General features: G+C 34.9%; 16 protein-coding genes, 13 long non-coding RNA genes and 3 pseudogenes across 30 annotated transcripts; 17 read left to right on the top strand and 15 right to left on the bottom strand.

Moving 5' to 3' along the window:
* Positions 1-15,262: 15,262 nt before the first annotated feature.
* LOC146915622 (uncharacterized) lies at positions 15,263-17,891 on the bottom strand. The gene is made up of 2 exons (XR_015014683.1): positions 17,480-17,891; positions 15,263-15,586 (listed from the first exon to the last, which is right to left on the bottom strand). It is a non-coding gene; the product is annotated as an uncharacterized LOC146915622 (long non-coding RNA).
* A 12,510-nt stretch (positions 17,892-30,401) lies between these two features.
* On the top strand, positions 30,402-36,363 carry LOC146915621 (uncharacterized). The gene is made up of 3 exons (XM_085718009.1): positions 30,402-30,559; positions 30,651-30,751; positions 36,108-36,363. Exons 1-3 carry the CDS (start codon positions 30,475-30,477, stop codon positions 36,189-36,191), a joined length of 270 nt encoding a protein of 89 aa, XP_085574135.1. The 5' UTR covers positions 30,402-30,474; the 3' UTR covers positions 36,192-36,363.
* A 4,610-nt stretch (positions 36,364-40,973) lies between these two features.
* LOC146915620 (uncharacterized) lies at positions 40,974-45,152 on the top strand. Its single transcript, XR_015014682.1, has 2 exons — positions 40,974-41,032; positions 44,897-45,152. It is a non-coding gene; the product is annotated as an uncharacterized LOC146915620 (long non-coding RNA).
* A 4,610-nt stretch (positions 45,153-49,762) lies between these two features.
* On the top strand, positions 49,763-54,443 carry LOC146915619 (uncharacterized). Its single transcript, XR_015014681.1, has 2 exons — positions 49,763-49,821; positions 53,689-54,443. It is a non-coding gene; the product is annotated as an uncharacterized LOC146915619 (long non-coding RNA).
* Positions 54,444-54,738: 295 nt separating this feature from the next.
* Positions 54,739-62,751, top strand: LOC146915618 (uncharacterized). Its single transcript, XR_015014680.1, has 2 exons — positions 54,739-58,613; positions 62,480-62,751. It is a non-coding gene; the product is annotated as an uncharacterized LOC146915618 (long non-coding RNA).
* A 16,090-nt stretch (positions 62,752-78,841) lies between these two features.
* Positions 78,842-80,780, bottom strand: LOC146915617 (uncharacterized). Its single transcript, XR_015014679.1, has 2 exons — positions 80,671-80,780; positions 78,842-79,121 (listed from the first exon to the last, which is right to left on the bottom strand). It is a non-coding gene; the product is annotated as an uncharacterized LOC146915617 (long non-coding RNA).
* Positions 80,781-94,991: 14,211 nt separating this feature from the next.
* On the bottom strand, positions 94,992-96,185 carry LOC146915616 (uncharacterized). Its single transcript, XM_085721396.1, has one exon. The coding sequence runs from the start codon at positions 96,183-96,185 to the stop codon at positions 94,992-94,994; it is 1,194 nt and encodes a 397-aa protein (XP_085577522.1).
* Positions 96,186-97,693: 1,508 nt separating this feature from the next.
* Positions 97,694-101,229, bottom strand: LOC146915615 (uncharacterized). The gene is made up of 6 exons (XM_085721395.1): positions 100,564-101,229; positions 99,653-99,818; positions 99,279-99,461; positions 98,024-98,828; positions 97,814-97,906; positions 97,694-97,706 (listed from the first exon to the last, which is right to left on the bottom strand). Exons 1-6 carry the CDS (start codon positions 101,227-101,229, stop codon positions 97,694-97,696), a joined length of 1,926 nt encoding a protein of 641 aa, XP_085577521.1.
* Positions 101,230-112,586: 11,357 nt separating this feature from the next.
* Positions 112,587-118,378, bottom strand: LOC146915614 (uncharacterized). The gene is made up of 9 exons (XM_085721394.1): positions 118,312-118,378; positions 118,010-118,210; positions 117,817-117,915; positions 117,588-117,707; positions 117,435-117,473; positions 116,866-117,304; positions 115,851-116,776; positions 114,547-115,749; positions 112,587-114,043 (listed from the first exon to the last, which is right to left on the bottom strand). Exons 1-9 carry the CDS (start codon positions 118,376-118,378, stop codon positions 112,587-112,589), a joined length of 4,551 nt encoding a protein of 1,516 aa, XP_085577520.1.
* Positions 118,379-119,493: 1,115 nt separating this feature from the next.
* On the bottom strand, positions 119,494-122,777 carry LOC146915613 (replication protein A 70 kDa DNA-binding subunit B-like). The gene is made up of 10 exons (XM_085721392.1): positions 122,628-122,777; positions 122,277-122,541; positions 122,090-122,186; positions 121,095-121,307; positions 120,866-120,995; positions 120,598-120,752; positions 120,355-120,475; positions 120,057-120,263; positions 119,919-119,990; positions 119,494-119,785 (listed from the first exon to the last, which is right to left on the bottom strand). The coding sequence occupies exons 1-10, from the start codon at positions 122,775-122,777 to the stop codon at positions 119,585-119,587; spliced, it is 1,611 nt and encodes a 536-aa protein (XP_085577518.1). The 3' UTR covers positions 119,494-119,584.
* Positions 122,778-124,259: 1,482 nt separating this feature from the next.
* On the bottom strand, positions 124,260-125,344 carry LOC146915612 (uncharacterized). The gene is made up of 4 exons (XM_085721391.1): positions 125,296-125,344; positions 125,116-125,213; positions 124,600-125,019; positions 124,260-124,514 (listed from the first exon to the last, which is right to left on the bottom strand). Exons 1-4 carry the CDS (start codon positions 125,342-125,344, stop codon positions 124,260-124,262), a joined length of 822 nt encoding a protein of 273 aa, XP_085577517.1.
* Positions 125,345-125,676: 332 nt separating this feature from the next.
* Positions 125,677-128,460, top strand: LOC146915611 (uncharacterized). Its single transcript, XR_015014678.1, has 2 exons — positions 125,677-127,839; positions 128,140-128,460. It is a non-coding gene; the product is annotated as an uncharacterized LOC146915611 (long non-coding RNA).
* A 1,262-nt stretch (positions 128,461-129,722) lies between these two features.
* LOC146915610 (uncharacterized) lies at positions 129,723-133,122 on the top strand. Its single transcript, XM_085718008.1, has 3 exons — positions 129,723-129,845; positions 129,940-131,160; positions 132,454-133,122. Exons 1-2 carry the CDS (start codon positions 129,837-129,839, stop codon positions 131,146-131,148), a joined length of 1,218 nt encoding a protein of 405 aa, XP_085574134.1. The 5' UTR covers positions 129,723-129,836; the 3' UTR covers positions 131,149-131,160; positions 132,454-133,122.
* A 3,974-nt stretch (positions 133,123-137,096) lies between these two features.
* On the top strand, positions 137,097-137,918 carry LOC146915609 (uncharacterized). The gene has a single exon (XM_085721390.1). It carries the CDS (start codon positions 137,097-137,099, stop codon positions 137,916-137,918), a length of 822 nt encoding a protein of 273 aa, XP_085577516.1.
* Positions 137,919-142,751: 4,833 nt separating this feature from the next.
* LOC146915606 (uncharacterized) lies at positions 142,752-169,183 on the bottom strand. The gene is made up of 2 exons (XR_015014676.1): positions 169,043-169,183; positions 142,752-143,017 (listed from the first exon to the last, which is right to left on the bottom strand). It is a non-coding gene; the product is annotated as an uncharacterized LOC146915606 (long non-coding RNA).
* LOC146915608 (uncharacterized) lies at positions 155,754-156,342 on the top strand. The gene is made up of 3 exons (XR_015013380.1): positions 155,754-155,952; positions 156,053-156,136; positions 156,223-156,342. It is a non-coding gene; the product is annotated as an uncharacterized LOC146915608 (long non-coding RNA).
* Positions 162,881-165,727, bottom strand: LOC146915607 (protein FAR1-RELATED SEQUENCE 5-like). The gene is made up of 3 exons (XM_085718005.1): positions 165,632-165,727; positions 163,210-165,513; positions 162,881-163,098 (listed from the first exon to the last, which is right to left on the bottom strand). Exons 1-3 carry the CDS (start codon positions 165,725-165,727, stop codon positions 163,087-163,089), a joined length of 2,412 nt encoding a protein of 803 aa, XP_085574131.1. The 3' UTR covers positions 162,881-163,086.
* Positions 169,184-170,344: 1,161 nt separating the features above from the next.
* Positions 170,345-172,861, top strand: LOC146915605 (uncharacterized). Its single transcript, XR_015013379.1, has 2 exons — positions 170,345-170,896; positions 172,406-172,861. It is a non-coding gene; the product is annotated as an uncharacterized LOC146915605 (long non-coding RNA).
* Positions 172,862-173,535: 674 nt separating this feature from the next.
* On the bottom strand, positions 173,536-176,109 carry LOC146915604 (putative LRR receptor-like serine/threonine-protein kinase At4g36180; annotated as a pseudogene). Its single transcript, XR_015014675.1, has 5 exons — positions 175,458-176,109; positions 175,270-175,376; positions 174,899-174,937; positions 174,674-174,790; positions 173,536-174,545 (listed from the first exon to the last, which is right to left on the bottom strand). The product of XR_015014675.1 is annotated as a putative LRR receptor-like serine/threonine-protein kinase At4g36180 (transcript).
* A 109-nt stretch (positions 176,110-176,218) lies between these two features.
* LOC146915603 (uncharacterized) lies at positions 176,219-179,819 on the bottom strand. Its single transcript, XM_085718006.1, has 5 exons — positions 179,668-179,819; positions 179,272-179,429; positions 177,911-177,983; positions 177,281-177,346; positions 176,219-177,207 (listed from the first exon to the last, which is right to left on the bottom strand). Exons 2-5 carry the CDS (start codon positions 179,421-179,423, stop codon positions 177,151-177,153), a joined length of 348 nt encoding a protein of 115 aa, XP_085574132.1. The 5' UTR covers positions 179,424-179,429; positions 179,668-179,819; the 3' UTR covers positions 176,219-177,150.
* Positions 179,820-184,180: 4,361 nt separating this feature from the next.
* LOC146915602 (uncharacterized) lies at positions 184,181-196,022 on the top strand. Its single transcript, XM_085721389.1, has 3 exons — positions 184,181-185,493; positions 194,721-194,898; positions 195,249-196,022. The coding sequence occupies exons 1-3, from the start codon at positions 184,181-184,183 to the stop codon at positions 196,020-196,022; spliced, it is 2,265 nt and encodes a 754-aa protein (XP_085577515.1).
* Positions 196,023-201,544: 5,522 nt separating this feature from the next.
* On the top strand, positions 201,545-202,747 carry LOC146915601 (uncharacterized; annotated as a pseudogene).
* Positions 202,748-207,187: 4,440 nt separating this feature from the next.
* Positions 207,188-208,963, top strand: LOC146915600 (uncharacterized). The gene is made up of 3 exons (XM_085716507.1): positions 207,188-208,042; positions 208,309-208,452; positions 208,614-208,963. Exons 1-3 carry the CDS (start codon positions 207,188-207,190, stop codon positions 208,842-208,844), a joined length of 1,230 nt encoding a protein of 409 aa, XP_085572633.1. The 3' UTR covers positions 208,845-208,963.
* Positions 208,964-213,277: 4,314 nt separating this feature from the next.
* LOC146915599 (uncharacterized) lies at positions 213,278-215,052 on the top strand. Its single transcript, XM_085716506.1, has 3 exons — positions 213,278-214,132; positions 214,398-214,541; positions 214,703-215,052. The coding sequence occupies exons 1-3, from the start codon at positions 213,278-213,280 to the stop codon at positions 214,931-214,933; spliced, it is 1,230 nt and encodes a 409-aa protein (XP_085572632.1). The 3' UTR covers positions 214,934-215,052.
* Positions 215,053-219,364: 4,312 nt separating this feature from the next.
* LOC146915598 (uncharacterized) lies at positions 219,365-221,139 on the top strand. Its single transcript, XM_085716505.1, has 3 exons — positions 219,365-220,219; positions 220,485-220,628; positions 220,790-221,139. The coding sequence occupies exons 1-3, from the start codon at positions 219,365-219,367 to the stop codon at positions 221,018-221,020; spliced, it is 1,230 nt and encodes a 409-aa protein (XP_085572631.1). The 3' UTR covers positions 221,021-221,139.
* Positions 221,140-225,450: 4,311 nt separating this feature from the next.
* LOC146915597 (uncharacterized) lies at positions 225,451-227,225 on the top strand. Its single transcript, XM_085716504.1, has 3 exons — positions 225,451-226,305; positions 226,571-226,714; positions 226,876-227,225. The coding sequence occupies exons 1-3, from the start codon at positions 225,451-225,453 to the stop codon at positions 227,104-227,106; spliced, it is 1,230 nt and encodes a 409-aa protein (XP_085572630.1). The 3' UTR covers positions 227,107-227,225.
* Positions 227,226-230,812: 3,587 nt separating this feature from the next.
* Positions 230,813-233,702, bottom strand: LOC146915596 (uncharacterized). Its single transcript, XR_015014674.1, has 3 exons — positions 233,212-233,702; positions 232,007-232,092; positions 230,813-231,115 (listed from the first exon to the last, which is right to left on the bottom strand). It is a non-coding gene; the product is annotated as an uncharacterized LOC146915596 (long non-coding RNA).
* Positions 233,703-262,559: 28,857 nt separating this feature from the next.
* Positions 262,560-265,273, bottom strand: LOC146915595 (uncharacterized). The gene is made up of 3 exons (XR_015014673.1): positions 264,922-265,273; positions 263,716-263,801; positions 262,560-262,862 (listed from the first exon to the last, which is right to left on the bottom strand). It is a non-coding gene; the product is annotated as an uncharacterized LOC146915595 (long non-coding RNA).
* Positions 265,274-269,626: 4,353 nt separating this feature from the next.
* LOC146915594 (uncharacterized) lies at positions 269,627-272,102 on the bottom strand. Its single transcript, XR_015014672.1, has 3 exons — positions 271,987-272,102; positions 270,782-270,867; positions 269,627-269,929 (listed from the first exon to the last, which is right to left on the bottom strand). It is a non-coding gene; the product is annotated as an uncharacterized LOC146915594 (long non-coding RNA).
* Positions 272,103-276,671: 4,569 nt separating this feature from the next.
* LOC146915593 (uncharacterized) lies at positions 276,672-278,387 on the bottom strand. The gene is made up of 2 exons (XR_015013373.1): positions 277,828-278,387; positions 276,672-276,974 (listed from the first exon to the last, which is right to left on the bottom strand). It is a non-coding gene; the product is annotated as an uncharacterized LOC146915593 (long non-coding RNA).
* A 2,302-nt stretch (positions 278,388-280,689) lies between these two features.
* LOC146915592 (uncharacterized) lies at positions 280,690-282,464 on the top strand. The gene is made up of 3 exons (XM_085716501.1): positions 280,690-281,544; positions 281,810-281,953; positions 282,115-282,464. The coding sequence occupies exons 1-3, from the start codon at positions 280,690-280,692 to the stop codon at positions 282,343-282,345; spliced, it is 1,230 nt and encodes a 409-aa protein (XP_085572627.1). The 3' UTR covers positions 282,346-282,464.
* Positions 282,465-285,399: 2,935 nt separating this feature from the next.
* Positions 285,400-287,042, top strand: LOC146915591 (uncharacterized; annotated as a pseudogene).
* Positions 287,043-288,358: the final 1,316 nt, after the last annotated feature.

The following is a 288,358-nucleotide window of genomic DNA, read 5'->3' as shown; positions in this document are numbered from 1 at the left end:
CCAGCCAACACGGCAAATCTACGTGAAGAGCTCGAATTCGTCGACGAAGTCAGGATTGGGGCGACCTTGCGAGAAGCAGCGCTAAAACAAAAAATAGCCGCTCGTCACAGCAAGAAAGTCATAAAAATGGAATTCGAAGTAGGCGACCTCGTCCTCCGTCGAAACCAGAAGGATTCCGAAGAGGGGAAACTCGCCGCCAACTGGGACGGCCCCTTCAGGATCCGGATGAAGACCGGGACGGGAGCTTACGGGCTCGAAGACCTTCATCAAAACACTATTCCAAGGACTTGGAATGCAGAAAAACACAAAAAGTACTACACTCAGATGGCAAACATCGCCAATTTACTCTAATGTACGTACTTAGTTCAATACAATGAACTCATCGCTCCCCGTCGAGCAAATAAACGGAAGAGGAAAATTGTGCCACTCCGAATCCAAAAAGAAAAAGGATGAGAGAGATTCACATAACAAGATCTCTTACTCCTCAGTATGTACGCTTACCGCTGCGACATCACTGCTCGACATGTTAGGTAGAACCCCAGCTCGTGATGGGTGTTTCACGCCTCAGTGCGGTGAACTTAGCACAGTTCTCTCGTTCATCCACTGTACAAGTCCATAACTTTGGACACACATTCAGATAAATAATCTCTTGGATGTGCAAATACTTTTGACTAATACTCTGCATAAACAGTTAGAAAACTTCCTGCCTAAGCCCTTCCTTGTAAAACTACGCAAAGGTAGAACTTTCCAGGCAAAGTAACTTACTACCTAGGAGGCAAAAGGCAAAACTCTGATTTCATCAAGTCAAAGCAAAAAAATACTAGGCGGGCACGCTAAACTCTCCAGTCATTAAGTCACTTCGTCGAAATAATGACTGCGGGGGGTAGTCCATCCCACCACATTCGACTGAAGAGCTTCGCAATTCGAAGGCGGACAACTTTACAAGTCGAACAATTTAGAGCACACGGATTATTGCAGTCTGTCACACAAGATAGATAATTCGCTCTCAACAAATACTTCACTCAGTATTAAAAAGCCTCACACAACGAGCATGCATATTCGAAACATTATAATTGAAAGCAAATCAAGCAAGTGTAATTGAGAATAATACAATTATATTATAAAGGTGCTAAAACCACTAAGGGCGCACAATGTCATTACAAGTTTGGTTGTTAAAGAAGAGATTAATTACAAGGCCTCATCAGGCCTGGGCCTTATCAAGACGCCCATCTTCTTCCTCGGGATCAGGAGGCGGAGTGATCACCACATCGTTCACCTCGCTAAGGGGATGAATTCCTTCGACGTTCATATCGATACCCGGGTTCACCACCTTCAGCTGAGCCACCTCCCACTCAAAACCAAGCTTGACGGCGTCCACCAAGCTTCATTCCAGCTCACCAATCCGGTCTACAAGACCTCCAAAGATGCCTTCTCCTCAGCCAGCTTTTGAGAAGACGAGGTCGCTTGCTCAAGAGCAGTCTGAGCTCCAGACAACTGCTCTCTCAAAGAAACAAGCTGACGGTCACGCTCCTCTGCAACCGATATCTTGCTCCTTTGATCCTCCTCAAGAGCAGCCACCCTAGCGGTCAAAGCATCCCTTTCCGGCACCAATGCATCAACCCGAACTTCACTGTCCAGCGAAGCGCTGTTCAGGGCAGCAGCGACCTCCAAATCCTTCATAGTGGCAATTACCCCATCAATTATCGCCTTACTCCGGCCAACTAGACCCAGATCCTGGATGATCTTCAGCTCAGGATCATCCAAGAACAAAGTCGACTGAGGGCCACACAGCTCAGGCTCGGACCACACCTTCGGAAGCTGGAGGAAGTCTTCCTTCTCAGAGCAGACGGGAACGGCCTTGATCGGCGTGATAAGATCCTCAAAAGACATCCTCACCCGCTGCCTCTTTGCGGGATCCTGCACCAACTCCTCATAAGGCTCGTCACCTTCCAAGTCCACCACAGGACCAGAGGTGGGGGCCAGAGCCAGCTATAAGGTGCTCCAGAGATTGAACGTTCTTGCGCTTCTTCTTGGCCGAGACCTTCTTGCTTGCCGCATTCACAAGGGCCCACAAATCCTTCTTCATTTTCTCTGCAACACAAAGACAAGGAAACTTCGTCAGTTAAGGGAAACAAAATAAGAAGGCAGTAAGAAGGCAAGAGCAAAACGAGAATAAACTACCAAGGAAGGAATCGAAATCGTCAGAGGTCAACAACTCATAAGTATTGATGAGGCGGGGCTCTGTTACTAGGGTCCCGTCCGCACTCATCAAAGTGTTCCCCCATCTGTCAGTCTTAACCCTCTAGGGAAGAGACTCAATGAAAGCCCAAAGTTGTTGACGAAGGTCTTTCTCTTCGTCCGTCAGATTGGCAATAGTTCGGCCAAAATCCCTTGGTTAATAAGCATAGTGGTCCTGAGACCAACATAAATGGAAGGAAGGACTTCGCTCCTGGACACCATCCCTCGCAACCCCCAACATATTGTTTAAAGCAGCCGCACTTTTTGGTCGAACCAAAAAGAAATGCTCTTTGAAGCTGCGAACCTTTCCGGCAAAAATCTCAAACATCTTCTGGGTCTGGCGAAAAGAAACCCAGTCCGCACCCCGTTGTACGGTGAAGAAGGAGAAGAAGACATTTTTAGAGGCCGGGATGCGAAGATAGTCGCACAGCAACTCAAAAGCCCTCATAAAGGCATAAGAGTTTGGATGGATCTAGGAAGGAGACAGTTTGGTCCAGCGAAGCATCTCTCGCTGGAAATTGGTAAAGGGGAGCCGGAAACCCATGTCTCTGAAGACAACTTCATACATCGGAAAGACATAGTTCCGATACTCCGAACACACTTGATCTGAAGTGCTCGGAAGGACCAACTCCCAATCCTTCGCGTCACCTACGACTCCAAAATGAAGTTCGCCCACACCATCCGCAGCGAAGACAGACCCTATTGCTAAAGGTTCTTCTCTCGGCCAAGAAGTAGTGGATTTTCCCTCATCCGCCATGGAAAACCTGAAAAAGCAAAAGGAAAAGTGAATCCAGCTTTCAGATCCACCCTTCCTTCACCAATCATGTCGACCACGACAAGGAAGGGATCGGGACAATACCAACGAAAGACGAGGGAAACAAATCCAACTCAAACGTCGGGGACCTACTCCCGGCGAACAGACCCAAAGCTTATGGAAGAAGCCTAAGCCTGTCGCCAATGTCTTTCTAAACACTAATAGAAAACAGACATCATATTCACAGTTTTTTTAACCAACGGCGGAAACCACCGAGTCAAACTACTTCTCCCCTAGAAGTACGCATTCTTACGGTTTCTAAAAAGAACAGAAACTAAGAACGCAAAGACAAAAAGATAGGCCATCATAACATTACATGCGAAGAAGAAAAGGTTGAAGTTGCAAGTAGAAAGCAAAAACTTGGAGGAACTTCGCTTTTGGAAACTGTGGAAAAAATCTCTAAGTCTCAGAGAAATTTGAAACACAGTGATGTTCCAAACAGCATTTGGACTATTTATACTCGTTTTGCAAACCACCCAAAAGTCACAAAGACCATCCAGTGCAGCCCTTCACTTATGACTCTTCTTCTAAAATTCCGCTTTCACACGTCAGGATTCAATCAACGGTGATGATGACACCTCGGGGGTTCAAACCGAGAACAAGCTGGAAACTATAGGTATTCAAGTGCTACAAATAGCTTTCACACGTGTCACTTAGAAACAAAATGACATGTCTCCCCAACCTCTCTCTCGAGACGTTGGCATTAATTACGGAATGACATCCGACCAAACTTCCTGGCGAGCGAATCTCTCTGTCTGATCTTACACGACTGGACACACATATGCCGGACTTAGCCCCACATTCTGGCAAACTTATTTCGTTAGAGGGATAGCATAGTTTTGAGATGGGCGAGTCTTTTCAACCCACTCTCTCAGCACTCTCAACCGACCTCGCAAACGACCTCCCGAGTCAGAGCATGCTTAAGTCTGACGAACAAGATCTGTCTCATCCTCAAACAAGAGGATACATACCAGCTAACTTTACCTTGGGGTCTGCTTCAAACGAGCAGAACGCATACACTTAAGTCATCGCACTTCATCAAGAGCAACGACTTGGGGGCTACTGTTCTGGACTGGCCAAAAGGATTCTCGTTCCATTAACTTAGGCCCAATATCTTTCAAAGCCCAAACTCCACGTTTGGCATTATTGCTCACAACATACCCTCTTTCTGCGAGGGGGGTTCACGAAGCAAACGAGACCGGTTCAAACGAACCCAACGTCTCTTTGCACATTCTGCATGTTCCCACAATAAACTCTCTTGCGGTTACACTTCCCACGATTTCGTAACCGCCAGAGCCAGGTGTGCCTCCTCAATGGCTATGCAGCCCTCCACCTCTATAAATAGGGAACTCAATGCAGTCCCCAAGGTAGAACTGTTTCTTCCTCTCAAACCCTCACTCTCTGATCGTTACTGACTTGAGCGTCGGAGCGCCTACAGGTACACACCCCCCATCCACTCCAAGAAGCATCCCAACATATTTCTGCCACAACAGCAACCACCGCATTCAAAGCAACGGCAATCACCTTCTGATCAGGTACGATCAGGCTTTTTGGAGGATTCAGCAGCAGGCTCCTCCTTCCTAGATTTGTTGAGGATGTCCGCATATAGCTCTTCTTCGTAGGCAATGTAGATCTTGGCGATCACTAGGAACTCGTTGAAAGTCCTTGGGCGATCCAGGCGAACAACTTTCTTCACTTTTGTGCTTTCGCGCAGACCTTTGGCGATGAGGTATCGCTTCATTGTTTCATCAACACCTCGTACCTGAATAGCTTCCTTGTTGAACCTCTCGATGTAGTCTCGGAGGGGTTCAATTTTTCCCTGAACGATTGGTTCAAGGGAAGCCACCATTTTTGGTTGCGTCCTTGAAGCAGTGAAGTTGGTTGTGAACTCATAACAGAGGTCGCTCCATAAGTCGATGAAGTTTCTCCTTAAGTTCTTAAACCAAGTAACAGCTCCTCGTCTCAGGGTAGTGAAGAAAAGCTTGCATTTGACTGCACCCTGCAACGATCTGTAAGTGAGAACCGCCTCAATGTTCTCGATGTTCTTGTTCGGTCGGTTGTCCCGTCGTATGAGTCCATCTGCGGAGGCTTTTCCAGTCCGTGGGGAATAGGAGCTTCTCGGATGCACCATGTAAATGGACGGTAAGCGTTACAGTCATTTCGGGCATCGCGAGTGTCCTCGGAGCCGGAGGAGGACCAAGAGCGTCTGTTTTGTCTTGGCGGGGACCTTCTTGGAGGGGATATCCTTGGGGGAGATTGTCTTGGAGGAGACCACCATGGAGGAGTTCGCCTGGGTGATCTCCTTCTCGTCGACCTCCTGGTGTAACTCAGAGATCTGACACTAATTGATTGTTGAGGGGATCTGGAACATGATCGGCGATGGCTCATTCCCCTTCTGTTACGTACTGGGGAAGGAGTATGTTTGGTCTGGACGAGGTGGCGTGCTTGCTCCAGATCCATCATGTGTTGGTTCTGTTCCTCGATTAACGATGTCTGTCGTTGAACCGTGTGGATCAGGTTACCGACGAGGGCACTGGTTGGTGTGGTATCTTGAGGTGTCTCTATAGGTCGTAGGGGACCCTGTAGTGGCCTTTGTTGGAGAGGAACTATCTGAGCTGGTTCCTCCCTGGGTGAGTCCACAGGTGAAGGTGAGGATGTCATACCATCCCGTTGAGGGATGCATACCTCACTTCGTATCTGGGAATTGGCACCGTTGGCAGCCATGGTAGTTTTTTTGGAAAGCTTTGGTTTTTAGGAGTATAAAAACGGGGGAGAGCTTATATGTTTCCCACAGATGGCGCCACTGATCGTATCTGATCAGAAGGTCCGGTGCTTTGAATGCGATGGTTGTGACGGTGGTGGAATGCGTCATAATGCTTCTTGGAGCGGATGTAGGGTGTGTACCTGCAGGCACTCCGACGCTAAAGTCAGTAAAGATCAGAGAGTGATGATTTAGAAGGAAGAGAGAGAGATTCTACTTTGGGGACTATTGTGAGTCCCCTATTTATAGAGGTGGAGGGCTGCAGAGCCGTTGTAATGGCACAGCTGGCTCTGGCGGTTACGAAATTGTGGGAAGTGTAACCGTCAGAGAGTTTATTGCGGGAACGTGCAAAGAGACGTTGTGGTTTGTCTGAACCAGTCTCTTTCGTTCCGTGCACCCCCCTTGTGTGGAAGAGGTGTGTCGCAAGTAACTTTGTCAAACGTGGTGTTTGGGCTTTGGATTGTATTGTGCCTAACTAAATGGGCCAATGATCCTTTTGGCCAGTCCAGAACACTAATTATTTGAAAAATTATTGTGTGAGGTATATTATAGAAGATAAAAGGTCTAATATGATTCAATAGTATACTTTTGAGTCATTTAATGTTTTTTTCTAATTTTAAAGACAAGTTTTTTCCACAACATATTTATTAAAAACCACGCTTAAACACAATTTTCACCCTTTAAGTTCTATAGTGTAGCAATTTTCTCCCCCTATTAATAAAATAGCAAAAGTCCCTCCGTCATGTTTAGTCCCTTTTGCGAAACACCTATTTTGACTTTGTCAATCCTACATGTCACGCCACATGTCATAAAAATTGCCAATTTTGAATTTTTTGAATTAAAAATAAATATAAATGCCACACATGTATTTCAAAAATAAAATAAAAAATCATTGAAGAGAGAAGCACACGAGTTTTCTTCTTTTCTTCCCCTACTACATCAAACCCAGAAAACTCAATCAACCAATCCCAGAAAACTCCACAAAACTCATCCATCAAATCCTAAACAAAGATAATGAATCAAAACGAGGTTAAACAAACAACAACTTCATTAACCAACACTTCTCGTTTGTCACCAGTTACAAAACCAGTCAATCGCTATGGAAGCATGTTTCAAAAAGATAATTTTCAATATTCTTGAGAAATATGAAGCATTTTGTTGAGCCTCAAGTTAGATGTTTCAATCTAAAATTAGAGATAAATTAGTTCGATTGAATTTGTGATGGGAGAAATGTGTGTTGTTGTTGATATTGTTCCCTTTCTATTTTCAAGATTTTGAATTCACGTTCAATTCCTTCTTTCATTTCCTTTTCTTATTTATTTAATTTCATTTATATACATGTGGTATTTTTATTTATTTTTTATTTATAAAAAAACACATGTGGCATAACATGTAGGATTGACCGGGTCAAAATTGGTGTTTTGCAAAAGGGACTAAACATGAGGGGGGGACTTTGGCTATTTTTTTAATAGGGGGCCAAAATCGCTACACTTTAAAACTTAAGGGGTGAAAAGTGAGTTTATGCCTAAAAACTATTCAATTGATGTAAACATAAATAGAGGGATTTTACTATATAATGTGATCAAACCATTTTATATATGTTAAATATCTTATAGGAGCTAAGGGGACAAATTTGATTCAATAATGTTCTTTAGAGACATTTAAATTTTTTTTTAATTATAACGACAAATTTCTTACAACAACATAATTATAAAAAAAAACTATAAATCGGTAAAATATAAAAATAAAAAAAAAAGATCTAATGTACTACATTTGATTCTTTGCCTTTTAAGCCATAAATTTTATGTGTTGCCTTTTCATATATACTTTTTATTCATCACTTGATTACTTTCCTTTTTGTTACTGCTAAATTTAATTGTTTTCGTAAAATAAATATTTTATGTGGTTATTTCTTCCTGATTGTAATTGCCATCAAATTAACCACTGTTGGCGGACATGTATGTGTTCCAATTGTTGTTTAATAATGTTATTATAATGAAAATAGATGAATGGTTCATTTTCCATGTCTTGGTGGATCTATTTTGGGTATTTGTGTTGGCTGCATTATTGCAAAAACAAATATCCTTGTTCTGTAAGTTGGAACCAATGTTCCAACATGTGATTAGGCAAATCTGTAAGATGTTGGATACAATGTTCCAACATCCTGACACGGTTCAGTGTGCCTGGGTTCATGCCTTCATGTACACGCGCCCGTTATTGTTTAAGGAAACAATATTTCCTTAACTTATTGATCAAGCAACGCGCATATCATCTAAGAATCAGCTGTGGAATATTTCTAAAGTAGATATTATATTTTAGGAAATATTTATTGTTGATTTGGAACGCTCCTATAAATGTTCCGACGTTTAAGGACTTTCCAGAATTGTTTTTGATTCTTGTTTTGCAGATTAGCTGAACCGATCTGCAACATGCTGAAGCCCAATGATTTATTTAGCCCAAGCTGCTTCAGTATAAAAGGAAGAGTTCAAGACCTAATTACTCATTCAAGCCGTCATTCTAAAAGTTAGATTTTTAGGGTTTGAGTCTTCATGTATTCTGATCTTGTATCGTTTGTGATGCAAGTTTAGAATCTTTACAGTGTGTTACAAAGTTTGAGAATTTGACAATGCTGGAGGATGAAAGTATTCAAGATTATCATCTGAATATTCTTGATATTGCAATCTTTTAAGTCTATTGGAGGGAAAATTTCTGATGAAAAACTAGTTTGTAAAATTCTCAGATCTCTGCCTAAGAGGTTTGACATGAAAGTTACAGCTATTGAAGACGCTCAGGACATTTCAAGCTTGAAGGTTGATGAATTAATAGGGTCCTTGTAAAATTTTGAAATAACTATCAACAACAAAACTAATAAGAAAGGCAAGGGGTTTGCTTTTGCTTCTAGTGTAGAACCTGATGTGTCACAACCAAATCAATAAGATGATGAACACATGGCAGAGTCTCTGGCACTTCTTGGGAGACAGTTCAAGAAGATTTTCAAAAGGTTTGACAGAAGGTCCAGGTCAAATTATCAGAACATCCGACCCAACATTGACAATCAACATAGTAAAGAGAAGGTAATAAGACCTGATGAAATGGACTCTCACTACAAAGGAGTACAATGTCATGAATGTGAAGGGTATGGTCACATCAGAACAGAATGTGCCACTTTTCTAAAGAAACAGAAGAAAAGTTTGGTTGTGCCTTGGTCAGATGAAGATGACTCAGATGATGCTGTAAAAGATGAATTTGCTAATCATGTCTCTGCCCTAGCTGGTAGAATTATGTCAGATACTGAGTCTTGTGAGGAAGAAATGTCGTATGATGAGCTTGTTATATCCTACTATGATCTGATGGCTAAAAATACTGAATTAACCCAAAAAGTTTAGGAATAAGCATGGGAGATTTCACATCTGCAAGATGAACGGTTTGATAATCTGGCTAACATCTCAAAACTCAATGATGAAATGTCAAGGTTGAATCTTCAACTGGAACAGATGAAAGAACAGACTGGAATGAAATCAGCAGAGTCAATGTTCAAACATCCAGAGGAACATCAGACTAAGAAGAAATCAAAGTCTTGGGTATGTGATCACAGTAAAGAGAAGGGACACATTAGACCATACTGCTTCAAGCTGCAAGGAGAGTTCTTGCATTTTCAACAGAAACTATCCAAGAAAGGATGCAACTATAGAAACAACAAGACTGGGTTAATTGCTCATACATCCCTCATATCATCATCTAAAGAGGACTGGTATTTTGATAGTGGATGTTCAATACATATGACTGGTGTAGAAACTTATCTTGAAGATGTAAGAGCTTATGTTACCAGCTAAGTTACTTTTGGTGATGGAGCTAAAGGAAAGATTGTAGGAATTGGAAACCTAATTAAACATGGGTTGCCAAGACTTGATGATGTGCTGCTAGTTAAAGGATTCACTGCCAATTTAATTAGCATTAGTCAACAAGACTGGGAAATTCTCAAAACTGCTCATGAAGGTACTACTAGGTAAAGAGTGCTAAATTCCAACTCCTTACTACAAAGTTTGAGAATTTGACAATGCTGGAGGATGAAAGTATTCAAGATTATCATTTGAATATTCATGATATTGCAAAACTCTTTTGAGTCTCTTGGAGAGAAAATTTCTGATGAAAAACTAGTCAGAAAAATTCTCAGATCTCTGCCTAAGAGGTTTGACATGAAAGTTACAGCTATTGAAGACGCTCAGGACATTTCAAGCTTGAAGGTTGATGAATTAATAGGGTCCTTGTAAAATTTTGAAATAACTATCAACAACAAAACTAATAAGAAAGGCAAGGGGTTTGCTTTTGCTTCTAGTGTAGAACCTGATGTGTCACAACCAAATCAAGAAGATGATGACCACATGGTAGAGTCTCTGGCACTTCTTGGGAGACAGTTCAAGAAGATTTTCAAAAGGTTTGACAGAAGGTCCAGGTCAAATTGTCAGAACATCCGACCCAACATTGACAATCAACATAGTAAAGAGAAGGTAATAAGACCTGATGAAATGGACTCTCACTACAAAGGAGTACAATGTCATGAATGTGAAGGGTATGGTCACATCAGAACAGAATGTGCCACTTTTCTAAAGAAACAAAAGAAAAGTTTGGTTGTGCCTTGGTCAGATGAAGATGACTCAAATGATGATGTAAAAGATGAATTTGCTAATCATGTATCTGCCCTAGCTGGTAGAATTATGTCAGATAGTGAGTCTTGTGAGGAAGAAATGTCGTATGATGAGCTTGTTATATCCTACTATGATTTGATGGCTAAAAATACTGAATTAACCCAAAAAGATGAGAAATAAGCATTGGAGATTGCACATCTGCAAGATGAACGGTTTGATAATCTGGCTCACATCTCAGAACTCAATGATGAACTATCAAGGTTGAATCTTCAACTGGAACAGATGAAAGAACAGACTGGAATGAAATTAGCAGAGTCAATGTTCAAACATCCAGAGGAACATCAGACTAAGAAGAAATCAAAGTCTTGGGTATGTGATCACTGTAAGGAGAAGGGGCAAATTAGACCCTACTGCTTCATGCTGGAAGAAGATTTCCTGCATTTATAGCAGAAACTATAAGAAAGGATGGAACCACAGAAACAACAAGACTGGGTTAATTGCTCATACATCCCTCAGAGCATCATCTAAAATGGACTGGTATTTTGATAGTGGATGTTCAAGACATATGACTGGTGTAGAAACTTATCTGGAAGATGTAAGACCTTATGTTACCAGCTATGTTACTTTTGGTGATAGAGCTAAAGGAAATATTGTAGGAATTGGAAACATGATTAAACATGGGTTGCCAAGACTTGATGATGTGCTGCTAGTTAAAGGATTAACTTCCAATTTAATTAGAATTATTCAACTATGTGATCTAGGACTGAAAGTAAACATCACCAAACTAGAATGTCAGATTTCAGATGAGAAAGGAGAAGTTCTTATGAGAGGCACAAGGTCCAAAGACAACTTTTATCTTTGGGTATCTCATGAAGAGTCATTCATCTCAACATGTCTCTTAAGCAAAGAGGAAGAGATCAATTTGTGGCATCAAAGATTGGGTCATTTGCATCTTAAAAGGATGAAGAAAGCCTTGTCATCGGAAGCTATTAGAGGTCTACCAGATCTGAAGAATGTTGAAAGAAGCATACGTGGTGAATGTCAGATTGGCAAACAAACAAAGATGTCCCATCGAAGGTTGGAACATCAAGCAATCTCTAAAGTTCTTGAACTTCTGCACATGGATCTGATGGGACCTATGAAGGTTGAAACCATTGGTGGAAAAAGGTATATTCTTGTGGTTGTTGATGATTTCTCTAGATTCACTTGGGTAAACTTTATTAGAGAAAAATCAGACACTTTTGATGTGTTTAAAGAGTTGTGTACACAATTACAAAGAGAAAAGGGGTGTGGCATTGTTAGAATCAGGAGTGATCATGGAACTGAATTTGAAAACTCTAGATTTGATGAATATTGTACAAAAGAGGGAATCAAACATGAATTCTCATCACCTATAACTCCTCAGCAAAATGGTGTGGTTGAGAGAAAGAATAGGACTCTTCAAGAATCTGCTAGAGTCATGCTTCATGCTAAACACTTACCTTATCGTTTCTGGGCTGAAGCTATGAGCACAGCGTGTCACATTCACAACAGAGTAACACTGAGAACTGGCACCACAACAACTCTCTATGAGCTATGGAAGGGAAGAAAACCTACTGTTAAATATTTCCATGTGTTTGGTAGCAAGTGTTACATCTTGTCTGATAGAGATTACAGGAGGAAGATGGATCCTAAGAGTGATGAAGGAATTTTTTTGGGCTACTTTACTAACAGCAGAGCCTACAGGGTTTTCAATTCCAAAACTGAAACTGTGATTGAATCTATTAATGTAGTAATAAATGATGTACCTAAAGAAAGAGTTCCTGATGTTGATGCTGATGTTGAAACACCTACTCAGGAAATAGATATACCTACTCAGGTGAATGAATTTGAACTTGAAAATGATGAAAATGAGGATACTGGGACAGATCAGATGTCCACTACTTAAGGTCCTTCAACAAGAATACAGAAGAATCATCCATAAGACCTAATCATTGGGAATCCTGATGAAGGAATCACAACCAGAAGGTCAGTTGGAGTTATTGTCAACTTCTATTTTGTGTCCAAGATTGAGCCTAAGAATGTCAAAGAAGCACTGGCAGATGAGTTCTGGATTGAAGCAATGCAAGAAGAACTTAATCAATTCAAAAGGAGTGATGTGTGGGATTTAGTTCCAAGACCAGAAGGTGTAAATGTGATAGGCACCAAGTGGATCTTCAAGAACAAATTAGCTGTGACCAGAAATAAAGCAAGACTAGTAGCTCAGAGTTACACTCAGATAGAGGGTCTGGATTTTAATGAGATTTTTGCACCTGTTGCTAGACTGGAGTCTATAAGATTACTGATAGGTGTATCATGTATCCTCAAGTTTAAGCAAGTTCAAATTGATGTAAAGAGTTCCTTTTTGAATGGGTACTTAAATGATGAAGTCTATGTTGAGCAACCTAAAGGGTTTATTGAACCCAGCTTTCCCAGTCATGTGTACAGATTGATGAAAGCTTTGTATGTCTTAAAGCAGGCACCTAGAGCTTGGTATGAGAGATTGACTCAATTTTTTGTTGGTCAAGGGTACATGAAAGGAGGCAAAAACAAGACCTTGTTTGTAAATGATAATGGGATACTGATGATTGCTCAGATATATGTTGATGACATTGTTTTTGGAGGAATGTTGAACGAAATGATTTAACTTTTTATTCAGTAAATGTAGTCTGAGTTTGAAATGAGCTTAGTTGGTGAATTAACCTATTTTCTTGGCCTTCAAGTTAAACAAATGGAGGATACTATCTTTATCTCTCAGAGCAAATATGCTAAAAACATTGTGAAGAAATTTGGGTTAGATAATGGTGGTCACAAGAGAACTCCAGCTGCTAGTAACTTGAAGCTGACAAAGGATGAAAGTGGTATATCAGTTGATCAAAGCATGTACAGAAGCATGATTGGAAGTTTACTATATCTTACTGCCAGCAGGCCAGATATCACTTTTGTTGTAGGTGTATGTGCAAGGTATCATGCTGAATCAAAGATGAGTCATCTTACTCAAGTGAAGAGGATACTAAAGTATATCAATAGCACCAGTGACTATGGAATCTTATACTCATCCTATGAAAACTCTAAGCTGATAGGCTACTGTGATGCTGACTGGGCAAGAAGTGCTGATGACAGAAAAAGTACCTCTAGAGGATGCTTCTTTTTAGGAAATAATCTGATTTCCTGGTTTAGTAAGAAACAGAACTGTGTGTCTCTGAAGCTGAATACATAGCAGTTAGGAGTAGTTGTTCTCAACTTGTTTGGATGAAACATATGCTGAAGGAGTATAATGTGGAACAAGATGTTCTAACCTTATATTGTGACAATCTAAGTGCTATCAACATTTCCAAAAATCCTATTTTAACATAGCAGAACAAAGCACATTGATATTCGACATCATTTCATTAGAGATCTTGTTGAAAAAAAGGTTGTGACACTTGAGCATGTAGACACAGAGGAGCAACTGCAGATATCTTTACCAAGACTTTAGATGCTAAACAATTTTAAAATCTAAGAGGCAAGTTGGGAATTTTCCTGCATGAGGAGGCCTGATCAATTGTGGTGTGAGGCGTGCTGTCAAATATCTACTTTTTGCACGTCTTTGTTTTGTGGAGTATACAAGCTATGATGTACTTCTGATATTCTTAACAATTTCTGTTTGGCATATTTTATGGCTAAAAGGGGGAGAAAAATTAGATATCTATACTCCCTATGTCTTTATGTATATGTGCTCTTTTAAATATATCTATATGCATGTTTGTGTATGAATGAATGATTTGACTGCTATTCATGTAGTTGCAATTATTTTGCAACTCTGGCAGGTTATGGTAGATGTTGACATTTATGTTGCAACATCTTGATGGCCTTAATTATCATATGAGAATCTGTTCTCAGCATTTGTGAATGTACATGTTCCTTGCTGATGTTCTCTGGAATGTTGGAACGTGTCTGTAGAAGACTAGTGTAGATGTTAGTACTTGTGCTAGAACATCTCTATGATGCTTCTGAGAATCAATTTCTCAGATGATGTACATGTTCCCTGCAGCTGCTCTATAGTAGGTTGGAATATGTTTGTGAGACCCTGTGCAGATGTTGGCACTAAAGCTGCAACATCTTCATGTAATTCCGAGAATTTATTTTTCTTAGAATTCTTAGTGTATATATTCCCTGCTATATCTTTATATTATGGAACATGCCTGTGTGTATGACTTTTTAAAGTCTAAGTGTTTGTGTGACCTTTGATAGGTCTGCTAGCTTGTATATGCTAATAGGTTTTCTAGTTAGTGAATATTCCTTGAAAGATTTTTGCCCAGATCCTGAATTTATTATGTCTATGTTGTATGCATGTATTCAGGGGGAGTAATGGAATATTCTTGTAAGTAGCCACTCATAAGTTCTTATATTCAGGGGGAGTGATACTTCTATGTGTGCTTGTGCTAAGTCCAAGCTGAGTGAAGGATGTAGAGTCAGAAGTTTAGACATCTGTGTCTGTCACTTGTAAGTATGGGAATTTGGTTTTTCCCTTGCTTCTATATGTTGTTGGTGACAGTACTCTGAAGGCATCCAAGTCTGTCACATGTAATGGTAGGTATTTATTTTCCTGTGCTTCTATGGTTGGTTAGTGACAACATTCTGTAGGTATGCGAAATTTATTTTTTCCCTTGCCTCTATGTGTGGCTGGTACTCTTGTCTGACGTTCTGAAGGATGTTGGAACATCCTATGTTTGTAGCATTGGAACTTATTTTTCCTCTGCTCTTGAGAGAACTTGTAACACCCCGTTTTCCCCAACAGAAAAATTTCATATAAATCAGAGTACTTTATTTCGTAAACGGAATGTCACATACTTCTTAAAAATCATAATTAGATAATAATAATTATCCTTCAAAGTTCAACATCATAAAATCTGAAACTACGCAGCGGAAAATAGTTCAGTATCGTAAAAGTCTTGGCACGCAGGCCTTCTCAGAAAATCTCATAATTCGATTCAATACTTATTCATAAAAGTTCATAAAAGACACGTAAGGAATAGATATGAAAGCAAGCCCCATCCCGTTACGTATCAGAGCACCTAAGGACACAGTGAAAGATAGTCACCCACGACCGCAACTAATCTTGATTACCTGCAAGTTACCCATACGAAGAGCAACATTTTCAAGCAGAAGGGGTGAGATTTCTCAAACAATAATATTAAGCTCATAAATCATAAATTACATTTAACAATATAAAAATCTTATAATTTAACAATTATAATCAAATACATCTTAGCAATATATCATTATATAACGGTCACAATCATCGTCACATATCATCATACTAAAAGGCATCACAAAGTAATTCGTTAAAACATCACAACTTAACAACTTGACTTGACAATGTATCTAGACTCGACTATGCAACTCTTAACGTCTTAAACCATCTTTGATCATCATGAAAATGCAAATGCATGTGGTACCAATCTAGGGCATAAGCCCTCGTCGCTATTGAGCATAAATATACTCCTAGGGCATAAGCCCTCGTCGCTATTGAGCAAAAGCTCCTAGGGCATGAGCCCTCGTCTCTGGTTGAGCAAAAGCTCCAGGGCATGAGCCCTCATCTTTAAATGAGTATGCATGGACTCAACATCTTACGTCTTAGAACTTCATGAACATCTTATAACTCCTTGACTTAGACCGACACTTACATCTTAAATAAGACTCAGCAGTATATGCAGCATATAAATAATTCATCTCATATCAGCATCATAGTACAACAGCATCAAATGATAATCAACAACATCTTAAACATCGCATCATCATAAGCTTCATAATTAACACATATATATAGTGCATAAATAACAAGATCACATCTTTATATAACCCATCTTTAAATCACACATCTTCGAATAACACATCAAATAATACATCAATTACATAGTTAAACAACACATCGATTCAATTCATCGAATTAAAAGAAGAAGAAAAACATATGCATATAATACTAATTACTAAATAAAAATTGTAATTTAGAAACCTAATTATCAAGCTTTTTACCTTTGATTACTAATAAAAATTACACGAACCGCACATATATATTCTTATAATTATCCTTTATTTACTAAGAATAAAATTGAGGTGTAACCTCAAAAGTGTGCTACTAAATGAATTGGGTATATCTATCAAGATGGCAAAGCTTACCTTAAACCTCCACAACATAAGTGCATGTCGACACACCTTTAACGACACTAATAAAGCATCAAATATAATATAAGGAATTTAAAAGCATCTTAACTAAAATTTCATAGAACTTGTATCCATGGTTACTTTGATTACATTGAGTCCTCGCTACGTCTATCATTCTCCAGTTTTAATCCCTTAACTAGTAGATCAGTATATGTATAGGTTGGGAGGCTAATTAAATGTAGTTAGTTACTTGCGACACGACCAGTTCTTACCAAGTCATGCACTACATTAATCTCATAATATACATGTATAGCTATATATTATTCATAAAACACTATTGTAGACTAGAGTAAAATAGATGTATAGTATTAAATTAACAGGATACGTCTTGATTTGGCTTAAAATTAAGAAAATAGCTACTACTCATATCTCATAATCTTCTTAGTAATTAGGCAAGAGCAAGACATAAAAATCATAATCCAGGATAATTGATCTTGAGTTTATCCATAAGGTAGTTATTGAATATTGGCCCTAGTTCCTAAAGCATTTAAATTACAAGAACCTTAAAACTATGTTTCATGGGTTTAATTCAAATAAACATTATATTTATAATGATAACGAATTATAATGAATATATACAGCACGAAAAGAAAACTAATAACAACCAAAAAGAAAGAAAATTTTCTAATCAAACAGGAAGGTACCAATCACAAGTTTTCGGTTCCTTAGAATGTGGATCATTTCTTCTTCTTTTAACAAAACACAACTTGGCATATTCATATATACTGTGTTTGTAATTAATTATTATATGATTGCAAAATAAACCAAATAAAGAAAAGATGATTTGCCTTTTACCTGATGCATATCACGTTTTTCTTTTTCTTTATGTGATAGAGAATTAATTTGTGTACTTCTATGTAACAATTTATCAATTAAGTTCAGAGAAACAAACATAAATCCCAAATAAATAATTCAACAAACTATAATCTAAATAACTCGACAAATCAAATATATATATTTACATCAATATCAAACAACACGAATTTAACAAAGTTAGAAAACAATGAAAATTAACAACCCTTCACTACCCATATGATCATGCAACTTACGGTGAATAGAGACTCCCCCCATACCTCAATTCAACGGTTTTTCATCACTTAATCATCAATTCTCACTCAAACCCTAATTCTCATAAATCTTACAAAACTCATCCTAAAACACGTTAGATGCAATCTAATGATCTACATACTAAATATTAGTGGAGGATAGTCTCACCCTTACCTTAGATTGTTTTTTCTGAAATCTTAAAGCAGCGTTCTTCATTCCTAGGGTTCTCTCTGAGTTCTCCTCTTTCTTCTCTTCTCACTTGATCTCCTCTTTTTCAAAAAGCGGTTTAACATAAAACTCTTTCTAACCTAAGCTTTTGTATTTATAATACTAATCACTCTTCTTAAATCTATTTAGGCCCAATAACTTATTCTTCTTTCTATTTTAACCTCCAATTCTACTTACACTAATAATTCTCATATTCTAATAAATAATAGAATAATGCCACTTAATAAAATACTAACACCTCACATATTTAAATAAATCACATAAATAGACTCTAACTTAATAAAAATAATTAAATAAAAAGGAGGGCGTTACAGAACTTGCATCTTTCTACTTCTGTGTGGGAATTTGTGTTCCCTGAATGTAGCATAGGAATTTATTTTTCCTCTGCTCTTGTGGTGAAGGATGTTGGAACATCCTCTGTATAGGAACTTATGCTCCCTAGTTGTAGCTTAGGAATTTATTTTTCCTTTGCTCTTGAGACTGTGCTATTGATCTGATCCGCTGCTGCATGTCTCTGATCCAGTGTAATACATCTACCAGCTGAAGCTACGATTGAAGACTCGTGAGGTATTCTATGTATGCACACTCTTGCTATCTCTAGAGTGATACTATCTGCAAATCCTTCTTCTTGAATATGTGTTTGTGATGACTTGAGGAAGTGTATCTAAGGTATCTCTTTGGATTCTGTGTGCAAGCTGTTTCTTCATTGGTGTGGGTTCATACTCTTGGAGAAATGATCTTCTGTATCCCTCTGATTCATAAGTATTGGATTTAATTTGTTTAAGCCAAAAATTTTCCAAAGGGGGAGATTGTTGGGTATGTGTTGGCTGCATTATTGCTAAAACAAATATGCTTGTTCTGCAAGTTGGAGACAATGTTCCAACATGTGGTTAGGCAACTCTGTAAGGTGTTGAATATAGTGTTCCTACATCCTGACATGGTTCAGTGTGGCTGTGTTCATGCCTTCATGTACGCGCGCCCGTTATTGTTTAAGGAAACAATATTTCCTTAACTTATTGATCAAGCAATGCTAATATCATCTAAGAATCAGCTGTGGAATATTTCTAAAGTAGATATTAAATTTTAGGAAATATTTATTATTGATTTGGAATGCTCCTATAAATGTTCTGACATTTTAGGACTTTCCAGAATTGTTTCTGATTCTTGTTTTGCAGATTAGCTGAACCAATCTGCAACATGCTGAAGCCCAATGATTTATTTAGCCCATGCTGCTTCAGTATAAAAGGAAGACTTTAAGACCTAATTGCTCATTCAAGCCATCATTCTAAAAGTTAGATTTTTAGGGTTTGAGTCTGCATGTATTCTGCTCTTGTATCGTTTGTGATGCAAGTTTAGAATCTTTATTGTGTGCCTTTCTTGTGTCGCCTGTGATACTTGTTTAGGAGTGTGTGTGTGAGTTTGATACTCTTGTGCACTAGACCGAAGTTGTGAAACAAGGTACTAGTTGATTGTGTTGGAAGGTAACTTCTACTTTTATTTTGATTGAGGTCTGATAGGTCACTGGGGCAGTGACTGATCATTAGGATAGTGAGATGGAATCTCATATCTAGGAGTTCCTAGGTTGAAGTCTAGACGGTTAGGTCATAGGTCATATAGTGTAAATATAGTGTAAACGAGGAGTTTGCTGAGAGCTGTTAAATATGGACTACACTAATGGATTTCCTACCTGGCTTGGTAGCCCCTAGACGTAGGCGTGTTGTGCCGAACTGGGTGAAGAAACTCATTGTGTTCTTTAATTTCCTGTCTTTTGCTTTCTTGTTTTTTATTTCTGTTTATCACGTGATGTTGAAACATTAAACGGAACATTGCAAACGTTAAAACATCTGACATAACATATTAAAACAAGTGCGCTAGAATTTCAATCTATAAACTCAAAGAGCCCATTTTGAAATTGAACAATAAAAAGAAAGCTAGTATTAATTTTGATTATCAAAATAGATTAATGGTTCATTTTCCATGTCTTTGTGGACCAATAAACTCAATACTTTGAAGCTAGAAATTGAACTTATCACATAGCAGCGTAATATAATGTTGGATTTATTCTCTTTATTATGAAAGAATAGTTAAGAAATAAATAATAAGGGTCTTGTTAACGAGTGCCCCCGGGGCACTCTTTAAGCATCCCAAATAAGCAATTAATTTTTTAAAAAGTCAATTATTTTGATTTTCGATGCAATGATTACAATTTTTTCACAAATACTTGCTACTTGTAGTCCTTAAAGAGTGTCCCGAGGGCACTCATTAACATTTCCCAAATAATAATAATGAAAGGTTGGTTAATAAAAACGAACTCTAATTATTTAAAAATTATTGTGTGAGGTATATTATGAGTTAAATGGCCAAATATGACTCATCCATATACTTTAGAGACATTTGATTTTTTTTTTTCTAATTTTAAAGATAAGTTTCTTCCAGCATCTTATTTATTAAAAACTATTCAATTGATGTAAACATAAATAGAGGGGTTTTACTATATAATGTGATCAAACCATGTTATATATATTAAATATCTTATAGGAGCTAAGGGGACAAATTTGATTCAATAAAGTTCTTTATAGACATTTAAAATTTTTGTTTAATTATAACGACAAATTTCTTACAAAAACATAATTATAAAAAAAACTATCAATCGGTAAAGTATATATAAAAAAAAAAAGATCTAATGTACTACATTTGATTCTTTGCCTTTTAAGTCATAAATTTTATGTGTTGTCTTTTCATATATACTTTTTTATTCATCACTTGATTACTTTCCTTTTTGTTACTGCTAAATTTAATTGTTTTCATACAATAAATATTTTATATGTTTATTTCTTACTGATTGCAATTGCCATCAAATTAACCACTGTTGGCGGACATGTATGTGTTCCAATTGTTGTTTAATAATGTTATTTTAATGAAAATAGATGAATGGTTCATTTTCTATGTCTTGGTGGATCTATGTTGGGTATTTGTGTTGGCTGCATTATTGCTAAAACAAATATCCTTGTTCTGTAAGTTGGAACCAATGTTCCAATATGTGGTTAGACAACTCTGTAAGATGTTGTATACAATGTTCCAACATCCTGGCACGGTTCAGTGTGCCTGAGTTCAAGCCTTCATGTACGCGCGCCCGTTGTTGTTTAAGGAAACAATATTTCCTTAACTTATTGATCAAGAAACGTGCATACCATCTAAGAATCAGCTGTGGAATATTTCTAAACTAGATATTATATTTTAGGAAATATTTATTATTGATTTGGAACGCTCCTACAAATGTTCCGACATTTTAGGACTTTCCAGAATTGTTTCTGATTCTTGTTTTGCAGATTAGCTGAACCGATTTGCAACATGCTGAAGCCCAATGATTTATTTAGCCCAAGTTGCTTCAGTATAAAAGGAAGACTTCAAGACCTAATTACTCATTCAAGCTGTCATTCTAAAAGTTAGATTTTTAGGGTTTGAGTATTCATGTATTCTACTCTTGTATCGTTTGTGATGCAAGTTTAGAATCTTTACTGTGTGCCTTTCTTGTGTCGCCTGTGATACTTGTTTAGGACTATGAGTGTGAGTTTGATACTCTTGTGCACTAGACCAAAGTTGTGAAATAAGGTACTAGTTGATTGTGTTTGAAGGTAACTTCTACTTTTGTTTTGGTTGAGGTCTGATAGGTCACTGGGGCAATGACTGCCCATTAGGATAGTGAGATGGGATTTCAGATCTAGGAGTTCCTAGGTTGAAGTCTAAACGGGTAGGTCCTACGACATATAGTGTAAACTAGGAGTTTGATGAAAGCTATTGAATAAGGACTACGCTAGTGGATTTCCTTCCTGGCTTGGTAGCCCCCCAGACGTAGGCGTGTTGTGCCGAACTGGGTGAACAAACTCATTGTGTTCTTTACTTTCCTGTCTTTACTTGTTTTTTTATTTCTGTTTATTACGTGATGTTGAAACATTAAACAGAACATTGCAAACGTTAAAACATCTGACAGAACATATTAAAACAAGTGCGCTAGAATTTCAATTGACATCAGAGCAGGCACCCTGCCAGTTTTAGGGTGAGCTCCAGGGAATTCTATTCTAGCATCATGGATAAGGAAGGTGGATTTGTAAACAGACCCCCTCTATTGGATGGCTCTAACTATGATTACTAGAAATCACGCATCATGGACAAGGAAGGTAGTTCTGAAAGGTTGGGAACATCCTGTGACACTTGATGCTGATGGGAACAGGTTTGATGTGTTGAAACCAGAAGAAGAATGGAGTGTTGTTGAAGATGAATTGGATCTTGGAAACTCAAAGGCATTGAATGCTCTGTTCAATGGTGTTGATAAGAACATGTTCAGGTTGATCAAGCAATGTACTGTGGCTAAGGATGTTTGGGAAATTCTAAAAACTGCTCATGAAGGTACTACTAAGGTAAAGAGTGCTAAATTCCAACTCGTTACTACAAAGTTTGAGAATTTGACAATGCTGGAGGATGAAAGTATTCAAGATTATCATCTGAATATTCTTGATATTGCAAACTCTTTTGAGTCTTTTGGAGAGAAAATTTCTGATGAAAAACTAGTCAGAAAAATTCTCAGATCTCTGCCTAAGAGGTTTGACATGAAAGTTACAGCTATTGAAGAGGCTAAGGAAATTTCAAGCTTGAAGGTTGATAAATTGATAGGGTTCTTGTAAAATTTTGAAATAACTGTCAACAGCAAAACTAATAAGAAAGGCAAGGGGTTTGCTTTTGCTTCTTGTGTAGAACCTGATGAGTCACAACCAAATCAAGAAGATGATGAACACATGACAGAGTCTCTGGCACTTCTTGGGAGACAGTTCAAGAAGATTTTCAAAAGGTTTGACAAAAGGTCCATGTCAAATTGTCAGAACATCCGACCCAACATTGACAATCCACCTAGTAAAGAGAAGGTAACAAGACCTGATGAAATGGACTCTCACTACAAAGGAGTACAATGTCATGAATGTGAAGGGTATGGTCACATCAGAACAGAATGTGCCACTTTTCTAAAGAAACAAAAGAAAATTTTGGCTATGTTTGGTCTGATGAAGATGACTTAGATGATGATGTAAAAGATGAATCTGCTAATCATGTCTCTGCCCTAGTTGGTAGAATTATGTCAGATACTGAGTCTTGTGAAGAAGAAATGTCGTATGATGAGCTTGTTATATCCTACTATGATCTGATGGCTAAAAATACTGAATTAACGTAAAAAGTTGAGGAATAAGTAATGGAGATTGCACATCTGCAAGATGAACTGTTTGATAATCTGGCTCACATCTCAGAACTCAATGATGAACTATCAAGGTTGAATCTTCAACTGGAACAGATGAAAGAACAGACTGGAATGAAATCAGCAGAGTCAATGTTCAAACATCCAGAGGAACATCAGACTAAGAAGAAATCAAAGTCTTGGGTATGTGATCACTGTAAAGAGAAGGGGCAAATTAGACCCTACTGCTTCAAGCTGCAATAAGAGTTCTTGCATTTTCAGCATTAACTATCCAATAAAGGATGGAACCACGGAAACAACAAGACTGGGTTAATTGCTCATACACCCCTCAGAGCATCATCGAAGGAGGACTGGTATTTTGATAGTGGATGTTCAAGACATATGACTGATGTAGAACTTATCTGGAAGATGTAAGACCTTATGTTACCAGATATGTTACTTTTGGTGATGGAGCTAAAGGAAAGATTGTAGGAATTGGATTCCTGATTAAACATGGGTTGCCAAGACTTGATGATGTGCTGCTAGTTAAAGGATTACCTGCCAATTTAATTAGAATTAATCAACTATGTGATCTAGGACTGAAAGTAAACTTCACCAAACTAGAATGTCAGATTTCAGATGAGAAAGGAGAAGTTCTTATGAGGGGCACAAGGTCCAAAGACAACCTTTATCTTTGGGTATCTCAAGAAGAGACATTCATCTCAACATGTCTCTTAAGCAAAGAGGAAGAGATCAATTTGTGGCATCAAAGGTTGGGTCATTTGCATCTGAAAGGGATGAAGAAAGTCTTGTCATAGGAAGCTATTAGAGGTCTACCAAATCTGAAGAATCTTGAAAGAAGCATATGTGGTGAATGTCAGATTGGCAAACAAACAAAGATGTCCCATCGAAGGTTGGAACATCAAGCAACCTCTAAAGTTCTTGAACTTCTGCACATGGATCTGATGGGACCTATGAAGGTTGAAACCATTGGTGGAAAATGGTATGTTCTTGTAGTTGTTGATGATTTCTCTAGATTTACTTGGGTAAACTTTATTAGAGAAAAATCAGACACTTTTGATGTGTTTGAAGAGTTGTGTACACAATTACAAAGAGAAAAGGGGTGTGGCATTGTTAGAATCAGGAGTGATCCTGGAACTGAATTTGAAAACTCTAGATTTGACGAATATTGTACAGAAGAGGGAATCAAACATGAATTCTCATCACCTATAAATCCTTAACAAAATGGTGTGGTTGAGAGAAAGAATAGGACTCTTCAAGAATCTGCTAGAGTCATGCTTCATGCTAAACACTTACCTTATCGTTTCTTTAAACACTTACAGCAACTCTTCAAGAATCTGCTAGAGTCACGTTCACAATAGAGTAACACTGAGAACTGGTACCACAACAACTCTCTATGAGCTATGGAAGGGAAGAAAACCTACTGTTAAATATTTCCATGTGTTTGGTAGCAAGTGCTACATCTTGTCTGATAGAGATTACAGGAGGAAGATGGATCCTAAGATTGATGAAGTAATTTTTTTGGGCAACTCTACTAACAGTAGAGCCTACAGGGTTTTCAATTCCAAAACTGAAACTGTGATGGAATCTATTAATGTAGTAATAGATGATGTGTCTAAAGAAAGAGATCCTGATGTTGATGCTGATGTTGAAACACCTACTCAGGAAATTGATATACCTTCTCAGGTGAATGAATCTGAACCAAAAAAGGATGAAAATGAGGATACTGGGACAGATCAGATGTCCACTACTAAAGGTCCTTCAACAAGAATACAGAAGAATCATCCTCAAGACCTAATCATTGGGAATCCTGATGAAGGAGTCACAACCAGGAGGACAGTTGATGTTATTGTCAACTCCTATTTTGTGTCCAAGATTGAGCCTAAGAATGTCAAAGAAGCACTGGAAGATGAGTTCTGGATTGAAGCAATGCAAGAAGAACTTAATCAATTCAAAAGGAGTGATGTGTGGGATTTAATTCCAAGACCTGAAGGTGTAAATATGATAGGCACCAAGTGGATCTTCAAGAACAAATCTGATGAACATGGGACTTTGACCAGAAATAAAGCAAGACTAGTAGCTCAGAGTTACACGTAGATAGAGGGTCTGGATTTTGATGGGACTTTGGCACCTGTTGCTAGACTGGAGTCTATAAGATTACTGCTAGGTGTATCATGTATCCTCAAGTTTAAGCTATTTCAAATGGATGTAAAGAGTGCCTTTTTGAATGGGTACTTAATTGAGGAAGTCTATGTTGAGCAACCTAAAGGGTTTATTGATCCCAGCTTTCCCAGTCATATGTACAGATTGAAGAAAGCTTTGTATAGCTTAAAGCAGACACCTAGGGCTTGGTATGAGAGATTGACTAATTTCTTGTTGGTCAAGGGTATAGAAAAGGAGGCACAAACAAGACCTTGTTTGTAAAAGATGATAATGGGATACTGATGATTGCTCGGATATATGTTTATGACATTGTTTTTAGAGGAATGTCGAACAAAATGATTTAACTTTTTATTCAGCAAATGTAGTCTGAGTTTGAAATGAGCTTAGTTGGTGAAATGACCTAGTTTCTTGGCCTTTAAGTTAAACAAATGGAGGATACTATCTTTATCTCTCAGAGAAAATATGCTAAAAACATTGTGAAGAAATCTGGGTTAGACAATGGTGGTCACAAGAGAACTCCAGCTGCTACTCCCTTGAAGCTGACAAAGGATGAAAGTGGTACAGAAGCATGATTGGAAGTTTACTATATCTTACTGCCAGCAGGCCATATATCACTTTTGCTATAGGTGTATGTGCAAGGTATCAAGCTGAACCAAAGATGAGTCATCTTACTCAAGTGAAGAGGATACTAAAGTATATCAATAGCACCAGTGACTATGCAATCTTATACTCATCCTGTGAAAACTCTAAGCTGATAGGCTACTGTGATGCTGACTAGGCAGGAATTGCTAATGACAGAAAAAGTACCTCTGGAGGATGCTTCTTTTTAGGAAATAATTTGATTTCCTAGTTTAGTATGAAACAGAACTGTGTGTCTCTATCTACTGCTGAAGCTGAATACATAGTAGCTGGGAGTAGTTGTTCTCAACTTGTTTGGATGAAGTAGATGTTAAAGGAGTATAATGTGGAACAAGATGTTCTAACCTTATACTGTGACAATCTAAGTGCTATCAACATTTCCAAAAATCCTATTTAACATAGCAGAACAATGCACATTGATATTCGACATCATTTCATTAGAGATCTTGTTGAAAAAAAGGTTGTGACACTTGAGCATGTAGACACAGAGGAGCAATTGGCATATATCTTTACCAAGACTTTAGATGCTAAACAATTTGAAAATCTAAGAGGCAAGTTGGGAATTTGCCTGCATGAGGAGGCCTGATCATCTGTGGTGTGAGGCGTGCTGTCAAATATCTACTTTTTGCACGTCTTTGTTTTGTGGAGTATACAAGCTATGATGTACTCCTGATATTGTCAACAATTTCTGTTTGGCATATTTTGTGGCTAAAAGGGGGAGAAAAATTGGATATCTATACTCCCTATGTCTTTATGTATATGTGCTCTTTTGCATATATCTATATGCATGTTTGTGTATGACTGAATGATATGACTGTTATTCATGTTGTTGCAATTATTTTGTAACTCTGTCAGGTTATGTATAGATGTTGACATTTATGTTGCAACATCTTGATGGTCTTAATGATAATATGAGAATCTGTTCTCAGCATTTGTAAATGTACATGTTCCTTGCTGATGTTCTTTGGAATGTTGGAACGTGTCTATAGAAGACTGGTGTAGATGTTAGTACTTATGCTAGAACATCTCGATGATGCTTCTGAGAATCAATTTCTCAGATGACGTACATGTTCCCTGCAGCTTCTCTATAGTAGGTTGGAACATGTTTGTGAGACCCTGCGCAGATGTTGGCACTAAAGCTGCAACATCTTGATGTAATTCTGAGAATTTATTTTTCTTAGAATTCTTAGTGTACATATTCCCTTCTACTTCTTTATATTATGGAACATGTCTGTGTGTATGACTTTTTAAAGTCAAAGTGTTTGTGTGACCTTTGATAGGTCTGCTAGCTTGTATATGCTGATAGGATTGCTAGTTAGTGAATATTCCTTGAAAGATTTATTCCCAGATCCTGAATTTCTTATGTCTATGTTGTATGCATGTATTCAGGGGGAGTAATGGAATATTCCTGTAAGTAGTCATTCATAAGTTCTTATATTCAGGGGGAGTGATACTTCTATGTGTGCTTGTGCTAAGTCCAAGTTGAGTGAAGGATGTTGAGTCAGAAGTTTAGACATCTGTGTCTGTCACTTGTAAGTATGGGAATTTAGTTTTTCCCTTGCTTCTATATGTTGTTGGTGATAGTACTCTGAAGGCATCCAAGTCTGTCACATGTAATGGTAGGAATTTATTTTCCTGTGCTTCTATGGTTGATTAGTGGCAACATTCTGCAGGTATGGGAAATTTATTTTTTCCCTTGCCTCTATGTGTGGCTGGTACTCTTGTCTGACGTTCTGAAGGATGTTGGAACATCCTATGTTTGTAGCATTGGAACTTAGTTTTCCTCTTCTCTTGAGAGAACTTGCATCTCTCTACTTCTGTGTGGGAATTTGTGTTCCCTGAATGTAGCATAGGAATTTATTTTTCCTCTGCTCTTGTGGTGAAGGATGTTGGAACATGCTCTATACAGGAACTTATGTTCCCTTAGTTGTAGCTTAGGAATATATTTTTCCTTTGCTCTTGAGACTATGCTATTGATTTGATCCGCTGCTGCATGTCTCTGATCCAGTGTAATACCTCTGCCAGCTGAAGCTGCGATTGAAGACTCGTGAGGTATTCTATGTATGCACACTCTTGATATCTCTAGAGTGATACTACCTGCTACTCCTTCTTCTTGAATATATGTTTGTGATGACTTGAGGAAGTGTATCTAAGGTATCTCTTTGGATTCTGTGTGCAAGCTCTTTCTTCATTGGTGTGGGTTCACGCTCTTGGAGAAATGGTCTTATGTATAGAGGTGTCAATATCATGAGGCCTTGAAGTTTTGGCCCCAGCCCACATAGTAAGGGGGCTTGAAAACTCACAAGATTAAAAGGTCCACATTTATGCAAGCTCACAAATAAAAAAATCAAACGGCCCCAACCCCAAAATTTCTATAAACATTTTTTTTACCGTAAAAAAAACTTTTACCGTAAAAAAAATATTTCCGAAATTTTTTTTACCGTAAAATAATTTTTTTACCAAAAAAAAATTTGAAATAATTAATATGGGGTTTTTTTAGGCCCACAAATAAATATATTTTATAGTGGGACTTGGCTCCAAATAATTTTGGGAATTAGGGGGCTTTAATTTAGTGGCCTTTGAAATTTGGGGCTTTTTTGAGTGGGCTTTGAAATTTGGGGCTCTATTGACACCACTGCTTATGTATCCCTCTGTTTCAAAAGTATTGGTTTTAATTTGTTTTAGCAAAAAATTTGCCAAAGGGGGAGATTGTTGGGTATTTGTGTTGGCTGCATTATTGCTAAAACATATATGCTTGTTCAGTAAGTTGGAGCCAATGTTCCAACATGTGGTTAGGCAACTCTGTAAGATGTTGAATACAATGTTCCAACATCCTGGGATGGTTCAGTGTGCCTGGGTTCATGCCTTTATTTACGCGCCCGTTATTGTTTAAGGAAACAATATTTCCTTAACTTATTGATCAAGCAACGCTCATATCATCTAAGAATCAGTTGTGGAATATTTCTAAAGTAGATATTATATTTTAGGTAATATTTATTATTGATTTGGAACGCTCCTACAAATGTTCTGACATTTTAGGACTTTCCAAAATTGTTTCTGATTCTTGTTTTGCAGATTAGCTGAACCAATCTGGAACATGCTGAAGCCCAATGATTTATTTAGCCCAAGCTGCTTCAGTATAAAAGGAAGACTTCAAGACTTAACTGCTCATTCAAGCCGTCATTCTAAAAGTTAGATTTTTAGGGTTTGAGTCTGCATGTATTCTACTCTTGTATCGTTTGTGATGCAAATTTAGAATCTTTATTGTGTGCCTTTCTTGTGTCGCCTGTGATACTTGTTTAGGATTGCGTGTGTGAGTTTGATTCTCTTGTGCACTAGACCGAAGTTGTGAAACAAGGTACTAGTTGATTATGTTCGAAGGTAACTTCTACTTTTGTTTTGGTTGAGGTCTGATAGGTCACTGGGGCAGTGATTGGCCATTAGGATAGTGAGATGGGATCTCAGATCTAGGAGTTCCTAGGTTGAAGTCTAGACGGGTAGGTCATAGGTCATATAGTGTAAAGGAGGAGTTTGCTGAGAGCTATTAAATAAGGACTACATTATTGGATTTCCTTCCTGGCTTGGTAGCCCCCATACGTAGGCGTGTTGTGTCGGACTGGGTGAACAAACTCATTGTGTTCTTTAATTTCCTGTCTTTTACTTTTTTGTTTTTTATTTCTGTTTATCATGTGATGTTGAAACATGAAACGGAACATTGCAAACGTTAATACACCTGACATAACATTTTAAAACAAGTGCGCTAGAATTTCATTCTATAAACTTAAAGTGCCCATTTTTGAAATTGAACAATAAAAAGAGCTAGTATTAATTTTGATTATCAAAATAGATTAATGGTTCATTTTCCATGTCTTTGTGGACTAATAAACTCAATACTTTGCTTCTTCAAAAAAAAAAAATAAACTCAATACTTTGAAGCTAGAAATTGAACTTATCACATAGCAGCGTAATATAATGTTGGATTTATTCTCTTTATTATGAAAGAATAGTTAAGAAATAAATAATAAGGTCGTGTTAACGAGTGCTCCCGGGGCACTCTTTAAGCATCCCAAATAAGCAATTATTTTTTAAAAAGTCAATTATTTCGATTTTCGATGCAATGATTACACACTTTTTCACAAATACTTGCTACTTGTAGTCCTTAAAGAGTGCTCCGGAGACACTCATTAACATTTCCCAAATAATAATAATGAAAGGTTGGTTAATAAAAGCGTACTCTAATTATTTAAAAATTATTGTGTGAGGTATATTATGAGTTAAATGGCCAAATATGACTCATCCATATACTTTAGAGACATTTGATATTAATTTTTCTTTCTAATTTTAAAGATGAGTTTCTTCCAGCATCATATTTGTTAAAAACTATTCAATTGATGTAAACATAAATAGAGGGATTTTACTATATAAAGTGATCAAACCATTTTACATATGCTACATGAAAAGGTGAAAATAAATGGCTGAAACTCTCAAATTTGTTTATATTGTGATCCTTTTAGTTTCCCTATGTCTTGTTGTCTTTGACGGCATAAGGAGTCATCGTAATGTCATCATTCTCATTTTTTCATTTATTTTATATACAATCTTCTACCCTTTTGTGTAATATTTATTTATTTTTATTTAACATTACAGAGGAATGTGGCAGTACTAGCGATTGTTATATAATGTATAGTGCTCCTTATGGAAGTATGAGGTGTGTTAAAGGTTTTTGTAAACGGCTCAAAGATGCTAAGGTAATGAAATTTTTAAGTTGTGAATAAATATTTCTCAGAGACATACATATTGTCTGATTGTGTGTATATGTATATAATGAGTATAAGGATTGTTCCGAGCAATAAAAAAATCTAAATACCCTTAAAGGAAAACCATCTTCATTATATTACAAGGAAACATATAAGGACTATGAATGTCGAAACTTTAGAAATATGAGACGAAAGTAAGTAAAACTGTCAATTAAAACACAACACGTGAGAAACCACACATCCTCAAGTCAATCATCTAATACCTCTAATGTTTCAGAAACCATATTTTCATATATCTATGTTCATCCTATAATCGTTAGTTATTATTTCAAGTAATTTTATGGGTATATGTGTGCTAGTTATTGTAGAATTTCATGTGAATTAGATACATGATAAGTGCGTGAACATAAACATTTGAACTACAGCTAGCTATCATTGTATTTTAATTATTTATTTTATAAATAAATAAATCTTGATATTATTTCTTATTTACTTACTTTGTATGTGTACTTATCATGTAGTGTTTCCACATGCTTTCGATTTGATTTAGTGTTTAATTTAATGTATTCGTATTATATTTGTCTATTTTTTTTAAAGACAAATGGGTGCAAATGGATCTGCAGCATCTTATGTAGATTAAATTAAAACAAATAATAACAACCCAAACAGGTGACACAAAATAGCCCTAAAGGTCCATCAATTACAAATCTCAGCCCAGAATAAGCAAACTATTGCGCACCAACGCATAGTTTAGAGAACGTGTCGTGTATGGGTGTGAACCCAAAATTCAAAAAAAAAAAAAAAAAAAAGGTATATGACCTTTTATGAGCATTGAACCAAGATCTTGAGAGGGACAAGTTAACCCGAACGCCAATACTGAACACAGGTTCATTCACCAACAACCCATTGCAACAAAAAAAAAGTTTTCATGGATATTTCTAGCCTAACAATCATTTGTCAAACTTTCGCATGACAATGAATTAAACGATGAAGATGATGGAGTGAACCAACATCATTGCCAATCTAAAACAAATTCATAATGAACAACCAGAACTCAAAAGACAACGAACACTCCCACCAAAGATCTGACTCCTCAAACCCCGAAAATCACCAAACATTCGCTAGCCGAAAACCTCCGCAAAGTCCAGGAGGTTCATAGAGGTTTTTGATTGGCGATGAAATGATCCGCAAAACATTACGACAAGTTAACCACAAACTCAAAACAACAACAAATCAGATCACCACCGTTAATTAACAAGTAAACAAGATCTGATCGAAACCCATATGAATTCCTTGTCAGAGTTTAATTTAAATTGAACAACCTACTTTTTACACTTTAGATGATGAGCTAAAACGATTAAGAATAAAAGGAAAAACCAATTTCAATCAGAGCTCATTTTGACCGAGCCCAAATGGGGTTTGATGGAGGTGATGCCACAAGGGCTGAGCATACCACTGCCATCATCATAGGCTACATCATGAAAGAGAAGTTTGGATTTGGGATGGAAGGTGGTGGTTGAGAGTCTAGTGAGAAGTCATGGCTATTATTTTAATTATTTTCTAAAATGCTAGTATTTTAGTATGAGTATTTTGAGAATTATGTTTTAATTTGAGTGGGGGAAATAAAATAAGTAATTATGTATATTTATGTTATTGGTCCATGTGTCTAGAAAACAAGGGAGGAAATAAAAATAATATTGGTGTGTGTGTGTTTAAATGAGTTTTCGGCCCATGTGTGTGTAGAGAGAGAGAGAGAGAGAGAGAGAGAGAGAGAGAGAGAGAGAGAGAGCAATAAGGAAATAAAAAGAAAACGAAGATGGCACAAGAGACATATTTTAGATGGCATCCATGGAGGAATATGTATAAAAATTATATTTTCTGCAAATCGATTGTGTAAAAAAACAAATGTTGCCATTTTCTCGTCCTCCAATGGGACAATAGATTTTTGTTGGGAGGACATGGATTAGCATATGAAAATGCATCAAAACAGGCATGGTGTAACGTCCCAAAATTTTGTGCTTACTATATATATCGATTTTATTTTACTAATGAAGCAATAGTTAATATAAATTTTATTTACTCATTGGTGATTTAGGAATATGGATGTGGCACACGTAAATTGCTTCACTATTCTTCTTAATTAATTTTGGAACTATTAGTAAGTTATGATATTGGAAATGTCTAGAACAAGAAATAGGAAAACTTCGTTGTCCATAAATTCTCTTAATTCCTTCTTTCTAGTCAAAGTTTATCAATATCCTTCCACTTAATTTCTTTCATGATCCATGAAGAGCTAGTGAATGCATTTTATTTTCCTTGCCTCATTAAGCGATGAAATATTGACCCTTGTAACCTCTGCTTTTAATCTCATGCATTTGGTCATCAAAGAAATAATATTCCATCTTAATTATACATCAATGCGCCTATTATTTTCCCTTAAGCTTGTAGCGTTATTCTCATCTACTTGCAGCATCTTTAAATTCTTTTTAAACACTCCATGCTGCAAATTAGGTCACGCCACAGATGAACCAAACTCCCTAGTTTTTATATTGTACCAAACAGCAAAATAGAAAGAAAAAGGGTCATAGTGCTCATCTATGCGCACCATTTTTGTGTAGAGTCTTGAGGTGTAATCCCTTGTTCAAAACTGATACAAACAATCCCTCTGCATCATATACAAATTTGTGTAGCGCATACAATTACTTGAGTTTGCATTTTATCAAAGAAGTTCGTGGGACTATTTTATTAGGAAGAAAAGCGCCTAAGATAAGGGATTTTTCCCCACACCAGCATTCTAGGTCGGATAAGTGTTGTGAAATAGTAGTAGAATTCTTGTCCATTAAAAAGAGTTAATTTTTCTATGTTTTATTCTATTTAATGATTTTATATAATTTATATTATATGACTCCTTGTTTTGATTGAATATTGTGTTGATTGTTATGAGAATTTATTTATTAGATTTAGCATGTTGATAACTATATATATGATTCTAAAAATGGTTTGTGGTTCAAAAAATCTTAGAGGTTGGTGGATTGCATTTCATGGTTTTATTTTTGGTTTTGTGGATGACATTGAGACGCATAACATATCATGGAGTATTTGAGTTACAGCCTAGCAGAGACCATTTAGTGGTCTAATGTCTTTTTGGGCTACGTCCTTGCAGAAATCATTTAGTGGTCTAGTGACTTTTGGGCTACGACCTTGCAGAGACCATTTGGTGGTCTAGTTTTATTGGTCTACGGCCTTGCAGAGACCATTTGGTGGTCTAGTTTTATTGGGCTACGGCCTTGCAGAGGCCATTTGGTGGTGTAGTTTTATTGGGGTACGGCCTTGCAGAGACGATTTAGTGGTCTAGTTTTTATTGGGCTAATGTCACTGGGTGGTGGGCCTTGCAAGAATCATTGAGTGGTTCATTCTTCAATTAGTCGTGGTCTAGTGGTTCATTTGAGTATTGCATATCATGCACTTCCTGCATTATGTTTTACAAAATAGTTTTTGTGTTTATTCTTTCGTCCATTTTTTTTATTCTTTTTAGTTGATGAGTGTTTTTTTTATTATTTTATGGCATTTTTCTGAGTTTAGGAGATCCCATGTGGAATCGGAAATTGACCCTTACATTAATATAATATTGTAGGTACCAAAGAATAAAATATGAAGTTTATGTGTGTTGAAAGCGTGCGCGGGGTCAAAATTGGGTTTCATAATTGTATTTGTAGTTCAAATTATTAATTTTTCAATATATTATGAAGTTGATATGTATTCCATAAAGAAATAAATGAATTGTATCTACCTTTGAATTTTATCTTATTTTCAAGAATTTTGTTTAAGTTATTTTAAGACAATGCAAAAAATATTAATATTCTTTTACATTAAAGAAAGTTAGCAGATACATATTTTTTAAAATAATATCTTTTTCATCAAAGAATAAATTTTATTAAAGTAATGCTTTGGAGGAAAATCCGGGGCGTTACACATGGGCTGAAAATTATTTCAAATACATGAGTATAAAAGAAGTGTGATGAATGTGAAAAACAATATTTTCCACAATTTCATCCTAGATCACTGTAAATGGTCATAGTCCTTTGAATCAAAATCGTCCAATGTAAAAATCTAGAAATGTATGCTTAAAAGAGGAGTTAGAAACTTTATTAAGGTCTTGATTGAATTAAATTATTTTGAATGTTATGCCATTCATGCAATTGTGAAAATATGTGTTTTACTCTTGAATTATCGTAATAATTTGATTTGACTATTTGAATTGTTTGATAATTTATACATTTGTGACATGCTTGTAAACCATTTAGAAAATCCAAGTTTCCACAAAGCCAAATATGTTCCAATAGTAAAATGAGTAAAAACAGCAAAAGAACATGTTCAAACGGTCGCATAGGACCCCTACACGCTGCCCCCAAGCATCCGAACGCGAAACAACACAGACGTTGTTTATGTCTGGGCGCTTAGCGCCCCACTTCAGGCGCAGCCCCTCGAAACTCGCGTTTTCGCGTCTTTCGGCCACGGGTTTTCGCCATTTTCGCCCCAAAAACGAATAGTTAAGTCCCCCATTTGTCAAAAATGATCTAAGGAGCAACCTGTGGCTCTAACACGTCGAATACACTCGTTTCACGACATTTGAATAACTTATGAAATTGTTTAAAAACGGTTTCTCAAAACAGCGAAGTCTTTTAACAACAACAACAATTCATTTCTTCCAATCAACTCAATTCAACAACAACTCAACTTAATTCATACCCAATCCATGATATGACATTAACAACAACAATTAACAATAACCACAACTCATAATCATGAATTCAACCATAAATCAACAACAACATATCACAATTCATCAATTTGAGCGTAATTCACAAAGTACCCATTTATATATATCATGAACATGCAAATTCATCATCAACAACTCAATTATCATCAATTTCACATACTCAAACATATCACTAAAACAAGAGCACAAATTTCAACAATTAAGTTCACAATAATCACTTATCTCACATTTTTGAATGATAGTACTACAATTTTTGAATGGTTTTAAGATATATATCATTCAGGATTAGTAGTTTCACATTTTCTTTCTTTATACAAGAAAAGTTATTATTTTAAAAGTTCATACTTTTAAGATAAAATGCATGAGTCAAATGAGATATTATTAAACACTTTATATAAAAGATAAGGATTAGAATTTCTTACCTCTTCACTTCTTGTGTTTGTCTTTACTCATGTGTTGACTTCAAAATCATCTCTGGTTGCCATCTTTGCATCTTCTTCTTCAGAGGGCATTTGGTTTTGAAGTATCCCACATTGTTGCATGTGTGACATGCACTTTGATTTGCAGGTTTTGACATCACTTCCTTCTGGATCTTTTCCTCATGCACTGTTAAGTGCTCAAACCATAGAGGCAGACTTTGATGCCAATTGAAGTGGATAAAATAGTCACAAGAAAGGGGGGGTTTGAATTGTGACCCTTTAAAAATTATCCTGCAACTTTTAAAATGATTCTCAAGTGTAAACTTGGAATAGTTAAGTTAACTTTCTGACTTCAGAACGTTCTGACGTTCTTGTGCAGATTATGCAGAAACTGATTTAATTAAGTAACTGTGTTGTGTGTGTTTAGTGTATACTGAAATTAAAAGAGTAAAGGGAGGAGAAAGAACACACAGAAGTTTATAGTGGTTCCCCCAATGTGGGTTAGTCCACTCCTCACAATCTTGTGAGAGTTTCCACTATGATGCTTGAGATAACCTCTCAAATCCTGCACCTTATAATCTATGTTCACCTGAACACTTACAATATTGTATTCTCTAAGCCTCGGCAGGCTTGCACCTTGTTGCTAAGTTAACCACTTAGACTTTTACAGCCTTTGCTCAAACCAACACTTTAGTACCCCTAAAGCTAGATGAGACTTTGTTACAATTTGTATGAAGGTTTGAATGTTTATGAATCAAACAGACAAGAAGAAAAGAGGAAGGAAAAAGTTATCTGTGAAGAAGATAACAGAGAGGGAGAAAGAAAATTGATTTACACTATAAAGAAGGTAAGAAGAAAGCCTTCAGTGATGATCAATTGAAGTTTGCAAAAGCTTCAAACAAACTTTGTTGTTTTCTTGTATGCTTTGCAATTTGTGTGGAGTTTGAATGTTTGAGAATCAAACAGAGGAGGAGGAAGAGAAAGTTATCTTTGCACGAGATAACAGAGAGTATTGATGTGCACTAAGGAAACAAAAACCTTAGAGATTGATCAATTTCAGATTGCAAGAGCTTCAAACAAAATCAAGTTGTTTTCTTGTATGCTTTGCAATGGTGCAAGTAATGCTGAGCCTTTGATCTCTATTTATAGAGTTTTTGGGCTCAAATAGCCGTTGTAAGGTGACCAATGGTGTTATGCCACGTGTCTTGGGCCCCACAAGCTTTTACTTGAAAATCTGGGTGAACATTCTGACCATCAGAATGTTGTTGTGTTCCCAGGATGAACATCAGAATGTTGCTGTGTTCTTCATCAGAATGTTGGATATTCATGATGTTCTTCATCTGGGTTCATCAATGATGAATGTTTGATGAATTTCTGGGCTTGCCCAGCACGTGGTATGAGATTTGTATGAGTTTTATCCTCCAAAAAGTAGCCTTTCCATATGCATCCAGTTTTGCTGGAAAAGGTGGGATAAAGGAAACCAAATTTGTCTTGGACTTTGTGCAGGAGAGAGAGGGTAGTGGATCTGCAACTTCAGGCCCATGCTTCTAGGAGATTTGCTTGATTTTGTTCAGAGTACAAGTTATCTCTGATGCAAGATCTCCTTTTGTTACCTTTTTCATCTTTCCACCAACTACACTGTTCATAGCTGGAAGCATGTGCAGAAGTGAACATTCTGACCATCAGAATGTTTCATTTGCTCTTACTTTAGGATGATTTGTAAGACTACTTTTGATGTAATCAATCCTAATAGTAGAGACATAACTGAAGTGCAGTAAAATAACCTCTAGGACAATATCCTCTTTGGAATATTCCTAGAACTTCAAGTGTTCATAGTCTTGAATGAACCTTGAAGACCTTTTTGACACTTTTGCTTGTCCAAGCCTTTATTGCTGATACATCCATGCAGTTGTACTTTTCTGGACCTTTTATTCATGTCAAGTGTACTTGCATGTTCTTCACGTTCTTGATGAATCTGGGTTTGGTTATGAACAACCTTCTGAACTATCATCAGAAAGTTCTGATCAACTCTCTGATCAACATTCTGAACTAACTTTCTGAACTTCAGAGTTAGTTCATGAATTCAAATGTACTTTGATTTTTTGTATCTTGGTATGATTTAAACTTTTTTTGTGTCTTGATTAATCACTCAAGAACGCACAAATACCAAGAACTATCAAAGTCCATTAATCCTTTAATCACCATAGATGCCTTTAATGATTTTTTGATCCAAAGTCAAAAATCATTGTATGCATAAGATATGTTAATGTCACATCTGTTCTTGCATGTTCTTGGTGTGGACATTGATTTATGGTTTTGCTCTAATGAACCTTCTGAGCAACCTTCTGAACAACCTTCTGAACTCCTTCTGGGTTCAAACATATGAACTTCAGAATGTTTCTTCTGGGTTCCTTCCTTTTTGGCTGTTGTACTTTGCGTTGAACATTCTGATGTCCTTCAACACTTTGAACCTTATGAAGGTTGTTTATTTATTTCCTTCAAAAACTACTTGAAGCATATAAATGAGAGATCATTTGTTTTGACAAACAAGATGATTCTTTCTTTGAAGTCCAAAAGAATATTTCTTTGCATCTAGTTCATTATTGCATGTAACTGATGACTTTAAATATTCTTGTTTATCCATGAAATAATCCTTTATTATTTCTGGATATATTCAGGGTTAATGTTCATGATTGTTATGAACTCCATTCACATGAACATTCTGATCTCTGTTCATATGAACATTCTGAACTCTGAACTTCATATCTTCAGAAGCTTTGGAAGTGTGATACTTTGAGGAGGTTCTGAGAATCTTCCTAACTTGTATGCATATTTCCTTTTATCTTCTTTACCCATGGTGGATCTTCAAATCATATAAGATAAAACTCAGTGTGAGTTTTGTCACATAACTTCAAGCACATTCTTGTGCAGCTTGTGATGTAAGTTCTTCCAGCATGATTCAAGTTCTTCCATCATGATTCTTGAGCTATGAATCTTCATGGAGATATGATCTTGTTGTTTCAACTGATGGTATACTCATTCTTTCATTGTTGAGTAGATATGATGCACTTATCAATGTGGGTGGCTTCTAGCTTATCCACTTATGTGATTCATGTTCTTTTAACAAAAACTCAAGTGCAACCATCAGTAGATCACCATTCATAAAACTTATTATTTATTCCACGTGGTTTGTTATCATTAAAACATTCATCAAAAAGATTTTTGCTTCAACAATCTCCCCCTTTTTGATGATGACAAACCTTTTGAATAAATATTAAGTTTTATGATGGATTTAATAATAAATGTAAGAATGTTCATGGATATGCAATTAAACTCCCCCTAAACACATGTAAGAGTTTAATTCTTATCAAACTAATTAAACTCCCCCTCAACATATGGAAAAGGTTAATTCATAACATTCTTCATTAATTAAATCCATTTTAGATTTTTCTCTCCCATAATACATATGTCTCCCCATCCTAGGTTTTTCTCCCATCATATATATCTCTCCCCCTTTTGTCATCTATCAAAAAGTAGTAGGGGTGATATGAAGGAAAAGTGACATAATTTTGGAAGGTAAGAATCACAAGACATTGCATGTAATTCACAAGTGCATTCATATATTAAACTCATGGTTTAATTAAAACACAATGCAAGGATCATGATCAATCATTATTTCAATCAGTTGTGTAAACAAGACATGAAAAATGATAACATATGCAACCATTTCAACATATTCAGAATATGAGATATTTTTCTCAAAAAATTGAGAAAATGTTTTTGTCCTTGGTTTCAATGTTTTCGAAAAGATTGATATTATCAAGTATAGAAAACTCCCCCTAAGTTTTAGAGATGAATGTCCTATTACATTTCAAATCTTTTGATTTTCTAAGAAAATAATTATTTTCTTTTACTTATTGTCATGGCAGATAAGTTCTTTCATTTGGTCAAAGTCATGCTCAAAAATTAGAAAATGATTAACTAATCTAAATTGAGTCTTTAAAAGAGCAAAGATCAATTGATCTTATTCAGCAATTTCTGAAATTGAGAGAAAATGAGGTATTTGTGGAAGCGGTGAAATCAGAGTTTAGAAAAGATTTTTCTCTCTTTACAATATTCCCATGTTGGAAAATATTGCTGAGTTTTTCAAAAGATGAAATGCTTCAAAGTATCATTTGATGCAAGATAATTTCTTTTTAAAAGAAATCAATTACAAGCAACAATCCTTGACACAATTTGTGGAAAAACACACATGTTTACAATCAAGTATATGCAGCAAATTTACGCACAAACACATATTGATATGACATTGATGTTTACAACTCTATCTTTGTCTTCAATTTTTGCAATTAAAGTAAGATAATTATTCAACAATGCTTAAACAAACTTTCATGCTCAAAGCAAGGCCAATATAAGTTTAAGAACAAATTATGCAAACCTTAGAGCAATTTTTGAAGATTATAACAAGATCACACACAACATCAAAATGAAGATCAAGTATATAAAAAATCTTCTAATGATAAATTCAAACATAAGATTCATTTGAAATCATGTTTGAAGAATGGTATTTTCATAAACCATATCAAAATCAAGTGAATATCTTCACGTTTCAATTATTCTGAAGTTTGACAAATTAAGACATTTTTTATGTTTCAAATCAATGAACAATCATGATTCAACATTTATGATCAAACATAAATCTTCCTATCAATTATTTAACAACAATGATGATTTAGTTTGCAACTCATGTCAATAACTGCATCAGAATCATTTATTTCAAATGTGAAAAGAAAAGTATTCACAAAATGATGTAACACATTTAACATTTAACATGATAATTAAAAAGGAATTTGGGGCAAACAATGAGAGAATATTATGCATGAATTTATACATAACAGAAGCATTCCCTTGTTCAATTATAAGAATACTAATTCATTTTAAATGCACCCTTAATATATCTTGTTAAAGCATAAGACATCATGCAATGATTTTAATTATCAATTATGACTTTTGCAGTTGAAAATAAGTATAACATCACCATGAAAGGAGTATGAAGAAAAATATTTCCCTTAGGTATAAACAACACAAATTAATCATGACAAAATTTGATGCATTCAATCATCATATCATATTTATCATAGTGCAATAAATGTGTACCTTATGAGATGATATCCCTCACTTTGAGATTCAATCAAGAGAGCATGCTTCTCTTTCTTTGAAATACTTTCTCATCTGGATGGAGAACTCCAAGCATCAATAAGCATGACTTTCCGAAGCAGCTTAATCATCAGTAGCTTTCTCTTCTTCTTAGTCTTTCCATCTTTCTGATATGAGTGTCTTTTAACATATCCAGATGTTTCAGGATCTGCAGACATATGATCAACAGATGGAATGCTTTGTTCATGAAGAATGTTTCTTTGAACATTCTGAACTTGAGTTGAAGGAATTGTTCCATCATTTTCCATCTGAGAATCCTCAAAGACATTTGCATTCAAGTATGAGCTGAATTCCTCCATATTCAGATCAAAACCAGCTTGATTTCCAGCTAGCTCATCCTCATCAGATTCCTTTGTGGTAGTGTTTTCACTAAGCATGTGTGTGGCCAGAGCTTTAGCAACATCATGCATATCTGGATTTTTTAATGACACAGGAATATTTCCCATATCAGATTATAGAACAATTTCTTGTTCATCAAACTGGAGTTCACCCATGATGTTTGTAACATCAACTTCAAGTTTTGAAATTGTTTCAGAAGTAGAAGATTTAAAGAATCTTTCTCCACTAAAAGCTTTCTGCTTTGTTAGCTTTCCGAGGTATTTCTCCAGAAGCTTCTTCAACTTCATCAACCTTCTGAAGTTGTTATGCAGGAACTTCATCAACTTTCCCATCTTCAGCAGCTGTGTCAACTTTCTGAAGTGATGTTTCAGTAGTTGCATCAGCTTTCTGAACCTCATTAGCAGCAATGAGAATTCCATCATCTTTCTAAGGTGAACCATCAGCTAGCTGGCTCTCTTTCTCAGCACCACCATCATCTTTTCGAAGTTCTTCAACATTCTGAACTTCATCAGATTTCTGAACAACTTTGTTAGCAATGTCAGAAACTTTTTGGATGGTTTCTCCAGGGATGTCTTAATCCATTGTTGGAGGATCCTCATTGTTGTCAAATTCTTTATGTCAAAGATTTGACAATCCTTCTCATACACTTCACTTTTTCAGAGGCATCTTAAAATGCTTGAATATGAGTGTGAAGACCAATTCATATAGAATATGAGAAGTCTTCTTGTTCTTCAATAATATGTTGCAAAAACATGTAGTTGAGATTGAAAGACAATACGTTGAGAACATGGTATATGATCAACATTAATGACATACTCAAACACTTTCACTTATTGTAGCAAGTGAATGCAGAGATTGTTTAGACAAGTCTTTTTATCAGACCATCTTCTTCAATCTTGAGCTTGCAAGAATAATTCTTTTATTTGCATCATATGAGTGCAGATGACCAGTAAGGTCCTTGATGTTTGATCCAACATTCTCTAACCTTCCAAAGTTATTGAATGTTCTTTGAGTAATAGCTCTTGCTGACCAATTTTCTCAAAGTATAAGATTTCTACCTTGCTTGAAAACAGAGGGATGAAATTTGAAGCTTTCAACATTTTTTTTTCTTTTTGGATTGAGTAGCTTCAGCATCAGGAGCATTTTCCTGAACATTCTGATCTGCAGACACCTGAACATTCTGATCTTCAATTTCAGATGTTTCTTGAACATTTTGAATTGCAGTCACTTTGAACATTCTGATCTTCAGTTTCAGATGTTTCTTGAACAATCTGGACTGTATCCTGAGCATCTTGAAAACATCAGTGTTGAAGTATGAGTTTAGATCTTCTATGTTGAGATCAAAACTAAATGAAAATTCCATGTGTTCATCTTTTTGTACTTGCACATTTCCTTGATTCATTATTTGTGAAGCCAAGATTTCTGCATCTTCTTGAGTGTCTTTATCAACTTTGTGAGAAGCTTGCTCAATATTTTCTTCAACTTTCTGATCTTGGTCAGAAGGGTTTTCTTCAACATTCTGAGGTGTGTCAACCTTCTGATGTTCTTCTTCAGCAGCATTCCCAACTTCTGAGATGCATCACCAGCTGAGTAAATCTTCTGACTGTCTTCTTCAGTAATTGCAGCAACCATATGAGCCTCTTGAAGTATCTCATCATCTTCATTTGAGTGACAACCTCATCTTGCACAATTTCTTCTTCAACAACTTCATCTTCCTTCTGAAGTTGTTCTTCATTCTCACCAGCAACATTCTGAACTGCTTTTCTTGCAAGCTCAGCAACTTGTTGAAACAATTCTAGGGCTGGAGGAGAAAAAGCTTCATTGTCTTCCATATTTTCAGGAGATCCATCTCCTTCTTCTTTCTGTATGCTGGATAGGTTTCTAACCTTCTTAACTCTTCTTTTCTTCTTAGTTTTCTGAACTTTCTGATCTGCATATCTTTTTACAGATCCAGATGTTCCTGAAGTTGGAGGAGTTGGCACTTTTGAAGTGGTGATGTGAAGTTGTCCTAAGGTTTTGGTTGTGAATCTCATGAAGGTGTATTTACTTTCTTCACCTTCTAGGGATACTTGTGCAACCTTAAAGATGGGAGTCATATGGATCCCATATGGCAACTCAACAACTTTTTATTTGACATCCAAACAAGAATCAATCATGTACGGAAGGATTATGAAGCAGAGGTTAAATTTTGTTTTGATCATGAGATGATACATAAATTAGTATCAGCATCAAAGGTTCCACATCTAGGGAGTAAAGTGTGCCTAATTATGTTGTGGAAGATTTTAGGGACATCTTTAAGATTTGTGGAATCATGATAAGGTTTGGTGTATTCTAGGATAGGTTGTGGTTCATGTTTAGGTGATGACAAATGATAGCTTCTTAGAGGTGTGCAAGTAAATGAAGTTTTGATTTTTTTTTTACTTGAACTCATTTTAAATTGTTCCATTGTTCTAGAACAACTCAGCACCATCTTGAGAAGTTTGAGAATCTTCATCATTTTGATCTCCACATATCTCTTGAACATAATTTGTCCATGAATCAAACTCTTCCTAGAAATTTAGAAGACATTCCTGCATCACAAATTGGTAAAGCTTTTGGTACCCGTATTACTTTGGGTCCTTGGAGGTTAGTGTTTCTCTTCTTGAGAGATTCTTTCTTGTGACCACATTCTGATTTAAGATGATCAGATTTGTTGAAACAAGAAAACTATATTTTACCAATCTCAACCTTTTGAGCTCATTCTAATTTAGGATAGAATGTCTTTTTGAAATGAGGACTTTTCTCAAGTTTCTTTTTAAGAAAAATATATAGGTTCAGATTTTTCAAAATGAAAATTTTTACATTTACCTTCTCACTTTTGATTGTGATAGGTTATGAATCCTAAACCAGCTTTTTGAAAGGTCTTAACAGACTTTAGAAAGTTGAATATGTCATTTTTCAAAGTTTTACTTTCCTTTTCAAAATAACATCTTGTTTCAAAAATTCAGACTTTTCTAAATCTTACAAATTTTTGATCATTGAGAATCTTATGTTTCTCAAATATTTAAAAATGATAGTACTACAATTTTTGAATGGTTTTAAGATATATATCATTCAGGATTAGTAGTTTCACATTTTCTTTCTTTATACAAGAAAAGTTATTATTTTAAAAGTTCATACTTTTAAGATAAAATGCATGAGTCAAATGAGATATTATTAAACACTTTATATAAAAGATAAGGATTAGAATTTCTTACCTCTTCACTTCTTGTGTTTGTCTTTACTCATGTGTTGACTTCAAAATCATCTCTGGTTGCCATCTTTGCATCTTCTTCTTCAGAGGGCATTTGGTTTTGAAGTATCCCACATTGTTGCATATGTGACATGCACTTTGATTTGCAGGTTTTGACATCACTTCCTTCTGGATCTTTTCCTCATGCACTGTTAAGTGCTCAAACCATAGAGGCAGACTCTGATGCCAATTGAAGTGGATAAAATAGTCACAAGAAAGGGGGGGTTTGAATTGTGACCCTTTAAAAATTATCCTGCAACTTTTAAAATGATTCTCAAGTGTAAACTTGGAATAGTTAAGTTAACTTTCTGACTTCAGAACGTTCTGACGTTCTTGTGCAGATTATGCAGAAACTGATTTAATTAAGTAACTGTGTTGTGTGTGTTTAGTGTATACTGAAATTAAAAGAGTAAAGGGAGGAGAAAGAACACACAGAAGTTTATAGTGGTTCCCCCAATGTGGGTTAGTCCACTCCTCACAATCTTGTGAGAGTTTCCACTATGATGCTTGAGATAACCTCTCAAATCCTGCACCTTATAATCTATGTTCACCTGAACACTTACAATCTTGTATTCTCTAAGCCTCAGCAGGCTTGCACCTTGTTGCTAAGTTAACCACTTAGACTTTTACAACCTTTGCTCAAACCAACACTTTAGTACCCCTAAAGCTAGATGAGACTTTGTTACAATTTGTATGAAGGTTTGAATGTTTATGAATCAAACAGACAAGAAGAAAAGAGGAAGGAAAAAGTTATCTGTGAAGAAGATAACAGAGAGGGAGAAAGAAAATTGATTTACACTATAAAGAAGGTAAGAAGAAAGCCTTCAGTGATGATCAATTGAAGTTTGCAAAAGCTTCAAACAAACTTTGTTGTTTTCTTGTATGCTTTGCAATTTGTGTGGAGTTTGAATGTTTGAGAATCAAACAGAGGAGGAGGAAGAGAAAGTTATCTTTGCACGAGATAACAGAGAGTATTGATGTGCACTAAGGAAACAAAAACCTTAGAGATTGATCAATTTCAGATTGCAAGAGCTTCAAACAAAATCAAGTTGTTTTCTTGTATGCTTTGCAATGGTGCAAGTAATGCTGAGCCTTTGATCTCTATTTATAGAGTTTTTGGGCTCATATAGCCGTTGTAAGGTGACCAATGGTGTTATGCCACGTGTCCTGGGCCCCACAAGCTTTTACTTGAAAATCTGGGTGAACATTCTGACCATCAGAATGTTGTTGTGTTCCCAGGATGAACATCAGAATGTTGCTGTGTTCTTCATCAGAATGTTGGATATTCATGATGTTCTTCATCTGGGTTCATCAATGATGAATGTTTGATGAATTTCTGGGCTTGCCCAGCACGTGGTATGAGATTTGTATGAGTTTTATCCTCCAAAAAGTAGCCTTTCCATATGCATCCAGTTTTGCTGGAAAAGGTGGGATAAAGGAAACCAAATTTGTCTTGGACTTTGTACAGGAGAGAGAGGGTAGTGGATCTGCAACTTCAGGCCCATGCTTCTAGGAGATTTGCTTGATTTTGTTCAGAGTACAAGTTATCTCTGATGCAAGATCTCCTTTTGTTACCTTTTTCATCTTTCCACCAACTACACTGTTCATAGCTGGAAGCATGTGCAGAAGTGAACATTCTGACCATCAGAATGTTTCATTTGCTCTTACTTTAGGATGATTTGTAAGACTACTTTTGATGTAATCAATCCTAATAGTAGAGACATAACTGAAGTGCAGTAAAATAACCTCTAGGACAATATCCTCTTTGGAATATTCCTAGAACTTCAAGTGTTCATAGTCTTGAATGAACCTTGAAGACCTTTTTGACACTTTTGCTTGTCCAAGCCTTTATTGCTGATACATCCATGCAGTTGTACTTTTCTGGACCTTTTATTCATGTCAAGTGTACTTGCATGTTCTTCACGTTCTTGATGAATCTGGGTTTGGTTATGAACAACCTTCTGAACTATCATCAGAAAGTTCTGATCAACTCTCTGATCAACATTCTGAACTAACTTTCTGAACTTCAGAGTTAGTTCATGAATTCAAATGTACTTTGATTTTTTGTATCTTGGTATGATTTAAACTTTTTTTGTGTCTTGATTAATCACTCAAGAACGCACAAATACCAAGAACTATCAAAGTCCATTAACCCTTTAATCACCATAGATGCCTTTAATGATTTCTTGATCCAAAGTCAAAAATCATTGTATGCATAAGATATGTTAATGTCACATCTGTTCTTGCATGTTCTTGGTGTGGACATTGATTTATGGTTTTGCTCTAATGAACCTTCTGAGCAACCTTCTGAACAACCTTCTGAACTCCTTCTGGGTTCAAACATATGAACTTCAGAATGTTTCTTCTGGGTTCCTTCCTTTTTGGCTGTTGTACTTTGCGTTGAACATTCTGATGTCCTTCAACACTTTGAACCTTATGAAGGTTGTTTATTTATTTCCTTCAAAAACTACTTGAAGCATATAAATGAGAGATCATTTGTTTTGACAAACAAGATGATTCTTTCTTTGAAGTCCAAAAGAATATTTCTTTGCATCTAGTTCATTATTGCATGTAACTGATGACTTTAAATATTCTTGTTTATCCATGAAATAATCCTTTATTATTTCTGGATATATTCAGGGTTAATGTTCATGATTGTTATGAACTCCATTCACATGAACATTCTGATCTCTGTTCATATGAACATTCTGAACTCTGAACTTCATATCTTCAGAAGCTTTGGAAGTGTGATACTTTGAGGAGGTTCTAAGAATCTTCCTAACTTGTATGCATATTTCCTTTTATCTTCTTTACCCATGGTGGATCTTCAAATCATATAAGATAAAACTCAGTGTGAGTTTTGTCACATAACTTCAAGCACATTCTTGTGCAGCTTGTGATGTAAATTCTTCCAGCATGATTCAAGTTCTTCCATCATGATTCTTGAGCTATGAATCTTCATGGAGATATGATCTTGTTGTTTCAACTGATGGTATACTCATTCTTTCATTGTTGAGTAGATATGATGCACTTATCAATGTGGGTGGCTTCTAGCTTATCCACTTATGTGATTCCTGTTCTTTTAACAAAAACTCAAGTGCAACCATCAGTAGATCACCATTCATAAAACTTATTATTTATTCCACGTGGTTTGTTATCATTAAAACATTCATCAAAAAGATTTTTGCTTCAACAATCTCCCCCTTTTTGATGATGACAAACCTTTTGAATAAATATTAAGTTTTATGATGGATTTAATAATAAATGTAAGAATGTTCATGGATATGCAATTAAACTCCCCCTAAACACATGTAAGAGTTTAATTCTTATCAAACTAATTAAACTCCCCCTCAACATATGGAAAAGGTTAATTCATAACATTCTTCATTAATTAAATCCATTTTAGATTTTTCTCTCCCATAATACATATGTCTCCCCATCCTAGGTTTTTCTCCCATCATATATATCTCTCCCCCTTTTGTCATCTATCAAAAAGTAGTAGGGGTGATATGAAGGAAAAGTGACATAATTTTGGAAGGTAAGAATCACAAGACATTGCATGTAATTCACAAGTGCATTCATATATTAAACTCATGGTTTAATTAAAACACAATGCAAGGATCATGATCAATCATTATTTCAATCAGTTGTGTAAACAAGACATGAAAAATGATAACATATGCAACCATTTCAACATATTCAGAATATGAGATATTTTTCTCAAAAAATTGAGAAAATGTTTTTGTCCTTGGTTTCAATGTTTTCGAAAAGATTGATATTATCAAGTATAGAAAACTCCCCCTAAGTTTTAGAGATGAATGTCCTATTACATTTCAAATCTTTTGATTTTCTAAGAAAATAATTATTTTCTTTTACTTATTGTCATGGCAGATAAGTTCTTTCATTTGGTCAAAGTCATGCTCAAAAATTAGAAAATGATTAACTAATCTAAATTGAGTCTTTAAAAGAGCAAAGATCAATTGATCTTATTCAGCAATTTCTGAAATTGAGAGAAAATGAGGTATTTGTGGAAGCGGTGAAATCAGAGTTTAGAAAAGATTTTTCTCTCTTTACAATATTCCCATGTTGGAAAATATTGCTGAGTTTTTCAAAAGATGAAATGCTTCAAAGTATCATTTGATGCAAGATAATTTCTTTTTAAAAGAAATCAATTACAAGCAACAATCCTTGACACAATTTGTGGAAAAACACACATGTTTACAATCAAGTATATGCAGCAAATTTACGCACAAACACATATTGATATGACATTGATGTTTACAACTCTATCTTTGTCTTCAATTTTTGCAATTAAAGTAAGATAATTATTCAACAATGCTTAAACAAACTTTCATGCTCAAAGCAAGGCCAATATAAGTTTAAGAACAAATTATGCAAACCTTAGAGCAATTTTTGAAGATTATAACAAGATCACACACAACATCAAAATGAAGATCAAGTATATAAAAAATCTTCTAATGATAAATTCAAACATAAGATTCATTTGAAATCATGTTTGAAGAATGGTATTTTCATAAACCATATCAAAATCAAGTGAATATCTTCACGTTTCAATTATTCTGAAGTTTGACAAATTAAGACATTTTTTATGTTTCAAATCAATGAACAATCATGATTCAACATTTATGATCAAACATAAATCTTCCTATCAATTATTTAACAACAATGATGATTTAGTTTGCAACTCATGTCAATAACTGCATCAGAATCATTTATTTCAAATGTGAAATAATAAGTATTCACAAAATGATGTAACACATTTAACATTTAACATGATAATTAAAAAGGAATTTGGGGCAAACAATGAGAGAATATTATGCATGAATTTATACATAACAGAAGCATTCCCTTGTTCAATTATAAGAATACTAATTCATTTTAAATGCACCCTTAATATATCTTGTTAAAGCATAAGACATCATGCAATGATTTTAATTATCAATTATGACTTTTGCAGTTGAAAATAAGTATAACATCACCATGAAAGGAGTATGAAGAAAAATATTTCCCTTAGGTATAAACAACACAAATTAATCATGACAAAATTTGATGCATTCAATCATCATATCATATTTATCATAGTGCAATAAATGTGTACCTTATGAGATGATATCCCTCACTTTGAGATTCAATCAAGAGAGCATGCTTCTCTTTCTTTGAAATACTTTCTCATCTGGATGGAGAACTCCAAGCATCAATAAGCATGACTTTCCGAAGCAGCTTAATCATCAGTAGCTTTCTCTTCTTCTTAGTCTTTCCATCTTTCTGATATGAGTGTCTTTTAACATATCCAGATGTTTCAGGATCTGCAGACATATGATCAACAGATGGAATGCTTTGTTCATGAAGAATGTTTCTTTGAACATTCTGAACTTGAGTTGAAGGAATTGTTCCATCATTTTCCATCTGAGAATCCTCAAAGACATTTGCATTCAAGTATGAGCTGAATTCCTCCATATTCAGATCAAAACCAGCTTGATTTCCAGCTAGCTCATCCTCATCAGATTCCTTTGTGGTAGTGTTTTCACTAAGCATGTGTGTGGCCAGAGCTTTAGCAACATCATGCATATCTGGATTTTTTAATGACACAGGAATATTTCCCATATCAGATTATAGAACAATTTCTTGTTCATCAAACTGGAGTTCACCCATGATGTTTGTAACATCAACTTCAAGTTTTGAAATTGTTTCAGAAGTAGAAGATTTAAAGAATCTTTCTCCACTAAAAGCTTTCTGCTTTGTTAGCTTTCCGAGGTATTTCTCCAGAAGCTTCTTCAACTTCATCAACCTTCTGAAGTTGTTATGCAGGAACTTCATCAACTTTCCCATCTTCAGCAGCTGTGTCAACTTTCTGAAGTGATGTTTCAGTAGTTGCATCAGCTTTCTGAACCTCATTAGCAGCAATGAGAATTCCATCATCTTTCTAAGGTGAACCATCAGCTAGCTGGCTCTCTTTCTCAGCACCACCATCATCTTTTCGAAGTTCTTCAACATTCTGAACTTCATCAGATTTCTGAACAACTTTGTTAGCAATGTCAGAAACTTTTTGGATGGTTTCTCCAGGGATGTCTTAATCCATTGTTGGAGGATCCTCATTGTTGTCAAATTCTTTATGTCAAAGATTTGACAATCCTTCTCATACACTTCACTTTTTCAGAGGCATCTTAAAATGCTTGAATATGAGTGTGAAGACCAATTCATATAGAATATGAGAAGTCTTCTTGTTCTTCAATAATATGTTGCAAAAACATGTAGTTGAGATTGAAAGACAATACGTTGAGAACATGGTATATGATCAACATTAATGACATACTCAAACACTTTCACTTATTGTAGCAAGTGAATGCAGAGATTGTTTAGACAAGTCTTTTTATCAGACCATCTTCTTCAATCTTGAGCTTGCAAGAATAATTCTTTTATTTGCATCATATGAGTGCAGATGACCAGTAAGGTCCTTGATGTTTGATCCAACATTCTCTAACCTTCCAAAGTTATTGAATGTTCTTTGAGTAATAGCTCTTGCTGACCAATTTTCTCAAAGTATAAGATTTCTACCTTGCTTGAAAACAGAGGGATGAAATTTGAAGCTTTCAACATTTTTTTTTTCTTTTTGGATTGAGTAGCTTCAGCATCAGGAGCATTTTCCTGAACATTCTGATCTGCAGACACCTGAACATTCTGATCTTCAATTTCAGATGTTTCTTGAACATTTTGAATTGCAGTCACTTTGAACATTCTGATCTTCAGTTTCAGATGTTTCTTGAACAATCTGGACTGTATCCTGAGCATCTTGAAAACATCAGTGTTGAAGTATGAGTTTAGATCTTCTATGTTGAGATCAAAACTAAATGAAAATTCCATGTGTTCATCTTTTTGTACTTGCACATTTCCTTGATTCATTATTTGTGAAGCCAAGATTTCTGCATCTTCTTGAGTGTCTTTATCAACTTTGTGAGAAGCTTGCTCAATATTTTCTTCAACTTTCTGATCTTGGTCAGAAGGGTTTTCTTCAACATTCTGAGGTGTGTCAACCTTCTGATGTTCTTCTTCAGCAGCATTCCCAACTTCTGAGATGCATCACCAGCTGAGTAAATCTTCTGACTGTCTTCTTCAGTAATTGCAGCAACCATATGAGCCTCTTGAAGTATCTCATCATCTTCATTTGAGTGACAACCTCATCTTGCACAATTTCTTCTTCAACAACTTCATCTTCCTTCTGAAGTTGTTCTTCATTCTCACCAGCAACATTCTGAACTGCTTTTCTTGCAAGCTCAGCAACTTGTTGAAACAATTCTAGGGCTGGAGGAGAAAAAGCTTCATTGTCTTCCATATTTTCAGGAGATCCATCTCCTTCTTCTTTCTGTATGCTGGATAGGTTTCTAACCTTCTTAACTCTTCTTTTCTTCTTAGTTTTCTGAACTTTCTGATCTGCATATCTTTTTACAGATCCAGATGTTCCTGAAGTTGGAGGAGTTGGCACTTTTGAAGTGGTGATGTGAAGTTGTCCTAAGGTTTTGGTTGTGAATCTCATGAAGGTGTATTTACTTTCTTCACCTTCTAGGGATACTTGTGCAACCTTAAAGATGGGAGTCATATGGATCCCATATGGCAACTCAACAACTTTTTATTTGACATCCAAACAAGAATCAATCATGTACGGAAGGATTATGAAGCAGAGGTTAAATTTTGTTTTGATCATGAGATGATACATAAATTAGTATCAGCATCAAAGGTTCCACATCTAGGGAGTAAAGTGTGCCTAATTATGTTGTGGAAGATTTTAGGGACATCTTTAAGATTTGTGGAATCATGATAAGGTTTGGTGTATTCTAGGATAGGTTGTGGTTCATGTTTAGGTGATGACAAATGATAGCTTCTTAGAGGTGTGCAAGTAAATGAAGTTTTGATTTTTTTTTTTTACTTGAACTCATTTTAAATTGTTCCATTGTTCTAGAACAACTCAGCACCATCTTGAGAAGTTTGAGAATCTTCATCATTTTGATCTCCACATATCTCTTGAACATAATTTGTCCATGAATCAAACTCTTCCTAGAAATTTAGAAGACATTCCTGCATCACAAATTGGTAAAGCTTTTGGTACCCGTATTACTTTGGGTCCTTGGAGGTTAGTGTTTCTCTTCTTGAGAGATTCTTTCTTGTGACCACATTCTGATTTAAGATGATCAGATTTGTTGAAACAAGAAAACTATATTTTACCAATCTCAACCTTTTGAGCTCATTCTAATTTAGGATAGAATGTCTTTTTGAAATGAGGACTTTTCTCAAGTTTCTTTTTAAGAAAAATATATAGGTTCAGATTTTTCAAAATGAAAATTTTTACATTTACCTTCTCACTTTTGATTGTGATAGGTTATGAATCCTAAACCAGCTTTTTGAAAGGTCTTAACAGACTTTAGAAAGTTGAATATGTCATTTTTCAAAGTTTTACTTTCCTTTTCAAAATAACATCTTGTTTCAAAAATTCAGACTTTTCTAAATCTTACAAATTTTTGATCATTGAGAATCTTATGTTTCTCAAATATTTAAAAATGATAGTACTACAATTTTTGAATGGTTTTAAGATATATATCATTCAGGATTAGTAGTTTCACATTTTCTTTCTTTATACAATAAAAGTTATTATTTTAAAAGTTCATACTTTTAAGATAAAATGCATGAGTCAAATGAGATATTATTAAACACTTTATATAAAAGATAAGGATTAGAATTTCTTACCTCTTCACTTCTTGTGTTTGTCTTTACTCATGTGTTGACTTCAAAATCATCTCTGGTTGCCATCTTTGCATCTTCTTCTTCAGAGGGCATTTGGTTTTGAAGTATCCCACATTGTTGCATATGTGACATGCACTTTGATTTGCAGGTTTTGACATCACTTCCTTCTGGATCTTTTCCTCATGCACTGTTAAGTGCTCAAACCATAGAGGCAGACTCTGATGCCAATTGAAGTGGATAAAATAGTCACAAGAAAGGGGGGGTTTGAATTGTGACCCTTTAAAAATTATCCTGCAACTTTTAAAATGATTCTCAAGTGTAAACTTGGAATAGTTAAGTTAACTTTCTGACTTCAGAACGTTCTGACGTTCTTGTGCAGATTATGCAGAAACTGATTTAATTAAGTAACTGTGTTGTGTGTGTTTAGTGTATACTGAAATTAAAAGAGTAAAGGGAGGAGAAAGAACACACAGAAGTTTATAGTGGTTCCCCCAATGTGGGTTAGTCCACTCCTCACAATCTTGTGAGAGTTTCCACTATGATGCTTGAGATAACCTCTCAAATCCTGCACCTTATAATCTATGTTCACCTGAACACTTACAATCTTGTATTCTCTAAGCCTCAGCAGGCTTGCACCTTGTTGCTAAGTTAACCACTTAGACTTTTACAACCTTTGCTCAAACCAACACTTTAGTACCCCTAAAGCTAGATGAGACTTTGTTACAATTTGTATGAAGGTTTGAATGTTTATGAATCAAACAGACAAGAAGAAAAGAGGAAGGAAAAAGTTATCTGTGAAGAAGATAACAGAGAGGGAGAAAGAAAATTGATTTACACTATAAAGAAGGTAAGAAGAAAGCCTTCAGTGATGATCAATTGAAGTTTGCAAAAGCTTCAAACAAACTTTGTTGTTTTCTTGTATGCTTTGCAATTTGTGTGGAGTTTGAATGTTTGAGAATCAAACAGAGGAGGAGGAAGAGAAAGTTATCTTTGCACGAGATAACAGAGAGTATTGATGTGCACTAAGGAAACAAAAACCTTAGAGATTGATCAATTTCAGATTGCAAGAGCTTCAAGCAAAATCAAGTTGTTTTCTTGTATGCTTTGCAATGGTGCAAGTAATGCTGAGCCTTTGATCTCTATTTATAGAGTTTTTGGGCTCATATAGCCGTTGTAAGGTGACCGATGGTGTTATGCCACGTGTCCTGGGCCCCACAAGCTTTTACTTGAAAATCTGGGTGAACATTCTGACCATCAGAATGTTGTTGTGTTCCCAGGATGAACATCAGAATGTTGCTGTGTTCTTCATCAGAATGTTGGATATTCATGATGTTCTTCATCTGGGTTCATCAATGATGAATGTTTGATGAATTTCTGGGCTTGCCCAGCACGTGGTATGAGATTTGTATGAGTTTTATCCTCCAAAAAGTAGCCTTTCCATATGCATCCAGTTTTGCTGGAAAAGGTGGGATAAAGGAAACCAAATTTGTCTTGGACTTTGTACAGGAGAGAGAGGGTAGTGGATCTGCAACTTCAGGCCCATGCTTCTAGGAGATTTGCTTGATTTTGTTCAGAGTACAAGTTATCTCTGATGCAAGATCTCCTTTTGTTACCTTTTTCATCTTTCCACCAACTACACTGTTCATAGCTGGAAGCATGTGCAGAAGTGAACATTCTGACCATCAGAATGTTTCATTTGCTCTTACTTTAGGATGATTTGTAAGACTACTTTTGATGTAATCAATCCTAATAGTAGAGACATAACTGAAGTGCAGTAAAATAACCTCTAGGACAATATCCTCTTTGGAATATTCCTAGAACTTCAAGTGTTCATAGTCTTGAATGAACCTTGAAGACCTTTTTGACACTTTTGCTTGTCCAAGCCTTTATTGCTGATACATCCATGCAGTTGTACTTTTCTGGACCTTTTATTCATGTCAAGTGTACTTGCATGTTCTTCACGTTCTTGATGAATCTGGGTTTGGTTATGAACAACCTTCTGAACTATCATCAGAAAGTTCTGATCAACTCTCTGATCAACATTCTGAACTAACTTTCTGAACTTCAGAGTTAGTTCATGAATTCAAATGTACTTTGATTTTTTGTATCTTGGTATGATTTAAACTTTTTTTGTGTCTTGATTAATCACTCAAGAACGCACAAATACCAAGAACTATCAAAGTCCATTAATCCTTTAATCACCATAGATGCCTTTAATGATTTCTTGATCCAAAGTCAAAAATCATTGTATGCATAAGATATGTTAATGTCACATCTGTTCTTGCATGTTCTTGGTGTGGACATTGATTTATGGTTTTGCTCTAATGAACCTTCTGAGCAACCTTCTGAACAACCTTCTGAACTCCTTCTGGGTTCAAACATATGAACTTCAGAATGTTTCTTCTGGGTTCCTTCCTTTTTGGCTGTTGTACTTTGCGTTGAACATTCTGATGTCCTTCAACACTTTGAACCTTATGAAGGTTGTTTATTTATTTCCTTCAAAAACTACTTGAAGCATATAAATGAGAGATCATTTGTTTTGACAAACAAGATGATTCTTTCTTTGAAGTCCAAAAGAATATTTCTTTGCATCTAGTTCATTATTGCATGTAACTGATGACTTTAAATATTCTTGTTTATCCATGAAATAATCCTTTATTATTTCTGGATATATTCAGGGTTAATGTTCATGATTGTTATGAACTCCATTCACATGAACATTCTGATCTCTGTTCATATGAACATTCTGAACTCTGAACTTCATATCTTCAGAAGCTTTGGAAGTGTGATACTTTGAGGAGGTTCTGAGAATCTTCCTAACTTGTATGCATATTTCCTTTTATCTTCTTTACCCATGGTGGATCTTCAAATCATATAAGATAAAACTCAGTGTGAGTTTTGTCACATAACTTCAAGCACATTCTTGTGCAGCTTGTGATGTAAGTTCTTCCAGCATGATTCAAGTTCTTCCATCATGATTCTTGAGCTATGAATCTTCATGGAGATATGATCTTGTTGTTTCAACTGATGGTATACTCATTCTTTCATTGTTGAGTAGATATGATGCACTTATCAATGTGGGTGGCTTCTAGCTTATCCACTTATGTGATTCCTGTTCTTTTAACAAAAACTCAAGTGCAACCATCAGTAGATCACCATTCATAAAACTTATTATTTATTCCACGTGGTTTGTTATCATTAAAACATTCATCAAAAAGATTTTTGCTTCAACAATCTCCCCCTTTTTGATGATGACAAACCTTTTGAATAAATATTAAGTTTTATGATGGATTTAATAATAAATGTAAGAATGTTCATGGATATGCAATTAAACTCCCCCTAAACACATGTAAGAGTTTAATTCTTATCAAACTAATTAAACTCCCCCTCAACATATGGAAAAGGTTAATTCATAACATTCTTCATTAATTAAATCCATTTTAGATTTTTCTCTCCCATAATACATATGTCTCCCCATCCTAGGTTTTTCTCCCATCATATATATCTCTCCCCCTTTTGTCATCTATCAAAAAGTAGTAGGGGTGATATGAAGGAAAAGTGACATAATTTTGGAAGGTAAGAATCACAAGACATTGCATGTAATTCACAAGTGCATTCATATATTAAACTCATGGTTTAATTAAAACACAATGCAAGGATCATGATCAATCATTATTTCAATCAGTTGTGTAAACAAGACATGAAAAATGATAACATATGCAACCATTTCAACATATTCAGAATATGAGATATTTTTCTCAAAAAATTGAGAAAATGTTTTTGTCCTTGGTTTCAATGTTTTCGAAAAGATTGATATTATCAAGTATAGAAAACTCCCCCTAAGTTTTAGAGATGAATGTCCTATTACATTTCAAATCTTTTGATTTTCTAAGAAAATAATTATTTTCTTTTACTTATTGTCATGGCAGATAAGTTCTTTCATTTGGTCAAAGTCATGCTCAAAAATTAGAAAATGATTAACTAATCTAAATTGAGTCTTTAAAAGAGCAAAGATCAATTGATCTTATTCAGCAATTTCTGAAATTGAGAGAAAATGAGGTATTTGTGGAAGCGGTGAAATCAGAGTTTAGAAAAGATTTTTCTCTCTTTACAATATTCCCATGTTGGAAAATATTGCTGAGTTTTTCAAAAGATGAAATGCTTCAAAGTATCATTTGATGCAAGATAATTTCTTTTTAAAAGAAATCAATTACAAGCAACAATCCTTGACACAATTTGTGGAAAAACACACATGTTTACAATCAAGTATATGCAGCAAATTTACGCACAAACACATATTGATATGACATTGATGTTTACAACTCTATCTTTGTCTTCAATTTTTGCAATTAAAGTAAGATAATTATTCAACAATGCTTAAACAAACTTTCATGCTCAAAGCAAGGCCAATATAAGTTTAAGAACAAATTATGCAAACCTTAGAGCAATTTTTGAAGATTATAACAAGATCACACACAACATCAAAATGAAGATCAAGTATATAAAAAATCTTCTAATGATAAATTCAAACATAAGATTCATTTGAAATCATGTTTGAAGAATGGTATTTTCATAAACCATATCAAAATCAAGTGAATATCTTCACGTTTCAATTATTCTGAAGTTTGACAAATTAAGACATTTTTTATGTTTCAAATCAATGAACAATCATGATTCAACATTTATGATCAAACATAAATCTTCCTATCAATTATTTAACAACAATGATGATTTAGTTTGCAACTCATGTCAATAACTGCATCAGAATCATTTATTTCAAATGTGAAAAGATAAGTATTCACAAAATGATGTAACACATTTAACATTTAACATGATAATTAAAAAGGAATTTGGGGCAAACAATGAGAGAATATTATGCATGAATTTATACATAACAGAAGCATTCCCTTGTTCAATTATAAGAATACTAATTCATTTTAAATGCACCCTTAATATATCTTGTTAAAGCATAAGACATCATGCAATGATTTTAATTATCAATTATGACTTTTGCAGTTGCAAATAAGTATAACATCACCATGAAAGGAGTATGAAGAAAAATATTTCCCTTAGGTATAAACAACACAAATTAATCATGACAAAATTTGATGCATTCAATCATCATATCATATTTATCATAGTGCAATAAATGTGTACCTTATGAGATGATATCCCTCACTTTGAGATTCAATCAAGAGAGCATGCTTCTCTTTCTTTGAAATACTTTCTCATCTGGATGGAGAACTCCAAGCATCAATAAGCATGACTTTCCGAAGCAGCTTAATCATCAGTAGCTTTCTCTTCTTCTTAGTCTTTCCATCTTTCTGATATGAGTGTCTTTTAACATATCCAGATGTTTCAGGATCTGCAGACATATGATCAACAGATGGAATGCTTTGTTCATGAAGAATGTTTCTTTGAACATTCTGAACTTGAGTTGAAGGAATTGTTCCATCATTTTCCATCTGAGAATCCTCAAAGACATTTGCATTGAAGTCTGAGCTGAATTCCTCCATATTCAGATCAAAACCAGCTTGATTTCCAGCTAGCTCATCCTCATCAGATTCCTTTGTGGTAGTGTTTTCACTAAGCATGTGTGTGGCCAGAGCTTTAGCAACATCATGCATATCTGGATTTTTTAATGACACAGGAATATTTCCCATATCAGATTATAGAACAATTTCTTGTTCATCAAACTGGAGTTCACCCATGATGTTTGTAACATCAACTTCAAGTTTTGAAATTGTTTCAGAAGTAGAAGATTTAAAGAATCTTTCTCCACTAAAAGCTTTCTGCTTTGTTAGCTTTCCGAGGTATTTCTCCAGAAGCTTCTTCAACTTCATCAACCTTCTGAAGTTGTTATGCAGGAACTTCATCAACTTTCCCATCTTCAGCAGCTGTGTCAACTTTCTGAAGTGATGTTTCAGTAGTTGCATCAGCTTTCTGAACCTCATTAGCAGCAATGAGAATTCCATCATCTTTCTAAGGTGAACCATCAGCTATCTGGCTCTCTTTCTCAGCACCACCATCATCTTTTCGAAGTTCTTCAACATTCTGAACTTCATCAGATTTCTGAACAACTTTGTTAGCAATGTCAGAAACTTTTTGGATGGTTTCTCCAGGGATGTCTTAATCCATTGTTGGAGGATCCTCATTGTTGTCAAATTCTTTATGTCAAAGATTTGACAATCCTTCTCATACACTTCACTTTTTCAGAGGCATCTTAAAATCCTTGAATATGAGTGTGAAGACCAATTCATATAGAATATGAGAAGTCTTCTTGTTCTTCAATAATATGTTGCAAAAACATGTAGTTGAGATTGAAAGACAATACGTTGAGAACATGGTATATGATCAACATTAATGACATACTCAAACACTTTCACTTATTGTAGCAAGTGAATGCAGAGATTGTTTAGACAAGTCTTTTTATCAGACCATCTTCTTCAATCTTGAGCTTGCAAGAATAATTCTTTTATTTGCATCATATGAGTGCAGATGACCAGTAAGGTCCTTGATGTTTGATCCAACATTCTCTAACCTTCCAAAGTTATTGAATGTTCTTTGAGTAATAGCTCTTGCTGACCAATTTTCTCAAAGTATAAGATTTCTACCTTGCTTGAAAACAGAGGGATGAAATTTGAAGCTTTCAACATTTTTTTTTCTTTTTGGATTGAGTAGCTTCAGCATCAGGAGCATTTTCCTGAACATTCTGATCTGCAGACACCTGAACATTCTGATCTTCAATTTCCGATGTTTCTTGAACATTTTGAATTGCAGTCACTTTGAACATTCTGATCTTCAGTTTCAGATGTTTCTTGAACAATCTGGACTGTATCCTGAGCATCTTGAAAACATCAGTGTTGAAGTATGAGTTTAGATCTTCTATGTTGAGATCAAAACCAAATGAAAATTCCATGTGTTCATCTTTTTGTACTTGCACATTTCCTTGATTCATTATTTGTGAAGCCAAGATTTCTGCATCTTCTTGAGTGTCTTTATCAACTTTGTGAGAAGCTTGCTCAATATTTTCTTCAACTTTCTGATCTTGGTCAGAGGGGTTTTCTTCAACATTCTGAGGTGTGTCAACCTTCTGATGTTCTTCTTCAGCAGCATTCCCAACTTCTGAGATGCATCACCAGCTGAGTAAATCTTCTGACTGTCTTCTTCAGTAATTGCAGCAACCATATGAGCCTCTTGAAGTATCTCATCATCTTCATTTAAGTGACAACCTCATCTTGCACAATTTCTTCTTCAACAACTTCATCTTCCTTCTGAAGCTGTTCTTCATTCTCACCAGCAACATTCTGAACTGCTTTTCTTGCAAGCTCAGCAACTTGTTGAAACAATTCCAGGGCTGGAGGAGAAAAAGCTTCATTGTCTTCCATATTTTCAGGAGATCCATCTCCTTCTTCTTTCTGTATGCTGGATAGGTTTCTAACCTTCTTAACTCTTCTTTTCTTCTTAGTTTTCTGAACTTTCTGATCTGCATATCTTTTTACAGATCCAGATGTTCCTGAAGTTGGAGGAGTTGGCATGTTTGAAGTGGTGATGTGAAGTTGTCCTAAGGTTTTGGTTGTGAATCTCATGAAGGTGTATTTACTTTCTTCACCTTCTAGGGATACTTGTGCAACCTTAAAGATGGGAGTCATATGGATCCCATATGGCAACTCAACAACTTTTTATTTGACATCCAAACAAGAATCAATCATGTACGGAAGGATTATGAACCAGAGGTTGAGTTTTGTTTTGATCATGAGATGATACATAAATTAGTATCAGCATCAAAGGTTCCACATCTAGGGAGTAAAGTGTGCCTAATTATGTTGTGGAAGATTTTAGGGACATCTTTAAGATTTGTGGAATCATGATAAGGTTTGGTGTATTCTAGGATAGGTTGTGGTTCATGTTTAGGTGATGACAAATGATAGCTTCTTAGAGGTGTGCAAGTAAATGAAGTTTTGATTTTTTTTTTTTACTTGAACTCATTTTAAATTGTTCCATTGTTCTAGAAAAACTCAGCACCATCTTGAGAAGTTTGAGAATCTTCATCATTTTGATCTCCACATATCTCTTGAACATAATTTGTCCATGAATCAAACTCTTCCTAGAAATTTAGAAGACATTCCTGCATCACAAATTGGTAAAGCTTTTGGTACCCGTATTACTTTGGGTCCTTGGAGGTTAGTGTTTCTCTTCTTGAGAGATTCTTTCTTGTGACCACATTCTGATTTAAGATGATCAGATTTGTTGAAACAAGAAAACTATATTTTACCAATCTCAACCTTTTGAGCTCATTCTAATTTAGGATAGAATGTCTTTTTGAAATGAGGACTTTTCTCAAGTTTCTTTTTAAGAAAAATATATAGGTTCAGATTTTTCAAAATGAAAATTTTTACATTTACCTTCTCACTTTTGATTGTGATAGGTTATGAATCCTAAACCAGCTTTTTGAAAGGTCTTAACAGACTTTAGTAAGTTGAATATGTCATTTTTCAAAGTTTTACTTTCCTTTTCAAAATAACATCTTGTTTCAAAAATTCAAACTTTTCTAAATCTTACAAATTTTTGATCATTGAGAATCTTATGTTTCTCAAATATTTAAAAATGATAGTACTACAATTTTTGAATGGTTTTAAGATATATATCATTCAGGATTAGTAGTTTCACATTTTCTTTCTTTATACAAGAAAAGTTATTATTTTAAAAGTTCATACTTTTAAGATAAAATGCATGAGTCAAATGAGATATTATTAAACACTTTATATAAAAGATAAGGATTAGAATTTCTTACCTCTTCACTTCTTGTGTTTGTCTTTACTCATGTGTTGACTTCAAAATCATCTCTGGTTGCCATCTTTGCATCTTCTTCTTCAGAGGGCATTTGGTTTTGAAGTATCCCACATTGTTGCATATGTGACATGCACTTTGATTTACAGGTTTTGACATCACTTCCTTCTGGATCTTTTCCTCATGCACTGTTAAGTGCTCAAACCATAGAGGCAGACTCTGATGCCAATTGAAGTGGATAAAATAGTCACAAGAAAGGGGGGGTTTGAATTGTGACCCTTTAAAAATTATCCTGCAACTTTTAAAATGATTCTCAAGTGTAAACTTGGAATAGTTAAGTTAACTTTCTGACTTCAGAACGTTCTGACGTTCTTGTGCAGATTATGCAGAAACTGATTTAATTAAGTAACTGTGTTGTGTGTGTTTAGTGTATACTGAAATTAAAAGAGTAAAGGGAGGAGAAAGAACACACAGAAGTTTATAGTGGTTCCCCCAATGTGGGTTAGTCCACTCCTCACAATCTTGTGAGAGTTTCCACTATGATGCTTGAGATAACCTCTCAAATCCTGCACCTTATAATCTATGTTCACCTGAACACTTACAATCTTGTATTCTCTAAGCCTCAGCAGGCTTGCACCTTGTTGCTAAGTTAACCACTTAGACTTTTACAACCTTTGCTCAAACCAACACTTTAGTACCCCTAAAGCTAGATGAGACTTTGTTACAATTTGTATGAAGGTTTGAATGTTTATGAATCAAACAGACAAGAAGAAAAGAGGAAGGAAAAAGTTATCTGTGAAGAAGATAACAGAGAGGGAGAAAGAAAATTGATTTACACTATAAAGAAGGTAAGAAGAAAGCCTTCAGTGATGATCAATTGAAGTTTGCAAAAGCTTCAAACAAACTTTGTTGTTTTCTTGTATGCTTTGCAATTTGTGTGGAGTTTGAATGTTTGAGAATCAAACAGAGGAGGAGGAAGAGAAAGTTATCTTTGCACGAGATAACAGAGAGTATTGATGTGCACTAAGGAAACAAAAACCTTAGAGATTGATCAATTTCAGATTGCAAGAGCTTCAAACAAAATCAAGTTGTTTTCTTGTATGCTTTGCAATGGTGCAAGTAATGCTGAGCCTTTGATCTCTATTTATAGAGTTTTTGGGCTCATATAGCCGTTGTAAGGTGAACAATGGTGTTATGCCACGTGTCCTGAGCCCCACAAGCTTTTACTTGAAAATCTGGGTGAACATTCTGACCATCAGAATGTTGTTGTGTTCCCAGGATGAACATCAGAATGTTGCTGTGTTCTTCATCAGAATGTTGGATATTCATGATGTTCTTCATCTGGGTTCATCAATGATGAATGTTTGATGAATTTCTGGGCTTGCCCAGCACGTGGTATGAGATTTGTATGAGTTTTATCCTCCAAAAAGTAGCCTTTCCATATGCATCCAGTTTTGCTGGAAAAGGTGGGATAAAGGAAACCAAATTTGTCTTGGACTTTGTGCAGGAGAGAGAGGGTAGTGGATCTGCAACTTCAGGCCCATGCTTCTAGGAGATTTGCTTGATTTTGTTCAGAGTACAAGTTATCTCTGATGCAAGATCTCCTTTTGTTACCTTTTTCATCTTTCCACCAACTACACTGTTCATAGCTGGAAGCATGTGCAGAAGTGAACATTCTGACCATCAGAATGTTTCATTTGCTCTTACTTTAGGATAATTTGTAAGACTACTTTTGATGTAATCAATCCTAATAGTAGAGACATAACTGAAGTGCAGTAAAATAACCTCTAGGACAATATCCTCTTTGGAATATTCCTAGAACTTCAAGTGTTCATAGTCTTGAATGAACCTTGAAGACCTTTTTGACACTTTTGCTTGTCCAAGCCTTTATTGCTGATACATCCATGCAGTTGTACTTTTCTGGACCTTTTATTCATGTCAAGTGTACTTGCATGTTCTTCACGTTCTTGATGAATCTGGGTTTGGTTATGAACAACCTTCTGAACTATCATCAGAAAGTTCTGATCAACTCTCTGATCAACATTCTGAACTAACTTTCTGAACTTCAGAGTTAGTTCATGAATTCAAATGTACTTTGATTTTTTGTATCTTGGTATGATTTAAACTTTTTTTGTGTCTTGATTAATCACTCAAGAACGCACAAATACCAAGAACTATCAAAGTCCATTAATCCTTTAATCACCATAGATGCCTTTAATGATTTCTTGATCCAAAGTCAAAAATCATTGTATGCATAAGATATGTTAATGTCACATCTGTTCTTGCATGTTCTTGGTGTGGACATTGATTTATGGTTTTGCTCTAATGAACCTTCTGAGCAACCTTCTGAACAACCTTCTGAACTCCTTCTGGGTTCAAACATATGAACTTCAGAATGTTTCTTCTGGGTTCCTTCCTTTTTGGCTGTTGGACTTTGTGTTGAACATTCTGATGTCCTTCAACACTTTGAACCTTATGAAGGTTGTTTATTTATTTCCTTCAAAAACTACTTGAAGCATATAAATGAGAGATCATTTGTTTTGACAAACAAGATGATTCTTTCTTTGAAGTCCAAAAGAATATTTCTTTGCATCTAGTTCATTATTGCATGTAACTAATGACTTTAAATATTCTTGTTTATCCATGAAATAATCCTTTATTATTTCTGGATATATTCAGGGTTAATGTTCATGATTGTTATGAACTCCATTCACATGAACATTCTGATCTCTGTTCATATGAACATTCTGAACTCTGAACTTCATATCTTCAGAAGCTTTGGAAGTGTGATACTTTGAGGAGGTTCTGAGAATCTTCCTAACTTGTATGCATATTTCCTTTTATCTTCTTTACCCATGGTTGATCTTCAAATCATATAAGATAAAACTCAGTGTGAGTTTTGTCACATAACTTCAAGCACATTCTTGTGCAGCTTGTGATGTAAGTTCTTCCAGCATGATTCAAGTTCTTCCATCATCATTCTTGAGCTATGAATCTTCATGGAGATATGATCTTGTTGTTTCAACTGATGGTATACTCATTCTTTCATTGTTGAGTAGATATGATGCACTTATCAATGTGGGTGGCTTCTAGCTTATCCACTTATGTGATTCTTGTTCTTTGAACAAAAACTCAAGTGCAACCATCAGTAGATCACCATTCATAAAACTTATTATTTATTCCACGAGGTTTGTTATCATTAAAACATTCATCAAAAAGATTTTTGCTTCAACACTTCCATCATGTCTTTTGGAGATTGCCACGTCCAAAATTCTTTCCTTCTTCCATCTTCTTAATCATGGAAAGAATAAGTGATGATGTGCTTACGCTCATCGCGCAAAAAATTGCTGAATATGGCACTTTTGACTTTTTTGTGGACTTCAAATGATCATGCCAGAATTAGTAAACTCCCTTTGGTTGGCTCTACCTCTAGATTTAGTAGATTTACTAAACAATGGCAGAATGACTATTTACCAATCAAATTTCCTTAATATGATGGTAGAGAGTGGACACCCTGATTATTGTATGATGCATGTACTCTGTCTTATACACGACATTGAACCTAATGTCGCAGATACCAGACGGGTCCTGGATGTCGCGTCCACTGTCGGATTTGACGTTGTTGATTATTTCTTGATGTTATTGGATGCATCTGCCGTCGGAGATGAAAAAGTTGAAAGAGCCATATCCACCTTTACTAAGTTCTTCCAGGCACAAATATTCATAGCCTGCTGCTGAATCAACAAGCATTTCTGCCACTAGCATATGGTATTCATCTTTTGGGGTAGCTAAATTCAAGTCTCTAAAATCTATACCGACTCTAGGAGTCCCATTTTTCTTAACAACAGGAACAATATTATCTAGCCAATCTACATACCATGCAGTTCTGATGGAGCCTCATTTCAGCAATCTCTCAATTTCTTCTTTGATCTTCGACTGGATTTGTAGTGCAAACCTTCTTGATGTCTGTTTCACTAGATTTTTGTCAGGTCAGATTGGTAACTTAAGCTCTACCACATCTCGATTCAAACCTGACATCTCGTTGTAATCCCAAGCGAAACAGTCTTTGTATTTCTTCAATAGTTCAATGATTTGAACTTTTAAGTCTTTGGATACATAGAAGCTCTAGTCCTCATCATATCATCTTTGGCTTGTTCCTTTTTCCAGATGAAACCATCTATGGGATGCAATCTCATTGACCAAGAAAATTTACCATAGTACTCACAATCAACTTCAGACATAGGGTATGGCCCAATTCTAGCCAATTGCTTGTCGAAAGTTTTCTTTGTGATATTTGCAACTTCATCCACAACTTAACTTTGGTCTTCTTCAATATTTTCTAGCACACCATTGTCTTTCCAAAGAGACAGTTTTTGGTGCATTGTTGAAGGAACAACTCCAACACCATGTATCCATTCTCGACCGAGTAGCAAATTGTAGTTAGCCTTTGACCCAATTACCAAAAATAGAGTTGATCATTTTACAGTTCCTACCACCAGGTCAACTTCAACAACACTGAGGGAACCTCCAGATTTCCCTTCGTAGTTGCAAAGAACTACATTATGTGGCTTCAATTCAGTTTCTGACAAGCCAATCTTTTTTAAGAGACAGTGCAGCAATAGATTTACCGCTGCACCTCCATCTACCAAAACCTTGTTTATCCCAACATCATTAATCTTAGCCTAGATGAACAAAGGATTAAGATGATGTTGCATGTGATTAATCTTAGCCTAGTGAGCAGTCATTTCTTCAATGAGTTCATCTTCATCTTCTGTAACCTCTGATATAACATCATATTCAATTGGAAGCATTGATACAACTAGAATTATATTGAGGGTAGAATTAGTGAAATTCGAAGTCAGTTCTTCGTCTTTGACCGAAAGGTATTTCTTCACAACTGAAAGTGGAGGAAAGATTCTCTCAGTAGCAGGCTTTCTAAGCGCGTCGAAGAAAATTGGCTCTTGGCTCTTCCCTCTGTCAACATTTTTCTCAATGTTTGAAACATCCTTCAAGGCATCATTCTTCTTCTGACACTGGAATCTTCACCATTGAGTTTTTGTCATAGGACTTCTCCCTTTGTAGTTGACATTATGGACGAACCTCTTCGAATAAGATGTTTCTTCTCGCTTTTGACCAAACATCTCATTCTGATTATCATATCTAGTATTTCTCTTCATACCAGAAGATACCCATTGCTTAGTTGGAGAATTTCCACTGACTTTCTCGACCCATTTTTTGGGCGGAGACTCGTGATTGGGCTTCATACCTCCAGAAAATACCCATTGATTATTTGGTGATTTGTAAAGAAGAGTAAAATTTTTACTGGTACCTTCTTCTAGTTTGTAGTTGGGGATGTGTCTTTAAAAGGAATGTTTGCTTTGTCGAAACTGAACTTAGGCCTTTTGTTAGCCCATTTTCCTTTCCGCTTCGTTTTGGGTCGAAAGCCTTCAAAGTTCTTCACAGCTTTCTTGTCAAAAAGCACGCTACATCTAGGACACAGCATAACTGGTGAATCAGAGATCTTGCATCTATTAAGAAAATCAATAAGATCTTCTTCAGCTTTGGGAAATACTGAAGGTGATAAAAACACAAGAGGGGGTTGAAGAGAGAGAGAGAGAGAGAGAGAGAGAGAGAGAGAGAGAGAGAGAGAGAGAGAGAGAGAGAGAGCAATTATACAAGTTCCTTCTACAAACCGGAAGTAGTCATGTCCCCCTTGCACTTCCAAGACGAGTTCACTAAAATGTAATATCTGATTACAACTGCTCACTGCTAAAACTAGCAAGAGACTTTAAACTACTCAAGCACAACTGCACGAGATTTTCTATGCTCAAGAACAAGATCAAGAGAATTCATATGCTTAAGCACAACTGCAAGAGTATTCTAATCAAACAGAATTACAAAGAAAATTGTTTGAGGTTGAACACTTGATATACAATCAATTGTGTTCACAATACAAATCAGATACATAGTCTTAAGACTCTAGAATTTCTAAGATATGAAAGTTGTTAAGAAATTCTAAATGAACTTTGATGTGGAATAATTTCAGCAGAGTTTTGACACTTGTAAAATTGTTGTAAGAGTCTCGCCATTCCTCATGTCTTCACTCCTTTATATAGAGGTGTGAAAGAGATGTTGTTGATTGCCAGCACATCAAAAAGAGTCGCTTGAGGAGGTCGTGGAGTGGGAGGCTCTGCGGGAGGGTCTACAAGAATGGTTGTAGGAGGCTCTATGGGAGGAGGAACATAAATAGTGGACTTGGGCGGAGCAGACACAATAGGTTGAAGAGGAACAATATCAGACGAGGTTGGCATATCAGCCTGAAGTGGATCAAGAGGTACTTTGGTTGACCCAAAAAAAGGAACAAACTCAAAAAAATGTAACATCAGCTGACATGAGGTACCGTCGAAGAGTAGGAGAGTAGCAACAATAACCTTTTTGAGACCGATGATAACCAAGAAAGACACATTTGAGTGATCGGGCCGATAGTTTGTCAAGACCAGGAGAAAGATCGTGAACAAAACATGTGGACCCAAACACTCGGGGTGGAAGTGAGTGTGAAGGGGTATTAGGAAAAAGGACCAAGTGTGGGACTTGACTACCTAAGACCGAGGAAGGCATGCGATTTATAAGATAGCATGTTGTTAGAAAAGCATACCCCCAAAAACAAAACGGAACATTACTATGAAGTAAAAGAGTTCGAGTGGTTTCAATGAGATGACGATTTTTCCATTCAGCAACCCCATTTTGTTGAGGTGTATGGGCACATGAAGTTTGATGAAGAATACCATTGGAGGACATAAAATTTTGAAATTGGTGAGACAAATATTCATTGGCATTATCACTACGTAAAGTCTGAATAGACACTCCAAATTGAGTTTTAACTTCTTGATAAAATTGTTGAAAAATAGAGAATAATTCAGATTTATTTTTCATTAAAAATAGCCATGTGCAACAAGAAAAGTCATCAATAAAAGTGACAAAATAACTGGAATCAAGAGTGGAGATATGACGCGAAGTGAGACGCCCCAACGTCTCGGTGAAACCTTAATAACCATCCTAACTAGTTTTTATTAATAATCTCTTTTCCGTTAAAAATTACGAAGGAATTTTAAACTTAAATACATAAACATGAAGTACACATAAACAATACTATTCTTTTATTATTTATATATTTTTGTCATAAATACAAAGGTGTTTGCGGATCAGTCAGATACCGCGTGGCACTCGTGAAACCAAGTATCCAAAATACATCATAAATCAAAAGACCTAAAGATATGACCGCAAAAGACACCGTGGCTATACAAACAAGACCAAACTCGCCATGCAATAATGACTTCTACATCACCTACTGCATAAGGAATGGAAAGAAAAACACCTCTTCAGCCTCGAACTTCTCTTCGATTGAATCTAAAAACATAGATAAAACACAAGACAAGAAAACATGGGAGCTAAGATTTACGTACAAGTTTAACAAAGGGGATGGGTTTGTAAAACAGTAATATATACATGGAAAAACAACTAATCATACAAATGTACCATCCTTTGATGGACATATCTCTTCCTGAAGTATATCTCACAGATCAAATTTAACTATCTATATCCATCATATATACTTACCTGTCTATATCCATCATATTCAACTTAACTGTTTCTCTCAAAGTCTATCCCCAAACATAACATATGTGTTCTTATGCATTCTAAACTATATGCTGACTCAGGCCTCAGATGCTATCAAGGATACTCATCCCAATTTCGGAGATCGAATATCACAAGACCACTTGCCACAAACGTACTCCCAATTTCGGAGAGCTACGCCACCTGACTTCACATGGAGTCCAAGTGTTATAAGTCGATCACCCCTATAAAATATCAGGTCCCGACTATAATCTAACCAAGCTCTTCGAATCCTAACTGTAGTTTAACCAAGCTCTTCGGGTCCCGACTATATTCTAACCAAGCGCGCAATAACAATTCTCGTCAGGATTTAGGCAGCTGATCAACCTCGTGTTCCCATACACACGGCAGTGGACCTACACATTCCTAAATGCAAATCTATATGCACTCTCAATCAAACCATGTCAACTCAAACTCTAAGCACTATTCTATTTCTCATAATCCATCATATCAACCGTTTCAGTTATAACATATTCTAGTCACAAAGGTTGAGTGCCAGTTACTATCTATAACCTCAAGGTATCTTAACCATTCTTTCCTCACATAAACCTCACTTCTACCCAGTAAAATACAATGAATAGAGTATGGTTGACTTCCCAGGTAAGAGAGGTAGACCTTAAACGGAATAGTCCACCAAGTCTTTCCTGGCCAGAACCCAACCGAATACAACTATTAAAGGTATTCCACTTCCCTTGAGAATCTTACACTTAATATCTAACAATTTTCTTACCTCTCACCTCATTGAATACTATATCCTTTCCTTAGACTAACATTCACAATCAATCACAATCATTCAAACACATTTAAACAAATAGACAATTAAAAGAATAATAAACAAACAATCAATCCATACTATTTAAATTAATCATAGATAAATCCTATGAAAAATAGTTCCTGTAGGGCTTAGGTCACCCTAGACACATATATAAAATTATTTTACGCTACCCGTCCCAACGTGTACGGAATCTTGCCCCACCTTTGTTGTCGATAAAATCCTTAGCAATTGATGTTCATATTTTGCCTCGGATGGCACCTCCGACGATAATCCTCGATAAAGTTTAGTAGAAAACTTAAATGCTCCAAAAAGATCGACATCATAACGATACTCTTAAACTTGCTCAAAATAGAACCAGAACAAAAGAACCTGTTACTACTTAAAACTTAATTAAGAGAGATAGACTCTCAATTTCACAATATGAAATATATGTTTTGAAAACTGAAATGAATGAATGAAGTGGGCTGAAAACATCTATTTATAGCAAGTTAGAAGAGGATGAGTCAAAAGGATTTTGCTAAGACTTCACCTTATTCTTCCAACGCAAAAGCATGTAAGCAGGAGCTGTTTATAATTTTGCTTCTTTATGGATGATGAGTAAGAAACTTTTGTTGTGGCTGAATTAGGTGTATTGTTAATAGAGAGTTTCTTTTATTATAAAACTAATATAATATGAAACCATAAACAAGAAACCAAGTTTGTCCATTTATATAAGAGAATAATTTTAAATATTAATATACATGATCTATATATCGTTATATAAATGATCCTTAATAGTAATTACTTTGATGGAGAATTATCAATGCAAAATTAATTTATATACTTCTTTTGAATATGAAAAGTTTAATCAAATTAAGACATTGATGGACAAATATAATATTAATAGTTTGCGTGATATTTCTTCAAATTTCATGATAAAACATATCTCAATATCATGAGATCAAATAATAGCAATAATAATTTTTCTTATAAACAGATATGTATTTTCAAACACTTTTAAAGATCTCAATAGGAAACTTTTTTTTTTTTTAGGAAATCTCAATAGGAAACTTGTCAACGTGAAAAATATTAAGGATTCTCAAAACTATCGACTTGTAAAGAAAACTAAAGTTTAGTGAAATCTATCAGGTTACGAAAAACAGGATGTTACATTACTACCCCCCTTAACAGAAATTTTGTCCTCGAAATTTAGCGTATCTGGTGACTAAAACGCAACTTCTGGATTTTTCCTTTCACCGCATTATAAGAAATAACATTTCGACACATCCTACTTAAAGAAATTGCCTAACATGCAACTCCAACACGCATATGTAATATTCTATTCAAAGTCACATCACTTTGGTTCAATTATTCCATCTAATCTACTTCAAGACTATAGATATTCTCTTGAAATCTAAGATACCTCTTCTTCCTTTACGATGTTGAGCTTCTTTAATCCTTTCTACATAGACTTTCCTTCGATTCACAGCCTATCATACCTATGCAATTATAATCTAACTAATCGTAGACAATCTCAAATCAGTAAAGTTGTGTGTGATATCTTATGGTTTTCACAAAACAGCTCCAATCTTAACACATTCTTTGTATTAACCCAGAACTCAAATCGCTTTTGTTGATCATGCTACTCCCTACTCATTTTAGCTGTATGAGAACATAAATTACTTTAAGGTTTCTTCTTTAGAATCACTCCCTCAATTTATCCTAATATCTGAAGCTTACTCACAGTCATAAATCCACACACCAACTTAACAAAACTAGTCTGAACAATGATCACTATTCCTTCTTATTTTCTATTTCGTGAGCAAGGTAGTCTATCCAACCTTGTATTATTTCGTAAACTACAACTTCACCTTACCTTACCAAGACACTCTCTAACCATTGGTAAATCTCCTAACTATAAGACCATTCTGAAGAATCTAAAAATTATATCAAAAATGAAGTATGTCCATAATCCATTTTTTTTTCCTTTCATATCAAATAAGCTTACTCTTACTCAACTAATACTTCACAAGAGATGAAACCATCAATGACCCTTCAAGCAACTATTATTAATTCCAATAGAATCACATAATTCACCAACTATCCATGAACTTTCCTAGATCAACACTCAACTAAACTTAGATGGGTATACCTCTATACTTAAATGATTCACTACAAGTCTAACTAAACACTATACCTTCAAAGTTCACATTCTAGAAAACTAATTTTTCTAGTTTTTATCCTTAGATACCAGCAAATCGACCGTACACACTTCTCATTCCACATGTCCTCCTACTACCCCTCAAAAATTTTGTGAACTCCTTTTCATCGTTTCCCTAGAATATCTAGCAAATCCCATCCTACTTTACAAATGAATGCTACCTCCTAAACGGTCAATCACTAATCATATGGTGTTGCTAACTACACTAAAACCAAACTCTTACTGCTTTCTCATAGACTCTCCTTGATTTGCGGGGACCTCCACAAAGGCAACTCTTCAAAAGATCCAATCGATTACCCCACACCAATTCCTACACTCTAACGAATACTTACATTGACTCTTGGTCCAATTCCAAGTTCTTTCACTATTATCTTATCATAATTTCTCCTATACTTTTCACATTTACTATACTTAAATTCTACTTCATCGTACTGAAATATATTCCTAATCCTTGGTGTGGACAGTTCATATAAAAGTGAAATCCTTACCTACACGACATCTCCGTGATTTTATGTAGCTTTCATCCTTTTATCCTAACCTCCATTAGTACTCTATCCAATTTTAGAATCATCTTCTAGACACTAAGTAAAATCTTCAACCAAATGACCTTCAAAGTCACATTGCAAGTATATAATGTATCTTTCAACGAAATTAACACACGACAATATCTTTTTCCATGGTCCAACCTTCACTGCTCTCGGTTGACGTCTTCTGATCATTTTGCATTTGGTTCCTTATTGTATAATTCTTCAAAGCTGCACCCTTTTCTTCCTATAATAATTGAGCATACTATAGCACTTCAAGTAAAATCGTTTAAATCTATCTAGTCTAATGTCAGAGATCTCAAACGACCTGATTTCCATTCATCAAAGTGCATCATCCTTCTTTTATCGCTATTCCTATTTAGAACCAAAGGGGAACTGTGGTTCGACGTCATAAGTCACATAGTTTATAAAACTATGATCACATGAATGATCTAGTCAAACAAAATAGCTCGTACATAGGCTTGTATAAATCGGACACTCTACTCATTTCTATACATAGTTAGTATCCGGTGGGGATCTAACTGACTCAGCCAGTATAACCCTAGACACTCACAGATCGATCTGAACCTACCTGCTCTGATACCATAATGAAACGCCCCAACGTCTGGGTGAAACCTTAATAACTATTAGGAAACATGGCATCCATTGATGAAGGAGAGAAAAACTTAACTAACTTTGTATTGATGAATATGAAAATGTTACAATGAGTGAAAGTTATCCCACTTATGGGGAGGTTACACCTATATATACTAATAGGATTAATACTACTTGTAACTAAACTATGTATCTCTAATAGTCCCCCTCAAGTTGGAAGGTGTTCAAAAACACATCCAACTTGAAATGAGAAGATACAAGGAAAGATGCCAGAAATACATCGGCTAAGAAAATATCAAACAAGTGTTCATCCAACAAGAAGCAACCACAACTCAAGGTTGAACCAATTGAAGGAAGGAGCATCAAAGTAACACTTAACCACCATCCGGTAGAAGCCAATATCAACAAAGCCAATTAAGGCACAACGCTTAACCATCAAGAGTGTTCAATCACTCAAGATAGAAGCACAAACAAGAAATACAAGGATATCCAAAAATCAATGATGATATCCAAAAAGAAGTGCAAGGAAGGGTCATAGTCTACAATGGAAGGAGATCATATACAAGACCAAGGTTCCAAAGAAAAAAAGTAATGCCCTCCAATGTCGAGTCGAGACAAGAAAAAAACAAATGCAAGGAAGAGTCATAGTCAACAATGGAAGGAGGTCATACGTTGAACAAACTTTACACCAAAAGTACCATGAAGCAACAAGACCAAGCGTCCAAAGATAAAAGTGATGCCCTCCTATACCAAGCCGAGACAAGAAAAACCAAATGCAAGCCAATAGAGATGCATAGCCATGTGATGTGTCTTCAAAGCATAGAAAACTAATCTATGTTGATGCATTCAAACCATAGGCCAAATTCAATGCTTCCAATAATGAAGCTAAACCAAAAACTCCAAAGAAAAAAAAAACAATCTCCAAACAGAACAACAAGCAAAAATATTGTCAATAACCATTTTGTGCAAACACAACTTGAGCAACCATTGACACAAGTCAATATGCACATCAGCAACAACTTACAAACCAAATAATACAACATGATAAACCAAATACCAAGGCACCATGAGCTGCAATGCTTCAACCTATATGCTCCAACCAGCAGCAACCAAAGAATGGAAAAAACCAAAAAAGTTGTGTGTACTGAATAGAAGCAACAAGATAATATGGGAGCATATCATGTAACCAAAAACTGTCTGCAATCTACAAAAGTGCACCTGCAGCAAGCTTAAGACAAATACACACAACTAAGCCTCCATAAAGGGTAAAACCGATGCACCAAATACTAGAGTAGAAGTTGTCGTGCATTGCCCAGCTTCATGGAACTACCAACAAGAGGTCAAAGAACACTCAAACTGCCAATAACAAGTACCAACTGATGAGGGGCAGCAACAATCAAAGGCTTCCAACTAGGAACCCAACTCTGTCTTATCAATAGCCAACTTTAAACATCTCAATTTGTAAGTAATGACTTGAATACATCTCCCAAGTAGTAACACCAACAAACCAGTATGAGCAAGCCTTGTACTTTCAACTTTAAGGAAAACTTATCACAAACTAACCATAAGCATTGCATTGGCTTGAGAAACAAGCATCAAACTCATATTGAGAAAAGTGACGCAAGATTGAATAAGGCTTCAATGTCATTGAACAAAAATTGTTGAACAAACAATGTCAGCCACTTCCAATCCATTTGAACCGAAGTATAAGACATGGATTTGTATATTTCTTCAAATTGGGAATAACTCTTTTGTAGTAACAAAACCATACACATCAACAAAGAAATCCAATCCAAGATTATCTCCAATCATCATCATACAAGAATACTAACTATCAATTATTAGTCAAGTCTAAAACTGAAAGTATCAACCTTGGAACAAAATCTCAAACTGAAATTGGAGTGTCTTAACCGCACAAACCAAATCGGATAACTGATTGAGAATTAAGCTTGAAGAAAAGAAATCAAGAACCTGATGGTGTTGTAAAATCAGAACCAATTCTTGAAAATAGATTTACAAGGCCTAGAAGGAAAACCTGTAAGAATAGAGCACTAAATCTGCGCTTCTCGGTCCCAATTGCTACGAAACAGAATCGCAGAAACTGCAATCTCACCCACAACAATCGTCAATGCCGTCAAACTCTAAGCACATAGCAACATCGAAGACGGTGATGAAATTCTGATACAAATCAATCAATTTTGATTAATTGAACCAAAAGCAAGATCCAGAACAAGATTTCAAGGTCCAAATAGTAAACGAAGTGACTCGCTCTGAAGATCAATATGAAGAAGAATATCGACGACACGAAATAGGAGTAGAATTTGGAAATCAAATATCACAAGCACAGAAGGAAAACGATTTCAATCAATCAATACGAATCAAGGACAAGACGCAAAAAACAAGATGGAATCAAAATTGACATTCGGAACCCTAATATTTGGGGAAAATTGATAAGAACAAAATCTAATCAAATTGTGACCAGAATCGCCAATGAGAAGACGAAAAACAGAACTGAATCAAAAGAATTGGATGAAATTGAGATCAAGAAGGAAAAGATACGATCCAGAACTACATAGAAGAAAAAACAGAGAAAAAATTATTTTCTCGTGAAAGTGAAAGAAAGAAAATGAAAAGGAAAGGGGAAAACAAATGAATGAGAAAATTTAATTTTCTCAGGAAAATGCAGCGGAAAGTATCATTCAAGAAGGATACCAGATTAGCTTTGATACCATGTTAGGAAACATGGCATCCATTGATGAAGGAGAGAAAAACTTAACTAACTTTGTATTGATGAATATGAAAATGTTACAATGAGTGAAAGTTATCCCACTTATGGGGAGGTTACACCTATATATACTAATAAGATTAATACTACTTGTAACTAAACTATGTATCTCTAATAATAACCATCCTAACTAGATTTAATTAATAATCTCTTTTCCGTTAAAAATTACGAAGGAATTTTAAACTTAAATACATAAACATGAAGTACACATAAACAAAACTATTCTTTTATTATTTATATATTTATGTCATAAATACAAAGGTGTTTGCGGATCAGTCAGATACCGCATGGTACTCGTGGAACCAATTATCCAAAATACATCATAAATCAAAAGACCTATAAAGATAAGACCGCAAAAGACACCCTGGCTATACAAACAAGACCATACTCGCCATGCAATAATGATATGTACATCACATGCTGCATAAGGAGTGGAAAGAAAAACACCTCTTCAGCCTCAAACTTCTCTTCGATCGAATCTAAAAACATAGATAAAACACAAGACAAGAAAACATGGGAGCTAAGATTTACGTAAGTTTAACAGAGGGGATGGGTTTGTAAAACATCAATATATACATGGAAAACACAACTAATCATACAAACGTACCATCCTTTGATGGACATATCTCTTCCTGAAGTATATCTCACAGATCAAATTTAACTATCTATATACATCATATATACTTACCTGTCTATCTCCATTATATTCAGCTTAACTGTTTCTCTCAAAGTCTATCCCCAAACATAACATATGTGTTCTTATTCATTCTAAATTATATACTGACTCAGGCCTCAGACGCTGTCAAGGATACTCATCCCAATTTCGGAGATCGAATATCACAAGACCACTTGCCACAAACGTACTCCCAATTTCGGAGAGCTACGCCACCTGACTTCACATGGAGTCCAAGTGTTATAAGTCGATCGCCCCTATGAAATATCGGGCCTCGACTATAGTCTAACCAAGCGTGCAATAACAATCCTCGTCAGGATTTAGGCAGCTGATCAACCTCATGTGCCCATACACACGGCAGTGGACTTACACATTCCTAAATGCAAATCTATATGCACTCTCAATCAAACCATGTCAACTCAAACTCTAAGCACTATTCTATTTCTCATAATCCATCATATCAACCGTTTCGGTTATAACATATTCTAGTCACAAAGGTTGGGTGCCAGTTACTATCTATAACCTCAAGGTATCTTAACCATTCTTTCCTCACATAAACCTCACTTCTACCCAGTAAAATACAATGAATAGAGTATGGTTGACTTCCCAGGTAAGAGAGGTAGACCATAAACGGCATAGTCCACCAAGTCTTTCCTAGCCAGAACCCAACCGAATACAACTACTCAAGGTATTCCACTTCCCTTGGGAATCTTACACTTAATATCTAACAATGTTCTTATCTCTCACCTCATAGAATACTATATCCTTTCCTTAGACTAATAATCACAATCATTCACAATCATTCAAACACATTTAAACAAATAGATAATTAAAAGAATAATAAGCAAACAATTAATCAATACTATTTAAATTAATCATAGATAAATCCTATGACAAATAATTCTTGTAGGGCTTAGGTCACCCTACGCACATATATAAAACTATTTTACGCTAACCGTCCCAACGTGTACGGAATCTTGCCCCGTTTTTGTTGTAGAAAAAATCCTTAGCAATTGATGTTCATATTTTTCCTCGGACGGCACCTCCGACGATAATCCTCGATAAAGTTTAGTAGAAAACTTAAATGCTCCAAAAAGATCGACATCATAACGATACTCTTAAACTTTCTCAAAATAGAACCAGAACAAAAGAACCTGTTACTACTTAAAACTTAATTAAGAGAGATAGAATATGTAACGCCCTACTTTTATTAAAGCGATAAAACATGCGAATAAAATATTTATTCAAGAAATAGACGCTACGTCTTCAATTACAAACCCACAACATACATTTATAAAAATATTCTCGACAGTCACAGCGGATATAATTCATATCTCCAATTATACATGTCATAAGTTCAACATGCAACCATAAATAAAATCTCCAAAACCCGACATATGGGCATAATCTCCATAACAACAGAAGTTCAACAAAACATAACACTAACGCCTAATCAGATCTTAATCTAAGACTCCAAGAAACGATAACGGAGATTAGCTCCCGTTATCCAAACACTCACCAAAAGCAACTACTCCTGCACTTCGTCTACCCATTCATACAAATAGGTAGGCGGTCGAAACCACTGGGGGTAAGCTTCACATCAATCATAATCAACATAAATAATTGAAAAGATAAGCATTGAATTGAACTTCAATTAATTACACATTAGATAATCCAACTTTAATGACATATATAATTTCACAACATCATCAATTTATGATTCACCAATCTCAATCAAGTACCAATCACATTCAATTACCAAACACATGTACACATATTACACATGTAAGAATGCATTATGAGCCTATACATGACACCTAAATGCATGCGGTACCATCACCAACAAAGGTCAACACCTTAAGATGCCAACAAAACATCTTATCCATTGAACACAAAGTATTCAAATCACACATTGGATATAAACATCCTAATCTCCATCAGTCATGTATGCATGAACATATGACTCAACAACAATGCATATGTTCACACAAACAAATCACCAACACCAATATCATATATGCATCCACTAACATATATGCGTTTCTCAACATCAAATGCAACATATAGTTCAACAACTACCGTCAATTCCCCATAATCCAAGTAAAGGAGAAAACACATCATATTAATATAAACATCATATTCAACACCTATCAATTATTCATGCATCTTCATATAATCATATAAAGCTATTCACAAAAGATTTGCAAAGTATTTGGTCTTAAAGATTATTTTCGACAAAGTTCGTCTCAAAAACAAAGTTATTTCAAATAAAGGAAAAACCAAGTTAGATCCAAGAAGACATAGGTTTAAATACTCTTAAACATTTTAATTAAACTCCTGGTACTTCTAGTTTTAAAGTTTGGAAACATTCCATAAGTTTTGGTTTAACTTGGAAATAGTTATGCTGAATTTTCATAAAATTTTACTAAGACTCACTTGGAGTATTTTCATTATAACTCAAAATATATACATCATTTTAAAGTGAAACCAAGACCATTGGAAAGCTAACACAATTATCTAAAACTTTAATGTTTACACCAAAGGCCAATTCAAAACAGAAATGTGTGAAAAAGACGCAAGAACGCGAAACAGAGAATGTTGTCACTGGGCAATTTCGCTGATAGCGAAATTTGAGCTAATAGCGAAAATTTTCCAGACAGTTTCGCCATTAGCGAGTTTCTAGCGAGTTTTTCCTCTGTGTTTACGATTTTTACACCATTTTTCACCCAAAAACCCAAATTTTGATCCCCCAACATCCAGATTTGTTGCCAAAAGTTGTTTATAGGTTTATGTGCTCAAAAAGGCTTTCAAAAACACATCAAACATGAAATCAAATATCATCTTATCACAATTTATAAAATCAACCCATTTTCACAAAAACCCTCAACAACAACTCAATTCTCACTACAAATCCAAAATCATGAACACCCAAGGTGTGAATCATCAACAACAACATCTCATAACAACAACAACATCAATTAAACATGAATTCCATCACAAATTAGCAACAACGTAGCTCAATTTAACAATTAGAGTACAATTCACAATATACCAATTAAACTAAGAGATTATGAATGAAATTTAACCCCCTTACCTCAATAAACAATAATCCTAGCAAAAGCTTCAATCTCCCTTTTTCTTCTCTTTTCTTCTTTCTTCCTTTCTCTCTTCTCTTCTTTCTCTCTTCTCTACGTTTCTTTTCTTCTCTTTCCTCTCTTATTCTATTCTACTATTCTTTCTTTCTTATTATAATATAGTCCACTCACAATAGGGCTACCCGCTTAACGGTAAAATAATAATCATAACGGTCACTTAGCGGCTCACAACTAATTAAAAAAAAATATTACTACTCACTCAACTTAGTAAAATGTCTAATTATTACCCCTCTAACACCGAATTCTAATAATCTCAACCAAAAATATACAATGAGGCAATTTATCACATATGAGCACATATGACACATATTAAAAATAATTAAAATTAAATCTAGCGAAAATCGGGTTGTTACATACTCTCATTTTCACAATACGAAATATATGTTTTGAAAACTGAAATGAATGAATGAAGTGGGCTGAAAACATCTATTTATAGCAAGTTAGAAGAGGATGAGTCAAAAGGATTTTCCTAAGACTTCACCTTATTCTTCCAACGCAAAAGCATGTAAGCAGGAGCTGTTTATAATTTTGCTTCTTTATGGATGATGAGTAATAAACTTTTGTTGTGGCTGAATTATAACCTTCCAACGTAAAAGTATAGAAAGCAGGAGGTGTAAAATCTCATGTGTATGTTTATTATCCTTCTTCCAACTCATAAACTAGAAAGCATGAGGTGTATTGTTAATAGAGTATTTCTTTTATTATAAAACTAATATAATATGAAACCATAAACAAGAAACCAAGTTTGTCCATTTATATAAGAGAATAATTTTAAATATTAATATACATGATCTATGGTGGCATTTAGGGTGGGTAGGGGGAATATTTTCCCACAATGAGAAAGTACCATTTTCAACCATTGATATATTATTATTGGGTAGTATTAACTTATGCCCTTAGAGCACATGTTAAGAAATGCAAAAAAATTAATATTCCCTTAAACTTTGTGCATTCAATTCATTATAAAATTAAAAATTAAATTTAATGCACGCATTTCAATACATTATTTCTACATTTGGTTTCTAAACTTGTGCCTTAAGGGCATAAGTTAACATTTTCCATTATTATTTTAATTGAATGGTTCAGATTGACTCAATTTTTTTCCCTGCAACCTCTTGAAAACTTTTTGCAACAGTACATGTGACAAAAATGATGACCCCACAAGTAATATTTTTTATTGTAATTCAATCTGGGCTCATTGCCGTCCTTTCCGCCGCCGTCGTCGTTATTCAGAGGGCCACCATCAACCTTCAAACAATTTTAAAGATAAAGAACTCATTTTCATTCCATTTTCTCAAAACTCTTCTTTACTCTCAAGATGAATATGGTTCTTTTATTAGATTCCGATTTAGACATGAACGAATTTTAGAAATATTAGAGAAGAAAACTAGGAAAAATTATAACCATTGAATGGATTTGGTTCCCGTAACCCATTTCATTTTCTTTTCCAATGTCAATGAAGTGATTTTTGCTTGTACCAGCTAGACAGATTCAAAATAGTATTTTGAATGACAGCGGCGATAACGGTGGTTATGGTTTGGATGACGGCGGCGCGCGGTGGTTATGGTTGACCCGAAGAACATAAAATAAATGGGGAAGAGATGATTGAACCTAGGAAATAAAACTACAACAAATTGTGATATTGGATTGTGCAAGATGAAACCAAGATCTCTAGTTTATGATGACGCTGTGAGGCTTTATTGTGGAAGAACAATGACTGTTTTTACAGAAACGAAAGAAATAAAAACGTGAAAAAACAAGGAGAGAACAAGGGGTATAAGGGTCAAATGAACGTCCAAGTAAATGAGGGTGCAGAACACAAGCATAGTGGAGCTGGGAGGTGTAGAAGCAAGGCATTAAAATAAGCTAATTGATTTTTTTTTTTAAGTTTGACTTGTTTTAACTGCCACCTGTCCACTAAAAGGAGACTTTCCCATGGTGGGAAAGAATTCCTCCTGCCCACCCTAAATGCCACCATGATCTATATATCGTTATATAAATGATCCTTAATAGTTATTACTTTGATGGAGAATTATCAATGCAAAATTAATTTATATACTTCTTTTGAATATGAAAAGTTTAATCAAATTAAGACATCGATGGACAAATATAATATTAATAGTTTGCGTGATATTTCTTCAAATTTCTTGATAAAACATATCTCAGTATCATGAGATCAAATAATAGCAATAATAATTTTTCTTATAAACAGATGTGTATTTTCAAACACTTTTAAAGATCTCAATAGGAAACTTGTCAACATGAAAAATATTAAGATTCTCAAAACTATCGAGTTGTAAAGAAAACTAAAGTTTAGTGAAATCTATCAGGTTACGTAAAACAGGATGTTATACGAATGGCCCCAAACATCAGAATGGACTAAAGCAAAAGGGGACGATGCTCGTTTATTGACTCAATCGGGAAAATGACTACGAGTGTGTTTCCCTAATTGAAACGACTCACAGTGCAACTCGGATAATTTAGAAAGACTAGGGACCAACCTTTGAAGTTTGAGGAGACTTGGGTGACCCAACTGAGCATGTATAGTAAGAGGGGAATCTATGGTTGGGCATGCTGTGGAGGGGTTTAAGAGATAAAAAAGAACATTAGACTCACACCCGACGCCAATTTTCCATCCCGAAATCCAATCCTGCAAAGTAACATTGCCTTTAGTAAAGGTGACAATACATTCATGTGAACAAATCAGTTGACTGAGAGAAATTAAATTAAATGGAGATCCAGGGACATAAAGGACATATGTAACTGACAGAGAAGGGAGCACTCTGACTGTGCCAATGCATGTGGACTGTGTTTCTGAACCATTTGTTGTGATAATACTCGCTAATTAAGTAACCGGATGTAGTGAGAGGGGAGGAAAAAAATCTTTATTACCGGTAATTGAAGTAGATAAAATAGTCACAAGGAAGGGGGGTTTCAATTTTGACCCTTTAAAAATTTACCTGCAACTTCAAAATAATTCTCAAGTGGAAACTTGGAATGGTTAAGTATATAGCAGACTTCAGAACGTTCTGATGTCTGAAAGCAAAAACAGTTTTAACAAAGTAACTGTGTTAGTGTGTGTTTGTGTTTGCAGTAAGTAAAGAGTATAAGGAAGAAGGAAAGAACACACAAAGATTTATATTAGTTCACCCAATGTGGGCTAGTCTACTCCTCACAGTTTTGTGAGATTTTTCCACTATGATGCTTGAGATAACCTCTCAAATCCTGCACCTTACAATCTGTGTTCACCTGAACACTTACAATCCTGTATTCTCTAAGCCTCAGCAGGCTTGCACCTTGTTGCTAAGTTAACCACTTAGACTTTTACAACTCTTGCTCAAGCTAACACTTTAGTACCCCTAAAGCTAGATGAGACTTTGTTACAAATTGTGTGAAGTTTGAATGTTTGTGAATCAGACAAACAGAAGAAGAGAAGAAGGAAGAAGTTATCTATGAAAGAGATAACAAAGAGAGAGAGAGAGAGAGAGAGAGAGAGAGAAAATTGATTTATACTATAAAGAAGGTAAAAAGAAAGCCTTCAGTGATGATCAATTGAATTGCAGGAGCTTCAAACAAATTAAGTTGTTTTCTTGTATGCTTTGCAATGGTGCAAGTAATACTGAGCCTTTGATCTCTATTTATAGAGTCTTTGGGCTCATATAGCCGTTGTAAGGTGACCAATGGTGTTATGCCACGTGTCCTGGGCCCCACAAGCTTTTACTTGAAAATCTGGGTGAACATTCTGACCATCAGAATGTTGTTGAGTTCCCAGGATGAACATCAGAATGTTGATGTGTTCTTCATTAGAATGTTGGATATTCATGATGTTCTTCATCTGGGTTCATCATTGATGAATGTTTGATGAATTTCTGGGCTTGCCCAGTACGTGACATGAGATTTGTTTAAGTTTTATCCGTCAAAAAGTAGCCTTTCCATATGCATCTAGTTTTGCTGGAAAAGGTGGGATAAAGTATAACCAAATCTGTCTTGGACTTTGTGCAGGAGAGATAGGATAGTGGATCTGCAACTTCAGGCCCATGCTTCAAAGAAATCTGCTTGATTACAGCTCAGAGGTCAGGTTATCTCTGATGCAAGATCTCTTTTGCTTTGCTTGCTAACTTTTCACCAACTATACTGTTCATTGGCTGAAGCATGCGCAGACATGAACATTCTGACCATCAGAATGTTCCACTTGTTCTTACTTTAGGATGATTTGTAAGACTAGCTTTTAATGTAATCAATCCTAATAGTAAGGACATAACTGAAGTGCAGTGAATGCAACATCTAGGATTAAATTCTTATTGTAATATTCCTAGTACTTTAATGTTCATAGTCTTAGATGAACATTAAAGGTTATTTTGACATAAATCCTTGTTCATGCCTTTATTTATTGATAGATCCATGCAGATGTACTTTTCTGAGCCTTTTATTCATGTCAAGTGTACTTGCATGTTCTTCACGTTCTTCATGAATATGGGCTTGCTCAAGAACACCCTTCTGGGCTTTCATCAGAACGTTCTGATCAACTCACTGATCAACATTCTGAACAACATCCTAAACTAACTTTCTGAACTCAGAGTTAGTTCATGATTTCAAATGTCCTTTGATTTGGTATGATTTAAACCTGTTCCTGTCTTAGTAAAACACTCAAGAGCACAAGTTTAATACCAAGAAAATAATCAAAGTCCATTTAATCCTTAATCATTAAAGTTTATTATCTTTAAAATTAATTTAGGGATTTTGCCTCAACAATCTCCCTCTTTTTGAAGATGATAAACTTGTGATTTAGGATTATGGATTTTGATTATATATGAGGAGTCTAAGAGTTAAAAAAAATTATTTTAATGCTCCCCCTCATTTTTATAATCCATTATGAGTTTTTTAGAAGTTTTAAAAAAAAACTCCCCCTCATTTTTATAATCCATAGCATAAATAAAAATATGCAATTTGAACCAACATCAATATTCATTCATTAATATCATTCATGAAGTACAATTGTATGATGAGCATGGTTCAAAAACAAAAAAGAAATTCAAGTACATATGATCATACAAAAATGAAGTTTTATAAAACTTCAATAACTATTGATCACTAGCCTACTTAGGGCCTAATACTTAGAAAATTGGTCAATCATGTACTGAACCATGACATAGCAGAGATTGAGGGGAGTCTTGTTCATAAGATGATAGAGGATGCAAAGATCTAAATCAGTGATTGCATCAAAGGTTCCACATCTGGGTAATATGGTGTGCCTAATCATGTTATGAAGAATTTTGGGAGCATCTTTGAGGTTTGTGGAGTTAAAGTCAAGATCTGGTTTAGTGTATTCTAGGATGAGTTGTTCACGTGTAACATCTGAACTAGAAAACCAAGTGTTAAAGAGTTCATTACCTTGATTGGGAATGTTCAGAATGTTTGAGAGAAGGTCTTGAGTGACTTGAAATTTCACTCCTTTGACTGTGGATTCTAGGAATTTTTCTCCTTTCTCTTCCTTCACTCTCATTGATGCATAGAACTCTTTCACTAAGTTCTCAAAAGTTGGTTCTTGTGTAGAGACAAATCCTGACCATCCTTGAGGATCTGTGAACTCTTCAAGATTCCATCCCTTTGTTTTGAGGCTCTCAAAATCAAAGTACTTTGCTCTGCTTAATGGCCTAGCAGCCATTTTCTCCAAGTTCTGAATCTTTAAAGCAGAAGCAAGTATAGCAATGTCCTTGCCACAAACGTACTCCCAATTTCGGAGAGCTACGCCACCTGACTTCACATGGAGTCCAAGTGTTATAAGTCGATCGCCCCTATGAAATATCGGGCCTCGACTATAGTCTAACCAAGCGCGCAATAACAATCCTCGTCAGGATTTAGGCAGCTGATCAACCTCATGTGCCCATACACACGGCAGTGGACTTACACATTCCTAAATGCAAATCTATATGCACTCTCAATCAAACCATGTCAACTCAAACTCTAAGCACTATTCTATTTCTCATAATCCATCATATCAACCGTTTCGGTTATAACATATTCTAGTCACAAAGGTTGGGTGCCAGTTACTATCTATAACCTCAAGGTATCTTAACCATTCTTTCCTCACATAAACCTCACTTCTACCCAGTAAAATACAATGAATAGAGTATGGTTGACTTCCCAGGTAAGAGAGGTAGACCATAAACGGCATAGTCCACCAAGTCTTTCCTAGCCAGAACCCAACCGAATACAACTACTCAAGGTATTCCACTTCCCTTGGGAATCTTACACTTAATATCTAACAATGTTCTTATCTCTCACCTCATAGAATACTATATCCTTTCCTTAGACTAATAATCACAATCATTCACAATCATTCAAACACATTTAAACAAATAGATAATTAAAAGAATAATAAGCAAACAATTAATCAATACTATTTAAATTAATCATAGATAAATCCTATGACAAATAATTCTTGTAGGGCTTAGGTCACCCTACGCACATATATAAAACTATTTTACGCTAACCGTCCCAATGTGTACGGAATCTTGCCCCGCCTTTGTTGTAGAAAAAATCCTTAGCAATTGATGTTCATATTTTTCCTCGGACGGCACCTCCGACGATAATCCTCGATAAAGTTTAGTAGAAAACTTAAATGCTCCAAAAAGATCGACATCATAATGATACTCTTAAACTTGCTCAAAATAGAACCAGAACAAAAGAACCTGTTACTACTTAAAACTTAATTAAGAGAGATAGAATCTGTAACGCCCTACTTTTATTAAAGCGATAAAACATGCGAATAAAATATTTATTCAAGAAATAGACGCTACGTCTTCAATTACAAACCCACAACATACATTTATAAAAATATTCTCGACAGTCACGGCGGATATAATTCATATCTCCAATTATACATGTCATAAGTTCAACATGCAACCATAAATAAAATCTCCAAAACCCGACATATGGGCATAATCTCCATAACAACAGAAGTTCAACAAAACATAAGACTAACGCCTAATCAAATCTTAATCTAAGACTCCAAGAAACGATAACGGAGATTAGCTCCCGTTATCCAAACACTCACCAAAAGCAACTACTCCTGCACTTCGTCTACCCATTCATACAAATAGGTAGGCGGTCGAAACCACTGGGGGTAAGCTTCACATCAATCATAATCAACATAAATAATTGAAAAGATAATCATTGAATTGAACTTCAATTAATTACACATTAGATAATCCAACTTTAATGACATATATAATTTCACAACATCATCAATTTATGATTCACCAATCTCAATCAAGTACCAATCACATTCAATTACCAAACACATGTACACATATTACACATGTAAGAATGCATTATGAGCCTATACATGACACCTAAATGCATGCGGTACCATCACCAACAAAGGTCATCACCTTAAGATGCCAACAAAACATCTTATCCATTGAACACAAAGTATTCAAATCACACATTGGATATAAACATCCTAATCTCCATCAGTCATGTATGCATTAACATATGACTCAACAACAATGCATATGTTCACACAAACAAATCACCAACACCAATATCATATATGCATCCACTAACATATATGCGTTTCTCAACATCAAATGCAACATATAGTTCAACAACTACCGTCAATTCCCCATAATCCAAGTAAAGGAGAAAACACATCATATTAATATAAACATCATATTCAACACCTATCAATTATTCATGCATCTTCATATAATCATATAAAGCTATTCACAAAAGATTTGCAAAGTATTTGGTCTTAAAGATTATTTTCGACAAAGTTCGTCTCAAAAACAAAGTTATTTCAAATAAAGGAAAAACCAAGTTAGATCCAAGAAGACATAGGTTTAAATACTCTTAAACATTTTAATTAAACTCCTGGTACTTCTAGTTTTAAAGTTTGGAAACATTCCATAAGTTTTGGTTTAACTTGGAAATAGTTATGCTGAATTTTCATAAAATTTTACTAAGACTCACTTGGAGTATTTTCATTATAACTCAAAATATATACATCATTTTAAAGTGAAACCAAGACCATTGGAAAGCTAACACAATTATCTAAAACTTTAATGTTTACACCAAAGGCCAATTCAAAACAGAAATGTGTGAAAAAGACGCAAGAACGCGAAACAGAGAATGTTGTCACTGGGCAATTTCGCTGATAGCGAAATTTGAGCTAATAGCGAAAATTTTCCAGACAGTTTCGCCATTAGCGAGTTTCTAGCGAGTTTTTCCTCTGTGTTTACGATTTTTACACCATTTTTCACCCAAAAACCCAAATTTTAATCCCCCAACATCCAGATTTGTTGCCAAAAGTTGTTTATAGGTTTCACTACAAGAAAACTGTGTTTTAGCGTCGGCCAAAAACCCACTCTAAAAGGGCTAAAACCGACGCTAACACTGGTTTAGCGTCGGATTAGCGTCGGTGTCAGGGTCAGGCTAAAAAATTCGAAGCAACTGGGTAGCATCCACTGTTTTCACTCCGAGGCTAACGTAGCGTCGGTTACACCGAGTTTAATACCGACTCTACAATGATCTGAGGCTAATATTTCCAACACCAGCAAAGTCAACCAATTCTTGTAGAGTGAGCCAAACCGACGCTAAATAATTCTTTTAGAGTCGGACACGCAAACTCTAAAGTCAATTTAAGTAGTCAACGAAATTTTATAGAGTCGGCCACACAGATGCTAAAGTCAATATTCAAAAGTCAACTAAAATTTATAGAGTCGGTCTAGCCGACGCTAAATGATAGACTTAAAAAAATTTAAAATATACATTCACCTTATTCCCTCATTCTGCTAATAAACCAGTTAACACGTCAGAGCTAACACCATTATCCACCAATTGTAATAACATAAAATCAAATGTCTATTGGAGCACTTGGGAAGAGAATTTTTTATCGCACAATGTTTATCATAAAATCAATTGTTTACTTCACACACAATCATAATCCTAAATAAAAGATATCAAGTGATTCTTTGAGCAGATGTGATTTCAAGCAACACTAAGATTTAGATATATACCCACATTCGGAATGCATAATCATTGGCCAAAATTTGATTGAAAGGCAGCAGGCAGCCATAAAAAATTGCTTTGCCGAAAGGCTAGCTTGAATGATCACAATGAAACCACCTAAAACAACTACATTAACCTAACTGAAAGTTAAATAATGTACATAGTGAAGACAGATCGTATTGCATAAAGACACTGATCGTATTGCATAAAGACAAAAATCTTAGAAATAGTCACATATGTAACTTGTAAGAATCCACATTTTCATTTGTTGGTTTTCAATTTGCAGTATCCACACAGTCCTGTAGTTTGTGTTCCATTGGAAAGAAAAAAGATTAAAAGATAGGAATCTAATTCACAAAACAGAACCTACCTTTGGTTCCAATTTGCAATGTCTTAAGATTTTCTTTTTTACTTGCTTTCACATATGAGCACATATGACACATATTAAAAATAATTAAAATTAAATCTAGCGAAAATCGGGTTGTTACATACTCTCATTTTCACAATACGAAATATATGTTTTGAAAACTGAAATGAATGAATGAAGTGGGCTGAAAACATCTATTTATAGCAAGTTAGAAGAGGATGAGTCAAAAGGATTTTCCTAAGACTTCACCTTATTCTTCCAACGCAAAAGCATGTAAGCAGGAGCTGTTTATAATTTTGCTTCTTTATGGATGATGAGTAATAAACTTTTGTTGTGGCTGAATTATAACCTTCCAACGTAAAAGTATAGAAAGCAGGAGGTGTAAAATCTCATGTGTATGTTTATTATCCTTCTTCCAACTCATAAACTAGAAAGCATGAGGTGTATTGTTAATAGAGTATTTCTTTTATTATAAAACTAATATAATATGAAACCATAAACAAGAAACCAAGTTTGTCCATTTATATAAGAGAATAATTTTAAATATTAATATACATGATCTATGGTGGCATTTAGGGTGGGTAGGGGGAATATTTTTCCACAATGAGAAAGTACCATTTTCAACCATTGATATATTATTATTGGGTAGTATTAACTTATGCCCTTAGGGCACATGTTAAGAAATGCAAAAAAAGTAATATTCCCTTAAACTTTGTGCATTCAATTCATTATAAAATTAAAAATTAAATTTAATGCACGCATTTCAATACATTATTTCTACATTTGGTTTCTAAACTTGTGCCTTAAGGGCACAAGTTAACATTTCCCATTATTATTTTAATTGAATGGTTCAGATTGACTCAATTTTTTTCCCTGCAACCTCTTGAAAACTTTTTTCAACAGTACATGTGACAAAAATGATGACCCCACAAGTAATATTTTTTATTGTAATTCAATCTGGGCTCACTGCCGTCCTTTCCGCCGCCGTCGTCGTTATTCAGAGGGCCACCATCAACCTTCAAACAATTTTAAAGATAAAGAACTCATTTTCATTCCATTTTCTCAAAACTCTTCTTTACTCTCAAGATGAATATGGTTCTTTTATTAGATTCCGATTTAGACATGAATGAATTTTAGAAATATTAGAGAAGAAAACTAGGAAAAATTATAACCATTGAATGGATTTGGTTCCCGTAACCCATTTCATTTTCTTTTCCAATGTCAATGAAGTGATTTTTGCTTGTACCAGCTAGACAGATTCTAAATAGTATTTTGAATGACAGCGGCGATAACGGTGGTTATGGTTTGGATGACGGCGGCGCGCGGTGGTTATGGTTGACCCGAAGAACATAAAATAAATGGGGAAGAGATGATTGAACCTAGGAAATAAAACTACAACAAATTGTGATATTGGATTGTGCAAGATGAAACCAAGATCTCTAGTTTATGATGACGCTGTGAGGCTTTATTGTGGAAGAACAATGACTGTTTTTACAGAAACGAAAGAAATGAAAACGTGAAAAAACAAGGAGAGAACAAGGGGTATAAGGGTCAAATGAACGTCCAAGTAAATGAGGGTGCAGAACACAAGCATAGTGGAGCTGGGAGGTGTAGAAGCAAGGCATTAAAATAAGCTAATTGATTTTTTTTTTAAGTTTGACTTGTTTTAACTGCCACCTGTCCACTAAAAGGAGACTTTCCCATGGTGGGAAAGAATTCCTCCTGCCCACCCTAAATGCCACCATGATCTATATATCGTTATATAAATGATCCTTAATAGTTATTACTTTGATGGAGAATTATCAATGCAAAATTAATTTATATACTTCTTTTGAATATGAAAAGTTTAATCAAATTAAGACATCGATGGACAAATATAATATTAATAGTTTGCGTGATATTTCTTCAAATTTCATGATAAAACATATCTCAGTATCATGAGATCAAATAATAGCAATAATAATTTTTCTTATAAACAGATGTGTATTTTCAAACACTTTTAAAGATCTCAATAGGAAACTTGTCAACATGAAAAATATTAAGATTCTCAAAACTATCGAGTTGTAAAGAAAACTAAAGTTTAGTGAAATCTATCAGGTTACGAAAAACAGGATGTTATACGAATGGCCCCAAACATCAGAATGGACTAAAGCAAAAGGGGACGATGCTCGTTTATTGACTCAATCGGGAAAATGACTACGAGTGTGTTTCCCTAATTGACACGACTCACAGTGCAACTCGGATAATTTAGAAAGACTAGGGACCAACCTTTGAAGTTTGAGGAGACTTGGGTGACCCAACTGAGCATGTATAGTAAGAGGGGAATCTGTGGTTGGGCATGCTGTGGAGGGGTTTAAGAGATAAAAAAGAACATTAGACTCACACCCGACGCCAATTTTCCATCCCGAAATCCAATCCTGCAAAGTAACATTGCCTTTAGTAAAGGTGACAATACATTCATGCGAACAAATCAGTTGACTGAGAGAAATTAAATTAAATGGAGATCCAGGGACATAAAGGACATATGTAACTGACAGAGAAGGGAGCACTCTGACAGTGCCAATGCATGTGGACTGTGTTTCTGAACCATTTGCTGTGATAATACTCGCTAATTAAGTAACCGGATGTAGTGAGAGGGGAGGAAAAAAATCTTTATTACCGGTAATTGAAGTAGATAAAATAGTCACAAGGAAGGGGGGGTTTCAATTGTGACCCTTTAAAAATTTACCTGCAACTTCAAAATAATTCTCAAGTGGAAACTTGGAATGGTTAAGTATATAGCAGACTTCAGAACGTTCTGATGTCTGAAAGCAAAAACAGTTTTAACAAAGTAACTGTGTTAGTGTGTGTTTGTGTTTGCAGTAAGTAAAGAGTATAAGGAAGAAGGAAAGAACACACAAAGATTTATAGTAGTTCACCCAATGTGGGCTAGTCTACTCCTCACAGTTTTGTCAGATTTTTCCACTATGATGCTTGAGATAACCTCTCAAATCCTGCACCTTACAATCTGTGTTCACCTGAACACTTACAATCATGTATTCTCTAAGCCTCAGCAGGCTTGCACCTTGTTGCTTAGTTAACCACTTAGACTTTTACAACTCTTGCTCAAGCTAACACTTTAGTACCCCTAAAGCTAGATGAGACTTTGTTACAAATTGTGTGAAGTTTGAATGTTTGTGAATCAGACAAACAGAAGCAGAGAAGAAGGAAGAAGTTATCTCTGAAAGAGATAACAAAGAGAGAGAGAGAGAGAGAGAGAGAGAGAGAGAGAAAAAATTGATTTATACTATAAAGAAGGTAAAAAGAAAGCCTTCAGTGATGATCAATTGAATTGCAGGAGCTTCAAACAAATTAAGTTGTTTTCTTGTATGCTTTGCAATGGTGCAAGTAATACTGAGCCTTTGATCTCTATTTATAGAGTCTTTGGGCTCATATAGCCGTTGTAAGGTGACCAATGGTGTTATGCCACGTGTCCTGGGCCCCACAAGCTTTTACTTGAAAATCTGGGTGAACATTCTGACCATCAGAATGTTGTTGAGTTCCCAGGATGAACATCAGAATGTTGATGTGTTCTTCATTAGAATGTTGGATATTCATGATGTTCTTCATCTGGGTTCATCATTGATGAATGTTTGATGAATTTCTGGGCTTGCCAAGTAAGTGACATGAGATTTGTTTAAGTTTTATCCGTCAAAAAGTAGCCTTTCCATATGCATCTAGTTTTGCTGGAAAAGGTGGGATAAAGTATAACCAAATCTGTCTTGGACTTTGTGCAGGAGAGATAGGATAGTGGATCTGCAACTTCAGGCCCATGCTTCAAAGAAATCTGCTTGATTACAGCTCAGAGGTCAGGTTATCTCTGATGCAAGATCTCTTTTGCTTTGCTTGCTAACTTTTCACCAACTATACTGTTCATTGGCTGAAGCATGGACAGACATGAAAATTCTGACCATCAGAATGTTCCACTTGTTCTTACTTTAGGATGATTTGTAAGACTAGCTTTTAATGTAATCAATCCTAATAGTAAGGACATAACTGAAGTGCAGTGAATGCAACATCTAGGATTAAATTCTTATTGTAATATTCCTAGTACTTTAATGTTCATAGTCTTAGATGAACATTAAAGGTTATTTTGACATAAATCCTTGTTCATGCCTTTATTTATTGATAGATCCATGCAGATGTACTTTTCTGAGCCTTTTATTCATGTCAAGTGTACTTGCATGTTCTTCACGTTCTTCATGAATATGGGCTTGCTCAAGAACACCCTTCTGGGCTTTCATCAGAACGTTCTGATCAACTCACTGATCAACATTCTGAACAACATCCTAAACTAACTTTCTGAACTCAGAGTTAGTTCATGATTTCAAATGTCCTTTGATTTGGTATGATTTAAACATGTTCCTGTCTTAGTAAAACACTCAAGAGCACAAGTTTAATACCAAGAAAATAATCAAAGTCCATTTAATCCTTAATCATTAAAGTTTATTATCTTTAAAATTAATTTAGGGATTTTGCCTCAACAATCTCCCTCTTTTTGAAGATGATAAACTTGTGATTTAGGATTATGGATTTTGATTATATATGAAGAGTCTAAGAGCTAAAAAAAATTATTTTAATGCTCCCCCTCATTTTTATAATCCATTATGAGTTTTTTAGAAGTTTTAAAAAAAAACTCCCCCTCATTTTTATAATCCATAGCATAAATAAAAATATGCAATTTGAACCAACATCAATATTCATTCATTAATATCATTCATGAAGTACAATTGTATGATGAGCATGGTTCAAAAACAAAAAAGAAATTCAAGTACATATGATCATACAAAAATGAAGTTTTATAAAACTTCAATAACTATTGATCACTAGCCTACTTAGGGCCTAATACTTAGAAAATTGGTCAATCATGTACTGAACCATGACATAGCAGAGATTGAGGGGAGTCTTGTTCATAAGATGATAGAGGATGCAAAGATCTAAATCAGTGATTGCATCAAAGGTTCCACATCTGGGTAATATGGTGTGCCTAATCATGTTATGAAGAATTTTGGGAGCATCTTTGAGGTTTGTGGAGTTAAAGTCAAGATCTGGTTTAGTGTATTCTAGGATGAGTTGTTCACGTGTAACATCTGAACTAGAAAACCAAGTGTTAAAGAGTTCATTACCTTGATTGGGAATGTTCAGAATGTTTGAGAGAAGGTCTTGAGTGACTTGAAATTTCACTCCTTTGACTGTGGATTCTAGGAATTTTTCTCCTTTCTCTTCCTTCACTCTCATTGATGCATAGAACTCTTTCACTAAGTTCTCAAAAGTTGGTTCTTGTGTAGAGACAAATCCTGACCATCCTTGAGGATCTGTGAACTCTTCAAGATTCCATCCCTTTGTTTTGAGGCTCTCAAAATCAAAGTACTTTGCTCTGCTTAATGGCCTAGCAGCCATTTTCTCCAAGTTCTGAATCTTTAAAGCAGAAGCAAGTATAGCAATGTCCTTGCCCTTCCCTCTTTTCCTAGAGGGGGCTTCTTCCTCAACATTCTCTTCTTTTTCAACTTCTTCATTTTCTAGAGATGGAGAAGTAGATTTTTCTAGAGGCAGAGCATCAGCAGCAATCTTCTTCCTCCTTTGGTAAACCTTCTTAGCAGTCTTGGCCATTTGAAGGAGAGTTTCTCTAGTTTCCTCAGAATTTGCCTCTTCTTCAGCAATTCCTTTTCCCTTGTCAGAAAGTTCTTTCTCAACTTTCTCTGTTTTGTCAGACTCGTCTTTTTCAGAGACTGTTCCTTCCTCAGAAGCCGTTTCATTTTGTTTCTTCTCATCATCAGAGACTAGATCCATGTGAGAAGTAGTGGGTGTTGATGAAGATTTCTTCATTCTAGTTGATCTTCTAGTGGCTTTAGGTTTTGGTTTGGGAATGGATTTTTTATCAGACTTAGATTTTGGTGGATCAAACAGGGGAATGACTTCATCAGGGAGAACGGTGTGAACTGGAGTTTCGTTGAGTGGAGAATGATCAGAGGGTTGATCAGCAGCGTGTGGTGGTGATTGGGAGTGAGCGCGTGAGGTGGTTTTGGTTCTCGCCATTCTCGTTAGAAATACATAGTGTTTGAGAATTTTTGAGAGAGAAGGGTTGTTTGAAGATGTGATGAAAGGTTGGAGTTGGTTTAAAGATTTATAGACCAACGTGTAAGAGTGGAAAGAAGAAATGAAAAAGTGTTGACAGTTTTATTGGGAAAGATGAAAACTGAAAAGTTGTGGGAGAGAGAAAGAACTAGCCGTTTGACAAGATGGAAGGAGAGTGGTTGAAATGGTTTTTAAGCTTTTGCCTAATGGACATAGCTTTAACATAACAACCCTTAATCAAACATTAAATGCTAGAGATTTGGAGAAGATTTCTGGATTAAATCCCATGATTTCTTGCGTACAGGATTTTTATCCAGAATCCAAGATTGAATGTTCTAAACCTTATGAACATTCTGACCTGTTCTATCATATGAACATTCTGATGAACATTCTGATCGTACAAACATTCTGATGAACATTCTGATCTCTTAAACATTCTGATGAATGTTCAGATTAAGATTGATCTTACTGAAATAAATCAGATAACATCAAGGGGGTAAGTTTTAGGCCCTTAGAGATTAATGATCAATCTTTATTGGGATTTTTTATGATTTGCAATTTTTCTTTAAGAAAATTGAATCTATCCTCAACAAGGGGTTTTGTGAAAATGTCAGCTAGTTGATTTTCAGTATCAACAAAGCTTAATACAATATCCTTTTTCTGAACATGGTCTCTAATGAAATGATGCTTAATTTCAATATGCTTAGACCAAGAATGTTGTATTGGATTTTTAGAAAGATTTATAGCACTAGTGTTGTCACAAAAAATAGGAATACTTGTGTACCTTAGTGAGTAATCTTCCATTTGATTTTTGATCCACAGGACTTGAGAACAACAACTTGCTGCAGAGACATACTCAGCTTCAGTTGTGGAGAGTGCAATGGTGTTTTGCTTTCTGCAAGACCATCCAATCAATGCTTGTCCCAAGAATTGACAAGTTCCACTTGTACTCTTTCTCTCAACCTTGTCTCCAGCATAATCAGCATCACTATATGCTGCAAGATCAAAACTAGAACCTTTTCTATACCAAAGGCCAAGATCAGTAGTACCTACTAGATATCTAAAAATCCTTTTTAACTGCAGTTAAATGGGATTCTTTTGCACATGTTTGAAATCTAGCACATAAACCTACTGCAAACACTATGTCAGGTCTGCTAACAGTCAAATATAATAATGAACCTATCATGCCTCTATATTCTTTTTCAGAAATAGATTTTCCACTCTCATCCTTATCTAAACTTGAAGATGGATGCATAGGGGTGACCATGATTTTTGCCTCATTCATTTTATATTTCTTAAGAATGTCTTTGACATACTTTTCTTGACTTATGAAAATTCCATTTGGATGTTGTTTGATTTGTAAACCAAGGAAGAAACCAAGTTCACCCATCATGCTCATCTCAAATTCACTTTGCATAAGATTGGAAAACTCTTCACACATTTTTTCTTTGGTGGCACCAAAAATAATATTATCCACATAAACTTGAACAATAAGTAAATCAGAGTTATGTGTTTTTCTAAAAAGTGTGGTATCAATTTTTCCTCTTGAGAAACCATTTTCAATCAAAAATGTGCTAAGTCTGTCATACCAAGCTCTAGGAGCTTGTTTAAGACCATAGAGTGCTTTAGTGAGTTTGAAAACATGATTTGGTTTTTCTTCATTTATGAAGCCAGGAGGTTGGCTTACATAAACTTCCTCATTTAAAAATCCATTTAAAAATGCACTTTTAACATCCATTTGAAAAAGTTTAATGCTTTTATGTGCAGCATATGCAAGAAGAATTATGATGGCTTCTAACCTTGCCACTGGTGCAAAGGTCTCATCATAGTCAATACCTTCTTGTTGGTTGTAACCTTGAGCAACTAACCTTGCTTTGTTTCTGACAACCTTACCATTTTCATCAAGCTTGTTTCTGAAAACCCACCTTGTTCCAATGATGGTTTTCTCTTGATTATTTGGAACCAGGTTCCAAACTTTGTTTCTTTCAAACTGAGAAAGTTCTTCCTTCATGGCATCAATCCAAGAGTCATCAATAATAGCTTCATTGATTGACTTGGGTTCCATTTGAGAGATCATTGCCATGTTAGTATCTTGAAAGGACAATCTGGTTCTTACACCATCAGTTGTGCTTCCAATGATTTGATCTACAGGATGATCTCCTACCATTCTCCAACTTCTAGGTGGACTTTGGAGAGCCTGATCCTGAACATTCTGATCATCTTCTCTCTCTACTGGATTGTCAATGTTCTGACAGGGAACATTCTGAAGTGTTGGCACTTCTGTGTCTTCACTTTCTTTTGGTTGAGAATGTTCATCATATTCATCAAATATGACATGCATACTAATTTCAATTGTCTGGGTTTTTAGATTGTACACTTTATAACCTTTAGAAGTTGTAGAGTATCCTAAAAAGATAGCTTTATCTGATTTAGGATCAAACTTACCCAATTTTTCTTTGTTGTTCAGAATGTAGCAATAGCAGCCAAATATGTGAAAATAAGATATGCTAGGTTTAATGTTTTTCCAGAGTTCATATGGGGTTTTATTAAGAACCTTTCTTATTGAAACTTTATTCAAAATGCAGCAAGATGTGTTAATGGCTTCTGCCCAAAAATAATCTTCAACATTTGATTCATTTAACATTGTTCTAGCCATTTCTTGCAAAGCCCTATTTTTTCTTTCAACAACTCCATTTTGTTGTGGAGTTCTTGCACAAGAGAAATTGTGTTTAATACCATTTTCATCAAAGAATGTTTTGAATGATGCATTTTCAAATTCTCCTCCATGATCACTCCTTACTGTGATGATATTAGAACCTTTTTCATTTTGAACTCTTTTACAAAAAATTTGAAAAGCTTCAAAGGATTCATCTTTGTGTTTTAAAAATAGAACCCATGTAAATCTGGAAAAATCATCAACAATAACAAAACCGTATCTTTTGCCAGTTAGACTTGCAGTTTGAACTGGACCAAAAAGATCAATGCGAAGTAGCTCTAAAGGTTTCTGAGTTGAAATAAACTCAATGGTTTTAAAACTGCTTTTTACTTGTTTACCTTTAACACAAGCTTCACAGATCTTGTCCTTTTCAAAGCTAATCTTAGGCAAACCTCTAACTAGATCAAGTTGAGAAAGTTTAGCAATGGTTTTCATGCTTACATGACCAGCCCTTTTGTGCCAGATCCATTTGTCCTTTTCAAGAGACATAAAACAGGATTCAGCAGGCATATCATTTAGTTCTAAAACATACAAGTTCTTTCTTCTTGATCCAGAGAAAAACAATTTGTTAGAGGAGGTCTGTCTTATTTCACATATGTTAGGTTAAAGATCACTTCAAATCCACTATCACACAATTGACTTATGCTAAGTAGATTGTGTTTTAAACCTTCTACATACTGAACATTTTCTATTTTAGCAGAGTTAGACTTACCTATAGTGCCTTTACCTTTGATCTTACCCTTGTCATTATTTCCAAATGTCACCAGTCCTCCATCCTTATTTTCAAAGGTCAGAAAACAGTTCCTGTCACCTGTCATGTGCCTAGAACAACCACTATCCAAGTACCATGGCTTTGTTCTTGCACCCTGATGCAGGACCTACATTTGACAAGATAAAAACTTTAGGTACCCATGTAATGTTGGGTCCTTGAGGGTTAGTTCTTCTAAGAAATATTTCCTTATTGTAACATTCTGTTGATTGATCAGATTTGTTACAGTAGGAACATATCTTCTTAACCTTCTCAGCCTTTTGTGAACTTTTTGATCTATTGAGATGAGAACGTTCTGAACTAAGATTAATCTTATTTTTTCTGATAAGTTTTTTCTTAACATAACATACTGATTCATTATGTCCTAACTTATCACAATAAGAACATTTCATTTTCATTTCAGTTTTATTAGGTATAAAACTATCAATGATTTTGCTAGGATCTTTAAAACCTAAACCAGATTTTTCAGCAATTTTACTTTGAGATCCCAAAATGTTTTGAAATGTTTCTGTAGATTTTATAAAACCTGTAAGATCATTTTTTAATCTTTCAACTTCCTTTTTCAAAAGTTTATTTTCCTTTTGCATTTCAGAAGGTATAGATAAAATGCCTTTTTGTTTCTTGTTTAATTCTCTTTGTTTTTCTGACATTTCAAAATGAGAATCTTGCAAAACTTGTATGGTCTTTCTAGACTCATCATATTTGTTTTGAAGTGTTTCTTTTTCTGCTTTTATTTCAGAAAGTTCCTTGATTAAAGAATGACATCTATTTGTTAAGAAGTTTGAGTCATATAATAGGCTATCTATTTTACTCTCAAGATCTTTGTAAAAAGAATCAGTTTTATAGATAATTACCTCTTCTTCATCATTTGACTGAGCCATCAACCCCATGTTTGCTTCTTCATCTTCTTGAGCTTCTGACTCTTCTAAGTCATCCCAAGTGATCATTGCCTTCTTCTTGAAGGGAGGTTTCCTTTGCACCTTCTTGATGTCAGGACATTTACTTTTGTAGTGTCCAGTTTTGTTGCAACCAAAACAAGTGACTTGGCTTTTGTCTGTTTCAGTTTTGGTGCTGTTGTTGGTGTTTGGAAACTTCTTTCCAATCTGATTTCTTCTTAATATCATTCTTTGAATTCTTTTGGAGATTAGTGCAAGTTTATCTTCAGCTTCCTCTTCATGAACTTCTTCTAATTCTTGTGGTTCTTGCACATCATCATCAGCTACTGATGAAGTTTGCTGAGATGCTTTCAAGGCAAGTGTTTTTACCTTCTTCACTGGTTTGTCTCCTTGAAGTACAACTTCATGGGCTCTCAGTGAACCAATGAGATCTTCCAGGTTCATGGTTTTTAAATCCTTGGCCTGAGTGATTGCAGTGACCATAGGTCTCCACACACTAGGAAGACATCTTAAGATTTTTCTGATTCTATCATGAGTAGAATATGCCTTTCCAAGAGATCTCATTTCATTTACTATTGTAGTAAATCTAGCATACATCTCATAAATGGTTTCATTTTCACTCATTTCAAAGACTTCAAACTTTCTGCTATGTACTTGACTTTAGACATACTTCTTGAATCTTTTCTCTAACACTTGTTAAAGTGTTCAAACCCTTAGAACCAGGCTCTGGTGCCAATTGAAGTAGATAAAATAGTCACAAGGAAGGGGGGGTTTGAATTGTGACCCTTTAAAAATTAACCTGTAACTTAAAAATAATTCTCAAGTGGAAACTTGGAATGGTTAAGTTACTAGCAGACTTCAGAACGTTCTGACGTCTGAAAGCAAAAACAGTTTTAACAAAGTAACTGTGTTAGTGTGTGTTTGTGTTTGCAGTAAGTAAAGAGTATAAGGAAGAAGGAAAGAACACACAGAGATTTATAGTAGTTCACCCAATGTGGGCTAGTCTACTCCTCACAGTTTTGTGAGATTTTTCCACTATGATGCTTGAGATAACCTCTCAAATCCTGCACCTTACAATCTGTGTTCACTTGAACACTTACAATCCTGTATTCTCTAAGCCTCAGCAGGCTTGCACCTTGTTGCTAAGTTAACCACTTAGACTTTTACAACTCTTGCTCAAGCTAACACTTTAGTACCCCTAAAGCTAGATGAGATTTTGTTACAAATTGTGTGAAGTTTGAATATTTGTGAATCAGACAAACAGAAGAAGAGAAGAAGGAAGAAGTTATCTATGAAAGAGATAACAGAGAGAGAGAGAGAGAGAGAGAGAGAGAAAATTGATTTACACTATAAAGAAGGTAAAAGGAAAGCCTTCAGTGATGATCAATAGAATTGCAAGAGCTTCAAACAAATTAAGTTGTTTTCTTGTATGCTTTGCAATGGTGCAAGTAATACTGAGCCTTTGATCTCTATTTATAGAGTCTTTGGGCTCATATAGCCGTTGTAAGGTGACCAATGGTGTTATGCCACGTGTCTTGGGCCCCACAAGCTTTTACTTGAAAATCTGGGTGAACATTCTGACCATCAGAATGTTGTTGAGTTCCCAGGATGAACATCAGAATGTTGATGTGTTCTTCATCAGAATGTTAGATATTCATGTTGTTCTTCATCTGGGTTCATCATTGATGAATGTTTGATGAATTTCTGGGCTTGCCCAGTACGTGACATGAGATTTGTTTAAGTTTTATCCTTCAAAAAGTAGCCTTTCCATATGCATCCAGTTTTGCTGGAAAAGGTGGGATAAAGTAGAACCAAATATGTCTTGGACTTTGTGCAGGAGAGAGAGGATAGTGGATCTACAACTTCAGGGCCATGCTTCAAAGAAATCTGCTTGATTACAGCTCAGAGGTCAGGTTATCTCTGATGCAAGATCTCTTTTGCTTTGCTTGCTAACTTTTCACCAACTATACTGTTCATTGGCTGAAACATGCACAGACATGAACATTGTGACCATCAGAATGTTCCACTTGTTCTTACTTTAGGATGATTTGTAAGACTAGCTTTTAATGTAATCAATCCTAATTGTAAGGACATAACTGAAGTGCAGTGAATGCAACATCTAGGATTAAATTCTTATTGGAATATTCCTAGTACTTTAATGTTCATAGTCTTAGATGAACATTAAAGGTTATTTTGACATAAATCCTTGTTCATGCCTTTATTTATTGATTGATCCATGCAGATGTACTTTTCTGAGCCTTTTATTCATGTCAAGTGTACTTGCCTGTTCTTCACGTTCTTGATGAATATGGGCTTGCTCAAGAACACCATTCTGGGCTTTCATCAGAACGTTCTGATCAACTCACTGATCAACATTCTGAACAACATCCTGAACTAACTTTCTGAACTCAGAGTTAGTTCATGATTTCAAATGTCCTTTGATTTGTTATGATTTAAACCTGTTCCTGTCTTAGTAAAACACTCATGAGCACAAGTTAAATACCAAGAAAATAATCAAAGTCCATTTAATCCTTAATCATTAAAGTTTATTATCTTTAAAATTAATTTAGGGATTTTGCCTCAACAGTAATATGATGGGTTGCACCTGAATCAAGAACCCAAGGACTACGGTAGGGTGACGTAGAGTTACAACTAAATGATTTACCGGTGTGTGCTCCCGAAATAGCAAAACTTTGACGAAATTTTACCCATCAGAGAAAATCTTCATAAGTTAGCGTAGAAACCTTAGGAGAATCAGTGGTCCGAATGGCGTCAGATATAGCAATCAAAGGACATGAAGAGCGCCCTTGAAGTTTCCTGCACTGAACAATAGTATGTCCCAAACAGTGACAATACCTACATTTGGGACAAAACATGGAGGTAGATGATCGCTTCCGAGAATCAAAAACAGCCATAAGCAATAAAAAGGATCACAAACAGTGTGTTGAAACTGTCTGGAGAGAGAAAATCACACAAAAGCAAGAAGACAAGGTTGTTTGAACTGAAACATGTATATGTGTGTGACTCAAACGGACGTGCCTCCACGCGCTGTAGATGAGGCGACGCGTGCGATCCACTCGCAGATAGAATGATGGCACGTGAGATGGCATGTTAAGGTTCCTGGCGGCGAAAATTTTGTTGATAGGCCGAATTGGGATTCCGATTCAGATGGTGAAGTGGTTTTTCAGAAAAGTCACCTAAATAAGCGGCGGCAACAGCCAATTTGACCAGAAAAGTGAAGAATATAGATGCTGGAAAGTGTCACGGCAGTGGAGGTGGGGCAACCCGGAGTTGAAACACGGTTTGCCAAAAAAAAAATCTCAACGGAGGACAGTGGGTCCACCGGGTAAACACGGCGTAGGGGTTGTCTCTCAATAGGCTCTAGATACCATGTTGAATAAGAGAGAAAAGAGGGACATATGATGAAATATCGTGTGTCTGAATATCACAACGGAAGATTTATTATATAGAAGTAAGTAGCTTAGGGCCTAAGCTATGATATATTTACAGAATGAATATTCATCATAATATTATATCCTAAGTAACTTAGAGAGGAAGCTAAAATATATATAGATCATAAATATAATTATTTACTATATATTTATATATCAACAGCAAGAACTAACTCACAAGGACCCAAAACAAGGGTACCAAAAGCGAAAACTTGATTTTGTTTTGTAGGTGTGCTTGAAGGCCAAGAAGTAAAAATTGGTACAATTATAGAGGCTATTCAAAGCACATGAAGGGGGGAGAAGAAGTTATCCTTATTATCATGGAAGGAGTGGCTATGCATCATATGGTAAATTTATCAAAAGTTTTTCTCCAAAATTAAATGGAAATTACAAGTAAAGCAAAAATGGTTCACTCATTTTAATTAATTATTTTTATTATTTCTTTAAATTTTCCTGAATATATGCCTCGCCATTATTGTGTTCTTTCCCATTTTTTGATAATGCCAAAAGGGGGAGAGTTATTTGATTTGCATGTTTCAGGGGGACTGAATTTTAATTGTTTACATAGTGAGGGGGAGCAAAATTTGCATTTATCTCTGTCATATATTTTATTTTGATTATTATTGATCTAACCCATTTATTGAGTAAATCCCACCATGAGATGTTTGTCATCATCAAAAAGGGGGAGAATGTGAATATATGCCTTGACAGGAATACATTGGTTTTGATGATTGACAAAAGGAAGAACTAAGATGCAAAAAGCGGAAAAGAAGATTCAAGCTTTCTAGTCTTGGGTTTTATTTTTATTTGTATTAGGACATTTTATGTAAGTAGAAAAAAAAGCTCTCATGAAAATAAATCACACACTCACAATAATTTTCATATAAACATGATTTTGCATTAAAATATGTTTCTTGAAAAGCAATATTTAATTATGAAAATTGCATAATTATTTTAACATGTTTTTTACGACGGCTATTCCTAATTTCTCATTTATCATTCCATGCTTTTCTTAAGGAGATCATTTCAGGCATAATAACACTTTGGCATAATCCTTTGTACTTTGCTCATGTTGCTACGTGATTCTCTCTTTAAAGCCACAATCAACCATTTATACAAAAGATCATTTTTTTAGCATGCATTCAATCAATCATATTTTCTTACCGTTGGCAATGGCTTGACTTTCATTCTTACAAGACATATCTATATTGCCTAATTGATTACAATGTATCTTCATTGTGTCTAAACGGCTAGTTTAATTTTAATTGCATAGTTGACAATTTCATAACGTCTATTTTTGCATCAAGGGAAAACGGCTTAGTTTCGTACATGTATTTTCGAAAGGCTATTTTATCAATTGCACTTCATTATCATTTTCTTATAAATAGGTGCTTTGTGATAGCTCCTTTTACAGAACTCATATTTGCACTAAACATTGTCAAAAATATTATTCGTCACTCTCATTATTTTTACACTTGCTAATTTATTATCTTGAGAGCTATTTTTTTTACTTCAAAATAAAAAAGTTGTAGTGCTTGTGCTTCAATTTGTTATATCTACACATTTGGTGTATTATTGTATTATTTAATTATTGTAACTCTTATTTGTATTGGGTGTGATCCCAAGGTTTCAAGAGAGGTGATATCTCTTGGTTTTAGAGACTCTTCTACAAAGGATTGTTTTGTTTGGAGAGTGCTCGTTATTTGTAAATGTTACTAGCTTATCCTAATTAAAAGCTAGAGCAGTGAAAATCTGAAGGGACTTTTCCTTGGGGACTAGACAAGGCCTTGTTGTTTTAGGTCGAACTAGTATACACTTCTTGTGTCTTTTCTCTCATCCCTTTATCTCTCTTACTTTGTGTTGCCATTTATTTTATCTCACCATATCTATTTATACATTTATTTAAACCCTTTATAACCACTTTATTTTAATTGGTTAAAAAAATTTAAGTGCTTATTTTAAATCGTTTTCTAGAGAACACAATTCAATCCCCCCCCCCCCCCCCCCCCCCTCGTGTGTTTGAAGTCACTTGTTCAACATTAAAGAAAAAAAATTCACTGGATTTTCAGATTGAAATGTCAACTACCCTTCTTCTAGTTTCATCGTTCGTCCTTTAATCTGATATGCTTCACCAGAAGCTAATTGCATGGAAGTTACTTGATTCGAACTAGAAGATGCCATGATGATTGATGACGGTTTTAGGGTTCTAAATTTTTTATTTTTTAAAAAAAAATGAGATTTTACAAAGAATCGTCTAAGAACGGAACGTGTAGGTAGTGAAGTGCGAAGTGTGTGTTTTTGTCTAAGTGTTTTTAGTAAACCGTTTGCAATTCAGAAACGGGCAAACAAACACAACATTAATCACATAGGGGTGCGAGATAGTAAATTCAAAGGAAAAAATCATCATTGCCCTTTTAAGTTATACACCAATACAAATAGGCCACGTCAGAATTTCTCAGAGTAACTGCATACGTTAGTGGGGCAATTGTTACTAAAAAGTAACTTGCAACGTTTCCACTAACACAGAGGCAAATAATCACACATCAGCACGTATAGCACACATAAATAATAAATAAAATAAATCTAGCGAAAAATCGGGCTGTTACACCACCCAAATTCAAGGTCCCTAATTTTGAGAAGTACAAAGGGAATACATGCCCTAAGGACCATTTGATAATGTACGCCAAAAAGATGTCCCCTCAAATCGACAACGATAAGCTTCTTTTATACTGCTTTCAAGATAGTCTGACTGGTGCCGCTCTGAAGTGGTACACGGGCCTAAGCCGTGCTGATGTCAAAACTTTCAAAGATTTGGGAAATGCTTTCGTCCAACGATACAACTACAACTTGCACTTGGCCCCAGACAGAGATGAACTGTAGGCTATGACCCAGAATGATAATGAATCTTTCAAAGCATATGCCCAGCGATGGAGAGATTTTGCCGATCAAGTCCGTCCATCTCTAAATGAGAAAGAGTTGACCAACATTTTCCTCAATACTCTGGATCAGTTCTATTATGAGTATATGGTTGCAAGTCCACTCAAGAACTTCAAAGAAATGATGACCACCGGTATGCTTATTGAAGAAGGGGTCCGAGAAGGACGTTTGGTCAAAGAAAGTGTTCTCAATGACAGTTCAGAGGTGGTAGACCAGGAAATGAGTGTGGTGGAAAGTCAGCCTCAACAACAGTATCTGGCTTATCACCCTGTTGCCGCTGTTATGCCTATCATAAATGATGTTCAGAGTTCGGGTTATCAACCTCAGTTTCAACCATATCAACAGCAGTATCAGCAACAGCCTCGACAACAGACTCCAAGAACTAAATTCGATCTGATTCCAATGAAATATGCGGAGCTGTTTCCCGATTTGCTTAAAAGGAACCTTGTCCAAACTAAACCACCTCCTCCAATGCCTAAAAATTTGCCACCACGGTTTAGAGCTGATCTCTCATGTGACTTCCATCAAGGGGCACTAGGTCATGACATTGAACACTGTTACGCTTTCAAGAATGCAGTCCAAGACCTATTTGAAGCTGATCTCCTACCTTTCTAAGTTTGGATTCTGACATGCAAGTTAATCCTCTATCGGATCTTGGCGTCTAATCTTGTTACATGGAATGTTTAGCTGCAGTTGGTTCTTCGTTGATGTCTATTTCTACTGCTCATTTGTTCAATTAATATGTTTGTTTGTTGCTTTATGTTTTTCAAAAAAAATTCTCTCGTCCTACCCGAGACGAAAGTGAACTTGCTTAGAACTTTTTGCTTTATGTATTAATTAAAAAAAGGGTTAATATGTCTTTAAACCTCTGTAATATAGGCGAGTTCCAGATTTTCCCCTGTAAAAAAGATTCTTTCCATTCCAACCCTGAAATATGAAGATTCCATCGAAAACCCCCTTGATCGAATATGGCACCCCCCAGCTGATGACGTGGCGTGACGTGGCACGCTGAGTCACCCTTTTCTGCTGACGTGGCGTGCTGACTGTATAATTAATTTTATTTTTTATTTTTTTATAGGGTACACGTGGCATTTGTCATTTTTTTATGTCTTTACCCCCTGTAATTTAGGCGGGTTCCGGTTTTCCCCCTGTAAAAATTTTAAAAATAAAAAATAAAATCTGGAAAATTTTAAAAAATAATTATTTTTTTTAAAAAAATTCTGGAAAATTAATAAAAATTGAAAATAATGAAAAAAATACTGAAAAAATTTAAAAAAATTGGAAAAAATAATAAAAATGAAAACAAAAATCTGGAAAAAAAAATTTCGCATGACATGTGTGTATATACATACCACATCATTAAATCATTTTAATAATAAAAATTAAAAACTGAAAATATTTTAAAAATAACAAAAAATCAGAATTTTTTTTTAAAAAATAAAAGATTGATTTTTTTTTAAATTTTAAAAATAACAAAAAATCAGATAATTTTTTTTGGAAAAATATAATAAAAAAGCAGAAAAGACATTTAGATTTTTTTCGAAATTTAAAAAATTGGAAAAAAGTTCGGATTTATTTTTGAAATTTAGAAGATATTTAAAAATATTGGAATTTAATTTTCAAAATAAAAAAAGTTTAGATTTTTTTGTGAAATAAAAAAACTGGAAAAGAAAAAGAAAACATTCGCGTTGGTAGCTTGATATTTTGCGTTTTCCTTTTCACCAACCAGCTTTACTTAGAAACTTGTTCTCCCTTAGAATCAAGCACTATATATATGTTGACTTGATATTTTGCAGATCTGAACTCTTTTTATTCAATATCCCTTCTCTGAATCTTAGACCATGTCTCTCTGTTATGTTGAACCTTTAATTTTGTTATTGGGTTGGAAGGTCATGGTCAAATTTTAATTTGTCGCAGACCCTTTGATGATATGGAGTAACCAATTTAGGCCAAATTAAGGAAATACCAAAACCACTATTGTAAGATAAATATCAAATTTTCCTTAATTTGCCTTCCAATTTAAATTTATTGATTTTTTTTCTTCAGATTATATGATTTTTAAAATTTAATTTTCATATTTTAATTGGATTTTAAAAAAATATATATATCTAGATTTTTAAAATTTTAAATATTTTCTAGTTTTTTTATTTCACAAAAAAATCTAAACTTTATATATTTTGAAAATTAAATTCCAGTATTTTTAAATATCTTCTAAATTTCAAAAAAAATCCAAACTTTTTTCCAATTTTTTAAATTTCGAAAAAAATCTAAATGTCTTTTCTGCTTTTTTCTTTTATTTTTCGAAAAAAATAATCAGATTGTTATTTTTAAAATTTAAAAAAAAAAATCAATCTTTTTTTTTTAAAAAAAATAATCTGCTTTTTTATTATTTTTAAAAGATTTTCAGTTTTTAATTTTTATTATTAAAATGATTTAATGATGTGGTATGTATATACACACATGTCATGCGAAATTTTTTTCCAGATTTTTGTTTTCATTTTTATTAATTTTTCCAATTTTTTAAAAATTTTTCATTATTTTCAATTTTTATTAATTTTCCAGAATTTTTTAAAAAAATAATTATATTTTTAAATTTTCCAGATTTTATTTTTTATTTTTAAAATTTTTACAGGGGGGAAAATCGGAACTCGCCTAAATTACAGTGGGGTAAAGACATAAAAAAAATGACAAATGCCACGTGTACCCTATAAAAAAATAAAAAATAAAATTAATTATACATTCAGCATGCCACGTCAGCAGAAAAGGGTGACTCAGCGCGCCACGTCACGCCACGTCATCAGCTGGGGGGTGCCATATTCGACCAGGGGGGTTTTCGACGGAATCTTCATATTTTAGGGTTGGAATCGAAAGAATCTTTTTTACAGGGGGAAAACCGGAACTCGCCTATATTACAGGGGGGTAAAGACATATTAACCCTTAAAAAAAGTCACTTTGATCCCGACTTTGTTTTTATTTTGTGTTTCTTCTGGAGAAATGGTAATACAAAAAACCAAAAAATTTCTTTAAATAATTTCCACATATCTGCATAATTATGTTTATATCAATAATCAAATCATGCATTAATAAACCCGTTGAACACTTAAACCCTGTACTCTCTCGACTTTGAGTTCCTTGTATCCGAGGTTGAACAGGAGGATGATGAAGAAGTTTCCAATGAGATTTCTCACCTACTGGGGCATCTTGGTCGTCGAAGCTGCAAATATCAAGAAAGATCGTCCTAAAGATGACTTTCATACGCAAGGACTGGCACGAGATGCTTCCATCTGCCTGCAGGGATTTTGTACTTCAAGTGCACACTTTAATAGGGGCAACTCTCTGCCAACCCTCAGTATGCAATATAAAGGCAGTACCCTACATGGAGGTTAAAGTCCTGTCAACGGAAGTTCCGATGAAAGCTAAGTTTGAGTGAATTTAAAAGTGTTATTGCAGTGTGCCATGGACAGTTATATCAAGAATTCGACAAAAAAGGCTCGTCCCCGTGAATGTCAAGAAAGTGGCTTTGTGCTCAAAAATATGTTACCCGATTCCAGGGGCAAATGGATGCCAAATTACAAAGAATGGTGGTAAACTTGTATGTCCTGTGAATACCGTTGCAGTCAATAAATACTTTGTTAAAATGAAAAGGCTCGATAAGTCGCAAACCGGAAAAAGTGGCTTAGGCAAAAAAGTGCGTCTTGATGGACTGAAAACCCGAAAGGGCGGTCCATGCAAAAATTAGAAACATGTAAAAAAAAAATCAAAAATCAACTTGATAAGCGCAAACATTAAAAGGCGGTTTAGGCAAAAAAAAGAGCGTCTCGATGGATTGAAAACCCGAAAGGGCAGTCCATGCAAAAATTAGAGACATGCAAAAAAATGAATGTTTACCTGATAGGTTGAAACCCACAAGGGCGATCTATGCAAAAGTTAAGGATTATGACAAAGTAACTGCATCTGGTCGGACATGACTCATCTAGGGCATCTTAACTGTCAAAGGACCTCCGATATGAAACAAACCTGCAAATCAAAGACTCGGAACAGTGGAATTCAAAGCTGTTAGGGAGCATAGCGTTTATTGTGTTCAATGTACCTTTTCCAATATAATTACCATTTTCCAAACTTTTTTAAATCCGTGGAACCACAACTTTGGCAGGTCACCACTCTATTTACATTAATTTGAGCCTGTGCCCATTTATTTGAAATTCTCATTTATTCTGTTTGCATAATTTTCTTCTATTTTAAAGCAAAAAAAATTTAAAACTTTTTTAATGTCTTTTGAAAAGCATAAACAACAGGTACATCTTCTTTGAACTTATGAGTAGTAGAAACATACATCAACATTCGTCTCAAGGACAGTTAAACTCTGCAGGGTAAGCATGACCAAAAGTTATGAGATGACCTCTGTCAAAAAAAAAAAAGAGCTCGCTAAGTCGAAAACCCGAAAGGGCGACTTAGGCAAAAATGAGCGTCCCGGTGGATTGAAAACTCGAAAGGGCGGTCTAGGAAAAAATTTGGGGCATACAAAAAAGTATATTCCCGGTGGATTGAAAACCCGAAAGGGCGATCCAGGCAAAAGTTAGGGATTCAAAAAAAATATATACAAAAAAATACAAAAGAGAAAAAAAAAGACAGGGGTATCACAATTCAAGAGGGTCGAATGGAAACAATGCATTTTGTGCTCGCTTACAAATGGCGACTTCTTGCCGGTGGTTTGAAATGGCGACTTCTGCCTGTGGTTTGATAAATGGCGACTTCTGCATGTGGATGGATGAATGGTGACTTCTGCCGGTGGTTTGAAATGGCGACTTCTGCCTGTGGTTTGATGAATGACGGCTTTTGTCTGTGGTTTGGTTAATGGCGTCTTTTGCATGTGGTTTGATAAATGGCCTTCTTTCCCCTTCAAGTGGTTTGATTATTGGGCTTTATCCCATCAATGGTTTGATTATAGGGCTTTACCCGTCAGTGTTTCGTTTGAAGAGATTTACCCAGTCAGTGGGCTTTACCCGACAGTGTTTGACTCATCCCCATTGAAGATTGCAAAGTGTTTATACTGCGATGTCGGTCCAGTTCCTATTCTACCTGCCCAATCTTGTCTCACCAGTCTTCCAATTATACTATCATGTAAATCTCATACATATTCATACATGCATTCATTCATTCATTCATGCATATAGCACGCATACAAATATCATTTTATACATGGTTGCATTATCACCCAGTGTCTTATTTCAATTGTATCTCACAAAGGTGTCATCCCCTGCTTTGTCAGAAAACGAGATGTCAGCCAGTTTTTACCTTCACAAAGGTGTCATCTCCTGCTTTGTCAGAAAAAGAGATGTCAACAAATTTTTACTTTCACAAAAGTGTCGTCCCCTGCTTTGTCAGATAACGAGATGTCACCCAATCTTTTTCTTGTCAGAAGTGTCGTCCCCTCCTTTGTCAGATAACGAGGTGTCACCCAATAGATGTCAATCAATCTTTATCATCAAGTTTATTATTCTCCGGTTTGTCGGATTACGGAATATCAAGTGTTTCATTCCCCGCTTGGTCGGAAGACGGAATGTCAAGATTTTTATTCCCCGGTTTGTCGGATTACGGAATATCAAGTGTTTCATTCCCCGCTTGCTGAAACTTAAATGGAATCCTTGTATCAGAAGGAGTGAGTGACAGCCTCGGTATATAAACTGTGTCCCCAATATTGCTCCCCGTTATTACCTTGCCCTCAAGCACGTATCTGCTCATCTTGGTGACTATCAAGCGAGTTCCATTGCAAAGTCCAGAAGTTGGGTCTAAATTTCTCAACAGCATCACAGGTACTCCGACTTTCAACTTAATTTTGTGGTTTGGGACGCCAGAAGCATTAATGGTGTTCAAAAACTCAGGGGTGTGTATGTCATCTGGCCTACTGCCTGCTGAGTTGTTTGAAAGAGGAGTATCGCAACTCAAATATGTGGTTTCTTCTCCAGGTATTAGAGACATAACATAATCATTAATTTCCTCTACCGTTGCATTTTTTGGAGTTAAAATGGCTCTATCTTGGAAAAATGATGGAATATGCATGTTATCTAGGAGAGATGGATAAATATTTTCAACAATTGAAGCGATATGATCACCTGTGCTTTCAATAAGCAGATCGTTAGGAATATCCACCTTGATATCTTCATCATTAGCTTCTCCAACACTGCCATCCCCGATACCCAGCACCCATTCGCTAAATTTTCTCCTTTCGATGATATCAGAATTTGAAGAACCATGCAAAAGACGCATGTTAGTTGACAATGTTAATACTTCGCAAAATTGCCATAAGTATGAAGAATTAATGCTCGCATTAACGATATCTTGTCTTGTTGATTTAGGCATGACTGGAAGGATCTGCCTGAAATCACCACCAAGTACCACAACTTTTCCACCAAAAGGAATGTCAGTCCTACCATTGTTATGAACGCGTAGTATATCCCTCAAACTGCGGTCGAGAGCTTCGAAACAGTGCTTATGCATCATCGGTGCTTCATCCCATATAATAAGCTTGGCTTTACAAACTAACTCAGCTAATGGGCTTTTAGGATGTATTCCGCACGTCGAAATTTCATCAACAATGATCGGTATACCAAACCTTGAATGCGCTGTTCTTCCCCCGGGTATAAGTAGAGCCGCTATTCCGCTAGATGCGACCGTCAACACAATTTCTCTTCTTGAGCGTATTGCAGACGACAATGCCCTCCAAATCAATGTCTTGCCGGTTCCACCGTATCCATAAAGGAAAAAAATACCAGGCTGGTTAGCATCAATTCTCTCTATTATCTTGTCGTATACACCTTTTTGTTCCGCCGTCATAGTGGACATTAGTTTACGATGTTCATCCTCAAGAACCTGTTGATTATAGTTCATCTCGTCATATATCAACCTATTACGTGACTCATGTATTAGTGAGAAGTCTGGCCTAGGCATGGTTGGGTAATCGTCCTTCATGCTCTTTCCGTGGCTCTGCACCAATCTTTCAATCTCCGCAAGCGTGTAATTCTTAAGCTGCTCGTCATCCAAAACCAAATCTGCACCAAAAACTAACTCAGCACCAGCAATATAGTCTAATAGAAAACAGAGCACAAACCATTAAATATAACATATAAATTATAAACATATGGTTTTTGCTCATTGTTTCAGCAACAACATTAAGACGCAATAGTAGGTTGATTGAGCTCCTTTCGAGGACAAACAATTTCATTACTACCACGCGGACATCTGATTCAAAAACTGATCACAATAACACATATTCAGTGAAGCTACATATAACAATAAAATAGTTATTTTTTATACTTTCAAAAATAACTTCATTAGTATTATGCATTAGCTTTTAAACTTAGCAGACAAACTCATTCACCCCCATTTGATTACAAAATGATCATAAGGCAACAACTCCAGAGAAGCCACGCATAACATTCAATAATATGACAAAATTTAAGACATGGATATTAAATAGTACATGTGGAAGCAACCATATCAATTATCAGCAAAGTAAGTAACACAAATGTGAGCTTCTTTGCTATATATTTACCCGAAACACGCATCGCCATCCGTTGACGATGTAAAATATCATCGCTCAAATGCTGCCAAGTCTTGCTCCACACATCTTCAGGTCTTGAAAACTGGTTCGACACCAATAGTATAGCAAATAATCGGCGCATATAGCTGGCAGATGCCCATACAGAAACTTGGTTAATGGCAGTTACAAACTCTTTATCATCGTCTAATAGACCCAATGCAAAACATGCCTCTTTGAATGAGTCATATTTTACTTCTCCCACTGTCTTAATGTCATCATATGAAACTGGCCCCTTTACATGGTTCAGCATGGTTCTAAGATAGAATTTTTCACCACTTCCAGGAGCCGCAAAATGTATCCGTCCAATCGAAAGACCCCTTTGTCGCGGTGACCATTTGCGCTCGCTTGCTTTCCAAACAAATTTCAATGGAAACTCGCCGTAAGTTAGATCCCTTGCCTCAGGATACTTTTGGTTTGCCTCAAACCATGCCAGGAACTTAGTGTCTCGAACATGCGGTTTCTTGATAACATCAGAAATGTCCTCATGATCTTCAAAAAAAATTGGCTCTTCACCCTCAAGGTGGAAATTGAGGCGTTCCACTGAAGGCTCCCTATAATTTATATCAAATGAAAAAATCCTCCACACCGCTTCACATGCGGAAAGATATCTGCAATCATAGTACATCTTTATTTCGTCATAGCATTCATCTCCACCTTGGTAAAAAGTTGCCGTGACACGATCATGGCCCTTGTTAACATATTTGAACAAATACTTGATTGACCGCGACTGATTGCACCATTCGACGTTTATGTGAGCATTATACTTCAGCAGTAGCTTACGGTTGTAAGGAACGACATATCTGTTGTCCACGAATGATTCACCTTTTTTAATACATACACCATTATCCCTTCTTCTATAAACTGGATAACCATCTGAATCGATAACGGTGGTGTCAACAAATCTTTTCGGAAAGCGCTTGCTGCACTTGTTATTCACCATGCATGGTGAATGCGTGTTTTGATCACCACATGGACCATGTATCATAAGGGAGGTAACAATGGCGTATAGGTTTGGGTCCCTAAGTTTATCTGGAATCTCGGCTGATATAATCTTGTCGATTTGATTAGGATGGAGACATCGGAACTCAGGCCGCAAAAACACTAAGATGTGTGCATGTGGTAGACCTCGCTTTTGAAACTCAATGGTGTAGATAACTGCAAAAATTAACAAACAATATAACAAAATTAGTAAAGCAACATTTTTGGAAATCACATTTTTTCAAATGGGCATACAAAACTCAAACAATTTATAATACCTGCTTTAATCTTGCCAAAAATATTGCCCTTTTTAATATACTTTATCAGATGATCCAGCTTAATCTTGAAAATGCGGCTAACCAAATCTGGTCGATCCTCAGGTTTAAGTTTATGTCTTTTGAGAAATTCAATCAACTCCGGCCATTTATGGTTACATGTGAAGGTGATGAACAAATCAGGGTAACCCACCCATCCACATATGGCCATGGCATCTTGGTAGTTTTGAATCATATAACGTGCACCTCCGACGAATTTAGATGGCAATACGACTCGCTTTCCCGCAGTTGCTGGACTTGTCTCCCCTCTAAGAACAGCTTCAGCCAGACCCTTGTACATATCGGCTCGAACCTCTTTTTGATGATCTCTATACCACTTTAACCGCCAAGACTCTATCATACTGAATCCATCGACACAGAATTGTTGTAGCAAACGCCTTGCAAATAGTAACTGTGAATGGTGTATGTCTCGCTGTTGAATCTTGTAAGCAAACCACTCTTTCATTGACACATAGGTTCGCTTAATTGGTTTCTTTGTAGGTATATCAGCAAACTTGATATCTCTTCGAAAACCATCCTCGCCTCTTGAAAAAATCAAAGGATATTGGAGTGGCAAGTACGACGGTTCAAATACGGATATACGCTTGAGAAGACCTGATCGCTTTTCAACCACGACATCTCTTTCGAAATCAGCGGCATCATAGTCTCCAACAACTAAAGCTGCAACCTCGGAAGAAGTAGGCAAATTGTAACGCCGACCATCATAGCCCCTCTTTCCTAAAATTCTTAGCCTTATGTTAGGAGCATTATCTTGTATCAGCTTGTCTCTGACCATTCTATATGATTTAACATATTGATTTGAGTGATCAAGGACATGTCGTATCTCCTTTACGATATCTTTCTTCATTGAGTTTCTGTCGTCTTCCATTCTGTCAAATAAAATTTAATTTCTTAAGACACAACATTATGGGTAAAAGAGAGTGCACAAAACGTTAGTTATACATGCCAACAGATATACCTAACTGATGCCATGCGGTTCTTCAGTTCGTTATCCGTATCATAAATATACAATTGAGCGAACCTCGGCTGCTCACCATCTTTAGGAAGCAAACTACCAATTTGGTGGTAGTTCTCTCCATTCAAGACAAATACAGGCGGAGCATTACCATTATTTCTGGTTTTGTCAATAGTGGCTCCCATAGACGTAAAAGCAAACATGGAATTGAATGATCTTATGTTCTCCAAGAAATATTTGCTTTTCCTATCATTTTTATGGTATAAATCATACAACTGCCGTGGAAGACGTTTAAAAGGGGCAATTTCTATTCTCCCTTGCATACAACACATAGAAAATTCAGGATTTGAGGTATCACGGTTTTTTGAAACCCTTTCCTCATACCACATCAGAGCACCACATGATTGACAGATAAAACGCGGCTCTCCGATATTGAAATAACCTGCTTAGATATTATACCATAAGAAGTAAGATATAATATAATCACCACTGTGCACGGTGCAACGAACAATTGCATTTACCGGGAAGAGCATGGTGTTTTACTTAAACAAATTCCACTTCGCAACACTAACCTGTGTCATTGGAAGTAATATCTATTTCATCCATATCATCTGCACCATCCTCTGACATTAATATAAACAAACAAAATTAGCTCAAAAAAATTAATGGATCTTTGTTAGGCATTAAACTACAACGTAAATAATAAAAATAATATATTAGCTTACCATAATCGTTAAAGGGGATTTCATCGCCTTCGTAGTTTTGATGACACTCTGCCTCGAAATCTTGGTTCTCATAAAAATTGAATCCATTATCCACCAAAGCTGGTGGTTGTACTTCGATGTCTGTATAATATAAATTGCATTGCAACCATGCCAATGTTAAACACTTGCACATACATATGGCAGGTAATATTGTTAACAGCATGAGTGGAACTTTGACAAACACCTTTACCTGAATCGTTGTCAGGTACGTCGGAGGCTTCACCATTCTCATTGCATTCAAATTGAAAATCCATGTCTTTTGGGGGATAGAGTAGCTCTTCATGATTTTCTGGTTAATGAGATAGCAGGACATCACAATTAACTAAATGCACAACCTATATACTAAGTTTTAAACATTCACAAAAGTTAGCATGACTATTTACCGTGACTATTGTCGGGAACTTCGGTGTCTGAACCATTCTCAAAGCATTTCATATGAGGAGCATTGTTCTCACTGCTTGTTGAGCAATTTTCCTTACCATTTCTCCTGATGAAATTTTGCTTAAGAATGTATCTTCCGGGTCTAACAGGTGTAAGCTTCCTTGCTCCATTTGGTCCAGCCGGAGCAGCTGATCTGGTGGTATCTGAAAAATATAGTTATACATGGAAAAAACGTAAAAATCAACAATACATATAAAATCCTCCAAACTTAAATGGTATGCAAAAATAAAGGAGCAACGCGTACCATTGGTGATGTCAGACAATGCTTGTGCTGAACCATCTTGCACCTTTCGCCTCTTATTGGGAACCATATCTCCCATGAAACTATCTAAGCACAACAATGAATTTACGAAACTAACACAGATGAGAAAACTTAGATTATATTCTGTTGGTTCAGCACATGGTTGCTCCTTGTAAAACGTTTCATTAAAGCACACTATGAAAAGAAGGAAATGATGTTGATTAACGTAAATAAAGTTTAGTGAGAAAACACAGCATTGATAAAATGAATTAGTACATTGAAAGTGTAACAGTCATATTAAATGCACAAATATTGAGCCCTGCAACAATCAACAACTTTCACTACCATGAGAAATTCAATAGACAGTATTATCATACGTGGTACATCACACCCTCTAGTTAATACAGTGAATTATTCAATACATTCAATTATAATATGACATTGATATTCCATTATGCTGCCTATATTGAATAAGCTTGTAGTGAAAGAAAGTTGTGCACTAAGATATTTATTCTTCAAAATAAATAATGAGATATCATTTTCTTAGCATAAACCATATTATTTTTACTATATATATTTATTAGAAAAATATATATAGTAAAAATGATAGTGGAATCAAACCTGCTAGCAGTTTTAATTTGACATTTTTTCAACTTGTATATAGGCAACAAACATGGTCATATATATTTGATTACAACCTATAGCTCGACATAACTGCTGCATTTGTACATTGTAAACTTGACGAACATCTCATTTTCCACAGCACCAAAATATATGTGTCCCAAAACTACAGATTGTGATGCATAAATATATACTTAATAATTCTTAAGGAAAATATTTATAGTTTTTAGCTTTATAGGGAGATTGCTGAACTGTTTCACTCCTAACTGCCTTATAGTATTTGTTAAGAATGATCAAAAGTACATTTTATAAATATCTTAATAATTATCAGCAAATAACGGACGCCGTAGACTATCACGAAGAATGGAACTATGAAATGCAGCAGTTAACAAACCTTAAAAGAGTATAAAGAAAAGCATATTGTAAAAGTGCAACGCGTCGTAAGATATGTGAAAAGCCACACCATTAGCAAAGAAACTTAATTATAATAAGCAGACTTGAACAAAGGACCATACATCGTTCCATGCGCAAAACAACAAAAAACAGAAACAGTCTTGGTGATACTTAGCACCGAATAAACATTGATCCAGGAAAAGACAAAGGTTGGATTCAATTTAAGGAAAAAAACAGAAAACATAAAAATTCAGCCGTCAAACTAAGCATTCTTCTCGATCTTAACACATTTCAGCTTGACAGGCTTGTTGATGGACCTTTCTCCGATCTCCTCAACGCCAACAATATCAGAATCTTCTGCATCAGCAGACCTCTTCCCACCAGATTTGGTTCCTGGAGTTTGCCCCTCATCTTTTTCATTAACAGCAGTCTTAGTAGAGTCCCCAGCTTCAAGCAATCCAATCTAAATACAATTGAAGAACAATATTATCAGACATGATAGCTCTACCATTATGTGTAAGCTATGTCAGGTTATATAAAGTAAGTTTGTTATAACTTAGGAATTATACAACATGCAGAATAATTCATTATAATACCTCAGCTTGGACATTCTCATCTTGTGTCAAGCTAAGAGTAATTCCACCGTTATCATCCTCCTCATTCAAAGCCTGTTGGTATAATAAGAATTATCAAAAAATGCAAAGTAAAAAGTTATCTAACAATTTAAGACAAACACTTAGGATGGCCATTGCTGAAATCATTACCTTGAGGTTATGAAGTTTCATAAACTGCTTGATAAGATCAGCATCATCAGAAGTTCGCTTGACACCATAGTTTCTCCAGCCGTGGAGCAGGTTTCCATTTGTTATCTCAACCTTGAACAACATCTGCTTTCCAACTAAAACATCCATAACAGAAGGGTAACCAAGAGAACTTCCACCCTGCATTATAACGACAAAATCAGGTGAGCACAAACACCTCAAAACTATAAAATTCGTACACCATTCTGTATAGAAATAACTTTTGTTCTACCTGTCCCTGTGTATCAATCAGATCCTGCACACTCCTTCCAACATAACTCGAAACATTGCGATCAAAAAGAATGAAATTTGTTGATCCTGTATTGTCCATAACTTGAACATGCAACTTGAACCTGCACACATCACAGTCTAATTACACACAGTTTCATAAAAATCATATGTAAAGTAAGATATGCATCTTCTGATTTGAAGTTTTTTATGTGAGACATTGTTTCATGCGTTCAAAAAAACTCACCTAGGCACTGCAGTTCTGCTTTGATTGCACCTAGGGCAGAACATTCTTCCAGAAATAATCTTAACTCGTCCAGCACATTTGGTACACGCTTGATAATACCAACCGTACTCTGGCTCAATCCCACAAATAGAAGCAAGAACAATCACATTACACAGCTGCAAGCACAAAATGAGCTTACTTTAAGTACAAAACATAACACTTTGATAAAATGATAGCTTTGCACATAAATATTTTCCAAATTAGCAAAATCAATAAAGTTGAATCATACGTCAGAAGATTCAATCAAGTCCTCGATAGTCATCATTTTTGATTGAAGCAGATCATCGGCAAGAGGTACAATTAAGGCCCCAGATGTTTGGCTGACACCCTGAGTGACCTCAATCTCAGCACCATCCATCCTATATTATTCAAAAAAAGTCAAGCCATGAAATTTAACTCAATTAACCTTTAGATTTTCCCTAAACATAAACGAAAATAAGATAATTAGAGACCCTTACTTGGAGCGATATTCCTTTACAGCCGGAAAATCATCATCCAAAATAAGCTTGGTTCCATAAAAAGCATTGGAGATACCCATAGCACCGTAATATCTCTTGAGTTTGCAAAGGTGGATAATCACGACCATAGGAGAGCTGGTACCATGCACAGTCAAATATGCATCCATACGCACAGCATGGTTATCCCACAAAGAACAATGCACCCTATTACCTCTGAAAAAACAAATATAAACTGACTTTAAAAAGGGAATTGGTAATGATGAAGGAATGATATTGTAACTCCACAACTATTGCTTCATCAGTTTGTAATACTCGTTTCAAAAAAAAAAATTGTAATACTCATAAGAGGCTTCAATGGCTACACCACAAAAAATTATATGGTTTGGTCATCATTTTTCTGAGAACTATATTACTGTCAAATTAATTATGGAACTTGAAAGTTTGTTGTTTGGTTTCATAAACATCATGTATTGTAACTAAGGACAAATAATATATGTATCCTCCACTCTCATATATTATACGTGAGTTGTAAACTTTAATAATAAGATAAGATACATTATTTTTTAACTTAGAATTTGTATTCCACATTCTATTGGTGAGGTAGTATTCCATTGTATTGTAAAGAAAAAATTTAATGCAGTAATCCTGCACATGTATTAATGAGTGGCGCCAATCTTCCAGTAACCATGCTTGTTATCTTAAAATTAGAGAATGTGATAAGAGCCACATAGACTAAGACAATCAAGGATAAAAAATGAGACTGAAAAATATAAATGGAATACCCTTGAATGGAATTTTTGTTCCAAACAATAACATAGTAGAGTAAAGCATAAATGTATTTTATAAATTCTTCTTCTAGTGTATTATTTTTCAAAAATAGTAAAGCAATAGTCCTGTACGGGTATTAATTATTAACAACCTGCGCATAGAACATATTTATTCACAGATTATTGATTATATATAAGACTAAGTATTTTCTCAGCTGTGATGCTTACTCATTGTCTTCCAAGGTGATGTCGATGACTTTGCTCTTCTTGCCATTCACATCTTTTTCTTTTAGGACATCTCTTTCAACCACATGCCCTATGACATCTGGAAGAAACAAAATACTCAAATTTAGTTGCTGAACAAAATTAAAAGGAATAGACATTTGATACAGATCAAAGTATAACAACTACTTACCAACAAATCTGTCCTCCCTAGTTGAATCAAGTATTTCTCTGAATGAAACGAAATCAAAATGAAACGCTGGTATAGAGCTGTTGTCAATCTTCTTAAACAGAGTTCGGTCAATCAAATTGAGTCTGAACCTATGTCCAGTCATTTGATACTTCGGTTCAGTGTGCGTGACCAAAACATTCTGGATCTCATAAGCCTGTCCCTCTTGAACAACAGCCCGAATCTTAGGCACCAACACCTTCTTTGCACTTGCATGTATCTTTCCAAGCTGTGTGTACACGAAAATCAGAGGTTAATAACTTTAAAAGTTTAGTTCATCCTTTATTTGTGCAAGAAACATATAAACGAACATACCTTTTCATCAAGTAGCAACATATGGATGGACGAAGTTTCAGCAGGATTGTGGAATTCAGAGACAGTCCAAACGTTGATGACACGCACATGAAGTTTGATATTGATCTTCCCAGCAACGATGGCAGACACAGGAGTGATGATGGGAGCCATTTGGGTATTGATTTGTGTTTCTCTCAAAAGGAATGATGTATGGAGTATTTCTGTTGAGAAAAATGGCAAGGCAGATTAAGAGTAAGAAGAGTTTATATAGTGCCAAGCATATCACCTAAACGGAGGGTTAATGCAACCTATGCACTTCCTACCATAATAACACGTGCTAATAAATATGCACATTGCTCAGTGACTTAGGAAACCACATACTTTCACATTAAAAAACAAAATACAAATAAGACCTCTACTAACTTGTAATTTATCTATATTCCAAAAGACCCAAAATTAATCATTGCTATTTCCAAATTAAACTGCAAACCAAATTTTGCATTGTAAACCGACATATATCAAAGTGAAATTAATATTTTTTATTTCTCCAAGAATATACACTTTATGAAAAATGAAGCCACCATGCATAATTAACGTGGCCTTTTTTTGATTAAGGCACCGTTCTCTTTCAACAGTTTATTTGTATTATTTTATTCATTTTAAAGATCCCAAACTCTTTTGAATAAACTACACATCTTTAAGATCCCACAGTCAAGAGGGCAAAAGTGACAAAATAATAAATATTTTAAATATTCATTTTAAAGATTCATTGTGCAAAAATTATTCTTCTAAATTTTTATTTTTACTCTTATTTGTATACAAAAATTTTCACCGTATACTTGTACAATTTGTCAAAACCAAATTGTACAAACCAATATACATTGTGGACAAAATTTCCTAAAGTCATTATTCATTATTTCTCCAAGCATATGCACTTTATGAAAAATGAAGCCACCATGCATGAGGAACGTGACCTTTGTTTGATTAAGGCACAGTTCTCTTTCAACATTTTATCTGTATTATTTTATTCATATACAATCAAACTTATTGCAGCCAAACTCTTTTGAATAAACTACACATCTTTGAGATCCCAAATTCAAGAGGGCAAATGTAATTAGAATTTTAACTGGACCAATGTATGCACTGCGAGCCAATAACCACAAAATTTATGCCTCATTAAATTTAACATGCTTACTCTTAATATTCTTTACACCATGTGAACAAACAGTCCCATACGTTAACATACCATTCACATTATTATACATGTTATTGTTAACAAAGAAGAGTAAACAATGTTTCTGCAAATAAACTCATTATTTATATGTGTTTAACTTTGATCATGAATAACCAAAGTGCTGGATCATTACTTGCATAAACCATACCATGTATAATATGATAAGAATATATAATCAATAAACAACAACATAGATAAAAGGATCCAATAACATAAATTCATAACCAAGCACCATTACAAAATAGAACCTTGACGTAGGGCATAAGTTCAAACAACTTAAACTAAAAGCTTAAAATCAAACTACATTAAAACAAAACACCAAAATTCACTCAAACTACATCCAAGGCACATCAAACCAATTTCCCAAAATGCTAACCAAAATTCTCGTGATCCCCTAAACAGTCGTCAAAGCCTGTACCCTAATGTCGAACAACCCTAAAATAAAGTGTCTGGTTCATTCCATCAGCAGGAGCACCTATCATAACATGGCAACCTGCAGTAATTCCTCGCGCAGCCACCATCCTCTTCCAGCCACCACCTATCTTAAAGTGCCTGTAAGGTATGGTACCATATACCAGTGTGCACATCCACTGGTTCCCACAATCATCCACCAGTTTCAATGAAGTAGTGCTCTTATCCAAGGTCATCGCACAAAACCCACCAAAAGCAAGAACCTAAAAAAAATAAATATTAGCCATCAGTTTTTATCATACACCAAAACAGCTTATTAACATCAATAAGGGATGGTAATTAACTCACCAACCATCCAGACTTAACCTCATCACCAGTCAGCCTCTTTTCATATGAGAATTGGAAACTCATCTCATCATGAGCATAGGGTGTAGGAACAGCATCCATCATTTGGAAAGGCAGCCAAGAACGATCAATCACAAACTTCATTGCTGGCGTAAACATCGGATTACGGATCTTCTGCCCAAACCTATCTTTCAAGCTTATTTCAAACCTTCCATAGCCAAGAAAAACCATTGATATCCAAGAACCGAGAGTAAGTTTATAAAAATCCCGAATCGCATGCCATCCCCTAGTTAGGTACACGCCACTTTTGTGTTTCTCGACATAAACCTCAAATTCGTTACCGTTCCCATCAACCAAAGTTGCTAGACGATCCAGCTGGTCACCAAAGTCGTGACAGAACATGCTTGGAAGAAGAACAGCGCCCTAAAACAGAATAAAAATGTAAATGTCAGTAACACAACCACGTGCAGATAGGTAAACGTAAGATCACATACATGCAGATGAAAGCAACCAACTTACATGCTCAACGTCAAACCCAACAACATATGTTCGGTATTTTCGGCGAAGATCGTTAACAATCTTAGCAAATTCATCAACAGGATTGGGATCAAGTGGCTCTGCAAAACGAAGAACTAAATCAGAATGCTTGTAACAACACAAAATATAATTTATTTCAGTTTAGTTTTGATGACTTTTTACCGGTCAGAGTGTGGTAGGATAGAAGGGTCTCAACGTCTCTGTTAGGCATATTCGAAACGATCATAAGCAAAACCAAAGTAATATGGGCTGGTGATTGAATAACATCATGTATATATACTCACAACGCACACATATCATAAACCTTTGGATATTTATTGCATGGAAAACCAAATAGAAGTTGTATAGTTAACTGCTGCATGGAAAAACCAACGAATTTTAATGTCCTTTGTAAGCTGAACGGGTGTAGTCTACCAATGCCATGTAATTAAGGCTGCCAAGAGGTTAAGTCTGATTTGAATTTTCAAATTAGTGGCGCCAGGAAAAGTAGGTTTAGGGTTTGGGAAGTAGGGTTAGCACGTCTGCTTGGATTAGATATAAGAGATGGTAAGAAAAGGTTAAGTGTGATAGTGGCTGATAGCCTGCAGTGAATGAATTGGTGTCTATGGAAGGTTAGAATAGATAAATTTTCTAGGAGAGTTGTGTTCTTGATAATTTGTTGGCCTGTTATCGTTTTCATTCAATGAACAAGTCCTTAGCTTCAAGTGGCATGTGCTGGTTTTGGTCATGTGATGTTAACCTTAGGAATTTTAAATTTTGACTTGGGTGGAATATGCTGCTCTTATTGTTACATCCTGAGCATGGAAAGTTGCTTGCTTGTATCTTCACAAGGGATCGTTTACTCTACTGTCGTGATTCTTTTGGGTTGATTTCATCATTTTGCAATTATGTTGGGTTGAAGAAGTGACCGTTGTAATGCATAAATGGATCATGATGGAGGTGGAGTGTGTCACTAAAGAGTCAAAGAAATTATTTGTTGTTGTCAAAATTTGATTAATTTCTGTGGCTGAGATATTTACGCACTTCATAAAACGGTGTTTTGTCTTTTACAAGGTGTGTTACTGCTATTGGTTTGATGGAAGGATGTTGTTTTCTATTCTCCAGTGCTACTCTCGGTGTTGATAGTGTATGAATTTTGGGTGTTCATCGATCTTGCTGGTCTACTAGTATCATAGTTTAGTGTTGGAGTAATTATATTTTGCTTTTATTTACATTCATAGTAAAGGATAGTGTATCTGTTATTACTCTTGCATTATATCTTAAGGCTGTGGACTACATATGAAATGCTAAGATTACAGTATAGCATATGCCCTGTTTGGTTTCAAATTATGCTCTCAAGTGTTTGGAGGTGACATTATATATGCTAGCTGGTTCATGATCTTGCAATTGGAATTTTTTCTCGTAACTTAAATTGGCAGAAATCTACGCTGTTCGTGTTTAGGAAACTTTTTACTCCTCATGTTATAGTTTAATTCTTTTTGTCGTGTCCTTGTTCTCAGCTCTTATAGTAAATTCTTTTTAAAATCTCTCTGTCTACTGTTTAAAGAAAATATATTGAAAAAATCTTGTTATGTGATACATTGTCATATTTTAGACTTCTGTAGATCGTTGTTATTGAATCAGGTACAAGTTGTGTCAATGTCGTGGAAAAAACTGGATGAGTTCCTCTCTTTTTTCTTCTCTAGTGTTGGTGGTGTCTTATTTTGGTACTGTGTAGAATTCTGGTATAGGGTACATGGCTCATGGGAAAAAAACTTTCCTCGCCTCTCAACGTGAAATCAGATGAACAGTTGAGATCTCACGTCTTTTTCACAAATTCCACCAGTATTATAATTGAAGATAGTGATAACATATGGTTGTAGTGTGATTTTTCATATATGTATGTTAATAAGGATATGTGGCATTCTGCCATCTAAGTTCATTTCAATGCAATTTGAGGATTGGTAAAACTGGATATACATCAACTGATTCCTGTTAACCACATCAATTGCTTCCCAATGATTTGTTACCCAGAATGGTGAAAGGTATGTTCTATCAAAAAGCATAATTCCTTGTAGATACTATAGAAATCAATTTTGTTTCTGACAGAAATCTTAAATAGCTTAATTCATGGAAATATTTGTCTACTTTTTTTAGAGTTGAAAGAGCACTTGTTGTATGTACCCTAAAAAGCTTACGTTGCTTACCTTAGTTAACAACTTTTAAAAGAGTATATACTCAATACTATCCTCAATTGGCACTCAACTTAATGACCTCAAGAAAAAATGTAGTTTTTCTGGGCTGTGAGGTTAACTTGCACTCATGCTGCAGAAGCTACAGTTATTTGCACCCAAATAAAATCACATCAACTTTTGTAGCTACTCATATGATCCTATTGTGCCTATATTAGCCTATTTATGCATAGCCGGTCCCAAGCCCGGATAAAAGGATAGGGTTGTGTTAGGAAATTGACAACAAACGTAAAACGTAGTCGAATCTCTAGGACATGGATCAAATACGTTATAATGTGAATGCTAGGTCACGCCTAGAAGCAACACTTTGTATAGCTCAAGTACAGTGTCAAATGATAGTCGACCGTATTTAGTGGGACAAGGCTTGGTTGTTGGTTGTTGTATGTTCCTATCATGGCGCGGCTAATGAAATTCTAGATTTTTTCACTATTTCCATCAAGTTGTTACCATCAACCTACGGCGGATATTCAATCAGGTAATCGCTGCCTCTCTTGCTCCTGTAATGTTTGATTCACATCATAATGCTTGCCTATAAAGACATATAGCTGTAAGGATTGGTGGCACAATTGACTACTGGCCACCAAAAGTTTCCAAACGAGCTGATTTTTTATTTTTTTTGGTTTTTCGGTAATCGTGGAAAAGATGATTCCTATAAAGAGCTATAAACCTTCGTGATAGAATCATCGAGTATTTTGCGTGGTTCCTTCTGGTTTTATGGTATTTATAATGGATATAGCTGCTATGGCTGATTTCTTTAGGCTTTTCGTGATCACAGCCTTAAAGACACAGTTGTTGCGGACAGATGGAGTAATAATACATAGCTGGGAGATACGCCATGAGATTGGACTTGCTGACAATGCTTAGGTCTCCACTTGTTGTTACATATTCTAGCACATTCCCAATTCTATTTTCCTATGCCCCTTTTAGTTTTTAGATTCACTTATTCTGTAAGAATCTTAGCACTGAGATGTAGTTACTTGTCAATATATTCACACCAATAGGAAATAACAAAGATGTAACACCTAGAAAAGATACTAACAATAGGGATACTTTTCACATGTTTTAATTATTTATTATTACTCGGTTATTTTCTCAATTTTATCATTTTAAATGTTTTGTTTTCATTAACATTTAAGTAATGAGGTTGGTGGGAAAGGTCCATTCCACCATTACACACTGTACTAGTTTTTTTTTTTTTTTTTTAGGATGGATGATAATCAACAACCACCTCACTCTATGAATCTAACTAGACACTACAATGAAGTTAATATTTAAGACCTTAAACCCTTTAACCAACTATATTCCTTATAGACATTAGTCATAGTCATACCCAATTTGTTGTCTTCTTTATTTCTTTGCCTGCTCCATTTAATATTACTATAAGCTCTTCAATGGGATACAACAAGCTTTTATTTATCCCAACTGTTGGCATTGAACCAATGCTCAATATTCAAAATTATTGGAATTTAATAATGAGTAATTAGTCCCATATCAATTATCAATGAGTTCAATATATAATACTACCTGTCTCTAAATATATGACCATTTTGTCAAAATCATAAGAATTAAAAAAATTGGTGTTAGTATTAAATTTGTACTCCCTCTAGTCTCAAATATAAGCAATTTTTCACTTTTTAGTTTCATTCAATAAATGATATATGTAGTACATATTATATACCACATACATCATTTATTGAATGAACTTAAAAAGTGAAAAGTTCCTTATATTTTAGACCGGAGGGATTATATAATTACTATTGTTTTTACAATTTTATCCATAAGAGATAGAGTTAGTTTATGTTTTCAACATAATATATATTGTTGATTGAAGAAAAATATGCAAAATAAATAAGGGTATGCTGGTAAAGAAATAATTAATGCAATTATCCATAAGAGATAGAGTTAGTTTATGTTTTCAACATAATATATATTGTTGATTGAAGAAAAATATGCAAAATAAATAAGGGTATGCTGGTAAAGAAATAATTAATGCAATTGTAAATAACAAAGAGATCTTATAAAAAGGGACAAAAAAATTTCAAAAAAATCTTATAATTATGGACAAATTTTTTATTGAATACTTTTTATATTCAATATTTCGAGAATTGAAGTATCTAAATCATTAAAAAAATGTCATTAAGACACTTGGGTTGATCTGGTGGTATTGACTTGGGGCTTATGAGTGCGCTCTTTCTCAAATCTCAGGTTCAATTATCTTGAATACTAATTTAGGTGGACTAACTTAGTTTTTTGAAAAGAAAAAAAAAACATTACATTTATTTTTTTTTTTTTTTTTAACTTTCAAAGAATAAAATAAAAGTGTGAATAGTTTTGTACATTCAGTGCCCAGTGTGTGTAGCAAAAAGTACCATTCCACAATCCCTTGTTTCTTTCTACGAGACCCAACTTTTTGAGGTTCCAATTTCCATTCCGCATTCCCTCAACCACAACCCGTCGTTCACCGCCGCTCCAATGTTGTTTGTAAGTTTCAGGTTTATTTCTTCTTTTAATTCCACTTTTCTTTATTCTTCTTTATTAAATCACTCAAATTCCACTTTTCTGTCTTAATGGTAAGGTCAATGAAGCTCTTCACTTTCATGACCATGTACTTTCACTTGGATTTCACTTTGATAAAGTTACTTATGCGACCTTGATCAATGGATTATGTAAAATGGGAAAGACAGGAGCCGCCTTGCAGTTGTTAAGGCGAATTGAAGGAAAATTGGTCAAGATCGATGCTGTTATGCACAACACAATCATCGATAGTTTGTGTAAAGATAAACTAGTAACTGATGCCTATGGTTTATATTCAGAAATGATTGTAAAGAGAATTCCTCCCACTGTTGTCACTTTTAATGCTCTGATCTATGGATATTGCATTGTTGGTCAATTGAAAGAAGCATTTGGTTTGTTCCGTGAAATGGTATTGAAAAACATCAACCCTGATGTTTATACTTTTAATATATTGGTTGATGCTCTTTGTAAGGAAGGAAAGATTAAAGAAGCTAAAAATGTTATAGTTGTGATGATGAAAGAAGGCGTGGAACCTACTGTTGTTACATATAATACATTAATGGATGGGTATTGCCTAGTTAATGAAGTCAATAAGGCCAAACATGTGTTGAGCATTATTTCTCGAATGAGAGTGGCTCCTGATGCTCATAGCTATAATATTATTATTAATGGATTCTGTAAGATAAAAATGGTCGATGAAGCCTTAAGTCTCTTTAATGAAATGCGTTGCAGAGGAATTGCTCCTGATAAGGTAACTTATAATTCTCTCATTGATGGTTTGTGCAAAGCAGGGAGAATCCCCTATGCTTGGGAGCTTGTTGATGAGATGCGTAATAATGGTATACCAGCCAACATATTAACTTACAATTCTTTGATAGATGTTTTATGCAAAAACCATCATATTGACAAAGCTATTGCATTAGTTAAGAAAATTAAAGACCAGGGCATTCAACCAAGTATGTACACATACAATATACTTATTGATGGACTATGTAAAGGAGGACGACTTAAGAATGCACAAGATGTTTTCCAGGATCTTTTGATTAAGGGTTATAGTGTAAATGCTTGGACGTATAATATCATGATCAATGGACTTTGTAAAGAAGGCCTGTTTGATGAAGCAGAGGTCTTGTTGTCAAAAATGGAGGACAATGGTATCATTCCTGATGCTGTAACGTATGAAACTATCATCCCGGCTCTCTTTCATAAAGATGAGAACGAAAAGGCGGAGAAACTTCTTCGTGAAATGATCATTAGAGGTCTCCTATAATGCAAACACTAGGTAAGATGATCTTTCATTATGTAATTGGTTATTTTGAAGACAACTATGCAACTTCTACGATTTATTTATATTGTTGACAACTATACAAAATAAGATGGACCACTCAATGTTCTAACTATCGCTTTAATTTTAATCAAAAGCCATGAGTTGTTGTTATGTTCATTTCAATATTAAAGTGGTGTCTATGGTTGATTTTTTTTTTTATTTTTATCTTCATATGGTTATCCATTTTCTTTGCATGGTACTCTCGATCAACTTCATTTAGTTTTAAGGATATTTTCATTCATTGTTCTTTTTTAGTGAGTCAAGTCACAAACCAACCTGAGAAGGTAGGAGCTTTGAAAGTTGATGTTCTTGTATATGGCGGTGTTTTATATGATTTATTGAATGTTTAATTGAAGTAATAAGTTTATACAAGTCTTGCATCTTAGCAAAATTGGTACTTCACCAGTCCTATAATTGTGATTTGCATTACCTTCCATTTAGAGAGGTCCAACTGTGGATCAAATTCTTCAATTAAGTTTGGTTGCAAGTAAAGGCGTTTTGTTTGTTTCCTCAACTCCGATGACTGTGTCAATATCAATAGTGTGTATAAAATTACTATATATCAATATAACAAGTTTGAATCCATATTTTAGCTTACAACAGTAAAACACTTTGAATCTATCTTGTACCTTTATGATAGAATCCCTGAATACAAGCTCTTAGCAACAAGCTCAAATTTGGATATTGTTTTGAATTTCGACTTTGCTCCTATTTTTGGTTTGAGATCTTTATTGCACTAGCACCAAAGTGATCTTTACCTTCCAAATCATACTAAAAAATCAAAATCATTATGAATATCCGTCTCAGGATGGGAATCTAGTTCAGGTCTATTGCATGGTCCTGCTATATCATCTTATTACATATTTGTTTGTTCTCAAAAGGACTGCTCATGTCAAAGAAAAAATGGACTGCTGCAAGTTCTGTTGTCGGGATATATTTTAGGCCTTAATCAACATGGATATTAATAAAGCCTAACGAATCGTTTCTGCAACCTCAAAGGATAGGTGTTGTTTTGTTCATTCTGTATTTTTTTCTCATTATGTTATTATTAGTGTGGATTTGTTTCAGTCTGTTAATTGTTAGCCTCACCCGTCAATTGCTGAATTTAACATGGTCTGGATTCAACTGCAACTGCTTTGTTGATTTATTGATCTGTTTTTGCGATTTTGCTTATTCTGAATCTCCCATATTCTGATTTTTGCGATGTTTGCTTATGGCTGATTTTTGGAGACTTTTTGGTGTTTGCAGATGCACCATTCCCATCGATGAGCTTCGTCTGTCTTCAACAGCAACAGCAACACCGTCTCAGTTTGTCGATCAAGTTCCACTGCCTTTTCTGTTTCAAATCCGATGGCTCCGAGATGCATTATCCAAAAGCGAGTTGCAATCGCTGTGGTTAGGCCTCACCCACTGTTCATTGATGGAATCACAATGCCCTCTTTATCTCTCGTTGGCAAGTAACCCCGGAATTAGGAGATATAGCTGATCCCATTCATTAAGAATAACAATTAGTAGGAAAATCAAGTATGATGGTCGGTGATATGGAGTAAGTCTAGGGTTTTTGGGGACTCATGCACATTGTTGGGTGGAATTGGGTGTGATCATTTGCATAGTTATGCAGTGGTAGTGTCTTGTAGTTGGGTTGGTGTTATTATTGGAGTTCAATTAAATGTTAATTTTGTTTCCATATTCTGGTAGCAATTATCAGTCCAATTTGTCATTGGAATTAAATCTGTGGCAGTCAAGAAGCACAAAATAGTCGGGAAATGCATCTGGAGGCAGGGTTCAGTCATTTCATTGTAGAAAGTTTATAGGTTGAGAAATAACATGTTGATAATTAAGAGAACTGCATGTATATTTTCATAAAGCAAATCAATGTGCTGAAACTACTTTGCTGCATTTGGGTCTTAATCTTAACCAAGTTCTATATCTTTGTCCTGTGTAGTGAAGTTAAGGCCACATATTGTTTATGTCCTATATCTATATGATGGTAGTAAATGTGAAAAAAATAGATCAGAAGAATGTTAAGCTATACCAATAAACACTTCTCAAGGCATGCATTATGCAATTAAATTGTATTTAAATATCTCCATAAGTTGGTGAAAATGCCATTGGAAGCATGAAATACTATATTTTGCCACTTACTGCCACAGACACTTTAGTTAAATATAATCCTTTGGATAGTGACCTCAATATTCATCACAGTGTCTAATAGTAGGCAAGCCATATGCAAATCTGAAAATGAGAGATATGTTTTTAGTTTCGGGGACTGAATCATAAGTCTGTGACAAGCAGTTAGTAAAGACTCGAAAATCATGAAGTACAAAAGTGGTGTGCTTGATTACTCACTAGTAGCCTACGACACCAGCAATTAGAAACTTTCCATTAATGTAAATCCACTCAATAATGTGCTGGATCAACCATTCTAAATATCTAAACCCAGTTGTTTTTTTGGCAAACAAAACTATGATCTACTTTTGTCAAGAATACAATACAAATGTACACATTATGATATTGCCATCTTCCAATAAATACCTTAACCTTACCTTATTTTTTGAATTTTTTTTTTATTTGTCTTGTGAAATTGAGTTTATGCTTTTCTACAAAAATATTTTTTGTACTTGTTTTATGTTCATCTTAACTTTTCCTTTTTTATTATTTCCGATACAAATATGTCTAATTATAAATCTTTATTTGCTAACCATTTTATTGATACGGTTTTATTGATGACTAATCTTCGTCAGAGAACCTGATTGGACATTTTTAGAGGGATCTCTTCTCTTCAACCATGGTTTTTCTATCCACGATATTCAAATTCGAGACTTTCTTAAGGAAATTGAGATGTGATTCAATGGAATACGATGATTCAATTGAAATTCAGCAGCAATGAGAACAAAACAATATCTAGTCAATAATCAAATCAAATTTATGTTAAAGTAGCCAAGCTGAACAATATTATTGTACCTCATGACTTATTAACCTGACTCAATATGATAAATTAGCCTAAGAAAAACCAGATTAAAGTTTTAAGCATAAAGTAGCCTCAGCGTCATATACTACATTACCTTCAAAAAATAAATAAAGAAATGGAGAATTTGAAAAGGATACAAAATGCACCTGCCATCTTCTGCATAAAACAGCTACTAGATGCAATAAAGAAATATAGATGTTTTCACCACTCGAAGAGTAGGCATTACATGTTGCAAACCTCAAAAGCAATTTGAACACTTCTTCTGAGAATGTTTTCACCTTCTTCATCATAAAATCCGTTTCCCTTAAATCCTTAAATGGTGGCCTATGAACATTAAAAACACTACCTCAACTTCGGTTTTATTAGTAATAGTAATAAAAACAATACCACTTCTTTAGCCTCCAAATGATAAATGCAGTGTAATCAACAATACCACTTGTTCTTGTGAAAAAATCAATTGTACTCCGACACGACCCAAAAAAAAAATTAAGTTTTTTATTCTTTGGTGAACATTTCGGATGCATGAGAGCTTGAAAGACATAGGCATGAGTAGTCTAATAGGTAATATGCAAGTTATGAGGATTGACTTGGTAATGATTAAGAGTAAATTACACCCTCCTCCACTCATCTTTCCTTTTATACTCTTCACCCTTATCTCATACTTGAATTACAACCCATTCTTTAATAATTAAATGTTCCCTGCACTTTAATCTATTTTAACATAAATACATAAATAAATAAATAATTTAATGATATCTAATTATTTTTAAATATCATTTAAAAAATAAATTCATTTCTTAATAATTTAAATGTTAATCATACTTAAATTTAATATTTTGTTATAAATTTTATAATTTAGAATGTAAAACCAACTTTTAAATAACATATTTTATCGCATTCAATTATTTTTCACTCATTTTAATTTTATTTTGTGTTGCTATGTATTTTGTATTAGGGTTTAAACCTAGGTGTTAATGAAATTGTGAAAAATTGAGAAAAATATGAATTCAAATTTTGATTATATTAAAATGGATCCTCAGTATTATTTTTCTTCAGAGTGTGTTTGATTTCTTTTTTGCAAGATTATCATAAATACAAAAATTATTGAGGGAGGAAATTTTAGATCTTAATATAAGAGAAAGGGGAACGTAATTCAAGCTTCTTTCGAATGAAAGGTGTGAATGTTTTCGAACATGTTTTACATAAGACGGAAGGGGAGTGTATATTTTAACATAAGAAGGAAGATGAATGTAATTTACTTACACTTTGTTTGTTTGAAGAGAAATACGAAAGAGAGAAAGAGAGAAGAGAGAAATACAGAAGAGATAGTGAGTTTCTCCTGTTTGGAATGCAGAGAAAGAGAGAAGAGAGACTAAAAATTTGTGGAGCCCACTGCCTTTTGTTTTCTCCACAAAACAGCAAAGAAATGGGAGAGAGAAGTGTCTTATTTTTGTTGTTCCATTTTTACCCTTATATTCAAATTTCATTTATGATTTATTATCTTTCCTGCAAATTGCAAATATGAAGGATGAAACAAAGCAACGTTGTTGGAGACCAGCTGAAGGTATTATTTGTCGGTGATAGTGAGTTTCATTAGATTTGGTATGCTGTTTGAATAGGGCGTGGCTATTGATTGTAAATTAACATCATGTGTTTTGGTTTGCTGTTGGTTCCTGCGGTTGCTTTTATTGTTTTGCTTGTTTCACTTCCTGTATATCTATTTTCACACACAAAGTATACATGTGTGTTGTGTTTCATTTCAATAAAATTGTCTTTGCACTTCCAATTTTTTTTTTTTTTTGCCGGTGGTAGATGAACGATGAGGAAAAAATAGGAGTAAATGCACTTCAAGCTTTTTTTTAATATTTATTCCTTCATTCATTTCCCTTTTTTTTTCTTATTAAACTCATGAGTTCCAATAAGAATAAAAAAAATAAAAAACGAGTTCTAATTTATTTGGATGAAATTACAAATCAATAAAATAATTAGTTTTTAATAATAATATTTTGTAAAAAAAAACCATCATCATCGTCAACAATTTAGATTAAAAATTGTAATAAACTAACTTTGATTGAAGGTTTTATCATTAGGGGCATTTTGGTACTTCTAAAAATAATCAACACTTCTTTCTTCTCTATCTCTTCTATATCTCTCTTATATCAAACACTATATCAAATCTACCCTATTTCTCACATCTTTCTCTCTTCTCAAACTCTCTCTTACCTAATTCTCTCTTCACATCTTCTCTCCTAAACCAAACACACCCTTAATGATTAATGTATTTGAATCACACTATTGAAAAGAAGTTAATGTTTAAGTGAAAAGTGAAACCGTAAATGCAAGTTATGAGGATTGATGGCTTAAATGTATATTTTCAATAAAAAAGAGCTCAGTCTATCCTCTCCTAAGGTCCCTATCTTTTTCTGTCCTTTGTGGGAGCTTTTGTTGTTCGATTGATTATCCTTAATCTGATCGTCTTGTGTTGGTTTATTCCTTTCCTTTTTTCCTAGTTTCGTTGATTAGAGATCACATCGTGTGAGTGTCTTTTCCCTGGTCAACGTGGTGTGTCATGAGTTTTGTTTTTGTTCCAAGATCTTTTAAGATTTGGCCAATTTTATCATGAATCTTGTTGTTTATTCATGGGATTTATTGCTCTTTTTGTGTGTTTTATCAAAAAAATTCATTACTAAGTCAACAGTTATGATGTGGTTGTATCTTGGTCTTTATGGTTTTCAATCCAACCTATTGATTATGAATATCTTCATTTTATTGGTGAAGATTTGGCTATCCCTAGTATTTGCTTGCAGCGAGGCTTATATGTATGAAATACATCTGCTTGTTTTCATTCACTGCTTCCTGAAAATTAGCCTTTTATTCTTCACCTACATTATATTCCTAACCTTTATTTTAAACAAAAAAAATGGAGAACCTAAACATCAATGGTGACCATGGCGCTGCATCACAAAGGCCGAACCTCACTGAGGCAGAATTGCTAGATTTATGTCTTGTTGGCCGAGTGGCGGTTAACAAGCATGTTCACTTAGCCACGCTTGAGGCAAGGCTTGGTCTTATGTGGGATCCAAAGTACCAAATGCCTCTAATCCCTATGGAAGATAACAAATTCATGGTCCAGCTTTTCTTAAAGGAGGATCTTGTCAAAATCCTTGAACGTAGCCCCTGGTTACTCGACAACAATATGATTATTCTGAAGAAAGTCGTAATTGGGGAGAATCATCTGACGATGTCCATGAATTCTACGGAAATATGGGCTCAGTTTCACCAGTTGCTGTTTGAATTCATGGAAGACAAGGTTCGTGCTCTCATTGGAAGCCACATTGAAAAGATGATCAAGTTCGATGAGGAAAACAATTATGGGCCGTGGAGGAGGTTCATGAGGGTCCAAGTGGAAATTGCGGTGGAGGAGCTGTTACAACAAGATCTAGTTATCGAGCGGGAGGAAGGTGACAACATAAGACTTGTTTTTAAGTATGAGAAATTAGGCAAATTCTGCTTTGTGTGTGGTGTTATAGGTCACTCGGAAAATTATTGCAGTGATAAATTTGAATCCGGTTCTGCAAGCAGCGAGAAAAAATGGGGGCTTACCTCTGTGCTGAGAATAATTCCGTTGGTGGTGGTCACAAAGAGGCAAGCAAATGGATCGTTGGTGGCCGGAGCAAAAATTCTGGTGGCAGGAAGGAAGAAGGGACACCCATTAATGACAATCAAAATAGTCATTCAATGACAATTGATGGTTACAGAATTTCAATTGCCATTGCCATTGAATGACTATTTTAACGATCATTTTACTGATGTAACCAGCAATTGCCATTGAATGAATATTTTGATTGTCATTAATGGTTGTCCCTTCTTCCTTCCGGCCACAGGAATTTTTGCTCCGGCCACCAACGATCCATTTGCTTGCCTCTTTGTGACGACCACCAATTATTCTCATCAAGGAGGTAAGCCCCCCATTTTTTCTTGCTGCTTGCAGAACCGGATTCAAATTTATCATTGTAAAAAAAAATTAAGTGGCCTATAGCACCACACACAAAGCAGAATTTGCCTAATTTCTCATACTTGAAAACAAGTCTTATGTTGTCACCTTCCTCCCGCTCGATAACTAGATATTGTTGTAACGGCTCCTCCACCGCAATTTCCACTCGGACCCTCATGAACCTCCTCCACGGCCCATAATTGTTTTCCTCATCAAATTTGACCATTTTTTCAACGTGGCTTCCAACGAGAGCACCAACATTGTCTTCCATGAATCCAAACGACAACTAGTGAATCTGAGCCCATATTTCCGTAGAATTCATGGACATCGTCAGAGTATTCTCCCCAATTGCGACTTTCTTCAGAATAATCATATTGTTGTCGAGTAACCAGGGGCTACGTTCAAGGATTTTGACAAGATCCGCCTTTGAGAAAAGCTGGACCATAAATTTGTTATCTTCCAAAGGGATTAGAGGCATTTGGTACTTTGGCTGCCACATAGGACCAAGCCTTGCCTCAAGCGTGGCTAAGTGAACAGGCTTGTTAACCGCCACTCGGCCAACAAGACATAAATCTAGCAATTTTGCCTCAGTGAGGTTCGGCCTTTGTGATGCAGCGCCATGGTCACCATTGATGTTTAGGTTCTCCATTTTTTTTGTTTAAAATAAAGGTTAGGAATATAATGTAGGTAAAGAATAGAAGGCTAATTTTCATGAAGCAGTGAATAAAAGCAAGCAGATGTGTTTCATACATATAAGCCTCGCTGCAAGCAAATACTAGGGACAACCAAATCTTCACCAATAAAATGAAGATATTCATAATCAATAGGATGGATTGAAAACCATAAAGACCAAGATACAACCACATCATGACTGTTGACTTAGGAATGATTTTTTTTGATTAAACACACAAAAAGAGCAATAAATCCCATGAATAAACAGCAAGATTCATGATAAAATAGGCCAAATCTTAAAAGATCTTGGAACAAAAACAAAACTGATGACACACCACGTTGACCAAGGAAAACATAATCACACGATGTGATCTCTAATCAACGAAATTAGGAAAAAACAAAAGGAATAAACCAACACAAGACGATCAGATTAAGGATAATCAATCGGACAACAAAAGCTCCCACAAAGGACAGACAAAGATAGGGACCTTAGGAGAGGATTACCTGATTTTCCTTAATCACCGCAAAAATTGTGTTCTTTTATAAGATTCAAGTTATTCAAACCAAGGCAATATATTGCCATTTAGCCTTTATGCTTTTGGTGCGTCATCAATTGATTGGTTAGCAACTTGAAAGGTACATTGGAGGAAATAGTTAAAAAATCTAGTTATAGTAATAAAGGGCTACTTTGATATAAAATAAATCAGAATCGGATCAATGTGGTAAGTAGTTGGAATAAGGTACATTGTCATCTTGTAATGATTTTACCTATGAGAAACTGAGGTGATAATCTAAGTAGTTGGAATAATTCACAAGTCTAGCACTCACTTTATGTAAATATAATTTAAGCCGGTGAAGTTTTAGCATTCCTTTTACTGAGTGAATGGATCATAGAGAAAAAATTGATAAATAAGTGAGAATGTTTTATTAAAGAAAATTGTTATTACTTATGATCTTTTGTACTATGTCTAAAAATTGCTCATTAGTTATTCTTTTTACAATTATTATTACTTTTTCTGTGCGTTTGTTTTAAGTATCACTCATGATTTAATTAATTATTTGCACTCTTGCAGTCACACAAATTGAAGGGAATAAACAAATGAGCACCAAGAAAAATAGATGAACCTTTAATTGGTTTAAAATTTGCATTTAGGGTCCGTTGAATTGACTTATTTTAGAGCTTATGCAAAGCAGCTTAAGCAAATAAATAAGAATTAATGTATTATTTATAAGTTTGTTAAGGTAGTTTATGAAAAAACAACTTATGAATATACAATTTTCGTTAGTAAGATCTTATGAATTAACATAAAAACTTAATTATTTGCATAAGCTCAATCCAAACAGGTCTTTAGTGTCAAAGTTTGAATTGAAAGAGATTGATTTTAGTTTCTCTTTTATTTGATGTCGCCTTTTGGAACACTTGCATGTTGCAGCATTGAACATACTAGAAGATGAACGAGTTCAAATTCTTTCGCTTTGTAAGTATCTTATCTCAATTGATATCTTAGAAAATTTCCCCTGTTAGTTTAGCTGTTGTGTATAAACTTTTGTGGCACGCCATCTAAACTTCCAGGTACTCAATTCCAGCATTAAAATTTTCATTGAGTATATACATGCATTAGGCTCTCTTTGGATTGATGAATGAAACATAACGGAGCCGAGCATAATGCAACTCAAATAAAAATCACCTAGGGTGTGTTTGGTAAAAATAAGCTATAAGCTAGCTGATAGCTGAAAAGATAGCTTATAGCTGATGGCTGATAGCTGGTAGCTTATAGCTGAAAAATTAATTTATTAACATTAAAAGTGTTTGGTAAAATTAACTGTTAAAGTAGCTGATAAATATAAAATGACATAAAAAGACATGTTTGTTTAATTTTTTTAATAAATCATATATATAATTTCTATTACTTAATGTATTTATTTTTAAATATTTAAATTTATTTTCATCTCCAAAATGATAAATGTATTTATGAATTTAATTGACATTTTTTATTTAACAATTTTTTTATAAATTTTATTTAACTAAACTTGCTTCAATATTTATTGTAAATTTTATTTAAAATTATATATATATATATATATATATATATATATATATATATATGGGGTTTGCTAGGATACACCTACTAGTTTTTATTAAGGTGTGTTTTAGCAAAGATATAACTAAAAAGTTGTTAAATACACCTTAAGGTGAATGTTGCTAAAACACACCTTCTTAAAAATAAGTGGGTGTACATTAACAACTCCTATAGGCATTTGCTAGAATACACCCACTTATTTTTTAGAAGGTGTGTTTTAGCAAGTTATAACTAAAAAGTAGTTAAATACACTCTAAGGTGTAGCTTGCTAAAACACTCTCACATAAAAACTAGTGGGTGTGTTCTAGCAAATCCATATATATATATATATATATATATATATATATATATATATATATATATATATATATATATATATATTACATGAACTAAGAGCAAGATCCAAAAAAGAAAAAATTGACCAAAAAAAAAAATGAAAAGCAATACCGTAAGATGACAACCAAATTGTAAATGGTTTCGTTAAAAAAAAAAAAAAACGAAATGTAAATGGCATAAAACATGGGCAGTTACTAATGAATGTGGGTAGTTTCTTTTTTATTAAAAAATAATAAAAATAAACTAATAAGGTTAAAAATGGAAGAAAATATAAAAAGCTACAAGCTATAAGCTAAAAAGCTACTTGAAATAGCTTCTCACAAGAAGCTATAAGCTCATGAAAAAAGCTTGTTACCAAACATGTTACGTTTTCATTCAACGAGCTTATAAGCTAATCCAACAAGCTATAAGCTAGCTTGTTTGTGTTACCAAACACTTAATAGGTGTAGAATACTCGTTTGTAACATCAACGGAAAGAAAAAAAAAACTAATTATTTAAAACACAACTTTTTTGTAGAAGAAATGCTAATAATAAATTTGGTATGTAAATACAAGTTAAAAACATTTCTAGCATTTCAACAAGTGTCCTTAGATTTGTCCCCGTGAGTTTAGCTCAATTGGTAAGGACAATGCATAATATATGCAAAGGTCTGGAGTTCGAATCCCGGACACCAAAAAAAAAATGAGTGTCCTTAGATTTTGTAGTGAGATCCTACAATACAATAACCGCCAAATATAATTAATTTAATTTTTTCACATAAACCAAATGATAATTGACTATATATCCGTAAAAGAACAACAATCTATAAGTTTGGACAATCGTCAATCATCACCATTTTTATTAGCTAATTCATCCACGACAGTATCATTTTTCAAAAAAATAAATTTAAGTATAGATCCGTAAAAGAACAACAATCTATATGTTTGGACAATCATCACCATTTTGATTAGCTAATTCATCCACGACAGTATTATTTTTCAAAAAAATATTATATTTTTGTTTAATTGTTAAACAAATACAATCAACTCGATCATATGACTCTTTTAAAAAAAAACTCGATTAAAAACATTATGAAAATTAAAATTATTTCTGTACATTCCTTGAACTTTTTCAAATCATTGACTTCATTAGTAAATTATTTTCACACGCTAAAACTCATTCCACCATCAACTTCAACTTTGAATTATAGGATAGAATAGTTAATATACTTTACTATAAAAAATATTTTAGCCATTTTTAAAATTTAATGCTAGTATCTCGGAAATTATTTTATTAGCTACAGACTATAATTTATACAATCGATTTAATTTTTAATTCAAATTATTGAATAACAGTAATAAACTACACTTTATTATCCAAGATGACTTAGATGAGATGATAAACATCTAAACATCTCTTTCAACCATCTAAACATCTAAACATCTAAGACCTTAAAACTACACTCTCTGTGTAAGAATTTGCAAAGAGACATAAGACCTTAAAACGACACTCTTTCTTCCAGAATTTTCAAAGAGACGCAACACTTATTAACATAATGGAGCTGGAACAAAAATCACTAAAATGAGTGAAAACCTCATAGAAGAGTCCTTACCATATTTACATGAAGCAATTAAAACAAAGTCTTTGCAGCAAATACATGTAGAAAGTAGATAGAACAGTAATGAGTCAACAATAAAAAGAAAATGAACCACTGGTAAAAGTCTTTCTCCGGTGCTATCGATCAGCTAGACCTCCCTCTGTACATGGTCCACGTACCTCTGGCAAAATAGATTTTAGAAACAACTTTTAGTCTACTGATACATTTATGAAAAATAGATTTTTACGGATCCTAGAAACAACTTTCCTTTCAATCAAGTCTATATTGTATATATTGATGGTGGGATTTACAATGCACAAGCAAAAGACTTGTGCACAACACAAATTTGTGCATTTTGTGGGCCCAAATCAAATCTGGACCGTTCATATATTATTATTTTAATGCCAACGGTTGAGATTTGTTTGGATTGAGAAATGGGTGACCTGCTGCCACAAAGGGAGAGAGGGCATGTGGGTCCCACGCGGGACCCACTCCTTTGATTAAATCTGAATTTTATATTGCAATTTTTTTGGTGGGGTTTGTATTGGACTTGGGCTTGACATTTGTGAGTAAAATTTTATATATGGGCTGCCAAATTTAATATTCTTGGCCCGAAAATAGGAAATATTTTTTCCATGCATAATTTTATTTATTTGTTGACAATTCAAATTCAATTGAATTGAATATTGAAAAATCTGAAAATTAGTAGAAGTTGTTTTATTAAATTGGACGGTTGTAATTGGATTTGAATTTTTTGGGAAAAATAAATGGGAGAAATTATAAGATGAATAAATTGGGTGTTATATTTGGGTAGTAAAATTGTTTTGGAAAAATTACAAGATGAAGAATTATGATGTTTTGGAAAAATAAATTGGAGAAATTATAAGATGTTTTGTTGGTATAACATAATATTAATAATGTTTATTTATATTGTGAGTCAATCACTACCAAAAAAATATTGTAAGTCAATGATGAATGATTGAATTATGAGAAATTATGGTATCAGAAATTAAACATTGGAGTATTATTTATTGTACAGTTAATAGAAGGAAATTATGTAGAAAGTAAACTATATTAATAATATTAAGATGTAACATTGAATTAACAAATAATTAGATATTATTTTATTTGGAAATTAATATTTTTGTATGTTATTTTATTTGGAAATTAGTTGACAATTTTTATACTAAAAAAAGTAAACTATAAAAGTTAATAGAAAGCTAAAATGTCCCAAAAAAAAACAAAAAAAAGCAATAACAGGTGAGCACGACCGTGCTTTATAATGACACGGTCGTGCTTAAAGTGACTGGAGTTGGATTTGAAAAAGTAGTGGAAGGTTCGCACGGCCGTGCTTTAAATAGGCACGGTCGTGCCTTAAACCACTGGCTGTTGCCTTGAAATTGTTTTGGGACAGACGCACGACCGTGCGTGTAATAACACGGTCGTGTAAGAAAGACAGAAAGTGAATGGTGTTTTGTCTGCAATAGCTGCACGACCGTGCTTGAATTAGACACGGTCGTGCCTTAAACCACTGGTTGTTGCCTTGAAATTGTTTTGGGACAGACGCACGACCGTGCGTGTAATAACACGGTCGTGTAAGAAAGACAGAAAGTGACTGGTGTTTTGTCTGCAATAGCTGCACGACCGTGCTTGAGTTAGACACGGTCGTGTGTGTATCAGGTGCCATATCCAGTAGAACCAACAATCATTAGTGAAATAAAAATGTGCACAACATACCAGAGCATGCCAATTACTAGCACGAGCCATGTGTTTTGTTAACATGCAAACAAGTTCAACAAGTTCAGAGCTAATATAATTTACAACATAATTATATTTGGATCATTGTTCACACAAAGCATTAAAGTTTATGATTCTGGACCGGGTGGAGGATAATGGAAGTTGAGTCGCTGCATCGTTTCTGCAAGCATTCGTTTGATGCATGCAACCTCATCATACGTCCTGTCAGCCTTCGCCTCCATTCTTCGACGCCAATTATCATCGTCATCTTTCATTCCAGTCGCAGGTTGTTGCTCCTCCCGGTAATCACCCATTTCTTCATCTCTGCCAGCCTGCTCTCTAGGTACCTGTGAATCTAAATCCATATAAAGCCAATTTGCTGGATTTGTTACGTCAGTTCTAGATGGATCTGGCAACAAGATTGAATCTTTGTCGAATACCATCAATATAAATGTCTTGTTTTCCCCATCTAGATCCCTTACCATATGAATATTTTTACAGAAATCGATATCAATGGCATAGTTCCCGTCAATGCCAATTTCTTGTGTTGCAGTTCTCGCTCCCAGCTTCCATGCAATGAAACTTACCAATCCCCCCGCCACTATCTTACCTTTTGGTTGTGCCGCCACATATGCCAAATGGTCTAATAGGTAGTAGCCAGTGTTTACGGGACATTTGTTAATCATGGCCCATAAAAGGAATAGCTCATCAGACCTCACAGTTGCAGTTTCCGGCCTACCGAAAATGGTGCATGCCATAACTCTATGCAAGTATTTGAAAACAGGGTTTTGTATCATGCTGGCCTTGGCAGTTTTGCTTTTAAAACGGTTCCGGCCAGTTATTTTAAACCAAAACTCTTGTTTGTCAAAATGCCGATGCTTTTTATCATGAATGATCCCCGTGCTATCGAAGCCCATTATGTCATTAAATTGAGTGAGGGACATGTTATATTCCACGTTGCCCAAACTAAATGAAACCGTGTGGTTTGGGTTTTTGTCATTGTCTGTATCATGAACAAAAGAGATGGTACTTAAAAATTCAAGTGTACTAGTTTCGAAGGCGAAGTGCGTCTCGCCTACGAAATCTTTCCAGCCTACATTACTAATCAATGTCGTGACATTGTCCTCTATACCCAATGCCTGTAGAGCGGCTGAATCGGGGTACCTATTTGGTACAACGTCTCTGTTCACAAGCATACTGTACCTTACCTTTTCAGATTTGTGAAGAATAAGTTCCCTCTCATTGAGTCTACCCTGTTTCTGCGTTCCGGAAGAAGTGCTGCCAACATGAACACCCTTTCCTTTAGAAGCCATTTTTTCGAAATTTCTGTTCATGTCGCAAAACAAAAAGTAGTAACAATTTACATACATTAATTGTACACACACATATGGCAGTACTAGTAACAACAATCAAAAAAGCCCCTTTTCTTTTGACTAGGGTTAAGGTTATGGGTACATTTACACTTACATTTACATAGAAACACAAGATTCATAAGCAGCAAAAAAAAAATGAAATAGTAGTATTTAACATTTCCTGATAACAATTAATCAGAAGCCCCATTTCCATATAAGAAACAAACAGGAGTAACAATACCCACCAATCAGAAACTCATTCCTAATAAGAATAATGAAAGCAAAAAGAACCTAACAATCTCTATCAATGTAGTGTTTCAACATTCAATAAAAAGCAACCAACTGCATGAAATTAAGTAAAAGGAAAGAAAGAAATGGAGGTTAATTACCTAATAGTGAGTGTAGATTTCGAAAGGGGAAAACCTAAGGTTGATGATGGTGATGATTTCTGGCGCTGCAGGAGGAAGAAGAAGAAGGAATTATAATAAGAAGGAAGTAAAAGAAGAAGATTGAGGTAGGAGACACGTTTAAATGTTTTGGTGAGTTGGTGGAATTGTGGGTTGTTGACAAATCATTAATAATCATTAATATGAAAATGATTATCATAAATGAAAACAAATCATTAGTATGAAAATCATTAAAACATAATTGATAAATGATTAAAAATAAGGGATGCACATACATTTAATTATGAAACGTTTCGAACACGACCGTGTGTAAGTATGACACGGTCGTGTGTATTTGTACTGGACTAAAAAAAAGGTAATGAATGGACCAAAAAAGTGGTTGTATGAAACGTTTCGAACACGACCGTGTGTAAGTATGACACGGTCGTGTGTATTTGTACTGGACTAAAAAAAAGGTAATGAATGGACCAAAAAAGTGGTTGTGGGGACTCGAACCCAAACCCTCAAACTTGCAAGGACAAATCTGTAACCATTTAGCCACATGGGGCGCGTTCGTCAAGTAAACAAGTTCACATGTATATAATTGAGATTTTTTTAATTATTTTAAAGGCATGATCGTGTTCTATATTGACATGGTCGTGCTGACATGTAAACTGAAAGGCACGGTCGTGTTGTATACGTGACACGACCGTGCAAGAGTATATTGTTCTGTTTTAATCAAAGTTTTTAATACCATATTTTAAAAATGCAAAACAACAATGTCTCATACAAGCATGTTCCCTTCCAATGATAGTAAGTTTAAGAGACTTACAGTGTTCAAAGTACACAATAGCTATATAATTTTTGTTTTTTAATGGATTTTATTGTAATATCTATAGATTAAAGCCTAATTACATGTACCAAAAATAAAGCCTAATTACAAATAAAATGATTAAAACATAAATGATTAAATCATTATATTAACTGATTAAATAATTTTCCTATTAATGATTATATGAGGGTTTAATAAGTTTTTGGTCCATATAAATATAGTCTAGTATTCTCTGAAGTACTTTAGGTCAAAAAATAATGTCATTGCGGTTAGAGTTGTAAGTTGCTTCATTAGCCGGTGAACTATCTTCTTATTAATGATTAAATAATGTAGTATTATGTTATTTAAATTTTAATGTGTATAAAAAATAGTTGTGATTTTTATGTAGATTGAATTTATAAGTTAGTTTTGGCATTAGAAAATATTATTATTAAATTAGATTTATGATGTAATAAACGTTAATTACAATTAAAACGATAAAAAAGTTTTAGTGCAATCCACGTAGTGAATATCTTGATTGATTAATTACCATATGTCAACAGTGTTACAAATGCAAGCTAGGGTAATCGATAACAAGAGTTTGAGTAGTCAACGAATGTTCATCCAAGTACTTTGACTCGAAGATTCTTCCAGTTAGGGTAAGAGTTTCTAGTTTGATCGGTCTTGGTGACATCTTTGAACTAGTTTAGGTAGAGGAATCATGCAGTTAAGGCGTGAGTTTAATTCGAACACTATGGTCGTTAGGGTTAGAGTTGTCGGCAAGATAGGTTGGTGAATAGTTTGATTAGGCATTAAACATTCATCGAAATACTTATCGTATATTATTCTACTTGTCTGGGTAAGAGTTGTGAGTTTGATCAGTCGTTCAGACATCGATGAAGTAGTTTAGGGTGAGAGTTACAAGCTTGATTAGTCGATAAAGTGTTTGATTAGTCATTGAACTTTGATCCATGTACTTTGACTCCAAGATTATTTTAGTTAGGGTAAGAATTTTGAGTTTGATTATTCGTTAAGAAGTCTTTGTAGTAGTTTAGGTCAAAGAATATTGTCATTAGGGTTAGAATTGTCATTAGGGTTAGAGTTGTAAGCTTGATTAGTCGATAAATAGTTTGATTAGTCGTTGAACATTCATCCAACTACTTTGACTACAAGATTCATCACCCGTTTTGAGGTCTTTGTAGTAGTTTAGGTCAAAGAATATTGTCATTAGGGTTGGAGTTGTAAGATTGGTTAGTCGATAAGAAGTTCGATTAGTCCCTGAACGTTCATCCAACTACTTTGACTCCAAGATTCTTTCAGTTAGAGTAAGAATCTTGAGTTTCATCACTCGTTTTGAGGTCTTTTTAGTAGTTTAGGTCAATGAATGTTGTCATTAGGATAAGAGTTGTGAGTTTCATCACTCGTTTTGTGGTCTTTCTACTAGGGTTGGAATTTATTTGTCCTTCCTTTTCAAAATCATAATTTTTCTAATTTTCACAATTTTGTTCCTTTTACTAAGGTTGGACTTTATTTTATCTTCCTTTTCAAATTCATCATTTTTTTTAAATTTCCACAATTTTTTTCTTCTATTAGGGTTGGACTTTATTTGATATTCATTTTCAAATTCATCATTTTTCTAATTTTCACAATTATTTTTCTTCTATTTGGGTTGGACTTTATTTGATCTTCTTTTTAAAATTCATCATAGTAAGTTATAAGTGAGATTCGTTTATTAGACATGTCAAGTCAGTCTATCTGTGTAATGTTCCAGAAACATGCTAGTAATAGTATGGAAAACGATGCTTTGAGACACTTATACACGTTAACGAAAATTTAATTTTCTATCATACTGTGTTTATAACTTATGTCAGAAGCTCTTATAACAGTTTCAATTGCATGTCATCATAACATACTACCAAGGGAGCAAGATAGTTTTTCGTGTTTTATTTATGGACTTATGTTCCAATGAAGTTAACCTCATAACTTATATAAAGCTTATACAAGTCCTCAAAACCCTAAATTGGTTGGTTTTAGCAGATATTTTGTCAAATTGGTCTGCTTAAACATGTTTTGAACTTGACTTCTCTTATAGGCTTGCCTCAAGACAGTTCATTGTATATCATTTTGATTTTTATGTTGATTATCCTACTATCCTAGCAGGTTAGACACCTCAATTCCTTTTATCATTTGAAGCTTTTGAAACCATGCAGGTCCTTAACTGTATGTAATTGTTTGGTCGCACAAAAACATGACATTTACTTTGAAATAACTCTAAAGTGTGAAGAATTCTGGTGTGGTTAATTTTGATTCCTAGATTACTTCATGAGCTTTCTTGCACATGTGAATAATTTATTTAATTTTCTTCACGAAAAAACTTGTGTTCGAGTCCTCTTCATCTAACCCAAGACAATGCTATCACTTAGATCTTGGGGCCTAGTGAATTTGTGAGTTCAAGTTTTTTAGTAACTGATTTTGACATCTTTGTTTAGATGAATTCAATAGGGATCCTTTGACTCTTTACATTTTCTTCTAAATGCTCACAAGTCACAACAAAACAACTAATTTAATTGTATGAGGTATTTGAATATCACTGCATCATACATTATTTTTTATTGCTTTTTTATTAGATTTGATCACACAACACACTTCTTTAGCTTGGGTATTTACTAACTTCTTTTCCGTTATTAGATCTTAATCAAAAGTTTTGAAGATCTGATGATGTTGTCGATGATCCCTAGGGTGTGCTTTGAATGGTTGATCAGCATTGACTCATACCTATTCTGTCATAGTAAAGTTTAGCTACTCATACCTATTCTGTCATAGTAAAGTCTAGCTACTCATACCTATTTGAGTAGCTGAGCAAAGAACAAGAGAGTAAGTATTTATTTATGATTCGTGTTTTGAAAATTGCTCTGGACACATTTGGCTTGGCTGAGAAACACATTTAAAAGATAGGTTTCGGGTTGCAAGATAATTTGTTTAGTTAGGCTTTATTTTAATTATGATGATTATTTTAGCTATTAAATAAATTTACATCTATCCTATTTATATATAACCAAACACTCTTCATAAACAAACATATCATACAAGTCTTTTTCCATCTACCTTTATTTCCTTTGGTTTCATTTACCTCGCAATTTTCGAATCCAAACACATGAGAGGGGTTAGGGTTAGGGTATATGGTTGAAATAATAATTGGGGATCCAATTACTTTCATATATTGCATTTATTACTTTGAGCTACTAAGATCCATAAGAACACTTAAACCAAATTCCAAATTTGTTCTCAATTTCTTGAAGTGAGCAAGAGCAACTTTTTCCTATCTTCTTCTCATCATTCAATTCCTATCCTCTTGTTATTCATTCAATTTCTTGTAAGTTTTCCATTGTAATAACTTTTTCCTATCCTCTTGTTATTCAATTCCTTATGGATTTACTTTTGAATTAGATTTCCAGTTTGATTTGGTAATTTGTTGCTTCAATTTCGGATATGTAAGATAAGTTGTTGTGTTGTTGAATTTCACTTTAATTTGATATGTGGTTCTATAATATTGTTAAATTGTAGTTTAAAGGTAGTTGAAGAAGTTGCAGAAATTCTGTCACTTTGTGTTGGAAGTTGATGAAATGTAAATGTTATTATAATTGATTGTTTGCTTTTTAGGTTTATTGATTGACTGAACATGAAAATTATTTGATTGTAACAGTGCAACCATGAATGTCTCAAAGGGCTCAGCAAGCAACATGGGAGAGAGACAGAGCTGGATTAAATATGCCAACAAGGTATGCCATTGTAACAAAATAGCAGCGATAAAGGTTTCGATGACTAATGAAAATCCAAACCGGCTGTTTTACGTTTGCAAGAACAGCAACAAAAAAAACAAAAGCAAACAAAGGTGTGAATTTTTCAAGTGGTGTGAACCAATTGGATGTGAAAAGGATTCAACCCAAGTTCTGGAAAGTAAGTTGACGAATTTAGGTTCTAAAAATTATACCTTAGAACATGAATTAGAGTGTGTACTAGTTGATCAAGCTATGAAGTTTGATGCTTTGAATAAAGAATTGGATGCTAAATTGGTGGATATGAAAAATTTAATTGAAGAGGACATTCAGCTTGTGAAGAAGGAATCTGAGATTGAATTATTATTCCTGCAAAAACAGTTTGAAGAATGTAACCAACAAATGTTGGAAATAAAAAGAGAAGTTAGGAATGAATCACTACATGTTCACAAGAGATTAATGGATGATATTGTTTTTGTCAAAGAAAACCATTGCTATGAGCTGTCTATATTGAAGGAAGATTTGAGAAAGGCAAAATGTTCAATGTGTAAGATCAAATTTTTAATTGTTGTACTTGTGTTGGTTCTGGGTTCTCTAGCATTCATCACAAACTGAAGATCATCTTCACTGAGAATAAAGAACAACAAGCAGCTGGATTGCTAACAATGATGTTAAGCACGGTCGTGTCGTTGTGAAGTACGTTCGTGTCTAATAACCAGTGAAGTGATGCACGATCGTGTTCATGTTACGCACGGTCGTGCTTAATCTCCAGGTCAAATTTACTATGGTATTTGTATTTAGGCTAGTTTTCCATTCAGGTTTATAAGTTAAGTATCTCATGCACGGTCGTGCAATAATCGTGCACGGTCGTGTGTATATTTTAATTGAAAAGAAGGTTGTTACCAGTGTTTGATAACACGCCCGTGTCATAATTGTGCACGACCGTGCTCATATGTAGTAGTATATTTCAGTCAGTTAGTGCACGACCGTGCTGTATTTAAGCACGACCGTGCGCGTAACGAAACCTAGATCCTACATTAAGATGTAATTTTATATTATTGTGGTTGTTATTTAAGTGACTTATTTATTTACTGACCTATTTAACTATGTTATTAGTTACAAAATATTGCCACTTAAACCCTACATTAAGCATTTCGAAATTTGGCCAAAAGCAAAGAGGGAAAAATTGGCCAAAATCTAAGTGGGAACCAAAATTATTTTGATTTGAATTGAGTAAGTACATGAGACACTGGTTTATCCAATGGACAAAACAGTGTTGACAGAAAGTCAGTTTTCATGGGTACCTTAGAGTGAAAAAGCTGTTTTGGATTGTGATTTGGACATAGAAAAAGCTGTCTCCCATGTGTAGTAGTACAAGGAAAAAAGTACATAGTAGATAAAAAGGAGATTCTTCTATATTTTGGTTTGTAGTAATCAAATATTTTTGACAGACTTTGGTTGGTGTAACCATACCATTAACATTTATCATTTGTTGGTTGGATATTAAATACTAACATTTAATTTACAGACCAATAATTTTATAAAAAAGTCTATATTTAGTAGCACAATCTCATAATTTTGTTAGTCTAGGTCTGATAAAATGAATTTACATAACATAGTATATTGCATAATATATTTTTTTTATTCATTTGTAGTGGAAAAAATCAACGTTCTTATCATCTATTGGGGCAAAGGTTTCATGAAGATAATTGTTATAAAGAAGGAGAATAGGAATGTAACAATTATGACAGGATGTGGTCATGGACATGAAGAAAAGGTATGAAAACTAAATGTACTTTTTTACTTATGTCATTTATACTTTTGTTGTTTATTTTGTTTTTTTACAAAAACTATTGTTGGTTTTTTATTATTTATGATGATTTACATCAATGTTTTGACCACAAATTATGTATATCAATTTCGGCACCTCAACTGATGATTTAAATGTACTTACCACAACAATATTTGAATTTTGTTGAGGGAGCTTAACAAAACAACATTGAATTCTGTAAAACTTCTTGCAAAGACAACATGATAATATAACGATAATTAAACGATTACATGAGGTTCACATCACAAATGCTAAAATACATAAAAAAAAAATACGATACATTGAGTAGGATAGCAATAATTGGTGGGATCTACTAGTTGGATAATTGACTTGTAACATACAAATACAAAGGGTCCTCTACGTTTGTCCTCCATCGAAACATGTTTTCAACCTCACGGTCGGTTTCGAGCTGCTTGACATCGTAGATTAATTTCCAATCGTTATGGACAGTTTCCAACGAGTAGTATGGTGTTATGTAGTAAATTTTTTTCACCCTACGAGTTGGTTCATAGTACCTCATGAAATATTCGTTGAAGTAGCGAAATAGTTCTGATAGCGTCTCGACTGGTATCAAGTACCAAGCGTCGTGGACAGAACCATCATTTTCCAACTTGACGGTGCACTTTACTGGTCCAGGCGCCGATGGTTGAGTTGACATGTTGAGAATGAAAATTTAGTATGTTAGAAAGAGAGTAATTGTGTAAGAAATTGAGAACTGAGTGTGTGTATTTATAGGGAAGAAAATATAATATTGAGTACAATTTGATTTAATAATTTTTTTTATAAAATGGTAGTTGGTTGTGACTACATGTAACTACATGGGCCCACTAATTAGATTGAGAACCTAGTACCATATTTTTGGCCATTAGGTTACACGTGAGATTGCAAGTGAAATGCCAAAATGACACTTTTCTTTACCCATAACATAAGACATATATTGGTATTTTAATAACCAATGGACCAATGAGAGTGAGACACATCATAGGGTACCCTTTTGCACAGTTTTCTGTGTATGCTTAAGCAAAGTTTCTCATTATTCTCTATCCATTGTAACCTTAACATATCAGAAAATCTTAGAGAAACACAATATTTGAACACAATGGCTGAGGAAACTGATTTCCAACATGAAGAACTTCAACATCCTCCTACATTAAGGTAAGTGTGTGAATAAACTTTTTGTTAAGTCATTTTGTGTATTGATAAAGCTCTTACAAAGTTTCCTTAAAATCACTTTTTAATATTATATAAGTATTAGAAGATAATAAGTTTTTGTTAAGTCATTTGGAGGATGAAAATAGCAACAAATAAGTAAGTCATTGAAGGAAGAAAATAGCTAATATCTCATAAAAGGAAAAAGGATTTACGTTATTTTTGTATAAGGTTAACATTATCCTCTTTTTAGTGTCCTTTTTGTTGATGTTCTTATAACTTGTTAGGAAAAAATAGTTCTTTATTAAAATAGGTAACACCTAATAAAAAGGATTTATTTTTATTGTATGATTTTTTTTTGAAGGATCCTTTTGTATGATCTAATGTGTTTTTATTTTAGGAGTGAATGTATAACATGATGTTATTAACAAAAAAATTGTATCTTCTAATAAGCTATAATTTGGTGTTGTAGCATATGCACGACCGTGCTTGTAGTTGACACGACCGTGTCAAAAGATACTGGACTTGTGGTCTGCTGGTGTGACTTTTTACTGGCACGGTCGTGCTAAATTACGACACGGTCGTGTTAGATATTCTGTGTTTAGCTTTTGTGAAAGAGATAAAAAAAACAATGACGAATCAAATGTTACTAAATATTGCTTATGTGATGTACGAAGTTCATGTTAATTATATTGTTTTTTGAACAAATCAATAATAAAACACATTTGAAAACAAATGTTTCTTGTAGACAACATACAATGGACGGCGAAGATGACTTTGATGTATCGTCCGCAAAAGTATTAACTCTAGAAGATGTCATGGAAGAGATCAAAGGGTTGAAACTAATTGTGTCTGAAATGGCTAATAAAGAAAACACAGTTGAAAAGGTATACGTATTTTATATTCAAGTATGGTACTATGTCAGCAATGTTGATTGCTATTAACTATTTCTGTTGTATAACAGGGAATTACGGATCAGGTGGTAGGCTTACGGGGTTCTCTATTTGCCATTCAAGCCACTGTTGAAGCTCTGGAAGTTATTGCAGTTTCACAAGTAAAAGACGCTTCCACTAACTTTGAAAAGCAACCAATTAATGACCGAGACTTGCTTACTGAACAAGAACGTTTCGAAAAGGAACTTGCTGACATGGATTGGAGTTCTAAATCTGGAAATGAAGATGACTACTTCGGGGGAGGGAGGTTTGGGTGTAGCAGCAGCGTGTTCGCTGGAGTGGAAAGTATGACTGATTGTAATGTTGACCTAAGTGTGTTACAGAGGAATGTTTCAAAATCTGTTGAGAGACCAGTCGTTCCTGGTTATTGGTTGAAGGAAGATACACCAACCAAGAGCTACAAGACTGAGAAACAAACTATGCTTGTAAGTCGTAGCGACTTCAAAAGACACACGCGAAATATTCAGACACCTCCAACATTCTCTGGAGATGGTGTAAACAAAAAGTTGTTTAAAGAAACCCCTTCACCAAATCCAACAGATGGTTGTTCGTTGAAAACAAGTTCCAAACTGTCTCAATCCGAGAAGAAGGTCACGGTAAAACTGGAGGAAGCTACACCCAAAAGAGCAAAGAAGTCGGTGGGGGAAACGTCAAAGGTAAAAAAAATATGTTATTAAACTTATGTTTACGTCAAACATGTAATATGATAATGACGTAAATTGGTTACATGCATATAACAATTTATTTTTTTTTGTAACATTTCAGGGAAAGGATACAGCTGATCCAATCTCAATAGAATTGAAAAGACTTGCTGTTAGAGATGCACAAGTGTGCACCTATCTTTTTCATCATGCATCTGATAGTAATTTGAGAAACGAGAGACTTGTATGGACAATGGGGCTGACGGCATCAAGAGCTGAACTTAAGTGCCTGAGGCCTGGTGAACCAATTAATGAAGTGGTATGAACCCAAATCAACTTAAAAGTTACATTAATTGATAATAATGACATTAACTACTGTTATTAAATTTATATTCGAAGGCAATTGCATTAGCTGCTGCAAGGATCACACGTAACCAAGTTGATAAGCAATCTGTGTGGACCTTACCCCCTTCGTTTGCGGTGAACTTACAAAACTCTAGTTAATTTTTCTCTTTTTATAAGCTATGTAATCAAAAAAGTATTCATGCAATAGACTTGATTTTATTTTGTTTACAATTAGTTTGACTTGGAGGACAGACTCAGCGTCACACAAATAAGAGAAAAGTACAAAGATTGGATGACTCCTTTCCCAAATTTGAAGTTTGTAAGTCTACAACACACTATTGGATTATTTGAAGTTTGTAAGTCTACAACACACCATTGGATTATATGCACCATATTTTTGTACAGATATACATTCCATTGAGGGTTGCCCCAGATTATCAATGGTTCCTGATGGTTGTAGATGTTGAAGCCATGATCACCTATCGGCTTGACTCAAATTGTCCACTTATAAGTACTTCAACCAGACAAATTAAAGTCAAACAACTGGTCAGTGTGTTATTAAACTATTTAAATATATATGTCTCGTTAGTTTTTTACTTTATGAGCTGACGCAAACTTCATTATAGGGGGTGTTGCTGTATCACATTGTGCGTACGGGTGGGTATAGCAATGTGTTTCGCAATAAAGACATTGGTTTTCAGTACAACAAAATTGTTGAAGCTACTCTAGGAATGCCCAATCCTCCCAGCTGGTATGGTACTATACTTGTTATATATTTATGCTTGTTTGATATGGTGGGCATATGATTTTAGAGATAACTTAAGTTGTTGTCCATACAGGGACAATTCTGGGGTATGGGTGATACACTGGATGAACATGGAACACCTATTCCACCCGAACTGTTTGATTCACCCGGTAAGTACTAATAGATTAAAGGTTGATGCATTGACGAGATCGTTTGGTTTACAGTAAAGTCAATGTTCCTTTTCTAGTTTAACTGTTGATTAATTACTTTATGTTATCATATGTAGCTGAATGAGAAGGCGGTAAGGATGAAGATTGCAACTGATTTACTCATTGGGGACCACAACAATTTGCGCCTCGAAGTTATGGAAAAGACTAACGCATATTTGAAGACCATAGATATCCCGGCTAATGAACCTATCCACATAGACGACGATTAGTGTTGTCGTTAGGTTCCTAACAAACCATTATTGTTGTGAAGTAGTGGTTTGATCGGAAGCTGAAATATCCTTGGCGCTTATGGTTTTATCGGAACTTTGAATTTTATTACTATGTTTTGATTATAGGGCCCATATATTTCGATGTTAATCACCGACGAAATGATTGTTGTTTACAGGGCCCATATGTTTTGATTAACTACTTGTAATGATTGTTGATGAACACACAATTTGGTTGACCTTATTTATATTATTTCACGTTTACCTATGGTATAATGTCCAGGAAATGATGTATGAAAGGTTGCTTCGATACAGAACTATTAGCACGATATTAGCACGATCGTGCAATTGTAACGCACGGTCGTGATACAGAAAATGTAGGTTAATATATGTTGTCTAGAACATTTGCGCACGACCGTGTTAGTATACAACACGACCGTGCCATTCACAGTCCATTTTTTGGTATCATTTCATTATTTAGTTCCAGTACGTTTAAACACGACCGTGTCATATATAAACACGGTCGTGTTCGAAAATGGCATATGATAAATGGTGCATCCAGTTTAAAAAAGCACGACCGTGCTAATTATTCGCACGACCGTGTTGTTAAGTTTCTTGTAACTTATTATATATATTGGGTAAAATTGATGGTGGCTTTTACATATTAAAATAAAAACATGACATACATCAAAATTACATTAAAACGTGGCATTAAAATGATAATTATAAACTACATTAAAATAAAAACATGGTATACATCAAAATTATTTTGGACAAACTTAAATCTAATCGTTCTACCACTTTGAAAATTATTATTTCGACAAAATCTATTCCAATTTGGTCCTATTTTTGCTCTGCAGTTTGGAGTGTAGTTTCCATCACTGTTTGAAACGATATTGAAAAGCTGATGATCTCCATTATCTCCACATAACATTAAAGTTCCACATATATTATGTTCGATGTATTGACTAAAGTCCGAAGGTAACTTCTGCATAAGCACAGTAAAAATAATCACATTAATATATTATTAAAAGAATATGTAATAATTGTTACCAATATTTAATATTATGAAGAAAGTCTAGTCGACTTTACCAGCTTGTTTCTCATTGTTAGACCCTCCCGTAATTGAACATCAAAAAACTTAATTTCATTTCGCTTCAAACTTCTACTGTGAAAGGCAGGCAGTTGGCAGAATAGATTGACTTGACGAAAGTCGTGGACTTTGAATAAATTCATTCCATAATAAGCAAAAATTACATCCACGTTGGCTGGGAAATTGTGGTATTGTTGCAGTGTATTCCAACCATTGGTTATAGTTGGATTAAAGAAGTTTTTTGTTAACTCAAGTGTTACGATATTTCCATAAGGTGTGACAACGTTCCACACGTCATCAAAATCATTAGTGTATGCCTCGACAAAACTCGGATCAACTTCAACGCGTGCCTGAAAAAATAAAAATATAACAAAAATATTAGATACTAAAATATAAGGAAGAAGATAACAGCTGAAGCCGAAATAAATTTTGGATGTTGTTAAAATAGGGGTAGAGAAATGTACCTTAAACGATAATTTGACTGCACCAAAAAATGCCTCTGGGGAATCTGGAATCATAACTTGTATATGATTGTGTGTATGGGTGAGAGCCATAGTGGAATAGTTGGTTTTTTTTTTTTTAAGGAAAGGAAGAAAGAGTTGAGTAGTGGTATACTCAAATGTAACAATGTGAATGTATTTATAGTACAAGGCAATTGAAGTTAAGTTGTAACCCATGTATAAAACAATTAAAGGTTGAGTGAGGGAGCATCCAGTTTTGAGAATCTCTGCCATGGCAGTTGAAAGACATATGCATGGTGTAGGAAAAGTATTCAAAAGCAAAGGTATGTGCCATCCAATCGTTAATAGACTGTAATCTATACCTATTGTAATCAAATCCATAATAAATAAATATATATATATATAGCTATTATAGTACTTTGAATATTGTAAGAATCTTAACTTTAATATAATTGGAAGGCACATGCATGTATTAGGCATTGTTTTTTAGCATTTTTTTATTATTGTCTTGAAATCATGAGACCAAAATGAACCTTCAATGAATACGTTCCCTACACGACCGTGTCATTATACAGCACGACCGTGTTAGTATACTGCACGACCGTGCAATTCCAAGTATGACAAGAAAATGAATGTTTATATACGTCCCAAGTTGATAACATAACGAAAGCGCGCCCATGTGGCTTAATGGTTATGAATGAGTCTAAAAGTATGCCTTGCCAAAGTAACGAGGTGGTGGACATGGGTTCGACCCCCAGCCACCACTTTTTTCATTTTATTAACATTTGAAGCTTTTTTAGTTCAAGTACGTGTAAACACGACCGTGTCATTTTTACACACGGTCGTGCTTGGAAATGGCATAGAATTAAAAGGTGCATCCATTTTAAAGCAGCACGGCCGTGTTAGTATACAGCACGACCGTGCAATTCCAATTATGACAAGAAAATGAATGTTTATATACATCCCAAGTTGATAACATAACGAAAGCGCGCCCATGTGGCTTAATGGTTATGAATGAGTCTAAAAGTATGCCTTGCCAAAGTAACGAGGTGGTGGACATGGGTTCGACCCCCAGCCACCACTTTTTTCATTTTATTAACATTTTTTTTTTAGTTCAAGTACGTGTAAACACAACCGTGTCATTTTTACACACGGTCGTGCTTGAAAATGACATTGGTTTTATGTATTACAATAACAACTATGCACGACCGTGTCATTATACAGCACGGTCGTGCTGGAAAATCTATGGTTTTATTGTTCTTACCAGATTCTATACGCACGACCGTGTCAATATACAACACGATCGTGTGCGTTTCGCATAAATATATATCAATATTCTGGCTTTGGTAACCGTTCCTCATTCTCACCACCACTCATTCAACTTCCATCAAAACCTAAACCTCCATTAACCTCCATCCACTTCTCTTCCAACCCAACCTCCATATAAACAACTTCTAACTTCACCAAATCTTAACAAAAAAAAACAACAAACAACAAGTATAACACATTCAATCCAAACCACAATCAAAAATCATCCAATCTTCAAACAAATGTCCAAATTCGTGTACCCTCCAACCCTAACTTAAAACCAACCAAATTCAAGTTTAAACATCAATCAAACACAAATCCTCATCCCCAATCTATAAACCCAACATCAATTCAACCTTTCCCAACCAAAATCAATCTTAAAAACCAAACTTTTATCCCAAAACCAAATTTTTCTTCCTTTTGTGAAATTAAAAAATGACAAAAAAGAGAAAGGATGATGTTGTTGATGATGCTTCATATGATGCTGATCATGGTTCATCTCAAGCAAAGAAGAAAAAGGTTGCTGATGATGGTTCTTCTCATGCCAAGAAGAAAAATGTGGGTGATGATGGTTCATCTAGTGCGAAGAAGAAAAAGGTTGCTGATGCCAAGGGAAAGGAAGTTGCTACTGATGCTGGCTCTTCTGATGGCAAGGAAAAGAAGGGTAAGCCATACGAACTAGGAATTATCCTAAAGAAAGCGGAAGAAAGGGAGAGGTTCAACATACTTGCTAGAAGAGGACTCGCAATGAGCAGGTATCCCGATAAAACTACTTTAGATGCTTTAGGTTTGAGAGAAAATATTAGGATTCTGGTTGATAACATAGGATGGGGGAGATTTATAGGACATTCATACACCACAAAGGTATACCTTACCCTAGAATTCCTTAGTACCTTGTGTTTTACAAAAGATAAAGATAATGTTGATGACCCACACCACAACAATGTGTCATTTAGCCTGGATAACCGTGAATTTAGCATGTCACTAACTGAATTTTGTGAACGGATGGGGTTCGCAAGCACGGGACTCATCCACGATTCTCATAACCCGAACACAAAGCCTGAGAATTATGATCCTGATGAGTTTTGGCATCAAATAACTGGGATGAGGAAATTTGTGCCTAAATCTGCTAAGGCTAGTTCCATCCACAACCCTGTTTTCCGCTACATTCACAGGGTTATGGCTTGCTCCGTATTCGGTCGAAAGGAAACGGGGACGGTTAGGACCGATGAACTGTTCATATTATGAGCTATGGTCAACAAGCAACAAGTAAACACAGGTTACTATCTTTTAAGCCATATGGCGTCTGTTGCGACACAGGACAGTGGTAAGATTGTGGTGGGGGGACCGATAGAGTTCATGGCCAAGAGGTTAAATATTAAAGTGTATCGTGATGAACATCCACTTCATGGTTGCAATGGAATCAATATTGACACACTGATTCAAATGAAAATGATTAAGGATGTGAGTGGGGGGAAGAGAGAACAATTTCAATTGAGGGTTACGAACCATGACTCATTTCTATTGCCAAATCCTGATAGGACTGACACATCAAGTGTAGAAAATTGGATTTATTGCGATTTAGGTACAGAAGTTCCTGCAGAGCACCATGATGGAGATGACGTACAGGCTGATGACCAGGAGGAAGACCAACCGCTGCCGGAGGTTCAACAAGACCATGATTGGCGTGCAAGGATAGAGGCTGAGGTTCAAGGGACAAGGGCCGACCTTCAACAGATGAGGATGGAGCATCAAAGGCATTATGAAGAGGAGCAGGAATGGCGTGGAATGATGATGGCTGAGGTGCAGCAGATGAGGCAGGACAACCAAACGCAACAACATATGCTCAACCTAATGATGCAGCACCTAAAAATTGAATACCAACCTCCAGGTGGAGTCTAATGTTTGGAATCTGTGTTCGTGACTTACGGAGTAGGGAGGATAGGTTTTTTGCTTGCTTATGCTTCTTGGATGATTGCTACTGGTTCTTTTATTTAAGTTTCTTGCGTTGACTTATGGAACTGTTATGTTGGGTTATTTTGAACTTGCTAATGCTACTTTTGTTTACGTTTCTTTCATCAACTTCTGGTACTGTTATGTTGGGTTCTCTTTGAATTTTGTATAAGTTTCTTTGAACATGCACTATCAAAAATTCTGTTCAAAACTTAATTGTGTTCAATTTACTAGTTTGTTTAAGTTCATATGTAAATCTTTGTTGGTGTCATAATCTATAAGTCTGTTCAGGTTGTATTGTAAATGATTCCAAATTGTATGTGGCTTTATTTACGTCTGTGCATGCTGTGGTCACAACTTTGTAAAAAATCATGTAGCACGACCGTGCCCAATTTACACACGATCGTGTGTATTCCATTCACAGTACTAACTAATGACCAGAATGTAATGACACGACCGTGGCAAATATGAACACGGTCGTGCTTGATTATCAGCTATAAATTTTATTAGCATCAGTACTCATAAGCACGACCGTGCTAAACTATCACACGGGCGTGCCTTCTATTCCCATTCGAAATGTAATGACACGACCGTGCCAAATATGAACACGGTCGTGCTTGATTATCAGCTATAAATTTTATTAGCATCAGTACTCATGAGCACGACCGTGCTAAACTATCACACGTGCGTGTCTTCTATTCCCATTCAGAATCAACTTAGAACATAATATATTGACACGACCGTGATAAAATATCACACGGGCGTGCCTTCTATTCCCATTCTGGATCAACTTATAACATAGTATATTGACACGACCGTGTCACTTTCAAACACGCCCGTGTTAAGTACGAATGTAAAAAGTTTCCTTCAGCACGCCTGTGTCGTTTGTGTCCAAGGTCGTGCTCATAACCCAGTACACATATTAACAACTAATTGCTTAACAATAGAGATGGCGCAGGCAATTAGACACATCCCAAACAAACAACGTTTTACACAAACCTTCAAATATTCACGAAATACTTTTGATATCGTGTACATATTAAACAATCCACATCAAATTAGACACGTTCCAACAACATAATATCACAGATTAATAAAAATGCATAAGTTCACGCCTAAATAAACGCAAAACAAGAATCAATTTAAACAAACAACAGTTCACTAACATCTTCGTCGAAGGGTCATCATACACCATTCTCCGGTTCATCAGTTACGAACATCTTCAACGCAACATCATACTTCAAAATTCATCGTGCTCCTCCAATCTTCAATTTTAATTCAAATCCTACGTTGTTCGAACAATAATAAATTACTTACAATGTTGACGCTAATATCCCCATTTAAATTTTAAACAGTAGAAACTTCAAACATTAGATAATAACGGCTTCACACTTACCATGGGTGTGTTCCAATCTTCCGAGTCTTCAGCATACCCTTGATCATCATTGATATGTGATGAATGATTCTGTGATTGTACATTAAAGTCTTCTCGTAGACGACATGACTGCCGGTTGTGACCCTTACATCCACATATGCCACATTTCGGCGAACTCCGCTTTTTCTTTCCACTTACATTACGAGATGAAGACGCAGCTGCTGCTCCACCTCTTTTCTTAAGCCGTTGCGGATTACCTAAACTTTTTTCTGTCACTGAACCGACCACGGGCAATTCATCAACTTCACCCCTGCTTAATGATTCCAATGTTTCGGTGTGTTTTTCAATCATTTCCATGGTTTTGTGTATATATTCAGGATCTCCACACTTCAACACGGCATTGGCCATCCTCTTACATCGCTCCACAAACATCACATACGTAGTTACAAATGCAGGATCACGGTGACTTGAACTATTAGCATTTTGAGCATTGATTCCATCTTTAGCACGTTTGGTCCATCGTTCCATCACGAGACATTCTGGCAGTACAACAATGTTCAAATGCACTAGAACATGTAAGATATGTTCACAAGGAATACCAAATGTCTCGAATCTTTTGCATGAACATTTAAATGTTAACCGTTCTTGGCAAAATGTCACGATCCAATGAATATCATCCCTAGGGTATTTGAAAACATTATAGGTAAAAATGGAACCACTGCGCACATCACCTTCGACTTTGCACCGACTAGATCTCTCCAATACGGGCCTAAACTGCTTAAACACTGACCTTGTATATATTCTTGAAGCTGACTTCTCTAATTTTCTATGTTGAGTTTGCAAAACGGGGTCACCAAAAGAAGATGCATAATCCGCCTCAATTTCTCTGTATCTAACATAATTCAGCCACCGCAAAAAATGCTGTAAAAAATCCACCAAATTCGACAAGACGGTAACATATTTTCCAAATTCAGAATGAAGACCTTCACACCTTGAGGTTGTTCTGAAACCAGCATAAAATCTACCACGGATATGGGCAGTTGACCATTGCTCCCGCTTCTCATACAGCTCACGAATCCACTTATTATTTTCCAACCCAAACTCTGCAACCAACAAATCCCACATAGTTTCAAACTCTTCAATATCAAAATCACCGAACATACACCGTTTGAACTTCGGGACAAATTTTGGATTTTTTATATTGCTCGTTGCATTTCTAGCCAAGTGCCAGGCACACAAACGGTGATGAGCATGTGGAAATACTCTTCTAATTGCATTTCTCATTGATAGATCTCCGTCAGTTATAACTGACACAGGTGCCTTCCCGCCCATTGCCTCAAGAAATTGTTGCAGCAGCCACACGTAAGTGTCCTCAGTTTCATCACCAACAATCGCACTACCAAATATGATACTTTGATTATGATGGTTCACACCGGAAAAAATAACTAACGGTGTGTTGTACTTAATTTTTCGATATGTAGCATCAAATGCCAAAACATCTCCAAACACCGAGTAGTCCATACGGCTAACCCCATCACACCAAAATAAATGTCGAAGTGTTCCATCCTCTTTAACTGTGTGCCTCCAAAACATCATATCATCCGTACTACACAAACCCTTAAGGAAATCAATTGCATCCTCTGCATCTGTACTCTTCCTCTCCCTGTTCTTGAATTGCTCGTTGTACATGTCTCTTCTTGTATATCCAAGATTTTTAAATCCACCAGCCTGTGAAGCAAAAAAACCATAGATGCGTGACGTAGGAATGCCAGCTTTCCTCATCATTTTCATTTGGTATTTGTCATAATCGCTCATCTTCCTATGTGCAGGTAGCATTCCCTCATACTTCCCATCCAAAAAGGTGTGATTGTGAATATCGTCAACAAATTTTATGTACCATCGACCGCTACCAGCGTCAACGTGTACTTGAATTTTTGCCATGCAACCACACCTACTAGTTGCCTTCTGCTCTCTTTTCCTATCGGCAGCATTACTTCCAACCCTGTAACCTTCTCTATGACAAACAAAGGTTTGTTGAACAACATCGCCATCCCTGTTCTTAACAACACGGCTTTTTCTACCGGAAAATCCACGTACACAACCGTACAAATTGTAAAACTTGAATGCAACTAAACGATCCTGAAAATGGTACCGCATGATTTCATCCGACCCTATTTCCTTAAAATTAATTCTGTCAAGGTCAGCCATGCAATCAACCGCCGTTTCATCGTCAAAGTTGCACCCATACAACGAACTGTAAATGTCTTCGACATCTTCATCCGAGGAACATACATCACTCTCCGAACAAGAGCTATTGTCCATGTCCTGTACATTAAAAATTGCAAAATAACTTAGTAATTAACAATCCTCTGATCAGAATTACACTACGATTTTCGCCAACTTCAAAAATAATTTACACAATAATGTAATCACATCAACATACCTCTACCTCTGAACCTTCCGCATTAAGGTTGCATCCACCAGTTATGTCGCTTACATTGGGAATTCCGAAAACTTCTAGAATTTCATGAATATCCATCTTCCTGTTCATCATACATACATGGATTTAAATAATCACAATCACAAATTCACCAAAACACACACTACCTTTACATGAACAAAATTGCAGGAACCAGACAAATACAACACTACATAGCAATACTAGTAGAAAGCAAAAACAATTACTTCCAGGATGTCAGGCACGACCGCGTCTATAATCAGCACGACCGTGCTCCAAAACATTCAAAATTTTAACTTCATGCATGGAATTTTGGCACGACCGTGTCAGTAAAACGCACGACCGTGCTCGATTGCAGTTCAAAATCTGTCTCAAAAAACCTAGCCCAAACCAACCATATTTACTTCCATTAGGACAAGCACGACCGTGTCATTATTAAGCACGATCGTCATGGTGATAGTAAACAAAATGCATCCAATCTCCAATGAGTTTAAGCACGGTCGTGTGTAAATTAAGCACGACCATGCACAACACCATCTCACAAACTTGGTGTTGCAGCCATTGTTGGCTTCTTACCCTCTTTCATTGACCAAAAACTAACTCAAAAATACATTATTTATTCTTTCAGTTATGGTATCTTAGAATCTTATATTCGCCAACAACACTACTACTATACAACAACCATATATCATAAAAAAACATTTAAAATGATAAACAAATTTTTATTCATACCTTTATGTTGAAAATGAATCTAGATCTATAAAAACTAAGCTGCAATTTCCAGATCAATAAAGGAAGGTGAAATAATGTTGAACAATTTTGTTGATGGAGAAGAACTTTAAGTTAAGCATGAAGGAGAAAGCATATTTGGAAATATCAAGAGCATGGGTGGCTATGGAGATGAAGAAGCATGTTAAGCATGAAGGAGAAGGGAAACGAAGCTCAAAATGAGTTTTAGGATGGTGTTTCACGTGTGAAGCTAAAGGAAAATCTGAATTACTACTCTACATGTTTCAATTTTAGCATGGGGTTTACAAGTAATTGCTGATAACTGGTGGTTTTTTAGGGGGGTGTGAGCAGCATAAACAATAAATGGAATAATATATAATATAATATGTTACATTAAAATATTCCAGCAGGTAAAAAGTGGGTTTTTTACCGCCAGCTGTCCTTAATATTTTCCCTTGTGCACATGCACAAGTCTTTTGCTTGTGCAGGCTAAATGCCACCATATATTGATAGGTATCTGATTGAGATGTAAAGACGAAGTAATACAAAGGTACAGAAGTAATGTAGAGAAAACACTGTTTCATTTCAATCTTTAATGGGTAAACAGTGTATTTAGCCTCTGTAAATTTTTTTTTTTAGATTCCACCCTCATAAAATTTTTTTGTTTTGGTTTTGGCCCCTGACCCCCTTGAGTCAGCAGAATCTTTGACGTGGCAGGCGACGTCAGCAGATTCTGCTGACGTGGCACGCTGACTGTATAATTATTTTTATTTTTTATTTTTTTATTGGGGGTACACGTGGCATTTTCGTTTTTTTTTAAAAAATTTAAAAAAATTCTGGAAAATTGAAAAATTAATAAAAAATTAAAAAATTCTGGAAAAATTTAAAATTAATAAAAATTGAAAAAAATATTTAAAAATTCTGGAAAATCGAAAAATTAATAAAAATCTGGAAAAATGAAAAATTAATAAAAAATTGAAAAAAAATTAAAAAATTCTGGAAAATTGAAAAATCAATAAAAAAATATTAAAAAATTCTGGAAAATTGAAAAATTAATAAAAATGAAAAAAATTTAAAAAAACGGAAAAAATTAAAAAAATCTGGAAAAATTAATAAAAAAAAAAAAGATTAAAAAATAAAATAATCCAATAAAATGAAAAGTAATGAAAAAATTCTGGAAAATATTTAAAAATTTCGAAAATTTTAAAAATTCTGAGAAATACTAATAAAAATTTCAAAAATTTCCATTAAAATTTCATTTTTCCAGGAAAATTTCATTTTGAAATTTTTTAATGAAATTTTCCTGGAAAAATGAAATTTTCGAAATTTTTATTAGTATTTCTCAAAAAATTTCCGGGAATTTTTGTGTATTTATAAACTGAGAATAAGGGAAAAAATATGTGTATTTATAAACCGAGCTTAGGTTTTTTATGTATCTTTCGAAGTTTCGAAATTTTCATTAGTATTTTTTTCGAGAATTTTTGTGTATTTATAAACCGGAAACTTTTGTGTATTTATAAACCGAGAATAAGGGAAAAAATACACTGAAAAAATCTGAGCTAATCAAAATTTCGAAAACTACGAATGATTAATCTTTTTAATTTTTTTTGACAATTTCAAATTTTTTTAAATATTTTCCAGAATTTTTTTTATTTTCCAGAATTTTTTCATTATTTTCATTTTATTGGATTATTTTATTTTTTTAGTCATTTTTTATTTTTATTAATTTTTCCAGATTCTTTTAATTTTTTCCGTTTTTTCAATTTTTTTCATTTTTCCAGAATTTTTTAATATTTTTTTTCAATTTTTTTATTGATTTTTCAATTTTCCAGAATTTTTTAATTTTTTTTCAATTTTCCAGAATTTTTTAATATTTTTTTAAATTTTTTTATTAATTTTTAATTTTTCCAGAATTTTTAAATTTTTTTATTAATTTTTCAATTTTCCAGAATTTTTTAATATTTTTTTAAAATTTTAAAAAAAAAAAACGAAAATGCCACGTGTACCTCCAATAAAAAAATAAAAATTAAAAATAATTTTACATTCAGCGCGCCACGTCAGCAGAATCTGCTGACGTTGCCTGCCACGTCAAAGATTCTGCTGACTCAAGGGGGTCAGGGGCCAAAACCAAAACAAAAAAATTTTATGAGGGTGGAATCTAAAAAAAAAATTTTACAGGGGCTAAACCCAAAAGTGACCTATATTACAGGGGCTAAAAGCACTGTTTACCCATCTTTAATTTATTCGCTACTACTTCTAATCATCAAACTCAGCAAAACATTAGTCACTCGATCGAAAAAAAATATTTTTAAACCCAATACGGTTTTCGCTGCTAGCAAACATGATCTTAAGGAAAACCTTGAGCTTTCAACAATCAATTAGGCTCTTAAAATTCCTCATTGGAGAGAAGCTAGTTTGATGCATTACTAAAGAATGGAACATGGACACTTATACCAAAACCAGAAAATACAAATCTAGTTGGTTGCAAAGCAAGATTGGTAACTTTGGCACTAGATCATGGGTGGTCACTACATCAAATGGATGTTAATAATGCTTTTTTGCAAGGTAATTTAACTAAAGATTTGTATATGCAGCAGCCTACTCAATTACATTTCCAGCAATTAAAGTGGATGTTATGGTATCTCAAATTGATCCAAAAAAACTTACCTGCAGAAGTAGTTCTGCAGCAATCGGTTTGACTTTAAAACGTGACGATGAAGGCGACAGCATCAAACACTCTGTCTTAATCTTTGCACTCTGCAAATAAAATCACATCAATGGAATATGCAACCCTTAATGTCACGAGACCAATTTGCCTATGTAATATTACCTACTATCAATTTAATAAAGCAAATGTGTGAGTCACCTGGGTTGTGGAGGACATGGCTTGGAATGTGTGCGGTATATGGTTCAAAATGTTTGTCTAGGGCCATTGCTAGAGATTTACAGGCCTTAGGCATAGTATGAAAAAATGGCCCATTGTATAATAAATCATAATTTTTTTCTTTTGATAAATTATGAATGAGACATACATCGGTTATGACGGTTGAAATCTCAACTATGCTAGCACCCAAAGTCACCATAATACGATGTTTTGACATCACAGTTATATATGTTGGCACCCTAAAATATCATGTGTCAAATACACCTCATCCTATATATTATTGATAAAAAGGAAAAACAAAACAAAAAAGTTGGAGCCATAACAAGTTAATATAGACTTTTTTCTTTAAAGAACTAATTGGTTCGAACTATAAAGTTGGAGGTGTCAAATACACCTCATCCTATGCATTAAAAATTCATTTTATGTGTAGATGAGACTTTTTTTTTTAAAGAACTCATATTTTTAAATTAATTTAGAAAAATAAACCTTCATTCCTAGTTTTTTTTTTTAACATATATTTTTTTAAAAAAATAAAATTTTAAAAAAACTAAATATCGTAAATGAAGTAGAATTTCACTATAGCCATGGTTTAACTAATATAGAATAGGGTTTACATACAATAACCACATTCCAAATGTAAATTCAAATCGTTCTAAATCAATGAATGGAATAATATGAACTCATTTCCAGTAATTTAGCACGGAGTAACGCTTTTAATTCCAATTTAACTTGCAGTACTATATAACAAGTTTTTTTTTTTTTTTTTTTTGCTTGCGCACCGGTTTCCGCCCACCAAAGGTGGACGACTATTCCGGTTCGTGCAGGGAGGCGAGTGCACTGGCCAAAGAATTGTTCCCCCTGGGAATCGAACCCGGTATTCCCCGGATCCGTCCTTGGAAGGAGCCCAGTTGCCAACTGAGCCCAACTCCTTGGTTTATATAACAAGTTAATATAGAATGGAGTGAATGAAATCAATGCTAAATTGGGTCAACAAATGTGTAACGCTTTTGAGGTAATTAAATTGGAATAACAAGTGTGTGAGAAATACAAGTATTGTCGTGACAAAGAGGGAAAGAAAGACGGGTCTGGTTATGGTGCATAAGGATTTTCCTTATGCACCCTGCATAAGGATTGCTAATATGACCCATTAATCTGTAGCCCAACAAATTTGCTTCCTACACCTCCATTCCTTCATTTCGTACTTTCTCAGAGAAAAAGAAAAACACGAACGAAGAAGAAAGAGAAGAATCTCGCCGTCGTTGTCACCGTCGTCGTCGTCATGGAGTTCGGAGCAACCACCTCAACACTAACAAAAAAGCACTCCAACAGCCACTCCGCCACCGGAAGATCTGCTTACGACGGCGTTTTCGCTACTCCAATCAAGCTAAGAACTCCAAGCTTCTTTCACCACCGAAAATCGTCTTCGTCACCGTCTTTCAACTCAACAACACCGTCGTTCACCACCGCATTCACCACCGTCGTCCAACTCCAATACTACCATTCTCCACTCTGTTAGTCGCGTGTTTATCTTCAATTTTCGTTGTTTCTGTTTCCTCTTTTCTCTCTAACTTTCCAAATCCCAAATTGCAGGATGATAAGGTTGTTGCTTTTCGGGACATTAATCCATCTGCTTTCAGGTATTTCCAATTCATAATCATAGGTTTCTGTATCAATTTCATCATTTTCAATTTTAATTAGTGTTATAGAAATGACTTATTTATAAGCGCTTATGCCATAAGCTGCAAAATAATCTGTTTATTCAAAATCGACTTATTGAGGTGATCAATTTGAACTTGGCAAATTTTAGGCATTACTTAGTGGTTCCTGTGGAGCACATTTCTACTGTTAAGGATCTTCAGAGAAGAAACCAAGATTATTCTTTGGGTAAATAATAAGCTTATAGCTGTAACCACTTCACAGTTTAATTTTTGTGTAGATTTTCAAATCTGATCAGTTCAATTTCATGTTTGACTTCTTTATACAGTAAGTCATATGTTACAGTGGTGCATTCACCATAACCGCATTCACGTCGGAAACCGCATTCATCGTCACTGAAAATCACGTCGGAAACGGTAACAATCACGTCGCAAACTTCCACCACTGCAAATCACGTCGGAAACAAACTTCCATTACCGGAAATCGCATTCACCATAACCGCATTCATCAACTTCATCATCATCGCCGCAAGCATCTTCATCATCTTCAACAAAATAGCAAAATGATGAAAACAAAACAGGTTTGAACTTAACTTGTTCTTTTAATTTCGAATTGGGGAAAATCAAGTAATTACAATGAGTTTTGAAAGTGTTTCTGTTAGTTAGAAATGGTTTTTGTTTAATTTGAAAAGTATTTGCATCTGTGTAACCCTGAATTGACATTTTAATTTCGAATTGGGGAAAATCAAGTCAAATAAATGGTTTCTCAGTGTTTAAATGTGCTTATTATAGTATGTTTTGTTTAAAATTTATGCCAAAACCAATATGCTGTGTAAATGGTTTTTGCAAGTTTTACTCTAAAACCATTTTGATGTGTAAATGGTTTTACTTTGGTTCTTTTCCAAAACATTTGTAGATCTGTTTTATATGCAAATGATAATTGTTATAGTTGAGAATACATAACAAAATTAAGGAATCTGATACACAATGCATTTATATACACCAAAATGGTAGCATGATAAATCTTTGGTAAAAATTGTAGCATATTTATATGTTCTGTTGCAGATAGATACGTATGTCTCAGCTTCTTTGCTGCTCTATGCTTGAAACTCTGCCATACTCTGCCATACTTAGATAGATGGATACGTATGTTCAATGCTTTTGCCGCATTTCAATTACTTGCTCCATCCTTATGAAGCCTGACACTAATATGTTTGGTTTTATTGTATGTGCGTATGAATTGTTTGAATATAACAAAAAATTCATTATTGTTATTTTTGTTAGGAAAAAATACACAAGAGCCAGAAATATAAGTGAAAATAAGATGTAATATGGACATAGAGATTTAGAAGCCATACACCACAATGCACTTTGTTAGAACTTTGTTAAACTCTAAAAACTATGCTAAAATCATTGTGCTGTGGAAATGGTTTTGGTGAGTTGTACTCCAAAACCATTAGATGTATTTAATGGTTTTCTTTGATCATGCAGCTGAAAAAAACTAAAAAGCTAGAGCCATTGCCATCATTCAGTTTTGGGCTAACACAAATGGATGAGGAGGAAAGGAATGACACAGCTTCATCATCTGATGGTGGTAAAAAGAAGGAGCAGAAAACAAGAAAGTCCAAGGGTAAAGAAAAGAAGCATCAAATAAAGAAACAACAACATGTTGCACAAGACTCTGATGAAGGAAGTTCAGATGATGAAGAATTGATTCAAAAGCTAGCACGTTAATGTTTTTTTATTGAATTTCTGGATTTCTAGATTAGTGTTAAGTTTCTTGTAATGTTTGTATCAAGTTTATGAATTTCTGGATTTGTATAAAGTTTATGGTGAAACAAACTTAGGGGTATGGAATACTGAAACCATAAGTATGGTTTAATGGTTTTGATAGTTAGGTGTGTCTTTTTATAGTATCTATCATATTATACTATTCATCTTATTTAATTTTTGGCTCAAGAATGTTCAATTTAATTTAATTTTATTAAACTTAGGGGTATGGAATATTAAAACCATAAGTATGGTTTAATGGTTTTGATAGTGGACTATGTGAAACCAATATAATTGTGTAATGGTTTTAAATGAAATTATTATTGGTACATAGTTTTAAATAATGATTAAGATGTTATGCACTGAAATTATTACTGAAACCATACGTATGGTTTAATGATTTTGATAGTTTTCAATGTGAAACCAAAATAATTGTCTAATGGTTTTGTAATAAAAAAATTGTGATAAACATTTAAATCATTATTAAGTAACCACTTAATAGTACACACTTATAACCTAATGTGAATTAATCAATAAGTAATTACTTTTTTTGTAAAGCCTCGTCATCTCACTTTTATTTCTTACGTTGTAAAACGAATTTCTGGCTTTGTCTAAATATAATTGCGCTTTAATGGTTTTAATAGAATTGTATGTGAAAGAAAAATAATTGTCAAATGCTAAATAAAATAAAAGAATAGTGAAAATTATTATTGACAAATGGTTTTAAATAAAAACTATTACTGAAACCATAAGTGTGGTTTAATGGTTTTGATAATGTTCTACACGAAACCAAACTAATTGTCTAATGGTTTTGGAACAACCTATAATCATCAATACGTAACAACAAAGAATGTGAAATGTATAATTTTCAATAGATCATATCCAAAGTATAATCATCAATACAGAACAATAAAATCTAATACAAACTTATAACATAAAAACAATCAATCAGTGACCACTTTTTTTTTAAAGCTTCATCATCTCTCTTTTGTTTCTTCCGATTTATAAGGAATTTCTGCCTTTCTCTAGCTTTCTCTCTTTTTAAAGATTCACTCTAGCTTTCTCTAGCAAACCAACTTTCACACCTAGTAAAAACTCTTCCCATTCTGATGATTCTGGGTCTAATTCAAGTAAACCAGGTTCTAGTAACTCTGTTATTTGACTCCTTTGAAGTTGTTTCTTCACCCACTTCACAATGTCTTCATCTTGTGTGAACATTACTGGTCTCTTTCCTATTAGAAGTTCCAACAACACAATGCCAAAGCTGTAAACATCAGACTCTTTCGTGATTCCCCTGGTTAAGATTGCTTCTGGTGAAACATAACCCAATGTGCCAACTGATGTTGAAGTGGAGGCTGCTTCTCCTGATGTGGGTACCGTTAGTCTTTCTAACCCGAAATCTGATAAATGCGATTCGATTCGAAATCTGCATCAAATAGAACGTTTTGAGGTTTAACGTCACCGTGGACCATTGTGGATTGGTGTATGAAGGCTAATCCGCGGGCAATTCCTAGTGCGATGAGGTGTCTCATTGGCCAATTTAGAACATGACCATCTTGGTGAGAAGCTTCTTGGAGGAGTGTTGCAAGGTTTCCATTGGGCATGTAATCATAGGCCAAGAGTCTCATATCTGGTGGTCTTGCATAGTAACCTCTGAGAACGGTTAAATTTCTGTGCTTTATTTTGCCAAGTGATTCAGCTTCCTTTCTGAACATGTTCTCATCTAATGATCCATCAGGGAGCCTCCGAATGGAAAGGACCATTCCATCAAATCAGGCATCATAGAAAAATTACTAGGAATCAAATTGCATTTGATTTTTTCCACAGGAATAACACCAGTGAATAACAGAAGGGTTGTTCCCTGACACATTGAAATACACCAAATCAGGCATCATAGAAAAATTACTAGGAATTTCACCACTCAAATTGCATTTCATTTTTTCCACAGGAATAACACCAGTGAATAACACCAGCAGAAAACATACTCACAGTGCTCTCAATTATACCAGGAACAATTGCAACTCATCCATAACTTGAACATAAACAAACACTACAACTATTTTTGGAAGGTATCAACTGTTTGGCTCAACAGTTCTCCTATAGGAACTGCACATAAATCAAAATTATGCACACAGAATCATATACAACATATAAACAAATTTAAATTTATCTGTTTTTGGAAATTCCAGTCAATAAAAATAAAACAATGCTCACAAGTTTTGAGTGTGACGGTTCAGCACCAACCCTCGCAACCTGAGTGTCACAATTTTTAAAAATTCTTTTAATGAATGTTTTCAACATGCTCTACAATATATGTTTATGCTTTATGATGATATATAAACATTCCAATTGAACCAGAAAATTCCTTTGCATCCATTCTACTAGCTAGCTTCCTCAACAATCCTAATCTCAAATCTTCAAAGCATACACAACTCAATAAATTGAAAAAAGGGTCACCAATGTGAATAGAAAATACAAATTTTGGTTCATCATCCCTAATTAATTAATTTAAACTCTTTCCACGCACACTTATAATGGTAAATAACATCATACATAAAGAACACATTACAACCTTTAAAGTATACCTCAGATTGCAGTGAACCTGAAAATGCACGCCGCAAACCTACAAATCCCATGGAATCTTCGAATCCCTCTATAGTGAAGCCCCTTCAATGTCACAAGTGCAAGGAATCTGCAGAGATCACAACAAAGCTGCTGGTATCGGAACAAAGCCACCAGAATCAAAACAACGCCGTCGAAATTGGAATAGCACCTCCAGAATCGGAACATGTGCCGTTGCAAGGAATCCGCATAGCAGAATCGTGAAAACAATGGCTTCGACGTCATCTTCATCTGCAACAATGAACTCAAATTCGACGATCGATTCGAAATTTACCTTGCAAATTATTGAGTATAATGCACGGTTTGGATTAGAATAGGAAGAATTAGGGATTTTGAAATAGAATATGACTAATCTCAATTATCCATAATAAACTAATCTCAATTATCCTAATGTTACACAATTCTCCTAAAATCCAGTTGGAAAACACAAACACATAAACTAATTTCAATGATAACAATAGAATACCTAATTACCACACATATAAAAAAAGAAATTCCTAGTAATTTGAGTGGTGAAATTCCTAATCATAGAAAAATTACATTTCATTATTTCCACAGGAATAACACCAGTGAATGAATTATTTTTTTAGGAGAAGCCAGTGAATGAATTATTAGCCACCTTCAACTCCGTCAACCCGGCGAGATTTCCTATTTGCCGCGGAATTTCGTCGGAAAGTGCATTACTCGAAAGATCAAGCACTGACAGAGTAGTTACATTGGTTAACCACAAGGGAAACGTGCCTCTTATGCTATTATGTTGAATATCCAAAACCTGAAGAACACTGAAACACGTGTTGGTTTCAACTCCAACGAAATTCGTGAAACCATTGAATCCAAGCTGAACTATCCTCAAAGACGGCGCGTGGTCCGAAACATTGCAAAAAACCGAAGCAGGAATTGATCCAGTAAGATTATTGTGAGAAAATGACATCACCTGAAGCATCGGAAGCGCCGAAATCGCCGACGGAATCACGCCGGAAAGTGAATTTGCTGGAGATAGCTGGAAAAACGACGTCGGACCGGTGAGAAAGGGTGAAATTCGTGCAACCTAGACGGTGAAATCACGTCGCAATCACGGTTGGAAAACGACGTCGGAGCGGCGAGCAAACGTGAAGCAAGGTTCGCCGGTGAAATCAACGCAATCACGCCGTGACGTAGGCGGAAAACCACGTCACGCCGTGACATAGCCGGTGAAATCGGAGCAAAGAATGCATTCGCGAAAACTGAGAAAGAAAGCAGTTTCGCGAAAACAGAAAAAGATTATGGGGTCTGAGTTGAGAACCATAAGATCATTACAAGTGTCCTGTTATCTGATGGTTGTGATTAACTTATGCATGGTGCATAAGTTATGGCTTATGCACCATAACTTTTGCCAAGAAAGACTATGGTCTTGGTCAATTGAAATTAATGGAATAATATGCATTCATGATTCTATTAAATTCCACATTGAAAGTCATAGTAAAAATTCAGCATAGTTGTAAAAATGGAAATATGATTATTCATTCACTAAGGACAAGATGAGGCAAACGTGTTAGATAATACAATAGAGTCGACAATTTTCTTCTTTCATAATGCTAATATAATTATGGCATTATGAGTGATAAATAGCCTTAAATTGCTTGTGTTCCTAACAACTGCTAATTGATTCATTTACTGAAGTTTTTTATATTATTGTTATTAAGAAATGGGCCTAGATAACGATTTTGATTTGGGCCCTTCTAATACGATTTGTTATATACACCCCATCTATAACCTTAAATTTGCTTTATACACCCCCCTATAAAAAAAAAAATTAGGGCCTCCTACGGACAAGGGCCCTAGGCCGTCGCACCCGCGGCCTATGCCTAGGGCCGGCCCTTAGCAAGTCCATCAACAAACGTCTGAATTTGGCGTGTTTCAAACTACATAGATTGAAGGACTGAATCAGTACCAAATGAACATGAATAAAAGTACACAGGTAGAAATGAAACACACGTTTGATGTGGCCGCAGAACCAATGGGCACTCCGATAATAACCCCTTTGACAGAATGGGTATTGATCTGCATGGAAAAATATATTAAATTATTGATAAAAATGGATGAATCAGAAGGAAAAGTGAGAAAAACAGAAGGAAAGACTAAATGGATAAAGCAGCATGCTTTTGAATTTATTGATAAAAATGGATTAATCAATATACAGAGAAAATTCTTGAACTGATATAATCATAAAACTACAACTAATTGAATTGGACAACCTAATCACACAACTCCTGTCACATACCTCCTATCACATAATGTTGAGTAATTGAGAATTCGGAGAATTAGAACGAAAAAGAGCACAAGACTTTGATTGAGAAAAGATTAACAGAGAAACATTTTTGATCAAAAGATAGAAAATGAGTACATACTAGTCCATATTTATAGGACTTATTGGACTAACTAATTGTGTAACTAACTTCAAACTCCACCAACTAACTTGCAACTAACTATTAACTAATCCTAATTTAACACACTAAATCCTATGAATCTTAACACATAACCACTAATAAAAACTGAATGTAGGTTACCCATGTAACCATGTAATATAGTTATCATAGGATTATTATGAGTTAAGAGTATCGCTACCATGTCACTGAGTTCTCGTGCAACAATGTCAGCTGGCTTGTCCTCCCCAGCCTGGTCCTTCCTGAAAAAAACACTGAACATAACAAACATTCAAGTGTTTACTTAACTAGATCACCGGCTAAAACAGACGCGAATAAGTTACGCAGTATTTTCTATATTTATATGAATAAGTGGTTACAGTTGAATTAATGTAGGTCATGGTTTATAAAAAGGCAATTACGATACATTAGTCGTATCATGGTGACCTTAATGCAGTTTGTTGCTATCATTAAAACACAATACATCATTATAGAGTACAAATCATATATGGCTTCGTGCAGGTGTATTACATTATATGACAACATAATTAATTTTGATGGCTTCAATGAGCAAAACATCTGCACATTTACCTCTATAGCAGTATGGCACATTCAATGTAAATAAAACTTAGTATTCAGTCAACATTAATTATAACTGTTAGAAACCTGACAACAACTCTTCAAATTCTGTCCACAATAATTACATTATCAACATATGTATGGCTATGCTATTGAGCCACCTAAATACACAACAATCAAGATTCAGCATATTTATGTATTTAATTATCAGCTCAAAGTTAATTCTCCGACTAAGAGTTGTACATGAAAGCAAAATTTCAAAAAACACTAAAAAAGCTAGTAAGATAATCTCAACTAACTGTGCGCTTTTAACTTTGGATACATTATCATCACATGTTTGTATGGTTATACATTAACCTATAACACATCGCTGGCAACAATGATGTTAGTTTATAGTCATTATCAGTTTGTTAAATAAAGTCCTATTCTTTAGGGAAGTTGAGTTGTGTAGATAAGAATTAGAGTTTCTCTATGACTAAGTCATTCCACGTTTTTGGCCATGTTAAACGTGGGATTGTTAGTGCTAACCGAATAAGATATTCTCTCCAAAAACCTCTATCAGTGTTAAGCTTTTACAAATGAACAATAGATTGTTGGATATATAGTTTTATTATAGGCTTTTTATCTATGAAGCACAGATACGGACACGGGTCACGACACAGACACGCCGACATAATTAATAATTTGAAAAGGTCACATAAGTCAGTGAAATTACAAGTGTCGGTGTCGTGTCGGTGTCGAACACGACACATGTCCGACACCGGGACATGCCTAATCTGAGGAGTGTCTGTACTTCATAGCTTTTTATGCATGTTAATTATCAAAAGTTTAGCAAATAGGGCCGAAATTTTGTGGTTAAATTATATCCCAAGAGCTCAAAGCAATACAAATAATAATAACAGCAAACTTGTTCATGTGAGCAACAGCAATTCAATCTTACAATAACAATGATCAATAAAAGAAACCGAGCATTAAATGTTATACCAACTACGTTCGGAATCCAAGTTTAGGTTAGAGTCAGTAATCGCCACTCCTACAGATTTCTCGCCAACATCGAGGCTCATCAATCTTCCAAACTCATTAATCGTTGTTTTCCTGAACAGCTGAAACAACTTCATTTGCTCCACTAACTTCATTTCTAACTACAAAATCAAAACAACAGTTTGAGATTGAAAACGAAGTGAAATGCTCAAATATTAGTAACTAAAACTTCAATAGAAACAGAGACATTGAAAAATTAGTAACAAAGACTCAAATATTACTACATGAGTTTACAAAACCTATACCCTAAATTCCAAAAATCACCGTTGATTTCAATCACAACTTGTTAGGGTTTATTAGGAGAAGAAGATGAATAAATGCATAAATGTATATATATACCTCTACGGTTGCAGTTACGAGAATGCAAAGAAGAGAGTGTTGTGAATGCCGTCGTCGCAAGACCTAAAGGAAGAAGAAGGGTTACAGAGCTATGGGTGTTGAAAGAAGATGGAACGTTAGTGAGTGAGAGTGAGAGTGAGAGTGAGTGGAAAACAAAAACCACCACTTTTTAACTTTTATATTTTCTTATTTCAATTAATATTATGTGCCACTGTCTAAGTGGCACCACGTGGCACTTAATGTGCCATCTCATCACAATGAACGCCGTCGGAAGACAGATACAATTTTGAGTTATTAATAGAGTTGGGGACCAAATTGAGAATTTGGTACAAAAACAAAAACCAATTTGATAATTTACTTGATAATTAGGATATAAAATTTAGAGTTAATTAAGTTTTTAGTCTTTATAAATATACTAGATTTCATTTTTACTCATCATAAAAAAAGGGGTTAATAGTGTTTTTCACTCCTGTAATATAGACCATTTCCGGTTTTCGTCCCTATAAAATTTTCGGTTTGATCTGCATCCTTGTAAAAAAAAAAAAATCGTAAAACACCCCTTCTCCATCCAAATCATCAAATGCGCCTATGTGACGCTGACTTGGTTTTTTTAAAAATTTTCATTTATTTTTAATTGTCCACATCATATTTTATTTTTTAAAATATCTGAAAATTAATTTTCAAAAATAAAAAAATCCAAAAAATCAGAAAAATATTCAGATTTTTTCCAAAAAATTTTAAAATCGAAAAAAAATTCAAATATTAAAAAGTCAGAAAAAACAATAAGATTTCTTTCAAAATTAATTTTTTTTTAAAGATTCTGGAGTATAATTTTCAAAATAAAAAAGTTAAAATTAGAAAAAAACAAAGTCGAAATTTTTTAAAAAAAAAGTCAGATTTTTTTCCAAAAAAAAATATTTTAAAAAATTCTGACAAATATTTTATTTTTAAATATCTGGATATAAATTTTATAAAAAATTCAGATTTTTTTTCGAAAATTTTATTCCAGATTTTTAAAAAATCTTTTTTGAAATTAAAATTTTAGAAAAAAAATCATATTAAAAGTTCATTTTTTATTTTTCAAACAAAAAATTTAAAATTTGGAAAATATTTTTCGTAATAAAAAAATTCTGTAAATAAAAAATTTCCTGAATTTTTTTATTTATTTTTTCTAAATTAATATAAATGAATTTATATTATAATTTTCTCAAAAAATAGGCACAAATGCCACGTGTACCTTTAAAAAATAAAATTAATTATACAGTCAGCATGCCACACAGTGTACCACGTCAGCAAATATGCACAGTCATGTGGGGGAGGGGTGTTTTCCGGAAAATAAAAATTTTACGAGGACAGGATCCAAACCGAAAATTTTATAGGGGCGAAAACCGGAAATGACCTATATTACAGGGGTGAAAAGCACTATTAACCCTAAAAAAAGTGACAGATTTTGGTCCCTATAAAAAAATTTAGCACGTAGTTTTAGTACCTGTCAAATTAAAATTTGTTTAATTATGCTTAAACTCCTAAATTTTTTAAACATTTTTAACAAACTCTATATACTATCACAGAATACTAAAAACTATCATTTTCATGTAAAAACAAAACAAGATAATTTCTTAAACTTGATGATAATAGTTTTTTTATTTATTACTTTGCAATTTAGAAACAAGTGACCCACAAAGATTTCTAAATTTATTACAGGCAGAGTTTACTATTTCAAAAAATAATAGTACAAACCTTTTCCACGTTCAAAAAGCAAGCATCCCAATGAAGAGAGGTGGTTATCTTATCTACGCCTCTAGTCATGCGCATACAGGTGTTATTAATGCAACATTATACGGACAGGTAAAGTTTAATATTATTCATTTGACTAAATTTTGTTAAATTTGGTTATGTTTTCTCAATGTATTTCTTAAACGATAATGAATTTTCTTGATTCCATATATAGTTAAATTAATCTTGTGATAATGCTTTATTAAATTTTTTTTCTGTTACATTAATTAATTAGGATGGAAGGACTTTGTGTACATCGACACCAACATATGGAACGGGAAAAGAAGCATGGAATGAGGAAGGTTACCTTGCTTGAATGTCTGTATGTTATCCAAAACTAGGTTCAATGAAGATTGATGATGGTGAAACCATAACCGTAGAATCAATATATAAAAATGAATTTCTCCCTGCAGTTATGGGAGATATGCACTTCTATTTGGCTGATGAACTGCCACATGAAGCATAGACATCAAACTTCTATGAATTTATAAATGTTTGATTAGATAAATTAGTCTTTGATACCATTAATGTAACACCCTAAACCCAAATTTTAGATTCTGAATTAAATAAATTACTTACGAATGATTTTTGCAGTTGATTTAAATTAAGTATAAAAAATTAATTTTCAATAAAAGGCTTAGGATGCCACATTTCAATCTTTCACAAAATATTTATATGAAGTCATAAATTAAAATATCTTGGAGCAAAAGGAACCAAGGTGTATCAAATTATCTATGATCTAATAGAGAATTGGCTTTCTCTATAAAATAGTTTGTAAAATAGTACTATTGATCCAATAGTTTTACCTACCATAAATTTTTTCAAGACTATATAATATATCATGGACACATTCCTTATCCAATTTGAATCATCGACCGACAATCTACAAAAATTGAACTTTCGTAAACATGCACACACAAATAATGAAGGGATGATTAGTCAAAAAACATGAAAGATAATGCATAAGTAATAAGAACAATGAGTATGCATATATATCGTATAATCACGAATCCACATCTTATAATGCATGGAAATGTGATAAATTTATGACATGGATTAATTTTGACCAATGGTGTTGTGTTCTTACTAGTCCTAAAATGAGATGTTTGGATGCATTGACAAATAGATGCACTTAAACTAGAATCTGAAGCACTTAAGAACATAGTAACCATGTAAAAAGCTTGTGAGAACGTCTCTAATAATGTTATCCTAAAGAAGAACATAAGGCAACCGATCCAACATGGAATTTACTTTGCAACACATGTGATTACCTAATCCAAGGAAAATCAATTTATACTTAAGAAAGGATCATAAAAACCAACAAGTAGGTACACACACGTTATCTGGAAGACATCTCCTCCCATGATATGATACATATGATAATATGCTCAGTCTCCTATGGAGGCTCAAGAAATTACATACACAATTCAAGATGAATGATATATCTTTTAAGACGCATAACATATTCACACCCTCATTGATATATTTCTCCCACACATATACTAATACCTCACGATGCAACACTCTGGGCAATCCACATATAAAAAAATCCGACTTATTGTGGCCACTACTCTCAACACTATGTAAGCGAATTAATATATTTAATTATAATTATAATATTATATTTCTCGTGGAGAACAATTCTTGTATAGTGTTTAACGGCTTTCTTGAATAAGATTCAATATTAAATTCTGTTACATATTCAATATTTTACAATATATTAATGTCGTTGTTGGAATGTCGTTGTTTCCTCTTGATGTATGTCCTTTCTCCTGACTTACCTAAAAAAACAATATATTTTTAGTTAGAATATTTTGTGAAAACGATAATACTATGACTTCTATTATTATTTGCTAAAAAAACCTTAAATTGATGTAATTATAAGCTTCAAAATAAATGAATATCTCAACTAATAGTTAATTAATTCATACATATGCGGTTTAATTGTACTCGTGTCAACGATTATTTGTACCTGTTAATAACTTAATAAACATACTATATTTTGTGGAAAAGGGAAGAAGAAAATGAGTGTGATGTATTTTCTTTTGGTTAGAAATTTTGTTGTTAAATCGAGAATGAAATGTGTGGATATTTTTATGTGTTAATATTTTTTGTGTCTTTAAAAGTGAATAAATAAACTCAAGGCAGTTACAATTTATTTTCATGAATAAACCCATTTTTTCTATAATTTTTTTTTATTTTCCATTGCTAGCTGAAAGTATTTTCGGATACCTCAAATTCAACATATTACCAATTTAATGGATACCCGCATGAACATGTTGTGGACACGAATGTCATATTTGTTCAACTGGAGGTGGTCAATAATAATAATAATAATAATCATGATAATAATAATAATGATAATAATAATAATAATAACAATAATAATAATAATAATAATAATAATAATAATAATAATAATAATAATAATAATAATAATAATAATAATAATAATAATAATAATAATAATAATAATAATAATAATAATAATAATAATAATAATAATATCTACTGTCATCCCTAACCCATAGAGTGATTATGTTCCTTTACTTCTATTAAGAATAACTACCTTAATAATATTTTCGTGTTTATTCGTTTTTTAATTTTATGAAATTTTTTACTTTGCAACTATTGAAATAAGAGAGTAAATCACGTTATCTCCATACCTTTGAAACTTCCGGATTTAATCACATCTTTTTTCTCTGACCTATTTTGTGAGGGGTTGATCTCAGCTGCCATGTTTGACTGGCAGGCTGAGCTGATGGTTCCAGCCCCAATTCCCACTTCTGAGAGGGTTTCCACAACTCACGTACCAAAGGTTCCCTCGCCGGTCTCATTTGCACAGGCACTGATAGGCTCAAATAAGGTTGGATCGAATGACAATTTGCATGTACCTACTATTCGGGGTGAAACACTTGGTATTAAGATCACGCAGGATTTTTATGAACGTGGAATGAATTATTGCAAGACTAATTTGCGGAGACGACTTGTTTTAAACAAGGGAGATAGACCTTATACTACAAAGGACATTGAGTTAAAATTACAGAAGCTTTGGAAGATAGGAGGGGCATGGTGTATGCTTTCTCTAGGAAGAGGATTCTATGAATTCTTTTTCTCTAATGAAACTGATATGCGCACGGTCTGGGCTGCGGGAACAATGAACTTGAAACCGGGTCTTCTTAGGCTTTTTGAGTGGTCGAAGGACTTTAACATGCACACTCAGCGCAACACACATGCACATGTGTGGATTCGTTTTCTTAAACTGCCTCAAGAGTATTGGATGGAGCGGACGCTTCGTGAGATTGCAAGTGTGGTGGGCACTCCTCTCTTGATCGACAATGCAACGACCAAACGTTTGTTCAGTTGCTACGCTTGCATTTTGGTGGACATGGATTTGTCTCGCAAGCTCTTTCACGAAATAGTTGTTGAGAGGGAAGAGTTTGCTTTTGCGTTGGAAGTAGCATATGAATGGTTACCGGATTTTTGCACTCATTGTCAAAGCATAGGGAACGATATGACTGCTTGTCGACGGCTGTACCCTCGGAAGGAAGCAAACTCAGCTAAGGAGAAGATTGCACAAGGGAAGAAACCAGTCCTCGTTACGAAGACAAATTGGATCCCAATCAAAGAAAACTCATCAGGTATTGGTTCTTCCGCTGCCTTTGGAGCAAATAATCATGATGTTGCAACGGAGGCAATTCCTCAACTGATTTTGGAGGTTACTGTTCCTGTTCAGATCATTGACAACCCGACATTTGAAAAAGAAACGGAAACAACAACATTGCACAAGGAAACAACATTTGACCAGACAGAAACTGCACCAAGTGACAGAGAAGAGGAAACCGATACTATGGACAAACAAGTACAAACCACAACTTTGGAGTATGAAATAGATACAAGTCAGCACAAATTTATTGATATAAGTATTCCTCTCCAAATTACCCTCGAAGCGCAGAAGGGGCAGCATTACATGGTGCAACAGCAGCTCATGATCATGAGGATGCTTCTCTTAATATTACAGAAGAATTATCAACATAAATTCCGTCACCGGTGGTAACTGATCCTGTTATTACTAATAATACATTTATCATGCCACTTGAAAATGTTTCTGATGATATTATTAGAAATTGATGAGATCAAGAGCTCATTAAGCATGTGGAAGGAAACATATAAAAAAAATACATGAAAAAATGAATAAAAATATTTTATTCATTTTAATTCCAAGTCAGCATGTTATTTTGCTAATATAATAATTTGGCTGTTAGTGAAATGGCTTATTTTTACTATGAAGTGTTGCACATCAGTTAGAAACAAGGTGAATAGCTCACATGCGTAACTGAAGGGATTGGAAGAATCATTTGAGCACTTAATACCTAGGGCAGCACATGCGTTATATACTTTAATCATTGGTCATTTAAGTGCCTCTCACTACTGAATGCCAATTTCATTCCATTCAGAATAGTTCTATGAGCAGCAACTGTTTTACATTTTAAAGGATGAATGTAACACCCATACTAAACGTACCTAGGAAGTTTAGCATGCGCGTTATCTTTAGTACTGGATTCATAAAATTATTACACATACAATACTTATGAATAAATATTTATACAACAATTTGCATTTGTACAAACAACAACGTAAAACATCTCATCCATACATATAAAAGTACAACCTTGATATCCATGGCATTCTGCAGCGATACGAACGCGCACTTGTTGAAACATCCATCCGGCTTCAAGCTTGCATATCAACATGCTTATCTGAAACAAATAAGGATTGGGATGAGACATAATGTCTTAGTGAGTTCCCCTAATTCCTAGGCTATAGGTAACCTCGGGGGAACCTACGGTCACCACGTGTCTACAATACAACCTGATGGTTGATTATACATGTGTGGTCATGCTTTCCTAGACGGTCGTGCATACTAGATCCGTCGTAGGCTCATCTTAACTTGTTATAGGCTTCACTTCCTATACGTGTCATGGCAGTCAAGGGGAAAACTAAAACCGCATTGCCAAGAGTACGCTCTACGTATCGAGGCCTAAGCATAACATAATCATGGCACGATTCTAAATCGGACGATTAGGGGAAACCTAAGATCGTCTTCGGTATTACATTCCTTACTTGTTCTACACATAACTTGCACTTGTCTAATAGCATCTCGTGCTCTTGTTCTTAAACATAATCGTACATGGAATCATTCTTGCATAATCATAATCATAACGTACATGGTCGTGCATAAGTTCATTCATTATGTTAGCGTTGAACAAACATCATTGTCTTGATTCATTTTACTGAGAGCCCCGGGTGAAGTAACCCCGAGAACAATCCCATACATGACCGATGAAACCTAGCAAGGGTACATCGGACTCCCTCGGTGTCGTGCGGGTCCCTTACGGCTTGAATCGTTCCCCTTGGGTCGAGAACCTCTCGTATCCCCCTGACGTGGATAACAAGAGACACGAACACCTACATCTTGATTACTCAGTGACATGCGGGTCCTTTGCGGCTTGAACCGTTCCCATCATGAGAACCCCTTGTATCCCCCTGGCGTGGATAACAAGAGACATGCCATCTACATATAATAGTCATGGTCTTGTCGTTCATGAAAATTAAACCTATTCATGCTTGCTTGTTTACCTCGGAACCTTGATCGATCCGATTAGCGATAAACTCATACTTGTACATTCTTAACCATAGTGGAGATATTTACTGATCAATCCACGACTAAACATGCTTGCTATATCATTCTTAGTCATGTGCGGAGAGAATATACTTCGCGTCTTACTTTCATAGACATTCATATTCCTATACTTGTCATACTTAGGGATCCATGCAATCTTTCTAGTTCTCGACAACTAAGTCGAGGCTCTACATTCATTCCCTTCCTTAGTTCATCATCTACCCGAGTAAATCGGCTTAAACTCTCATATGCCATCCTTGCCATTCATGTTAAGATTGCCATGATTTTCATTTCAAGAATCATTTGATGTTATGTTCATTACCTAGATGATGTTTTGGGGTTATAAAGTTGTAAAACGTTGAAAGAAAAGCCTCGGAATGCACCACCGACACCACAAAGAGCCAACAGCCAAAAAGCATGCTGGCCAACCCAGAGGGTTTCGCTATTAGCGACCCTGGGGCGAGTTTCTTGGCTAAATTTCACTATTAGCGAAATAATTTCGCTAATAGCGAGTTTCTTCGGGTCTGTGGCGCTGATTTTGCAATTTTGACCCAAAACATGTCAAATTTGATCCTGCAATGCACCATAATCATCCAGCAACATATATTGACTTTAAATAACATATTTCATGGCAAACTAACATGTAATCGACAAGGATTAATCAAAAGAACATTAGGGTTTAAAACCCCTCATTAACTTGAATCAATACTTTTAACATGAAATTTACACAACCAAAGGGTGGTAGACTATCTATGGAACTCACCTAAACATGTTTCTTGCTTTCTTTCAAGTTCCAAGTTCAAACCCTAGATTCCTCTTCATTCTTGATCCTTAGTTTTCCAACCAAACCATGCTTAAATCCATGTTTCCACTTGATTCTTGCTTGTTAAGCCAGCAATTACATGATTTTGAAAGACTTTGATGCCTCAAAGAAGGAAGGATGGGGGCGGCCTAGAGAGAAGGAAGAGAGAAATCCTTTCTCTCAAAACCTAGAGAGAGAAAGTGTTGTGAAGAATGAAGAAAAATGGCCCTTGTTGCCTTTTATTGCCACTTGCAGCTTTTTACCACTTCTCCCTTCGCCTTAGTCGTGTTTAACCTGACACCGATACATAACTCATGCTTTACTGATATTACTTATAAATATCTTCCGTCGTACTTAACATTCTTCATCATACTCGCTTTCCATGAATATCAGTCCTCTGATACATTTAATAGATAAACTTTCCATTAGCTGAAGAGCGGGATATTACATTCTACCCCCTTAAAAAAAATTCGTTCTCAAAATTTAGAAATCACTTAACATTTACCGAGTTCAAAAACATAACATCTTGAAGTAATCCTCATATTGTCGAAATGTATTCTCTTATGTTCTTGGCTTAACTTAAAACATCATGATAAAACTTATCCTTGTCACATGTGTACTAGAGATCTTAGATCCGTATCTTGTCTGCTTAGCATAAACCATTCATATAAATAGCCCATCATTAACTGATACACTCAGAATTTGCCTTTTAACTGAGGTCCTACCGGATTCCAGGTTTGCCCTGCAGTGCTTGATAACATCTAAATCATCTTGTCATGCATTCGCATAGTTCATACATATCTTCCTTGTTGTACATTGAGACACACGTCTCTCACTTACATTACTTATCTTAACGATTCTACGAATCCCTTATCTCTTACAGAGTCTTAAGAAATCTTTTGATCTCATTACCATTCTCATTGCACTCGAATTCATGGGTAACTCATGTAACTTGTCATGGAGAAGTGAAATTCAATAAACTGATACATATGACATCTATCAACCAATATTGTAGCTCATATGCTCTTAAAACTTCCGACTCAGGTCACTTGCATTTGAATACTCTCAACATATACTTGTGCGTCTCATACAACCTTTCGAAAAACTTTGTTGTTCACTACAACATATCTTACTCTTCATAGCATTCGCATACTTTCAAGTGTCGCTTCTTTTTAAATAATAACGATACTTGTTCTAACATATTGCTTTAAGAAGTTTTCTGAACATTGGTATTCGGGTCCTTGGAACGAATACATACATAACTTTTTAAAATAAACTTTGTGTGCAAGTCCCTCAATACCCATCTTAACTTTAGGAGTTTTAAAATCATGGTTCGAAATTATCTTAGCAAGTATCGTGATCACTTAACAAGTTTGACATAAGAGGGTATGAATCTCATCGTGTATAACTCAAGGATCATGTCTCCTTTCATAATAAAATTCTTGAACTTCAAAAGTGAATTCCTTCCTTTTCTTTCATAACTTACATGCATGTGTCCGATATACATTTCTACATAACATAATTCATATAGGATCCTTATCTCACATGACGACATTTCATTTCCTTGTTCCAAGAACAATAGACTTGAATCTTCGAAACATCATATTCGGGTAATGCTCAATTGTTGTTACCTTCTCCCGTATAGCACTTTTCTTCGGACACCGGTTATCACACTTGATGATTCGACCATTACTTTGAGTCACGAAAAGGAACCTTTCGAATCTTACATGCTTTTTTTCTTATCATAACACATACTCTTCATTTGTTGTGACTCCAACCTTTCCTATCTTACTTAGACGAAGATACATCCTTATACTTTTACTGTATCCTTCACTGGCCGTATCGGTCTCATTACTTATTCAACGTTTCGAGAACTCCTCGCTTGTCCCATAATGCTTCTTAAGAAGATTCTTACTTTCAAGTTCCATGGCTACTCTCCAAAACTTTATCTATTAACTTTCGTTGCGCCTCTCTGATTCCCACCGGTTGGCTTTAACCAATACTCTAATCCATTGAGACGACTGAAACTTCACATATGAGCATCATCTTCTTGAACCCTTGTCAAGACGTTTCATGTGGCAACCAATGCCGTAAGCTTGCACTTTTATTGCCTTGTAAGACTAAATCTTACGATAGACTTAACATATTACCTTATTACTTGGGGATAGACCTTACATTCTTGCTAGTTGGGTTACCTCATGACATATACTTATCATACTTAACTCGTTTCCGAGCAAATCTTGAATTCCCATAGTAGACTCATCATATATTCATACATGCTTTTCTTGAACATCCAGCATTGCATCTTCGTATCCTCGCATATTATGTTTTGCGTAATCATACTATTGCTTGCTCGTTAATTTCTTTAAGAAAATTTTATAAATTAACACACGGATCGTTGGCGTTGATATTTCTTCATCATATACATAAAAACATATTGAATCTGGGTCCTAGTCGTTACCATAAAATTCACGGAACGAGTTAGTAACACAACTGTGCCATCAAACCTTGTTCTAGGTGAATTTAATTTACTCTATGCGAGTCATGACCGATCGGTACCTACAGAATTCCATTCAAATTTCATAAACGTCAACCCCAATCACCCGTATGTGTATACCTTACTAAGGCCATGTAAAATTTTTGTTTCATCATCATGACGAGCTTTAGCAAATAAATTTTAGCAAAACATAGGTTCGAAAAATACTCATAACTTCATAAAATCCGGAAACCTTGCAATTTCTCATAACTCTTTACCACTTAATTTTCCACCTCATGCCTTCACATCCACTTCATCCATCCCATAAGCCGGAACTTTACAACTCTTGGCCTAAGCTCTTCTTTAGCTCTTGTCACGTTAACTTCTAAGGTTACCTTGAACTGGATTGATTCCGTTAATGATTGTCCATGCATTTTCTTCTTTAGAAATCATAGGATGTAATGTGCATTCGATATTTGATGTTATAAAGAGTGTTTGTTGCGAAAAAGGTTATGAAAACAACCCCGCAATAGCTACTACTGACCCTAGAGACGAACTGACAATTTTCGAAAAAATTGAAAATTTTGCCCCAGGTTCGCTATCAGCGAAATCCTCTGGAGTAATTTCTCTAATAGCAAAAATTTCGCTATTGGCGAGTTTCTTCAGCTCAGTTTTCCAGAAAACATAATTTGCATAAAAATCTTATTTCTCAAGTAATCCAATGCACATCATTTATTCCGATCATCATAAAAATAGTTCATATCTTTGCATGACAACCGTTAACAACAATCGTTACAATTCCCGACACATCAAAAGCTAACGCCTTAATCATATTATCATTACTATAAATCTTCCACATAAGACCTTAACTTCGTCCGCTACGTACAGCTTAACTTGTTTCTCTGTCGACTCAGTCAACATTCCAAACATTAGAACCTAGTCCACTCTAGACATTCATATCTTTGGCTTCATTCACATATCTTTATCCCTAAGAGCTTACTGATTTCATTAATGCTCAACTATACCAGAGCACTACATCTTACTCTTAACTTACTTGTGCTCCCGGAGGAAACAACCTTTGACTGCCCAGTCCACCGGCCACCTTCTGGCATGATTAACTCCTTACCTTTACTTGCTCTGAGTTCACACTTCTCAATTCATCTTCACCACATACTTCGTTCCTCCTGGGTCCTATTCAGCTCTCAGGCATCCATTTTAACCGTCGAGTGCTAAATTGAGTTGATCAGGCTCGACTAACCACGACAGTTAAAACATTTACCGGGAACTCAATGGTCCCACTACCTTAGTTGTAATTTAATGACCCATGGCACGATCTGAATCGACCTGCTCTGATACCAAATGTAACACCCATACTAAACGTACCTAGGACGTTTAGCATGCACGTTATCTTTAGTACTGGATTCATAAAATTATTACAACATACAATACTTATGAATAAATATGTATACAACAATTTGCGTTTGTACAAACAACAACGTAAAACATCTCATCCATACATATAAAAGTACATCCTTGATATACATGGCATCCTGCAGCGATACGAACGCGCACTTGTTGAAACATCCATTCGGCTTCAAGCTTGCATATCAACCTGCTTATCTAAAACAAATAAGGATTGGGATGAGACATAATGTCTCAGTGTGTTCCCCTAATTCCTAGGCTATAGGTAACCTCGGGGAAACCTACGGTCACCACGTGTCTACAACACAACGTGACGGTTGATTATACGTGTGTGGTCATGCTTTCCTAGACGGTCATGCATACTAGATCCGTCGTAGGCTCATCTTAACTTGTTATAGGCTTCACTTCCTATACGTGTCATGGCAGTCAAGGGGAAAATTAAAACTGCATTGCCAAGAGTACGCTCTACGTATCGAGGCCTAAACATAACATAATCATTGCACAATTCTAAACCAGACGATTAGGGGAAACGTAATATCGTCTTCAGTATTACATTCCTTACTTGTTCTATACATAACTTGCACTTGTCTAATAGCATCTCGTGCTCTTGTTCTTAAACATAATCGTACATGGAATCATTCTTGCATAATCATAATCATAACGTACATGGTCGTGCATAAGTTCATTCATTATGTTAGCGTTGAACAAACATCATTATGTTGATTCATTTTAGGGAGAGCCCCGGGTGGAGTAACCCCGAGAACAATCCCATACATGACCGATGAAAGCTAGCAAGGGTACATCGGACTCCCTCGGTGTCGTGCGGGTCCGTTACCGCTTGAATCGTTCCCCTTGGTTCGAGAACCTCTCATATCCCCCTGACGTGGATAACAAGAGACACGAACACCTACATCTTGATTACTCAGTGACATGCGGGTCCTTTGTGGTTTGAACCGTTCTCATCATGAGAACCCCTTGTATCACCCTGGCGTGGATAACAAGAGACATGCCACCTACATATAATAGTCATGGTCTTGTCGTTCATGAAAATTAAACCTATTCATGCTTGCTTGTTTACCTCGGAACCTTGATCGATCCGATTAGCGATAAACTCATACTTGTACATTCATAAACATAGTGGAGAGATTAACTAATCAATCCACGGCTTAACATGCTTGCTATATCATTCTTAGTCAAGTGTGGAGAGAATATACTTCGCGTCTTACTTTCATAGACATTCATATTCCTATACTTGTCATACTTAGGGATCCATGCAATCTTTCTAGTTCTCGACAACTAAGTCGAGGCTCTACATACATTCCCTTCCTTAGTTCATCATCTACCCGAGTAAATCGGCTTAAACTCTCATATGCCATCCTTCCCATTCATGTTAAGATTGCCATGATTTTCATTTCAAGAATCATTTGATGTTATGTGCATTACCTAGATGATGTTTTGGGGTTATAAAGTTGTAAAACGTTGAAAGAAAAGCTTTGGAATGCACCACCGACCCCACAAAGAGCCAAAAACCAAAAAACATGTTGGCCAACCCATAGGGTTTTGCTATTAGCGACCCTGGGGCGAGTTTCTTGGCTAAATTTAGCTATTAGCGAAATAATTTGGCTAATAGCGAGTTTCTTCGGGTCTGTGGTGCTGATTTTGCAATTTTGACCCAAAACTCGTCAAATTCGATCCTGCAATGCACCATAATCATCCAGCAACATATATTGACTTTAAATAACATATTTCATGGCTAACTAACATGTAATCGACAAGAATTAATCAAAAGAACATTAGGGTTTAAAACCCCTCATTAACTTGAATCAATACTTTTAACATGAAATATACACAACCAAAGGGTGGTAGACTATCTATGGAACTCACCTAAACATGTTTCTTGCTTTCTTTCAAGTTCCAAGTTCAAACCCTAGATTCCTCTTCATTCTTGATCCTTAGTTTTCCAACCAAACCATGCTTAAATCCATGCTTCCACTTGATTCTTGCTTGTTAAGCCACCAATTACATGATTTTGAAAGACTTTAATTTCTCAAAGAAGGAAGGATGGGGGCGGCCTAGAGAGAAGGAAGAGAGAAATCCTTTCTCTCAAAACCTAGAGAGAGAAAGTGTTGTGAAGAATGAAGAAAAATGGCCCTTGTGGCCTTTTATAGCCACTTGCGGCTTTTTACCACTTCGCCCTTCACCTTAGTCGTGTTTAACCTGACACCGATACATAACTCATGCTTTACTGATATTACTTATAAATATCTTCCGTCGTACTTAACATTCTTCATCATACTCGCTTTCCATGAATATCAGTCCTCTGATACATTTAACAGATAAACTTTCTATTAGCTGAAGAGCGGGATATTACAATGCAGCTTGATAGTCATTTCATTTAAGGGAGGCAGCCTGTAATGGTTCTAGAATTTTGAGCAGCTTTCATCAATTGGAAATGAAGATAATATGCAACTCACACTAATTTCCAAAGAACAATTTTAGTGTTTTATTTTTAGAATAATTGTAAGGCTAGTATGTCATTTATTTCTTTTCTTTAGAATAATATTAGGTGTATTTTAATTTATTAGTGTCCTTTGAGTTCATTAGAGCAAGAGCTCTATAAATTGTAAGTTTCATTATGAAATAGAAAAAGTTGAATTTGGTAAAATTTTACACATATGTGTTGTGAGAGCTTTGTCTTTTTTTTTTTTGGTTCTGGATTGAACCAAGTTTATCGAATCTTATCAATGGCTTCCTTACCATTGTGGCGATTCTTCATAGCTTAGCATTCCTTCTTGGATTGGAAGTGAGTGTGACGCCTTCTTTACCATTCCTTTCCCCAAAATCCATATTTTTATTTTACTTTTTATTCCTATACGAATTCTGTCCTTTATCAGAAATGATGTAGAATATCATGAGCATATTTTGTCCCCCGTCCGTGATAAAACATTAGATGTCAGTAGCATTGTGGCACCTGAGGGTGTTCCAATACATCCGGTAGTACATAATGACTTGAACTTTATGCAAGATTGGTTGTCAAAAGCTGCGGTGAATGAAGAGGTACCTTTTACCGAGGTAGTTTCAAAGTCACAGAAAAAGAAAAGATTAAATATGCAAAAGGTTCCACCAAAAACCCGATCCAGGGGTCCACTACCACCGTTTAAATGAATATTATTTATTGGAATATCCGGGGAATCGGTAACAATGATTCCCGTCTTGCGTTTGCTGATATGTGTCGATTGCATAATCCGTCGTTGGTTTTTATTTCGAAACTTATGGCGGAGTATGATTCTGTTCCTAATTGGTTTTGGAGAAATATACATGTTTCTCATTACTGTCTGAATAACAGGGATCCTCTCATTCCTAACCTGTGGGCTGTGTGGGGTTAAGACTATGTTTATAGTGTGATTTTTGTCTCTTCTCAGTGTCTGGTTCTGGAGTATATTTGCAAAGGAACTAGATTATATATTGCTGGAATTTATGCTAGTACTTCTTACCTTCTACGGAGAAATCTTTGGGCAAATTTGACTAGGCTTCAAAACTCTTTGATTGGTCCGTGGATTTTTTTGGGTGATTTCAACGCGGTTCTTGGTGCTCATGAAAAAAGGGGCCGTCGTTTACCTCCTTCGTTATCTTGCAATGACTTCATGTCGTGGACTAATGCTAATTTGTTAATGCATTTGAATACTAATCGGGTGCAGTATACTTGGAATAATGGCAGGTTGGACACCAATTTTGTTTTCCTCCGACTCGACCGTGCTATTTGTAATGAAGCTTGGACAGACTTTTGGGGCATTACTTCTTGCACAGCTCTTTTGCGATCTCACTCTGATCATCATCCTTTATTACTTCATTTGGATTTCTCATTAATTCGGAGAACAACATCCTTCAAATTTTTTAAGACTTGGACCATGCATGAGGAATGTCGACCGTTACTCTTGAAAATATGGAAAAAAGAGGTTGTTGGAAGCGGAATGCATAAGCTTCAGACAAAGTTGCTTCGTGTCAAGGATGCTTTCAAAGTTTGGAATAGGTTAGTTTTTGGTAATGTCCAAAGACAAGTGCAACTCGCATCGGATGAGGTTTTGTGTAGTCAAAATCTTATTGACGCTTCGGGAATTGATGCAAACCTTCATAATTTAGAATTACAGGCTCAGATGACTTTAACTAGAGCAATGAATTGTAAAGATCAGTTTTAGTGTGAAAAGGCGAGAAACCAAAGCTTTATTCATGGTGACCGTAATACAGCATACTTCCACCGTATGTCGCGTATTAAAACCGCAGCTAAACCTATATCACTTTTAATGGATGGTCAATTGCGCATCACAGATCAGAGGGAAATGGAGAATCATGTTGTGAATTATTTTCAAGATATTTTTGGCACTCTAAATAAATGTGTTACTAATGATTTGGTTGAGAGAGCGATCCCACCAATGGTTACTGATGATGATGATAATATGTTGACGGGCATGCCTTTAACTGATGAGATAAAAAAGGCAGTGTTTGATATGAATGAAGATGGCGCCCCAGGTCCTGACGGATTTGGGGGACATTTTTATCAACACTTTTGGGATATCGTGGCAGCCGACGTGGTGAGTTTTTTTTTGGTTACAAAGGGAAAAGAAACGGAAAAAAAAAGAAAACAGAAAACAGAAAAGAAAAAAGAACTGAGGCTAGCTAGCCCCTAGGGAAGAGATTTCCCCAAGCATCATCTTTAATTAGTTGAATCATCCCATCAGGAGGTGAGACATGAATCGTCAACACAGAGTCCGAAGCTGCTCCCAACTTTGCAAGAAAATCTGCGCAGTAATTTCCCTCACGGAGAATGTGAAAAACTGAAGCCTTGCTGGTAATGATGAGGTCCTTTATGTCTTGAATGAGAGTGGCATAGACATGAAACTTCATGGAAGGGCCGTTGATAAGGCTAACAGAGTGGAGAGAATCGGAGTAGCACACGAAATCGACCAACAACGGAGTAGCACATGAATCAGAGTGGCATAGAAATGAAACTTCATGGAAGGGCCGTTGCTGGTAATTATGGAATGACAATCGACCAAAATTCTTGACGAGGTAATCTTTCTCATCTGATCAAGAAACAGTCGAACACTCATTTGCCGAGCTTAAAGCATTTTCAACCGGCGGACCTGTCCGGCTATGAAAGAAAAATATACGAAGAAATAGAGAGTACGCCCCAACGCACTCTCGTCCAAATTCTCTTCATCATTATAGCTACCAAAGACACATGGTTCCCGGATGCAGGGCGTTCTCACACGCCTCAAACGACTCGACTCTCAAAAAATGACCTTCTCTTTCTTGACGACTTACGAGCAGCAATCACGCCCATCCTTAATTCATCACACTTCTTCAAGAGCAACGACTTGGGGGGCTACAGTTCTGGATTGGCCAAAAGGAGTTTTGACCCAATTACTTGGGCCCAATACTATTCAAAGCCCAAACATCACGTTTGGCAAATTTACTTGCGACACACCCCTTCCCAGCGAGGGGGTGCACGAAGCGAGCGAGACCTGTTCAAACGAACCACAACGTCTCTCTGCACGTTCCCGCAATAAACTCTCCGGTGGTTACACTTCCCACGATTTCGTAACCGCCAGAGCCTGGTGTGCCATTACAACGGCTCTGCAGCCCTCCACCTTGTTGAACAAGTGACTTCAAACACACAAGAGGGGGGTGAATTGTGATCTTTTAAAAACGATTTAAAATAAGCACTTAAAAAATTGTTTAACCAAATAAAATAAAGTGCTTATAAAAGTTTTTAATAAAGATGAAAACTTGAGATATTGGGCTAGAATAAATAACAAATAAAGCAAGAGAGATAAAGGGATAAGAGAAAAGGCACAAGAAGTTTATACTAGTTCGGCCTAAAACAACAAGGCCTAGTCTAGTCCCCAAGGAAAAGCCCCTTGAGATTTGCACTGCTCAAGCTTTTAATTAGGATAAGCCGGTAACCTTTACAAATAACGAGCACTCTCCAAACAAAACAATCCTTTGTAGAAGAGTCTCTAAAACCAAGAGATATCACCTCTCTTGAAACCTTGGGATCGCACCCAATACAAATAAGAGTTACAATAATTAAATAATATACCAAATGTGTAGATATAACAAATTGAAGCATAAGAACTACAAGATAAACTATGTAGTATAAAAGAGCTCTCAAGATAATAAATTAGCAAGTGTAAAAATAATGAGAGTGATGAATAATATTTTTGACAATGTTTAATGCAAATATAAGTTGTTAAAATGAGCTAACACAAAAGCTCTATTTATAATGACAAACGGGAATGATGAATTAAATAAAATACTAGCCGTTTGTATGCAAATGCCAACAGTATTAAATCATTGATTTAATTCCAACGGTCACTAAAACAAAATTTACTTTATGCAGCCTTAATTGAGAAAAAAAAGAGACGTTGGAAAAAATATGATTTAGGCAATGAAAAAAATCTCCTTTTTAAAGAAAGCATGAAAGGCCAACGTTAACCAAAAGTGTTTTAATGCCAATGGTGTAATCAATTGATTAAAGAAATTAAAAGCTATTTGGCTCAATTGAAACACGGTCAACTTGTACCAAATCAAATGCATATTAAAGTGATTTCAAATGTCAAAATATAGTTATACATTTTTCATAATAAATTATGGCTTTTCATGAAAAATATTTTCATGCAAAATCACTTTTAAATAAAAACCATTGTGAGTGTGTGATTTATTTTCATGAGAGCATTTTCTACTACTTACATAAAAGTCCTAATACAAATAAAAATAAAACAAAGACTTGAAAGCTTGAATCTTCTTTTCCGCTTTTTGCATCTTTGTTCTTCTAGGACTTCTTTTGTCAATCATCAAAACCAAAGTGTTCCTGTCAAGGCATATATTCACATTCTCCCCCTTTTTGATGATGACAAACATCTCATGGAGTGATTTGCTCAATGAAAGGGTTAGATCAATAATAATCAATAATAAAATATATGACAGAGATAAGCGCAGATTTAGCTCCCCCTCACTATATGCAAATAATTAAAATTCACTCCCCCTGAAACATGCAAATCACATAACTCTCCCCCTTTTGGCATTATCAAAAAGCGGGAAAGAAACAATCATGGCAAGGCATATATTTAGGAAAATAAAAAAAATTAAGTGAAAAATGTAAACCATTTTTGCTTCTCTTGAATATTCAATTTCTTTTTGGATAACAGCTTTTGTCACCACATGATGCATAACTACTCTCTTGATGTTATTAAGGAGAACTTCTTTTTCTCCCCACTTTCATGTGCTTTGAATAGCCTCGATAATTGTACCAATTTTAGTTCTTGGCCTTCAAGCACACCTACAAAACAAAATCAAATTTTCGCTTTTGGTACCCAAAACATTTTGGGTCCTTGAGAGTTAGCATTAGGCAAAGTGCCCTTTGGAATCCACTTCCATTTACCATTCATATCATTGTTCTTTCTTAAATTACAAATAGAGGATATATGACCTTCTCTTCCACAATAAAAACATTTAACAAAAGGAGAACTTGATGTTTTGTTTGGACGAAAAAATTTTCTAAAAAGTTTTTCATGATTTTTTGGATGATAGCCCAAACCGGCTTTATTATAAGTTCCCTTTTGATTCGTCAAAATGATGTTCAAGTTTTCTCTTCCCATTGTGAATTTTGCAAGTGTGTTTTGCAAATCCTCAATTTCAATTTTCAAAATATTGCAATCATCACACTTTAAAATATTTTCCTTTTTATTTTCACAAGAGGTACAAGAAGAAACTTCACTTACAAAAACTTGTTTCTCTTTAAGAATTTCTATTTCATTATTTAAAATATCAACTTTTGATTCAAGAGTAGAAATATTTTTCTTAGACGAAGAAACAATTTTTCTAAGCTTATTTGACTCATCATTTAATTCTTTACAAATAGTAAATAACTCATCATAAGTTAAATCATATTCAGATTCAATAGAATTTACCTCATCTTCGTCATGGTTTGCCATGAAACATGAATATGCTACTTCATTTTCTCATTCATTGGATGAGTTTGTGTCTTTGTCATCCCAAGCGATGTAAGCCCTTTTTCCTTTTGTATATCTTTTTTGACTTAAAGGACAACTGGATTTTATGTGACCCTTTTCACCACACTTATAGCATTTTGGATTGAAGGAAGTTCTTTCATTGTTCCTACCTTTGAGTGCAAGACCATTCTTCTTCTTTTCACCTTATTCACTTTCAACAAGTCGATTCAATTCAAGCTCATATTCTTGCAATTTTCCAAACAAAGTTTCCATAGACATAAAAGATAAATCTTTAGATTCACAAATAGTTGTCACTTTCGGTAGCCAACTTCGACTCAAACATCTAATAACTTTATTAATTAAATCTTCATTATCGAAAGATTTTCCAAGAGCTTTGAGATGATTTATGATATGGATAAATCGTTTTTGCATATCTTTAATATTTTCTCCCGATTCCATCCTAAATAATTCATACTCACGAGTTAATGTGTTCATTCGAGCCCTTTTGACCTCGGTAGTACCTTCATGGGTCAATTTAAGGGTGTCCCACATTTCTTTGGCGGTTGTACAATTTGATACACGATAGAATTCATCAATGCTTAATGAAGCGGTGATAATGTTCTTAGCTTTCAAATTGTATTGAACATTGTTATTTTCATTTTTGGTCCAAATGGATCTTGGTTTATTCTCCACAACATTATTGACTAAATGAGTGGGAATAAATGGACCATTTTCTATAGCATCCCAAATATCACAATCAATTCCCTCAATGAAAATTTTCATTCTCTCTTTCCAATAACCATACCCTTCACCATTGAAAGATGGGGGACAATTTATGGAATTGTTGTTTGAAGTCATCTTGCCTCTTGAGACGATTAGTCCTTAACAAAATTTCAAGCTCTGATGCCACTTGTTGAACACACCTCTATATATAGGGGACTCATTGCAATCCCCAAGGTAGAATCTAACTCTCCCTCTAAGCCCTCATTCTATGATCTCTACTTACTTGAGCATCGGAGTGTCTGTAGGTACACACCCCCCTTTGTTCCAAGAAGCTCTCTTGACGCATTCTACCACCACGCAAACCACCACATTTAAAGCACCGACAATCACCTTCTGATCAGGTACGATCAGGTATGGATCATTTTTTTTTCAAATGAAAAATATAACAACCAATATCTTTAACTAATTAATATTGTTAAGTAAAATATTTTGTTGAGATGTATTCAAAATAAACTTTTTATTTCCAAAAATAGCATGATAAAAGGAATTTTCTAAATGACTTGCATTTTTAGATTTTCAGATAAATTCTTAACGACTTTTTTGTTGTTAAACTACTTAACAATATATTAAAACACCTCAGACACCTAAAAATGGGAGTCAGCATATGTTTTGGGATTGTTAAAAAAAGTATGAAACATGCAATATCTACACGTCAAAGTTATGCCAATATTTTAGATTTCAACTATAAAAGAAGGCAACATGCAAGATCTCCACATCTTCACAAAATTGAATTCTACAAGTTTTTAACTTCAATTCCAAGGAATTCAAGAAGGAAAAAATATTCGCTACGGTATTTTCGTTTATTAATTTACAGAAAATAATAACAATAGAAGCATTAACCATAACTAATGATGTAACAATAATCATTTGTGTGCAGGTAAACATGAGATTAATCTCTAAATCGTTTATTTTCTCTTTATCAATTTGCGGTTGAAATAGGTAACCCTGCAGATATTACAGAAGGGTGGGAAGAGCAATGGTTGTTGGGTCTGCTGGTCATTGATACACGAGGAGCTGAAAATAAGAAAATTTGTATTCAATGTAGGTGTGACCAGTTTAATCTCCCTGCAAATTTTTATGATGTGACAGTTGGATTCCATGGAAAAGTGACTCCCGAATATAAAGCAGGAGTCCTTTGTTGCCAAGATAAGTTTCAGTGCAAAATGATAAAGGGATTTCAAGCACCAAGGAGAAATCTTGCCATAAGGTACAACATAACCTGGGTTAACTGGGACCAACACCAAATTCCAGTTAGATTTTATGTACTTGACGTCACTGATCAGGTAACAAAAAATGGTTCTGAAACAATCCACGATTGTCAGGTAAGTAAATAATTTAAATTTTTTGTTTTGTTTTTTGCGGTTAATTAAATTATGTCGTGACCAATATGTGGCTTAAGCGATTGGGTTCGAAAACCTTAGTAGGAGGCTCATTAAAACTCTATTTACTATCATAGAATACTAAAAACTATCATTTGCATGTAAAAACAAAAGAAGATAATTTCTTAAACATGAAAATAGTTTTTTTTTTATTACTTTGCAAGTTAGAAACAAGTGATCCACAAAGATTTCTAAATTTATTACAGGCAGAGTTTACTATTTCAAAAAATAATAGTACAAACCTTTTCCACGTTCAAAAAGCAAGCATCCCAATGAAGAGAGGTGGTTATCTTATCTACGCCTCTGGTCATGCGCATACAGGTGTTATTAATGCAACATTATACGAATAGGTAAAGTTTAATATTATTCATTTGACTAAATTTTGTTAAATTTGGTTATGTTTTCTCAATGTATTTCTTAAACGATAATAAATTTTCTTGATTCCATATATAGTTAAATTAATCTTGTGATAATGCTTTATTAATTTTTTCTTTTACATTAATTAATTAGGATGGAAGGACTCTGTGTACATCGACACCAACATATGGAACGGGAAAAGAAGTCGGGAATGAGGAAGGTTACCTTGTAGGAATGTTTGTATGTTATCCAAAACTAGGTTCAATGAAGATTAATGATGGTGAAACTGTGACTGTAGAATCAATATATAAAAATGAATTTCTCCCTGCAGTTATGGGAGATATGCACTTCTATTTGGCTGATGAACTGCCACATGAAGCATAGACATCAAACTTCTATGAATTTATAAATGTTTGATTCGATAAATTAGTCTTTGATACCATTAATGTAACACCCTAAACCCAAATTTTAGATTCCGAATAAAATAAATTATTTATGAATGATTTTTGCAGTTGATTTAAATTAAGTATAAAAAATTAATTTTCAATAAAAGGCTTAGGATGCCACATTTCCATCTTTTCAAAATATTTATATGAAGTCTTAAATTAAAATATCTTGGAGCGAAGGGAACCAAGGTTTATCAAATTATCTATGATCTAATAGACAATTGGCTTTCTCTCTAAGATAGTTTGTAAAATAATACTATTGATCCAATAGTTTTACCTACCATAAAATTGTTCAAGACTATATAATATACCATGGACACATTCCTTACCCAATTTGAATCATCGACCGACAATCTACAAAAATTGTACTTTTGTAAACATGCACACACATAATGAAGGGGTGATTAGTCAAAAAAACATGAAAGATAATACATAAGTAATAAGAACAATGAGTATGCATATATATCGTATAATCACGAATCCACATCTTATAATGCATGGAAATGTGATAAATTTATGAAATAGATTAATTTTGACCAATGGTGTTGTGTTCTTACTAGTCCTAAAATGAGATGTTTGGATGCATTGACAAATAGATGCACTTAAACTTGAATCTGAAACACTTAAGAACATAGTAACCATGTAAAAGGCTTGTGAGAACGTCCCTAATAATGTTATCCTAGAGAAGAACATAAGGCAACCGATCCAACATGGAATTTACGTTGCAAGACATAGAACACATGTGATTACCTAATCCTAGGAAAATCAATTTATATTTAAGAAATGAACATAAAAATCAATAAATAGGTACACACAAGTTATCTGGAAGACATCTCCTCCCATGATATGACACAGATGATAATATGTTCAGTCTCTTATGGAGGCTCAAGCAATTACATACACAATTCAAGATGAATGATATATTTTTTAAGACGCATAACATATTCACACCCTCATTGATATATTTCTCTCACACATATACTAATACCTCACGATGCAACACTCAGGGCAATCCACATATAAAAAAATCCGACTTATTGTGGCCACTACTCTCAACACTATGTAAGAGAGTTAGTATATTTAATTATAATTATAATATTATATTTCTCCTGGAGAACAATTCTTGTATAGTGTTTAACGGCTTTCTTGAATAAGATTCAATGTTAAATTCTGTTAAATATTCAATATTTTACAATATATTGATGTCGTTGTTGGAATGTCGTTGTTTCCTCATGTTGTCTGTCCTTTCTCCTAGCTTACCTAAAAAAACAATATATTTTTAGTTAGAATATTTTGTGAAAACGATAATACTATGACTTCTGTTATTATTTGCTAAAAAAAACCTTACATTGATGTAATTATAAGCTTCAAAATAAATGAATATCTCAACTAATGGTTAATTAGTTGATACATATGCGGTTTAATTGTACTTGTGTCAGCGATTATTTGAACCTGTTAATAAATTAATAAACATACTATATTTTGTGGAAAAAGGAAGAAGAAAATGAGTGTGATGTATTTTGTTTTGGTTAGAAATTTTGTCGTTAAATCGAGAATGAAATGTGTGAATATTTTTATGTGTTAATATTTTTTATGTCTTTAAAAATGACTAAATAAACTCAAGGCAATTACAATTTATTTTTATAAATAAACCCAATATTTCTATAAAAAAATTTATATTTTCCATTGATAGCTGAAAGTATTTTCGAATACCTTAAATTCCACGTATTACCAATTTAATGGATACCCGCATGAACATGTCGTGGACACGAATATCATATTTGTTCAACTGGAGGAGGTCAGTAATAATAATATCTACTGTCATCCCTAACCCAGAGAGTGATTATGTTCCTTTACTTCTATTAAGAAGAACTACCTTAATAATCTTTTCGTGTTTATTTGTTTTTTAATTTTATGAAATTTTTTACTTTGAAACTATTGAAATAAGAGAGTAAGATGAAAATATAATCCTTTAAATCAATTTTGACTGCAATCTCTGCCAAGTAGACTCACTAAGGTTTTGTTTAATTATGGTAAAAGTATCATTAGTACTTGCATCAGTTGTTGTATACATATTTTTATTAAAAAAATAAAATATAATAACTATTATCACTAAGAAATTTTTGTTTTTAGAAAATCATATTCCCTGATTTTTTGTTGTTGAAATTTTAGTGTATTATTAAAACTTATAAAGGTCCTCGTGAGCTTAGCTCAGTGGTATGGACAATGCATAATATATGCAAGGTCTAGGGTTTAAATCCCGGTCACTACAAAAAAAACATATAAAGTAATATCTCATATATGTAAAATATAAAAATAATATAAAATTCTCTTGAATTTTATTTGCAATGATAATTGATAGGCTTAATTGATCATCCGGTCCCTTAACTTAATTCTTTTTTTCAAAATGGTCCCATAACTTTAAAATGTCTCAATTTGGTCCCTTAGCTCTACGGCCGTCAATCAATTTAGTCCTCTCCGTTAATTTTTTGGCTAAAATCGTTAACCTTTGCCACATGTCACTTAGGATGGGTGATCAAGGGTTGGATTTGAAATGCTCACATGAGTATACAATAGACTCACAATATATGATAATTTATATTATCTTTGTTTATTTGTCTTGAATTTCCTAAAATTAAAAATTAAAAATCACCAATAATCTCCACCTTCTTCCCTCTTCATCTTTCGATTTGGTTTCAACAACATCAAGGGAATCCAATTTCAACAACAACAACAATTTGGTTTCTACTTCTTTTAGATGAACAATTTGGTTTCTACTTGTTGCAAACAGTAATGATGTTGGTCCTCATATAGCCATCAACAACAACAACTATTTTTTCACCACAAAAACAACAGCAACAACCTTCTCTCCCATAACTCCCATCACATTCATCTTCAACAATAGCAACCTTCTGGGTACACTTCTCTCTCCCATCGATCACACTCATGGCATTCATCTTCAAACCATGATTTCACCCTAAAACCCCCAATTCAAATAAACCCTAATACAAAAATTTCCCTCAATCTATTTCAATTTCTTAATCAAAGTTATCGCCTTTAACCACCTTAAATCCATTTCCCGTTGCCTCCTTTCCCTCGCCGCCACATATTACCTCGGCGATCGCGTTCACCTTCATGTCATTTTCCCCTTTCTGACAATTATGATATCGATTTGAAATTAAGCGAATTGCAGAGAATTTTGGACTTTGTTGATGGGTTTGAACAGAAATATGGAGAAAAGATGGTGCATTATAGAACATGGAATGTGGAATTGCAGGCACGGTTGGTGGAAGCATGGTGGCCTGGTTCAAACGATGAGTTTGCTTTTACTGTCGAATATGACCTGGAGGTTTCCAAGATTTATTATGAATTTGTTATGACATTGATCTGGGTATGTGGTACTGATTTTTGTTTTGATTTAGATGTGAAGTTGGAAGATGAAGAAGAGGGAAAAAGATGAAGATTGTTAATACATTTATCATATGTTGTGAGTCCATTGTAAATTTGTGTGCGCTTTTTAAATCCATCCTTTGATCATCAATTCTAAATGACACATGGCAAGGATTAACGGTGTTGGCAAAAAAACTAACGGAGAGGACTAACTTGATTAACGGAAGTATAAATAGGGGACCAAATTGAGACGTTTTAAAGTTATGGGACCATTTTGAAAAAAAGAATTAAGTTAAGGGATCAAAGTATCAATTAAGCCTAATTGATAAAGGGTGACACCTCAAGATATTGCGAGATATATTGTATTATTGTATATTAAAAATGACTATATATTTATCAAACGGTTAACGAGTATACACAGTAACGATTATTTTACTTTTGTAAAAAAAAAAAATTATTAAGTATGGATCATTTTTTTTTCAAATGAAAAATATAACAACCAATATCTCTAACTAATTAATATTGTTAAGTAAAATATTTTGTTGAGATGTATTCAAAATAAACTTTTTATTTCCAAAAAATAGCATGATAAAAGGAATTTTCTAAATGACTTGCATTTTTAGATTTTCTGATAAATTCTTAACGACTTTTTTGTTGTTAAACTACTTAACAATATATTAAAACACCTCAGACACCTAAAAATGGGAGTCAACATATGTGTTGGGATTGTTAAAAAAAGTATGAAACATGCAATATCTACACGTCAAAGTTATGCACATATTTTAGATTTCAACTATAAAAGAAGGCAACATGCAAGATCTCCACATCTTCACAAAATTGAATTCTACAAGTTTTTAACTTCAATTCCAAGGAATTCAAGAAGGAAAAAATATTCGCTACGGTATTTTCGTTTATTAATTTACAGAAAATAATAACAATAGAAGCATTAACCATAACTAATGATGTAACAATAATCATTTGTGTGCAGGTCAACATGAGATTAATCTCTAAATTGTTTATTTTCTCTTTATCAATACTTTTGATGCTATCAAGCACAACTTATTCACAACCACAATCTCCAAAAGTTATCCAATCAACAACATATTTGTCAAAAGCGTTTGAAGTGGGGCCTGGAGAAGTCGCAGATAAACAAATGTATAATATTGAGTTTCCAAAGGGTCATGTTGGAATTAAGAGCGTTGATGTTGATCTAGTTGATGAACATGGAAACTCTGTACCATTGCATGAAACTTACATTCATCATTGGTATATTTTAAAATATATTATAAAGAAGAATATGTCAGTGTCACAAGATCCAAATGATCATACCAAACCTTCTGGGGATCTCATTTACAAAAGAAATGATGGAACATGCAACAAGGGTATTCTTCCACATCAATGGAGTTCTGGAAGTGAAACGCGAGGAACAAGTACAAAACTTCCTTATCCATTTGAGGTTGAAATAGGTAACCCTGCAGATATTACAGAAGGGTGGGAAGAGCAATGGTTGTTGGGTGTGCTGGTCATTGATACACGAGGAGCTGAAAATAAGAAAATTTGTATTCAATGTAGGTGTGACCAGTTTAATCTCCCTGCAAATTTTTATGATGTGACAGTTGGATTCCATGGAAAACTGACTCCCGAATATAAAGCAGGAGTCCTTTGTTGCCAAGATAAGTTTCAGTGCAAAATGATAAAGGGATTTCAAGCACCAAGGAGAAATCTTGCCATAAGGTACAACATAACCTGGGTTAACTGGGACCAACACCAAATTCCAGTTAGATTTTATGTACTTGACGTCACTGATCGGGTAACAAAAAATGGTTCTGAAACAATCCACGATTGTCAGGTAAGTAAATAATTTAAATTTTTTGTTTTGTTTTTTGTGGTTAATTAAATTATGTCGTGACCAATATGTGGCTTAAGCGATTGGGTTCGAAAACCTTAGTAGGAGGCTCATTAAAACTCTATTTACTCTCATAGAATACTAAAAACTATCAGTTGCAAGTAAAAACAAAAGAAGATAATTTCTTAAACCTGATGATAATAGTTTTTTTTTTATTACTTTGCAAGTTAGAAACAAGTGATCCACAAAGATTTCTAAATTTATTACAGGCAGAGTTTACTATTTCAAAAAAAAATAGTACAAACCTTTACCACGTTCAAAAAGCAAGCATCCCAATGAAGAGAGGTGGTTATCTTATCTACGCCTCTGGTCATGCGCATACAGGTGTTATTAATGCAACATTATACGGACAGGTAAAGTTTAATATTATTTATTTGACTAAATTTTGTTAAATTTGGTTATGTTTTCTCAATGTATTTCTTAAACGATAATAAATTTTCTTGATTCCATATATAGTTAAATTAATCTTGTGATAATGCTTTACTAATTTTTTCCTTTTACATTAATTAATTAGGATGGAAGGACTTTGTGTACATCGACACCAACATATGGAACGGGAAAAGAAGCCGGGAATGAGGAAGGTTACCTTGTTGGAATGTCTGTATGTTATCCAAAACTAGGTTCAATGAAGATTAATGATGGTGAAACTGTGACCGTAGAATCAATATATAAAAATGAATTTCTCCCTGCAGTTATGGGAGATATGCACTTCTATTTGGCTGATGAACTGCCACATGAAGCATAGACATCAAACTTCTATGAATTTATAAATGTTTGATTAGATAAATTAGTCTTTGATACCATTAATGTAACACCCTAAACCCAAATTTTAGATTCTGAATAAAATAAATTATTTATGAATGATTTTTGCAGTTCATTTAAATTAAGTATAAAAAATTAATTTTCAATAAAAGGCTTAGGATGCCACATTTCAATCTTTCACAAAATATTTATATGAAGTCTTAAATTAAAATATCTTGGAGCGAAAGGAACCAAGGTTTATCAAATAGACAATTGGCTTTCTCTCTAAAATAGTTTGTAAAATAATACTATTGATCCAATTGTTTTACCTTCCACAAAATGGTTCAAGACTATATAATATACCATGGACACATTCCATACCCAATTTGAATCATCGACCGACAATCTACAAAAATTGTACTTTCGTAAACATGCACACACATAATGAAGGGGTGATTAGTCAAAAAACATGAAAGATAATACATAAGTAATAAGAACAATGAGTATGTATATATATATATCGTATAATCACGAATCCGCATCTTATAATGCATGGAAATGTGATAAATTTATGACATAGATTAATTTCGACCAATGGTGTTTTGTTCTTACTAGTCCTAAAATGAGATGTTTGAATGCATTGACAAATAGATGCACTTAAACTAGAATCTGAAACACTTAAGAACATAGTAACCATGTAAAAGGCTTGTGAGAACGTCCCTAATAATGTTATCCTAAAGAAGAACATAAGGCAACCGATTCAACATGGAATTTACGTTGCAAGACATAGAACACACGTGATTACCTAATCCTAGGAAAATCAATTTATACTTAAGAAATGAACATAAAAACCAATAAATAGGTACACACAAGTTATCTGGAAGACATCTCCTCCCATGATATGACACAGATGATAATATGCTCAGTCTCTTATGGAGGCTCAAGCAATTACATACACAATTCAAGATGAATGATATATCTTTTAAGACGCATAACATATTCACATCCTCGTTGATATATTTCACCCCCACATATACTAATACCTCACGATGCAACACTCAGGGCAATCCACATATAAAAAAATCCGACTTATTGTGGCCACTACTCTCAACACTATGTAAGAGAGTTAGTATATTTAATTATAATTATAATATTATATTTCTCCTGGAGAACAATTCTTGTATAGTGTTTAACGGCTTTCTTGAATAAGATTCAATATTAAATTCTGTTAAATATTCAATATTTTACAATATATTGATGTCGTTGTTGGAATGTCGTTCTTTCCTCATGTTGTCTGTCCTTTCTCCTAGCTTACCTAAAAAAAACAATATATTTTTAGTTAGAATAGTATGTGAAAACGATAATACTATGAATTCTGTTATTATTTGCTAAAAAAACCTGACATTGATGTAATTATAAGCTTCAAAATAAATGAATATCTCAACTAATGATTAATTAGTTGACATATGCGGTTTAATTGTACTCGTGTCAGCGATTATTTGAACCTGTTAATAAATTAATAAACATACTATATTTTGTCGAAAAAGGAAGAAGAAAATGAGTGTGATGTATTTTGTTTTGGTTAGAAATTTTGTCGTTAAATCGAGAATGAAATGTGTGAATATTTTTATGTGTTAATATTTTTTATGTCTTTAAAAATGACTAAATAAACTCAAGGAAGTTACAATTTATTTTTATAAATAAACCCAATTTTTCTAAAAAAAAAATTTATATTTTCCATTGATAGCTGAAAGTATTTTCGAATACCTTAAATTCCACATATTACCAATTTAATAGATACCCGCATGAACATGTCGTGGACACGAATATCATATTTGTTCAACTGGAGGAGGTCAATAATAATAATATCTACTGTCATCCCTAACCCAGAGAGTGATTATGTTCCTTTACTTCTATTAAGAAGAACTACCTTAATAATCTTTTCGTGTTTATTTGTTTTTTAATTTTATGAAATTTTTTACTTTGAAACTATTGAAATAAGAGAGTAAGATGAAAATATAATCCTTTAAATCAATTTTGACAGCAATCTCTGCCAAGTAGACTCACTAAGGTTTTGTTTAATTATGGTAAAAGTATCATTAGTACTTGCATCAGTTGTTGTATACATATTTTTATTAAAAAAATAAAATATAATAACTATTATCACTAAGAAATTTTTGTTTTTAGAAAATCATATTCCCTGATTTTTTGTTGTTGAAATTTTAGTGTATTATTAAAACTTATAAAGGTCCTCGTGAGCTTAGCTCAGTGGTATGGACAATGCATAATATATGCAAGGTCTAGGGTTTAAATCCCGGTCACTACAAAAAAAACATATAAAGTAATATCTCATATATGTAAAATATAAAAATAATATAAAATTCTCTTGAATTTTATTTGCAATGATAATTGATAGGCTTAATTGATCATCCGGTCCCTTAACTTAATTCTTTTTCAAAATGGTCCCATAACTTTAAAATGTCTCAATTTGGTCCCTTAGCTCTACGGCCGTCAATCAATTTAGTCCTCTCCGTTAATTTTTTTGCTATAATCGTTAACCTTTGCCACATGTCACTTAGGATGGGTGATCAAGGGTTGGATTTGAAATGCTCACATGAGTATACAATAGACTCACAATATATGATAATTTATATTATCTTTGTTTATTTGTCTTGAATTTCCTAAAATTAAAAATTAAAAATCACCAATAATCTCCACCTTCTTCCCTCTTCATCTTTCGATTTGGTTTCAACAACATCAAGGGAATCCAATTTCAACAACAACAACAATTTGGTTTCTACTTCTTTTAGATGAACAATTTGGTTTCTACTTGTTGCAAACAGTAATGATGTTGGTCCTCATATAGCCATCAACAACAACAACTATTTTTTCACCACAAAAACAACAGCAACAACCTTCTCTCCCATAACTCCCATCACATTCATCTTCAACAATAGCAACCTTCTGGGTACACTTCTCTCTCCCATCGATCACACTCATGGCATTCATCTTCAAACCCTGATTTCACCCTAAAACCCCCAATTCAAATAAACCCTAATTCAAAAATTTCCCTCAATCTATTTCAATTTCTTAATCAAAGTTATCGCCTTTAACCACCTTAAATCCATTTCCCGTTGCCTCCTTTCCCTCGCCGCCACATATTACCTCGGCGATCGCGTTCACCTTCATGTCATTTTCCCCTTTCTGACAATTATGATATCGATTTGAAATTAAGCGAATTGCAGAGAATTTTGGACTTTGTTGATGGGTTTGAACAGAAATATGGAGAAAAGATGGTGCATTATAGAACATGGAATGTGGAATTGCAGGCACGGTTGGTGGAAGCATGGTGGCCTGGTTCAAACGATGAGTTTGCTTTTACTGTCGAATATGACCTGGAGGTTTCCAAGATTTATTATGAATTTGTTATGACATTGATCTGGTTATGTGGTACTGATTTTTGTTTTGATTTAGATGTGAAGTTGGAAGATGAAGAAGAGGGAAAAAGATGAAGATTGTTAATACATTTATCATATGTTGTGAGTCCATTGTAAATTTGTGTGCGCTTTTTAAATCCATCCTTTGATCATCAATTCTAAATGACACATGGCAAGGATTAACGGTGTTGGCAAACAAACTAACGGAGAGGACTAACTTGATTAACGGAAGTATAAATAGGGGACCAAATTGAGACGTTTTAAAGTTATGGGACCATTTTGAAAAAAAGAATTAAGTTAAGGGATCAAAGTATCAATTAAGCCTAATTGATAAAGGGTGACACCTCAAGATATTGCGAGATATATTGTATTATTGTATATTAAAAATGACTATATATTTATCAAACGGTTAACGAGTATACATAGTAACGATTATTTTACTTTTGTAAAAAAAAAAAAATTATTAAGTATGGATCATTTTTTTTTCAAATAAAAAATATAACAACCAATATCTCTAACTAATTAATATTGTTAAGTAAAATATTTTGTTGAGATGTATTCAAAATAAACTTTTTATTTCCAAAAAATAGCATGATAAAAGGAATTTTCTAAATGACTTGCATTTTTAGATTTTCTGATAAATTCTTAACGACTTTTTTGTTGTTAAACTACTTAACAATATATTAAAACACCTCAGACACCTAAAAATGGGAGTCAACATATGTGTTGGGATTGTTAAAAAAAGTATGAAACATGCAATATCTACACGTCAAAGTTATGCACATATTTTAGATTTCAACTATAAAAGAAGGCAACATGCAAGATCTCCACATCTTCACAAAATTGAATTCTACAAGTTTTTAACTTCAATTCCAAGGAATTCAAGAAGGAAAAAATATTCGCTACGGTATTTTCGTTTATTAATTTACAGAAAATAATAACAATAGAAGCATTAACCATAACTAATGATGTAACAATAATCATTTGTGTGCAGGTCAACATGAGATTAATCTCTAAATTGTTTATTTTCTCTTTATCAATACTTTTGATGCTATCAAGCACAACTTATTCACAACCACAATCTCCAAAAGTTATCCAATCAACAACATATTTGTCAAAAGCGTTTGAAGTGGGGCCTGGAGAAGTCGCAGATAAACAAATGTATAATATTGAGTTTCCAAAGGGTCATGTTGGAATTAAGAGCGTTGATGTTGATCTAGTTGATGAACATGGAAACTCTGTACCATTGCATGAAACTTACATTCATCATTGGTATATTTTAAAATATATTATAAAGAAGAATATGTCAGTGTCACAAGATCCAAATGATCATACCAAACCTTCTGGGGATCTCATTTACAAAAGAAATGATGGAACATGCAACAAGGGTATTCTTCCACATCAATGGAGTTCTGGAAGTGAAACGCGAGGAACAAGTACAAAACTTCCTTATCCATTTGAGGTTGAAATAGGTAACCCTGCAGATATTACAGAAGGGTGGGAAGAGCAATGGTTGTTGGGTGTGCTGGTCATTGATACACGAGGAGCTGAAAATAAGAAAATTTGTATTCAATGTAGGTGTGACCAGTTTAATCTCCCTGCAAATTTTTATGATGTGACAGTTGGATTCCATGGAAAAGTGACTCCCGAATATAAAGCAGGAGTCCTTTGTTGCCAAGATAAGTTTCAGTGCAAAATGATAAAGGGATTTCAAGCACCAAGGAGAAATCTTGCCATAAGGTACAACATAACCTGGGTTAACTGGGACCAACACCAAATTCCAGTTAGATTTTATGTACTTGACGTCACTGATCGGGTAACAAAAAATGGTTCTGAAACAATCCACGATTGCCAGGTAAGTAAATAATTTAAATTTTTTGTTTTGTTTTTTGTGGTTAATTAAATTATGTCGTGACCAATATGTGGCTTAAGCGATTGGGTTCGAAAACCTTAGTAGGAGGCTCATTAAAACTCTATTTACTCTCATAGAATACTAAAAACTATCAGTTGCAAGTAAAAACAAAAGAAGATAATTTCTTAAACCTGATGATAATAGTTTTTTTTTATTACTTTGCAAGTTAGAAACAAGTGATCCACAAAGATTTCTAAATTTATTACAGGCAGAGTTTACTATTTCAAAAAATAATAGTACAAACCTTTACCACGTTCAAAAAGCAAGCATCCCAATGAAGAGAGGTGGTTATCTTATCTACGCCTCTGGTCATGCGCATACAGGTGTTATTAATGCAACATTATACGGACAGGTAAAGTTTAATATTATTCATTTGACTAAATTTTGTTAAATTTGGTTATGTTTTCTCAATGTATTTCTTAAACGATAATAAATTTTCTTGATTCCATATATAGTTAAATTAATCTTGTGATAATGCTTTACTAATTTTTTCCTTTTACATTAATTAATTAGGATGGAAGGACTTTGTGTACATCGACACCAACATATGGAACGGGAAAAGAAGCCGGGAATGAGGAAGGTTACCTTGTTGGAATGTCTGTATGTTATCCAAAACTAGGTTCAATGAAGATTAATGATGGTGAAACTGTGACCGTAGAATCAATATATAAAAATGAATTTCTCCCTGCAGTTATGGGAGATATGCACTTCTATTTGGCTGATGAACTGCCACATGAAGCATAGACATCAAACTTCTATGAATTTATAAATGTTTGATTAGATAAATTAGTCTTTGATACCATTAATGTAACACCCTAAACCCAAATTTTAGATTCTGAATAAAATAAATTATTTATGAATGATTTTTGCAGTTCATTTAAATTAAGTATAAAAAATTAATTTTCAATAAAAGGCTTAGGATGCCACATTTCAATCTTTCACAAAATATTTATATGAAGTCTTAAATTAAAATATCTTGGAGCGAAAGGAACCAAGGTTTATCAAATAGACAATTGGCTTTCTCTCTAAAATAGTTTGTAAAATAATACTATTGATCCAATTGTTTTACCTTCCACAAAATTGTTCAAGACTATATAATATACCATGGACACATTCCATACCCAATTTGAATCATCGACCGACAATCTACAAAAATTGTACTTTCGTAAACATGCACACACATAATGAAGGGGTGATTAGTCAAAAAACATGAAAGATAATACATAAGTAATAAGAACAATGAGTATGTATATATATATATCGTATAATCACGAATCCGCATCTTATAATGCATGGAAATGTGATAAATTTATGACATAGATTAATTTCGACCAATGGTGTTTTGTTCTTACTAGTCCTAAAATGAGATGTTTGAATGCATTGACAAATAGATGCACTTAAACTAGAATCTGAAACACTTAAGAACATAGTAACCATGTAAAAGGCTTGTGAGAACGTCCCTAATAATGTTATCCTAAAGAAGAACATAAGGCAACCGATTCAACATGGAATTTACGTTGCAAGACATAGAACACACGTGATTACCTAATCCTAGGAAAATCAATTTATACTTAAGAAATGAACATAAAAACCAATAAATAGGTACACACAAGTTATCTGGAAGACATCTCCTCCCATGATATGACACAGATGATAATATGCTCAGTCTCTTATGGAGGCTCAAGCAATTACATACACAATTCAAGATGAATGATATATCTTTTAAGACGCATAACATATTCACATCCTCGTTGATATATTTCACCCACACATATACTAATACCTCACGATGCAACACTCAGGGCAATCCACATATAAAAAAATCCGACTTATTGTGGCCACTACTCTCAACACTATGTAAGAGAGTTAGTATATTTAATTATAATTATAATATTATATTTCTCCTGGAGAACAATTCTTGTATAGTGTTTAACGGCTTTCTTGAATAAGATTCAATATTAAATTCTGTTAAATATTCAATATTTTACAATATATTGATGTCGTTGTTGGAATGTCGTTCTTTCCTCATGTTGTCTGTCCTTTCTCCTAGCTTACCTAAAAAAAACAATATATTTTTAGTTAGAATAGTATGTGAAAACGATAATACTATGAATTCTGTTATTATTTGCTAAAAAAACCTGACATTGATGTAATTATAAGCTTCAAAATAAATGAATATCTCAACTAATGATTAATTAGTTGACATATGCGGTTTAATTGTACTCGTGTCAGCGATTATTTGAACCTGTTAATAAATTAATAAACATACTATATTTTGTCGAAAAAGGAAGAAGAAAATGAGTGTGATGTATTTTGTTTTGGTTAGAAATTTTGTCGTTAAATCGAGAATGAAATGTGTGAATATTTTTATGTGTTAATATTTTTTATGTCTTTAAAAATGACTAAATAAACTCAAGGAAGTTACAATTTATTTTTATAAATAAACCCAATTTTTCTAAAAAAAAAATTTATATTTTCCATTGATAGCTGAAAGTATTTTCGAATACCTTAAATTCCACATATTACCAATTTAATAGATACCCGCATGAACATGTCGTGGACACGAATATCATATTTGTTCAACTGGAGGAGGTCAATAATAATAATATCTACTGTCATCCCTAACCCAGAGAGTGATTATGTTCCTTTACTTCTATTAAGAAGAACTACCTTAATAATCTTTTCGTGTTTATTTGTTTTTTAATTTTATGAAATTTTTTACTTTGAAACTATTGAAATAAGAGAGTAAGATGAAAATATAATCCTTTAAATCAATTTTGACAGCAATCTCTGCCAAGTAGACTCACTAAGGTTTTGTTTAATTATGGTAAAAGTATCATTAGTACTTGCATCAGTTGTTGTATACATATTTTTATTAAAAAAATAAAATATAATAACTATTATCACTAGGAAATTTTTGTTTTTAGAAAATCATATTCCCTGATTTTTTGTTGTTGAAATTTTAGTGTATTATTAAAACTTATAAAGGGCCTCGTGAGCTTAGCTCAGTGGTATGGACAATGCATAATATATGCAAGGTCTAGGGTTTAAATCCCGGTCACTACAAAAAAAACATATAAAGTAATATCTCATATATGTAAAATATAAAAATAATATAAAATTCTCTTGAATTTTATTTGCAATGATAATTGATAGGCTTAATTGATCATCCGGTCCCTTAACTTAATTCTTTTTCAAAATGGTCCCATAACTTTAAAATGTCTCAATTTGGTCCCTTAGCTCTACGGCCGTCAATCAATTTAGTCCTCTCCGTTAATTTTTTTGCTATAATCGTTAACCTTTGCCACATGTCACTTAGGATGGGTGATCAAGGGTTGGATTTGAAATGCTCACATGAGTATACAATAGACTCACAATATATGATAATTTATATTATCTTTGTTTATTTGTCTTGAATTTCCTAAAATTAAAAATTAAAAATCACCAATAATCTCCACCTTCTTCCCTCTTCATCTTTCGATTTGGTTTCAACAACATCAAGGGAATCCAATTTCAACAACAACAACAATTTGGTTTCTACTTCTTTTAGATGAACAATTTGGTTTCTACTTGTTGCAAACAGTAATGATGTTGGTCCTCATATAGCCATCAACAACAACAACTATTTTTTCACCACAAAAACAACAGCAACAACCTTCTCTCCCATAACTCCCATCACATTCATCTTCAACAATAGCAACCTTCTGGGTACACTTCTCTCTCCCATCGATCACACTCATGGCATTCATCTTCAAACCCTGATTTCACCCTAAAACCCCCAATTCAAATAAACCCTAATTCAAAAATTTCCCTCAATCTATTTCAATTTCTTAATCAAAGTTATCGCCTTTGACCACCTTAAATCCATTTCCCGTTGCCTCCTTTCCCTCGCCGCCACATATTACCTCGGCGATCGCGTTCACCTTCATGTCATTTTCCCCTTTCTGACAATTATGATATCGATTTGAAATTAAGCGAATTGCAGAGAATTTTGGACTTTGTTGATGGGTTTGAACAGAAATATGGAGAAAAGATGGTGCATTATAGAACATGGAATGTGGAATTGCAGGCACGGTTGGTGGAAGCATGGTGGCCTGGTTCAAACGATGAGTTTGCTTTTACTGTCGAATATGACCTGGAGGTTTCCAAGATTTATTATGAATTTGTTATGACATTGATCTGGGTATGTGGTACTGATTTTTGTTTTGATTTAGATGTGAAGTTGGAAGATGAAGAAGAGGGAAAAAGATGAAGATTGTTAATACATTTATCATATGTTGTGAGTCCATTGTAAATTTGTGTGCGCTTTTTAAATCCATCCTTTGATCATCAATTCTAAATGACACATGGCAAGGATTAACGGTGTTGGCAAAAAAACTAACGGAGAGGACTAACTTGATTAACGGAAGTATAAATAGGGGACCAAATTGAGACGTTTTAAAGTTATGGGACCATTTTGAAAAAAAGAATTAAGTTAAGGGATCAAAGTATCAATTAAGCCTAATTGATAAAGGGTGACACCTCAAGATATTGCGAGATATATTGTATTATTGTATATTAAAAATGACTATATATTTATCAAACGGTTAACGAGTATACACAGTAACGATTATTTTACTTTTGTAAAAAAAAAAATTATTAAGTATGGATCATTTTTTTTTCAAATGAAAAATATAACAACCAATATCTCTAACTAATTAATATTGTTAAGTAAAATATTTTGTTGAGATGTATTCAAAATAAACTTTTTATTTCCAAAAAATAGCATGATAAAAGGAATTTTCTAAATGACTTGCATTTTTAGATTTTCTGATAAATTCTTAACGACTTTTTTGTTGTTAAACTACTTAACAATATATTAAAACACCTCAGACACCTAAAAATGGGAGTCAACATATGTGTTGGGATTGTTAAAAAAAGTATGAAACATGCAATATCTACACGTCAAAGTTATGCACATATTTTAGATTTCAACTATAAAAGAAGGCAACATGCAAGATCTCCACATCTTCACAAAATTGAATTCTACAAGTTTTTAACTTCAATTCCAAGGAATTCAAGAAGGAAAAAATATTCGCTACGGTATTTTCGTTTATTAATTTACAGAAAATAATAACAATAGAAGCATTAACCATAACTAATGATGTAACAATAATCATTTGTGTGCAGGTCAACATGAGATTAATCTCTAAATTGTTTATTTTCTCTTTATCAATACTTTTGATGCTATCAAGCACAACTTATTCACAACCACAATCTCCAAAAGTTATCCAATCAACAACATATTTGTCAAAAGCGTTTGAAGTGGGGCCTGGAGAAGTCGCAGATAAACAAATGTATAATATTGAGTTTCCAATTGGTCATGTTGGAATTAAGAGCGTTGATGTTGATCTAGTTGATGAACATGGAAACTCTGTACCATTGCATGAAACTTACATTCATCATTGGTATATTTTAAAATATATTATAAAGAAGAATATGTCAGTGTCACAAGATCCAAATGATCATACCAAACCTTCTGGGGATCTCATTTACAAAAGAAATGATGGAACATGCAACAAGGGTATTCTTCCACATCAATGGAGTTCTGGAAGTGAAACGCGAGGAACAAGTACAAAACTTCCTTATCCATTTGAGGTTGAAATAGGTAACCCTGCAGATATTACAGAAGGGTGGGAAGAGCAATGGTTGTTGGGTGTGCTGGTCATTGATACACGAGGAGCTGAAAATAAGAAAATTTGTATTCAATGTAGGTGTGACCAGTTTAATCTCCCTGCAAATTTTTATGATGTGACAGTTGGATTCCATGGAAAAGTGACTCCCGAATATAAAGCAGGAGTCCTTTGTTGCCAAGATAAGTTTCAGTGCAAAATGATAAAGGGATTTCAAGCACCAAGGAGAAATCTTGCCATAAGGTACAACATAACCTGGGTTAACTGGGACCAACACCAAATTCCAGTTAGATTTTATGTACTTGACGTCACTGATCGGGTAACAAAAAATGGTTCTGAAACAATCCACGATTGTCAGGTAAGTAAATAATTTAAATTTTTTGTTTTGTTTTTTGTGGTTAATTAAATTATGTCGTGACCAATATGTGGCTTAAGCGATTGGGTTCGAAAACCTTAGTAGGAGGCTCATTAAAACTCTATTTACTCTCATAGAATACTAAAAACTATCAGTTGCAAGTAAAAACAAAAGAAGATAATTTCTTAAACCTGATGATAATAGTTTTTTTTTATTACTTTGCAAGTTAGAAACAAGTGATCCACAAAGATTTCTAAATTTATTACAGGCAGAGTTTACTATTTCAAAAAATAATAGTACAAACCTTTACCACGTTCAAAAAGCAAGCATCCCAATGAAGAGAGGTGGTTATCTTATCTACGCCTCTGGTCATGCGCATACAGGTGTTATTAATGCAACATTATACGGACAGGTAAAGTTTAATATTATTTATTTGACTAAATTTTGTTAAATTTGGTTATGTTTTCTCAATGTATTTCTTAAACGATAATAAATTTTCTTGATTCCATATATAGTTAAATTAATCTTGTGATAATGCTTTACTAATTTTTTCCTTTTACATTAATTAATTAGGATGGAAGGACTTTGTGTACATCCACACCAACATATGGAACGGGAAAAGAAGCCGGGAATGAGGAAGGTTACCTTGTTGGAATGTCTGTATGTTATCCAAAACTAGGTTCAATGAAGATTAATGATGGTGAAACTGTGACCGTAGAATCAATATATAAAAATGAATTTCTCCCTGCAGTTATGGGAGATATGCACTTCTATTTGGCTGATGAACTGCCACATGAAGCATAGACATCAAACTTCTATGAATTTATAAATGTTTGATTAGATAAATTAGTCTTTGATACCATTAATGTAACACCCTAAACCCAAATTTTAGATTCTGAATAAAATAAATTATTTATGAATGATTTTTGCAGTTCATTTAAATTAAGTATAAAAAATTAATTTTCAATAAAAGGCTTAGGATGCCACATTTCAATCTTTCACAAAATATTTATATGAAGTCTTAAATTAAAATATCTTGGAGCGAAAGGAACCAAGGTTTATCAAATAGACAATTGGCTTTCTCTCTAAAATAGTTTGTAAAATAATACTATTGATCCAATTGTTTTACCTTCCACAAAATTGTTCAAGACTATATAATATACCATGGACACATTCCATACCCAATTTAAATGATCGACCGACAATCTACAAAAATTGTACTTTCGTAAACATGCACACACATAATGAAGGGGTGATTAGTCAAAAAACATGAAAGATAATACATAAGTAATAAGAACAATGAGTATGTATATATATATATCGTATAATCACGAATCCGCATCTTATAATGCATGGAAATGTGATAAATTTATGACATAGATTAATTTCGACCAATGGTGTTTTGTTCTTACTAGTCCTAAAATGAGATGTTTGAATGCATTGACAAATAGATGCACTTAAACTAGAATCTGAAACACTTAAGAACATAGTAACCATGTAAAAGGCTTGTGAGAACGTCCCTAATAATGTTATCCTAAAGAAGAACATAAGGCAACCGATTCAACATGGAATTTACGTTGCAAGACATAGAACACACGTGATTACCTAATCCTAGGAAAATCAATTTATACTTAAGAAATGAACATAAAAACCAATAAATAGGTACACACAAGTTATCTGGAAGACATCTCCTCCCATGATATGACACAGATGATAATATGCTCAGTCTCTTATGGAGGCTCAAGCAATTACATACACAATTCAAGATGAATGATATATCTTTTAAGACGCATAACATATTCACATCCTCGTTGATATATTTCACCCACACATATACTAATACCTCACGATGCAACACTCAGGGCAATCCACATATAAAAAAATCCGACTTATTGTGGCCACTACTCTCAACACTATGTAAGAGAGTTAGTATATTTAATTATAATTATAATATTATATTTCTCCTGGAGAACAATTCTTGTATAGTGTTTAACGGCTTTCTTGAATAAGATTCAATATTAAATTCTGTTAAATATTCAATATTTTACAATATATTGATGTCGTTGTTGGAATGTCGTTCTTTCCTCATGTTGTCTGTCCTTTCTCCTAGCTTACCTAAAAAAAACAATATATTTTTAGTTAGAATAGTATGTGAAAACGATAATACTATGAATTCTGTTATTATTTGCTAAAAAAACCTGACATTGATGTAATTATAAGCTTCAAAATAAATGAATATCTCAACTAATGATTAATTAGTTGACATATGCGGTTTAATTGTACTCGTGTCAGCGATTATTTGAACCTGTTAATAAATTAATAAACATACTATATTTTGTCGAAAAAGGAAGAAGAAAATGAGTGTGATGTATTTTGTTTTGGTTAGAAATTTTGTCGTTAAATCGAGAATGAAATGTGTGAATATTTTTATGTGTTAATATTTTTTATGTCTTTAAAAATGACTAAATAAACTCAAGGAAGTTACAATTTATTTTTATAAATAAACCCAATTTTTCTAAAAAAAAAATTTATATTTTCCATTGATAGCTGAAAGTATTTTCGAATACCTTAAATTCCACATATTACCAATTTAATAGATACCCGCATGAACATGTCGTGGACACGAATATCATATTTGTTCAACTGGAGGAGGTCAATAATAATAATATCTACTGTCATCCCTAACCCAGAGAGTGATTATGTTCCTTTACTTCTATTAAGAAGAACTACCTTAATAATCTTTTCGTGTTTATTTGTTTTTTAATTTTATGAAATTTTTTACTTTGAAACTATTGAAATAAGAGAGTAAGATGAAAATATAATCCTTTAAATCAATTTTGACAGCAATCTCTGCCAAGTCGACTCACTAAGGTTTTGTTTAATTATGGTAAAAGTATCATTAGTACTTGCGTCAGTTGTTGTATACATATTTTTATTAAAAAAATAAAATATAATAACTATTATCACTAAGAAATTTTTGATTTTAGAAAATCATATTCCCTGATTTTTTGTTGTTGAAATATTAGTGTATTATTAAAACTTATAAAGGTCCTCGTGAGCTTAGCTCAGTGGTATGGACAATGCATAATATATGCAAGGTCTAGGGTTTAAATCCCGGTCACTACAAAAAAAACATATAAAGTAATATCTCATATATGTAAAATATAAAAATAATATAAAATTCTCTTGAATTTTATTTGCAATGATAATTGATAGGCTTAATTGATCATCCGGTCCCTTAACTTAATTCTTTTTCAAAATGGTCCCATAACTTTAAAATGTCTCAATTTGGTCCCTTAGCTCTACGGCCGTCAATCAATTTAGTCCTCTCCGTTAATTTTTTTGCTATAATCGTTAACCTTTGCCACATGTCACTTAGGATGGGTGATCAAGGGTTGGATTTGAAATGCTCACATGAGTATACAATAGACTCACAATATATGATAATTTATATTATCTTTGTTTATTTGTCTTGAATTTCCTAAAATTAAAAATTAAAAATCACCAATAATCTCCACCTTCTTCCCTCTTCATCTTTCGATTTGGTTTCAACAACATCAAGGGAATCCAATTTCAACAACAACAACAATTTGGTTTCTACTTCTTTTAGATGAACAATTTGGTTTCTACTTGTTGCAAACAGTAATGATGTTGGTCCTCATATAGCCATCAACAACAACAACTATTTTTTCACCACAAAAACAACAGCAACAACCTTCTCTCCCATAACTCCCATCACATTCATCTTCAACAATAGCAACCTTCTGGGTACACTTCTCTCTCCCATCGATCACACTCATGGCATTCATCTTCAAACCCTGATTTCACCCTAAAACCCCCAATTCAAATAAACCCTAATTCCAAAATTTCCCTCAATCAATTTCAATTTCTTAATCAAAGTTATTGCCTTTAACCACCTCAAATCCATTTCCCGTTGCCTCCTTTCCCTCGCCGCCACATATTACCTCGGCGATCGCGTTCACCTTCATGTCATTTTCCCCTTTCTGACAATTATGATATCGATTTGAAATTAAGCGAATTGCAGAGAATTTTGGAGTTTGTTGATGGGTTTGAACAGAAATATGGAGAAAAGATGGTGCATTATAGAACATGGAATGTGGAATTGCAGGCACGGTTGGTGGAAGCATGGTGGCCTGGTTCAAACGATGAGTTTGCTTTTACTGTCGAATATGACCTGGAGGTTTCCAAGATTTATTATGAATTTGTTATGACATTGATCTGGGTATGTGGTACTGATTTTTGTTTTGATTTAGATGTGAAGTTGGAAGATGAAGAAGATGGAAAAAGATGAAGATTGTTAATACATTTATCATATGTTGTGAGTCCATTGTAAATTTGTGTGCGCTTTTTAAATCCATCCTTTGATCATCAATTCTAAATGACACATGGCAAGGATTAACGGTGTTGGCAAGAAAACTAACGGAGAGGACTAACTTGATTGACGGAAGTATAAATAGGGGACCAAATTGAGACGTTTTAAAGTTATGGGACCATTTTGAAAAAAAGAATTAAGTTAAGGGATCAAAGTATCAATTAAGCCTAATTGATAAAGGGTGACACCACAAGATATTGCGAGATATATTATATTATTGTATATTAAAAATGACTATATATTTATCAAACGGTTAACGAGTATACACAGTAACGATTATTTTACTTTTGTAAAAAAAAAATTATTAAGTATGGATCATTTTTTTTTTCAAATGAAAAATATAACAACCAATATCTCTAACTAATTAATATTGTTAAGTAAAATATTTTGTTGAGATGTATTCAAAATAAACTTTTTATTTCTAAAAATAGCATGATAAAAGGAATTTTCTAAATGACTTGCATTTTTAGATTTTCTGATAAATTCTTAACGACTTTTTTGTTGTTAAACTACTTAACAATATATTAAAACACCTCAGACACCTAAAAATGGGAGTCAACATATGTGTTGGGATTGTTAAAAAAAGTATGGAACATGCAATATCTACACGTCAAAGTTATGCACATATTTTAGATTTCAACTATAAAAGAAGGCAACATGCAAGATCTCCACATCTTCACAAAATTGAATTCTACAAGTTTTTAACTTCAATTCCAAGGAATTCAAGAAGGAAAAAATATTCGCTACGGTATTTTCGTTTATTAATTTACAGAAAATAATAACAATAGAAGCATTAACCATAACTAATGATGTAACAATAATCATTTGTGTGCAGGTCAACATGAGATTAATCTCTAAATTGTTTATTTTCTCTTTATCAATACTTTTGATGCTATCAAGCACAACTTATTCAAAACCACAATCTCCAAAAGTTATCCAATCAACAACATATTTGTCAAAAGCGTTTGAAGTGGGGCCTGGAGAAGTCGCAGATAAACAAATGTATAATATTGAGTTTCCAAAGGGTCATGTTGGAATTAAGAGCGTTGATGTTGATCTAGTTGATGAACATGGAAACTCTGTACCATTGCATGAAACTTACATTCATCATTGGTATATTTTAAAATATATTATAAAGAAGAATATGTCAGTGTCACAAGATCCAAATGATCATACCAAACCTTCTGGGGATCTCATTTACAAAAGAAATGATGGAACATGCAACAAGGGTATTCTTCCACATCAATGGAGTTCTGGAAGTGAAACGCGAGGAACAAGTACAAAACTTCCTTATCCATTTGAGGTTGAAATAGGTAACCCTGCAGATATTACAGAAGGGTGGGAAGAGCAATGGTTGTTGGGTCTGCTGGTCATTGATACACGAGGAGCTGAAAATAAGAAAATTTGTATTCAATGTAGGTGTGACCAGTTTAATCTTCCTGCAAATTTTTATGATGTGACAGTTGGATTCCATGGAAAAGTGACTCCCGAATATAAAGCAGGAGTCCTTTGTTGCCAAGATAAGTTTCAGTGCAAAATGATAAAGGGATTTCAAGCACCAAGGAGAAATCTTGCCATAAGGTACAACATAACCTGGGTTAACTGGGACCAACACCAAATTCCAGTTAGATTTTATGTACTTGACGTCACTGATCGGGTAACAAAAAATGGTTCTGAAACAATCCACAATTGTCAGGTAAGTAAATAATTTAAATTTTTTGTTTTGTTTTTTGTGGTTAATTAAATTATGTCGTGACCAATATGTGGCTTAAGCGATTGGGTTCGAAAACCTTAGTAGGAGGCTCATTAAAACTCTATTTACTCTCATAGAATACTAAAAACTATCAGTTGCAAGTAAAAACAAAAGAAGATAATTTCTTAAACCTGATGATAATAGTTTTTTTTTATTACTTTGCAAGTTAGAAACAAGTGATCCACAAAGATTTCTAAATTTATTACAGGCAGAGTTTACTATTTCAAAAAATAATAGTACAAACCTTTACCACGTTCAAAAAGCAAGCATCCCAATGAAGAGAGGTGGTTATCTTATCTACGCCTCTGGTCATGCGCATACAGGTGTTATTAATGCAACATTATACGGACAGGTAAAGTTTAATATTATTCATTTGACTAAATTTTGTTAAATTTGGTTATGTTTTCTCAATGTATTTCTTAAACGATAATAAATTTTCTTGATTCCATATATAGTTAAATTAATCTTGTGATAATGCTTTACTAATTTTTTCCTTTTACATTAATTAATTAGGATGGAAGGACTTTGTGTACATCGACACCAACATATGGAACGGGAAAAGAAGCCGAGAATGAGGAAGGTTACCTTGTTGGAATGTCTGTATGTTATCCAAAACTAGGTTCAATGAAGATTAATGATGGTGAAACTGTGACCGTAGAATCAATATATAAAAATGAATTTCTCCCTGCAGTTATGGGAGATATGCACTTCTATTTGGCTGATGAACTGCCACATGAAGCATAGACATCAAACTTCTATGAATTTATAAATGTTTGATTAGATAAATTAGTCTTTGATACCATTAATGTAACACCCTAAACCCAAATTTTAGATTCTGAATAAAATAAATTATTTATGAATGATTTTTGCAGTTCATTTAAATTAAGTATAAAAAATTAATTTTCAATAAAAGGCTTAGGATGCCACATTTCAATCTTTCACAAAATATTTATATGAAGTCTTAAATTAAAATATCTTGGAGCGAAAGGAACCAAGGTTTATCAAATAGACAATTGGCTTTCTCTCTAAAATAGTTTGTAAAATAATATTATTGATCCAATTGTTTTACCTTCCACAAAATTGTTCAAGACTATATAATATACCATGGACACATTCCTTACCCAATTTGAATCGTCGACCGACAATCTATAAAAATCGTACTTTCGTAAACATGCACACACATAATGAAGGGGTGATTAGTCAAAAAAAATGAAAGATAATACATAAGTAATAAGAACAATGAGTATGTGTGTATATATATATCGTATAATCACGAATCCGCATCTTATAATGCATGGAAATGTGATAAATTTATGACATAGATTAATTTCGACCAATGGTGTTTTGTTCTTACTAGTCCTAAAATGAGATGTTTGGATGCATTGACAAATAGATGCACTTAAACTAGAATCTGAAACACTTAAGAACATAGTAACCATGTAAAAGGCTTGTGAGAACGTCCCTAATAATGTTATCCTAAAGAAGAACACAAGGCAACCGATTCAACATGAAATTTACGTTGCAAGACATAGAACACATGTGATTACCTAATCCTAGGAAAATCAATTTATACTTAAGAAATGAACATAAAAACCAATAAATAGGTACACACAAGTTATCTGGAAGACATCTCCTCCCATGATATGACACAGATGATAATATGCTCAGTCTCTTATGGAGGCTCAAGCAATTACATACACAATTCAAGATGAATGATATATCTTTTAAGATGCATAACATATTCACACCCTCGTTGATATATTTCTCCCACACATATACTAATACCTCACGATGCAACACTCAGGGCAATCCACATATAAAAAAATCCGACTTATTGTGGCCACTACTCTCAACACTATGTAAGAGAGTTAGTATATTTAATTATAATTATAATATTATATTTCTCCTGGAGAACAATTCTTGTATAGTGTTTAACGGCTTTCTTGAATAAGATTCATATTAAATTCTGTTAAATATTCAATATTTTACAATATATTGATGTCGTTGTTGGAATGTCGTTCTTTCCTCATGTTGTCTGTCCTTTCTCCTAGCTTACCTAAAAAAAACAATATCTTTTTAGTTAGAATATTATGTGAAAACGATAATACTATGAATTCTATTATTATTTGCTAAAAAAACCTGACATTGATGTAATTATAATCTTCAAAATAAATGAATATCTCAACTAATGATTAATTAGTTGACATATGCGGTTTAATTGTACTCGTGTCAGCGATTATTTGAACCTGTTAATAAATTAATAAACATACTATATTTTGTCGAAAAAGGAAGAAGAAAATGAGTGTGATGTATTTTGTTTTGGTTAGAAATTTTGTCGTTAAATCGAGAATGAAATGTGTGAATATTTTTATGTGTTAATATTTTTTATGTCTTTAAAAATGACTAAATAAACTCAAGGAAGTTACAATTTATTTTTATAAATAAACCCAATTTTTCTATAAAAAAATTTTATATTTTCCATTGATAGCTGAAAGTATTTTCGAATACCTTAAATTCCACATATTACCAATTTAATGGATACCAACATGAACATGTCGTGGACACGAATATCATATTTGTTCAACTGGAGGAGGTCAATAATAATAATATCTACTGTCATCCCTAACCCAGAGAGTGATTATGTTCCTTTACTTCTATTAAGAAGAACTACCTTAATAATCTTTTCGTGTTTATTTGTTTTTTAATTTTATGAAATTTTTTACTTTGAAACTATTGAAATAAGAGAGTAAGATGAAAATATAATCCTTTTAATCAATTTTGAGAGCAATCTCTGCCAAGTAGACTCACTAAGGTTTTGTTTAATTATGGTAAACGTATCATTAGTACTTGCATCAGTTGTTGTATACATATTTTTATTAAAAAAATAAAATATAATAACTATTATCAGTAAGAAATTTTTGTTTTTAGAAAATCATATTCCCTGATTTTTTGTTGTTGAAATTTTAGTGTATTATTAAAACTTATAAAGGTCCTCGTGAGCTTAGCTCAGTGGTATGGACAATGCATAATATATGCAAGGTCTAGGGTTTAAATCCCGGTCACTACAAAAAAAACATATAAAGTAATATCTCATATATGTAAAATATAAAAATAATATAAAATTCTCTTGAATTTTATTTGCAATGATAATTGATAGGCTTAATTGATCATCCGGTCCCTTAACTTAATTCTTTTTCAAAATGGTCCCATAACTTTAAAATGTCTCAATTTGGTCCCTTAGCTCTACGGCCGTCAATCAATTTAGTCCTCTCCGTTAATTTTTTTGCTATAATCGTTAACCTTTGCCACATGTCACTTAGGATGGGTGATCAAGGGTTGGATTTGAAATGCTCACATGAGTATACAATAGACTCACAATATATGATAATTTATATTATCTTTGTTTATTTGTCTTGAATTTCCTAAAATTAAAAATTAAAAATCACCAATAATCTCCACCTTCTTCCCTCTTCATCTTTCGATTTGGTTTCAACAACATCAAGGGAATCCAATTTCAACAACAACAACAATTTGGTTTCTACTTCTTTTAGATGAACAATTTGGTTTCTACTTGTTGCAAACAGTAATGATGTTGGTCCTCATATAGCCATCAACAACAACAACTATTTTTTCACCACAAAAACAACAGCAACAACCTTCTCTCCCATAACTCCCATCACATTCATCTTCAACAATAGCAACCTTCTGGGTACACTTCTCTCTCCCATCGATCACACTCATGGCATTCATCTTCAAACCCTGATTTGACCCTAAAACCCCCAATTCAAATAAACCCTAATTCCAAAATTTCCCTCAATCAATTTCAATTTCTTAATCAAAGTTATTGCCTTTAACCACCTCAAATCCATTTCCCGTTGCCTCCTTTCCCTCGCCGCCACATATTACCTCGGCGATCGCGTTCACCTTCATGTCATTTTCCCCTTTCTGACAATTATGATATCGATCTGAAATTAAGCGAATTGCAGAGAATTTTGGAGTTTGTTGATGGGTTTGAACAGAAATATGGAGAAAAGATGGTGCATTATAGAACATGGAATGTGGAATTGCAGGCACGGTTGGTGGAAGCATGGTGGCCTGGTTCAAACGATGAGTTTGCTTTTACTGTCGAATATGACCTGGAGGTTTCCAAGATTTATTATGAATTTGTTATGACATTGATCTGGGTATGTGGTACTGATTTTTGTTTTGATTTAGATGTGAAGTTGGAAGATGAAGAAGAGGGAAAAAGATGAAGATTGTTAATACATTTATCATATGTTGTGAGTCCATTGTAAATTTGTGTGCTTTTTGTAACAGCCTGATTTTCAAAACACGAGTGCATTTTTTTCTTTTTAAAACAACTCAATGCCATGTACTAAAGGATTCATGATCGTCTTTAATTTAAAAACAGAGTAAGTAAAATATTTGGAAAGCATTACCAACAAGACAATTTGAATCAAATGTCACATTTTACAAAACAATATTAGGCAATGAGCTTTTAATATCAAATCATGCACTACGAAAGCATAAAATAGTATTCGAGTAGTCATTTCTCATGGTAGTATCATTTACAGCGGTGCCAAAACAAAAGTAGTAAAAATACATAAACATAAGACACCACAAGTAAAACATCTAAGCTGATCCTTAACTCTGAACTGGGATGACAGGGTACAAGATCCTTCCAATGGCATCAAGCCTGACTGCCAAACTGCTACACCTCCAAAGCCTTTGCTATTCCCGCAAAGCACACTCCCTATTTGGATATGGGGCAAAGCCCGATCCACGAATTAATGTAAAGGGTCACGATCTAAAAACAACATAATTACAAAAATATTGAAGGCATAACATACTAGCATGGTAAATAGCATCAACATAAACATTCCTCAATTAAAATATAATGATGCACAATTATCCTAGCAAATGCAGACTCAATATGAGTGTGACACCTATCACGGGTCGTCACATGAAACTGATTCCGGAATTGAATATCGCCACATTGGCCACCACAGGGGTGTTACATTCAAATGACTCTAGGATTGAATATCACCACAAAGGCCACCACTAAGGTGTTATCACCACAAAGGCCACCATAGAGGTCTTTTATTCAAATGACACTGGACTTTGAATATCACCACAAAGGCCACCACTAAGGTGTTATCACCACAATGGCCACCATAGAGGTGTTTTATTCAAATGACACTGGACTTTGAATATCACCACAAAGGCCACCACTAATGTGTTATCACCACAAAGGCCACCATAGAGGTGTTTTATTCAAATGACACTAGAATAGATCAATCCATAATGTACCAAAAAAAAAAAAAAGAATAGATCAATCCATACAGGCTGAATAACGCCACAAAGGCTACACCACGAAGGCATGTATACCACAAAGGCTAGAAAATGCCACACAGGCTAAACCATGAGGATTACAACTTTTAACATATCAACAGACATTTCATATATTTATTCACAAATCATATGAAAGCAAAGCACATCAACATATCATAATCACATTGATTGCAAACAAATCCCACATTGGGCAAACACATTCACTTAACATATTATATTCACAATACACACAATAGCACGTAAACCATTCAGGCATTTAAGTAACTATGGAGTTTCAAGAAAGTGCCCTTACCTGAGCAAAGCATTCCATACAACGTACTGCTCTACACTCATAAGCATCTACAACAGGAACATCTCTAAACCCTCGAGCTAAGTATCCTAGCAGATACAGTGACTTAGGCAAATATCGGCTCTAAAGCATTCTACCCGTTCTAGGCGAAATAAACTCACTCAGAAATATGATCAACTTCAATAATTCCAAAAACTTAAATAAAATGTTTTCCAAAAGAGCCTTCGTCTCAAAATCCTTGAAAATACTTTAAGTCTTATCATGACCATAAACTTTCCAAAAGTGAGTCCAAGAAACTCTTTCCCATCAGAAACTTTTATTTCAAATACTCAATTATACAAATCATTTTGTTGTCAAGACAAAATCTCAAAATAACAGTGTTTCTAAAACACTTCCAAACACTTCGACGAGACTAATTTAAATAGTATTCTTCCTTGAAATCACCCAAGAAAATATTTTCTCAAATACTCTAAGTCTTCTGAGAGACCTTAAAGATTTCCAAACAATTTGACAAATACTTTTCATGTTCAGGTGAATCCCAAAATATTATCCGTTTTGAAACCTCTTTTCAAAACCACTCGAAAATAAGATAAAATGTATCTGACGAATTTTCGACAGAGTCTCCTTTGTGTTTACATTGCATACAAGAGCCTCTGGCTCAGTCAACCTAACACAAATTCACAGACAAAATATTTTCACTACTCAACAGTTCAAACATAAAAATATTTGAACTGTGATAGTGTTAGCAGTTACTTCCAGCGTCAGCTCAGACACATTATTTTCAGAAAATCATAATAAATTCATTCGTCATCGGAACGTTGCAAACCATAGGTCCATTTCGACCGTCTCGACGACGCGAATCCACTTCTAAACTCATTTTCACAATTTAATAGTTTTAAAATGACGAAAATACCCTTGCACGGTTCAGCCCTTTCGTCCAGACAACATCTTTCAAAACCTAATCGGTTGAATCAACTTGTTTTCTCGTCTAAAGCATATATATCAAATAAAAATTACATTTCAACACGTTTCCAAGAACAGTAAAATTTTAAAATGAACGGATCGTAAATTTTCTTTCAGATCTATACTCATACGAACTTACCCAACAACATTAATACATAACATCACGCAAGAAAATCGAAACTCGACACCTTACACCCACAAATGCTCAAAACCGAGATTTAAAAGAGGAAAACAGGGAGGAATACCTCATCTATTGACCGTGAATCACGCGTTAGAAGATAGGAATCGTCAAGGGCTTCGTTTTGATATCTCGTTTGCGCGATTCGGACAAGGAACGAAGAAGTTACGGCCCCGGAACGGTGGAGGAAAGAAAAGTTGCGGAAATGAGAGAGAGAAGAGAGAGAAAGTCTTGATTTTTTTGATAAAAAGTGGCATGAACCTCTATTTATAGAGTTTTGGTTTTGGAAATAAACCGGACCCGGTTCTCGCGGTTCAAGGTACACGTAACTGACAAAGTTCTATCCTAACTCTGATGAACTTCTAACCAGTCTCAAACATCTTAGAATTGTCTCCTTACTCAAAAACCACTATTCATTCTCTAATATTTTCTTTTCGAAATTTTTCTCAACCAGCAGATATGATGTTGCTAAATTCCCAAAACGAATAGTAAATTCCCTGGATGAATATAATGACTCTCAAGGTCCATTAATATTTCATTTGCAGGCGAATTCATATTTGATTCTACCCGAATTCCCAAACTCGCAAAAATGCTCAACAAGATTAAGAAAAACACATACTCATGCATTCCCCTTAACTCAAGTCACAAAAACATAATCATTCTTAACAAACATCATGAAAATCATACTCAATCACCCAGAATAGAAAAACAATATATGTGAGTCATTCCTATATCTCACATAACTAACTTGCTCTTTCAAGTTTCCATTCAAAATAATAGTTTTGGAATCAAAATAATTTTTCGACAAAATGTCATTTATTGACAAAGAAAACATCAAAACAAAATACAAAGCCCTAAATTTAGTCGCAGCTAAATTATGGGTCTTACATTACTACCCTCTAAAAAGAAGTTTCGTCCTCGAAACTAAGATAATAGTAACAACTTATCTAGTCATTACTACTACCAACAATGACATGACAATACACCTACTGTGACCCTTTACAAAGTCGTATAGACTTCAAACTCTAGACACACATCTAGACATCACAACTCGAGTACTCCACTCAGGATCACCTCAAAGAACACATAAATACAACACTAGGTCCCTCAAGAGTCTAGGTCCACAATCAAAATTCTTGATGTCTCCACGTCTACCCTCCAAATATTTCACACTAAAACACTGGATAAGATTGACTTGTTCCATTCAACATGATGTTCACTTTCTATCAACAACACATTAAGGATGATCAGTTCCCTAATTTTTCAATAGATAGCTAGCAGTCATGATGGTGGCGTAGACAATCTTAACCAAACTGTAATAATGTTTCTTGCAATCCGCACTTAGGGCTATCCTGAGGCACAAGGAATCTAATCATTCCAACATAAACATCAATTTCCACTAGTTTCTATAGTTATCTTGCTTCTTGCAGGTGAAGAACAACCTCTAACACTCGACTAAGAACCTCCTAATATTCTCAAAATTGCTTTATCAAGCCTCATACAAGGTTAAGATCCTCAATTCAAGCGCTATACTCCTTTAGTTTTCCATATCTATCATTTTAATCACATCTCTTAACGAAAATTCTCTCTTGAATTTTCTTCAGGCCTCATCATCCATTAGTTTTCCTCTCAGTTGAGGCCTCAAAACTACATAAACCTCTCGAATTGCTATCAAGTGTAGAACATTCGCCACGTCCAAGACAAAATACACAAACATTGACTACTACTCCGAGCACGAAGTTGATACAAGAACCACGATGTTGCCACCTCTATAGAGAATTTTCATCCCTTATTAATATTCATACCTTTTTGACTTACTCCAGTCACACAACTATACTGATATGAATCTCTTCACATAAGAATCTGTTTTATCTTGGTTTTCGGGTGTCAAACATTGATTACGTTTGGACCTTTTAAACCGGTGATATCTTATTTTTTTCTTGGGAAGGGAAAAAGTAAGCAAAACCCTTGAGAATCGAGGTCCGGGAGTTGTTTTCGCTACGGGAAGGTGTTAGGCACCCATAACGACTATAGTATCCTATAGGAACCGTCTTTAATTTCTACGCGCGCGCTTTATTTTTAAATGCTATTTTGAAATGTTATTTACACCTAAAGTTTGCTAAGTGAAGAATTGGAGGGAGAAGAATGTGTTTGAATTTTTATTTTATTCGAATTGAAGGAATTTTGTTCCTTGCCTACGTACCCGTTTAAGGGATCAAATCCACCGTAGTTCTCTTCCAAAAATGTTTTTGTTTTTGTTGGTTGATTTTACGTTTGAAAATTGGAATTTTGAAGAATAAGAGAAAGAGGCCTCAAGGGCATGAGATTGGGAAATTGTGAGGTTGAATTAGTCATTTGCAAAAAAAACAAGTCAAGGTATGATTAAAGTTTGTTGAAATTTGATTAAGAAAATGAAAAGAAAAATCAATGGGGTTTTGACCCCAAAGTTTATTGTGAAAAAGATTTGGGTGAAGTTTGTTCATATTTTTTTTGGAAAATGATTTTTCCTAAGTATAAATCCTAGGCATACATCTAAGCATACAATCCTAGACATACATCTAAACATGCATATTCTAGCTATATACCTAAAGTGATGTGTGTGCATGTGTCGGTGCTTGTGTCGGTGTACATCATTAGAGTCCATTGTCCTTTACATCATACCCTAGATACATTCTATGGCCTCTTTGCCAAGAAAATAAAGTGCATAAAAGTAAAATATTAGAAGATCTCCTAAGTATTTACATTCTAACTTTGGTACAAATTAATATTGCAAGAAAAATGAAGATGAATATGGGATGAAATGGAGATGCTTATGATGAATATGAAACATGAAGTGAGAAGGTTAGTAACATGAGGCAATATCAAAGAGAATAAAGCAAGAGAAATACTAGAACATAAAAGATAGAAAATAAAGGCAAAATGAGTGCAAATATGGCTAAAATTTGCTCATAAAATGCAAGAACCAAGTGACCTATAATTCTCACATTCCAATACATTTTAAAGGTTTAGAATCAAGTCTTGGAATGGGGATTAAGGCAACATGATTTACTTGGCACTTTAAAACAAACTTTGAACATACTTGCATTATTTAACTATTCAACTAACTTGTAAGCTAAGTAACTAATCAAGATTCATACTCATGCACTAATATCAAACACAAACAGTAGCTAAACCCTATGGAATCAAATGGTATAGGTCACAATTATTCCCCAAGCAATTGGAGTTAAAATCAAACAAATTTCTATTCATTTTTAGCACAAAATATGACAAAAATAGCAAGAAAATCAACACCTTCTTTTTTAGCCAATTTTAACATATGAAAATCATCACAAAATGCTACAAAAATATCAAGAAGCCTACATGATTTTTTTTGGAATTTTTTAAAGGTTTTTTGGACTAAAAAGTGCAAGAAAATTACTAATTCTAATAAAAATAAGAAAAAAGAAATGCTTCAAATGCTTTTCTCAAGTTTTAGCACAAAAAATGTCACCAAAATGTTAAGAAAAATATTAAGAACACATTAGAAAAATTTAGAAATTTTTGTGAAGAAATTTGGACTGGTAGGGGTGCAAATAGCAAAAAAACAGCAAGAACATGCAGGATAGGGGGGTGCGCATAGCAAAACAAGCATACAGGCATGGAATTGGGCCCTAAGAGGCGGGCCAGGGTTGAACCATGGGTTGAACCGGTTCGCTGGCCTATATAAGGCCTTGAACCGGTTCAGGTTCATTTCCCCTCTCCACTTCTCTCTCTAAAACACAGACTAGAGAGAGAGAGAGTCTGCAAATGACTCTCTCTTCTCCGACGAAGCCTCTTTTCTCCGACGTGGTGGCCCAGGGTGGCGCCGCCGCGTCGGAGCTTCAACCAACTCCGATCTAAAATCTAAACACATCATCCTGAAGCTCTTTCTCTCCTCTTTATGATTTCGAAACTAATTTTTTGAGAACTGGCCTGGATTTGAACAGATCTATACTTGAATCTACAACCTAGGGTTTCGAAAATTTCTTCTGATTTCTTTGAAATTAAACCCTATCTTGACTCATTTTTCATACTGGTGATGAATCTATGCTTTAATTCGAAGAATAAACGGTGAATCTTCATGATTTTCATTTTTAGGGTTCGGTCTTCGATCTTTTTCAAATCTTTTCGAATTTCCATTTCAATTCACCGTTTAATCTTTCAATTAGAACCTTCGATGATGATTACAAACTGAATGAGAAGGTTTTCGTGTACTTACCTGAGTTGATTTGGAGATTCGAACGAAATTCTTCAGAAAACCTTGAAGCTTGGATGTTCTTGATGCTTCTGGTAAGTTCTTGCACAGAAAACTGAAAATAAATCAGTTCTTCACTCTCTTCTTCTTCACTGATTGAACTCAATCTTCGATTTCTTCGTCTTCTCCACTGTGATCGTGTGGATTTGCTGCTTTGGTGGCAAATTCATGCTGGAATTGCAGTGTTTCAAGTTCGATGATGAAGATTCAGTGATGAATCTCTGAGAACTTCATTGAATTCACTTCAATTCTTCATTCTGGTGAAGCTAGGGTTCATCAATGTTCTTCGTGTTCTTGTTATTTCTGGCTTTTTGATCGTAACTGAATAGAGAGAGAAAGAGGAATTCTGTTTCTGTGTGTTTGATGTGTTGGCAAATTGTGAATGGTATCTTCTGTGCATTGATGACTTGGTCCCTTATATAGGCTGCCATGTGGCCTTGGTGGCCAATGATAGCTTGCCACCTGTCTGGACGTGACCCTTGCTGAGTTTGGGACTTGGGGGTCTTTCTGCAATTGTTGAAAATTTCATGGACCATTCTGTAATTCGAAAAAAAAGACTGGACTGCAAGTAAAAAAGGACCAAAAAATTGGACATAAAAAAGGACTTAAATGTAACTGACCACAAAACAAAAGTTTGACCTAACAAGGAAAAAGGACTAAAGTGCAATTTTAAAAGTTTTAAAGGACTGAAATGTAATTTTTAACAGTTTTAGGGACTAAAATAAAAATAAAAATAAAATTGGAATAAAATTGGTAACTTGGAAAAAACGTAAAGTGAAACGATTAAAATTGACAAAACGGACTAAAACGAACCAATGGCCTAAATGAGGTACTTTAAAGTACCTCTCTGCCGAAATTTCGTGTGAAATGACCAAAATGCCCCTGAGGCTAAAACGACTGAAAATGACTCAGATGCAAATTTAAAATGGATTTTTAACAGAGAAATGAAACAACAGTTTATTTAAACCAACTTGAAAAACTCAAAGACAATTTTTAAGATTTGAACAGAGTCTTGACACTTGAAAAGACTAAAATGCCCTTAGGGGCAAAACTGACCTAAGATGACTTCAAATGTAATTTTTTTGAAATGGATTCTGACATGGAATGAATCAAAGATTTATTCAAACTTATCTGAAAAGGACTTTAAACAAAATTTTGAAAGACTGAGAGAAATTTTGACACAGGAAATGACTAAAATGCCCTTCCATGTGAATTTTGCAAATAACATTGAAATAAAATGCAGAGAAAGATGCAATTGATCAGAGACAGTTCAAATGACTTATAATGCAAGAAGGAAAGATTGACTAGTATTTTTAGGTCCAAAATTAGGGTATAACAGCTGCCCCTATTTAAGTTTCTTTGTCCGGAGAGTCAAGAGACGAAGTCTTAGAGTTGACGGGACGAAGATACTTAAATATTAACATTTGCACTGTTTTTGGACATAAAAATACGTTTTTAGATTTTCAAAAATATGAATGCCATGCAACACTTTGATTATGAATGCAAGACAAACAACTGGAGTCTATGGAACCTGTCATGTCACTGGGGATTCAGGTGGACATTGACAGGGTAGACAAACCAGGGAGCAGAAAATAAGGTGCAAGTTGTTCTTTGGGTCGAACTAGCCACTTGACCAATGAATACAAAACAAGAGATAGGTACAAAGTGTTCTTGGGATCGAACTTGGTACTTGACCGGAAACATAAACATATAGGCAGATACGAGCTGCTCTTTGGATCGAACTTGACACTTGATTGAAAATACAAACAGATAGGCAGACACAAACTGTTCTTTGGATTGAACTGGCCGTTTGGCTGGAGACATAGACAAAAGGGTTGATACAAGCTGTTCTTTGGGTCGAACTTGCTTGTTGGATTATCACCACATCATGTGGGAGAGTGCAGACTGTTCTCTTAGATCGAACTTGTCGTTTGACCGATAACAAAGCATAAGCTGGGTACAAACTGTTCTTCAGATTGAACTTGCCGTCTGACTGATAACAAAGCATGAGCTGGGTACAAACTGTTCTTTTTAGATCGAACTTGTCGTTTGTCCGGAAGCATAGGCATATAAGCAGGTACAAGTGGTTCCTTTTGGATCGAACCTGGCACTTGACCAGTAACGAGGTACAAATTGAAAGTCTGGTTTAACAAGATACCAATTGAGGGTAAATTGTCATTGACTTGATTTGAAAATAGACATGACCATTTTTGTTGGCCCAAAAGCAAATTGAGGGTAAATTGACATTGATTTGAGTTGAAAATTGACATTGAAAGAGAGATAGAAAATTGAGACTGAGCAGAGACATAGACATAGACATTGGATTGAGAGTTGCAATTGACATTGAGATTGGATTGAAATTGAATTGAAAATTGACATTGACATTGGATATTGTCATTGGAATTGGAATTGACATTGACATTGACATTGACATTGACATTGACGTTGACATTGGATATTGACATTGACATTGACATTGGAGATTGTCATTGAAATTGGAGATTGTCATTGAAATTGGAGATTGGAAATTGCTTCGAATTTGAGTTTTGACATGATTTGAAATTGAGAGTTGAGATTGCATCGAATTTGACAGTTGAAATTGAAATTGCCAGTTGGAATTGAAATTGAAATTGAGTTGGACATTTGGAATTTGGATTGAATTTTGACAGTTGAGAGTTGGATATGCAACATGCATGTATGGTATAGCAAGATTATTGGATGTATGAGCACATAAAATGCATGATTATGCATGTATGAATGCTCGAAATGCATGATTGGTTGGCAGTTTGACAAGGAAGTTTCACAGAGATAGACAAAACATTGGAAGTTTGGGCACGTAGTGGCTCGTGCTGCAACATATTCACAGGGGAAAACCTCTTTGGAGAGACCGTCGTTTGAGAGACGTATCAAAACCATGGCTGAGGGCAATAAAACTTGTAGATGAGGGACCCTTGGAAGGTTCTTGGATACAAGTCGCCGTTGCTAGGCGTGTCAGTGCTGGGTAAACATTGGATGTTCGCATCTGTGGTCAATGCTTTTCAATATTTCATTCTTTCATTTTTCATTTTCAAACCCCATTTTTGCCTGAACCGCCCTTTCGGGTTTTCGATTCACCGGGGAATAAATATTCTTTTCATTGCCCCATTTTTGCCTGAATTGCCTTCATAGGTTGTCAATCAGCGGGGTGCTCATTTTTGCCTAAGCCGCCCTTTCGGGTTTTCAACTTAGCGAGCTTTTTATTTGCATTTTTTCAATTTTTTCATTTTCATTCTGTTTTTTATTCTTGCCATTGACCACAGATCATCTTGGGGAGTAACCTACTCGTAACATGTATTGAAATGGACATTGACATTCATTTATTCATGCATGTTTCATTGAAATGTACCCTATTGCTCAGGTTTGCTTTCAAAATAGACATAAAAGGATTTTTCAATTTTCAAAAATGTTTGTTTCAGACATTGACATTATCAAATAGAAAGGAAATATTTTGTATAAAGCATTGAAAGTAGAAAGAAAATAGAATTTCAAACAATAGAAAGGCTCAAATTGATGTAAAAGAGTGAGAGTCAGCCAAAGGCATGACTTCACGGATTTACAAAGCTTGGAAAATGGTAATTTTATTGGTTGATGATACATTGAACACGATGACCGCTATATTTCATAGAAATTTTGAATTCTCAAGTACAGCAGCTTCTGATGAAGACGACCGTTGACAGTTGCAGATGCCCCAAGGGGTGATGGTGATTTGCCAGATATAGTTACTTGTCTTTTATTGTCAACCTCATTTTTGCATGAACCGCCCTTTCGGGTTTTCGGCTCATCGAGGCGCTCATTCTTGCCTGAGTTGCGTACAATCTCAGCGAGCTCTTCCATATTCATTTTTTTTGTCCCTAACTTTTGCCTGGATCGCCCTTTCGGGTTTTCGATCCACCGGGAAGCGCATTTTTGCCTAGGCCGCCCTTTCGGGTTTTCGACCTACCACGCTGTTCTTTTCTTTCTAGACAAAGTATTTCTTGACTATATCGGCATTAACAGGATTTGGGAGTTCAACACCATCCATGTGTGTAAGAATCAGAGCGCCACCAGAGAAGGCCTTCTTGACAACATAAGGACCCTCATAGTTAGGTGTCCACTTGCCCCTTGGGTCGGGTTGCTGACTTATTCTTCTTTTCAATACAAGTTCGCCTTCCTTGAATTCTCGAGGTCGGACTTTCTTGTCAAAGGCATTCTTCATTCGCACTTGATACAACTGTCCATGAGTCATAGCATCCATACGTTTCTCGTCAATCAGATTCAACTGGTCATACCGACTTTGACACCATTCAGCCTCAGTTAATTTCGCTTCCATGATCACTCGAAGAGATGGAATCTCCACTTCCAGAGGGAGAACTGCTTCCATGCCATATACCAGAGAGAAAGGGGTTGCCCCGGTTGAACTGCGCACTGTAGTACGGTAACCATGCAAGGCAAAAGGTAGCATTTCATGCCAGTCTTTGTAAGTAGTGACCATCTTCTGAACAATCTTCTTGATGTTCTTGTTAGGCCTCAACTGCACCATTCATCTGAGGTCTATAAGGAGAAGAGTTGTGATGTTCAATTTTGAATTCTTCACATAAAGCTTGCATCATACTATTGTTCAGATTGGAACCATTGTCAGTGATGATTTTATTGGGAATACCGTAACGACAGATGATATTATTCTTGATAAACTTGACAACCACTTGCTTGGTCACATTTGCATAGGAAGCAGCTTCAACCCACTTGGTGAAGTAGTCAATTGCCACTAGAATGAAACGATGCCCATTGGAAGCTTTTGGTTCAATTCTTCCGATCATGTCAATGCCCCACATAGAGAAAGGCCATGGGGAAGATATAACATTGAGAGCATGTGGAGGTACATGAATCTTGTCAGCATAAATTTGACATTTGTGGCATCTCTTAGCATGTTTGTGGCAGTCACGTTCCATAGTTATCCAGTAATAGCCGGCTCTTAATAGTTTCCTTGTCATGGCATGGCCCGAAGCATGGGTCCCAAAAGTACCATCATGTACATCATGCATCAATTTCTCAGCTTCTTGTTTGTCAACACATCTCAGCAAGACCATGTCATAGTTCCTCTTGTATAGGATTTATCCGTCCAGAAGGAATCTACTAGCCCACCGTCTCAAGGTCTTTTTATCTCTGTTGGAAGCACCAGGTGGATATTCACGATTCTGCAAGAATTGCTTGATGTTATAATACCAAGGCTTTTTATCATTCACAACTTCATTAGCTTGATCTGGCATATTTTCAATAGTAAACACATGAGCGGGCCTATCAAGACGCTGCACTTTGATTACGGGCACATCATTCCAGTGATTGACACGAAACATGGAAGACAGAGTAGCAAGAGCATCAGCCATCTGATTTTCATCACGAGGGATGTGATGCAGCTCAACCTTGGTAAAGTATGTCAACAGACGTCTTGCATAGTCACGGTAAGGGATTAGCTTCTCATGATGAGTCTCCCATTCACCCTTTATCTGATTAATAACAAGTGCAGAATCTCCATAGATGTCAAGGTGCTTAATTCTCAGATCGAGGGCTTCTTCGATGCCCAAGATGCATGCTTCATATTCAGCTATGTTGTTTGTGCATTCAAAAGTTATTCGTGCAGTGAAAGGAATGTGGTGCCCCTGTGGAGTTACAATGATGGCTCCAATTCCTTTACCATAAGCATTAACAGCACCATCAAACACCAATCCCCATTTGCTATTGGGATCCGGCCCTTCATTGATCAATGGTTCTTCACAGTCTTTTGCTTTCAGATACATAATCTCTTCATCGGGGAAATCGAATTTAATTGGCTGGTAATCATCAAGAGGTTGACAAGCAAGATGCTCAGCAAGGATGCTTCCCTTGATTGCTTTCTGAGCTTTGTACACAATATCATATTCAGACAACAACATCTGCCAACGTGCAATCTTTCCAGTAACAGCAGGCTTTTCAAAGATGTACTTGATTGGATCCATTCGGGATATCAACCAAGTTGTATGATTCACCATATAATGACGCAGGCGTTTGGCAGCCCAAGCTAAAGCACAACAAGTTTTTTCAAGCATCGTATACCGAGTCTCGCAGTCGGTGAACTTCTTGCTCAGATAATAGATGGCATGCTCTTTCTTGCCAGTCTCATCTTGCTGACCGAGAACACAACCCACTGAATCATCTAACACTGACAGGTACATAATCAAAGGCCTTCCTTCCACTGGTGGGACGAGGATAGGTGGTTCCAACAGGTATTCTTTAATGCTATCAAAAGCTTCTTGACATTCATCATTCCATACAACAGGTTGATTCTTTCTGAGCAATTTGAAAATTGGTCCACAAGTAGTGGTCATATGAGATATGAATCTTGAAATGTAGTTTAGACGTCCGAGGAAACCTCTGACTTGCTTTTCAGTTTGAGGGGCCGGCATCTCTCTGATGGCTCGGACTTTGTCAGGATCAACTTCAATGCCTCTTTGACTGACAATGAAGCCTAGCAACTTTCCAGATCTTACACCAAATGTACACTTGTTAGGATTCAACCGCAGCTTGTACTTTCTCAGTCTTTCAAACATCTTTTTCAAATACACCACATGCTGCTCTTCATCACTTGACTTCACAATCATGTCATCAACATATACTTCAATCTCTTTGTGAATCATATCATGAAACAGAGTTGTCATACCTCTTTGATAGGTAGCACCAGCATTTATCAAACCAAACGGCATCACTTTATAACAGAATGTCCCCCACGGAGTGATGAAGGACGTCTTTTCTCTATCTTCAGGAGACATCCGTATCTGATTATAACCAGAGAAACCATCCATAAAAGAGAACACTTTAGACTGAGCAGTACTGTCAACAAGCACATCAATATGAGGCAATGGGAAGCTATCCTTTGGACTGGCTTTATTCAGATCTCTGTAATCAACACACATTCGAACTTTCCCATCTTTCTTTGGTACTGGTACGATGTTGGCAATCCACTCAGGGTATTCAGCTGTCCTGAGGAAACCCGCATCAATTTGCTTTTGCACCTCAGCCTTGATCTTAAGAGCCATGTCTGGACGAGACCTTCTCAATTTTTGTTTGACAGGAGGACATTCAGGTCTTGTCGGTATCCGATGTTCCACAATCTTGGGATCTAGTCCCGGCATATCTTCATAGGACCATGCAAAGACATCTGGATAATCATGTAGAAGCTGAATGATCTTCTTTTTCACCTCTGGCTCAAGTGCTGCACCAATCTTGATCTCTTGCTTGTTCTCTTTAGTACCCAGGTTGATAAGCTCAATTTCTTCCTGGTGAGGCTGAATGGCTCTTCTTTCTTGCTCGAGCAGTCGAGTGATCTCATACGGTATCTCTTCATCATCATCATCCTCATCTTCAGCTTCATATACAGGGAATTCAAAATTTGGAGGAACCATAGGGTCACTGTGTTCAACGGGTTTATTATGGTTCAATCTGCATAATATGATTGGGATGATTTTAGAAAAAGTTTTTCATGCAGATTTTTGAAATTAATAAGAAAAAAACAGATGTTTTGGTTTTTTCTGGCATTACCATTATTTCCAAGAAAAAGGCACTAAAAAGTAAAAAACAAAGAGTCGTGAGAAAGACGACAATTTTTATTGATAACGGCAATGCCGAAACAAACAGCCCTTACAATGATATCACTTTCGCCTTGGGCTGAGCGAAAGGATTGTTATTTTGAAAACAAGAAAACATGAGCAACAAGACACATTACATGGAAGCATGCATGACTAAGGGAACATCAATGGCTTCCCAATTTCTCACAGTGCCTCCTGGTATAACAAATGTAGGCACGTGACTTCCTTCAGCAGCATCTTCAGTAATAGCGTTGATGAACCCAGCACTGTAGAAAGTTCCCTTTGAAACAGCAGATGTCGGGGAGAATCCAAGGCCTTCTTTTCGCTTGTTTTCCAGAATCTGAATCACTTTGCCCCAGCCAGCAGCTTGCCCTGCTTGAACAGCCTTCTGGGCGTCTTTCAGTGAAGCCATAGCAGTACCAGCCCTTCGGGGTTCTGCACCCTCCACGGTCAAGCCTTGAAACGACGTCCCTTCAGCGGACCCTGCTTCAACACAAGAGAACAATGATACCTGGCTAACTAGATATGCTTCCTCACCATGCACAGTGACAATCTTACCGTTCCTCATGAACTTGAGCTTCTGATGCAAAGTGGACGTGACTGCTCCAGCGTCATGGATCCATGGTCTTCCGAGGAGACAGCTGTAAGAGGCATTGATATCCATGACTTGGAAAGTAATCCGAAATGTCTCAGGACCAATGGTAATTGGCAAGTCTACTTCCCCGAGAACATCCTTGCGAGATCCATCGAAAGCCTTAACCAGATAGCTGCTACCCCTCAGGGAAATTCCATGATGGCTTAATTGCCTTAGTGTGGACTCAGGCATTACATTCAGAGACGATCCAGTGTCCACCAAAACGTTAGATATCATATCAGACCCACAGTGCACCGAGATATGTAGAGCCAAGTTGTGGTGCTTCCCTGCTTCGGGGAGCTCATCGTCACCAAACCCCAAGTTGTTGCAGGCAGTAATATTACTCACTATCCCATCAAATTGATCCACAGAGACTTCGTGATCAACGTAAGCTTGCTCAAGTATCTTCATCAACACCTTCCTGTGAGCTTCTGAGCTCATGAGCAGAGATAAGATAGATATTTTTGAAGGAGTTTGTAGCAGCTGGTCAACGATCTTATAGTCACTTTTCTTGATAAGCCTCAGGATTTCGTCCAGATTGGACTCTTCAATAGATTGGCCTGCTGGGCCGGGATTCTTGTCAACAGAAGGAGCAATTGGTGGAGTTATTGTGGCAATAGGTGTCACCACCTTCTTTTGAAACAAGGGTGGACGGACTTTTCCACTTCTCAGAGTTGTAATTTCACCGGCAACATTGTCAACTGTAGCTGGGGATACCAGAGGCACCTCCACCCCGTTTTCAATCATGGTTGCATTGTATTTGTAGGGAATTGCTTTGGTAGAGGTATAAGATACCGGACCAGGTAATCTGATCACCAAAGGTTCAACATTCTTTGCACTTTCAACAGGAGAGTCATGGAACACTGGCACAATCACACATATGTCACTGGCAATCAAGTGTTTGTCATCCATCAAGCTCTGAATATCACTTTGCACCACACAACAGCCCATGGAATTCTGAAGACATCCTAAGCAGGAAGCATGATCATGATTGAACAAAGAAGCCTGGCAAAGTTTGACATGTAATGGCACCAAGGGAGTAACGACATTGCGGACATCCAACATGGGATCCTCTTGAGGAACGGGGACCCCTTCAAAAGCCTCAATCATATTAACAGCAGCATGGTTTGGGAGTGGATTGTCAAGAACATGAGGAACACTATTCTCAAAAGTCAACCGTCCCTTTTCTATCAGGTCTTTCACAATATATTTAAGAGCAAAGCAACCTTCAACATCGTGGCCTTGAGCACCCTGATGGAATTCACATGTTAAGTCCTGTCGGAACCTGGGAGGCAATGGATTAGGCGGAGGCTTGCCTGGTCTAGTGACGCAGTGTCCCTTTGCCAGTAGAGTTGGGAGCAGCTCACCATACCGCATTGGTATTGGTGGAAAAGAAGGTTTGGGTCGGGGGCCCTGTTGTTGCTGCCGTTGCTGTTGAGCAGGAGGCTGTTGTTGTGCTTGCTGAGGAATGGCATTGACGGGCATTGGTGGTTGACCCGGTGGTAGAGGATATTGCTGATAAAATGGTGGGAAGAAAGGGTGTTGAGAGTATTGCATGTAGTGATAAGGCAGAGGTAATTGTGTAGCAGCTGCAGATGGGTTACCAGACACCATTCCTACGTCATATTCTTTCCTCTTGTGATGACCGTTACCGTACTTCTTTGGTGCACTGTTTGAAGATTCACCCTTCTCAAGGACAATAATACCATCTCGGACAGCCTCTTCTAGGCGAGTTCCCATTGTAACCATATCAGAGAAGTTGTTCGGAGCAGAGACTATCATTCTCTCCTTATATTCCTTCTTCAGAGTCTTCAGGAATGTTTGCGTTAATTCTCCTCATCAAGTCGAGGAGAAACACGGGCAGCTGCCCCTCTCCACCTCTGAGCGTATTCACGGAAGGTCTCATCTGATTTCTGAGATAGGGCTTTGAGAGAGTCCCTGTTTGGCCTCAGACGGGTGTTGAACTCATATTGACCTTCGAAAGCAGCAGCGAGTTCCTCAAAGGTATGGATGTTATCTTTGCTCAGACTAGTGTACCAATCTGCTGCATCATCTGTCAAGCTACTCTGAAAGCAGTGGATCATCAGTGCATCATTGTCGGCGTAGTTAGCCATCTTTCGGACATACCGGATAACATGGTTATGTGGGCAAGAAGTCCCATTGTACTTGTCAAATTCTGGCTCTTTGAATTTCTTAGGGACCTCAAATCGGGATACCAAGCATAGATCACGAGCTTTAGCAGGAGCACCATTGTTTCCCCGGCTAGCCTTGACCTCACGGAGTTCTCCAGCCAACTCCCTTAACTGTCTCTTCATAGCTTCCATTGCGGGATCTTGTCCACGCGGAGTGTCAACATCAATCACCTGTTGCACAGTGTGTACAATAGGGTCGGTAACAACAGTAGTCACCTGAGGCATAGCAGTAGACACAGGAATCTCAGCAGTAACTGGGATAGAAGTGGCTGGCTGTTCTTGTGAAGCCATCATAGCGGACATAGCGTCATGAGCTTTAGCCAAGTCTTCTTTCATAGCAGCCAATTCGGCACGGAGCTGAGCATTTTCCTCTTCAAAATTAGCCATCATCCTTCTCTTGTGAAATCTTGTCTGATGAATTCTATCTGGTTGGTAGACTTTGCGAACACGAGCCACTTTTCGGCGGACAAAACCAGGAGGCAATGAGCACGAGAGAAGTTCTTTGTGACCAATGAATGCATATGATGCATGAAATGTGTTAATGCGTATGCAAAAAGACTCTTTTGTGTTGTCGAAGGGTTTTAGACAAATTACAAACTTGTAAACATTACTAAACAACGATTAACATAAACGGGAAACAAACAACCAACATATAGTTTTACAAGACAATTTCAACATAAACAAATGGAAATAACAACAGGAAATGGAAATCCTCAAGCATAGGAAGTGGAAGCGTCGTCCTCAGAGTCGGACTCATAGCTGCAGTATCGTGCATAGAAGTCACGGGCACCCCTAGCCCTCTTGGAGTCTCTCATGAGCAATCTATCTTTCTCCTCAATCTCTCTCTTAGCCTTAGCTAACTCCTTCTTCAGTGTCAAGACCTCATGAGTCTGTCCTTTCCATCCAAAGTCATGATCAAGTTCTCAGCCTCATAGTATCTAGCCCTCCACTGATGTTTCTCCCGACTCTCCATAACTAGATGCTCCTGATACATCTCTTGGGTAGGTGGGAGGAGAGGCAAAGGCATGGTAGGAACAATTGCAGACACATATCTCATAGAGGGGTAAGGCATACCAATCTCCTCAGCTTGGTTTATCACCCACTGTGTATAGGCCTCATGAGCAATACCGGACCTTACACCCATATGCTTTACCTCTTTCTTCCGAAGCTTGGTCCAAGCTTGCATGAAATCTTCTCTAATTCCGGTGGGAGCACTAGAGTAGTGAAAGAAGTAAGGAGCTGTAGCAAGATTGATGGGCTTATCTTTCATCGGGAAACCAAATTGTCGCAAAGCAAGCTCCGGATTATAGTTAATTCCACCCCGGGTACCAAGAAGAGGTACATTAAGAAACTTTCCACCACCAAAGATAATTTCCTTGACCCTAGAAGCTGGAGTGAGCCAAACCACTTCATTAGGAGTGAGAGCCATAATCCTCTGTGAAATAGACCAATTCCTCGGATTGTCGTGGAAAGACTGCGGAAGGTGCGAAATAAACCACCTATAGAGGAGAGGCACACAACAAAGAATGTATCCACGACCTTTGTTAGAACGATCGTGAATAGCATGGTATGTGTCAGCTAGCAAAGTAGGAACCGGATTCTTGGAGCAGAAGATCATAATAGCATTCATGTCCACGAAGCCATCAAGATTCGGAAAGAGAACAAGCCCATAGATGAGAAGTGCAAGAATAGCCTCGAGAGTGTCCTGACAAGTAGTATTGAGGTTGGCTTTCCCAAGAAGATACTCTGAAGTGATCCCTCGGATGCGTGCCTTAGTGACAAGATTCTTGGAGACATCGGTGGTCTTGAGATAGAGATCTTTAGCAATGACCAATGGAGTAGGAGGATTTTCAGGTCCTGAGAAAGGTATCCCCTTAGCAATAGATAAACCCATCAAGGAAGAATAAGCCTCTAGGGTAGGCACCAACTGAAAGTCTGGGAAAGTAAAGCACCGATACTTCGGATCATAGAATTGCACTAGAGTGTGCACAAGCTTCTCATCCACATTAGTATGGAGAATAGGAAGTAAAGCCCCGTAACGACGTCGGAAACCAGTCGGATCCTCAATCTTGAGTGCCAAATCTCTCAAACTAGCCAAATCCACTTCCTTGAACTTGTAGGACTTAGTCATCTTCATCCCTACAATGTTTACAATTTCAACTTGTCTAAGCCCTTCGATAACAATGCATGGAAAAAGTTTATGCATGTATGCATGTATGCATGAATGCATGATTATGTTCAAGTTCGGAGAAAACATGGTGGGTTTGAAGTTCAAAGTCGAGGAGTCATGGGTGGACACGGTGTCCGGTGAAACTAGGGATTTAGGAAATAGTAACCGGGTTCTAAAAAGGTTCCCAAGTTGCAACCTCTCCGACGTATCTCATGGTGTCACGAGACAACACTCGCTCCATGATTATCCGTGGAAGGTCTAACTTGAGTGTAGTATCGCGTGACGACTAAAACTCGAGACAACACTCGGTTTAGCCTCCGCACTACGTCCTAGAAAATGGCCATGGATGGGTTTGGTTATCTACGGTTCATAGCGTCATAGAACAATTAGAAGTAAAGTGCCTAAACGCGACAACACGCGCCGACAACATCACCCCCAAAATGCCTCAGCTATGTGGGATTGATCGCATAATCCAAAACACGAGGCAACCCCCGGTATGAATTGTCGATTATATCCCTCCTAAATCCTAAGTTCACTCAGCCCGGGTGCAGGACTTTTGATATTCTCACCCCACACGTTTGCAAGAAATTAAACATTTATTCACATAGGAAAGCAAGTAAAAGAAGCAAGTAAAAATACAAGCGCAAGCGTGGAAATAAAGACTAGGCGTAACTCTCGAATCTCCCCAGTGAAGTCGCCAGCTGTTTTATCTTGGTTTTCGGGTGTCAAACATTGATTACGTTTGGACCTTTTAAACCGGTGATATCTTATTTTTTTCTTGGGAAGGGAAAAAGTAAGCAAAACCCTTGAGAATCGAGGTCCGGGAGTTGTTTTCGCTACGGGAAGGTGTTAGGCACCCATAACGACTATAGTATCCTATAGGAACCGTCTTTAATTTCTACGCGCGCGCTTTATTTTTAAATGCTATTTTGAAATGTTATTTACACCTAAAGTTTGCTAAGTGAAGAATTGGAGGGAGAAGAATGTGTTTGAATTTTTATTTTATTCGAATTGAAGGAATTTTGTTCCTTGCCTACGTACCCGTTTAAGGGATCAAATCCACCGTAGTTCTCTTCCAAAAATGTTTTTGTTTTTGTTGGTTGATTTTACGTTTGAAAATTGGAATTTTGAAGAATAAGAGAAAGAGGCCTCAAGGGCATGAGATTGAGAAATTGTGAGGTTGAATTAGTCATTTACAAAAAAAACAAGTCAAGGTATGATTAAAGTTTGTTGAAATTTGATTAAGAAAATGAAAAGAAAAATCAATGGGGTTTTGACCCCAAAGTTTATTGTGAAAAAGATTTGGGTGAAGTTTGTTCATATTTTTTTTGGAAAATGATTTTTCCTAAGTATAAATCCTAGGCATACATCTAAGCATACAATCCTAGACATACATCTAAACATGCATATTCTAGCTATATACCTAAAGTGATGTGTGTGCATGTGTCGGTGCTTGTGTCGGTGTACATCATTAGAGTCCATTGTCCTTTACATCATACCCTAGATACATTCTATGGCCTCTTTGCCAAGAAAATAAAGTGCATAAAAGTAAAATATTACAAGAACTCCTAAGTATTTACATTCTAACTTTGGTACAAATTAATATTGCAAGAAAAATGAAGATGAATATGGGATGAAATGGAGATGCTTATGATGAATATGAAACATGAAGTGAGAAGGTTAGTAACATGAGGCAATATCAAAGAGAATAAAGCAAGAGAAATACTAGAACATAAAAGATAGAAAATAAAGGCAAAATGAGTGCAAATATGGCTAAAATTTGCTCATAAAATGCAAGAACCAAGTGACCTATAATTCTCACATTCCAATACATTTTAAAGGTTTAGAATCAAGTCTTGGAATGGGGATTAAGGCAACATGATTTACTTGGCACTTTAAAACAAACTTTGAACATACTTGCATTATTTAACTATTCAACTAACTTGTAAGCTAAGTAACTAATCAAGATTCATACTCATGCACTAATATCAAACACAAACAGTAGCTAAACCCTATGGAATCAAATGGTATAGGTCACAATTATTCCCCAAGCAATTGGAGTTAAAATCAAACAAATTTCTATTCATTTTTAGCACAAAATATGACAAAAATAGCAAGAAAATCAACACCTTCTTTTTTAGCCAATTTTAACATATGAAAATCATCACAAAATGCTACAAAAATATCAAGAAGCCTACATGATTTTTTTTGGAATTTTTTAAAGGTTTTTTGGACTAAAAAGTGCAAGAAAATTACTAATTCTAATAAAAATAAGAAAAAAGAATTGCTTCAAATGCTTTTCTCAAGTTTTAGCACAAAAAATGTCACCAAAATGTTAAGAAAAATATTAAGAACACATTAGAAAAATTTAGAAATTTTTGTGAAGAAATTTGGACTGGTAGGGGTGCAAATAGCAAAAAAACAGCAAGAACATGCAGGATAGGGGGGGTGCGCATAGCAAAACAAGCATACAGGCATGGAATTGGGCCCTAAGAGGCGGGCCAGGGTTGAACCATGGGTTGAACCGGTTCGCTGGCCTATATAAGGCCTTGAACCGGTTCAGGTTCATTTCCCCTCTCCACTTCTCTCTCTAAAACACAGACTAGAGAGAGAGAGAGTCTGCAAATGACTCTCTCTTCTCCGACGAAGCCTCTTTTCTCCGACGTGGTGGCCCAGGGTGGCGCCGCCGCATCGGAGCTTCAACCAACTCCGATCTAAAATCTAAACACATCATCCTGAAGCTCTTTCTCTCCTCTTTATGATTTCGAAACTAATTTTTTGAGAACTGGCCTGGATTTGAACAGATCTATACTTGAATCTACAACCTAGGGTTTCGAAAATTTCTTCTGATTTCTTTGAAATTAAACCCTATCTTGACTCATTTTTCATACTGGTGATGAATCTATGCTTTAATTCGAAGAATAAACGGTGAATCTTCATGATTTTCATTTTTAGGGTTCGGTCTTCGATCTTTTTCAAATCTTTTCGAATTTCCATTTCAATTCACCGTTTAATCTTTCAATTAGAACCTTCGATGATGATTACAAACTGAATGAGAAGGTTTTCGTGTACTTACCTGAGTTGATTTGGAGATTCGAACGAAATTCTTCAGAAAACCTTGAAGCTTGGATGTTCTTGATGCTTCTGGTAAGTTCTTGCACAGAAAACTGAAAATAAATCAGTTCTTCACTCTCTTCTTCTTCACTGATTGAACTCAATCTTCGATTTCTTCGTCTTCTCCACTGTGATCGTGTGGATTTGCTGCTTTGGTGGCAAATTCACGCTGGAATTGCAGTGTTTCAAGTTCGATGATGAAGATTCAGTGATGAATCTCTGAGAACTTCATTGAATTCACTTCAATTCTTCATTCTGGTGAAGCTAGGGTTCATCAATGTTCTTCGTGTTCTTGTTATTTCTGGCTTTTTGATCGTAACTGAATAGAGAGAGAAAGAGGAATTCTGTTTCTGTGTGTTTGATGTGTTGGCAAATTGTGAATGGTATCTTCTGTGCATTGATGACTTGGTCCCTTATATAGGCTGCCATGTGGCCTTGGTGGCCAATGATAGCTTGCCACCTGTCTGGACGTGACCCTTGCTGAGTTTGGGACTTGGGGGTCTTTCTGCAATTGTTGAAAATTTCATGGACCATTCTGTAATTCGAAAAAAAAGACTGGACTGCAAGTAAAAAAGGACCAAAAAATTGGACATAAAAAAGGACTTAAATGTATCTGACCACAAAACAAAAGTTTGACCTAACAAGGAAAAAGGACTAAAGTGCAATTTTAAAAGTTTTAAAGGACTGAAATGTAATTTTTAACAGTTTTAGGGACTAAAATAAAAATAAAAATAAAATTGGAATAAAATTGGTAACTTGGAAAAAACGTAAAGTGAAACGATTAAAATTGACAAAACGGACTAAAACGAACCAATGGCCTAAATGAGGTACTTTAAAGTACCTCTCTGCCGAAATTTCGTGTGAAATGACCAAAATGCCCCTGAGGCTAAAACGACTGAAAATGACTCAGATGCAAATTTAAAATGGATTTTTAACAGAGAAATGAAACAACAGTTTATTTAAACCAACTTGAAAAACTCAAAGACAATTTTTAAGATTTGAACAGAGTCTTGACACTTGAAAAGACTAAAATGCCCTTAGGGGCAAAACTGACCTAAGATGACTTCAAATGTAATTTTTTTGAAATGGATTCTGACATGGAATGAATCAAAGATTTATTCAAACTTATCTGAAAAGGACTTTAAACAAAATTTTGAAAGACTGAGAGAAATTTTGACACAGGAAATGACTAAAATGCCCTTCCATGTGAATTTTGCAAATAACATTGAAATAAAATGCAGAGAAAGATGCAATTGATCAGAGACAGTTCAAATGACTTATAATGCAAGAAGGAAAGATTGACTAGTATTTTTAGGTCCAAAATTAGGGTATAACAGAATCCTATTAAAAATTCAAAACTTGTTGACAAGTTTAAACAACCACCATCTTAAATGGACCAAAATGTTACAACTAACGTCATACTCAATGCTTAACAATACATTGTTTCACCTTTAAAGTCATACTATAACAATATTTACATCGTATTTTCGTCCAAGATTACCAATACTCACATCACGCCTTAGCATCTTAAGTCTCTAGATCAACACCTAACTTGTAGCAACATACCTTAACCAAAAATGTTTTTCTTCATCGGATCAACATTTATCCTCACATGAAATCTTTATACTTTCCTTCAATAACCATGTGATGTCACAAACAAGTCTTTCTCTCATAACCTCCAATTTTCTTCTCAACAATCCATATCAATCTTAACCCATTTCAACTTTCGGGATTCTCATGAAATTCCATATCCAAAATATATGTTGAAACACTTCCATTTTCATCAATGTTCAACTATCCATGTTGCCCACATCTCAAATCATTGGTTTCTTAACGTGCTTATTGATGAGTCTTAGATAGTATTAATTATTGCCTTATTTAGTTTAGTTTTATTTTAGATTTGATTTAGTTTTATTGCATTTTATTTTATATTAGAATATTTTACTTCAAATTATGTTTTATTTTATTTTAGGAATAAATATATGGTGGAAGGTGTCTTGGAGCAAAAGAAAGAGGACTGGAGCAAATACAGCACAAGAATACGAAGATACGGGACAAAAATATGTTCCCACCAAGTCAGAAGCTTGGCACGGCCAGTGCCAACATGTGGCACGGCCGTGCCACCCTCCAGAGCCACTTTTGCTGCTTTTTCTTCAAGGCCAAGTTACCCTGTTGCAGCTTTACTGTTTTACCCTTTTAGTTGCTTAGTTTCTAAGTCGATTGTAAAGCTATAAATAGAGTAGCTCTCCACCATGAACAATCATCTTTACCTTTGTTTATTTCAATTGCTATTTTAATAAAAGTCTTTATTTTCCTTTTACTTTCTTTGCAATTTATTTTACCGTATTTCTCTCTTCTTCCTCCATGTCTACGATGAACATGAGTGAGTAGACTTCTTAGTCTTAGGATTATTGGGGAGTCTAATGACTCAATCCTAAACAAAACATGTCTAAACCCTAATTTCCATGTAACCCTAATTTCTAATCTAGATTCACCGTCTTAACGTGGATTAACAATTATCAAACTGTGGAAGCGAAAGCGGAGGGTTTGATAATCGTTAATCCATCATCCCAAACATCAATTCATAAAGCGAGAGCGGAGCTTTGATGTTGGAACAAGTGAATCTAGACAATAGTTGCAAAACAGTGAAATAGTCTTTGCAACTATTGAGACAAAGAGTAGTTTCAATCCTCTATGCATCTTCTAGTAATCATGTCAGTGAAATAGGCTTGGTTGCTAGAAGTAAACTCTCACCGGACTTTCATCGGAAAGGTGAGGGGCTAAGGGAAACCGGTCTTTAAAAATTAGTGTGTAAACCATGAAATTAGAAGTTTAGGTTTTGTCAAGTGAAGGATTAGTTATTAAGATGAACCAATGATCCTAAGACCCTTTTATTATTATTGTTTTTACCTTCGGCAATCAAACCCTTTCTAACCAACTTTCTCTCCTCTAATCATTCATTGAAAGTTAATTAAATTGACCAACTCCCTAGCGGAACGATACTCTACTTACTACTATTACTTCGATAGGCCGTGCGCTTGCGGTTTGGCTCTATCACTTATATCACGTCTTGGTATACTTCACTAACTGTTTCATCATAGACGAAATGCTCATAACTGTACTTAGAACTCCTTCATCCTACCTTTCTGAAACTCGTAAGTACAACTTCAACATCCTCATGGATTTCCTGCAATCATTCCTTACAAGACTTGAGCTCTTCCACTGAAAAGTACTTACTTTTTCAGTCAGCTACACACAATAAATATACATTGTTAACATCGATGAAACAATGCCCTTAAGTCCAAAATTCAATACCATAGTGGCAAGTTCCAAATCATGTGTAACAATTCCTTCACAAATTCTCAATCTTGCAAGTGATCATTTCTTCCATCTAACACTCATAACGCATCCCAAACCTTGGCGGAGTCCATCACTGTAGTCACTTAAATTTCCTTTTGATTCCAACATTTCCTCAATTCTTAGACTGCCTTTACTCTCTCGTCCATGCCGAACACTAACCTGTCGAGTAACTACTTTGTAGGCACTACCCTCTTTGCAAATTCCTCAACTTCATACCTTTTGACTCCCTGGTCAAATCCAAAACCTCAACTGATTGACAGCTATCTTGGTTTATTTCTTATATGTGCATGTTCCCAATTTCCCATTTCTCCACTGACTATTGTGGTAGTGGCATAATCTTGCAATTTTCCCATCTCACTTGAGTCACCACGACCTAACCAAAGATCATGGAATCCTTTTATCCCAAAAGAATCCATCTTTTATGCACAACTTTTGGTTACCATCGCAGACACACTTCTACACTCATTGACGAACTCCCATCTTATTCTCATAACCTTCATCCAAAATTAGTTTCCTTAGATTCCCATATTTCCTGTACACACTTTCTCCCGTTACATCTCAAAATATTACCAAGTGCAATCTTGAATTTCGTCACCTTCTAGTGAATTATTTGGTTGCTCTCAAAGAATACTTAATCCCAAACCTTGACTTCACGACTTCAAACTAAAGTACTGCTGAAACCACAGACTACTTATCTCACAAACAATTGAAACTCCTGACCAAAATCCAACACTTGTTCAAGAACAACCAATCTAACCATGTAACAATCTGATAAGTGAAACACATTGTTCACACTTAGTCGTGGAATAAGTCCCATTCAAGTTCCCTTAATATTCAATTCACTTCCACATCATCCAAGATGAATCACTACATATTAAGTCCAATGTATCTCTTGGTTCACCACCCCAAATCTAGCTGATAAAATCTCTAACTTAAGATCCAACCGCCTCAGGGTTATCAATCAAACCATCACTCTAACTTCACCCAAGCGTTCTAAATATTCAAACTATACTGGTGCTCAATAATCTTAAAAGTCTACAAACTCGACACTACAACAAAGTTCCACTGTTTTCTTAATTAATACTTCCAACTATTACCCAACAACTGAAGATAGATCATAGATCCAAGATCGACTCCTAAAGTTTATACAACAACATCCAACAAGTTACACTCGCGTAACTGTGTAATACCCTAATTTTGGACCTAAAAATACTAATTCAATTCTTTTTTTGCATTACATGTCATTTGAACTGTCTCTGATCAATAATTGCATTTCTTCTCTGCATTTTATTTCAATGTTATTTGCAAAATTCACATGCAAGGGTATTTTAGTCATTTCCTACGTCAAAATTTCTCCCAGTCTTTTAAAATTTGTTTGAGTCCTTTCAAGGAGTTTGAATAAGTCTCTGTTTCATTCTATGTCAAAGTCCATCTCAAAAAATTGCATTTGAAGTCATTTTGAGTCTGTTTTGCCCCTAGGGGCATTTTAGTCTTTTTAAGTGTCAAAACTCTGTTCAAACCCTTAAAATTGTCTCTGAGTATGTTAATTTTGTGTGTATAAGTCCTTGCTTTAATGTCTTGTTAAAAATCCATTTTTAAAATTGCACCTGAGTCATTTTCAGTCGTTTTAGCCCCAGGGGCATTTTGGTCATTTCACACGAAATTTCGGCAGAGAGAGGTTACTTTAAAGTACCTCATTTAGGCCATTGGTTCATTTTAGTCCGTTTTGTCAAATTTTAGTCGTTTCACTTTACGTTTATTTCAAATTACGTCTTTTAATCCAATTTTATTATTTTTTTTCATTTAAGTCCTAGAAATTTCCAAATTTGCATTTATGTCCTTCTTTTAGGTTTTAGATTTTACTCTTAAGTCCTTGTTTATTATTTTCAGGTCATTTTTTTTTTCCCTTTTTCTTTTGGTCCTTTTTAAGTCATTTACAGTTGGGTCCTTTTGTCCAAAGTCTTTGCAGTCTGGTCTTTTTTAATATTTGCAGGGCAGTCCCCAAAGTTCCAAATATTGCAAGAAGGTCCCAAAGTTTAGAAATTGCCCAAGGCCGAGCCATTTTTCAGTCCAGCACAGGTGTCAAACACTCATTGGATCAGAAGTCACAAGCTGGCCTATAAAGCATTGCCAACTCAGAAATTTTCAGAGAATCAGCAATCACTCAGTGACACATCATCACAGAAAGTCTAACAAACTTTCTCTTTCTTCTCCAATCCTAACCACCGTAACAAACCTTCCACCGCCACTTCCACCGCCGTAACAGAATCACAAACCACCACAAATTCAAAATTCATACGAATTCTTCATCAAATTCATCATTCAACACACACAAAAATCAATTCAAAGTTCCAGAATATCAAAAAAGCAAAGTGTATTCAATTCAGCAAAGGTGATTCGAATTTACAGAAGGTTCTCAGTGATTTTCCTCGAAAACCATCATCATTGAACCTTCACCTTCACAATTCAAACAAGAATTCGTACAAAGACGAATTTCCTGCGATCACGAAGGGTTTTGGGTGAAAGGAAGAAGAAGAGGGATTGAATTCGAAACGAATCAGAGAGGAAGAAGACGAACGACAACAAGTTACTCACCAGAAGCTTAGAGAGAATCCGAGAAGGTTTTCTTCATCTCCTCACTCGAATTTCCATTCGAAACCAGGTAAGCTTATGAATCCTTCTCATTTTTGTGTTTAATTCATCATTGAAGGTTCACGTCCCAAATAAACGGTGAAATGAGACGGATCTACAAGGCCTGAGACTTATTCATTCGAAAGAACTGAAAAAGCTTGAAAAGATTAGAAAGTCGAAACCCTAAAACACAGATCTGTAACAAATCACCGTTTATTTGGTAAAGCCAGATGCAAATTCGCCATCAGCGTGCAAAATAAGGTAGATTAGGGTTTGAAATGACGAACGATGAGAACACCAACCGAACCTTCACATTTCAAGAAGATATAAAAAAGGATGAACGGAATCTGTCGTTCTCGTCGGAGAAGACGATGATTCCGTCGTCTTACAGGGTTTGCAAGGTCTCTATCATCGTCCTCTCATTCAAACGGCGCCGTTAGGGTTAGGGTGAGAAGAAGAGAGAACGAGAGAAATCTGAGAGAAGAGAGAGAAACGAATGGTGATAATGAATTGGACCGGTCCACCAGCCTTTGTATAGGTGACTGAACCGGTCTGGTTCAGTCTTGGTTCGCTGGCTTTACGTCCTGGCCATTAGATCTAGGGGTTGATCCAGTTGGATCAATCCAACGGCCTTCTATGATTCCTGAAGGATCCAGGATCCATTTCCTCCTTAGGCTTGGGTTTGGGCTTGGTTTTCCTGCGAATTTCCCCTGTTTTTGCTATTTTTGTCACTACTTCTTGCTATTTGTGCACCTTCATGCTCAAAAACTTTGTTAAAAAATCCAATTAATTTTTTCATGGGTTCTTGATTAGATTCTTGACTTTCTTGTGATGCAGTTATGTGTTGAATCTGGATTAAAAAAATAAAATGGCATTTTTTTAGTCAATTGTTCATTATTTTTGTTAAATCTTGTGAAATTTCACATGTTTTTTTTGTGGTTAAAAATTCTCTAAAAAACTCCAAAGATTTTCATACACATTCCTTGATAGTTTTGTGGTATTTTTGTGATAATTGTTGCATGTTAAAATTGATAAAAAATATATGTGGAGTTTTCTTGTGATTTTATGTTACTTTTTGTTAATTTCTTGTGAAATTCTTGCATGTTCTTGATCCCAAAATCTTGATTTGGTATATTGACCCTTAGTGTGAGAGTTTGCAATGTGTATACCCCTGATTTAGAGTTGTTCCTTACTGTTTTGAAGTGTGGTTTGTTAGTTCCTTGTGTTATAAGTCCTGGGAATAGCTCTATGTGGAATTAAAGTGTAAAATAGGCCTAAAAGTGCTTCATAATTGCTTAGTTTAATACTTCTCTCTAATCCTCATGGTTAAAATTGAAATGGAACCTTTAAAAATGGATTGAAGTATGAGGGTTGGGAGTGATGAATTGGCTTTGCTTTTGTGGTCAAGTTTTGGGTATGTTTTGCCTTTGTTTTGGTGTGTCTTGAAGCTTTGTGGTGTTTACTTGATTACATCTCCTTACCATATTACATACTATGCTACTAAACATTTTGTTCATCATTTCATAAAGCATCCCCATCTCATCTCATATTCACTTTATTTCTTGCAATTTAATTTGTACCAAGACTTAGAATGTAAAGACTTAGGAGCTTTTGTAATATTTTTCTTATGCCATTTAATTTCTTGCAAGACCATAGAATGTATCTAGGCCAATGATGTAATATGGACTATGGACTCTAATAATGTACACCGACACAAGCACCGACACATGCACACACTTCACTTTAGGTATATAGCTAGAATATGCATGTTTAGATGTATGTTTAGGATTGTATGTTTAGATGAATGTTTAGGCTTTATACTTAGAGGAAATCGACTTTCCAAAAAAATGTGAACAAACTATCACTCAAACCTTTTTTCATAATAAACCTTGGGATCAAAATCCCATTTGAATTTTCCTTCTTCATTTTCTTAATCAAATTTCAATGAAAAATAACCATACTTAGACCATACTTTGCAAATAACTAATCAAACCCCACATTTTTCCAATCTTATGCCCCTGAGGCCTCTCAATCTCCATTCTTCAAAATTCCAATTTTCAAACTTAAAATCAACCAACAAAAACAAAAACATTTTTGGAAGAGAACTACGGTGGATTTGATCCCTTAAACGGGTACGTAGGCAAGGAACAAAATTCCTTCAATTCAAATAAAATAAAAATCCAAAAACATTCTTCTCCCTCCAATTCTTCACTTAGAAAATTCTTAGGTTTAATATCATCTTTCAAAATAGCATTTAAAAATAAAGCGCGCGCGTAGAAATTAAAGACGGTTCCTATAGGATACTATAGTCGTTATGGGTGCCTAACACCTTCCCGTAGCGAAAACAACTCCCGGACCTCGATTCTCAAGGGTTTTGCTTACTTTTTCCCTTCCCAAGAAAAAATAAGATATCACCGGTTTAAAAGGTTCAAACGTAATCAATGTTTGACACCCGAAAAACCAAGATAAAACAAACTGCACAAAGCCTCAACGCTCATTCTCAAACAACTTCGATACTTCCTATTCTCTTAGATCGTACAGAGGTCAACACTCATCTGCACAACACTTAGTTTCTAACCATTCTGGTCACGAGACCAACAATAGAAATTTCTAAGTCTCCAAATCCAAATTATGAAGTCGGCTCACTTCAATGTGCAGCTCCCCCTTTAGCTCCAAAACAAGCACCTTCGCTCGTATCCAAGACTTCACATTTGTCACAAATGACAGCTTTGCTTAATGCACCACCATGGTAGTCACATCACCTCACCAATTACCAACTCCATTCTCTTTCATCTTGAAATTCACCAAAGAATACATCAAATGCCTTCTTCAAAGTTTCTCAAACTTTTCTCTTTCCAAGACACCTTCCATCAATAGAGCGTTCACCGATCTCAACATAACACTCGTGGCTGTCAATCAAGGTAGCTCCCAAACCTTGGTACTAATATGATCTCTTCTCAGTTCTAACTAACTGCAAACTTGTCCTCATTGGACCATTGCATCTAAAGAGGATCAAGAACAATCGTCGACGACAATCGACTAATGCTTTAGCTTCTAACTACTCTTTCTACTAAGGTGCTAAAACACATTTCTCCGCATCAAGGAATAAACAACTAAATAGGCATATCATATTTGGCCCAAAACAAAACAAAGCACAAAAGGACACCAAGCACTTATGCGTACTAAACCCAACTCTTGATCAGCTTAGGACACCCGACTCACAGCCCTTGAAGTAAATCTACTACCATGCTCTGATACCACAATGTAACAGCCCGATTTTCAAAACACGAGTGCATTTTTTTCTTTTTAAAACAACTCAATGCCATGTACTAAAGGATTCAAGATCGTCTTTAATTTAAAAACAGAGTAAGTAAAATATTTGGAAAGCATTACCAACAAGACAATTTGAATCAAATGTCACATTTTACAAAACAATATTAGGCAATGAGCTTTTAATATCAAATCATGCACTACGAAAGCATAAAATAGTATTCGAGTAGTCATTTCTCATGGTAGTATCATTTACAGCGGTGCCAAAACAAAAGAAGTAAAAATACATAAACATAAGACACCACAACTAAAACATCTAAGCTGATCCTTAACTCTGAACTGGGATGACAGGGTACAAGATCCTTCCAATGGCATCAAGCCTGACTGCCAAACTGCTACACCTCCAAAGCCTTTGCTATTCCCGCAAAGCACACTCCCTATTTGGATATGGGGCAAAGCCCGATCCACGAATTAATGTAAAGGGTCACGATCTAAAAACAACATAATTACAAAAATATTGAAGGCATAACATACTAGCATGGTAAATAGCATCAACATAAACATTCCTCAATTAAAATATAATGATGCACAATTATCCTAGCAAATGCAGACTCAATATGAGTGTGACACCTATCACGGGTCGTCACATGAAACTGATTCCGGAATTGAATATCGCCACATTGGCCACCACAGGGGTGTTACATTCAAATGACTCTAGAATTGAATATCACCACAAAGGCCACCACTAAGGTGTTATCACCACAAAGGCCACCACAGAGGTGTTTCATTCAAATGACACTGGACTTTGAATATCACCATTAAGGCCACCACTAAGGTGTTATCACCACAAAGGCCACCATAGAGGTGTTTTATTCAAATGACACTGGACTTTGAATATCACCACAAAGGCCACCACTAAGGTGTTATCACCACAAAGGCCACCATAGAGGTGTTTTATTCAAATGACACTAGAATAGATCAATCCATACAGGCTGAATAACGCCACAAAGGCTACACCACGAAGGCATGTATACCACAAAGGCTAGAAAATGCCACACAGGCTAAACCATGAGGATTACAACTTTTAACATATCAACAGACATTTCATATAATTATTCACAAATTATATGAAAGCAAAGCACATCAACATATCATAATCACATTGATTGCAAACAAATCCCACATTGGGCAAACACATTCACTTAACATATTATATTCACAATACACACAATAGCACGTAAACCATTCAGGCATTTAAGTAACTATGGAGTTTCAAGAAAGTGCCCTTACCTGAACAAAGCATTCCTTACAACGTACTGCTCTACACTCGTAAGCATCTACAACAGGAACATCTCTAAACCCTCGAGCTAAGTATCCTAGCAGATACAGTGACTTAGGTAAATATCGGCTCTAAAGCATTCTACCCGTTCTAGGCGAAATTCAACTCACTCAGAAATATGATCAACTTCAATAATTCCAAAAACTTAAATAAAATGTTTTCCAAAAGAGCCTTCGTCTCAAAATCCTTGAAAATACTTTAAGTCTTATCATGACCATAAACTTTCCAAAAGTGAGTCCAAGAAACTCTTTCCCATCAGAAACTTTTATTTCAAATACTCAATTATACAAATCATTTTGTTGTCAAGACAAAATCTCAAAATAACAGTGTTTCTAAAACACTTCCAAACACTTCGACGAGACTAATTTAAATAGTATTCTTCCTTGAAATCACCCAAGAAAATATTTTCTCAAATACTCTAAGTCTTCTGAGAGACCTTAAAGATTTCCAAACAATTTGACAAATACTTTTCATGTTCAGGTGAATCCCAAAATATTATCCGTTTTGAAACCTCTTTTCAAAACCACTCGAAAATAAGATAAAATGTATCTGACGAATTTTCGACAGAGTCTCCTTTGTGTTTACATTGCATACCAGAGCCTCTGGCTCAGTCAACTTAACACAAATTCACAGACAAAATATTTTCACCACTCAACAGTTCAAACAGAAAAATATTTGAACTCTGATAGTGTCAGCAGTCACTTCCAGCGTCAGCTCAGACACATTATTTTCAGAAAATCATAATAAATTCATTCGTCATCGGAACGTTGCAAACCATAGGTCCATTTCGACCGTCTCGACGACGCGAATCCACTTCTAAACTCATTTTCACAATTTAATAGTTTTAAAATGACGAAAATACCCTTGCACGGTTCATCCCTTTCGTCCAGACAACATCTTTCAAAACCTAATTGGTTGAATCAACTTGTTTTCTCGTCTAAAGCATATATATCAAATAAAATTTACATTTCAACACTTTTCCAAGAATAGTAAAATTTTAAAATGAACGGATCGTAAATTTTCTTTCAGATCTATACTCATACGAACTTATCCAACAACATTAATACATAACATCACGCAAGAAAATCGAAACTCAACACCTTACACCCACAAATGCTCAAAACCGAGATTTAAAAGAGGAAAACAGGGAGGAATACCTCATCTATTGACCGTGAATCACGCGTGAGAAGATAGGAATCGTCAAGGGCTTCGTTTTGATATCTCGTTTGCGCGATTCGGACAAGGAACGAAGAAGTTACGGCCCCGGAACGGTGGAGGAAAGAAAAGTTGCGGAAATGAGAGAGAGAAGAGAGAGAAAGTCTTGATTTTTTTGATAAAAAGTGGCATGAACCTCTATTTATAGAGTTTTGGTTTTGGAAATAAACCGGACCCGGTTCTCGCGGTTCAAGGTACACGTAACTGACAAAGTTCTATCCTAACTCTGATGAACTTCTAACCAGTCTCAAACATCTTAGAATTGTCTCCTTACTCAAAAACCACTATTCATTCTCTAATATTTTCTTTTCGAAATTTTTCTCAACCAGCAGATATGATGTTGCTAAATTCCCAAAACGAATAGTAAATTCCCTGGATGAATATAATGACTCTCAAGGTCCATTAATATTTCATTTGCAGGCGAATTCATATTTGATTCTACCCGAATTCCCAAACTCGCAAAAATGCTCAACAAGATTAAGAAAAACACATACTCATGCATTCCCCTTAACTCAAGTCACAAAAACATAATCATTCTTAACAAACATCATGAAAATCATACTCAATCACCCAGAATAGAAAAACAATATATGTGAGTCATTCCTATATCTCACATAACTAACTTGCTCTTTCAAGTTTCCATTCAAAATAATAGTTTTGGAATCAAAATAATTTTTCGACAAAATGTCATTTATTGACAAAGAAAACATCAAAACAAAATACAAAGCCCTAAATTTAGTCGTAGCTAAATTATGGGTCTTACATTACTACCCTCTAAAAAGAAGTTTCGTCCTCGAAACTAAGATAATAGTAACAACTTATCTAGTCATTACTACTACCAACAATGACATGACAATACACCTACTGTGACCCTTTACAAAGTCGTATAGACTTCAAACTCTAGACACACATCTAGACATCACAACTCGAGTACTCCACTTAGGATCACCTCAAAGAACACATAAATACAACACTAGGTCCCTCAAGATCCTAGGTCCACAATCAAAATTCTTGATGTCTCCACGTCTACCCTCCAAAAATTTCACACTACAACACTGGATAAGATTGACTTGTTCCATTCAACATGATGTTCACTTTCTATCAACAACACATTAAGGATGATCAGTTCCCTAATTTGTCAATAGATAGCTAGCAGTCGTGATGGTGGCGTAGACGATCTTAACCAAACTGTAATAATGTTTCTTGCAATCCGCACTCAGGGCTATCCTGAGGCACAAGGAATCTAATCATTCCAACATAAACATCAATTTCCACTAGTTTCTATAGTTATCTTGCTTCTTGCAGGTGAAGAACAACCTCTAACACTCGACTAAGAACCTCCCAATATTCTCAAAATTGCTTTATCAAGCCTCATACAAGGTTAAGATCCTCAATTCAAGCGCTATACTCCTTTAGTTTTCCATATCTATCATTTTAATCACATCTCTTAACGAAAATTCTCTCTTCAATTTTCTTCAGGCCTCATCATCCATTAGTTTTCCTCTCAGTTGAGGCCTCAAAACTACATAAACCTCTCGAATTGCTATCAAGTGTAGAACATTCGCCACGTCCAAGACAAAATACACAAACATTGACTACTACTCCGAGCACGAAGTTGATACAAGAACCACGAAGTTGCCACCTCTATAGAGAATTTTCATCCCTTATTAATATTCATACCTTTTTGACTTACTCCAGTCACACAACTATACTGATATGAATCTCTTCACATAAGAATCCTATTAAAAATTCAAAACTTGTTGACAAGTTTAAACAACCACCATCTTAAATGGACCAAAATGTTACAACTAACGTCATACTCAATGCTTAACAATACATTGTTTCACCTTTAAAGTCATACTATGACAATATTTACATCGTATTTTCGTCCAAGATTACCAATACTCACATCACGCCTTAGCATCTTAAGTCTCAAGATCAACACCTAACTTGTAGCAACATACCTTAACCAAAAATGTTTTTCTTCATCGGATCAACATTTATCCTCACTTGAAATCTTTATACTTTCCTTCAATAACCATGTGATGTCACAAACAAGTCTTTCTCTCATAACCTCCTATTTTCTTCTCAATATTCCATATCAATCTTAACCCATTTCAACTTTCGGGATTCTCATGAAATTCCATATCCAAAATATATGTTGAAACACTTCCATTTTCATCAATGTTCAACTATCCATGTTGCCCACATCTCAAATCATTGGTTTCTTAACGTGCTTATATCACGTCTTGGTATACTTCACTAACTGTTTCATCATAGACGAAATCCTCATAACTGTACTTAGAACTCCTTCATCCTACCTTTTTGAAACTCATAAGTACAACTTCAACATCCTCATGGATTTCCTGCAATCATTCCTTACCAGACTTGAGCTCTTCCACTGAAAAGTACTTACTTTTTCAGTCAGCTACACACAATAAATATACATTGTTAACATCGATGAAACAATGCCCTTAAGTCCAAAATTCAATACCATAGTGGCAAGTTCCAAATCATGTGTAACAATTCCTACACAAATTCTCAATCTTGCAAGGGATCATATCTTCCATCTAACACTCATAACGCATCCCAAACCTTGGCGGAGTCCATCACTGTAGTCACTTAAATTTCCTTTTGATTCCAACATTTCCTCAATTCTTAGACTGCCTTTACTCTCTCGTCCATGCCGAACACTAACCTGTCGAGTAACTACTTTGTAGGCACTACCCTCTTTGCAAATTCCTCAACTCTATACCTTTTGACTCCCTGGTCAAATCCAAAACCTCAACTGATTGACAGTTATCTTGGTTTATTTCTTATATGTGCATGTTCCCAATTTCCCATTTCTCCACTGACTATTGTGGTAGTGACATAATCTTGCAATTTTCCTATCTCACTTGAGTCACCACGACCTAACCAAAGATCATGGAATCCTTTTATCCCAAAAGAATCCATCTTTTATGCACAACTTTTGGTTACCATCGCAGACACACTTCTACACTCATTGACGAACTCCCATCTTATTCTCATAACCTTCATCCAAAATTAGTTTCCTTAGATTCCCATATTTCCTGTACACACTTTCTCCTGTTACATATCAAAATATTACCAAGTGCAATCTTGAATTTCGTCACCTTCTAGTGAATTATTTGGTTGCTCTCAAAGAATACTTAATCCCAAACCTTGACTTCACGACTTCAAACTAAAGTACTGCTGAAACCACAGACTACTTATCTCACAAACAATTGAAACTCTTGACCAAAATTCAGCACTTGTTCAAGAACAACCAATCTAACCATGTAACAATCTGATAAGTGAAACACATTGTTCACACTTAGTCGTGGAATAAGTCCTATTCAAGTTCCCTTAATATTCAATTCACTTCCACATCATCCAAGATGAATCACTACATATTAAGTCCAATGTATCTCTTGGTTCACCACCCCAAATCTAGCTGATAAAATCTCTAACTTAAGATCCAACCGCCTCAGGGTTATCAATCAAACCATCACTCTAACTTCACCAAAGCGTTCTAAATATTCAAACTATACTGGTGCTCAATAATCTTAACAGTCTACAAACTCGACACTACAACAAAGTTCCACTGTTTTCTTAATTAATACTTCCAACTATTACCCAACAACTGAAGATAGCTCATAGATCCAAGATCGACTCCTAAAGTTTATACAACAACATCCAACAAGTTACACTCGCGTAACTGCACAAAGCCTCAACGCTCATTCTCAAACAACTTCGATACTTCCTATTCTCTTAGATCATACAGAGGTCAACACCCATCTGCACAACACTTAGTTTCTAACCATTCTGGTCACGAGACCAACAATAGAAATTTCTAAGTCTCCAAATCCAAATTATGAAGTCGGCTCACTTCAATGTGCAGCTCCCCCTTTAGCTCCAAAACAAGCACCTTCGCTCGTATCCAAGACTTCACATTTGTCACAAATGACAGCTTTGCTTAATGCACCACCATGGTAGCCACATCACCTCACCAATTACCAACTCCATTCTCTTTCATCTTGAAATTCACCAAAGAATACATCAAATGCCTTCTTCAAAGTTTCTCAAACTTTTCTCTTTCCAAGACACCTTCCATCAATAGAGCGTTCACCGATCTCAACATAACACTCGTGGCTGTCAATCAAGGTAGCTCCCAAACCTTGGTACTAATATGATCTCTTCTCAGTTCTGACTTACTGCAAACTTGTCCTCATTGGACCATTGCATCTAAAGAGGATCAAGAACAATCGTCGACGACAATCGACTAATGCTTTAGCTTCTAACTACTCTTTCTACTAAGGTGCTAAAACACATTTCTCCGCATCAAGGAATAAACAACTAAATAGGCATATCATATTTGGCCCGAAGCAAAACAAAGCACAAAAGGACACCAAGCACTTATGCGTACTAAACCCGACTCTTGATCAGCTTAGGACACCCAACTCACAGCCCTTGAAGTAAATCTACTACCATGCTCTGATACCACAATGTAACAGCCCGATTTTCAAAACACAAGTGCATTTTTTTCTTTTTAAAACAACTCAATGCCATGTACTAAAGGATTCAAGATCGTCTTTAATTTAAAAACAGAGTAAGTAAAATATTTGGAAAGCATTACCAACAAGACAATTTGAATCAAATGTCACATTTTACAAAACAATATTAGGCAATGAGCTTTTAATATCAAATCATGCACTACGAAAGCATAAAATAGTATTCGAGTAGCCATTTCTCATGGTAGTATCATTTACAGCGGTGCCAAAACAAAAGAAGTAAAAATACATAAACATAAGACACCACAAGTAAAACATCTAAGCTGATCCTTAACTCTGAACTGGGATGACAGGGTACAAGATCCTTCCAATGGCATCAAGCCTGACTGCCAAACTGCTACACCTCCAAAGCCTTTGCTATTCCCGCAAAGCACACTCCCTATTTAGATATGGGGCAAAGCCCGATCCACGAATTAATGTAAAGGGTCACGATCTAAAAACAACATAATTACAAAAATATTGAAGGCATAACATACTAGCATGGTAAATAGCATCAACATAAACATTCCTCAATTAAAATATAATGATGCACAATTACCTAGCAAATGCAGACTCAATATGAGTGTGACACCTATCACGGGTCGTCACATGAAACTGATTCCGGAATTGAATATCGCCACATTGGCCACCACAGGGGTGTTACATTCAAATGACTCTAGGATTGAATATCACCACAAAGGCCACCACTAAGGTGTTATCACCACAAAGGCCACCACAGAGGTGTTTCATTCAAATGACACTGGACTTTGAATATCACCACAAAGGCCACCACTAAGGTGTTATCACCACAAAGGCCACCATAGAGGTGTTTTATTCAAATGACACTGGACTTTGAATATCACCACAAAGGCCACCACTAAGGTGTTATCACCACAAAGGCCACCATAGAGGTGTTTTATTCAAATGACACTAGAATAGATCAATCCATACAGGCTGAATAACGCCACAAAGGCTACACCACGAAGGCATGTATACCACAAAGGCTAGAAAATGCCACACAGGCTAAACCATGAGGATTACAACTTTTAACATATCAACAGACATTTCATATATTTATTCACAAATCATATGAAAGCAAAGCACATCAACATATCATAATCACATTGATTGCAAACAAATCCCACATTGGGCAAACACATTCACTTAACATATTATATTCACAATACACACAATAGCACGTAAACCATTCAGGCATTTAAGTAACTATGGAGTTTCAAGAAAGTGCCCTTACCTGAACAAAGCATTCCTTACAACGTACTGCTCTACACTCGTAAGCATCTACAACAGGAACATCTCTAAACCCTCGAGCTAAGTATCCTAGCAGATACAGTGACTTAGGTAAATATCGGCTCTAAAGCATTCTACCCGTTCTAGGCGAAATAAACTCACTCAGAAATATGATCAACTTCAATAATTCCAAAAACTTAAATAAAATGTTTTCCAAAAGAGCTTTCGTCTCAAAATCCTTGAAAATACTTTAAGTCTTATCATGACCATAAACTTTCCAAAAGTGAGTCCAAGAAACTCTTTCCCATCAGAAACTTTTATTTCAAATACTCAATTATACAAATCATTTTGTTGTCAAGACAAAATCTCAAAATAACAGTGTTTCTAAAACACTTCCAAACACTTCGACGAGACTAATTTAAATAGTATTCTTCCTTGAAATCACCCAAGAAAATATTTTCTCAAATACTCTAAGTCTTCTGAGAGACCTTAAAGATTTCCAAACAATTTGACAAATACTTTTCATGTTCAGGTGAATCCCAAAATATTATCCGTTTTGAAACCTCTTTTCAAAACCACTCGAAAATAAGATAAAATGTATCTGACGAATTTTCGACAGAGTCTCCTTTGTGTTTACATTGCATACCAGAGCCTCTGGCTCAGTCAACCTAACACAAATTCACAGACAAAATATTTTCACCACTCAACAGTTCAAACATAAAACTATTCGAACTCTGATAGTGTCAGCAGTCACTTCCAGCGTCAGCTCAGACACATTATTTTCAGAAAATCATAATAAATTCATTCGTCATCGGAACGTTGCAAACCATAGGTCCATTTCGACCGTCTCGACGACGCGAATCCACTTCTAAACTCATTTTCACAATTTAATAGTTTTAAAATGACGAAAATACCCTTTCACGGTTCAGCCCTTTCGTCCAGACAACATCTTTCAAAACCTAATCGGTTGAATCAACTTGTTTTCTCGTCTAAAGCATATATATCAAATAAAATTTACATTTCAACACTTTTCCAAGAACAGTAAAATTTTAAAATGAACGGATCGTAAATTTTCTTTCAGATCTATACTCATACGAACTTACCCAACAACATTAATACATAACATCACGCAAGAAAATCGAAACTCGACACCTTACACCCACAAATGCTCAAAACCGAGATTTAAAAGAGGAAAACAGGGAGGAATACCTCATCTATTGACCGTGAATCACGCGTGAGAAGATAGGAATCGTCAAGGGCTTCGTTTTGATATCTCGTTTGCGCGATTCGGACAAGGAACGAAGAAGTTACGGCCCCGGAACGGTGGTGGAAAGAAAAGTTGCGGAAATGAGAGAGAGAAGAGAGAGAAAGTCTTGATTTTGTTGATAAAAAGTGGCATGAACCTCTATTTATAGAGTTTTGGTTTTGGAAATAAACCGGACCCGGTTCTCGCGGTTCAAGGTACACGTAACTGACAAAGTTCTATCCTAACTCTGATGAACTTCTAACCAGTCTCGAACATATTAGAATTGTCTCCTTACTCAAAAACCACTATTCATTCTCTAATATTTTCTTTTCGAAATTTTTCTCAACCAGCAGATATGATGTTGCTAAATTCCCTGGATGAATATAATGACTCTCAAGGTCCATTAATATTTCATTTGCAGGCGAATTCATATTTGATTCTAACCGAATTCCCAAACTCGCAAAAATGCTCAACAAGATTAAGAAAAACACATACTCATGCATTCCCCTTAACTCAAGTCACAAAAACATAATCATTCTTAACAAACATCATGAAAATCATACTCAATCACCCAGAATAGAAAAACAATATATGTGAGTCATTCCTATATCTCACATAACTAACTTGCTCTTTCAAGTTTCCATTCAAAATAATAGTTTTGGAATCAAAATAATTTTTCGACAAAATGTCATTTATTGACAAAGAAAACATCAAAACAAAATACAAAGCCCTAAATTTAGTCGTAGCTAAATTATGGGTCTTACATTACTACCCTCTAAAAAGAAGTTTCGTCCTCGAAACTAAGATAATAGTAACAACTTATCTAGTCATTACTACTACCAACAATGACATGACAATACACCTACTGTGACCCTTTACAAAGTCGTATAGACTTCAAACTCTAGACACACATCTAGACATCACAACTCGAGTACTCCACTTAGGATCACCTCAAAGAACACATAAATACAACACTAGGTCCCTCAAGATCCTAGGTCCACAATCAAAATTCTTGATGTCTCCACGTCTACCCTCCAAAAATTTCACACTACAACACTGGATAAGATTGACTTGTTCCATTCAACATGATGTTCACTTTCTATCAACAACACATTAAGGATGATCAGTTCCCTAATTTGTCAATAGATAGCTAGCAGTCGTGATGGTGGCGTAGACGATCTTAACCAAACTGTAATAATGTTTCTTGCAATCCGCACTCAGGGCTATCCTGAGGCACAAGGAATCTAATCATTCCAACATAAACATCAATTTCCACTAGTTTCTATAGTTATCTTGCTTCTTGCAGGTGAAGAACAACCTCTAACACTCGACTAAGAACCTCCCAATATTCTCAAAATTGCTTTATCAAGCCTCATACAAGGTTAAGATCCTCAATTCAAGCGCTATACTCCTTTAGTTTTCCATATCTATCATTTTAATCACATCTCTTAACGAAAATTCTCTCTTCAATTTTCTTCAGGCCTCATCATCCATTAGTTTTCCTCTCAGTTGAGGCCTCAAAACTACATAAACCTCTCGAATTGCTATCAAGTGTAGAACATTCGCCACGTCCAAGACAAAATACACAAACATTGACTACTACTCCGAGCACGAAGTTGATACAAGAACCACGAAGTTGCCACCTCTATAGAGAATTTTCATCCCTTATTAATATTCATACCTTTTTGACTTACTCCAGTCACACAACTATACTGATATGAATCTCTTCACATAAGAATCCTATTAAAAATTCAAAACTTGTTGACAAGTTTAAACAACCACCATCTTAAATGGACCAAAATGTTACAACTAACGTCATACTCAATGCTTAACAATGCATTGTTTCACCTTTAAAGTCATACTATAACAATATTTACATCGTATTTTCGTCCAAGATTACCAATACTCACATCACGCCTTAACATCTTAAGTCTCAAGATCAACACCTAACTTGTAGCAACATACCTTAACCAAAAATGTTTTTCTTCATCGGATCAACATTTATCCTCACATGAAATCTTTATACTTTCCTTCAATAACCATGTGATGTCACAAACAAGTCTTTCTCTCATAACCTCCTATTTTCTTCTCAACAATCCATATCAATCTTAACCCATTTCAACTTTCGGGATTCTCATGAAATTCCATATCCAAAATATATGTTGAAACACTTCCATTTTCATCAATGTTCAACTATCCATGTTGCCCACATCTCAAATCATTGGTTTCTTAACGTGCTTATATCACGTCTTGGTATACTTCACTAACTGTTTCATCATAGACGAAATCCTCATAACTGTACTTAGAACTCCTTCATCCTACCTTTCTGAAACTCGTAAGTACAACTTCAACATCCTCATGGATTTCCTGCAATCATTCCTTACCAGACTTGAGCTCTTCCACTGAAAAGTACTTACTTTTTCAGTCAGCTACACACAATAAATATACATTGTTAACAACGATGAAACAATGCCCTTAAGTCCAAAATTCAATACCATAGTGGCAAGTTCCAAATCATGTGTAACAATTCCTTCACAAATTCTCAATCTTGCAAGGGATCATATCTTCCATCTAACACTCATAACGCATCCCAAACCTTGGCGGAGTCCATCACTGTAGTCACTTAAATTTCCTTTTGATTCCAACATTTCCTCAATTCTTAGACTGCCTTTACTCTCTCGTCCATGCCGAACACTAACCTGTCGAGTAACTACTTTGTAGGCACTACCCTCTTTGCAAATTCCTCAACTTCATACCTTTTGACTCCCTGGTCAAATCCAAAACCTCAACTGATTGACAGTTATCTTGGTTTATTTCTTATATGTGCATGTTCCCAATTTCCCATTTCTCCACTGACTATTGTGGTAGTGGCATAATCTTGCAATTTTCCCATCTCACTTGAGTCACCACGACCTAACCAAAGATCATGGAATCCTTTTATCCCAAAAGAATCCATCTTTTATGCATAACTTTTGGTTACCATCGCAGACACACTTCTACACTCATTGACGAACTCCCATCTTATTCTCATAACCTTCATCCAAAATTAGTTTCCTTAGATTCCCATATTTCCTGTACACACTTTCTCCTGTTACATATCAAAATATTACCAAGTGCAATCTTGAATTTCGTCACCTTCTAGTGAATTATTTGGTTGCTCTCAAAGAATACTTAATCCCAAACCTTGACTTCACGAATTCAAACTAAAGTACTGCTGAAACCACAGACTACTTATCTCACAAACAATTGAAACTCCTGACCAAAATTCAACACTTGTTCAAGAACAACCAATCTAACCATGTAACAATCTGATAAGTGAATCACATTGTTCACACTTAGTCGTGGAATAAGTCCTATTCAAGTTCCCTTAATATTCAATTCACTTCCACATCATCCAAGATGAATCACTACATATTAAGTCCAATGTATCTCTTGGTTCACCACCCCAAATCTAGCTGATAAAATCTCTAACTTAAGATCCAACCGCCTCAGGGTTATCAATCAAACCATCACTCTAACTTCACCCAAGCGTTCTAAATATTCAAACTATACTGGTGCTCAATAATCTTAACAGTCTACAAACTCGACACTACAACAAAGTTCCACTGTTTTCTTAATTAATACTTCCAACTATTACCCAACAACTGAAGATAGCTCATAGATCCAAGATCGACTCCTGAAGTTTATACAACAACATCCAACAAGTTACACTCACGTAACTGCACAAAGCCTCAACGCTCATTCTCAAACAACTTCAATACTTCCTATTCTATTAGATCGTACAGAGGTCAACACCCATCTGCACAACACTTAGTTTCTAACCATTCTGGTCACGAGACCAACAATAGAAATTTCTAAGTCTCCAAATCCAAATTATGAAGTCGGCTCACTTCAATGTGCAGCTCCCCCTTTAGCTCCAAAACAAGCACCTTCGCTCGTATCCAATACTTCACATTTGTCACAAATGACAGCTTTGCTTAATACACCACCATGGTAGTCACATCACCTCACCAATTACTAACTCCATTCTCTTTCATCTTGAAATTCACCAAATAATACATCAAATGCCTTCTTCAAAGTTTCTCAAACTTTTCTCTTTCCAAGACACCTTCCATCAATAGAGCGTTCACCGATCTCAACATAACACTCGTGGCTGTCAATCAAGGTAGCTCCTAAACCTTGGTACTAATATGATCTCTTCTCAGTTCTAACTTACTGCAAACTTGTCCTCATTGGACCATTGCATCTAAAGAGGATCAAGAACAATCGTCGACGACAATCGACTAATGCTTTAGCTTCTAACTACTCTTTCTACTAAGGTGCTAAAACACATTTCTCCGCATAAAGGAATAAACAACTAAATAGGCATATCATATTTGGCCCAAAGCAAAACAAAGCACAAAAGGACACCAAGCACTTATGCGTACTAAACCCGACTCTTGATCAGCTTAGGACACCCGACTCACAGCCCTAGAAGTAAATCTACTACCATGCTCTGATACCACAATGTAACAGCCCGATTTTCAAAACACGAGTGCATTTTTTTCTTTTTAAAACAACTCAATGCCATGTACTAAAGGATTCAAGATCGTCTTTAATTTAAAAACAGAGTAAGTAAAATATTTGGAAAGCATTACCAACAAGACAATTTGAATCAAATGTCACATTTTACAAAACAATATTAGGCAATGAGCTTTTAATATCAAATCATGCACTACGAAAGCATAAAATAGTATTCGAGTAGTCATTTCTCATGGTAGTATCATTTACAACGGTGCCAAAACAAAAGAAGTAAAAATACATAAACATAAGACACCACAAGTAAAACATCTAAGCTGATCCTTAACTCTGAACTGGGATGACATGGTACAAGATCCTTCCAATGTCATCAAGCCTGACTGCCAAACTGCTACACCTCCAAAGCCTTTGCTATTCCCGCAAAGCACACTCCCTATTTGGATCTGGGGCAAAGCCCGATCCACGAATTAATGTAAAGGGTCACGATCTAAAAACAACATAATTACAAAAATATTGAAGGCATAACATACTAGCATGGTAAATAGCATCAACATAAACATTCCTCAATTAAAATATAATGATGCACAATTATCCTAGCAAATGCAGACTCAATATGAGTGTGACACCTATCACGGGTCATCACATGAAACTGATTCCGGAATTGAATATCGCCACATTGGCCACCACAGGGGTGTTACATTCAAATGACTCTAGGATTGAATATCACCACAAAGGCCACCACTAAGGTGTTATCACCACAAAGGCCACCACAGAGGTGTTTCATTCAAATGACACTGGACTTTGAATATCACCACAAAGGCCACCACTAAGGTGTTATCACCACAAAGGCCACCATAGAGGTGTTTTATTAAAATGACACTGGACTTTGAATATCACCACAAAGGCCACCACTAAGGTGTTATCACCACAAATGCCACCATAGAGGTGTTTTATTCAAATGGCACTAGAATAGATCAATCCATACAGGCTGAATAACGCCACAAAGGCTACACCACGAAGGCATGTATACCACAAAGGCTAGAAAATGTCACACAGGCTAAACCATGAGGATTACAACTTTTAACATATCAACAGACATTTCATATATTTATTCACAAATCATATGAAAGCAAAGCACATCAACATATCATAATCACATTGATTGCAAACAAATCCCACATTGGGCAAACACATTCACTTAACATATTATATTCACAATACACACAATAGCACGTAAACCATTCAGGCATTTAAGTAACTATGGAGTTTCAAGAAAGTGCCTTTACCTGAGCAAAGCATTCCTTACAACGTACTGCTCTACACTCGTAAGCATCTACAACAGGAACATCTCTAAACCCTCGAGCTAAGTATCCTAGCAGATACAGTGACTTAGGTAAATATCGGCTCTAAAGCATTCTACCCGTTCTAGGCGAAATTCAACTCACTCAGAAATATGATCAACTTCAATAATTCCAAAAACTTAAATAAAATGTTTTCCAAAAGAGCCTTCGTCTCAAAATCCTTGAAAATACTTTAAGTCTTATCATGACCATAAACTTTCCAAAAGTGAGTCCAAGAAACTCTTTCCCATCAGAAACTTTTATTTCAAATACTCAATTATACAAATCATTTTGTTGTCAAGACAAAATCTCAAAATAACAGTGTTTCTAAAACACTTCCAAACACTTCGACGAGACTAATTTAAATAGTATTCTTCCTTGAAATCACCCAAGAAAATATTTTCTCAAATACTCTAAGTCTTCTGAGAGACCTTAAAGATTTCCAAACAATTTGACAAATACTTTTCATGTTCAGGTGAATCCCAAAATATTATCCGTTTTGAAACCTCTTTTTAAAACCACTCGAAAATAAGATAAAATGTATCTGACGAATTTTCGACAGAGTCTCCTTTGTGTTTACATTGCATACCAGAGCCTCTGGCTCAGTCAACCTAACACAAATTCACAGACAAAATATTTTCACCACTCAACAGTTCAAGCATAAAAATATTCGAACTCTGATAGTGTCAGCAGTCACTTCCAGCGTCAGCTCAGACACATTATTTTCAGAAAATCATAATAAATTCATTCGTCATCGGAACGTTGCAAACCATAGGTCCATTTTGACCGTCTCGACGACGCGAATCCACTTATAAACTCATTTTTACAATTTAATAGTTTTAAAATGACGAAAATACCCTTGCACGGTTCAGCCCTTTCGTCCAGACAACATCTTTCAAAACCTAATCGGTTGAATCAACTTGTTTTCTCGTCTAAAGCATATATATCAAATAAAATTTACATTTCAACACTTTTCCAAGAACAGTAAAATTTTAAAATGAACGGATCGTAAATTTTCTTTCAGATCTATACTCATACGAACTTACCCAACAACATTAATACGTAACATCACGCAAGAAAATCGAAACTCGACACCTTACACCCACAAATGCTCAAAACCGAGATTTAAAAGAGGAAAACAGGGAGGAATACCTCATGTATTGACCGTGAATCATGCGTGAGAAGATAGGAATCGTCAAGGGCTTCGTTTTGATATCTCGTTTGCGCGATTCAGACAAGGAACGAAGAAGTTACGGCCCCGGAACGGTGGAGGAAAGAAAAGTTGCGGAAATGAGAGAGAGAAGAGAGAGAAAGTCTTGATTTTTTTGATAAAAAGTGGCATGAACCTCTATTTATAGAGTTTTGGTTTTGGAAATAAACCGGACCCGGTTCTCGCGGTTCAAGGTACACGTAACTGACAAAGTTCTATCCTAACTCTGATGAACTTCTAACCAGTCTCAAACATCTTAGAATTGTCTCCTTACTCAAAAACCACTATTCATTCTCTAATATTTTCTTTTTCGAAATTTTTCTCAACCAGCAGATATGATGTTGCTAAATTCCCAAAACGAATAGTAAATTCCCTGGATGAATATAATGACTCTCAAGGTCCATTAATATTTCATTTGCAGGCGAATTCATATTTGATTCTACCCGAATTCCCAAACTCGCAAAAATGCTCAACAAGATTAAGAAAAACACATACTCATGCATTCCCCTTAACTCAAGTCACAAAAACATAATCATTCTTAACAAACATCATGAAAATCATACTCAATCACCCAGAATAGAAAAACAATATATGTGAGTCATTCCTATATCTCACATAACTAACTTGCTCTTTCAAGTTTCCATTCAAAATAATAGTTTTGGAATCAAAATAATTTTTCGACAAAATGTCATTTATTGACAAAGAAAACATCAAAACAAAATACAAAGCCCTAAATTTAGTCGCAGCTAAATTATGGGTCTTACAAAATACATGGCAAGGATTAACGGTGTTGGCAAAAAAACTAACGGAGAGGACTAACTTGATTGACGGAAGTATAAATAGGGGACCAAATTGAGATGTTTTAAAGTTATGGGACCATTTTGAAAAAAAGAATTAAGTTAAGGGATCAAAGTATCAATTAAGCCTAATTGATAAAGGGTGACACCACAAGATATTGCGAGAAATATTTTATTATTGTATATTAAAAATGACTATATATTTATCAAACGGTTAACGAGTATACACAATAACGATTATTTTACTTTTGTAAAAAAAAAATTATCAAGTATGGATCATTTTTTTTCAAATGAAAAATATAACAACCAATATCTCTAACTAATTAATATTGTTAAGTAAAATATTTTGTTGAGATGTATTCAAAATAAACTTTTTATTTCCAAAAATAGCATGATAAAAGGAATTTTCTAAATGACTTGCATTTTTAGATTTTCTGATAAATTCTTAACGACTTTTTTGTTGTTAAACTACTTAACAATATATTAAAACACCTCAGACACCTAAAAATGGGAGTCAACATATGTGTTGGGATTGTTAAAAAAAGTATGAAACATGCAATATCTACACGTCAAAATTATGCACATATTTTAGATTTCAACTATAAAAGAAGGCAACATGCAAGATCTCCACATCTTCACAAAATTGAATTCTACAAGTTTTTAACTTCAATTCCAAGGAATTCAAGAAGGAAAAAAATATTCGCTATGGTATTTTCGTTTATTAATTTACAGAAAATAATAACAATAGAAGCATTAACCATAACTAATGATGTAACAATAATCATTTGTGTGCAGGTCAACATGAGATTAATCTCTAAATCGTTTATTTTCTCTTTATCAATACTTTTGATGCTATCAAGCACAACTTATTCACAACCACAATCTCCAAAAGTTATCCAATCAACAACATATTTGTCAAAAGCGTTTGAAGTGGGGCCTGGAGAAGTCGCAGATAAACAAATGTATAATATTGAGTTTCCAAAGGGTCATGTTGGAATTAAGAGCGTTGATGTTGATCTAGTTGATGAACATGGAAACTCTGTACCATTGCATGAAACTTACATTCATCATTGGTATATTTTAAAATATATTATAAAGAAGAATATGTCAGTGTCACAAGATCCAAATGATCATACCAAACCTTCTGGGGATCTCATTTACAAAAGAAATGATGGAACATGCAACAAGGGTATTCTTCCACATCAATGGAGTTCTGGAAGTGAAACGCGAGGAACAAGTACAAAACTTCCTTATCCATTTGAGGTTGAAATAGGTAACCCTGTAGATATTACAGAAGGGTGGGAAGAGCAATGGTTGTTGGGTCTGCTGGTCATTGATACACGAGGAGCTGAAAATAAGAAAATTTGTATTCAATGTAGGTGTGACCAGTTTAATCTCCCTGCAAATTTTTATGATGTGACAGTTGGATTCCATGGAAAAGTGACTCCCGAATATAAAGCAGGAGTCCTTTGTTGCCAAGATAAGTTTCAGTGCAAAATGATAAAGGGATTTCAAGCACCAAGGAGAAATCTTGCCATATGGTACAACATAACCTGGGTTAACTGGGACCAACACCAAATTCCAGTTAGATTTTATGTACTTGACGTCACTGATCGGGTAACAAAAAATGGTTCTGAAACAATCCACGATTGTCAGGTAAGTAAATAATTTAAATTTTTTGTTTTGTTTTTTGTGGTTAATTAAATTATGTCGTGACCAATATGTGGCTTAAGCGATTGGGTTCGAAAACCTTAGTAGGAGGCTCATTAAAACTCTATTTACTCTCATAGAATACTAAAAACTATCATTTGCTAGTAAAAACAAAAGAAGATAATTTCTTAAACCTGATGATAATAGTTTTTTTTTATTACATTGCAAGTTAGAAACAAGTGATCCACAAAGATTTCTAAATTGATTACAGGCAGAGTTTACTATTTCAAAAAATAATAGTACAAACCTTTACCACGTTCAAAAAGCAAGCATCCCAATGAAGAGAGGTGGTTATCTTATCTACGCCTCTGGTCATGCGCATACAGGTGTTATTAATGCAACATTATACGGACATGTAAAGTTTAATATTATTCATTTGACTAAATTTTGTTAAATTTGGTTATGTTTTCTCAATGTATTTCTTAAACGATAATAAATTTTCTTGATTCCATATATAGTTAAATTAATCTTGTGATAATGCTTTACTAATTTTTTTCTTTTACATTAATTAATTAGGATGGAAGGACTTTGTGTACATCGACACCAACATATGGAACGGGAAAAGAAGCCGGGAATGAGGAAGGTTACCTTGTTGGAATGTCTGTATGTTATCCAAAACTAGGTTCAATGAAGATTAATGATGGTGAAACTGTGACCGTAGAATCAATATATAAAAATGAATTTCTCCCTGCAGTTATGGGAGATATGCACTTCTATTTGGCTGATGAACTGCCACATGAAGCATAGACATCAAACTTCTATGAATTTATAAATGTTTGATTAGATAAATTAGTCTTTGATACCATTAATGTAACACCCTAAACCCAAATTTTAGATTCTGAATAAAATAAATTATTTATGAATGATTTTTGCAGTTCATTTAAATTAAGTATAAAAAATTAATTTTCAATAAAAGGCTTAGGATGCCACATTTCAATCTTTCACAAAATATTTATATGAAGTCTTAAATTAAAATATCTTGGAGCGAAAGGAACCAAGGTTTATCAAATAGACAATTGGCTTTCTCTCTAAAATAGTTTGTAAAATAATACTATTGATCCAATTGTTTTACCTTCCACAAAATTGTTCAAGACTATATAATATACCATGGACACATTCCATACCCAATTTGAATCATCGACCGACAATCTACAAAAATTGTACTTTCGTAAACATGCACACACATAATGAAGGGATGATTAGTCAAAAAACATGAAAGATAATACATAAGTAATAAGAACAATGAGTATGTATATATATATCGTATAATCACGAATCCGCATCTTATAATGCATGGAAATGTGATAAATTTCGACCAATGGTGTTTTGTTCTTACTAGTCCTAAAATGAGATGTTTGGATGCATTGACAAATAGATGCACTTAAACTAGAATCTGAAACACTTAAGAACATAGTAACCATGTAAAAGGCTTGTGAGAACGTCCCTAATAATGTTATCCTAAAGAAGAACATAAGGCAACCGATTCAACATGGAATTTACGTTGCAAGACATAGAACACATGTGATTACCTAATCCTAGGAAAATCAATTTATACTTAAGAAATGAACATAAAAACCAATAAATAGGTACACACAAGTTATCTGGAAGACATCTCCTCCCATGATATGACACAGATGATAATATGCTCAGTCTCTTATGGAGGCTCAAGCAATTACATACACAATTCAAGATGAATGATATATCTTTTAAGACGCATAACATATTCACACCCTTGTTGATATATTTCTCCCACACATATACTAATACCTCACGATGCAACACTCAGGGCAATCCACATATAAAAAAATCCGACTTATTGTGGCCACTACTCTCAACACTATGTAAGAGAGTTAGTATATTTAATTATAATTATAATATTATATTTCTCCTGGAGAACAATTCTTGTATAGTGTTTAACGGCTTTCTTGAATAAGATTCAATATTAAATTCTGTTAAATATTCAATATTTTACAATATATTGATGTCGTTGTTGGAATGTCGTTCTTTCCTCGTGTTGTCTGTCCTTTCTCCTAGCTTACCTAAAAAAAACAATATATTTTTAGTTAGAATATTATGTGAAAACGATAATACTATGAATTCTGTTATTATTTGCTAAAAAAACCTAACATTGATGTAATTATAAGCTTCAAAATAAATGAATATCTCAACTAATGATTAATTAGTTGACATATGCGGTTTAATTGTACTCGTGTCAGCGATTATTTGAACCTGTTAATAAATTAATAAACATACTATATTTTGTCGAAAAATGAAGAAGAAAATGAGTGTGATGTATTTTGTTTTGGTTAGAAATTTTGTCGTTAAATCGAGAATGAAATGTGTGAATATTTTTGTGTTAATATTTTTTATGTCTTTAAAAATGACTAAATAAACTCAAGGAAGTTACAATTTATTTTTATAAATAAACCCAATTTTTCTATAAAAAATTTTATATTTTCCATTGATAGCTGAAAGTATTTTCGAATACCTTAAATTCCACATATTACCAATTTAATGGATACCCGCATGAACATGTCGTGGACACGAATATCATATTTGTTCAACTGGAGGAGGTCAATAATAATAATATCTACTGTCATCCCTAACCCAGAGAGTGATTATGTTCCTTTACTTCTATTAAGAAGAACTACCTTAATAATCTTTTCGTGTTTATTTGTTTTTTAATTTTATGAAATTTTTTACTTTGAAACTATTGAAATAAGAGAGTAAGATGAAAATATAATCCTTTAAATCAATTTTGACAGCAATCTCTGCCAAGTAGACTCACTAAGGTTTTGTTTAATTATGGTAAACGTATCATTAGTACTTGCATCAGTTGTTGTATACATATTTTTATTAAAAAAATAAAATATAATAACTAATATCACTAAGAAATTTTTGTTTTTAGAAAGTCATATTCCCTGATTTTTTGTTGTTGAAATTTTAATGTATTATTAAAACTTAAAAGGTCCTCGTGAGCTTAGCTCAGTGGTATGGACAATGCATAATATATGCAAGGTTTAGGGTTCAAATCCCAATCACCACAAAAAAAAAACATATAAAGTAATATCTCATATATGTAAAATATAAAAATAATATAAAATTCTCTTGAATTTTATTTGCAATGATAATTGATAAAGGGTGACACCAGAAGATATTGCGAGATATATTGTATTATTGTATATTAAAAATGACTATATATTTATCCAGCGGTTAACGAGTATATAGTAACGATTATTTTACTTTTGTAAAAAAAAAAATTATTAGGTATGGATCATTTTTTTTTTCAAATGAAAAATATAACAACCAATATCTCTAACTAATTAATATTGTTAAGTAAAATATTTTGTTGAGATGTATTCAAAATAAACTTTTTATTTCCAAAAATAGCATGATAAAAGGAATTTTCTAAATGACTTGCATTTTTAGATTTTCTGATAAATTCTTAACGACTTTTTTGTTGTTAAACTACTTAACAATATATTAAAACACCTCAGACACCTAAAAATGGGAGTCAACATATGTGTTGGGATTGTTAAAAAAAGTATGAAACATGCAATATCTACACGTCAAAGTTATGCCAATATTTTAGATTTCAACTATAAAAGAAGGCAACATGCAAGATCTCCACATCTTCACAAAATTGAATTCTACAAGTTTTTAACTTCAATTCCAAGGAATTCAAGAAGGAAAAAATATTCGCTACGTTATTTTCGTTTATTAATTTACAGAAAATAATAACAATAGAAGCATTAACCATAACTAATGATTATAACAATAATCATTTATGTGCAGGTAAACATGAGATTAATCTCTAAATCGTTTATTTTCTCTTTATCAATACTTTTGATGCTATCAAGCACAACTTATTCACAACCACAATCTCCAAAAGTTATCCAATCAACAACATATTGGTCAAAATCGTTTGAAGTGGGGCCTGGAGAAGTCGCAGATAAACAAATGTATAATATTGAGTTTCCAAAGGGTCATGTTGGAATTAAGAGCGTTGATGTTGATCTAGTTGATGAAACTACCATTGCATGAAACTTACATTCATCATTGGTATATTTTAAAATATATTATAAAGAAGAATATGTCAGTGTCACAAGATCCAAATGATCATACCAAACCTTCTGGGGATCTCATTTACAAAAGAAATGATGGAACATGCAACAAGGGTATTCTTCCACATCAATGGAGTTCTGGAAGTGAAACGCGAGGAACAAGTACAAAACTTCCTTATCCATTTGAGGTTGAAATAGGTAACCCTGTAGATATTACAGAAGGGTGGGAAGAGCAATGGTTGTTGGGTCTGCTGGTCATTGATACACGAGGAGCTGAAAATAAGAAAATTTGTATTCAATGTAGGTGTGACCAGTTTAATCTCCCTGCAAATTTTTATGATGTGACAGTTGGATTCCATGGAAAAGTGACTCCCGAATATAAAGCAGGAGTCCTTTGTTGCCAAGATAAGTTTCAGTGCAAAATGATAAAGGGATTTCAAGCACCAAGGAGAAATCTTGCCATAAGGTACAACATAACCTGGGTTAACTGGGACCAACACCAAATTCCAGTTAGATTTTATGTACTTGACGTCACTGATCGGGTAACAAAAAATGGTTCTGAAACAATCCACGATTGTCAGGTAAGTAAATAATTTAAATTTTTTGTTTCTTTGTGGTTAATTAAATTATGCCGTGACCAATATGTGGCTTAAGCGATTGGGTTCGAAAACTTTTGTAGGAGGCTCATTAAAACTCTATTTACTATCATAGAATACTAAAAACTATCATTTGCATGTAAAAACAAAAGAAGATAATTTCTTAAACCTGATGATAATAGTTTTTTTTTTATTACTTTGCAAGTTAGAAACAAGTGATCCACAAAGATTTCTAAATTTATTACAGGCAGAGTTTACTATTTCAAAAAATAATAGTACAAACCTTTACCACGTTCAAAAAGCAAGCATCCCAATGAAGAGAGGTGGTTATCTTATCTACGCCTCTGGTCATGCGCATACAGGTGTTATTAATGCAACATTATACGGACAGGTAAAGTTTAATATTATTCATTTGACTAAATTTTGTTAAATTTGGTTATGTTTTCTCAATGTATTTCTTAAACGATAATAAATTTTCTTGATTCCATATATAGTTAAATTAATCTTGTGATAATGCTTTATTAATTTTTTTCTTTTACATTAATTAATTAGGATGGAAGGACTTTGTGTACATCGACACCAACATATGGAACGGGAAAAGAAGCAGGGAATGAGGAAGGTTACCTTGTTGGAAAGTCTGTATGTTATCCAAAACTAGGTTCAATGAAGATTAATGATGGTGAAACTGTAACCCGTAGAATCAATATATAAAAATGAATTTCTCCCTGCAGTTATGTGTGATATGCACTTCTATTTGGCTGATGAACTCCCACATGAAGCATAGACATCAAACTTCTATAAATTTATAAATGTTTGATTAGATAAATTAGTCTTTGATACCATTAATGTAACACCCTAAACCCAAATTTTAGATTCTGAATAAAATAAATTATTTATGAATGATTTTTGCAGTTGATTTAAATTAAGTATAAAAAATTAATTTTCAATAAAAGGCTTAGGATGCCACATTTCAATCTTTCACAAAATATTTATATGAAGTCTTAAATTAAAATATCTTGGAGCAAAAGGAACCAAGGTTTATCAAATTATCTATGATCTAATAGACAATTGACTTTCTCTCTAAAATAGTTTGTAAAATAATACTATTGATCCAATAGTTTTACCTACCATAAAATTGTTCAAGACTATATAATATACCATGGACACATTCCTTACCCAATTTGAATCATCGACCGACAATCTACAAAAAGTGTACTTTCGTAAACATGCACACACATAATGAAGGGGTGATTAGTCAAAAAACATGAATGATAATACATAAGTAATAAGAACAAAGAGTATGCATATATATCGTATAATAATGAATCTGCATCTTATAATGCATGGAAATGTGATAAATTTATGACATAGATTAATTTTGACCAATGGTGTTGTGTTCTTACTAGTCCTAAAATGAGATGTTTAGATGCATTGACAAATAGATGTACTTAAACTAGAATCTGAAACACTTAAGAACATAGTAACCATGTAAAAGGCTTGTGAAACTGTCCCTAATAATGTTATCCTAAAGAAGAACATAAGGCAACCGATCCAACATGGAATTTACGTTGCAAGACATAGAACACATGTGATTACCTAATCCTAGGAAAATCAATTTATATTTAAGAAATGAACATAAAAATCAATAAATAGGTACACACAAGTTATCTGGAAGACATCTCCTCCCATGATATGACACAGATGATAATATGCTCAGTCTCTTATGGAGGCTCAAGCAATTACATACACAATTCAAGATGAATGATATATCTTTTAAGACGCATAACATATTCACACCCTCATTGATATATTTCTCCCACACATATACTAATACCTCACGATGCAACACTCAGGGCAATCCACATATAAAAAAATCCGACTTATTGTGGCCACTACTCTCAACACTATGTAAGAGAGTTAGTATATTTAATTATAATTATAATATTATATTTCTCCTGGAGAACAATTCTTGTATAGTGTTTAACGGCTTTCTTGAATAAGATTCAATGTTAAATTATGTAAAATATTCAATATTTTACAATATATTGATGTCGTTGTTGGAATGTCGTTGTTTCCTCATGTTGTCTGTCCTTTCTCCTA

The sequence above is a fragment of the Medicago sativa genome, chromosome 6, assembly GCF_051527215.1.
Source record: "Medicago sativa cultivar Bolivia chromosome 6, Bolivia_mono, whole genome shotgun sequence".
In the NCBI taxonomy this organism is placed as follows: Eukaryota; Viridiplantae; Streptophyta; class Magnoliopsida; order Fabales; family Fabaceae; genus Medicago; species Medicago sativa.
The sequence above is the reverse complement of the archived record's forward strand: the minus strand, read 5'-3'. Positions and strand labels throughout refer to the sequence as shown.

Coding starts and splice junctions, on each gene's coding strand:
- LOC146915621 (XM_085718009.1), top strand. CDS start 30,475: ATGGCTGAAACTCTCAAATTTGTTTATATTGTGATCCTTTTAGTTTCC. Junction 30,560..30,650: donor TGACGGCATAAGGAGTCATC/GTAATGTCATCA, acceptor TTAACATTACAG/AGGAATGTGGCAGTACTAGC. Junction 30,752..36,107: donor AACGGCTCAAAGATGCTAAG/GTAATGAAATTT, acceptor TTTGATTTGCAG/GTTTTGACATCACTTCCTTC.
- LOC146915616 (XM_085721396.1), bottom strand. CDS start 96,185: ATGGCGAGAACCAAAACCACCTCACGCGCTCACTCCCAATCACCACCA.
- LOC146915615 (XM_085721395.1), bottom strand. CDS start 101,229: ATGAGTGAAAATGAAACCATTTATGAGATGTATGCTAGATTTACTACA. Junction 99,819..100,563: donor AGTCAAATGATGAAGAAGAG/GTAATTATCTAT, acceptor TGTCAAATGTAG/GTCCTGCATCAGGGTGCAAG. Junction 98,829..99,278: donor CTGTGAAGCTTGTGTTAAAG/GTAAACAAGTAA, acceptor ATTTTTGGGCAG/AAGCCATTAACACATCTTGC.
- LOC146915614 (XM_085721394.1), bottom strand. CDS start 118,378: ATGGTTCCCAATAAGAGGCGAAAGGTGCAAGATGGTTCAGCACAAGCA. Junction 116,777..116,865: donor AACCGCATGGCATCAGTTAG/GTATATCTGTTG, acceptor TTTATTTGACAG/AATGGAAGACGACAGAAACT. Junction 114,044..114,546: donor GATGGCGATGCGTGTTTCGG/GTAAATATATAG, acceptor TTTTTGGTGCAG/ATTTGGTTTTGGATGACGAG.
- LOC146915613 (XM_085721392.1), bottom strand. CDS start 122,777: ATGGCTCCCATCATCACTCCTGTGTCTGCCATCGTTGCTGGGAAGATC. Junction 121,308..122,089: donor ATCACCTTGGAAGACAATGA/GTAAGCATCACA, acceptor TTGTTTTTTCAG/AGGTAATAGGGTGCATTGTT. Junction 120,996..121,094: donor GTAAAGGAATATCGCTCCAA/GTAAGGGTCTCT, acceptor TGAATAATATAG/GATGGATGGTGCTGAGATTG.
- LOC146915612 (XM_085721391.1), bottom strand. CDS start 125,344: ATGCCTAACAGAGACGTTGAGACCCTTCTATCCTACCACACTCTGACC. Junction 125,214..125,295: donor ATCCTACCACACTCTGACCG/GTAAAAAGTCAT, acceptor TTCGTTTTGCAG/AGCCACTTGATCCCAATCCT. Junction 124,515..124,599: donor AGGTTAAGTCTGGATGGTTG/GTGAGTTAATTA, acceptor TATTTTTTTTAG/GTTCTTGCTTTTGGTGGGTT.
- LOC146915609 (XM_085721390.1), top strand. CDS start 137,097: ATGGAGAACCTAAACATCAATGGTGACCATGGCGCTGCATCACAAAGG.
- LOC146915607 (XM_085718005.1), bottom strand. CDS start 165,727: ATGGATATTCATGAAATTCTAGAAGTTTTCGGAATTCCCAATGTAAGC. Junction 165,514..165,631: donor CGGAAGGTTCAGAGGTAGAG/GTATGTTGATGT, acceptor TTTAATGTACAG/GACATGGACAATAGCTCTTG.
- LOC146915603 (XM_085718006.1), bottom strand. CDS start 179,423: ATGAAGTTAGTGGAGCAAATGAAGTTGTTTCAGCTGTTCAGGAAAACA. Junction 177,984..179,271: donor TTGGATTCCGAACGTAGTTG/GTATAACATTTA, acceptor TGTTATGTTCAG/TGTTTTTTTCAGGAAGGACC. Junction 177,347..177,910: donor CACGAGAACTCAGTGACATG/GTAGCGATACTC, acceptor TTTTCCATGCAG/ATCAATACCCATTCTGTCAA.
- LOC146915602 (XM_085721389.1), top strand. CDS start 184,181: ATGTTTGACTGGCAGGCTGAGCTGATGGTTCCAGCCCCAATTCCCACT. Junction 185,494..194,720: donor CAACATAAATTCCGTCACCG/GTGGTAACTGAT, acceptor GTCCTTTATCAG/AAATGATGTAGAATATCATG. Junction 194,899..195,248: donor AAGAGGTACCTTTTACCGAG/GTAGTTTCAAAG, acceptor GTCTCTTCTCAG/TGTCTGGTTCTGGAGTATAT.
- LOC146915600 (XM_085716507.1), top strand. CDS start 207,188: ATGAGATTAATCTCTAAATTGTTTATTTTCTCTTTATCAATACTTTTG. Junction 208,043..208,308: donor AAACAATCCACGATTGTCAG/GTAAGTAAATAA, acceptor AATTTATTACAG/GCAGAGTTTACTATTTCAAA. Junction 208,453..208,613: donor ATGCAACATTATACGGACAG/GTAAAGTTTAAT, acceptor TTAATTAATTAG/GATGGAAGGACTTTGTGTAC.
- LOC146915599 (XM_085716506.1), top strand. CDS start 213,278: ATGAGATTAATCTCTAAATTGTTTATTTTCTCTTTATCAATACTTTTG. Junction 214,133..214,397: donor AAACAATCCACGATTGCCAG/GTAAGTAAATAA, acceptor AATTTATTACAG/GCAGAGTTTACTATTTCAAA. Junction 214,542..214,702: donor ATGCAACATTATACGGACAG/GTAAAGTTTAAT, acceptor TTAATTAATTAG/GATGGAAGGACTTTGTGTAC.
- LOC146915598 (XM_085716505.1), top strand. CDS start 219,365: ATGAGATTAATCTCTAAATTGTTTATTTTCTCTTTATCAATACTTTTG. Junction 220,220..220,484: donor AAACAATCCACGATTGTCAG/GTAAGTAAATAA, acceptor AATTTATTACAG/GCAGAGTTTACTATTTCAAA. Junction 220,629..220,789: donor ATGCAACATTATACGGACAG/GTAAAGTTTAAT, acceptor TTAATTAATTAG/GATGGAAGGACTTTGTGTAC.
- LOC146915597 (XM_085716504.1), top strand. CDS start 225,451: ATGAGATTAATCTCTAAATTGTTTATTTTCTCTTTATCAATACTTTTG. Junction 226,306..226,570: donor AAACAATCCACAATTGTCAG/GTAAGTAAATAA, acceptor AATTTATTACAG/GCAGAGTTTACTATTTCAAA. Junction 226,715..226,875: donor ATGCAACATTATACGGACAG/GTAAAGTTTAAT, acceptor TTAATTAATTAG/GATGGAAGGACTTTGTGTAC.
- LOC146915592 (XM_085716501.1), top strand. CDS start 280,690: ATGAGATTAATCTCTAAATCGTTTATTTTCTCTTTATCAATACTTTTG. Junction 281,545..281,809: donor AAACAATCCACGATTGTCAG/GTAAGTAAATAA, acceptor AATTGATTACAG/GCAGAGTTTACTATTTCAAA. Junction 281,954..282,114: donor ATGCAACATTATACGGACAT/GTAAAGTTTAAT, acceptor TTAATTAATTAG/GATGGAAGGACTTTGTGTAC.